At 50.3% G+C, this 256,017-nt stretch overlaps 9 protein-coding genes and 1 pseudogene across 14 annotated transcripts; 6 read left to right on the top strand and 4 right to left on the bottom strand.

Annotated features, from left to right (window-relative positions):
- The first annotated feature begins 13,802 nt into the window (after window positions 1-13,802).
- On the top strand, window positions 13,803-21,035 carry PTGDR (prostaglandin D2 receptor). The gene is made up of 2 exons (XM_066552134.1): window positions 13,803-14,654; window positions 18,126-21,035. Exons 1-2 carry the CDS (start codon window positions 13,833-13,835, stop codon window positions 18,396-18,398), a joined length of 1,095 nt encoding a protein of 364 aa, XP_066408231.1. The 5' UTR covers window positions 13,803-13,832; the 3' UTR covers window positions 18,399-21,035.
- A 4,933-nt stretch (window positions 21,036-25,968) lies between these two features.
- PTGER2 (prostaglandin E receptor 2) lies at window positions 25,969-31,584 on the top strand. Its single transcript, XM_066552440.1, has 2 exons — window positions 25,969-26,802; window positions 30,682-31,584. Exons 1-2 carry the CDS (start codon window positions 25,969-25,971, stop codon window positions 30,949-30,951), a joined length of 1,104 nt encoding a protein of 367 aa, XP_066408537.1. The 3' UTR covers window positions 30,952-31,584.
- A 19,819-nt stretch (window positions 31,585-51,403) lies between these two features.
- On the bottom strand, window positions 51,404-91,713 carry TXNDC16 (thioredoxin domain containing 16). Of its 3 annotated transcripts, XM_066552039.1 has the most exons (21): window positions 91,673-91,713; window positions 91,095-91,334; window positions 85,348-85,551; window positions 84,321-84,403; window positions 83,500-83,573; window positions 82,210-82,284; window positions 81,255-81,376; window positions 80,636-80,726; window positions 78,446-78,602; window positions 76,923-77,089; window positions 76,494-76,554; window positions 74,898-75,039; window positions 74,029-74,175; window positions 73,482-73,541; window positions 66,536-66,704; window positions 66,075-66,211; window positions 61,581-61,665; window positions 57,081-57,219; window positions 56,392-56,552; window positions 54,405-54,595; window positions 51,404-53,422 (listed from the first exon to the last, which is right to left on the bottom strand). In XM_066552039.1, the coding sequence occupies exons 3-21, from the start codon at window positions 85,514-85,516 to the stop codon at window positions 53,136-53,138; spliced, it is 2,517 nt and encodes an 838-aa protein (XP_066408136.1). In that variant the 5' UTR covers window positions 85,517-85,551; window positions 91,095-91,334; window positions 91,673-91,713; the 3' UTR covers window positions 51,404-53,135. The 3 variants fall into 3 exon arrangements, with proteins under 3 accessions (XP_066408136.1, XP_066408137.1, XP_066408138.1); XM_066552040.1 differs by lacking the exon at window positions 91,095-91,334 and having other exon boundaries at window positions 91,673-91,712; XM_066552041.1 differs by lacking the exons at window positions 91,095-91,334; window positions 91,673-91,713 and adding an exon at window positions 90,428-90,519.
- Window positions 91,714-92,037: 324 nt separating this feature from the next.
- GPR137C (G protein-coupled receptor 137C) lies at window positions 92,038-111,916 on the top strand. Its single transcript, XM_066552661.1, has 7 exons — window positions 92,038-92,402; window positions 99,483-99,526; window positions 100,203-100,431; window positions 102,800-102,949; window positions 103,468-103,590; window positions 103,686-103,801; window positions 111,522-111,916. The coding sequence occupies exons 1-7, from the start codon at window positions 92,070-92,072 to the stop codon at window positions 111,664-111,666; spliced, it is 1,140 nt and encodes a 379-aa protein (XP_066408758.1). The 5' UTR covers window positions 92,038-92,069; the 3' UTR covers window positions 111,667-111,916.
- Window positions 107,489-109,118, top strand: LOC136558193 (splicing factor 3A subunit 3 pseudogene; annotated as a pseudogene).
- A 2,964-nt stretch (window positions 111,917-114,880) lies between the features above and the next one.
- Window positions 114,881-135,466, bottom strand: ERO1A (endoplasmic reticulum oxidoreductase 1 alpha). The gene is made up of 16 exons (XM_066551721.1): window positions 135,340-135,466; window positions 126,163-126,282; window positions 124,825-124,908; window positions 123,312-123,350; window positions 122,353-122,429; window positions 122,188-122,261; window positions 121,415-121,535; window positions 120,978-121,015; window positions 120,151-120,162; window positions 118,988-119,014; window positions 118,746-118,838; window positions 117,577-117,823; window positions 116,617-116,686; window positions 116,398-116,484; window positions 115,993-116,126; window positions 114,881-115,269 (listed from the first exon to the last, which is right to left on the bottom strand). The coding sequence occupies exons 1-16, from the start codon at window positions 135,442-135,444 to the stop codon at window positions 115,209-115,211; spliced, it is 1,389 nt and encodes a 462-aa protein (XP_066407818.1). The 5' UTR covers window positions 135,445-135,466; the 3' UTR covers window positions 114,881-115,208.
- Window positions 135,467-140,042: 4,576 nt separating this feature from the next.
- On the top strand, window positions 140,043-150,255 carry PSMC6 (proteasome 26S subunit, ATPase 6). The gene is made up of 14 exons (XM_066552292.1): window positions 140,043-140,169; window positions 141,071-141,150; window positions 141,343-141,382; window positions 141,723-141,775; window positions 143,643-143,710; window positions 144,094-144,208; window positions 144,728-144,815; window positions 145,325-145,386; window positions 145,465-145,588; window positions 145,715-145,776; window positions 146,731-146,851; window positions 146,942-147,022; window positions 149,153-149,224; window positions 149,755-150,255. Exons 1-14 carry the CDS (start codon window positions 140,043-140,045, stop codon window positions 149,871-149,873), a joined length of 1,212 nt encoding a protein of 403 aa, XP_066408389.1. The 3' UTR covers window positions 149,874-150,255.
- A 2,658-nt stretch (window positions 150,256-152,913) lies between these two features.
- Window positions 152,914-168,052, top strand: STYX (serine/threonine/tyrosine interacting protein). Its single transcript, XM_066552766.1, has 11 exons — window positions 152,914-153,166; window positions 162,346-162,378; window positions 163,211-163,264; window positions 164,271-164,368; window positions 164,746-164,806; window positions 165,552-165,588; window positions 166,078-166,117; window positions 166,199-166,249; window positions 166,709-166,781; window positions 167,265-167,358; window positions 167,520-168,052. Exons 1-11 carry the CDS (start codon window positions 153,110-153,112, stop codon window positions 167,591-167,593), a joined length of 672 nt encoding a protein of 223 aa, XP_066408863.1. The 5' UTR covers window positions 152,914-153,109; the 3' UTR covers window positions 167,594-168,052.
- Window positions 168,053-171,065: 3,013 nt separating this feature from the next.
- Window positions 171,066-178,292, bottom strand: GNPNAT1 (glucosamine-phosphate N-acetyltransferase 1). The gene is made up of 6 exons (XM_066552754.1): window positions 178,236-178,292; window positions 175,787-175,974; window positions 174,987-175,049; window positions 173,750-173,877; window positions 173,076-173,137; window positions 171,066-172,851 (listed from the first exon to the last, which is right to left on the bottom strand). Exons 2-6 carry the CDS (start codon window positions 175,956-175,958, stop codon window positions 172,704-172,706), a joined length of 573 nt encoding a protein of 190 aa, XP_066408851.1. The 5' UTR covers window positions 175,959-175,974; window positions 178,236-178,292; the 3' UTR covers window positions 171,066-172,703.
- Window positions 178,293-190,627: 12,335 nt separating this feature from the next.
- FERMT2 (FERM domain containing kindlin 2) lies at window positions 190,628-241,753 on the bottom strand. 4 transcript variants are annotated; one of them, XM_066551916.1, is made up of 17 exons: window positions 241,531-241,753; window positions 222,342-222,575; window positions 210,853-210,987; window positions 207,266-207,298; window positions 206,603-206,828; window positions 206,360-206,462; window positions 205,830-205,937; window positions 204,077-204,211; window positions 202,493-202,542; window positions 200,169-200,293; window positions 198,722-198,828; window positions 197,774-197,995; window positions 195,471-195,491; window positions 194,878-195,002; window positions 194,224-194,365; window positions 191,850-192,114; window positions 190,628-191,357 (listed from the first exon to the last, which is right to left on the bottom strand). In XM_066551916.1, exons 1-16 carry the CDS (start codon window positions 241,685-241,687, stop codon window positions 191,941-191,943), a joined length of 2,097 nt encoding a protein of 698 aa, XP_066408013.1. In that variant the 5' UTR covers window positions 241,688-241,753; the 3' UTR covers window positions 190,628-191,357; window positions 191,850-191,940. The 4 variants fall into 4 exon arrangements, with proteins under 4 accessions (XP_066408013.1, XP_066408015.1, XP_066408016.1 ...); XM_066551918.1 differs by lacking the exon at window positions 195,471-195,491; XM_066551919.1 differs by lacking the exon at window positions 207,266-207,298.
- Window positions 241,754-256,017: the final 14,264 nt, after the last annotated feature.

The raw sequence follows: 256,017 nt of genomic DNA, 5'->3' as shown, positions 1-256,017 counted from the left end.
GGGAGCACCCACGGTGGTGGTGGAGGGCAGGAAGAGCTCAAATCCCGGCAGCTGCACTCCGTGAGTGCTCCTGGAAATCCGGGCTGGGAGCAGCCCAAAGCTCTGCTGCAGCTTCCTGGAGCGCTTTCCCCTTTTCCCTGGCCTGGAGACTGCAGCTGTCCCGAGGCACAGCCATGCCCGAGGAATGCCAGATAACAAGAGGGGAAGTGTCAAACCCCCCGGAGGCTGTCGAGAGAAACAAATCATGGCATTCCCGACAGGAATCCTCAGACGGGAAGCAGCTGGACACCCTCCACCCTGTCTACTGCAGTGACAATGGGATTTGTCACTGTGCCCCCTCCATCCCAGCAGAGGATCCACTGCAATCCAGTGCACACCCTGGAAAGCAGCTCCCACTGGTGCTGGGATTGGAGCCTGGCTGTTCCAGGGATGTCACTGCTCTGGGGCCACATCTGGAGAAGCCACTGCCCCTTGGCTGCAGCAGCTGGCTGGCTCCAGCCCCTGGAAGGAGTCCTTTGCCTGGCCATGGAAAACCATTAGGACTCTGAGCGGGGTCCAGGCCAGCTGGACACGATCTGCAGCCTTTGAGGAGCTCCCCGTGCCAAAATGTGGCTTTTCTTTGAAGCTCAAACACCTCCACGGCTCTCCAGGGAAATAGGGAGCTGCAAGGGGCCAGCAGCTCCTCTGCCTGGTGAGATCCCAGCTGGGATGTCACTCCCACGGGGAATGGTGGCATTTGGTGGCACCTGGGAGGTGGCAATGGGCAGAGGGGGCAGAGGGAAAGGGGGGGAAGCTTTGCTGCTCCATGAGATCTTTGGGGGCTGTTGAAAATCCAAACCATGGGCCCCAAGAATCCTCTGGGCAGGGAAGGAGGAGCTGCCAGGCTTCCTGCAGCCTTTAGGATGCTAAAAAGTGAATTTTCCCAACTCCCTGAGCCAAACTGGCACCAGTCAGTTAAAAAATGGGAAGAGCTGGAGCCTGTCCTGGCCTTGGGAGCAGAATCCTGCTGGTGTGGGCATCCCTGTGGCTTTGGGAGGAACTAGGAGCCTTAGAGAGGGTGGGAACAGGGATTGGGATAGGGATGAGGAAGAGGATGGAGACAAGAAAGGGGACAAGGATAAGGATGGGGACTGTGATGGGGATGGGGTCAGGGATGAGGATGGGGAGGTGGGAATGGGACAGAGACAGGGATGGGGATGGGACAGAGACAGGGATGGGGATGGGACAGAGACAGGGATGGATGTTGGGATGGGGACAAGGATTGGGATGGGGAGATGGGAATGGGTAGGGATGGGGATAGGGATGGGACAGAGATAGGGATGGACACTGAGGTGGGGACAAGGATTGGGATGGGTATAGAAACAGGGATAAAGATGGAGACAAGGATGGGGATGGGACAAGGATGAGGATGGGCAATAGAGAATGAAGAGGAAGGTGAGGAAAGGGGCAAGGATGGGGGTGTGGATGGTCACAGGAATAGGTTTTGGGATGTAGATGGGATTGGAGATGGGGGTGAGGATGAGGCTGAGGATGAAGATGGGGATGGGGACAAGGATGAGGCTGGGGACAGGATATGGATGGGGACAGGGACAGGGACAGGCTGTGCTCGCCCACACCCTGTGCTGGGAAGGGAGGTGGCACAGGGACCCTGTAATCACTTCCATGTGCCTCGGCAGAGCCTCTGGCTGCAGGGTCCATCCTTTCTCTCAGCTTGGGCATAAAAACAATCCAGAGCCGTTTCCTGGGAGGCATTTTGGGCAGAAACAGATGTGCTGACATTATGGAAATGGGGGAAGATCTGCGATGGGGCTGAGGATGGATCTGTCCCCACCCAGCAGACACTCCCAGCTGGAGTGTGCTAAAAATCCCCGTGCTAAACTGGGAACACCAGGACAAGGCACTGGTCACTCTCCTGCCAGGCTGGCACCTCCCTGTCCTGGTGAAGTCTCACCTTGCCCTGGGCTCCAGCCAGGAGCAGGAAAAGCAGAGGAATCCCTGGCTCAGAGGCTGCCGAGGCAGGAAATCCCGGCAGGCTGTCCCTCCCCCGAGCCTGGCAGCGCTGGAATTGCTGAGCAGAGATAAGGACAGCAGCAGGAAACCCTCACCTCTCCCGGGTGGAAAGGGAAGGAAGGGAAGCGCCATTCCCGGCGGTGGGAGCGGGGCTGGGGGCTGCAGCACGCAGCGGAAGCTCGCAGGATGCCGGTGGGGGATTTGGGATGCCTGCAGGGAAGCAGGGCTGGGAGAAGGGCAGGGATTCAGGCGGTGCTGGCACGGCTCGGCCAGCAGGGCCCCGCTGCCAGCTGGGTTAGTGGGTCACTGCAGTGAAGCCCCGGGAGCGTTTCTGCCCCTGGATGAGGGAAACCAGCCCTGCCCGAGGTCGGGGGTTTGGCAGGAAGGGCCAGGAAGCCCTGCCTTGGACAGGGCTGTGCACCCGGAGCTCCCTGGAGCAGCACCAAAACGGGTTCTGGCCTCATGTCCTAAGAAAAAGAGAAGCCTCTGGGGAGCCCCCTGATAGAATCATGGAATTGTTGAGGTTGGAAAAGCCCTCTAAGATCATCCAGTCCAACCTTTCCCCCCAGCACTGCCAAGGCCACCATTGGCTCTGTCCCCAGGTGCCACATCCACACGGATTTTAAATCCCTCCAGGATGGGGAATCCATCACTGCCCTGGGCAGCTGTGCCAGGGCTGGACAAACCATTTTTTGTGAAGAATTTTTCTCAATACCCAATCTAAACCTCTCCTGGCACAACTTGAGGCCGTTTCCTCTTTCCTGTCCCTGTTCCCTGGGAGCACAGCCTGACCCCCACCTGGTTACCCTTTCCTTTCATGGAATAATAGAAAGAAAATTCTTCCACCCTGAATAAGTGGAATCTGCTGGGTAACACCAGCCAAACGTGACAGCAGCATTTCTGAGGCTCTGCAAAAGCAGACAGAACAAACCCAGGCCCCATCAGCTGCCCCCTGGCCCAGGAGGGTCTCCCGGCACAGCCCTGGCTTTGAGCTCATCCCTCAGGAACCATCTCAGAACCCTCATGTGGAGCCCCTCTCCAGCAGCAGGAACGAGCTCTGAGCTGTGCCAAGGACAAAGGGACACTCTCCTCTAGGTGGCTGTGCCCTCCTGTGGGGTGGCTCTGCATCCCTCAGGCCACCCTGAGGGGTTTCTCCATCTCCCTGCCTCCCCTGGGGCTATTTCCTTTCCTGGGAGCATCCTGAGGGAGCTGGCAGCAGGGCAGGTCCCCCCCAGCACAGCACCCAGCTCTCCACATCTCCATTTTTGGGAACACTTCTCATTCATTTTCCTCTCAATTCTTTGACTCGCTTCGCCTCGTGACTCAGCAGCTCCTGGTCCTGGCCTGCTGCAGGGACACAATTCCCAAAGGATCCAGGCATGGATTCACTTCCCAAAGGACCTAGGGATGGATTCACTTCCCAAAGGATCCAAGGATGGACCCACTTCCAAAGGATCCAGGGATGGATTCACTTCCCAAAGGATCCAGGCATGGATTCACTTCCCAAGGGATCCAGGGATGGATTCACTTCCCAAAGGATCCAAGGATGGATTCACCTCCCAAAGGATCCACGGATGGATTCACTTCCCAAAGGATCCAGGCATGGATTCACTTCCCAAAGGATCCAGGCATGGATTCACCTCCCAAGGGATCCAGGGATGGACCCACTTCCCAAAGGATCCAAGTATGAATTCACTTCCCAAGGGATCCAGGCATGGATTTACTGCCCAAAGGATCCAGGGATGGATTCACTTCCCAAAGGATCCAGGGATGGATTGACTTCCCAGTGGACCCAGGATTTGCCCAAGGACAGCCACCCATGCTGAGGTGATTTCCCACCCTCCAGCCATGACCCAGCCATGGATCTTTCTGCCCAGGACATCACAGGTGTTGTGGGAGAGAGGTTTTCCTTAGGGAGAGTTGCAATTATGGGGTCCAGAACATGATTTTTTATAAAACGAGGGATTCTTGACAGCTTGGCTGGAGCAGAAATGTGGGAAGAGGTTTCAGTGAATGGAGAGGAGGAAAACCAAGCTGGATGAGGCTCAGAGCAACCAGGTCTAGTGGAAGCTGTCCCTGCCCATGGCAGGGGGCTGGAATGGGATGAGATTTAAGGTCCCTTCCAACCCAAACCCTTCTGGGATTCCAGGATTGCACAGCTGGGAGGATTCAGTGGAGCTCAGCTCTCCCAGCACCCCGAGGAGCTGAAGACTCACAGGAGGGAAAAACATGGAAAAAACTTCCTGAGCCATCTGAGCCCCAGCCCAAAGAAACACTCCAGGTTTTACAATGTATTTTAAGACATAAAGGTAAAGAAAAAGGGTTTTTTTTTTTAATCTCTGGGGCTCTCCTTTCTTCCTTCCTTCCTTCCTCTCTCTAAATATTGCTGCAAAGCTGTTTTTGCTCCAGCAGCTGCCGGATGAGCGTGAGGAGCCCTGAGAGGCACAGAGCTTGCAGGGAGCTCCCAGCCCTGCCTGACTCTGACTGATTCCTGCTCCCCAAGATTAGCCAGGAGCTCCTTATTTGGTCCAGGCTCCAGCAAATTCCCTGGCAGAGGGGATTGCATCTGCAGGAAAATGAGCAGCCTGGATGGGTTTGTGCTGGGGCATCCAGGAGGGAGAGGGCTCAGAGCAGAGATCAAATCAGGGCTCAGAGCAGAGATAAAACCAGGGTTCAGAGTAGTGATAAAATCTGTGCTCAGAGCAGAGAGAAAACCAGGGCTCAGAACAGAGAGAAAATCAGGGCTTGAAGCAGAGAGAAAATCAGAGCTCAGAGCAGAGAGAAAATCAGTATTCAGAGCAGAGATAAAATCAGGACTCAGAGCAGAGATAAAATCAGAGTTCAGAGAGAGAGAAAATCAGAGCTCAGAGCACAGAGAAAATCAGGGCCCAGAGCAGAGAGAAAATCAGAGTTCAGAGCAGAGGGAAAATCAGGGGCGTTTCCAGGGAGTCTCTGTTTGTCCCTGCAGCACAAAGCAGACACACATTGCCTGTCCCCATCACTCTCCAGAGCACAGAACCAGAGCAGAATCACAGAATTCCCTGAGCTGGAAGTGCCCCCAAGGATCAGAGCCCAACTCCTGGTCCTGCCCAGACCCCCCAACAATCCCACCCTGGGCATCCCTGGCAGTGCTGTCCAAGCACTCCTGGAGCTCTGGCAGCCTCGGGGCTGTGCCCATTCCCTGGGGAGCCTGGGCAGTGCCAGCACCCTCTGGGGGAAGGAAATTTCCCTGATATCCAACCTAAACCCCCCAACACAGGTGTGATCCTGCCCCACCCCAGGGCTCTGACCCCAATACGTGCTGGGCTGAGCTGCTGCAGCTTTGAGACCTTTCCTAGGGTGTTTATACCCAGAACCACGAGTTTGCTGCAGAATTAGGCTTTATTTGCTGCATGGATTAGGTGCCCCTGGAATTTGGCCAGCTTCTCCCCAGCTGGAAGTGGACAGGGAATCCCAGAATGGTTTGGGTTGGAAAGGACCTTAAATCCCATCTTGTTTCATGGGCAGGGACACATGCCCATGAAATGAGGGGGGATTTAAGGTCCTTTCCTCCTGGGGAAGCTGAGATCCCAGAACCTGCCCTGGGGGCACCATCAGAGATGGGATTCAGCCCTTCCCACAGCCCTAATGTTAAAAATAGCTTAGAAACTGTTGTAAAATAGTTGATAGATAGTTAAGCATGTGCTGTTAGTTTGGTTATTATATTGTAAAAGGGGTCAAAAGTGTAGTTATGAGAAATAAGGTACTCAAGGTACCATAACACACCTCAGTGAAGTGCAGCACCCCCCAACCTGGACAGGGCTGTAATGGGCCAACCAAACGCCTTAAACCTTCATGCAAATGAAGGATCCCAAAAGAAACCAATCCAAAAGGACAAAAACAGGATTAAAAGGGGCTTCTGACCCACTGAATTAGTGCTGCTCCATCTGGGACATCGAGGCCATCGCTGCTGAGTGGCCCCAGTGCCGGCGCTGCTCCATCCTCGATGTTCCAGGTGGAGCAGCACAGCTTCCCTGGGTCAGAAGCCCCTTTTTGTCCTGTTTTTTGTCCCTGTGGATTGGTTTCTTTTGGGATCCTTCATTTGCATGAAGGTTTAAGGCGTTTGGTTGACCCATTACAGCCCTGTCCAGGTTGGGCTGTGCTGCACTTTACTGAGCTGTGTTATGGTATCTTGAGTACTTTATTTCTCATAACTACCCTTTAACCCCTTCTACAATATAATAACTGTTCCAGATTGCAAGGCAAGATGTTTTCTATTACCACCTGTATGGCAGATTATCTTTTGTCAAGCGGGCAGTTTGCCTTATCTCTCACTTTGAATGACCACACCCACTCCTCCCTCGGGGACACACCTGCTGATAACAGCCATTGAATGTCCCTGCATGGCTGATAAGAACTACAGCATCCCATTGGGAGATGTGAGCCCAGAGGGAGGAGCCAAGCATTCCTGCCTGGATATAATCTGGAGATTCTGGAACACCAGCATGGCTTCTGCACTGGATTGCCCAGAGGAGCAGCAGCTGCCTCTCCTTCCCCTGGATCTGCAGAGGAAGACTCCGCCCTTCTCCAGGATCCCTGCTCCAGCAGAGCCACCCCTGGCACTGCAGGAGGGCTGAGCCACAATTCCAATGGGGCTGCTGCCAGCACCCTGACCCACAGGGTGTCAGGCTGGGCTCTGACTCTGGCACTGTTGGTTTGGTTCACTGCATTGTTCATTTTATCCTTTGATTTTTTTTCTTCCCTATTAAAGAATTGTTATTTCCTGCTCCCATCTTTTTGCCTGAGAGCCCCTTAATTTAAAATTTACAGCAATTTGGAGGGGTGGGGAGGGTTTACATTTTCCATTTCAGGGGAGGTTCCTGCCTTCCTTAGCAGACACCTGGCTTTCCAAACCGAGACATAACCAAACTAACAGTACATGCTTAACCATCTATCACCTATTTAACAACAGTCTCTAACCTATTTTCAACACTAACAAACCCAAGTCTCCCCCCAAAACCTCTCTCCAGCTCATCTCTCCTCTCCTGACCTCCTGGGGCCTCCAGCCCTGACCCTGCAGCCCCGGAGGGCTTGGGGGGTGACTAATCCCAGCAATCAGCCTCGTTCCCTGCATTTATCTGCTTCCTGCCTTTGTCTGCCCCTGACAGCTCCTCGCAGCAAATCCTCTCCCAGCCCCATTTCCCCGGCTCCATCTCCCCCGCCAGCCTTTGTCCCGTGGAGCCCCTGGGGGCTGGGTGAGGAGGTTATTGCCCCTCGACACGTGTCCCCTGTGTCCAAAATCCAGTGGCCGGCAGCGCCGAGGTCAGCGAGGCACCGCGGGAGCCGCTCGGGCTGCAGGAGAATGGATTTGTTCTTTAAATTGGAGACGGATGCAGCGCCGGCGGCGTTTCAGGCTAAAAGGGATTTTAGGGCTGAGCGATCCGGCTAAATGGGGACAGAGGGCTTGGGGGAGCTGGAAATTCAATGGGAAATCGCGGGACACATGGGCAGCACATTTGGGAGCTGCCTGCTCCGCCCAGGACGGGCTGTGCTCCCACAGGGAGCTCTGCGGACACACGGACATCCAGAGGGATGGAAACCCTCACATGTGCGGGGTTCACAACCTTTCCATGCCTAAAGCAATCAGCCAGCCTGCTTGGATTTAATTATTATGTTTCTTGAGATTTTATTTTATTTTTTAGTTCAGGATTGTTCTCCCCTTAAACTGAGATTCAAATCTTCTGGGGATTTTTTTCCCCAAGGAGGTATGGGCTGCTCATGAAGGAAGGAAAAGAGAGATGGAGGGGAAAAAAGATGGAGGGAAGGAAAGATGGATTTGGGTTGAAAGGGACTTTAAGAATCATCCCATTCCACCACTTTCCACTGTCCCAGGCTGCTCCAAGCCCCAGTGTCCAACCTGGCCTTGGGCACTGCCAGGGATCCAGGGGCAGCCACAGCTGCTCTGGCAATTCCAGCCCAGCCAGGAATTCCCAGTTCCCAATCTCCCATCCATCCCTGCCCTCTGGCACTGGGAGCCACTCCCTGGCTCCTGTCCCTCCATGCCTTGTCCCCAGTCCCTCTCCAGCTCTCCTGGAGCCCCTTCAGGCCCTGCCAGGGGCTCTGAGCTCTCCCTGGAGCCTTCTCCTCTCCAGGTGAGCACCCCCAGCTCTCCCAGCCTGGCTCCAGCCCTTGGAGCATCTCCAGGTCCCTCTGATGCTGGGGGCACCACTTTGGGGTGGGATGGGCCGGGTGGCGCTGGGCGAGGCTGCCGGGATGGAGGGCAGGAAAAGGAGCGGGGTGGGGCGGGGCCGCTCCCGGTGATCCCGGTGATCCCGACAATCCCGGTGATCCCGGGCGCTGCCGCCGCCTGCCGCCCGCAGCGGGACGCGCAGCCCGCACCGATGGGACACGCGCCCCCGCGGACGGACACGCGCCCCCGCGGACGGACACGCGCCCCCGCGGAGAGCTCCCCATGCCCTCGCTGTGCCCCCGCAGCCCCGGCGCTCCCTGCTCAGGACAAGTCCCCCCCAGCCCTCAAACAACCCGGGGTGGCACAGCCGGGACCCAGGGGATGGACACACACCGGGGCCCCAACAGGTGTCTTCCTTCTTTTATCCCTTTCTCCTTTTCATTTTCTTTCTCCTTTCCTCTCCTTTTTTCTTTCGTTTTCTCTCCTTTCCTTCCCTTCCTTCCCCCGTTTTCCTTTCCTTTCCTTTCCTTTCCTTCTTTTCCTTTTCCCTTTCCTTTCCTCTTTTCTCTTATTTTTCCTCTCCTCTCCTTTCCTTCCCCTTTTTCTTTCCTTTTCCTTCCTTCCTTCCTTCCTTCCTTCCTTCCTTCCTTCCTTCCTTCCTTCCTTCCTTCCTTCCTTCCTTCCTTCCTTCCTTCCTTCCTTCCTATTTTTCCTTTTATTTTTTCCTCCCCTCTTTCTTTTCCTCTCCTTTCCTTCCCCCTTTTTCCTTTCCTTTTTCTTCTCCTTTCCTTCCCTCCCTCCCTCCCCATCCCAGGGCCGATCCCTCCCTGTTCTCCCCCCGGGATTTCCAGGTCCCCTCCTGTCCCTCCCAGCCCCCAGCCCTGCCCGGATCCCTGCCCGTGGCTCCCCCTCGGTTGTGCTGGAAGCTTCACCGAGCCCAACCCCACTTTCCTTCCCCTTCCCGGCCGTGCCTGGCCCGGGACAAACCCTTGTGCAACGCCCGGGGCAGCGTTGCTCCATCTCCCCCGTGCCCAGCCTCTCCTCCTGTTCCTGCCCTGCTGGGATGCGATGCCGGCAGCCCCCGGGCCCCTCCCAGGGCACAATTCCCAACACAATTCCCAATTTCCCAGGGGTTTTATTCCCCCCCGCCCCGGGACCTGCCCGCAGCTGGGAGCAATCGGCGGGGCCGCAGCCGCTGACTCAGGGCGGGGATGGTGCCGTCCCCGAGAGGAGGAGGGACCGCGCAGCAAAAGTCCCCTCTGCTGGCGACACTGCCACAGGCAGGATGGGGGGACGCTGGATGCGTTTATCAATTTAAATCGGGGGGGTTGGGAGTGTAGAAGGTGCTCGGTGCACGTTCCTAGAAAAAGGAAAAAAAAAACACCCCAAAAAAAATCCCCCCAAAAAACCAAACCAAACTCCTCCCCCCAAAAAACCCTCAAAAAACAAACAAAAAACACCAAAAAAAACCCCCAAAAAACCAAACCAACGCCCCCCCCCAAAAAACCAACAAAAAAACCCAAACAAAAAAACACCAAAAAACAAAACAAAGAAGAACAAAAAACCCCTAAACAAAGGAACCCCAAAAACAAAACAAAAAAGAAAAAGAACAAAAAAAACTCAAACAAACAAATAAACCCCAAAAACAAAACAAAACAAAAAACAAACAAAAAAAAACCAAAAAAAACCCTACTCCAAATAAAACCAAAACAAAAAAACCCCAAAAACCAAAAAACCCCATCCAAAATAAAATCAAACCCAACCCCCCCAAAACAACAACAACAACAACAACAAAACAACAACAAAAAAACTAAAAAACCCCAAACAAAAACAAACAAACAACCAAAAATTAACAACCCCCCCCCCCCAAACAAACTAAAAAACCCAAAACCCCAAACCCCACTGTTCTAAGGGATGGAAAACCCCGGGGTGTCCCCAAGCTGAGGGTTCCCCATCCTTGTGCCCCCATCCCTGGGTGCCACCCCGAGCTCTCAGCGCATCCTTTTGGCAACTCCTGCCCCCGTCAGGGAGCTGTGAATCCCCAAATCCCCAAATCCCCAAATCCCCAAATCCCCAAACCCCCAAACCCCCAAACCCCCAAATCCCCCCGCCTGGAAAGAGTGAAAATCTGAAATCCTGTTTAGTCTGGGGGAAGCAGAGCTGGGGAAGGAGCCCAGGGAGGGTCCCCGGGAAGGGGAGCGAGGCTGGGATGGGGCTGGAAGCACCAGGGAGAGGCTCCCAGGCAAGGAAAAGGCTTTTCCCAGCCTGGCAATGTCCAGCAGGAGCTGCCAAAGCCTCAGTTCCGGCCCTCCAAAACCCTCTTCGGGCTCTAAATCGGGGTTTTCGGACACCAGGATAAACACTTCCAAAGGGAGAGCTGAGCTGAGGGGAGAGAATCCCGTGCTCCTGACCAAGAGCAGGCGGGCACGGCTCCTCCGGGCAGCAGGGGCTCTTTGGGAAAAGCCAGGCTTGGAAAAAACCCGGCACAGCAGCAGGGCAGGAGCTCCTCACCAAAATCTGGCAGGGAGAAGCTGGAAGGAGCCAAAAAGTTTTGGGAAAAGAAAAAAAAAAAAAGAAAAAAACCAAAAAAATCCCAAACAACTGAAATTCCTTGTGGATGCTTCAAGTTTTTCCAGCTCCTCATTTGTCTCTGGGGTTTGTGGCTGCTTTTTCTTCCGTTTTGGGTTGTTTTTATTCCGGTTTTTTTATTTTTTCCCTCCTCCTCTCCTCCAGGAATGTGACCAGCCAGATGAGGGTCACGTCGGAAGAGTGACGAACGCACGGGGCAGATTCGTCATCCGTGGTGATGAGACTTTCTCCAAATAATTTTCCCCTCTCCTAATAGCTGCAATTTATGCAAATGAAGCCGGGGAAGAGCTAAATGGGGATTTGATGGGACCTGGCTGCCCACGCCCGGCTCTCTCCCAGCGGAGATGGAGGAGGGAGATGAGTCTGTGCTTACATTCCTGGCCGGGCACCTATCCCAGCCCCAGCCTGGCTCCGGGGATCCATCCCTCTCCCCAGGGAAGGATGGGCCCTTGCTGGAACCCTCCATGCTGAGAATTTTAGGCTTTCTGTGTTTCAAGGCACAGAGCCTCAAGAGAGCAAGAAGGATCAGCCTCGCTAAAACTTCCATCTTGCTTTATGTAAATTATTACATTCTAAACCCTTAAACTCTGAGTTTTCCACCCTGTGGCATCACACACTCCTATTCAAACCCCACACCCACAATCCCAGTTCTGTCATTCCGTTTTGGAAGCTTCTCCACGGCCTCAGGTCAAATCCAGCGTTCTCCTGAGAGTTTGTGCCTTTGAACAGAGAAAGTCTAAATTGCTCAGCACCCAGGGTTCCAGCAGGCACCCTCAGCAGCAGGGGAAGGAATCCAGACCAGGTGGAATCACCCCCTGCCCACCTGCTCTGGCACCCTCAGCCTCACCTGCACTGGGTGGTACCTCCTGTGCCTGCTCCCAGAGCTTCAGAGCCACACTGATGGCCCCAAAAATTCCCTTCTCCATCCCAGCCTTCCCCGTGGAGCAGTGCAGGGTCAGGAGCAGCAGCACCCCCTGATCCTTTGGGGTTTCCAGCCACAGCTGGTGCAACCCGGGGCAGCACCCACCTCCAGAAGGGGCTGGGTTTTGTCTCAGTTCTTCCTCCTCCTCTTGCCAAGTGTTGAATTGCCACTGACCTTGGCCTTGTGGTGGCTGTGCAGGGACTTTCCCGTGCTGGGGGGCAGCCCAGAACTGCATTCTCTTCCCCTTCAGAGCAGATGTGGGAGTGTGGGGGGTCACAGCTCAGCTGCAGCTGATCCCATCCCTGGGATGGTCACAGAACCCAGAATGGTTTGGGCTGGAAAAGATCTCAAAGCCCACCCAGTTCCCACTCCCTGCCATGGCAGGGACACCTTCCACCATCCCAGGCTGCTCCAAGCCCTGTCCAGCCTGGCCTTGGGCACTGCCAGGGATCCAGGGGCAGCCACAGCTGCTCTGGGCACCTGTGCCAGGGCCTCCTCCCTGGCATTTACAGCATCACAGCAGAGCTGGCACCAGCTGCTCCAGGCATCGGGACAAGCATTGTGCTCCCACTGAATCAGCTCTCCACAGGTGCTGGGCTCTCCTTCCCAACCTTCATCCTGGGGGAGAGCTGAGGGATCCCACCACATCTCCCTTCCCCCATTCCCTGGGATCCCCGCAGGGACCACAGCGCAGGGTCAGCTCAGGAAGGCACCGGGTGTTTTCCAGAAGCTATTTTGGAGGATATCATTCGGATTGCTTCCCAGGGCAGCCTGAATTTCCTCTCCCCCGGGGCCCCAGGCAGGAAGCGGCCTCTGGGTTCACGCTCAGCCCTAATGAGGGCAGCACTTCAACACCGACCGACCGTGGGTGAGAGCTGAGCTGCAACGAGTTTATCTTGATTTCTTCCGGACCTGGGACTTTCCCTTGCGCTGCCACAAACAGTCCCTGCCCTCACTGCCGGAGGAATCACAAGAACTACCACTAAAACCTGCCATGCTGATGTCTGACCCCTCAAACCCCCTTTCCCGTCCCTGCTGTCATCTTGATACTCCCCTGCCCCTCGCGTACACTCATCCGGAGTAGCAAAGAGTGCTCTGAGAGCAGACAGGCACAGTTTCATGCTTATTCATCATCACATGCATCCTGCAAGGCGCTGTGTGTGTGTTTTGCAGCCGCGGTGCTGCGGTCGGAGCTGCTTTTCCTGGAAGGAGCTCCGGGGGCTTCTCCCGGGGTTTGCTGCTGGCACAGAGGGCACTGCCAGGGGCTGGGGGGTCAGAAAGACGCGGGACACCTGCGGGACGGGCTGCAGGCAGATGCGGCACCTGCTCATATCCTGGAATCTCAGAATTGTTTGGGTTGGACGGGATCTGAAAGATCATCCAGTTCCTGCTGCCGCGGGCAGGGACATTTTGCACTGCTTTGGCTTCTGTCCTGCGACACCCGCGGGGAATCAGCCCCAGCACCTTTCCCTGTCTCTGCGGGGCCTCAGCCCCAGCCCTGGGCGCTGTCACCCCTCCAGGGGCTCTGTTCCCCCTCTCCCGTAACTCCCCCACCGTGCTCGGACCCCACTCCCATCACCCCCGCGGGGCTCAGCCCTGTCCCCTTCCCGGCACCCGCAGCCCCAGGGGCTCAGCTCCAGCTCCCTCCCCTGCAGCGGCCGCTCCCAGAGCCCCTCACCCTCACCCGGGCACTCACCCCCGGCCCCTTCCCCTCCCTCCTGCCGGGGGAGCAGCGCGGCCCCCCCGCCCCGCAGCCGAGCTCCGACGGCCGGGGCGGGCCGGGCGGCGAGAAGGGGCTGTCCCAGGGGCCGTGCCCGCTTGCACCGCACCTCCTCCTCCTCCTCCTCCTCCTCTTCTCCCGCCTCTCTCTCTCCACGGCGGGGGGACAGTCACCACCGGCAGCCGCGGCGCGGTGCGGTGCGCTCCATCCATCCATCCCATCGCATCCCATCGCATCCCATCGCATCCCATCGCATCCCATCGCATCCCATCGCATCCCATCGCATCCCATCGCATCCCATCGCATCCCATCCCGGTGCGGTGCGGGGTTCAGTCCGAACCCGGTGCGTGGGGACATTCCCCGCATCCCTGCGAGGAGGAGCGGGGCGTCCCTCTGAGCGCATCCCGGAGCGGGGCAATCCCATGGAGGCCGAGGGTTACCGCTGCCGCAGCAGCCGCCACATCGAGAGCGGCCAGTCGGCCGTGCCCAGCTCGGTGCTGTTCTCCGCCGGCCTTTTGGGGAACGTGCTGGCGCTGCTGCTGCTGGGCCAGCACCGCCGGCGCTCCCGCTCCTCGCCCGGGGGCCGCCCGCCGCGGGTCTCGGCCTTCTACGTGCTGGTGACAGCCCTGGCGGTCACCGACCTGCTGGGCAAGTGCCTGATCAGCCCCATGGTGCTGGCAGCCTACGCCTACAACCGCAGCCTCAGCCAGCTGGGGCCGGGCGTGCGCGGCGAGGAGCAGCCGGGGGTGCTGTGCCAGCTCTTCGCCTTCCTCATGGCTTTCTTCGGGCTGGCCCCCACGCTGCTGCTGCTGGCCATGGCTCTGGAGTGCTGGCTGTCCCTGGGACACCCCTATTTCTACCGGCGGCACCTGACCCGCCGCCTGGGCGCGGCGCTGGGGCCGGCGGCCGCGGGGCTGTGCGCGCTGTTCTGCGCGCTGCCGCTGCTGGGCTTCGGGGAGCCCATGCAGTACTGCCCGGGCACCTGGTGCTTCATCCGCATGGCCGGCGGCGGGCCGGGCCGGCTGGGCTTCCCCGTGCTCTACGCCAGCCTGATGGGCTTGCTGGTGCTGGCCATCGTGGCGTGCAACGTGAGCAGCATGCGGCAGCTGTACGGCATGGCCCGCAGGCAGCCCCGCCGCGGGACGCCCCCTGCTCCCGCCGCGCCGCGCATGGAGGAGCTCGACCACCTCGTCCTGCTGGGGCTCATGACCGTCCTCTTCACCGTCTGCTCCCTGCCGCTCATCGTGAGTAATGCCGGGAGAACCGTCCTGCCCCTGGGAGGCTGGGGGGAGATGCTGTGTGCCGAGCAGGGGGCCGGTCAGTGCGGGAAATCCTTCGGGGAATAGCCGGTCCTCAGCGCCGTGCACTCACAGGGAGGTTGGATGGATGATTTGGCCCCTTTGGAATAGCCTCCACTCTGTCCATGGGGGTCAGGCACGCTGGAATTTCCCCCCCACCAGCCCCTGGGAGCCTGGGGGGCTGCATTGGCCCCTCTCAAATTCTCATCACCCCATGCAACAAGGGGTGGTCGTTGCATTAATCCATTTGGAAGAATATCCTTAGCACCATCTCCTCACAGGGAGGTTGGATGGATGATTTGGCCCCCTTGGAATAGCCCCACACCCTGTCCATGGGGGTCAGGCACCCTGGAATATCCCCCCCACCAGCCCCTGGGACTGTGGGTGGCTGCTTTGACCCCCCTCAAGTTCTCATCACCCCACACCTCAGGGGTTGGTCGTTGCATTAATCCATTTGGAAAAATATCCTTTCTTAGCACCATCTCTTCACAGGGAGGTTGGATGGATGATTTGGTCCCCTTGGAATAGCTCCCCACCCTGTCCATGGGGGTCAGGCACGCTGGAATTTCCCCCCTACCAGCCCCTGGGAGCCTGGGTTGTTGCTTTGGCCCCCCTCAAATTCTCATCACCCCAGGAGTTGGGTGTTGCATTCATCCATTTGGAAGAATATCCTTTCTCAGCACCATCTCCTCCTCGCAGAGAGGTTGGATTGATGATTTGGCCCCCTTGGGCTGGTCCTTGACCCTGTCCAGGGGGGGTCAGGCTGTTGTTAAAGCACCCTGGAATATCCCCCCCACCAGCACCACTCAGTCCTGGGGAGGTCAGAGCTCTGATTTTGGGATAAACCCCGACACCACCACCAGCTCCTGGCGGCCAAGGCTTTGCCTCCTCCTAAATCCTCCCCCACTCTGCCCACAGGGACCAGGTCATTGCCTAAAACTCCTTGGAATAATCCCCCCCCACCACCACCCCCCTCTCCTCTCTTTGTTTGGGCCCCTTGGAATAAATTCTGGAGCCACCCCCCACTCCTGGGGGTGCCAGGAGATCATTGCTTTAGTCCCTTGTGAGTGACCCACCCCTGCCACCCTCCAGGATCCCCTCCAAGGGTCAGGTTATGGCTTTAATCCCTTTGGAATAAATCCCCCCTGCCCTGGCTCCACTATCCCATTCTGGGAGCTTGCCCACCCTCGACGCAAACACCACATCCCCAGTCCTCAATTTATCGAAATTAATTAAATAAATTCAATTTATTTCATAATAAATAACAAATAAATAAATTTTAATTAAAGATTATCCTTTAGCCCCCATGGAATAACCCCCCCAGCACCACCACTCTGTGCCAGAGGTACTGGATGAGGGGGGGGTGTCAAATAATTACTTTGTCCCCCCTCTGAGTATCCCCCACCCTGTCCCAGGTATCTCAGTGTTGCTTTAACCCCCATGGAATAATGTCCACCACCCATCCTGGGATGGGGGAATTAATTCATTGCTTAATCCTCCTGGAATAACCACAACAACCCCACCACCCTGTCCTGGGGGTTGATTTATGGCTCAAATTTCCCTGGAATATTTGCCCCCGCCCCTTCTGTCCCGGACAGGGTCATTCCATTGCCCCTCCCTGGATTACCCAATCCCAGCACCACATCCCCAGGGGTCAGCTCATTGGTTTAACCCCCTAAAACAACCCCCCATCATCACCTCTCTGTCCCAGAGGTGTTGGAGGGGTCAGTGAATTATTCCAGTCCTATCTGAGTGTCCCCTCCCCATCCCGGGGATCAGTTTGCTGCTTTAACTCCATTGGAATTGCACCCACCCCCATCCCATCACCACCCCTCTGTTCCTCTGAGGGTCCCCCTGAGGGGTTTAAGGTTTGGGAGGGGGGTGTCAGTTCCTGGCATCAGACACCTCAATAACCCCCCATTCCCACCCTTATCAACCCTTCAAAACCCCCATTCCCACCCTTATCAGACCCCTCAATCCCCCCATCTCCACCCTTATCAGACCCTTCAAAACCCCCATTCCCACCCTTATCAACCCTTCAAAACCCCCATTCCCACCCTTATCAGACCCCTCAATCCCCCCATCTCCACCCTTATCAGACCCTTCAAAACCCCCCTTCCCACCCCATGAGACCCCTCAATAATCCCCCATTCCCATCTCATCTGACCCTTCAAAGCCCCCAATTCCACCCTGATCAACCCTTCAAAACCCATTTCTACCCCTATCAGACCCTTCAAACCCCCCCATTCCCACCCCTATCAGGTCCCTCAATAACCCCCCATTCCCACCCTTATCAGAGCCTTCAGTAACCCCCCCATATCCACCCCCGTGTCCCAAAGCTGCTGGGCAGATCCAGCTCCGTGACCCCCCCCAAAATCCTCTCACTTCTTCCCCAGGGGTTGGAGCCTCCTTTGTCCCCCTCCTTTTGGAGCCTCACTGCCTCCTTTGTCCCCCACTCCTGGGTCAGATCCTGCAATTCCACCTTTCCATGGGTCAGATCCTGCAGTTCCACCTTTCCATGGATGGAATCCTGCAGTTCCACCTTTCCATGGGTCAGATCCTGCAGTTCCACCTTTCCATGGATGGAATCCTGCAGTTCCACTTTTCCATGGGTAGAATTCTGCAGTTCCACCTTTCCATGGGTCAGATCCTGCAGTTCCACCTTTCCATGGGTCAGATCCTACAGTTCCACTTTTCCATGGGTCAGGTCCTGCACTTCCACCCTTCCATCACCCCCTGCAGGCAGAGCTGCTGGCACAGGCAGGGCCACCCCAAAATCAGGGTGGGAGCTGTGCATGGGTGACAATTTCCACATCCTCTTCCTGACTCTGGAGCCACCCCATGAGGTGTCAGCCACCCACAGCTCTGGCACAGCTGGGCTCAAACTGGTTTTGTGACCAACCCAGGCTGAATCCCTGCTGAGTTATCCAATGGATGGATCCCATTTCCATGGCAAGGGGATCAGCACAAGTGGGGTGGGGACAGAGCAGCACCTGCCAAGGCTGGATGATTCCTTCATCCATGAAGAAATCCTGGTCACTGGGTCCACATTTCCACCTCTAACATCCTTGTCCTGATAGGATGTGCTGTCCCTGAGCCACGACCATCCCTGGTCCTGCCCCACTCCCAGCTGGATCCACAACCCTCAGTAACCCCCCATCCCCACCCCCGTGCCCCAAAACTGCTGGGCAGATCCAGCTCCCTGTGACCACCCCAAAATCCTCTCATGTCCTCCCCAGGGGTGGGAGACCCCCGGCAGGAGGGACCCCTGATGCCATCCATGGGGTTAAAACTTCTTTTGCTACCCTGGGATTATTTTTACCCCCACCACAGCAAGACCTCCCTTCATTCCCCTTAATTTCCCTCCCTAATTTCTCCCGTTTGGTGGATATTTATTTTTATTTCTTTTTTGGCCAGATCCGTGCCTACATGGGAGCTTTCGCTGCCGATTTCAACGAGAACGCCGACCTGAGCGCGCTGCGCTTCCTCTCCGTCAACTCCATCGTGGACCCCTGGGTCTTCATCATCTTCCGCACCTCCGTCTTCCGCTCCTTCGTGCGCCGCGTCTGCCGCCGCCTGGGCTCCCGCAGAGCCTCCCTGCCCCAGAAGGGCTCCAGCCCCGCCGGTGACAGCCGGTTCTGTCCCCCGGGCTGCCGCAGGACAGCTCCGCCGCCGCCCGGCATCCCCTGAGCGCCGCGATGCTGCCGCACACGCCGGCGGCTGCCGGCGAGGATGAGGAGCGAGCCTTCGGCCCCGCAGCCCTGCCCTGGAGCATGCCGAGGCGCCACAGGGCGGTGGCAGGGCGGGGACGGCGTCCAGCTCGCTGCGAGGGACGCCGTGAAGGGTTTCTGTGCCCTGCCCACGTTGTGGTTTTGCCCCGGAGAGGATCTGGGATCTCCTGGGATGTGGGAATGTTCCGAGCAGCAGCGATTTGAGGAGGGTTTGGGGAGATCCCAGCTCCAGGAAGGCAGAGGCGCTTTGGAGTGTGGGGGACACACAGGGAGGAGAAGCGAGGGTGTGTCCCTGTGGAATGAAAGTGGTTCAGTGTTTCATCACCCTGGCCTGTGCATGATCCCGTTCCGTGCCAAGGAATGGGTTTGGGGTGAACCCAGACTGGGTGAGGGGCAGGAGGGACTCAGAAATTCGAGCAGCAATTCCTGGTGGGAGGAGGAACTGGATGCAGGTGGAATCCCTCCCTGGCACACCTGGAATCCCTGCCCAGGGTCTTCCCTATTCCCAAGGCAGGGCCGTGGTTTGTCCGCCCTTATCTCGCTCTTCTCTGGAAAACTCTGAGCACTGATGTTGCATTTGTGCTCCTCAGCCGTACCTGTTGTGCTGTAATTATTTAAATTCAGTATTTATGACTGTCCTGAGCCTTAATGAGAGCAGTAATTGAGAGAACACAGAGCCTCGGTGCGAGCGTGCAAGAGGGCAATCCTTTTAATGGAAGATCCATTTCCTCTAAACCACAGGTATTAACTGGATCTAATTTTTGCCTTAAGTGACCATTTAGGCCAAAAAAATTACGATGACCAACGGTTTAGTGCCCTTGGAGGAGACAGAGGGTATTTCTCTCCTCTGTTTAGCTAAGCCTTGCAAGGTGTAGCCGTGTTCCTGCCCACTCTCACGTGATGTTTACTCTTGGTGTCAAACAGATTCTGCTTTTGAAGGAAAAATATCTTGGAGTTTTTGGAGGTGACCTGCTGGGGTTGCCTCTGGCTGTTGCTCCCAGCTGGATAAAAGGGCACAGCTGCATTTGGGGATGTTTTGGGGGCACCTGTGAGCTGCCAGCTCGGTGCCTCTCCTCGGGGTTTTCTGAGGAGAAAGAAGGAAACGAGGGTTGGTTCATGGATTGGTTTCATGTTACTGGCATGGTATTGACTTGGAGATGGCTCACGTGGGGCTGCAGAGTCAACAGCTCCCAGCCTGCTCCGTGGCTTTCCTGGGATCTGTTCCACTGCAGCCAGGTGAGATAACAGCCCTGGAAAACTTTGTGGTTGTTGTCCCCCTAAACTGGGATCTCCTTCCCCCAGAGAGATCCGGGCTGCACTCGGGACAGACGGAGCAGGCATGGCCAGGCTGGGAGTGTTTGATGTGGGATCATGGAATAATCACTGAGGTGGGATAAGATTTCCAAGCTGAGGGCATTCTGGGTGTGCAGGGCATCATCTGCCCCTGGTGCCTGTGAGGATTCACCCCTGGAGAGGCCCTGGCCCAGGAAATTCCCTGCCCCATGACGTGTGTGTTTGGATCCCAGGGTAACCACCATCCATGGAAATCAGTAATTAAACCAACACAAACCAAATCATTGTTCTTTATTAAGGTGCAAAAATAGACTCCCTCTGAGCCCTGAGACGATGCAAACACCTCATCACTGACCCATCCATGATTTTATCATCTCAGGAAATAACCCATGGAACCACGAATGACCCCCACCCATCCCTGCAGCATCCCTGCTCCCTGGCTGGGACCACACATTTCCCAGTGACCTTGACACGCTCCCCTGGCTGGAGCAGCACTTTTAATCGGGATCCTGCCCTTCCTGCTGTGGGAACAGACTCGGAGTCTCCAGCCGGGCGCTGCTGCTGCCTCCGGGCGAGCCAAGCGGCGGCTGCAGCCAGCGAGACTTGGGCTCAGGGCTGCTCCTCCAGGAGGATCAATCCTCACTCCCGGCTGTTCCTCCAGGAGGATCAATCCTCACTCCCGGCTGTTCCTCCAGGAGGATCAATCCTCACTCCCGGCTGTTCCTCCAGGAGGATCAATCCTGGCTCCCGGCTGTTCCTCCAGGAGGATCAATCCTCACTCCCGGCTGTTCCTCCAGGAGGATCAATCCTTGCTCCCAGCTGTTCCCAGGGCTGCCGTGTCCCCATCCTCGCCAGAGATGGCAGCACATCCCCAGCCAGGAGGAGCCAGGAGCCCACGGGTGTTCCCCACCCCAAGCTGGTCCCTTGGGCAGCCCATTTTCAGTGCCTCAACACAGAATTCACAGAATTCACAGAATCACAGAATCACAGAATCACAGAATCACAGAATCACAGAATGATGAGGTTGGAAGAGACCTCTGAGATCATTGAGCCCAACCTGTGCCCTCACACCTCACCCAGACTATAGCACCCAGTGCCATGTCCAGGCTCTTTTTAAACACACCCAGAGATGGTGATTCCACCTCCTCCCTGGGAAGAGCATTCCAGTGCTTTATTATTCTTTTGGTGAAAAACTTTTTCCTAAAACAGGTACAGTTTGGGGCTTCAGGAGTTATGTGGAAGCTTAGATCCCCTCCTTACCGAGTCTGGGAACGATCAAAATAAAAGGGAAATATAAATCAAATATGAATTGGAATGAAAAATCCCGACAGCGCGCGGGTTGGTTTTGTAAATGTTGCTAAATAGGAGCCGAAAAGGCTCAGGGAGCTGCAGCTGAGGAGGGGAGAGCGGCTGTGGAGCCCTGGCTGATCGCATCCTCCCCCGGGCTCCTGCAGTGCTCAGTCATTCCCCTGGGGACCCCTCCGTGCCAGCCTGGCGCTCCCCAAGGGCCGGACCTGCCGCTTAATGGAGGCGATAAAGAGACGCTAAAGAGACGCTAAAGAGAGGATTTAGAGACGCTAAAGAGACGCTGCTCAGCTCGGGGCTGCAGCTCCACACCAGCGATGCTCTTTGGGGGCTCTTGGATGTCCCTGTCCCCCCCAGCACTGCCAGCTGCCCTGTCCCACGCTGTCACTGCTGCCACCAGCATCACCTCTCCCCGCATCTCGCTCCTTTCCTGGACATAAATCACACTCAGGGTGTTGTTTGGGGTTTTTTTGGTTTTTTTTTTTTTTTTTTTTTTAGCTCATGAAATCCAGGCACAACTTTGCTCAAGTTCATTTCCCGACAAATTGTTTCGCTCTTGCAAAGAGCCCTTTTTTTTTATCATTATTTTTTTTTATTGCCTCCTGCATTTTTCAGCTGTTCTGCAAGCAGGGAGGCCGTGCCTGGGCAGGCAGCAGTGCCGGGGCTGCCAGCAGCCAGCCATGGGGTGGCTTCCTCTGGTTTTTAACCCATGCACCCAAAACCTGGCCCAGTGCTCAGCCCTGCTTGGCCAGGGTGGGGAGGGAGGCTGCTGGAAGCTCGGGAGCACGAGATAAGGGGTGGGAAGGTTTGGAAGAGAAGTGTGGTGTGGATTTGTTAAACACAGGTCTGGATGGGGGTTTGGCTCAAAAGAGGTGATATCCACTCACCATAAACAGGTTTGGTTCAAAAAGGATGAAATTCACTCGCCATAAACAGGGTTTTTTTGTTCAAAAGGGATGAAATTCAATCACCATGGTCTGGAGCATGAGATAAGGGATGGGAAGATTTGGAAGAGAAGTGTTGTGTGGATTTGTTAAACACAGGTCAGGATGGGGGGTTTGGTTCAAAAGGGGTGATATCCACTCACCATAAACGGGTTTGGTTCAAAAAGGATTAAATCCACTCACCACCAACAGGTTTGGTTCAAAAAGGATTAAATCCACTCACCACCAACAGGTTTGGCTCAAAAGGGATGAAATCCACTCACCAACAACGGGTTTGGTTCAAAAAGGATGAAATCCACTCACCAACAACGGGTTTGGTTCAAAAAGGATGAAATCCACTCACCAACAACGGGTTTGGTTCAAAAAGGATTAAATCCACTCACCACAAACAGGTTTGGCTCAAAAAGGGGTGAAATCCACTCACCATAAACGGGTTTGGTTCAAAAAGTGGTGAAATCCACTCACCATAAATAGGTTTGGTTCAAAAGGGATGAAATCCACTCACCATAAACAGGTTTGGTTCAAAAAGTGGTGAAATCCACTCACCATAAACAGGAGGGCTGGACTCCTCCATGTCCCTGGTGCCAGAGCCACCCTTTAAAATCCACCAGGGATGGAGCAGGATCCCAACACCCTCCCCAGCCACAGGCAGCAAATTCCAGAGGCTGAGCCTTCTCTATGAAGCTCATCAAACTTTCCTATAAGCTCAGAGTGTTTTCTCCAACTGGGCCAAGCCTGGAAATATTCTTGTAGGGAAAACAATGCCAACAAACCTTGACTGCATGTATGAGGGGCTGGAGCGTGTCCAGAGAAGGGAACGGAGCTGGGGAAGGGTCTGGAGCACCAGGAGGGGCTGAGGGAGCTGGGCAGGGGCTGCAGAATCCCTGAGGGAGCTGGGCAGGGGCTGCAGAATCCCTGAGGGAGCTGGGCAGGGGCTGGAGAATCCCTGAGGGAGCCGGGCAGGGGCTGCAGAATCCCTGAGGGAGCCGGGCAGGGGCTGCAGAATCCCTGAGGGAGCCGGGCAGGGGCTGCAGAATCCCTGAGGGAGCTGGGCAGGGGCTCAGCCTGGAGCAAAGGAGGCTCAGGGGCCCTTGTGGCTCTGCACAGCTCCTGCCAGGAGGGCACAGCCGGGGGGGTCGGGCTCTGCTCCAGGGAACAGGGACAGGACAAGGAGAAACAGCCACAAGCTGCACCAGGAGAGGTTTGGATTGGATATTGGAGAAAATTTCTCTGCCCAGGGCAGTGGTGGAGTCCCCATCCCTGGAGGGATTTAAAAACTGTGAGGATGTGGCACTTGGGGACAGGGGTCAGTGGTAGTTCTTGGTAGTGCTGGGGGAATGGTTGGACTCAATGTCTTAGAGGACTTTTCCAACTTAAATAATTCTAGGATTTGATATGGCCCTCGCTAGAGGCAGGACACGAGCTAAACATGGAAGCAAGGGGAAGAAAACAAACACTTCCCAAGGCAGGACAGATTGTACCAAGCAGCCTGTTCCTGGTTTCCAGCACACAAGGGGGAATGAAAAAAAAAAATACAAAAGCCCAGCAATTTTCCTATTATTGCAGAAAAATCCCATCAGAGACAATTGTCAGTGGAGAAGCCTGAAGCCCCAGAAGGGTATTTAAGGCTCCATTAGGCTGCCAGGAAAATGAGCTCCAGAAGAAGCCAAAACCCCTTCCTGAGCTGTGACACGGAATGCCAGAAAGGAGTGGGAGGCCGGGAAAAGCCTTGGAGGATCCTACAGGGTGCCTGCGGCTTGGAAAGGGGCTCTGGGTGGGCATTCTGCAGCTGCCTGCATGGATCAGGGCAGGGCTCAGCCTCAGCTGGGTTTGTGGGAGGCACAAAGGAGGGCTGAAGGTGCCAGGGTGCCCCCAGCCCTCTGGCATCAAACAGGATGGCTCCCACCAAGAGCTGTGTCCCTTGCTGGGGTGCTCTGCTGGCTCAGGACTGGAAGCAGGGCTGAAGGAGCTCCTGGGATGTGTTTTCCTGGTGGTGAGGTGGTCTGGGATGGCTTAAACACCATCCCCTCCGTCCCACCCATCGATCTGACCATGGGAACAGAGCTGGGGCTGGGGCTTTGCCACCTCAGCCTCAGCACTCTGAGGAGCCCTTGGGGCTGTATGTGAGAGCAGAAAGCAAAGCCAGGCCTGGGAGTGGCCCCTCAGAGATGGAGGTGCTGCCACAAACCGCAGCTCCCCCGGCACTGGAGTTTGTTGTGCCCCAAGTTTCCTTTGCGAAGTTCCTGTTACAAAAGCGTGGTTTTAAAATAAAATAACAGACAAAGCCACCGGTGTGGCTGCGACCTGCTGTGTCTTCGCTGGAGTCTGCCCTGCTGCTGAGGTGCAGGGAGTAAATTGAAAGTTAAATTGTCACAGCTGTCAGGACAGCCCCAGGGCCACGGGAGGGAAAAGATTTTTTATTCTGGAAGTTACCTGTGAAGCACCAACTGCTGAAATAGAAGCAGCTTGAGTGAGGGCTGGTGTCCTAAAGGATGGAGGGGGCATCTGAGGCCACTGGGATGGAGTGTATGGATTTCCCAGCCCTGGATGTGTTCCAGGTTGGATGAGTTTGGAGCAGCCTGGGATAGTGGAAGGTGCCCGTGGCAGAGGGTGGGACTGGATGGGCTTTAAGGTCATGGCCAGACAGGCTGCACCCCTTGGGGACTTCTGGTGACATGTAGGAGAGGGGGACGATGGGGACATGGCCTGGTGCCAGCCATGGGGCAGGGAATTCTCCCTGGGCTCCTCTGGAGCAATGGGAATTGCCCTGCACAGCCTGGGCTCAGCTGGGCTCGGGGGCTTTGGGGTTCTGTAGCACCAGGGCCAGCTGTGCCTTGGGGCTCTCAGGCCAGACTGGAGCTGGCCCAGGGCACTCCCAGGAATCTCTGACCACCGAGGGGCTCCTGGATGGCACTGGGATTCCAGGATTAGCACCGGGACAGGCTCCATGCCATTCCAGGAGCCGCACCAGGACTGCTGGAGCCGTGCCGGGATTGGCCCTGAGAGCTGCTCCCGGTCTGGCACAGGCACTGCCCGTGCCCCGGGGCTCTCGAACCGGCACCGGGCTCCTGGACCGGCACCGGGGCTCCAGGACTGACACCGGGGCTCCTGGACCGGCACCGGGCCGATTGCAAGAGACGCTCCCGCTCGGGCAGCGGGGCTGGGCTGCCGGAGTCGGGGCTGGGTCTCAGCGGGGTCTGTCCCAGCGATCCCGGGGCCGCCCCAGCGCTCCCAGCCCGGCACTGGGGCTCTCGGACCGCACCGGGACTGGCCGTGTCCGAGGCTCTCACACCGGTACCGGGACTCTCAGATCGGTACCGGCACTGGCCGAGTCCGGGACTCTCAGACCCGTACTGGGACTGTCGGACCCGTACCAGAACTGGCTGTATCCGAGGCTCTCAGATCGGTACTGGGACTGGCCGTGTCCGGAGCTCCCAGACCAATACCGGGACTCTCAGACCCGCACCGGGACCGGCCGTGTCCGGAGCTCTCACACCGGTACCGGGACTCTCAGACCCGTACCGGGACCGGCCGTGTCCGGAGCTCTCACACCGGTACCGGGACTCTCAGACCCGTACCGGGACCGGCCGTGTCCGGGGCTCTCACACCGGTACCGGGACTCTCAGACCCGTACCGGGACCGGCCGTGTCCGGAGCTCTCACACCGGTACCGGGACTCTCAGACCCGTACCGGGACCGGCCGTGTCCGGAGCTCTCACACCGGTACCGGGACTCTCAGACCCGTACCGGGACCGGCCGTGTCCGGGGCTCTCACACCGGTACCGGGACTCTCGGTCCGGCCAGGGTCGCTCCGTGCGCGTTCCCCGCCTCCGCTCCGTCCATCCCTGTGAGCGCTGGCCCGGGGGGGCCCGGGGCGGTGCCGGGGGCCCGGGGCGGTGCCGGGGGCGGCGGGCGGGGCGGTGCCGTCGGGGCGGGCGGCGCCGGTGCCGGTGCCGGGGGCGGCAGCGCAGTCGGGCGTGCGGCGGCGATGAACGGGACGGGCCGGGCGGACGGGAGCGCCGGGGAAGCGCTGCCGGCCGGGGCTCGCCCGCTGGTCAGCGCCCTCATGTTCTCGGCCGGGCTCCTGGGCAACCTGCTGGCGCTGGGGCTGCTGCTGCGCGGCCGCCGCGGGGCCCGGCAGCGCCCGCCCGCGCTGTTCCACGTCCTGGTGCTGGCGCTGGTGGTCACCGACCTGCTGGGCACCTGCTCCGTCAGCCCCTTGGTGCTGGCTTCCTACCACCAAAACCTCACCCTGACCAGCCTGGCCCGCGGAGGGCACATCTGCCTCTACTTCGGCTTCGCCATGAGCTTCTTCGGCCTCGCCACCATGCTCATCCTCTTCACCATGGCGCTGGAGCGCTGCCTGGCCCTGGGGCGACCCTACTTCTACGAGCGCTTCCTGAGCCCCCGCACGGGGCTGGTGGCCCTGCCGGCCATCTACACCTTCTCGGCCGCCTTGTGCTCGCTGCCGCTGCTGGGCTTCGGGCGCTACGTGCAGTACTGCCCCGGCACCTGGTGCTTCATCCAGATGCACCTGGAGCCGCACCGCAGCCACGGGCTGAACGTCGCCTTCTCGCTGCTCTACGCCACGCTGCTCCTCTTCCTCATCGTGGCCGTGCTGCTGTGCAACCTGAGCGTGATGGCGAACCTGGCCCGCATGCACCGCCGCGGGCAGAGGAGCCGCAGGGTGGCCGCCCCCGAGCAGCCCCGCGGCACCACGGGCTGCGGGCGGCGAATGTTCTCCATGGCCGAGGAGATCGACCACCTCCTGCTGCTCTCCATCATGACCATCACCTTCGTCATCTGCTCCCTGCCCTTCACGGTGAGTGTCGCTGGTTGTCCCCTTGCCCCAGCACTCGCTTTTCTGTCCTGGCCTTTGTAAAACGTCCCCCCAGCTCTGCTGGCCGGACCTCGAGGGTTGGGGTGGAAGCTTGGGAGAGCCCAGCTCAGCCATGAGCTTGGCAATTTGCACATCAATGGGGAGTGGGGGAATCACTCTCTGTGTCCCCAGAGCCAGGAGGAGGATGGGGTGTCAGGATCACAAGGGGAAGGAGCATGGGGTGGCAGGAGAATGGGGTGACAGGAGGATGGGATGGTGGGAGAATGGGATGGTGGGAGAATGGGGTGACAGAATGGGGTGACAGAGGATGGGGTGGTGGGAGGATGGAGTGGCAGGAGGATGGTCTGACGGGAGGGTGACAGGAGGATGGAGTGGCAGGAGAATGGGGTGGCAGGAGAATGGTGTGGTAAGAGAATGATGTGGCAGGAGCAGAGGTGCCCTCCCACCCCACAGAGGCTCCAAGGCCAGGCCGTGTGGCTCAGGCAGGGTCCCCTGGACCACACATCATCACTGAGATTCCCAGGATCCAGGAACCCATGGTGGAGGTGCGAGGAATGGCAAAACAACCAATTACACTTCTAGAGAGGGGATGAAGGAGCTGCCCTGGGCTGGAGGCAGTGGACATCCGTGCTGGGTGGGATGAGTTATCCCAGATTTCTGAGGATGGAGCTGGAGATGTGGGAGGCTGTGCCCACCTTGCTGTCAGACAGAGGTTTCTGCTCCTCTGCAGCAGCACTGAGGCGCTGGCACCAAGCTGGGAGATTTCTGGGAACAGAGATCTGGCACAGCAGCCACAGCACGTGTCATCCCAAGGGACATCCCCACATCCCGTGCCCCATCCATGCACGAGGCTTCCAGCAGAAATCTGGGATCAAAACAGCCAAGAGAAGAAGTGGAGAGAGCGAGTGCCCTGCCTCTGTCTGGGCTCTGCCCTCCCAAGGGCCACTTTTCAGCCATCCAGGTGCTTTTCCAGCAGGAGCATCGATGGATCCAGAGCCTGGGTGTGTGAGCCCCCCAGTGCAGGAGGTCGTTTGGTCCCTGAAGAAGTGACCCCAGCAAGGCTGGGAGCACAGCCAGTGCTAATTTCGTACTCTTGGTGTTAAATATACTCTACCTTCCCTTCATCTTCCCTTGCTTTTCCTAAGGGAAAAGGAAATAACCACAGGATACAGCTGAGCCAGGGTTTTAGAACAAAGAAATAATGTTCAGATGCTCGTGAGCATCCCAGGAGCCTCAACGCCCTGAGAGACCCCAGCTCCTGACCATGAACCCCCAGAGGATGGACAGCCCTTCCCGTGTCCCAAAAAAGCCCTGGGCTGGCTGCTGTGGTCAGCAGGAGCGGAACCCCTCGGTGGGGACACGTGGGCAGGGCCCTGGGAGCGTGCTGGGGGCAGAGGGGCTGGGAAAGCAGCCCTGGCCGGGCTCCCATGGGCCCTGTGGTGGCAGATATGGCCTTATCCAGAGCCAGCTTCCCTTTTCCCACCGCCCCGCTCCCATGCGGGGCCGCGCTTGGCAGCGGCTCAAACCCAGCTGCCTCCTTGGGGTGACACTTTCTCCCCTGTCCCCGGCTGCCCACAGCTCCTCCCGGGAGCAGCCCAGGCACACAAACCCCTCAGGCCGTGAATTCCTCCCCCAAACCCGCCAGAGCTGGGAAATGCTGCGGTGCGGTGCCATCCCGGGGTGGTACCCGGCGGATGCCAGGCAGGGCAGGGATGCTCCAGGGATGCTGCCCAGCCCCATCCCTGCGTGTGCCCAGCCCGGAGCGAGGGGGTGGCGGGTGACCCGGGTGAGTAAGGAGTGCTGAGTCACCTTCCAGGAAGCCCCGCGGGCTGGGATGAGTCGGCAGCGCAGGAAGGAGCGGCGGGGTCGGCAGCGCTCACGCTGCTCACCCTCTCCATCCGTGTCCCACGGCTCTGGCTGCCGTGTGGCCTCAGGGTGAGAGACACCAGAGACGCCACTTCCTCCAGCAGCTCGGCTCCGGCTGTGCCTCGGAACGGGGCAGAGCACGGGGCTGGCTTGCCCTTAAAGTTCATTTAAACCCACATATCGCCGGCCAGGGGTGTGTGTACAAATCATGAACAGGACGGGGCTGCTGTGGAACGTGCCTTGAGCTGTTTGATTTTCCAGCATCAGTCTCGTTACATGGTTATGACAATGGGAAGATGCCAGCAGCTCACATCCCAGAACTGAATGTTACAACTTATTTTATAAGTTTTTTTCACCAATCACACAAAGCAAAAGCACATTGACAGTAGTTCTATCCAACCACCATAAGCACAGGTACCTTTGGTTAAAACAATGCCTGCTTATTTTGAATACAGTACCTGCTTGTAAGCCTTAAAACACAAGGCTCAGAGCTCCACTATTAAGCTTCAAACTTCCTAATATCTGGCTAGATAAACTTTTCTGTAGCTTAGGGAGTTATTCTAGATAAGCTTTAATACAGAGACCATTGTTGTATTTGTCCTTGCTTTTCTACTTTTTAAATAATTTTTCTGCTGACCAATCTCATGGCTGCTGCTTAGCTCTAATCACAGTTCTGCTGTCTCTGAAGCCTGCCTTTTGCAGCTTTCCCAAAACCTCTGATTTTGTACATTCCCACACCACAGAGTTGGCAAATTTGCTGTGAGAGCCCAAATCGCCCCAAAAGAGCTGCCTGGGGGGCAGATCTTGGGAGCCCAATCTCGGGATTGTTTCTCCCTGGTTGAGGGAGGCGATTGTGAGACCCCACTGCAGTGCTGTGTCCAGCTCTGGGGTCATTCCAGCACAGGAAAGACCTGGAACTGTTGGAGTGAGTCCAGAGGAGGCACCAAGTTGATTAAAGGGATGGAGCAGCTCTGCTGGGAGAATCAGGATTGCTCACCCTGAAAAAGAGAAGGATTTGAGGTCACCTAATTATGACCTTTCAGTACTTGAAAGGAACTGTAGGGGAGATAGAGAGAGACTCTTTACAAAGGCTTGGAGTGACAGGACCAGGGAGAAATGGATTCAAACTGACAGAGAAGAGGTTTAGATGGGATATCAGGAAAAATTTCCTTACTGTGAGGGTGGTGAGGCCCTGATACAGGTTGTCCAGGGAAGCTGTGGCTGGAAGGGTTCCAGACCAGGTTGGATGCACCTACTCCAGGCAGCACTGACACAACCAGAGCACACAGCCTCAAGCTGTGCCAAGGGAAATACAGGTTGGATATCAGGGAAAAGTTTTTTACAGAAAGGGTGATAAAGTTCTGGAATGTTCTGCCCAGGGAGGTGGTGGAGTCCCCATCCCTGGGTGTGTTTAACAAAGCCTGGATGTGGCACTGGGGGCCAGGGTTTGGTTGAGCTGTTGGGGCTGGGTTGGACTCGATGACCTTGAAGGTCTCTTCCAACTTGGTCATTCTGTGATTCTGTCAATTCTGTGATTTCTGTGATTCTGTGAATTCTGTCATTCTGTGAATTCCGTGAATTCTGTCATTCTGTGAATTCTGTGATTCTGTCATTCTGTCATTCTGTGAATTCCATGAATTCTGTCATTCTGCGATTTCTGTGAATTCTGTCATTCTGCGATTTCTGTGATTCTGTGAATTCTGTCATTCTGTGAATTCTGTGATTCTGTGAATTCTGTCATTCTGTGATTCTGTCATTCTGTCTTTCTGTGAATTCTGTGAATTCTATGATTCTGTGATCCCGTGAACTCTGTGATCCTGTGAATTCTGTGATTCTGTCAATTCTGTGAATTCTGTCATTCTGTGAATTCTATGATTCTGTGATCCCGTGAACTCCGTGATCCTGGGAATTCTGTGGATGTGCCTTGGCTGAACCCGGCCTAGCAGAACAGCGAGATTTGTTTTGTAACCTCCTTTCCCCGCCCTGATTTCACAGATCCGTGCCTACGTGAACAAGTTCAGCGAGGCAGAGGATGACCACAGGTGGGACCTGCTGGCCCTGCGTTTCCTGTCCATCAATTCCATCGTGGATCCCTGGGTCTTTGCCATCCTGCGCCCGCCCGTGCTGCGCCTCATGCGCTCCGTGCTCTGCTGCCAGGTCACCCCCACGGCCCCAGACAGCCACGCCGTGTCCTCTGCTGTGACAAAGCTGCCAGCGCAGCCACACCTCTGTGGGCAGCAGATCCAGGAGGATCGAGCCTCCTGATGGGCAGTTCTGGGCCCCTCAGTTTGGGAAGGATGTTGAGATGCTGGAGAGCATCCGGAGGAGACAACGAGGCTGGAGAGGGGCTGGGAACACAAACCCTGTGAGGAAGCCCTGAGGGAGCTGGGGGTGCTCAGCCTGGAGAAAAGGAGACTCAGGGCTGCCCCCATCACTCTCACAGCTCCTGAAAGGGGCTTGTGCTCAGCTGGGGCTGGGCTCTTTCTGCAGGAACTGACACAACCAGAGCACACAGCCTCAAGCTGCACCAAGGGAAATACAGGCTGGATAGCAGGAAAAGGTTTTTCACAGAAAGGGTGATAAAGTTCTGGAATGTTCTGCCCAGGGAGGTGGTGGAGTCCCCATCCCTGGGTGTGTTTAACAAAGCCTGGATGTGGCACTGGGTGCCAGGGTTGAGTTGAGCTGTTGGGGCTGGGTTGGACTCCATGATCCTGAAGGTCTCTCCCAACCCAGTGATTCTGTGAATTCTGTGATTCTGTGAAGCTCTGCCTTAGGGCTCATCCAGTGGCTGCTGCAGCCTGGGCCAGCTGGGGGTGGCTCAGGTGTCACCTGGGAAGTCACTGTGGCCTCTCACTGGGACAAAAGTGCAGCAGGGGAAGGTTGGAAGGGCTGGTGAGTCCCTGGGGTTGGAAGGGCTGGTGAGCCCCTGGGTGCTGCTGGCACCCTTGGGGCTGGAGGAGGGCTCAGCCCTGCTGGGGAGGGCTGGGGATGAAGCTTGGGGGGTTTTTGTTGTGACCCCATGGCTGGGTGGTGTTGGGAAGCAGAGGTTACTGCTGGTGTGCTTCCCAGCAAGGTCTCCGTGGGTTTTTGGGATGCACAGCTCCTGGAGATGGGGCTGGGTGGCTGCAAACACCCATCTGTTTCTCCAGATCCATAAGGATTGGGAAGGAGAGGAAGGAAGCAGTGTATCCTCAAAAATTCCTCCTTTTTTTAGGCTGGTTGCCTAAAGAAATGCACTTTTTCAGGGCCAGGTCTGTGTGCTCATGTCTGTCTGTCTGTCTGTCTGTCTGTGCCACACCCCTGAGATTTTAGGCGCTGGTGGGTCCCTGAGGGGCACCAAAGTATTAAAAAAGCCAAATTTTGGTACTTCCCTGGTGCTGTGATGGAGCAGAGCCTCTCCTCAGCACCCATTTGGAAATTCCCTCTGCCCCACGATTTTTGCAAGAGCCAACAAAGGGAATAAAGAGCCTGAGCAGGGAATGGCCACAGCCATAAGCTTCACCCACATCCAGGGTGGTGCTGCTGGTGGGGTTTGGGTTTGTCCTTGATTGGGATGAATATTTATTAAAAAAAAAAAATCAATAAAAGCAAAAAACCCACTGCAAAACCATCCAGGTTTTGAAGTTGGGGAGCATCCTTCAACACCACTATTTTGTTTTCTGGGATTCCTCTTGCTCTTTGGGACTCCAGGATGGTTCCCACTGGGATGAGGAGCATCCAACTCCACATCCCAAGGCCACCACTGCCATTAGGAATTTCATTGTGGCTCCCATTTGAGCAGCATCCAACACACCCAGTGGCATTTGTGCAATTCCCAGTGTGGAGTCTCATTTGGGAGCTGCAGCTCTGCTCAGGGAGCCCAAAAGTGCCGAGATTTGGGGCTTTTCCGTGGTTTGTGAGTCGAGGTGATGCAAAAAAAAGAAAAAGAGTTATTATTTAAATAATAAATGTCTCTCAAAGGAGCCTGCTGAATCATGTGTGGGTTTGTGCTTGTGATGCTGCTCAGGGTAGATCAGGCTCCTGGAGGAAATGTGTTGGATGTGGGATGAAACCACGGGAATGGGGGGAGAGGCAGCAGGACAGGCTGGCAGGGGGAAGTGGGCGCCTCCAATTTCCTAAAAAGCGGCAATAAAATGTATTTTACAGATGTAGAATGACAATTTTTTAACAGAGCTACAGAATTTCCCCCTCCCCCCCATCTCTGAGCTCTTCCCTAAAACCTGCTGATCCCACGGGCAGGGAGAGGCAGGCAAAGCTCCCACCTGTTATCAAAACACCACCCCCAAAAATACCCACCCTAAAAAAAGGCAGAATTGAGGTCACTTCTGTCAGGCAGCCAATGTCCACAGGAAGTCTCCTGGCCTCCCAAATGTGTGTGGGCAGATGTCAGGCAGGGGCTGCTCCTGCTCAAATGAGTTTTTGGCAGCACCCTGTGGCTGGGGGGCTGTGCAATTTTAGGAGTAGGGTTCCCAGATGTGGCTGCCCATGGGGGTGAAGCTGGGGTGCTCCCCACACCCATGGAATGTCCTTACTCCTGGTGCCAACCTTGGGAACCCAAATTTGGCACCATCCCACCCAGCACTGGCAGGGCACAGTTATCCCTTCCCAAATGATTCCCTCAGCAGGAGGAAAAGCACATTCTGGGCTCAGTTTTGGGGATCCCATCATGGCTCAGGGTGTGCTCAGCTGGAAAAGGAGCCAAAAATCTTAAGGAAGAGCCTTGGGTCCTTGAGCTTTATTTATCTGGATGGTCATGACCTGGTTGCTCACGCTGGAATTTCAGGACCAGTTGCCCAATTCTCCTCTAAGCCAGGGGGAATGGCTGCCTGGAGTGCAAAAGATAGAAGGAAAAATATAAAAAAAAAAAAAAAGGGAAAAATGTTGGAAATGGCCAGGAGGTTGCATCCTGCAGGAATGTGACAGGGTGGGAGGAGAGCCCAGCAGGAGCCATGGCACAGCCCAAAAGCAGGATTCTCCCAGAATCCAAGGATTCACTCCTGCCAGCCCCCAGCTCCTCTGCTGACCACTAATTAGCAGCTGCTGGTTTTTTTTGGGAGGTTTGTGGCTCCTCATCAGGAAATTCAGGGCTGGGAGAGAGCCTCCCAGCATCCATCCCCTGGGATTGGCTTTCTGCTGCAGGAGAGGCCCTCTCCCAACCATCAGGGCAGCAATCCTGGCAAGCAGGCTCAGGGAAATGATTTGGATCAAATTCAATGCCAGAATAAAAGGGAAATTGCAAGGAGAGGAACCTCTTAAACCTGAGTCCCTTTGCCAGGACACATCCTGAGCTGCTGGCCAGGGATTACACCCAAGCTCTGGAATCCAAAAACTCCTCCTTTTACTGCTTCCAAAGGAGAAAAGAGCCTTCAGCAGAGCTCTGGAAGGCCAGGGAGGACTGTGACTCTCTGCATCCTGAGCCATGAGCCTGCACAAAATGCTGCTTTTATTAACATCACACAGGAGCCTTCGGAAAAAGCAAATTAATTTGCCTCTCATCAGCTCCCTCAGCGTCTGCTCAGCTCAAATCCACGATGACAAAGTTTCATTTCATTGTCTGTGCTGGCCCTTAATGACTTTTTTATTCCCACACCGGAAACCTGCTGGCACAGGGAAGCTCCAGGCAGGTCTTTAACCCTGCATTTCCATCTGGGAATCTGCTGCTGGACAGCAGGGAGGGAGAAGCCATTCCTTGGAGACAACAGAGGGCATCAGCTGCCCCTCAGGCTTCCTAAAAATGGTGAGACTTTCCCCAGTGCCTGTGGGGTGCAGGGAGCAGGGATCTTGTCCAAAATCTGCCATAGAATCATGGGATGGGTTGGGTGGGAAGGGACCTTAAAGCCCATCCAGTTCCACCCCCTATCCACACCTTCCACTATCCTGGGTGCCTCCAAGCCATGTCCAGCCTGGCCTTGGGCACTTCCAGGGATCCAGGGGCAGCCACAGCTGCTCTGGGCACCTGTGCCAGGGCCTGCCCACCCTCACAGGGAAAAATTTCTTCCCAATAGTCTGGGTTTGGAAAGCCAGGTGCCTGCTAAGAAAGGCAGGAGCCTCCCCTGAAATGGAAAATGTGAACCCCCTCCCTCTGAATTGCTATAAATTTGAAATTAAGGGGCTCTCAGGCAAAAATATGGGAGCAGGGAATAACAATTCTTTAATAGGGAAGAAAATAAAAAGATAAGCAGTGCAGTAAGCTAAACCAACAGTGCCAGAGTCAGAACCCAGCCTGACACCCTGTGGGTCAGGGTGCTGGCAGCAGAACCATTGGAATTGTGGCTCAGCCCTCCTGCAGTGCCAGGGGTGGCTCTGCTGGAGCAGGGATCCTGGAGAAGGGTGGAGTCTTCCTCTGCAGATCCAGGGGAAGGAGAGGCAGCTGCTGTTCCTCTGGGCAATCCAGTGCAGAAGCCGTGCTGGTGTTCCAGAATCTCCAGATTATATCCAGGCAGGAATGCTTGGCTCCTCCCTCTGTGCTCACATCTCCCAATGGGATGCTGTAGTTCTTATCAGCCATGCAGGGACATTCCATGGCTGTTATCAGCAGGTGTCTCCCCAGTTGTGGAAGAGATAAGGAAAAACTGCCCAATGGACAGAGGACAACTGCCACACAGATGGCAAATAGAAAACAATTTGCTTGGCAATCCAGGACACCAATGTCCCATCTGACCTCTGGCAGTGGAAAGCTCCTTTATTCTGGCACTTCAGCCCCTTGGAAACAATCCCTCTCAATTCCCAAGTGATGCTGATGCCACACAATGGTTTTGGAAAAAAGGCATTTTGGAAGAGTAGAGAAGAAAGGAAAAGCACTTCCCTCCTGCCCCCTCCTTTCCTGGCTTGTTTGGAACATCTCCCCCACATTCCTGTGCTGTCAGCAGGGAGGAAATGCTCATTTTGGGGCTGTTCTGGCTGTGGTTTATGGGGGCCACAAAAGCCCCTCAATCCCATTCAGGAGGATCGGGGAATGTGGGGAACATTTGGGAACACCCTACAAAGGTGGGGATGGGATGGGATCCATGGGATGGGATCCATGGGATGGGATCTATAGGATGGGATGGGATTGGGGTGGGATTGGGATGGGATGGGATCCATGGGATGGGATGGGATCCATGGGATGGGATCCATGGGATGGGATAGAATGGGATGGGATGGGATTGGGATTGGGATTGGGATTGGGATGAGATGGGATAGGATGCATAAAATGGGATCCATAAAATGGGATAGGATCAATGGGATGGGATCCATGGAATGGGATGGGATAGGATAGGATGGAGATGGGATGGGATGGAGATGGGATCTATGGGATAGGATGGGATGGAGATGGGATGGGATGGGATCCATGGGATGGGATGGGATCCATGGGATGGGATCCATGGGATGGGTGCAGTGGTGTGTCCAAGCCCAGCATTCCTGCATAGCACTTCTGGAATTTCTGCTCCAGACCTTTGGGATGCTGGAAGCAAAGCAGAGCTGTGTTTCCAGGCACAGGAACCCTCCCTGGGCTCCAGAGGGTGTGATCCATGTTAAATTGGACTAAATTAATTAGACAAGGAAGTGACTTATGGGGACATGGCATGGCTGGGCTTCCCATCTGGCTCTGCAGTGCTTCCAGGGCTTCCCATGCCACAGGAAAATGTCACATTTGGCTTTGCCACAGCTGCCTTCTGCTTTTACAGCTGGTTTTGCACCTCTGCATCCCCACATATTCATGTGAAACCTTTCCTCTGAGTCCTTCAGGTCACCCCACATCAGAATGATCCTGTTCTGAAAGAGGGATCAGCCTTTTCCAGGGATTTTTTGCGGCATCCCAAACTTCATAGGCTTAAAATCAGAGCCTGGTGCCCAACACTGAGACCCAAAATGAGGAATTGTGGCTTTTCCCTGTCATTGTGAGGGGTTATGAGACCTTGGAAGCAGCAGGGCTGGGCAGAATTACCTAAAGTAAAACCAAATACACCTGAGAGATCCAGAACAAATTTTTGTGGGGGCATAAATTCCTTGTGCCATATCAGCTTCACTTGGGAATCCTGCAGTGGAATCCACGGGCTGGGATCCCTGCATCAGCCCCACCACCCTCCCAGCCAGGAATTCCCAATCTCCCACCCATCCCTGCCCTCTGGCACTGGGAGCCATTCCCTGGCTCCTGTCCCTCCATCCCTTGTCCCCAGTCCTTCTCCAGCTCTCCTGGAGGCCCTTCAGGCCCTGCAAGGGCTCTAAAGGCTCCCTGGTGCCTTCTCCATGTGAACACTCCCAGCTGTCCCAGCAGAGCCTTGCATTTTAAAGCTTTTTTACAATATATGAGTAATAACAATTTTCATTCTGGCTTTTGGGTTCAGCATTGCAGGGGGGTGAAGGTCCCACGTGACTTTTCCCCAGACTACCATAAACTGTCCATTTCTCAAGCCTACCAGATTTATTTTAGCTGTGGGTGTGACCTCCTCACTCAGAAGGGCTGTGCCCAGACATTTTCTCATGTAATTCTGTTTTTCTCTTCCTCTGACACAAAAACAACAACGTGAACATCCTGGTTCAGTGCAAGGTGTCCCTGCCCATGGCAGGACTTGGAACAAGATGGGCTTTAAGGTCTCTTCCAACCTAAATATTCCACAATTCCATGGAGCTGCAGCCCTCCTGCTGCTCATTTTTCCTCACAGATGGAGCTGGGTGTGCTGGGGGGGTGAGCTGGAGCATCTTGGGATGGGGCTGGATCCTGTGTCCCTGAATCCCTGTAGCCCTGAATTCCTGTATCACTGAATTCCCAAATTTCTGAATCCCTGAATCCCTCTATCCCTGTATCCCTGAATCCCTGAATCCCTGTACCCCTGTATCCCTGAAACCCTGTACCCCTGTATCTCTGTATCTCCGAATTTCTGTATCCCTGTATCCCTGAAACCCTGTATCCTTGAATTCCTGAATTCTAGAATCCCTGAATTCCTGAATTTCTGTACCCCTGAATCCCTGAATTCCTGGATCCCTGAATCCCTGGATCCCTCTATCTATGAATACCTGTATCCCTGTACCCCTGAATCCCTGTATCTCTATATCCCTGAATCCCTGTACCCCTGTGTCCCTGTATCCCTGAGTTCCTGAATCCCTGTACCCCTGAATTCCTGTATCCCTGAATTCCTGAATTTTTGAATCCCTGTATCCCTGTACCTCTGTACCCCTAAATCCCTGAATCCCTGTATCCCTGTATCCCTGAATTTCTGAATCCCTGTATCCCCAAATCCCTGTATCCCTAAATCTCTAAATCCCTTCATCCCTGTACCTCTGTATCCCTGAACCCCTGTATCCCTGTATCCTCGAATTCCTGAATTCTAGAATCCCTGAATCCCTGAATTTCTGTACCACTGAATCCCTGAATTTCTGTACCCCTGAATCCCTGTACCCCTGTGTCCCTGTGTCCCTGTATCCCTGAATCCCTGAATTTCTGTATCCCTGTATCCCTGTACCCCTGTATCCCTGAATCTCTCCCTGAATCTCTAAATCCCTGTATCCCTGTGCCCCTAAATTCCTGAATCCCTGTATCCCCAAATTTCTGAATCCCTGTACCCCCAAATCCCTGTATCCCTAAATCTCTAAATCCCTGCATCCCTGTACCTCTGTATCCCTGAATCCCTGCATCTCTGTACCCCTGTACCCCTGTATCCCTGAATCCCTGAATTCCTGAATCCCTGTATCCCTGTACTCCTACATCCCTGCTATTCCCTGCTCCACCCTTGATCCCAAACACACACCCAGGCAAAGGCCTGGATGGATCAGAGCCCCCCAGAGCCCCCCCCTCCCCAGCCTGGGGACATCCAACCAGAAACCCAACCAGAGGGACAGGGAAAAGCCCAGCCAGAGCTCCCACATGATCCACAAGCTTCTGAAAACAGAAGAAGGGAAAGTTTTCCAAGCCTGACTGGAACGTGGAGCTAAAACTCCAGCCCTCCCTCGGGGAGGGAGCGGCTCTCCAGGCACCGCTGGCCTGTGCACCCGCCCCCGGAGAAAGTCCTGTCCCTTAGGAGCATCCCGATGAGGTGTCAGGGAATTTATGTCCTTGTTCCCCATGCACCCGGCAGAGAGGGCGGGATCACACTTCCCCCGTGCCCTCGGGCTTTTCCCGAGCTCTGGAAGGGGCACCTCGTGTCCCTGTTTGGCAGCCTGAGGCGGGGAATGTGCTGGGGACACTCCTGGGTATCGCCAGGCTTTCCCATGCCAGGCTGCTTTTATTTTAACTGGCTTTCCCTGCAATGTGCAAACATCCAAGTCCATCAAATCCGCAGGGAAATGCTGCCCATCTGCTGCTCCCAAAGTGACCTAAATCTCCCAAAGCAAGAGACTAAACAGTGTCAAACTCACATGGAGCATCTGGATTTTATAGGGGCCATAAAAGCTCCGAGGCATCGTGGAGCAGGGTGGATCTCTCACCATCCTGCCCTGTGGGATGGACCTGTGACCTCTCCCAAAAAAACCCCACACTTATTAGGATAAAGCAGGACCCCATCAGCAGCCTTGTGAGCTGAGCTCATGTGAGGAGGAGAGCAAAGGTCCTGGGGTTACCAAGCAAGTCAGGCCATAAATCCTTGTAGGATTTGCTGGGGCTGTGGTTTCAATGTGGTTCCCACTGGGCTGCCCCAGATGCAGAAGGTGCCATTTTGTGGCTGAATTAAAAACTCTGTGAAAAACCACCTGGAAATCTTGCTTTTCTCAGCAGCTGGGTTGTGAGTGAGCTCCTGCCATAGGCAAAATTCCAGCCCTCAGGTCTGGCACATCCCATCCCTGGAAGTGTCCCTGGCCAGGCTGGACAGGGCTTGGAGGACCCTGGGATTGTGGAAAGGGTCTCTGCCCATGGCAGGGGGTGGAATGGGATGAGCTTTAAGATTCCTTCCACCCCAAACCATTCTGGGATTCTATGGTTGCTCTGCCTCAGTTTCCCCTCTGTGGTGCTGGAAATGGGGTTGGGAGAAGCCCCCAAAGCTCCTTGAGCACATCACCCTCCCCAAACCCATTCCAGCACCACCCTCCTCACCACCCTCCTCCCTCTGCACCTGGAGGGTGCTGGACAAGCAGCACAGCAATGGTTGGCAGAACTGGGATGGATAAATCCACCATGGGTGCCTTTTATTGGGAGCCCCCTATCCCAAACACCACAGCAGGGACAAGGATTTACCAATCTGCTCTTGTGGGGGCAGGAGGAAATGGTCAGGGCCAGCCCAGATGTGAAACATCAAAGCAGACAGAGTTTTGAACAGAGTTAAAAAGAAAAGTCTCTGTTTACAAGAAGCTGTTCCAGAGTGGTTTGGAGCCTGTTTACCCCTGGACATTCGTGCTACCAGAGAGCTCTGGCCCTGCACAGCAATGGGGTTTGTCATGGGAGGGGATGTGTACATGACACAACATTTATTTGTCATGAGCAGCTGCTGCTTCCTCTGCTCCAGACCTTTTCCATGCAACTGGGGCTGGGAATTGAGCTAATTGAGCTGGGAGGTCTCTCTGAGGGCCCTGCAGAGGCTGGATTGAGCCACAGATCCGTCAGGATGAGCCTTCCCAGCAGATCAGAGCCTGGGGAAGGCAGGAGCAGCCCCTGCCCTGCTGAGGGGCTCTGCCAAAGCTCCCTGGGCTGCTGGAGGAAGCTGCTCATCACCTTGGAATGACCACATCAGGCACTGGTTTTGGAAAGCTGTGGAGTGTTCTTGCTTCCTCCAGGGTCATCCTCATCCTCATCCCGGGCATCTGGGGACCCCTGGGGCTGTTCCTGGAATCCCTCCTGGCCCTGAGGAGGATGAGGAGCCTCTGCAAACCTCCCTGTTTGCAGCTCTTCAAATAGGGATGGGAACAGAGGAAAGGGGGCAGGAGAAAAGGGAAGGGGATAAGGGACAGGGAACAAGGGAGAGGGGAAGGGGATGGGGGAAAGGGAAGAGAAAAGGGAAAGGAAAAGGGGACAGGGACAAGGGAAAGGGAAAGAGAAATGGGGAAGGGAAAGGGGACAGGAATGAGGGAAAGGGAAAGAGAAATGGGGAAGGAAAAGGGGACAGGGACAAGGGAAAGGGAAAGAGAAATGGGGAAGGAAAAGGGGACAGGGACAAGAGGGCAGGAGGAAAGGGAAGGGGAATAAGGGACAGGGAACAAGGGAAAGGAGAAGGGGATGGGGGAAAGGGAAGAGAAAAGGGAAAGGAAAAGGGGACAGGGGAAGGGCAAAGAGAAAGGGGGGGAAGGAAAAGGGGAAGAGAAATGGGTAAGGGGAAAGGGGGCAAGAGAAGGTTGAAAGGGAACAAGGGACAAGGAACAAAGAAAAGGGGAAGGAGATCAGGGGGATGGAAGATAAAAGGGAATGGGGGCAAGAGAAAAGAGAAAGGAAGAGGGGGCAGGGGACAGGGGACAAGGAAAAGGGGAAGGGAATGGGAGAGGGGAAGACCAAAGGGGAAAGGGCAAAGGGAAAAGGGGAAAGAGGACAAGGGAAAAGCTTCCAGGCTCTGTCCTGGTGTGTCTGGCCGCTGGAACTGCTGTGCCTGGCTGGTTTCTCAGTGTGTGGCATTTTGCCATCATCCCTCCATTCATTACCTTTTGCATTCCCCAATTTTAGCAGCCAATCAGCCCTGGAAACCTCAGCATTCCCTGCAGGATGCTCTGGAACTGGAGCCTTGGTGCTGCTGAGGGCTTTGGGAGCATCCCAGGACAGCAAAACTCAGAAATCTGACGGGCCTGAGAGGGTTCAGGGATCAAAGCCAGCCACCAGCACATCCAGGGCAGGACATCCTCTGCTTCAAGCAGCTCTTTCCCCCTCAGAGAGGTCCTTCCCCAAGTGGTTTGCTCAGCACTTCCCTCCTTCTTTTGGAGTTTCTGCTCAATCCAGGCCAGTTCTGCCTCCCTGGGCACAGCATTTTCCTGCCATGGTGCCATTTCCAGCTGCAGCAGGGACAAACTGGGCTCAGCTTCAAGCAGCCAGCACTGCCAAACACTTCTGAGAGCTTCACAAGAGCTATTCCCCAAATTATTCATGGCTGGGATGAATGTTGTTGGAATCAGTCAGGATTTCCAAGGTTTATAATCAATAATCTCCTTTGAGAAGGGGCTGCAGGGCCCAGGGGTGGCACATCCCTTCTGTTTGGGAGCAAATATTGAGCGCTGGAGGAGTTTTTGAGGGGGATCAGCTCTGCCTGGGCATTGCAGAGGTGCTCCCAGGGAAATCTGCTGCCAGTGCCCCCACACCTCCAGCCTGCCCACCCAAAGCCCTTGGAGCAAATTCCCCACCCCTGACAGGACAGGGATTGAGGTCCAGTCACCAAACAACATCACATTGCTGCTTTTCTCTATTTTTCCTCTCTCCCTCTGGGGAGACAAAATGTGTTTTCTGACATTTTTCTGAAGTCCTTGTGTGTTTTTAGAAGGAAGTGCTAAGCCAGGGAGGATTTCTTTTTGAGGGCATGTTTTCTCTCAGACTTTCCTTCACACAGCAGTGCCCAGAGCATTTTTAAAATCCTACTTAATTGCCCTTTCACCCCTGCTTGGATTCTTTGATTCCTTCCTGAGACTGGAAGGCTGCTGGCAGTCCACAGGGCCATAACTAACAGGGGACACTTTTGGGGTCCCCATCCTTGCAAGGGAGACCTTAGGGAGTCACTGTGGGATCCTTGTCCTGGCACCAGGACCCTAAACCTTAACAGGAGGGTCCCTGTTCTCCTGTGGGTGATCCCTGTCCTTGTAGGGATTCATTGTGGAGTTCTCATCCTCACAGAGGGTTCAAACCCCTTTGGGAGTGTCCTTGTCCTGCTCTGAGGTCACTGTCCCTCTGTAGGGGATGGCAGAGCTGAGGGGAGCTGGGTGTCTCCCACAGGGAGCCACATTCCAGGGACAACAGCCAGGGTGGAAGGGGACAAGGCTGAAAATCCAGTTTGTGGGACAGACCAACAGCTGCTGTGGTCTGGAAAATCCCACAGAGCCTCACTGGGGGTATCAGAGCAGGACAGGGCAGGCAGAGGCCAGGCTGAGAGGGCAATGGCCAGCAGAGCAAGGAGGGATGAGCAAGAGCTGAGCTCTGCAGAGAATAAAGTGACCAATGTCAGCACTGCCAGCTGGGAATGAGGGCTGGGAGGGACAAAAAGTCACCTTTGTCCATCTGGGCAAGAAAATGGTCTGAGAAAAGCTAAAAGCTTTCTCCTGTCACAGAATCATGGAATGGTTTGGGTTGGAAGGGACCTTAAATCCCATCCCATTCTACCCCTGCTATGGCAGGGACACCTCCCACTGTCCCAGGTGCTCCAAGCCCTGTCCAGCCTGGCCTTGGGCACTGCCAGGGGCAGCCCCAGCTGCTCTGGGCACCCTGTGCCAGGGCCTGCCCACCCTCACATCAGGAATTCCCAATTCCCAATCTCCCACCCATCCCTGCCCTCTGGCACTGGGAGCCATTCCCTGGCTCCTGTCCCTCCATCCCTTGTCCCCAGTCCCTCTCCAGCTCTCCTGGAGCCCCTTCAGGCCCTGCCAGGGGCTCTGAGCTCTCCCTGGAGCCTTCTCCTCTCCAGGTGAGCACCCCCAGCTCTCCCAGCCTGGCTCCATATCCTGGATCTCAAGGATGTTCCCAGCACCGCTGGATGTTCCTGCACAGGAGGGTGGGAGCACAGGGGAGTTTGGACTGTGATGGATCAGGGAAGATGCAGGGAGTGGGAGAGAGCAGAGCAGAGTTACAGAGTCCTTGCATCTGGTGACTCAACTCCCAGCCATCCCCAGGATCTCAGAGGGATGTTGCTCAAGAGAGAATAAAAAATCATGGAAAGCTGAGGTTGTCCAAAGGAAATGGCCAACAGGAGGCTTGTGATTAAATGGCTTTAGCTCACATCCTAAAGGCAGAGATCTGCTTGGGGAGCTGCCTGGGGACAGGAATGTGTAGGGTTGGCCTTGCTGGCTCACACTGAAAGTGTCTTTGTAGCTCATCTCCAGCAGCAGACATGAGCTGGGATTTAGGGAACAAGTCCAGGGACAAGGGAAGCCAGAACAACCTCAGCTGGTGATTCCCAAAAGCCAACCCAGCCCCTTCCTGAAGGGACCCCCACCCCCAAGGCACCTGGGGGCTACCTAGGGATTCAGCCGTGGGTGGGGAACACACCAAAGGGTCTGGGGGTGCCCTCTCAGGGGGAAAAGCTGGGAATTGCAGCCAGCTGGCCCCTCTGACAAGGCAGGACATGAGGAATAGTTGAAGCTCTGCCATCAGGAGCCAGGCTGGGCTGTGTTGGGAAGCCTTTCCCTGGGAATCAGACTGCACAGTAAAGTCAAGTCAGATAAAATAAAACACGTGAGACCTGTCCCAGCTGGAGCAGACTCCTTAAAGCCAAGCTGCTGGCTGTGAGCAAGGAAGAGAGAAATCCCTGCTGGGGAAAATTCCAGCTTTGTCTCTTACTCAGCCCAGGCAGCATTTTGGTGACCTGTGTGTCATCCCTGGAATGTCCCTGCCCTCCTGCATCCTCCATGGCCAGGCTGCCCAGCAGGGAGCAACGCTGGCACCTGGCAGTGCCCCAGCACCCAGAGCCCTCCCTGCTGTGGGGTGGCATCCCTGGGTCACTGAGGTCCCCAAAAGCCACAGGGGATGATTCAGGAGGGATTTCCTCTGGCCAGGGCAGCGCTGCCCTGGGCTGACACAGCCTGAGTCACATTCCCACCCTCCCATTTCACTCTCCATGGCTTTCTCCTGAGCTGCTTCACTCCCAGGCACAGAGATCCCTGTCTGTCACTCCCAGCAGTGGGGACAGTCCCTGCTGGGCGTCCCAGTCCTGGTGGAGTGAGGGACACATCTGTCCCCAGTGCAGGAAGCTGCACACAGCAATTCCAGGCTGGGAGAAAGGGCTGGGTGTCCCTCTGGATGGACAGAGGGAAGGTTGGGTGCCACCCTGACCCTGGGGGTCTCTGCTGCAAGTGTCCCTCAGGACGGCCACCCTGGTGTCCTTGGGGATGGCGAAGGTGCCACACAGGAGGTGACACATTCCCAGCATTGGTGCTGGGACCTCCAAACCTTTTGGGACCAATCTCCCACCCTGCTCCAACACCCAACAACCCAAGGTTGCAGCATCCAGTCTGAGCTGGAAGCCACAGGCATTCCCAACTCCTGTCTCCAACACCACTGGAAATCATGGAGTGAGGACAAACAGACAGGTTGGGGTTTGGTGGCTTTTTTATTTATGGTTTTGCTGATGTCCCAGGGATGGGGATGAGTGGGAACATGGAGCACTGCCAGGTGGGGACACAGGAATGTCACAGCCAGCTCTATAATTAAGCCAGCACTTAATTAAGCTCCAAAAGCACTTTGAGTGCATCCCTGGTAGGGAGGACCCTGCTGAGGAGCTCAGCCTGGCCTCAGAGCAGGAGAAGGAATGAAACAGGATCCTGCTGCACCTGGAGCCTCACTGCTGCCTCCTCCCCAGCCCCAGGGGGAGAGCAAGGGGCTGCAGAGAGCCAAGAGACCTGGAGCTTTTGGGATTTGTCCCTCTGGGGTCCTCAGCTGGTGTCCCTCCAGAGCCAGAATCCCTGAGGATGGCACGGCAGAGTTGTCAGCTCAGATTTATCATGTTCCTCTGGAAAGGAGGAGGAAGGATGAGTGTCACCAGGGTGGGGACCCAGGAGGGGACATTGGCCAAGTGACTCAAAACGGTTGTTCCCACCCTGGTTGTCCTCACAGCTCACTGCCAACACCTGGAGATGGGTGTTGTCACCCACCCTGGGTCCTTTTGGGGGCTGTGCCCTTCCTGGGGAGTGTGTAGGGATTTGGGGAGAGATTGAGCAGGAGGGAAATGCAGGATGCCAGGGATGGTTCAGGAAGAGGCAGGATTTGACTCTGGACACATTCACCTGGCAAGGAATCCCACCCAGAGGTTCCTGGTGCCTGTCCCTGCTGCCTGCTTGGATTTACACCCAGCTCTGGCTCAGGTTGAGGTTTCTGATCTGGGTGTCCAAGAGTGAGTGGGTGTTTCTGAGCTGGTGTTTTCCAAGCTGGGTGTCTGGAGTGGGGAATCTGCTCCATCCCTCTGTCACCTTGTGCCCTCCAAAAGCACACAGCCCCTTTGAATCCACAGGTGCTGACTCCTGGGGTAAAATGAGATTATTTGATTGTTGGTTCCCACATTTGAGCACCCCTGATGCTACTTTTCCCCTATTCACTTTCCAGGTCCATGGGATGGGATGTCTCCAAAAGAAGCCCCACAGATGCCCCCTCTGCCATAGAAAGGGTAATTAATGGACAGATGTTGGTCATTCCCCTTTCCCATCTCTGTCCCCTGTGTCTGAGAGCTGCCCTAGGCTGGGGGACTGTGGCTGCTGCCCACAGACACAGTTCCAACTTTGCTCCTGAAAGCTTTTCCAGCTATTTTTGGGCAGCAAATGCCTTTCCAAATATTTGCCTTGGTGCTGGTGCCTGGCCCTGCTCACAGCTGGGGCTCCCTGCCTGCTCCCTGCTGTGCTAAGCTGAACTCTCCCAGCTGCAGCATCCCTTGCACTTCCATACCCAGGATCCCACCTCTCCCCACGGGTCACTTCTCCCACCCATGTCCCCACAGCAGGTCCAGGATCCACAGGGACTCAGCCCTGCAATGTGAGTCACTCACAAGCCAAACTTAAGGAGAGTCCAAGACTTCAAACCCAGCAGGAGCCTGAGGAGATGCTCTCCCCTCTCCTCCAGGCAGGATTGCTCATGGAGCAAGGTTGGGATAGAGGCACCATGGATTTCAACCCCAAGAGCCTGCTTCAGCCCTGAGGACAAGGAAAAACAGCCTCAAGTCACTCCAGAAGAGGTTTAGATTGGATATTGGGAAAATTTCTTCGTGGAAAGGGTTGCCAAGCACTGGCAGAGCTGCCCATGGCAGTGATGGAGCCACCATCCCCAGAAGGATTTAAAAGCTGTGTGGATTCACTTGGGGACATGATTGGGTGGGGCTTTGCAGTACTGGGGGAATGGACTCGATGATCTTAGAGGTCTTTTCCAACTGAAATGGTCCCAGGACTCCATGATTCCATGGCTTTGCCCTCTCTGAGGCTCCTGGATTTTACTCTGTGTGGATCCCTGTGCAGAGCGAGCTCGGGCAGCGGCCAGTGCAGAGAACACCACCAAGTTTAGCAACAAAGACCATCTGTGCTGCCAGCAAGCCAAGAAATGCCAGCTGATGGGCTCTTCCCCATCTCCCCTCCCCAGTGCAGAGCCCAGCTCGCCCTGCAGGGCTGGAGCAGAGCTGGGAGCTTTCCCACCACGGCCACGCTGGGGAACCGTCCCGTGAACGCACGGAGCTGAATCATGGGCTCGCAGCCACTCTTTCAACACACAGGAGGGATTTGGCAATTCCAGGGGCTATTAATAGAGCCAGGCTGCTCTCCTGGGCCCCACGCCGTGCTGGAGGGGTGAGGGAGAGCAAAGCAAACTCTGAGGGAGATGAAGGGCTGAGTTTACCTAAGGAGAGGTCGGGAAATAACCTGTCGGGGAGCAGGAACCGAGCGCTGCCCTCTCCCCACTTATCGCTCCCTCTGCTGAGCCAAGAGGGAACAATGGACAAAGAACAGCAATGTCCCCAAGGGGACGTGCCACTCCTGCTCCCTCCACGGAGCCCTGGGGGCTCCTGCTTCATGGGAACAGCAGGAAAAGCACTGGGAAGGGGTTGCTGTGGGATGGTCCGTGGTGGGTGCTGCTCTTCCAGCCTGGACTTTGACTTCAAGCCCAGCCTGTGAGCCAGGAGCAGTGAGAACCTGCAAGGACCTAGTTTGGGAATGGAGCAGGAGAGCAGAGCTGTGGGTGCAGTGCCAGGACAGGCTGGAGGTGGAGCACGTCTGTGGGAATGAAAATACAGACAGGAGGTGTTCTGTGAGGAGCTGGTTTGGATTGACCTTCCCAGCTCCATCCCAGCCCCCATCCAGGAGGATGGAGCCAGTGGTGTCCTTGAGACCCAACTCCTGCCCATGTTGGGCATGGGGCAGAAGGGATGGACACCCCATCAAACAACAGGCTGGGGGCTGGGGGTACCTTCCTGGGCCATTTGTATTTTTAGCAATGGAAGTGCCAGGTGGAAGAGCCACCCTGTGTTGTGAGGAACCCCATCCTGCTCAGCCAGCACCCCTTATCCCACATCCCAGCTCCACCCTGCACCTGCACCCTCCTGTCCCCAGCTCAGCTCCTCAGCCACCTCCAACCCCGCCTCTATGGCACCAATTGCCTTCCATCCCACCCCTGGACCAACATCTGTCTGTCTGTCCCTGATTGTCCCTGCTTGGTCCCCACCACCTGCCCCACACTGACAGGCAGCAGGGGCATTGTGTGGGCTGGGGGAGCTGGTTTGGGGTGGGGAGGGGACACGCTGGAGTGGGGACACTGCCAGTGATGGACACACTGGGGTGGGGACACGCTGCCAGTGATGGACACGCTGGGGTGGGGACACACTGGGGTGGGGACACTGCCAGTGATGGACACGCTGGGGTGGGGACACACTGGGGTGGGGACACGCTGGGGTGGGGACACGCTGCCAGTGATGGACACACTGGGGAGGGGACACACTGGGGTGGGGACACGCTGGGGAGGGGACACACTGGGGTGGGGACACGCTGGGGTGGGGACACGCTGCCAGTGATGGACACACCAGGCAGCTGCGGGATCCTTCTCCATCCCCTCGGGCGATGCCAAGGGCACAGGGAACACGTGCAGGGCACCAGGATGCATTGCATCACCCTGGATGTCCCCAGGGGTGGGCCGCGGTCTGGAGGAGGCTGTTCCAGACACCCTCGGCAGCTGCCCAGCCTCAGCCTCAGCTCCGGACAAACATTCCTGGAGCCAGAGGCAGGGGAGGGAGGGAGGGAGCTCCAGGGCAGGGATCAGGGCCAAGCCGTGCTGGAGAGGACCCTGCCCCGCAGGGAAAGCATCTCTGGCAGGCTGAGCCACCCGATGGGATGGAGGGACTGGTTCTCACTGTCCCCCAGCCCTGCCAGCCTCCCTGTCCCCACCCAGGGGACATGAGCCAGCTCACCAGGTCTTGTCCAGCTCCACATCCTGCTGGAATCTGTCCAGGCAGATCTGTCCTTCCTGGCAGCATCTCCCTTCTGGGGACCAGGTCCTGTCCTGCCTCCTCCCTGCTGCTGCCACCTCTCCTGCCATCCTGCAGCTGTATCCCAGAGCAGAGCCTGGCCATGGAATGAGGCTCCCCAGGAGGGGCTGGGGCTGCCCATCCCTGCTCCAGGATGGGCTGGGAATTTGGAAATTCTCAGCCAATTTGAAAAATCCACATTCCAAGAGAAGGGCTTGTCTCTCAGCACCCAGGTTCTGCTCAAAGGGTGGAAAACATGGAAGGAATGCCATGACTGCTTCCAATGTCCCACGGTTTTGAGAACTCTAAAACCTTTTAATGTGGAAAACACAACAGGCACTTTAAATATTCCCTCTGCCCTGTAGTGAGCACTGCTGCCAGCCTGGCTTTGTGGGATTCCTTAAGGATGGGGACAGATCAGAGAATCACAGAATATCCTGAGCTGGAAGAGGCCAACAAGGACAATTTCCTGTTGTTTTGGACAATAAATTGTTTTGCTTTCAGGGCAAGCACATAATCCTTTTTTGGGTGTGTGTGTGTATCTTTGTTTTATCTTCTGATAATTTAAACACCCCTTGAAAGGCTCCTGAAGCACATCCAAATAGCTGCTGAAATGAAGTCCCACCAGAAGAAAAGTTTGGTCTGAAGCTGCACTTGATCCATATCAGCCAGGAAATCTTGAGCTGAGCCTGCACCCCCAAGGAAGGCAGAGCTGTGGTTTTATCCAAACACGACATTTATTGTTAAATGGTCGAAGAGGGAGCTGATAACATCAGAGTCCCTGGTGATCTCACCTCACTTCAGCAGCAGCTTTGACACAGAGAGGTTGATGAGCAGGAAGACCCTGCTGGCTTCTGTGTGGAGAGATCCTGCTCCTCCATCCTCCTGGGACAGGACAGATCCTGCTCCTCCATCCTCCTGGGACAGGACAGACCCTGCTCCTCCATCCTCCTGGGATAGGACAGACCCCTCTCCTCCATCCTCCTGGGACAGGACAGATCCTGCTCCCCCATCCTCCTGGGACAGGACAGATCCTGCTCCTCCATCCTCCTGGGACAGGACAGATCCTGCTCCCCCATCCTCCTGGGACAGGACAGATCCTTCTCCTCCATCCTCCTGGGATAGGACAGACCCTGCTCCTCCATCCTCCTGGGACAGGACAGACCCTGCTCCTCCATCCTCCTGGGATAGGACAGACCCTGCTCCTCCATCCTCCTGGGACAGGACAGACCCTGCTCCTCCATCCTCCTGGGACAGGACAGATCCTGCTCCTCCATCCTCCTGGGACAGGACAGATCCTGCTCCCCCATCCTCCTGGGACAGGACAGATCCTTCTCCTCCATCCTCCTGGGATAGGACAGACCCTGCTCCTCCATCCTCCTGGGACAGGACAGACCCTGCTCCTCCATCCTCCTGGGACAGGACAGATCCTGCTCCCCCATCCTCCTGGGACAGGACAGATCCTGCTCCTCCATCCTCCTGGGACAGGACAGACCCTGCTCCTCCATCCTCCTGGGACAGGACAGATCCTGCTCCTCCAGCCCCCTGGGACAGGACAGATCCTGCTCCTCCATCCTCCTGGGACAGGACAGACCCTGCTCCTCCAGCCTCCTGGGACAGGACAGATCCTTCTCCTCCAGCCCCCTGGGACAGGACAGATCCCACTCCAGAGGGAATCACTCTGTCCCTCACAGCTGCCCCCCAGAACATAAGCTCTGCCTTCTCTGCCTCACTTCTCACCCAAGGCTGGAATTCCAGGCCATGCTGGATGGGAATCAGAGCAGCCTTGTCCAGGGGAAGGTGTCCCTGCCCATGGCAGGGTGGGACTGGATGCCCTCCAAAGGTCCCTTTCAGCCAAAACCACTCTGTGGCTCTGATTCCATAAACACCCTCAGAGTGTTTCTTTCCACCTGCTTTGCCCCCAGAGCTGGAGTTGTTGGAAACAGCCAAGTGCTGGAGCATTTCCTCTGGTGGATGAGGAAATTTTGGGATGCAGACCCCCATCAAACTGCCTTCAGTATCCCTAACATTTTCCTCCTGTCTATACAAAACCTGGCACATTTCTGCCTCCATGGATTTCCGCGAGTGCCTGTTTGGGCTACACAGTGGAAAAGACATTTTATATTGAGAAATAAAACCCCAATAAACTCCAAGCCAGCTGATGTGGTCCAGAAGCATGACCTGCATCCAGAGCTGGCAGTCCAGCTGGATTCTGGCATGCTGGATAAGCACATCCCTTCCCAAGTCTCTGTGCTGGCACCTGCAAGGTGGACTCGGCTCAGGGCTGGAGCTGATGGATCCCACTGGTGATGCTGGGGATGAAGCCAGCAGAGCAGGCTCGGCTCCTCATGCAGCAGCATCCCCACAGGATCCCATTGGGAAGCTGCTCCCGACCTCCAGCGCTCGCTGGTGACGCTCCAGCCTCACTCCAGCCTCACTCCAGCCTCAGTCCAGCCTCTCTCCAGCAGCACCGGGAGAGGCGGGGATTTGCAAAGCCCCAACGGAGATGTGGCACTGACCCCTGCTGACAACTCCTGCCCCAGCCCTGCACCGGAGAACGGCTGTGCCTGGAAAAGGCCACGTGGATAAGAGTAGGGATGTGGGAATGCTCCTCAGAAACCCTGTGGAAGGAAAGGATCCTGCTGCTGATGAGGGACCTGCCCAGGCCCCTGCTCCCACCACCCAAAACATGCAGAGGAGCATACTGGAGATGGGGTTTATTTAAGATGCAATGAAAAATCCAATTATTGCACTTCAAACCGCCAGTGGGCAAGGATGGATGGGATAATTGAAAGAAATTCCTGGCTGGGAGGGTGGGCAGGCCCTTGCACAGGGTACCCAGAGCAGCTGTGGCTGCCCCTGGATCCCTGGAAGTGCCCAAGGCCAGGTTGGACAGGGCTTGGAGCAGCCTGGGATGGTGGAAGGTGTCCCTGCCCATGGCAAGGGTGGAATTAGATGGGATTTAAGGTCCTTTGCAACCCAACCCATTCTGGGATTCAATGCTGATGATCAGGGCCAGCAGGGGAAATGAGCAATGTTCAGTGTATGGAATTCAGCAGCGTGAGGACCTCATGGAGCAGAGGAATGATGGGAACACACGAAGGATCTGTTCACACCCTTCCCTTGGGAATCATGCCTTTGATCAGCAGGCTGCAGTTTATTCCTTTAAATACATACATTTTGGCTCCAAGCCTGTCACTTAGTCCAAAAATGGTCACTCTCAATTAAGGCCTCCCAGAACAGCCCAGGACTAATAATCTATTTCTGGGTATTTCAAAAGACTCACAGCCACGTGTGCTGCTTGCAGGATGACAAATACTGAGTTTGCAATGCTCTCAGCAGTCCCTTACCAGGATTTTTTCCTCTTCCCAGTAATTTCAGAGCCTTAAAGAGTAGGAAGAGGATCTGACTGTCTCAGCACATCTCTCTGGGAGGGAGATCAAGTTCATTCAAGGGATGGTCATGGAATCCTGGACCATCTGCTTTCAACCTCCTGCTATTTCTTGTCCCCAGAAGATGTGCAGAGGCTGGAAATCCACTTGCCCAGGTTTTGCATCTCCTCAGTTAAGTTTTGGATGTGAAGCAGCTCCATCCCACCTTGGAAGGGTCCAGCCTTGCCCTTCATCTCTCTCCACTCTTGCACAGCACTCAGCTTTCCACAGACCTTGCTCCCTGCACCATTCCCAGCTCAGGAGGCACCAACCTTGCTGCTGTCACCGAGAGCAAAGACAAATGGAGGCTGCAAATAGCCCCTGGGCTCGTGACCAAGAAAATGCCAGCAGTGAGCAAAGCCATCTCCCAACCTGCCCACCCTTGGGATTTGCTGGCAGAGTTTTGTCCCAGCTATTCAGGACTGTTGTGTGACCTGAGCTCTGGCTTCTGGAATAAATCTGCTTTGACCAGATCCTCCTCTTCTCCCCCTGTGAGGATGAACAAGCTCATGAATTTGGGTCACAAGTCAGGTGTTAACACAACTGGGGGCTGGTTGGAGCAGCCCTGGAGTGGTGGAATGCTGGCTCCACATGGTTCCAATGCAGATGGAATTGTAGGATTTTCTGTCACACATCAGTAGAGCTTCTCTGGCAACCAGGTAGGAGAGAAGTGGGCTTTTTATCTTGGAATCACTCACCCCTTCCTGCTCAGAGGCAACTGAAGTGACTCTGGGACTTGGGGAATCTACAGAGCAGGGCAGCAGGGCAGAATTGTCTTTTCCAGTGTAGCTTGTTGCTTGATGAGCTCCCAAGATCATCCAGGGCACAACAAGTGGGATGTACAGACACCTCCGCGGCATCAGAACCCCCCAGCACCCAGCAGCAGGGAGTGGCCTTTCCTTTCACCATTCCTTGACAGTTAAACCTCTTCTGTCCTTGGAGAACAGGCTGGGACAGTGCCAGGCGTTCCAGGGCAGTCCCACACCTTTCCCCAGCCCGGCTCTCAGAGCTCGCTGTGCCTCCTGCCCGGCTTGTCCCTCGCTGCCAGCCTCGGGGCCGTCCCCCGCAGGCCCCTCCCAGGGACACCGACTGCCTCTGCTGTGCTCTCCGGGGACGGCTCCTCCCGGCTGCCACTGTCCCCTCCGGCGCTGTCCCCTCCGGGGTTTTGGGGCGGGTGCTGTGCCGGGGAGGCCCCGGGCTGAGGGGACAGCTCAGGCACGGATGGCTCCATCATCTGGAGGAAGTCGTAAGCAGGGAGTGGTGGCTTCCAGTCCTCCTCAGACAAGGTACCTGAGCAGCAAATACAGCCCCATTCAGTAGGTGAAGAGTTATCTCCCACCTCCATGGATATTTCCCTTTTTGAGGAATTATGGCTTCCCCCCCCCCCGCCCCCATTCTAATGAATACAAAATTAAAAATCTTTTCTGAAAGATCAGAGAACCACAGAACCAGAGAACCACAGAACAATCTGGGCTGGAAGGGACCTTAAAGCCCAGCTCATTCCAGCCCCTGCCATGGCAGGGACACCTTCCACTGTCCCAGGTGGCTCCAAGCCCTGTCCAGCCTGGCCTGGGACATTCCAGGGATCCAGGGGCAGCCACAGCTGCTCTGGGCACCCTGTGCCAGGGCCTGCCCACCCTCACATTCAGGAATTCCTTCCCAATCTCCCATCCATCCTTGCCCTCTGGCAGCCATTCCCTGTGCCCTGTCCCTCCATCCCTGTCCCCAGTCCCTCTCCAGCTCTCTTGAGGAAGGCAGATCCATCCTGACTTCTTCCAAAGCCTCATCAGGCTGAGCAAGACCGGAGGGATGCAGTGAAAGCTTCACAGCACAAGCCAACCCTTTATGTCCTAAAGCCTGCAGTAAAACACCAGCTCCCTCATCCCTTCCCATCCAAAAAGAAATGCAGGAAGGTGCCTGAAGAGCAGCTACTTCTTACACTGTCAACTGGGAGCTGGGAGGTTTTTTATGAGCAAGCTGTGGTTGGGAATGGGAAAACACAGCCAGATTTGGGGATTATCACAGAGAAAAGATGTCAATTCCAAACTATCCACGTTTGGCTCTGAGCATTAAACAGTCCCAAAGCAAACTTGTGAGTGTGGGCATTCTCTCTTGGCTGGACTATTTGTACTTCTGCAGCTCTAACAAGCAGAGCTGCTTTTTCCATCGTTAAATTCCAGGGCAGACAATTTATTGCACGTAGAATCTTCTCATAAACACACTGGAGCTCACAGTGTGTGCTTGGGAACGTTGTAAACCTGTGTCCACTTACTGCTGGGAATCTCCAGTCCTGCTTGGAGCTGCTCCAGCCACGACAAGATGTTCATCTCAGTGATGGACTGCTCTGAGGGGAACTTGAACACCTGACCCCCAGCATGGAGATTCACCCAGAGGAGAAGGGGCAAGGGAGGAGTGGTGGAGAAGTATGTCCTCAGGATCCCATATCCCACTGGAGTCTTCTTCCTGTTGGGAAAAAGGAGATTCAGGCTTGGCAGCACAACAGGACTGAGAGCCAAAAAAAAAACCACCAAAGCATTTGGGTCACATGCAGCAAAGCAGAGTTTGGTGGGACTGCAGCAGCAGCATCCTTGGAAGTGTTCAAAGCCAGGCTGGACAGGGCTTGGAGCAAGCTGGGACTGTGGAAGGTGTCCCTGCCCAAGGATGGGCTTTAAGGTCCCTTCCAGCCCAAACCATTCCAGGATTCTGTGATTCTAAGCACTGTAAATAAGCCTGGTGCTTAAGGAACCTGTTAGGATCCAAGAGGGAGAGAGCAGACAACAGCCTGGATGTGTGAAGAAATCCTTGAGCAGGACAAACTCTGTAGGAAGGTGGGAGATGTTTTCCACCTTAAGATTTTAAGGAGAGCTGGTTCAAGAGTAGGACAGGTCCTGTAGCCCCCCAGGTCAGGCCCTGTCTGCAGGGACAGCTGAGAGCTCCTTCCAGCCCCTTCCAGCTGCTGCCACTGCAATTCCACAGGGACTGAAAGGCAAATTGCTCAGGTGACACACAGAGAGTGAAAACAGGACACTGAGCCAGAGGGACAGCAAGCCCACAGAGGTGCTGAGACATTCCTGCACTGTTTCAAGGCTTCAGGTCTGAGCTGGCTCTTGCCCTGGGAATGAAGGCTTCTTTCTAGGATGAGGGACTTTTGACAAGGACATGAAGTGACAGGACACAGGGAGTGCCTTCCCACTGCCAGAGGGCAGGGATGGATGGGAGATTGGGAATTCCTGGCTGGGAGGCTGGAAAGGTGCCCAGAGCAGCTGTGGCTGCCTCTGGATCCCTGGAAGTGTCCAAGGCCAGGCTGGATGGGATATCTTGGACAGTGGAAGGTGTCCCTGCCCATGTCAGGGGTTGGAATGAGATGATCTTTAATGCTCCTTCCACCCCAAACCCTTCTGGGGTTCTGCCCTGTTTTGTGGCAGTGCCATTCTGCTCTGGCACAAGAAGGCTTTTTGTGTCTCAACAAGGCAGAGCAAAGGCAGATGTGTAGGTGGGGAAGTTCCAGGGCTCTCATTTCTGGTGCATTACTGGCAGCCCAATCCCCTTCTCCCTGAGCACATGTGCATTTCCCCCTCAGCTAAGCTCCAGCCCACGCTGGTCACGGCTTCCCAGACTTCAAAGCAAGTTATGATTAAACCACTGAAGCTTCTCTGGGCTTGGGCACAACAAACAGAGGCCAAAAAATTCAAAATGCAACTAAGAAGAGGAGGATTTTAAAAAATCCCCTTTCCTACAATCAATCTTTTATTATTTAGGTCTTAAATCAATTTTGTTGCCTCAATATTTTTTAAATTTAATTTATGGGGCTTCTGGTTGAACCTTTTTGTGAAAGCTTTCTTTGCCCAGTCAATGACCAGTCATTCCCTCTAATTGCTGGTGGAAAATCACCATAAGACATTCCAGGAGGGCAAATTTCCATTTTTTTTTTCCCATATGCACTTTATCCCATCCCAACAAAAATGCAAATAACACCAGACCCAGGGTCAAGCTACTACAAGCACTAGAGAACATTTTCCTCTATTGAAAAAAACTATTTCTGCAATCAATTAAATATTTACTAATTTTACTTTGTCAGGCAATTTTTACAGTTGCCCAGAACACTGAGTGAACCATTGCTCAATGGTTTGACCTCCAATTCCTGATGATTTCAGACCAAATACATTACCAGCTTGTCTTCTCAGCAATTGCAGCCTCAGGGTTTTTTTCTGTAAGGCTCAGAGTGAGTTAATGGAAAGAAGAGATTTTCAAACACTCACAGGTTCAACCAGCAAACCACAAATGTCTGCTGGGGTCTTCCTTTTGCCAGCTTCAGCATTTCCTTGCTTTCCACCTGACTGATGTCACCAGCACTGAACAGGATGAGGAAGGGTTTTCCCAGCTGCAGGTACTGGGGCAGATTTGGCACGGTGATTTCTGGCTGCAGGACGTCACAAACAAGAAATTGGGGGTTATGGGGAGAAGAAAACAGGAGAAATTCCAATTTCTACTAAGCAAAGCTCCAGTGTCTGTGTGGAATGTGGGAAGCAGGAAGAAGGCTGGGATTTTGGTGCACTTGGGGATGTCTTTGCCCAACCCAAGTGCACCAAGTTCGTGGGAGCAGCTGTGAGCTTGGAGATGGGGATGTGAGCAGAGCAGGCAGAGGCTCCAAAAGGCACATGGAAAAAGCCCTGGGAACAGGGAATAGACCCAATAATAACTGTGGCAATTAGCAGGTGAGTGACTCTGAGGCCAGTCCCTCAACTCCAGGGTCTCCTACTCCAAGACCACACAGCAAAGAGCAGATTTCTGTCCTGACTCCCTGCTCCAAGCCATAAAATTTGAAAACAAACTCGGCACGATAAAAATAACAAGCGGACACGGCCGTTCCGCAGAACTCCACGCTATAATCAGGGCTCTGCAAATGACTGCAATGGAAAAAAGGCATTTTGATTTTATTTTTACTCACAAAAATGTCCAGCAGTTCATATCTGATCATCTGCACCATGTCCTGCACGCTGTGTTGGGACAGAGCGATGCCTTCCACGCTCCGGCCGCCGCTCCGGGCCAGGAGGAGGGCAGGGGGGGACACTGAGTATTTCTGGGATCTGAAAAACAGGGATGGGCACAGGGCTTAGGACACACCCTGACCCACATTGCCAGGCAAGATGTTTTCTATTTGCCATCTGTGTGGCAGTTGTCTTCTGTTCATTGGGCAGGTTTTTTTTATCTCTTCCACACTCACTCCTCCCTCGGGGAGACACCTGCTGATAAGAGCCATGGAATGTCCCTGCATGGCTGATAAGAACTACAGCATCCCATTGGGAGATGTGAGCCCAGAGGGAGGAGCCAAGCATTCCTGCCTGGATATAATCTGGAGATTCTGGAACACCAGCACGGCTTCTGCACTGGATTGCCCAGAGGAACAGCAGCTGCCTCTCCTTCCCCTGGATCTGCAGAGGAAGACTCCGCCCTTCTCCAGGATCCCTGCTCCAGCAGAGCCACCCCTGGCACTGCAGGAGGGCTGAGCCACAATTCCAGTGGGGCTGCTGCCAGCACCCTGACCCACAGGGTGTCAGGCTGGGTTCTGACTCTGGCAGTGCTGTTTTGGTTTCCTGCATTGTTTATTTTATTATTGTATTTGCTGGGAATCTGCCCCGACAAAGGCAGGAATGGTGAATCTGACTCCATGTTCTCAGAAGGCTGATTTATTACTTTATAATACTATGTTATATTAAAGAATACTAAACTATACTAAAGAATACAGAAAGGATACTTACAGAAGGCTAAAAAGATAACAATGAAAACTTGTGACTCTTCAGAGTCTTAAGACAGCTTGGCCCCAATTGGTCAAAAAGTGAAAACAACTCACAGCAGAATCCAATGGAACAATCACCTGTGGGTAAACAATCTCCAAACACATTCCACGTGAGCACAACACAAGAGAAGCAAATGAGATAAGAATTGTTTTCTTTTTCTCTGAGGCTTCCCAGGAGAAAAATCCTGGGCAAAGGAATTATTTCAGAGAATGTGAATGCCACATTTTATCTTTTAATTTTTCTTCCCTAATAAAGAACTGTTATTCCTGCTCTCATATTTTTGCCTGAGAGCCCCTTAATTTCAAATTTATAACAATTCAGAGGGAGGGAGTTTGCATTTTTCCATTTCAGGGGAGGCTCCTGCCTTCCTTAGCAGACACCTGGCTTTCCAAACCAAGACAACCCCAAATGTGCTGCACACAGAGCTGGTGTCCTCCTGGAGACATGTCCCATCCCTGGAAGTGTCCAAGGCCAGGTTGGACGGGGCTTGGAGCACCCTGGGATAGTGGAAGGTGTCCCTGCCCATAGCAGAGGGTGGAATGGGATGAGCTTTAAGGTCCCTTCCAACCCAAACCATACAGGAATTCTGGGATTTTATTCCTACTTCTCCTTCATTTTCACACCCATGGTTGGGTGATGCAAAAACCCACCCAGGGCTTCACTCTGCCTCCCCAGGCAAGGCAAACACAGGTCTCAGATTCCATCCAAGGGACACAACCACCCACCCAAAACAACCTCCAGGAGTTGATCCAGTTTTTGCCTCAGCAAACAAACCCAAAAATGCTGGTGAAGTCCAAGCCCCACGTTGGAGCAACACACACAGGCTGCACCCACCCATTCTTGGTGGAGTAGTCAGATGATGCTTTGTCCCACAAATCCCTTCTGGTAAGAGGGGTTAAAGTACTCAAAGAAAAGCTGAGAAAGTGGGAAAAGCAAAAATAGGAGAAGTTTGAGCAAAGAAAGGGCAGGGGGGACACCAACACCAAGCCAGGACAGCAATTTTCTAGAAGTTTGAGGAACTTCAGCCCTGGAGGCTCCAGATGGCACTGCCTAGAGGAAGGGTGTGACAGGGGAAATCAGCTGCCTCTGCAGTTTTTGGAGTCAAGTCTGGTTTGTTTTTCAAAGGCTCCTGGAAGTTTTTCAAAGGCTGTGACACCAAAGAATCCCAGAATGGTTTGGGTTGGAAAGGACCTTAAAGCTCAGCCAGTTTCATTCCCCTGCCATGACAGGGACACCTTCTACAGTCCCAGGCTGCTCCAAGCCCTGTCCAACGTAGAATTGGACACTGCCAGGGATCCAGGGGCAGCCACGGCTGCGTGCCAGGGCCTCACCACCCTCACAGGGAGGAATTTCTTTAGGTCATCAATGACACAACAAGTGGAGGGAACTGCAGATAATTCATTTCCATGATGTCCAACTCTTGTGGAGGCCTTTCCCTTCTTCCATCACAGCATTTATCTCTCTGGGACTAACACAACGACTGCAAACCTCACTGTGAGCTGATGTATTTACAGTTGATTAAGTCTGGCAAAACCCTAAAAAATATTTAATTCAGGGATGCTGAACTTATTAAACTTCTATGGGTTTTAAAGAGATTCTTTGGCTTGGTCATGGCTCAGAGGAGTGAGGATTCTTGTTCCCTGTAAAAATACATCACCTTTGATATATTCAGCAGCCTTTGATAAGCATCTGTGAGGGTGGTGAGGCACTGGAAGAGGATTCCAGAGAAGATGCCCCTGGATCCCTGGAAGTGTCCAAGGCCAGGCTGGACAGGGCTTGGAGCAACCTGGGACAGTGGAAGGTGTCCCTGCCCACGGCAGGGGGTGGAACTGGATGGGCTTAAAGATTTCTTCCAATCTAAACCATTCTGAAGTTCTACTCTATGATTCGATAAGGAAATATCTTATAGACTGTCAGAAAATCACCAAATTCCCCAGCTACACTCTATCCTGAAATGCTTTCTCCTCTTCCTGGTACTGAGGGGTTGTGCTGTTGCTCACCACAGCTTTCTATTTATACAGCAGGACCATTGAGTGGGTAACACGAGTCTTGCATTTCAATCAAAACCATCTGCAAACAAATACTTGGCAGCAATCTCTGACAATGACGACCTCGACCTCGTGCAAAGCATTTCTTCCTCAATGCCTTTTTCCCCTTCATTAGTGACCAGCCCAGCAGGTGCCTGCTGGGCAAACAGCTTTGCTCACAACAGCCTTTGTGTATCCTGCAGCCCTTTTTACTCTGGAAAAGGTCTACAGGATGCACAAAAGGGGAATCAGCTTTCTGTGACCTGGGAACCATAAATATTTTCTCCCTGAGCACTGAGCTCAAGAATGGCTTTTCATTTTCTGAAGAAGGGAAGTGAGCCTGGCTCTTGCATAAGGAATTCCTGTAAGTGTTTACTTTCTGCTTACAGTGGAGAAGTCCATCAGCTACAGTAGCTTCACCCACAAATCACAGCCAAAATCCAAATTTGGCAGAAGGACTATCAATATAAACAGCACTAAATATTCCTGCTAAACAGGAGCAGGCTGCAGACTCCAGGAGCAGGAGCAGGGAGGTGGATTCTTGCATGTGTCAGCTCTGAGAGAACAAAGGCTTCTTCTTCTACTGATACCTTGAGAGATCACCCTCTGCTTTTTTTTTTTCCTTCTATCAGCTGGGCTGAAATCCTCAGGAAAGAGAAGTCTTAACTGATGCCTGGAGCAGTTTGGTTAATAAAGATGTATTCCCAAGGTATTTGCATTTTTATTCTCCGTGCTCACCACGAAAATGCCCGTGTGTCATCAGGAATGCATCACACCTCTGAGGAACTAATGCAAATAATTCTCTGCTGCACTGTAGCTGTTAAACCCACACCTGGAAAACAGGCCAAGGACCTCCTGGGATTTTTAACTCTGCCTTGATAGCTAATTCCTGATGGAAATGAGATGCCAGGGCAGGCTGGAGATTCCCCCTGGATCCAACTGCATTTCTAGGCATTGAAGCACCTCTCACACTCCAACCCAAAGGACTTTGTCCCTTGCTGAGTGTTAATGACACAGGTAAGATCCCATTACCTCCCACCTGGCTTCGAGTCAGGGATGCAATTCCAGCAGGAATGCAGCTCCATGGCAAGACAACAATTCTTTCCCAGCTTCCAAAGCCTTTTCCAGCACCCAGACTTAATGTCCACTCCACTCCTAGCCCAAGTAGTCATAAGCAGCTTTTTTTCTGCCTGTTCTTGGCAACCACCAGAGCAAGGGAAGGCACTGCAGGGGCTATCCATCATTTTTTCCTCCCTCACACACTGGTGGTGTAATTTTTCCAGCCTGTTTTTTTTTTGGTTTTGGGTTTTTTTGTTTGTTTGTTTGTTTTTATTTTCAGAAAGGTTTGCTCCTGTTTGTGTGAGGAACACAACCACATCCATGGGGGCTGAAGGACTGACAATGAAAGTGAGTATGAACAGCAGGAAGGTGACCATGGACAGGCTGAGAACCAGTGGCAGAGCCAAGGTAACAATTCCCTTTGGATGAGTCCTGAGCCATCTCCCTGCAGGAAAAAGTCACTTGTAGCTGTCCCTCAGCACAATGACACTTGCTCCAGGCACTGCCTTTCACTAAGTGCAGATCAGCTCGAATTCTTCCCAAAGAAAAAGAGAAACCACTTACAAAGCCAAAGCATCATCTTCAAAATACATCCCCATCCTTACGTGGCCACTTAGGATGTTTCCTGCCTCTTCAAAAGCTTCCCTGGCTGGAAAAAAGACAAAGACACAAGAATAAACAATACAAAGAGAGGTGTTGAGGTTTTTTCCTGGAAACCTGATTGATGCCTGCACACATAACATCCTGCCAGAGCAGATTTTCAGGAATTAAACTAGGATTAGAGGCTCCCAAAAAATTACTGCAGCTCAGAGCTGCAGGCCATGGGAGGAGGAGCAGGCAGAGAGCAAGGATTAGGGCAAAATTCCCATTATGAGAACAGTGTTTGCCCTTCAGCTACCAGCACTGAGCCTCCAGGATCTGCAGGACACAGGCACTGCTGGAAAATGAAATGTCTTTAAGGACTTAGAGTCTGTAAGTATTCTTGGAAACAGGAGACCAATTATAAGTCTAAACAAAAATCTTATAAATCCCAGTGACCTTTGAGAAATGATGGATGGTGGCTTTACTGGAGTAGGGCTAAGAGCCTGGAGATAAACCAACCTTTCCCTCAAGTGTCTCTTGGTTTATCCAGCTCTTCCCAGCAGACTGGGGCTGTTGCAGGATAAGGAAAAACCAGGCTGGGCTCTCTTGATCACAGCTGAGACTGAGAGCACAGCTCCAAAACAAAGCTGGCTGCAGAGCTGCTTCATTCCCTTATAAAAAGCCTCTAATTCCACAGAATTCCAGAATGATTTAGGTTGGAAAAGACCTTAAGCTCATCTTGCTCCACCCCCTGCCATGGGTAGGGACTCCTTCCATCAGACCAGGTTGCTCCAAGCCTTGTCCAGCCTGGCTGTGGCTTCAGGCAGTGGATCCAGGGAAAGCCAAGTTTTGTGGGAACATGCAAGGCACGGTGAGGAACTTGTGAAATGCAGAGATCAGAGCTCCAGACAGCTGCTGCCAAAGGTGGGGGGAGAACAGGGAGGATTTCAACACCACCACCCCCCTCCTCCTCTGCACTGAGCAACTGAAAGCAACAAAACCAGCTCTTCTGACCCAAGGAGAGGGAGAAATGTCACTTTTTGGAGAAGCCAGGTTTTTCCTGAGAATTAAGGGGGTATCTCAGACATAGCCAGGATATAAATCGCTGTCACACACCGGTGACTGCTCCTCAGAACCTTCACTGTCACAGCAGAGGCCAGCCCAAGCTCCTGGGAGCAGTGACTCAGAGCTCAGTAGATGGAGCTGCCTCTCAGTTGGTGACTTTTTGGTTCTTTGATTCCTGTTTTGCAGCTACACTCAAAGCTGTGTTTTCCACCGTTTCCCATGTGGCCCATAAACTTTCATTTAAACTGCTTTCCTTTTGAAATGGAAGGAGTTCCTTAAGGAGTGGCTCACTGAGGGCTCAGTCATTATCATAGAATCTCTGAATGGGCTGGGTGGGAAGGGACATTAAAGACCAGCCAGTGCCACCCCTGCCATGGGCAGGGACACCTTCCACTGTCCCAGGCTGCTCCAAGCCCTGGCCTTGGGCACTGCCAGGGATCCAGGGGCAGCCCCAGCTGCTCTGGGCACCCTGTGCCAGGGCCTGCCCACCCTTCCAGCAGGGAATTCCCAGTTCCCAGTGTCCCATCCATCCCTGCCCTCTGGCAGTGGGAGCCATTCCCTGGCTCCTGTCACTCCAGGCCATTGTCCAAAGCCCCTTTCCAGCTGCTACAGAGAAACCATTCTTGGATGTTGCTTTCCAGCTCTTCTGGTTGTTTGGTTACTTGATTTTATCAGTGCTGAAGGAAAAGTTCCCATCCCAAGTTCCTCCACCAAGCTTTAAATCCCCACTTGAGATATGAACTTGTCTTGAAGTGCTGCCCTGGGTCAGCCCTGGCTGCAGGAATTCCCTCCTAAGTCAGAATAACCTCCAGCAATACCAGGCTTATTTTTTGACCTGATTATGTCCTCCCTCCCCATCACACTTCCGAATTTTTCCCTAATTCTGTTCTAGACCCAGAGCCACTCACCAGCCCATATTTCTCCAGGTTCTTTGCTTTGTACCCAAAACCCCCTAAATTCACACAGCTCCACTGCAGACAGGAAGCACTTAAAAAAAAATCCATTTAAATATTTCCTAGGAAATTATTCCCCCCTGAAAACACGATTTTCATCCCCTGAGGAGGCTGACCATGCTCTGCAGCACAATCCTTGAGCTGGAATCCCAGCTGCCCTGAATTGCACAAGCACAACTTCACTGCTTTGGGGACAAGGGCTCAAACTGCCTGATGAGGAAGGGTCTAAAATCCCTGCAGAGTTTTGGGAAGCAGGATCTGAGCCTCACTTTTTATCCCTCTAGAAGGAGGCATCTTCTGAGTGTGCTCTCCAGCACAGCAGCTCCTGCTGCATCTCCCCTGCCTTCCTCACTGATGCTGCCAAGCCCAGTGAGGCACCAGAGCTCAGGGATATTTTTAAATATTTTCAAACATTTCAATATTTTTAAATATTCTTGAGGGTTTAGGACAGTTTTACTTCCTAGGATGCTTCCAGTTTCTGCATCAAAACCAAATTTCTGTCCTAAAAGTTCTCCGAGTTTCCAGAAAAACCTCACAATACATTCACCTCTTCCTAGAAAATCTTATTTAGGATTTTTCCACCAAGCCTCTTTTAGCTCAGACCCCACAAAGGGCTTCTTAACATAATCCTGATGCTAAGGGTTGGAAAAGCTCCAGGATGTTTTTAGCAGGACATCTCATTGCTCTGTTTCAGGTGACCAGAAATGACAATGACCCCCACTCGCTGCTGCTCGGGGTTAGAGCAGGAATTCTGCCATGAGAAAATGGTTGGGAATTCCAGATCAATCTGCAGGTTGGTAAGAGAACAATGTGGTTCTCCTGACTCCAGCTTGGTTTGATGCCAGCACAGCTGGCTCCAGGTTCCTGCTCCCTCAGGCTGTTCTGCATCACAGCTCCAGCACCCTCAGGAAGTGGGTGGAGAAGACATCCCAAATTTCATCTCCCTGTGGCTGAGCTACCCCAGGCTGAGGATGCCATTCTGGACTGGAATGTGCCCTGAGGGAAGAGACAATCCTACAGGATCCACAAAAGCTGTCTGGAACCTCTCAAGGTTCTTGTTTGCATGGAATGAAATGAAAAATTTCTCTGTAGGATCCCAGAATGGTTTGGGTTGGAAGGGACCCCAAAGCTCACCCAGTTCCAAACCCCTGCCATGGGCAGGGACACCTTCCATCATCCCAGGCTGCTCCAAGCCCTGTCCAGCCTGGCCTTGGACACTTCCAGGGGCAGCCAGAGCTGCTCTGGGCTGGATTAAAGGCTTTTTGGGATCAGTAGGGTTTCCTGTTGTATTTACCAGATTAGATCTCCAGAGGAAGGCAGAGATTTGATTCTCAGCTGGCTCGGGGAACACAGCCCAAGTGTTTTCTAGTTGGTTCCAGGCATCCTGTCTTGCTTTTACCTCTTCCCTCTGGACCTTCTCATGTGAGAAAGTAGCTTGGTTTGCATTAAACCAAAGTTTAGAGGCACAAGGGAGCTCTAAAATGAAAAATAGTCTGAAAGTTTGATCTTAAGCAAGATCAGGAAGTTCTCCTATTTTTAAGGCAGCAATTCCCAGGGGGAGCTGGCAACTGAGAGTCTGTGGGGTTGGAAGATCTCAGCTCCCAACTGTGAGGCCCTGGCACAGGTGCCCAGAGCAGCTGTGGCTGCCCCTGGATCCCTGGCAGTGCCCAAGGCCAGGCTGGACAGGGCTTGGAGCAGCCTGGGATGGTGGAAGTGTCCCTGCCATGGCAGGGGTGGAACTGGATGAGCTTTAAGGTCCCTTCCCACCCAGAGCACTCCATGATTCTGTGATTTGCCTGATCTTCCCTCTCCAGACTGGCTTTATTCCCTCTCCCCTGGTAACACATTGCATTTCTGTGTCCATCTATTCCAAAACCCACAAGTGGATTTCATTGAGTTGTTCACATTTCCTTCCTTCTGATACAGGAAACTTCTGGTTTATCCTATTGCTGTGCTTTTAAAAAAAAAAAAAATCAAGTTTTTGGATTGTGGGCTACTGCTTCTTCAGGAGAAGCCAGCAAGATCCAAGAGTGGATCTCTTCCTTTTTTAAGGAAGAATATGCTGGGACAAGTTGCACATGGGCTCCAGGAAGAGACTGATGGATCTGGGCTAAACCAGAGGCTTAAAGGGAATTTAGTGCCAGCCTACAGCTACTTTGAAGGGACTCATAAAGAGGACAGAGCCAAACTCCTCAGGGTAAGGGGCAGGAGGCACAACAGGAACACAAGCTTGGGAAGTTTCTACTCCCACAGCGGGCATAGCAAACCCAGCTGGCAGCTGAATGTCCTCTGAGCCAGGGATGGATCTGAAATCCCACACCTGGAACCACCTGCAAGCCTCCCACTGTACAACTGGAAAAGGCAGTGCCAGGTGTGTTGTGAACTTCCAGCAGCTGGAAGCATCCCTGTCCCACCAGGAATGAAGCTGGACAGTGTTTAACCCCCAATCCCAACAAACCTTTGCTGGTGGCTGAGCTAAAAACTCCCAGCAGTGAGGTGTGGTGGTGGGATGGGAGCTCAGATGGAAATTCCCCTCTTAAATATCCTTCTGCTTCATCCATGGTGGCCAGCTTCAGTGGGCAGGAAACTTGGCTCCTGTGGAAAGGCAGAGAAAGAACCTGGGCTGTTGTTTTTTTTTTGCTTTTGGGACGAAGAGACAACAGGACAACCTCAACCCAACAAGGGCCCATCACAATGGGACAAGTGTGACACCTCATTAGAGACAAAAATTATCATTTGGCATGGTGATAATTATCACCAGAGAGGTGCTGGAGCTGGTGACAGCAAAGAGAAAACAGCCTGAGCCAAACTGAGAGCCTTGGGATCCCCACTAAAAATAACAGAGAAGGAATTCCAGCAGAAAGACAGGGATGGTGACAGAAGATGTGGCAGATGTCCCACTGGGGATTTGTCACTCACAGCAGGATGAAGCTGCTCAGCTCTTCGGTCCCCCACATGCCACCATATGTCACTGACTGCTGTCCCCCCTGGTAAATCCTGAGGGTGGGGAACTGGGTGACATTCTCCTGGGAGCAGAGGCCAGGCCAGTCCCAGCAGTTCACCCGGGACAGCAAAACCCCTGGGGTTCCTAGAGTGGGAAAAAAAATACTCATAATGATATGAAAACCTAAAACCAACAATCAGCTGGTTGGAAAATAAAGCTTTTTATTAGCTCAGTGGATATTATTGTCTATATTTGTATTAATGCTGGCAGAAATCTACCAAAATGCCTTTGAGTACAGCCCATTTCCCTCTTGAAATCACTCATTCCCAGAAACATTCACCTCTGACTGGTAACTCCAAGCAACACCACAAAACCTGAGACATCTGTCCAGGAGCTTACAAGACAGTAGGGAAAGGCATTGGAAATACCTTAGGAATAAGGCCAAGAGAAAGAAATAATGCAGGCACTCACTAACAGGAAAGAGGGAAGATAAAGCTTGGCAAGATGGAGGAGGAGGATGCAGCCAAGGTTTTTGCATTTATTAAGTTGTTCAATACTGAAGAATCTCTGTTCTACCTCAAGCATGAAGCCAAATGCACATGGAGTTAAAGGGGATGGGAGAGAGATGTCCCATGCACTGTCCTCAGGCACAGGGTGGGATTCTTGGGGCTGTCCTGAGAGCCAGGAGTTGGGCTTGATGATTCTTGTGGAAGTCAGGATTTTCTGTGATCCCACCCAAGCCACCTTAAGAAAGGGGTCTCACAAGTAAGGGAGTGGGAAAGGAAAAGCATCTGGGAATTACAGAGCAGTCAGTCCAACTGTGGGTCCTGGGAAATGTTCTAAAAAGGCTTTTTATGGGTCTCACCAACACAAGAAACTCAAGAGGTTGGTAAGAAGTGAAACAAATAAAAAGTTGGCTCCTTGAGTGCTCTCTATGAGCCCAAGATTTGTGCAACTCCAGCATTTCCTTCAGCAAAGGACCATGGAGTCACAGAATGTTTGGGTGGGAAGGGACCTTAAAGCTCATTTAATTCCACCCCCTGCCATGGGCAGGGACACCTTCCACTATCCCAGGTTGTTTCAAGGCCTGTCCAGCCTGGCCTGGAGCACTTCCAGGGACCTGATCAGCCTTTCTTTCATCTTTGGGCTGGGTGAAGCCCAGCACAGGCTGCTGTTGATCCATGGCTAAGCCTGACCTAAATCCTGACCAGCTTCACTCCCTCCTCTCCCTTGGCTTCCAGCCTCACCTGAGCTGCCTCAGGGCCTTGACCAAGGACAGTGTCCACTTGTCCATGCCCAGTCTCAGAAATCTTCATTCCTTCCTCAAATCCTTCTTTGAACAAGACTCAAAAGTTGCCTGGGAAAGATGGGATAAAACCTAGAGACAAGTACACACATGGAGGCAGACCATGGCAAAGAATCCTCCAGAAACCAGGCTTGGGGCAGATGATGAGGGTTTCTCAAGAGAAATCAGCCAAGCTTTCTTCTCTCCCTGTCCTGGGTCTGATTCTGATCACTATTTTCATTAAAGGCCTGGCTGATGGAATAAAACACATCCAATCTGGTTTTGATCTCAAGCCTAGAGGGGCAGGAAGCAATTTGAAGGGCAAAGTGTGAGGACAGCAGCAATCCATGAGGAGAAGCAGGATGCAGGAAGGGGATGGACACTCAACAGCATCTGCAGCCCATGGGAAGAAAATGAAGTTCTTCTGTCCTGGTGAAACTTCTGCAGAGCCCAGCAGAAGAAGAACTTGCCAGACTTGCTGAAGCCAGCCTGGGAAACATTTTTGGAAAGGTTTAAGCAAATGAGAATCTGGAGCAGTTTGAAAGATTTTCCTCCTGAAGAAAAACCCAACCAAGTTTGGCCTGGAGATCACCAGTGAGAGAGAAACAATAAAATCCAACAACACGTCAGGGGTGCTCTGAGAGGCTGTGGGAGCACTGGGCAGGGTCAAGCAGCAGCCCATGCCAAGGTGGGGAGGGCTGACCAAATATTGAAACGAGTTCCTGAGAACTGAGGCCAGCTGAGTGTTGCACAAATGTTGTGCAGAGGAGCTGTGGACCCCCTGACCCCTGGGAGAGTTCCAGGCCAGGCTGGACAGGGCTTGGAGCAGCCTGGGATAGTGGAAGGTGTCCCTGCCCATGGTAGGGGTAGAATGGGATGGAGATTTAAGGTCCCTCCCAACTCAAACCCTTCTGGGATTCCATGAGGATTTCTGTAGATGGGGGTGAAGGCAGAGGTGACCTCAGCAGGAATTCCTACTCCTTATCCCTGTGCCCTTGGCCTCCCACAGGACCATGTTCTGCAACCTTCATTTGAGGTTCTGCACTGCAGCTCACATCAGGAGTTTGCTGTTCTGCCTTGTGTCAAACTCTTGTGCAGAAAAAGCAGGAAGTGAAGGGCTTGCAAATCCCCTCAGACAAGAACTGTCCAAACACTCCACAAGAGCAGAAATGGTTCGTGTCATTCCCAGACTCTGCAGGAAGATCTCAAACTGAAAGCCTGAGCTCAGATTTGTTTCACACCTCTGAGCCAGTATAGCTGGTTCTCATTATCTCTTACCACGTCATCTTGTGTCTTGCCCAACTCTGGAAAATAATTCCATGGAAATGGAGCTTTGATGTCCTGTTAAAATCGAGTTTTGAAGCTGCTTGAAGCTTTCTCAAAGATGAATTTTGGATATTAGCTCAGGGAATTATTTACCATGTGCTCTGAAGGAGCCCCATCTGGCCTGAAAAACATCTGGTACAGGATGGTCCCTCTCCCATCCCAACCTGCACCACTTCATTAATGACTGAACAAGCAGAACTTTCAGGAACTGAGTAACTCAGCAAAGGACTGTCCAGCTCTGTGGCCACTGCTGAGGGGGAGGAAAGGTGAAAGAGGAACACAAAATCCTCCCCTGTGGTTTTAGGAGCTACTAAACCCAGCAACAGCAAAAACCTCTGTCCTAGAGGTCTTAGAAAACCAGGACAAGACAAACCATCAATGCCATAGGGAACAAGAAAAATCAGGAATCCCTTGAATTTACAATCACTTGAACTTATAATTATTTGGAAGGCAGGACTGGCATGGCGCATGAGCATGTTCAGGGAAAGGAACAGAGATGGGGAAGGGAATGAGCACCAGGAGAGGCTGAGGGAGCTGGGCAGGGGCTCAGCCTGGAGCAAAGGAGGCTCAGGGGGCCCTTGTGGCTCTGCACAGCTCCTGCCAGGAGGGCACAGCCGGGGGGGTCGGGCTCTGCTCCAGGGAACAGGGACAGGAGCAGAGGGAACGGCCTCAGGTTGCACCAGGGGAGGTTTAGGCTGGATATCAGGGAAAATTCCTTCATGGAAAGGGCTGTCCAGCCCTGGCACAGCTGCCCAGGAAATTTTAAATCCCATCCTGGAGGGATTAAAAAGCTGTGTGGATGTGGCACGTGGGGACATGGAACAGTGGTGGCCTTGGCAGTGCTGGTTGGACTCGATTTTGGAAGGTTTTTCCAACCTAAACAATTCCATGAGTGTATTAAAAAACAGCTCACTTGAAGAGCTGGTCCAAAGGCTACAACATGAAAGAGAAGTTATGTACAAAGTGCTTCACTCCCAGAGGAAGAATCCAATACAGAATGGGAACAACTACCTGGAAAAAATCACAGAATGAACCCTGAAATCCTCACTCCAGTTTTAGGCTCCATGGATATAAATTGCTAAATCATGCAGCTGATTTTCCTGCCTTTGAGCTACAATTTCACCTTGTCTTTGTAAATCCCTGGTCAAGAAGACTCCAGGAGCACAGAAGAGAGAAGCAGAACCATTTTTCATCACAATATATTGCTCCTCTTAGATACTCATTTCCTCTCTTCTTTGCAAAAAAAGGCCAATAACCCACCCAAGAAATGCTCAGCACTGTCTCACCTTCACATCCTCTACTCTTAACCCTGCTGCTTCCAAAAATTCCCATCTTGCAAAAGCAAGCCAGAGGTGCAGCAGTGAGCCCCAGGGGGACTGGGAAATTCTTGCTCCAAGGGTAGAAAACCTGCTCAGTTCAGCAAGGCAGAGATGCTCCTCTTTGTCTCCTGCTAAACTGGATCTCTCAACAAATGGAAAACACTTGAGGACTGGAAACTTCCCTTGGTGAGGATCTGCTGAGCATCTGGAATGGGATGACTCACGGGGTCATTGCAGTCTCCAGCCTCCTCCACTCCCCTGTGTTTGATCACACACGGCCTATTCTCAGTGCCATTGTGCACAAAGAATTGGCATGGGGAGCAGGACCTGCTCCTGCAACTCAAAAAGTGCCTCCAGCACGGCTGATTCACTCCTCAGACAGCTGCTTGTGGATTCCCAGCCCTTGGGAAGGAAGCTCCACCCCGGAGCAGGCAGGAATACCAGGAATACCAATTCTGGGGAACGGAGAGTGCCCCAAGCCATACCCCACGTCCTATTCTCAGTCCTGCACAGCTTGACATCTTCCTGCTCCAGCCATCACTGAGAGCCCAGGGAACAGCATCCTCTGAGGTTTTCCAGCTCCTCTGGTAGCTGGTTCTCCCAGTTCCCTGAGGCTCCTTCAGCAGCAGGGAAAAAGGATCTCCAGATCCACCAATGCAGCTGTTCTGTGTCTGCTCCCAGGTCATGGCAGGGAAGCCAGACTGGAGTCATTCCACAGGGTCACATCTGGCCTGGGAGGCTTTAGAGGGACCTCAGTTATCACAGAGGAAAGGCCCTGACCCCAGGCAGTTCATGATCTCTGCTGAGAATCTGTCTGTGGCTGCTTCCCTGCCCTGAGATTGCTATCAAGTGATTCAGAACACACATGGTGAAATCCTGGCCATGCAGAACCCACCAAGGGTTGGCCACTGGCTTGGGAAGGGGCTGGTTTTACCCACAGACCCTCCTGTGATCCTTGGGAAGGGGCTGGTTTTACCCACAGACCCTCCTGTGATCCTTGGGAAGGGGCTGGTTTTACCCACAGACCCTGTGTTGCTTGGGATGGGGCTGGTTTTACCCACAGACCCTCCTGTGCTGCTTGGGAAGGGGCTGGTTTTACCCACAGACCCTCTGTGCTTGGGAAGGGGCTGGTTTTACCCACAGACTCTCCAGTTGCTTGGGATGGGGCTGGTTTTACCCACAGACTCTCCTGTGCTCCTTGGGAAGGGGCTGGTTTTACCCACAGACCCTCCTGTGCTGCTTGGGATGGGGCTGGTTTTACCCACAGACCCTGTGTGCTTGGGAAGGGGCTGGTTTTACCCACAGACCCTTTGCTGCTTGGGAAGGGGCTGGTTTTATCCACAGACCCTTTGCTGCTTGGGAAGGGGCTGGTTTTATCCACAGACCCTCCTGTGCTGCTCCTTTAGCTGGTCTGGCTGCTGGGGAAGTCCAAGGGAAACCCCAAACCACCACCAATCCCACAACAACCACCTCTGCTGTCCCTTCCTGTTTATTGCTGGGATTTCAGTCCAGATCAAAGCTGCTGGTGACTTTCCCTCCATGCAGACCATGAATGCAGAGCTGCTTTCCTCCAGCCCTCAGCACTGCCTGCAGCATTCCCAGGAACAGCTTCTTGTAAGCAACTCCCACTGCAGCTGCTTCCCAGAAAACTGGGGGGTCCTCTGCACACTCCATTCATGTCCCCACTGCTGAATCCTGCAGGACACAGTGCCCAGTCCCAGGGGGCTGCCAGCACCAGGGAAAATGAGCCTTGATGGAGAAAAAAAACCAGGAGAAGGCACCAGCCACCTCCAGAGGTGCTGGAATAGCTCTTGCCAAGATCCATGTGGCTTCCCCACTGTGCCACAGTGGGATGAAGCCACCTCAGTGTTCCCTGCAGCCAAGGGGAGAAAAAAGGCACCTCTGGAAGAGATTCAGCCCATGTAAGAACCCACCTCTCTCCACAAACCAGAGTGGGATGGGCTTGGAGGCCTGAATGTGGGGCTCACCCTGCACAGACCCTCCTGAAGGATCCCCCCCTCCTGCCTTTGTTCCCAGATTCCCTGATGTGCTGTCTCTAAGTGCTGATTGTTCGCCATCCCTGTGTTATTTATGGAGTTCTGTGGCCACCAGGGAGAATTCCCACAACTGAGCCAGACTGCAAACCCTGGAGGCACCATCCCTGTAAATGTGACATTGTCCTGCCCTGTGTCCTGGGCCTGCCCACACCTACACCTCTCTGTCCCATTTTCCTCCAAAGCCAGGGAAAATCACAGCTCCTTTTTCCAGCAGAGCTGAGGTGCCACCCAGCACATTGATGTGTAGGGCATCTCCTGGGCCTGGGCAGGACAGGACCCTATTTCCATGTTCCAGGCCACAGTTCCTGCTCTTTGCTGCTCTGTGTCACCCCCTGGTCCTTCCCAAATTCTCCCTCATGCAGTCACTGTGCCCAGCAAATGGGATCACAGAGTCATTTGGATTGCAAGGGGCAGGGACATTTTCCACTATCCCAGATTGCTTCCAGCCCCATCCAACCTGGCCTTCAATGTTTCCAGGATCATAAAATCATGGAATAGCTTGGAAAAGCCCTCCAAGATCACCAAATGTAACTGTTCCCCCAGCACTGCCAAGGCCACCACTGTCCCATGTCCACAAGTGACATGGCTTTTAAATCCCTCCAGGGATAAGAACTCGAGCACTGCCCTGGGCAGCTGTGCCAGGGCTGGACAACCCTTTCCATGAATAAATTTTCCCTAATATCCATCCTAAACCTCTCCTGGTGCATCTTGAGGCCATTTCCTCCTGTCTTGTGTTTTTTCCTATGGGAGCAGAGACTCTGCAAAGATCCCTAAATCAGCCACAAAGATTCCTAAACAACCCGGTGTGGATATGAGTTTCCTTAGGAGTCTGAGGGGGGAAAATGAGTGTATTCCAGGGAATGAGGTGCCTCCAATGCCTTGGTTCCTCCTGCAAAGAGGAGCAGGTGAAAGCCTGAGAACAGGGGTTCCTTACCCTGCAGGTGAGCGGCCACCTTGGAGTAAGAGCGCAGCACTGCCAGGGACACAGCTTCCCCTGAAACACAGCAGAGGGGAAACACAGCCCTGAGGGACAGCCAGGGGACAGCCAGCCCCAGCCTGCTCCCTGACAATGTCACATTATCAATCTCTGCATCCTGAGGTGCTTTAAGCTCTGGGAGATTTGAAATAAATAAGGAAAATTTAACTTCATGCTTCATGTCTCTGCCTATGTCTAGGCCAGCCCATGAGTCTATGCTACATTAATTTCCCCTCTTGTCCCACATTTTTTTCTTATAAAATAAAGGTTAAAAATCTCTTAATATCAGAATAATATCTGCTATTATCAGCCAATGAGAAGAACTGATTTAATCTGATTGTTATTAATTGTATTTAATTAACTGTATTTAATCCCTGCCCATGGGACAGCATGTGGCACAGATTAATGGTCAAAACTTGTCTCCAGGATCTCTCCAGGATCATGGAAAGCACAGAGAACATCCCAAAGTTACAGAAGGGACAGCCAGGCCACAATTCATACTCACAGCTGGCATAAAACAGCACCACTGTCCTGGCAGCCTCTGAGAGGGAAGAGTGGAAATTCTCCTCTGTCAGGACAAGGATCTGCTCCAGGGGCAGCTCTCTCTTCTTGTCCCTGGAAACTGCTTCCACCACCTGGTCATCCTGAATATCTGCAAAAAAAAACCCCAAAACCCCAGGTGTGTCCAGGGCAGGGGGAACTGCAGCCCCTGGGCCAGCCCAGTGCATGATTTTGTAATCCAGAACCTCTCAGCAGAGACATGGGGTGAGTGAAATCTTGTATGGGGAGAGCAGGCACAGCCACCCAGACAAACCCCCCCAGAATGCCCCAATCCCATCTCACACCAGCCCTGCCCTTGAGGGGAACAATACTCTAAGCTCCTCTAGGATCCTGCCCCCCTTTTTTTAAGAAAACACCTCCAATTTTGCAATTAGTTTTCAATTCTACGTTGCAGGGACCAGAGTTTTCTCCCTGGAGGAAGCAAGTCTGGATCTGCTCTTACAAAAACGTGTCTCAAACCCTTCCAAAGGGATGGATGATTTTCAGATGCTTGTAGAGGACACAGTGTTGGGTGCACTTTAACCCCCCCACCCTTTGAGCATCCAAGCACATTCCTGTCCCTCACACAGCAGCTGTTCCTCTAACAGCTCTGATTTTTCTCTCTGGTGTTTCCACTAAAAATCAGACCTGTCTGTCATAGTCCTGTGACCTCAGAGAATGAAAGAGCCACTTTGTGGCCACCATGAAGTGACTGTGATGGTTTGCAAGTGTTGTTCTCTTTGGCAATGAGCAATGCTCAAAGCAATGTTCTGCCATTGCTGATTGCACCTTCTGTCTGATGACAATCAGCTTTTCACTTGATTAATTGCACACCTTGATTGTTATTCTCTTTCTCATCCTCATCTTCCTCTTCCTCCTGCTCATCCTCCTGAATTTGTTTCACCTTGCTCTTATCTTCCACCAGGGTTATAACTTCATCAGTGTCTTCCAAGACCAAGTATTGGATTGGCATTCCCTGAGGAAAACAATACATCAGTGGGAGCACAACATCCCCCTCTGCTTATTTTGCCTGCAGACCAGACTCAAGGTTGATGGGAACCATCTCCCAACTCCTTATTTTTGGGATATGTCACAGATCCCTGAAGCTGCCAAACAGAGGAAATGCCTGAGTTACATTTCTTTGACTCAATTTCTCCTGTGCTTGAGTTTTTCTCACTCCAGGCTGATGTTTCCTTGTAAATGTAAGGAAAATTGGCTATGTAAGTAAATGTGGCTATGAGGGATCTTGTAGTGAAAGTGAACACCAGCCCCATCTCCCAGCAACTTAACTCAGGTCCAGCACTGCAGGAAAAATCCCAGTGGCCAAACAGGAAAGGAGAGCAGGGAAGTACAGGGGCCACTTGGATGTCCCCTCATTAGAGGGGTCAGGCTGGTACAAGGAACCCATCACAGCCTGGGAAACCAGCACAAAAAATCCTTTATCTCATGGAGCTCAGCCAGGAGAAATGTTCCCAAGTGTACAGGACTGGCCACCCATGGAAAGAAGCAAAAAAGCAACATGAATTTCTCAGAAATGAGACCTTGTCAGCTTAAAACCAGTGCTGGCACCAGCTCAGACAAAGGCACTGGAGAGAAAATGGAAAGTTGATCAGGAGCTGAGAGAAATGACAAAGTGCTGGCACCTCCCACGGGCTCCCAGAGCCACCCAAGTGCACATCTCTCAGCAGGCCACAGGAAGCCCTCAGGGGATGCTCAGGTCTGATCCTGCACCTGAAACCACCAGTGGGACAGTTCAGGTAATCTGGGGCATCTGTGTTCCCTGGCATCTGCCAGCAGCCCATTCCAGCCTGCCTCACAAGCTGGGTCAGGTCCCTGCAGAGCTGAATTCATCTTGATCAGCCTCATTTAACTCCCACCCTGCCCTTCTCCCAGCTCCCTGCCAGAGGCACTGGCTTACAGTGATCAGCCCAGCACAGAGCTTTGGTTGTTTGCTCTTTGCTTCACATCAGTCCCTCTCCCATCTTTTGACACCTTTCCTTAAGGCCTTCAGAAGTCCAAATCTTTTGGGGAATTTGCACTTGGATGGAGTTCACAACCTTGTGTTGCCTTAAGGGGTAGTGGAGATGTCACTCAATGTCTTGAACCCAAAATAAACTCCTTGTTTTCTCTTTCCCAGCAGGCACAGTGGCTCTGCAGCACCCAAATCATGGAAGGGACATTGAAGATCACCCAGTTCCACCCCTGCCATGAGCAGGGACACTTCCACTACCCCAGGTTGCTCCAAGCCCTGTCCAACCTGGCCTGGAACACTTCCAGGGATGGGAAATCCACAGATTCTCTGGATAACCTGGGAAAGACACTTCCCCTTGAGCTTCAGGGAATGCTGTTAAATCAATCCCAGAGATGAGCACCATCCCACCACCCTCTCCAGAGCTCAGAGGTGTCCAATGAAGAAATCCAGCATCCAACCTCATCTGGTGTCTTGAGGGCCACGTTTGACCGCTGCAGAACGTTCAGCTCTACGAGGTCCCTTCCAAAACACAAAGTGGACATTAGATGGTGTGACACAGAAGGTCACCCCTCCTCTTTCTGCCCCAATCCCATCACTGCTAAGTTCCCTCTCCAAAATCTCTCTTAATATGAATATTTTTCCACCCCTAAGCCAGCAAAACTTCCAAATGAATACAATTCTGGACAAATCCTTAAATATGAAACACTCTGTCCGAGGATGTAGCCTGGTTTTACTGCCTCTCATCCAAGTGTGATTGAGTCCACTGACTGTCATCCTGGTGTTGGGGTAACCCAGCTCAGAAACCCCACAAAAAGCAAGGAGAACCCCAAAAACATCAGAAATACCAGAGAAACACCAGAAATACCAGAAACACCTGAGAGAAATACCTGGACAAAAGGGCAACTCCTGCTTTCCCCAAGAGCTGCCAGGCCACAAACTCTGCTGTCCTCCTGTCAGCCTCATAGGTCTCTTTCTGGCTCAGGATGAACACCAGGGGCAGCCCGAGCTGCAGGTGAACAGTGGAGATCTTCTCTGGGTCCTCAGCAACCTCTGTCTGGAGAACAGCCAGGGTTATGCTGCAGCACAGCTCCACAAGTTGAAGGTACCTCAGCCACAGAAATCCTCAGGAAAAAGCCTCCAACCCCAATTCTAAAACATCCATGAAGCAGAACTCACACAACTCCAGTTAAGCTGTTCCAACATGTCACGACCTTCCCTGTTAAAAATCTGGGCTTTATTTTGTGGGGGTTTTTTTTGTGGTTTAGCAATTCCAGATGTCAAACTTCCACTCATTTTTATTTACCTGGCATCACTCCCTGAAGCAGTTTGAAAAATCCCAGCCACAACATGCAAGAGCTGGAATCTTTCCCTTCCTGCCTTGGACGTGCTACTTCATGACAGCACATGAGAGCTGCTTGATGAAGCTCCATGGGCCTGATCCAGGAAAATGGCTGAAGGAGCATTCCCAGCTCATCCACTCATCCTTCTGGATGGGCAGGGATGACCACTGGGATCAGGAGGCTGCTGAAGTTCTCTGCCCCTTGGAAGGAGGAAATAGGAGGGAACCTCCTGTTCCTTGTGATCATCGAGGTGAGAAGGACTGACATCAAATTCCAGAGGGTGCTGAAACTCCTGCAGGGAGCCTACAGGAGCAGCTGAGGACTTTGGGGTTGTCTGGTTTGCAGAAAAGGAGGCTGAGGGATGACCCCATTGCTCTCCACAGCTTCCTGAGGGGATGCTCCTGAGCCTACAGGAGCAGCTGAGGACTTTGGGCTTGTCTGGTTTAAAGAAAAGGAGGCTGAGGGATGACCCCATTGCTCTCCACAGCTTCCTGAGGGGATGCTCCTGAGCCTACAGGAGCAGCTGAGGACTTTGGGCTTGTCTGGTTTAAAGAAAAGGAGGCTGAGGGATGACCCCATTGCTCTCCACAGCTTCCTGAGGGGATGCTCCTGAGCCTACAGGAGCAGCTGAGGACTTTGGGCTTGTCTGGTTTAAAGAAAAGGAGGCTGAGGGATGACCCCACTGCTCTCCACAGCTTCCTGAGGGGATGTGGAGAAGGAAACACTGATGTCTCCAGAGTATCCAGGGATAGAACATGTGGAAATGGTTCAAAGCTGCATCAGGGGAGGTTTACACAGAACATCAGGAAGGTTTCTTTACCAAGAGCACTGGAACAAGCTTCATATTGAGTTGGGCACTGCTCAAGAGTCATTTGGAAAATGCCCTCAATAATTTATTTATGTTTTGGCCAGGCCTGAATTGGTGAGGCAGCTGCACCAGGTGATTCCTGCTCCTTGCCTGGAGCCACCCTGGAAGGGGCAGGTTCTCACCCTCAGCCTTTCTCTCTTCTCTCACCTCCCTCATCCCTCCCTGCCCTCCCACCCAGGGAGCTCCTCCTTCCCAGTCCTACCACCAGTGGAGCTCCCATGAGCTTGAGGTGCCTGTGGATATTGAGCAGGGTCAGGGGCTGTGCCAGGGCTGTCCTCCTGCAGGCCTGGGCTGGCTCTGTCACCTGCTGGCAGTGGCAGAACAAGAGCCAGGCAGAGGAGACATCAGGGTCATCATGGCTGTGAGAGAGGAAACAAAACCCACCCTGAGCAGGGGTTCCAAGTGCCCTGAGAGAAGGAGCAGGTTTGCTGATGTGTTGCACAGATTATCCTCAAGCCCAGGGTTTGGCAATGTTGTGGAACAGGCTGGGAGAGCTGGGGGTGCTCACCTGGAGAGGAGAAGGCTCCAGGGAGAGCTCAGAGCCCCTGGCAGGGCCTGAAGGGGCTCCAGGAGAGCTGGAGAGGGACTGGGGACAAGGGATGGAGGGACAGGAGCCAGGGAGTGGCTCCCAGTGCCAGAGGGCAGGGAGAGATGGGATACTGGGGAGGATTCCTGGCTGTGAGGGTGGGGAGGCCCTGGCACAGGGTGCCCAGAGAAGCTGTGGCTTTCCCTGAATCCCTGGAAGTGTCCAAGGCCAGGCTGGCCAGAGCTTGGAGCACCCTGGGAGAGTGGAAGGTGTCCCTGGTTAGCTGTGACACCTTCACTGCTGTTGGTCTGTAGGTAACTTTGGGAAGTTTCCTTTTCTGATGCACCCATTCCCTACCCCTAAAACAGGGATCACCTTCTTTGGGTAAGGATTTAAGAGCTCTCCATAGAAGAGCAAAGTGCATTATTAAGACCTCAAATCCTGCTGCCCGGAGTTGGCTGGAAGCTGTTCCTGTTGGAGAAGCTCCCACCATTTCAGCAGCTCGGGAGGGGGCGGCGCTGCTTTAAGGAGAATTCAGGCGATTCCTGTGCAATGACAACCGTGCCACCTAGCGGGAGCCACAGCACAACTCCCGAAACCCTGCAAGGAGGGAATGGCACCTCGGCAAGGGCCACCCCGGTGCCTGTGACAAAATCCCAGGTAACTCATGGTGGAGTTATTAATGTTGGAAAAGCCCTCCAAGATCACGGAGTCCAAAAGATCCCCCAGCCAAGGCCATCACTGAGCCGTGTCCCCAAGTGCCACATCCACATGGATTTTAAATCCCTCCAGGGATGGGGGCTCCACCACTACATTGCGCAGCCTGTTCTGACACGAAAACCCTTTCCATGAAGGATGTTTCCCTAATATCCAATTTAAACTTACCCTGGTGCAGCTTGTGGCTGTTTCTCCTTGTCCTGTCCCTGTTCCCTGGAGCAGAGCCTGTCCCTGCCCCGGCTGTGCCCTCCTGGCAGGAGCTGTGCAGAGCCACAAGGGCCCCCTGAGCCTCCTTTGCTCCAGCCCCAGCCCCTGCCCGGCTCCCTCAGGGATTCTGCAGCCCCTGCCCAGCTCCCTCAGGGATTCTGCAGCCCCTGCCCGGCTCCCTCAGGGACTCTGCAGCCCCTGCCCAGCTCCCTCAGGGACTCTGCAGCCCCTGCCCAGCTCCCTCAGCCTCTCCTGGTGCCCCAGACCCCTCCCAGCTCTGTTTCCTTCTCTGGACACACTCCAGCCCCTCAGTGTTTCTTGTCATGAGGGGGCCAGAGCTGACCTCAGGATCTGAGGTGTGGCCTCAGCAGTGCCAGCACAGGGGACAATCTCTGCCCTGGGCTTGTAGCCACAGGCTGGTACCAGCCAGGTGCCTCTTGGCCAGCTGGGCACTCTGTGGGCTGAGGAAACAACGCCCCATGTGATGTTCCCAGCTCCTCCCTCACACTCCTGACTGCAGGAGGTCACATCAGCAGTCACAAGGAAGGATCTGCCATTCTAAAGCAGCTCCTCCTGCAGTGGAAGGGGGTGGCCAGTGAGGCCATGGGATGGGAATTCCCAAATCCATGAGCAGTGCTACAGTTCTTGCTCTTGGATATCACAAGGGGGGAGTGCTTTAGGATTTAAACATCAACTCTCCTGGAAACCCATGGCTGAGGTTTGATCCACCAGCCATGGAAAGGAGACAGAGGGCTCTTCTGTGAAATCCCACCAAACACAGCCACAAACAGCAAGGCCAGGAACACAACCAGCAGCTTTTGGAAAACAGATTTCTCCACCCTTGGCACAGCATCCTCATTGCTTTGGGAATCTGAGACACCAGGAGTGAGGCAAACAGTGCATGGCAGCAGCTCTCCATGGTGGGGGTGTCTCTGGACATACCTGGTGGCTTTCAGCAGTGCTGCCTCAGTTGTCAGGACAAACTGGTGGATGGTCCCATAGACAAAAGCTGCCTCCATCACAGCTCTGTGCTCTGGAAAGGGAAAGGCAAGGTGAACTCAGCTCTGTTTCCTCCACATCTCCTGTTTCATCCTTGCCAGGTGTAAATATTAATTCCCAGGTGCAAATATCACATCCCAGGTGCAAATATCAAATCCCAGACTTTCAGAAACTCTTGGTACAATGTCACAGAGTCTGTCTGTAAACACCCTGTGAAGATAAGCGAGCAACTGGAGCTGGATCCCATTCCTGATCCCAAACAGGTGCTGTGTGAGAATCCATTCCACTGCAGAGCCAGGATTTATTATTTTTAAGACAGCAACCACTGGCTTGCTTTCCCTCTCCAAGTCCATCTCTCAAGGTTTATGCTCCCAGCAAAAGTTTTCTGGTGCAACTGATCCCTTTGGAAACAAAACAATACATATGGAAGTAGAGATCTTGTGGCTGGGTGGCCCTTTCAGGTTTTCATCTGCAGGATTTTGGGTCAGAAACTCAGGTCCTGGATATTCTACCAAGAAAAAGGCTGGGGGAAGAGAGGAAAGATGGAAATGAGCATCCATACCTGCTGTCCCAGTAGCTGGTACATAGGCAAAGACCATGTTGGACTTCCCTTTCAACACATTTTCCATGTTCTCAAGGTCTGCCAGTGTTTCAACATATTTAACTTCATTAAAGAGCAGGGCACTGAGGAGGCAGAGAAAACCTCATTAGCAACTGGTTGAAGAGTAAATTTGCAGCCACACAAGCATGATGGGAAAAACAGGGTAAAATTCCAGTTTCTTGCTAACAGATTAAGGATTCACAGACAACTTGAGGTGCCCAGGTGTGTGCTGGTGAGTTGTCTCAAGGGAAAAAGTTTAACAGGATCAAACCATTATAAAGAGAGAAGCTTGACTGAGACCAGCCTCTGGAGTACCTTGATGCCTCAGGTTTGAGCTTTTCTATTTTTCAGATTTTGTGCTGCTTTAGTGTGTGGGTCTGGGCTTCCTTTTAGGGGATGGTGAGCTCTGTGCACAGAGCAGGGAGACAAAACAATTCCTGCTCCAGCTGGGCACCAAGGACAAATGATCCAAATCTCAGCCCAAGAGCACAAACCCCGTGGGCTGGAGAGAGAAAAACAAGCAGGGTGGGACTGCAGGGGCTAAAGCTGGAATGGGACAATGAACTGCAAGGTGCAAATGGAGCAGAACTGATCCCAGGGAGAGACCCCGTGCCCGGCCGTGCATTTTGGGGCCGTTTTGGTTCATTTTGGGTGCAGGCCTGGCTGGGCTCTTGTGCTGCCCAAGGTGGATCCATGGAGGAGATGCTTTGAATCAATCCCTGCTTTATTCTGGAACTCCATCCAGCCTCTGCTCTAGGGCAGCCTGCACAAGGCATCAGTTTCTGGTGACCCAGATGCGACACAAGGCATCAGCCTGGGGTTGGCATTTAGTGGGACTGGAAAGGAAAAGGATTCCAGAGGGTGATGTGGTCTGGGGACGTGGGGATGGACTTTCAGGGATGTGGTCTGGACTTACAACAGAACGTTGGCGACGATGGAGTTCACGTCGAACAGGGCATCGGTGGGGAACTCTCGGATCAGTCGGTTCCCTCTGCAGAGGGAAGAGAGAGTCACCAAAGGAACTGAGGGAGATTCACTGCATGGATCCATGGGAAAAGGGAGCCAAGGCAGGCACAGAAGGATAGGGAGGATGATGGAGAAATGGCAGAACACACTTGAGATGTCTTTGATCTGATTTGAGAATCTTTCAAGCCCGGTTGAGCAGGTTCCTGCTGCACTTGGGGACATGGTGGCCTTGGCAGAGCTGGGGGAAGGTTTGGATTCAATGATCTTAAAGGTCCTTGGAATGGTTGCACTTGATGATGTTAAAGGTCTTTGGAATGGTTGTACTTGATGATCCTAAAGGTCTTTGGAACGGTTGCACTTGATGACCTTAAAAGTCTTTGGAATGGTTGCACTTGATGATCTTCAAGGTCTTTGGAATGGTTGCACTTGATGACCTTAAAGGTCTTTGGAATGGTTGCACTTGATGACCTTAAAGGTCTTTAGAATGGTTGCACTTGATGACCTTAAAGGTCTTTGGAATGGTTGCACTTGATGATCCTAAAGGTCCTTGGAATGGTTGCACTTGATGACCTTAAAGGTCTTTGGAATGGTTGCACTTGATGACCTTAAAGGTCTTTAGAATGGTTGCACTTGATGATCCTAAAGGTCTTTAGAATGGTTGCACTTGATGATCCTAAAGGTCCTTGGAATGGTTGCACTTGATGACCTTAAAGGTCTTTTCCAACCTTAATTATTCCATGATTATCAGTACAACGGTCAATGAGAACTGAGCTGATACATGGAAAAGCTTCCATGTGACAACCCTTGGAGAGACCAGGATCTGAACCTTCCCACCCAGGGCAGAAGAGTTAACCCCACCAACAAAGAGAGCACCAAAAGTGTTTCTTTCTTGGACTAGACCCAAAATCTTGTGGCCTGAATATAGCTCTGGGGGTGGGAGGCCAGAGGAACAGCAGAACACTGATGGAGGGTTTCTCCTGTGGTTGCATTCCACAGCTCATCCCTCTGCTGCTCCAAGGAATTTGGGGCAGGATGGGACAATTCACACAGAGGACAAAGCACCTTCTCTGCCTGTGCTGGAATTTTGGGGGCACCTTTGGCTGAACTACGCAGGTCACTGCTGTCCTCATGGCTCCTCTCATTCCTCCACAGACATCTCTGACTGCTGACAGTGCTTCCTTCAAATCTTTCCTTCAAACTGGGAAGAAATCCCAGTGCAGAGCCCAGAAATGCCCCTCACCTGAACAGGAAGGCTTTCCTTAATGCATTTTCTTTTCCACAGTATCTTGAGACATCTTCCTTGGGACAATTCACCTGGACAGCAAATACATGTAATTACAGATTCAGCCCCACAATGACCTCACACACCCCCTACAGCTTTCTTCCATTCAAGAGTGTAAATCCAGCCTTTCCAAACCTTCTGGGAGGGAAAATCCACCAAAATGGAGACCAGAGATGGAGAGGGGAGTTTGTACTTCAGTTTTTCAGCTTAGCCTGCTGATTTGGGTCAGATGGGATCAAAAGACCCCATGATCTGCCCAGCATATTCAAAGTGACAGATCAGTGCTTCCTTACTGACCTTGGTCTATAGCTGGAAGAAACTAAATAAATCCAAATAGAAATACATAAGCATTTCTTAGAGTCTAATTATACTTGCCTGAATTTGTAATTCCCTCACGTGAATCTGCATAAAATTTCAGCTAAAAACTCCTTTGTTTGAAATATTTATTGCACTGAGCTGAAAAGAAGTTGACCAACCTGATCCATCATGGACATGGACACTGGAACTGCACAGAGAAAATGGGGATTTTCCATCCCTGGAAATGTCCAAGGCCAGGTTGGACATTTCCAGGGATGGAAAATGAAATGCTTGGAGCAACCCAGGGTAGTGGAAGGTGCCCCTGTCCATGGAAGGTGAGGTGGAAAGAGATGAGCTTTAAGGTCCCTGAAAGCCAAAGCTGCTCTGTGAGTCCATGATCCTATGAAAAGTCTGTGTTCATCCTTTCCTTGCTCATCTCCTACTCATCCATCCCACCCAGCAGCTTTCCTGAGCCCATTTACCTTCACCACAGAAACACCATAGTCCTGGAGGGCCTCAGCTGAGCTCTCAATGTGCTCCAAGAAGGGCTGGGCACCAGGAGAAACTGAAAAACACACCAAAAAAATGCTCTGCAAGTCCTCAGGGTGAAGAGCATCCTCCTGCCACACAGGGAGATGTTCCTGTGTGGGAACATGAAATATGGGAGATGTTCCTCAGCCCATGCCAATGTCTTTGGGAAATCACACCCAGGGGATCATGAAGAACAAAAGGAAGGTCAAGGATCTTCTCCTAATCCATGACAGCCTTGAGTTCTCCTTCATGAAAGGGATTCCTGCTTTTTCTAGCTGGTATTATGGAAGAGGGGAAATTCCTTAGGACATTTGCTTTCTCCTCCAGAGTACCTCCAGAAAATAATCCAGAAAATGAATGAAGATGTTTGAGGGACTGTGCCTGAGGACACAGCCAGGAAAGAACCCATCCCAAGAGGTCAGGAGCACTTGGAACTGTGCTTTGGCCAGTTCTTCAAAACCCCTTTGGGTTTAAAAATCTCAGGAACTGCCCCTTCTCTGAGGAGGGCCACAAGTTGATCAGAGGGATGGAGCAGTTCTGCTAGAGGAAAGGCTCTAGGAGAGTTGGAAAATAGAAAAGGCTCTGGGGTGAATTAATTGCAGCCTTCCAGTGCCTGAAGGAGCCAATGAGGAAGATGAAGAGAGACTCTCTACAAGGGATGGAGGGACAGGACCCAGGGAATGGCTCCCACTGCCAGAGGGCAGGGATGGATGGGATACTGGGAAGGAATTCCTGGCTGGGATAGAATTCTCAGAGCAGCTGTGGCTGCTCCTGGATCCCTGGCAGTGCCCAAGGCCAGGCTGGACAGGGCTTGGAGCACCTGGGACAGTGGAAGGTGTCCCTGCCATGGCAGGGGGTGGGACTGGATGGGATTTAAGATCCTTCCAACTCCAAGCATTCCATGATTCTGAGATTGTTCCACTCCCACCAAGCCTTGCTGAGCCCCCAGGCTGATGGAAACTCACATTAAACACGTACCACTGGGGCTGAAAAAAGCCAAGGATGTTTTTCCAGCCTCCAAGCCACTGAAATAGTGCTGGGGGCTTGGCTCCTGCTGCAGGCTGGCACTTCCACATTTTGGGATGGAGGAAGCACAGAAGAGAAGGAAAACCAAGGAAGAAACCCATCTGTCCTTTTGGGCTGGCATGGCTGTTCCCAGCTACAGGCACAGGAGAGTCACAGCTGGAGGAAAAATAATAATAAAAAATACATAAACACACACAAACACATATATGAGTGTCTCTCCGTTTTAGTCTCTGTTACATGACTGCAATTTCCAACTGTGGAAATGATTATTAATATGACACAAACATCTTGAGGATATTATGAATTAGTCACTCAATCCACAGGTGACTCAGACAACTGCAAAGAGGACAGAGAGGCCACTCCATTCCCTCTGAGTGGCCCCTTCAAGTGCACAGACCCTCAGTGCTTTCAGCTTAGGGCTGCTTTTCCTCCCTCCTTTTTTATTTCTTTTGAGTCAAACAAAAATTCCATGCACAGGCATCAAAGCAGTGACAGCATCATCCACAAACCCCCGCCCAAACTGTCTCCATTCCTGCTACAAAGCTTCCAGGGTGCCAGTAGAATTTATGTGGCCCTGAAAGGTGTTTGCAAAGGGATGGGACGTGTTGTGGTTGCCAAAAACCCAATGGCCATTTGAGATTCAAATAGGAGAGCTCCTGTTTCAGTGCAAAATAGAAATGTGCATCTTCTGGCACTTGTTTCTGGTCAGAGTGAGGAAGAATTTTGCAGGTATATTTATAAAGAATTTCTAGCTGAAGTCCTCAGCATGAGGATGTTCTGCTGGTGCTTCAAGAACACATGTTCCAAATTATTTTTTTTATAGAATAACTGATTTCTCTCTTATATTTATAAGGATTTATGTAACTTAAATGGATGCTATTTTTGTATATACTGCTGGGTTTTTTCTTTACTCTGTGATCAGACGTTCTATACAATTTAACCTTTAAAGGATTAATTAAAAAATCAGATTACCCTTGACCTAAAATATGTGTAGCAATAAGTCAGAGAAGAATTCTGTAAAATCTTTTCTGCTTTGGCTACTGATTTTGCCACTCTCAGCAGCCACCTGGACTTCCCCAGAGAATTAAGTGTGAATTTTCCTGAACAGATTGATTTTGGTGGGAAGTGTCCCTGCCCCTGGGATGGAACAAGATGATCTTTAAGGTCCCTCCCAATCAAAACCAATCTGGGATTTTGGGATTCTGCTCACTCCAGGCCATGGCAGATGATGTGAGGAGGTTAAAGGATGAGAAGCCACCTTCCTCCCACTCCATTCCTTCCCAGCCTGCTCCTCAGGGATCGCTCTCTGCTGCTGGAGCGTGGCTGCTCCCTGCTCAACAAAGGGACAAAGCTGGGACTGAATCCATGCAGAATTTACATCATGAGCTGCAGCTGCTTCCCTCAACAAACACCCCTGTGTCCATGGGCTGTCACTCCTCCAACACCCTGGCAGAGGCTGGCAGCTCACCACGGCTGCCCTGGGATCAACCCAAGCTCCAACACTCCAAAAACAAGCAGGGAAAGGTCCTGTGCCATGCTCCAGGAGTGAGGAGCTACTGACAGGCACACTCAGCCTCCACAGGCTCCTTCTCCAGGAGCTGAGGGGCTTGGATCAGGCCTGAAGGCACAACAGAGCTGGAAATACATTAATTTTTTTCTTTTCATCTCACAATCTCCTGTTGTCTCCTTTCCAGCTTTGGGCAGTGTCAGGCATTTCTGGTCCCATGCCCTCCCATCTGTTCCCCTGGCTGACAGAGGGGACAAGGATCAGGCTGGGGGGGTGATGTTTATTAAATGACAAACTTGGCTACTGCAGGATGGAAAAATAAACACAATCCTGGCACGTGGGAACCACCCAGGTCAAATGGGAGAGCTCACTGTCAAGGAAGGAAGAGGAGCAGCCTCCAAGGACTCAAAGAAATCACAGGATTCTATCTGGGGGAGAGGGTCAGCACTTTAAACCAAAACTCCAGCCCCCAAGGAGACATGAGAACCCCTTGCAGTGCCCAAGGGGGCTCCAGGAGAGTGACTTGGGACAAGGGATGGAGGGACAGGAGCCAGGGAATGGCTCCCAGTGCCAGAGGGCAGGGATGGATGGGACATTGGGAATTGGGAATTCCTGATGTGAGGGTGGGAGGCCCTGGCACAGGGTGCCCAGAGCAGCTGGGGCTGCCCCTGGATCCCTGGCAGTGCCCAAGGCCAGGCTGGCAGGGCTTGGAGCAGCCTGGGACAGTGGAAGGTGTCCCTGCCATGGCAGGGGCTGGAATGAGATGGGATTTAAGGTCCCCTCCAACCCAAACCATTCTGGGCTCCAGTGAAAAATGTGTGCTCACCCCTTCCCTGCTCAAGCCCTCTCACCTCCTCACCACTCCCTCCTGCCCAGCAGCTTCCCTCTGCTCCCCATCAACCCAGCCATGAATATTCAGCTTTTAGGCCATTTCCTCTGTCACCTCTTTGCCATCAATGGAAAATTAACCCCCTAGGGCTGGGAACAGCCAGAGCCCTGCACCTCTGACACCTTCAGGATTGCCAGGGATGTGTGAAAACACCAGGGATGTGTGAAGCAGCTCTGTGTCACTGCTGGGAAACCTTCAGCCCATGGACAGGGGACAGCCTGGCTCAGCACTGAGGGAATGCCAGGCCTGGCTCATGTTCCCACTGTCATCATTCCAAGGCAGAGCCAGGCAAGGTGCCTGAGGTCACTGGAGGTGACCTGAAGTGAAACCAAACCCAGCAGAAATATCCAGCCCAAACTCTTGTGGGGGCAGAAATTGCTGGTGCCACATCAGTTCTGTTTGGGAATCCTGCAGTGGAATCCAAGGGCTGGGATCACCTCTGATCCCAGCTGCTTTCCATGACACTTTTCCTCCTCAGCTGCCAAGATTTATCACTGAGGAAGCTGAGCTTCCTCAGGGGAGGGTGTAAGAAAGAAATAAATTTATAAAAAATTTTCAAAGTTTGATAGAAGGTTTATATAATATATGTTAGAAAATAATAAATACTAACTTAAAAATACCATAAAATAAAGCAAACATTATTTAAAAAGAAATACCATAAAATAAAGCAAACATTATTAAAAAAGAAACATTATTAAAAAAGAAACCTTATTAAAAAAGAAACCTTATTAAAAAAGAAACAACCTTACAAATAAGACTAAGTACTTTAGAAAAATAAAACTATAAAAAATGCATTGTAGAAAGACCCACAAGGGGTAATTTTAAATAATTAACTTTAAAACATTTACAACACAATGTAACAAAAACTAATAAGCTAAAAACCACTTATAATTAAGAAATAGTTCACTTCTAATTATAATGATGTAAATTATAACATCTGTTATAAATAATGAATAGTTCACTTCTAATTATAATAATGGAAATTATAACATCTGCTATTACACCCTTCACATATAACTAAAAATAAAATGAAAGTTTTTAAAACACCTCTCAATTATCACATCTCTAAGTCAGAAAAAACCAAAATCCCACAGGAGGGTGTTGTGGGGTGGGATTTAAGAGTCACAGGAGAAGGAAGAGCTGCTGGAATTATGGCCTGCAGAGCCAGCTGGAACCCCCTCCACCACCCATAGCCTTCCTTGGATTCAGCAGAAACACCACCAGCCTGGACTTTAATGGCAGTGATGGAAAATCCACACTTGGTCTTGTCCAAATATCATCACAGAATCCCAGAATGGTTTGGGCTGGAAGGGACCTTAAAAACCAAAGTTCCAATCTTGTCATGGGCAGGGACACCTTCCACCATCCCAGGCTGCTCCAAGCCCTGTCCAGCCTGGCCTTGGGCACTGCCAGGGATCCAGGGGCAGCCCCAGCTGCTCTGGGCACCCTGTGCCAGTGTCTCCCCAGAAATGCACCACCCTTGTTATTTTAATCCCATTCCATCCTCTCCCAGCCTGCAGAGGCCTCAGCTGCTAAGTTTTAACTCCCTAAGTAGATGTTCCTAAACCAGGAGCATTTAGGATGCTCCTAAAAGGAGTCACTTCAGGCTCTCCTGTGCTGATTGACCCCAGTCAGGGCTCTCTTTGCAGCAGGACATTCATCCCACACCCTGCTGGCACAGATTTTTGGCAGGATTCTCACCTGCCCTCCATGCCCTTCTGGGAGCACTTAACCAAGGAGCTGCTCTCCCAAATTTCCTGGCAGGGAAGGCTCAAACCAGACTCCAAAGCCACGTGGGGCTGCCTCAATCCCTTAGCTCCAGCAGGATGGACAGGCTGAAGTTCTCTCTCCAGCTCACCTGCATGTCCCAGCACAAACATCCCTCCTGCTGCTGCTCCAAAATGTGAGGCAGAGAGGAACACTGACAGCTCTTGCTGCAGTTTTGTCCATGCAAACAGGTTTCCTATAGGTGATCCAGGAAAATGACAGAATCCTTAAGGTGGGAAAAGCCCTCTAAGATCATTGAGTCCAAGCATTCCCCAAGGGAAATGACTTCCCACTGCCAGAGGGCAGGGTGGGATGGGATATTGGGAAGGAATTCTCTGTGAGAGTGCTGAGGCCCTGGCACAGGGTGCCCAGAGCAGCTGGGGCTGCCCCTGGATCCCTGGCAGTGCCCAAGGCCAGGCTGGATGGGGCTTGGAGCCACCTGGGATGGTGGAAGGTGTCCCTGCCGTGGCAGATGTGGAACTGGATGAGTTTTAAGGTCCCTTCCAACCCAACCCATGATTTCTTGCCTGGAATTATATTAACTTTTTGTATTTTTCACTACACATGTCCCTTCCTTGCTCCAGACTTTTCCTACACAGCCAACACGTTCATCATCACAAACCCATGATAATTATCACAGGTTCATTATCATCACACAATTAGCTGGCACAGAGCTCAACCCAAATCCTTTCAAATTTTCCAAAGGCAAGTTCTTGGACACAACTGATTTGAGTAGAGTGGTAGAGCTGCAATTCCCCAGCATCTGGAGTTGGAATAACAGTGAGATGCTTCTCCAGAGTTTTGGGATAAGCCTGCAATTATGGGACTGAAATAACCACTGGCCCTTTGCACTCACTGCATCTCCCTACCTCCTCCAGGGGCAGCTGTAGGAGCATCTTGAAGCACAGGGATCCTTTTCTGGGAACTTCCAAGTGCATCCCAGCCTGTTGTCCAGTGTGCTTTGCCTGGAGTTTTGCTGAAATTTTTCCCTGGATTTTTGATGCTCCCATGCTGCCCTTTATCCTGCCACTTCCAGAAGAGTTTCACTTTCATTTTCATTTCCAGGTCCAACTTCCCAGCAGCTGAGTCTCACTTGCTATCCAAGGCTGCAGGAGGGACAGAGAGCAGCCTTTGTCTCTGCCCACACCAGGAGAGGAGGGCTTTGATTCCCGTGCACAGCAGACACCCTGCAGCACGGAATGGAGAAAACCTCTAAAAGGAGTCCAACCATTCCCCCAGCACTGCCAAACCCACCGCTAACCCACGTCCTCAAGCGGTTTGTGAACACTCCCAAGGAAGTGAATCCACCGCTTCCCTGAGAGCATCACCGCATGCTGGAATCACCATCTGCTGGAATCTCCACCTGCTGAATTCCAACACCTCCCTGCTGGAACCAGCATCACCCACTGCTGCTGCTGCTGCTGCTGCCCCGTTCAATCTGTCCTTGGGAACCAGCCCCCCGAAATCCCTGGAAAGCAGCCGGCACTGGGTGCACATCACCGAGCAAGCTGCGGGCGGCTCGGGGCTCTCACCTACCCGGTGTCCCGAGCGTTCAGGCCGATGTCCTCATCCCTGCTCCGCGATATTGGGACAGCACCGAGGCGTCCCCCGGCCCCGGCTGCACGACTGGAAAAGCCGGGATGGGCTAAAACCAGCGCGGCTGGGTCTGTGCCAGCCGAGGGAAGCGATCCCTGAGCCCAGCGAGGCCTCTCGGTACCCACCGGAGCCGGGAGCTGTTCGCAGCTGAGCTGTGCCGGCATCCACAGGGATGGCCGCCTGCACGGAAGGAACAGACGGTCCGTGAGGGACACCCGGACAGCCCCAGCCTGGAACGGGGATGGTCCCGGTCCGTGAGGGACACCCGGACATCCTCAGCCTGGAACGGGGATGGTCCCGGTCCGTGAGGGACACCCCGATATCCCCACAGAGCCTGAAGCGGGGATGGTCCCGCACCCCGACTCTGCCTGCGGGGATGCCCGGTTCCCCCCGGTTTCGCCCGGTTCCTCCGTAAGGCCCCTCAGCGCTCTCCTCACGGCCCCTCTCAACCCTTCGCTCCCCTCTCTCATCCTTCTCATCCCTTTCTCCCCTCTCCCCGTCCGTCTCTCATCCCTTACCGGTTCTCAGGGAAGGAGGGATGGCGGGCGGGCGGCGCCGCCAACCCAACAAGCAAAGCGGCGGCGCGGCGGGGGCGTCGCGCGAGTGATTGACAGGCGGCGCCGGCCAGTGGGCGCGGCGGGTGGGCGCGGCGAGGGGCGTGGCCGGTGGACGGCCAATGGGGAGCGCGCGCCGCCGCCCCTCAAATCAGCGGGCTCAGCCGGCTGTCCCCGGCACGGAGTTGTTTGGCGGCGGGCGGGCGGGCGGTGCAGCCGGGCGGGCGGGAGGAGGAGAAGGAGAAGGAGAAGAAGAAGGGGAAAAGGCGGGGGGGGGGAGGAGGTCTCCCCTTTGTTGCATGGGGGTGTCCAGCCGGGGCTGAGGGAAGGCAGGGAGGGGGTCGGTGCCTCCCGCTGCCCCATGGCCCTCGCTGAGGGGGCGGCCGTGCCCTACGCCGTGGAGCTGGGGCTCACCGTGCTCCACACGGCGCTCTACGCCGCGCTCTTCCTCTTCGCCTACCTGCAGCTCTGGCTGCTGCTCTACTACCGCGAGCGGCGGCTGAGTTACCACACGCTCTGCCTCTTCCTCTGCCTGCTCTGGGCAGCCCTCAGGACCACCCTGTTCTCCTTCTACCTGCAGAATTCCCTGCAGGCCCTCCGCCTCCAGCAACCCTTCGCCCACTGGCTCTTGTACTGCCTGCCCGGCTGCCTCCTCTTCTCCAGCCTCTGCCTCCTCAACCTCTATTTCGCCGAGGTAAGTTTTGCCTTTTGGGCAAAACCCCTCCAAAATTCTCTTTCCCAAACCTCCACCCTGCGGGACACCGGGGCTGGAAGCTCCTCTTCAAACTTGGAGCGCCCTGGAGCCGAGGCTTTGGGGTGCGATGGGGATGTGAGCGCCCAGGTGAGGGTGGGGGGCGATCCTGAGGGGCCGATCCTTCGGGACAGCCTGAGGGGATGCGGGGCTGTGCCCTGAATCCCGGCTGGGAGGGAGGCACAGGGCTTGTGCCCTGAATGCAGCCCTCGGTCCAGACTTTGGGACAGCCTGGGGGATGCAGGGGTTGTGCCCTGAATCCAAGCTCGGGGTGGGGGGGGAAACACAAGGATTGTGCCCTGAATGCAGGCTTGGGGAGAAGCACAGGGATTGTGCCCTGAATCCAAGCTGGGGGGGCGGGGTGGGATTTGGGGGGGATGGTGTGAGCTAAAAGTGTGCCCAGAATCCCAGCATCAAGGCTTTGGGGTGCAGGGCTGTACCCTACCTGCAGACCCCGCCTGGGGGGGTCAGCCACATGCCCTGAATTTGGGATTAGGGGGTGCGGGGACATGCCCTGCTCCCAGGTGGGCTTTTCCTCTTTGCAACCCAGACCCACCGCGGGGTGTTTGTGTGTGTGGGGGGAGGGGGGGGGCATCACTTGGGGGACTGTTTTGCATCTTTTTTCTGTTTTTTAATTGATTCCCCTTCTGCAAAGGGGACCAGAAAGTGGCAGCAAGCAGGGGCTGCTCTGGCCTGGAGTGATGCCAACCATTACGTCACCAGCCAGAGCCTCTTCTGCTATTGTTGCTGCGCTCCCTCCTTCCCTCCATCGCTCCGCTGCGAACCCGGCTTGTTGTTCCGCAGCTTGTCAGACAAAAAAACCCCGAGATCCCTCACACAACAGCCCGGGGCAGCCGAGGGGGGCCCCTTCCCAGCGCCAGCATCGCTGCTGGGACAGTGCGGAGCCGCTTGTTATTGTCACCGAGCTGTGTCCCTGCTTTTCTGGGTTTCCCATCACTCCTGTGGTGATTTTTAGCCTCCTTTCCTTAGTCCTTCCACTTGCCTTTATCTCCTAAAGCCCTGGCTCTCCCCTCCCCATCCTCCTCCTGAATATTTTGTTTCTGCTCCAGTTTCTCTCGAGCAGCCCTTTGCTCGCCTGCCTCCCGGTTCGCTGCCTATTTATGAAACAAGTCACCACTTTTTCCTTGCAGCTTTGTTGTTGTTGTTGTTGGGATTCTTTGCTCTGCAGCTCTCAGCTGTTCCCCAGCCTCACAAAGGAATGGCTAGCACACAGAAATCTCTCCAGTGTGTCACCCACGGGAGTTATGATTTCATTTTCCCCAGGACACCAACATTCACATGACACTTGGAGCACTGGGGTTGTTCTGCTGTTCTGGTGCTTTTCCCCACTCTTTTCCCCCTTCAATAAACACCTGGAGGCTTTGGGGGTGAGCTGCCTGTTGCAAAAGGTGTTGTTGATGAAGTGGCAGTGCAATAACAAATGGTGCATAGAGTGCACAAATCCATCTTGTCTGCTTAAGCGAGCCTGACCTCCCAGTTGCTCCAGCCAGGAGGGGTTGGTGTCCCTTGAAAGGCAGGGATTCTGTGCTCTGCTCCACAGAGTGGCTGGATTTCTGTTTTCCTCTGGGTCGCTGGATTTGACAGCAGATTTGCCTCTCTGCAGGCTTGTTTAAAGGTCCTCTTAAAGTAAATCCACATAGATTCCCAGGCTTCTCCTCCTCCCACGATATCTGTTTTGCAGTGAACTCTGCATGTATCCCATTTCTTTCTCCTTGAAGACCTAGAGCCAAGGGAAATCCTGTCTGAGGAAATAAGAGCTCTGAATCTGGAGTGGGGAAGGATAAAGTGACTTATAAAAATGGGTCTGCATTGCTCAGCTCCAGGGAGGGCCTGACACTTCCCTGGAACAACCAGGAGGGGTGTCCATCACTCCGTGGGGTTTTTTGGGAGATCTCACTGGTGAAGCTCCAGAGGTTTGGAGAAAAAAGATGGAAAGCCTGGAGCTTTTCTGGCTCCCATCATCTAGAGGTGACTGGGGTGTTCAGTGGTGTGACTCCAGCAGAATGTGCCCATCCATTCCCAGTTTTTAAGGGCCACTTGGCAGCAGCCTGTGGAAGGACACTGAGCTTCTGCTGCCCTGGGGGTGGCATCCTGAGCTGAGATGCCCTCAGATAAAAGCAGGAGCTGCTGCTGTGCTGAGGGCCTGGCTCATTGTCCCTGTACACAGAGCCTCCTTTGTGGAGATGCTGGAGAAATGGCATCTGGGCAAGAAAATGGCCTGTGCTGATATTTGAGCTGTTCTTGCTTGATTTACAGAGCCCCTCAGGCAGCACAGAGGCTGGGGATGGAAAGGTGCTGGGGAAGAAGCTCCAGGAACAGATACCTGTGGAGAACTGGCATTACTTAACACTCCAGGCTGTTTCAGGGCTGAAATTCAAATTTGCTGAATTGCCTGGTGTTCCTCCTTTCTGTGGGGACAGGTTGTCCTCTTCCTGTCCCATCTTGGCCCCTGAGATCCCTGAGGGGATGCAGAGACCTGACAGAATCAGTGTGGGATGTGTATTTATTTTTCAGAGATCCCAGAATGGTTTGGATTGGAAAGGACCTTAAAACTCATCCAGTTCCACCCCCTGCCATGGGCAGGGACACCTTCCACTGTCCCAGCTTGCTCCAACCTGGCCTTGGACACTGCCAGGGATCCAGGGGCAGCCACAGCTGCTCTGGGCACCCTGTGCCAGGGCCTCATCACCCTCCCAGCCAGGAATTCCTTCCCAATGTCCCATCCATCCCTGCCCTCTGGCAGTGGGAAGCCATTCCCTGGCTCCTTTCATTCCATGCTCTCATCCTCTCCAGCTCTCTTGGGATACTTTTTCCACCTGGAACATCCCTTGAGCTTGGGAGCATCTCTTCCTTTCCACTTCAGCTTGTACCAGAAGGAGTCCCTTCCTGGCAATCTGGAGTTCAGAGTCCATCAGGTCAGAATTCCTCAGATCCATTCCCAATCTTGCCTCAATAGCTCTGATGTCCAACCTAGGATGCTCCTTTGCCTTTCCTTTGGAGTAGCTCCTGTGCTGCTTGAACAATGGCAGCTTTCCCAAGAGTCTGCAACTTCTGCTTTTCCCCAGCTCTTGGTCAGGACCATGGAAATGGAAATACATGGAAGGAGCTCAGGGTATTTAGCCTGGAGAAAAGGAGGCTCAGGAGGGACCTTGTGGCTCTGCAGAACTCCCTGACAGGAGGGGACAGCCAGGGGGGCTTGAGCTCTGCTCCCAAGGGGACAAGGGACTAGAGAAAATGGCCTCAGGCTGTGCCAGGGGAGGTTTAAATGGGATATTAGGGAAAATTTATCCTTGGAAAGGAGCTGCCAGGGAGGTTTGGAGTCCCCATCCCTGGAGGTGTCCAAGGAACCCCCGGAGATGGCACTCAGAGCTCTGGGCTTGTGACAAGGTGGGAATCAAGCACAGCTTGGACCTGATGGCCTTGGAGGTCTTCTCCAACTCAAATGATTCTGTGAAGTGCAGCCACAACAACCTTGATCTTAAAGAGCTTCTTGAGCCTTTGGCACTCCTGGTTGTCCTGGGAATCAGCAGGGATGGGTAAGGAATGCTGGCCTGGTGGTGTGGCCAGAGCCCTTCACCTGCCTGGCTTGCTCTAAGTTCTCCATGTGAGGGGATGACATCAGCCCCTTTCATCCCTCCCTGCTCTCATTGCACTGGAGACAGCCATGGAGAGAGCATCCAGCCTGGGAGATGTTTGTCTCTACTGTCCTGGATCTCCTCACATGGAAAACTGGGAAAATCTCCATCCTTCATTTCCCTCTTTCACCTTCCCTGTGCAGCAGCCACCTGGCAGTGCCCTGTGCCTCAGAGGGACAGCTGCTGAGGCATCTCTGAAACCCCAAACTGCTCCATCCCAGAGCTGATGCTCCCCATGTTTCCCAGAGGAACAGGTGGCCCTGCTGGGGACCAGCTATTCTGGGAAAGGAGGGAACATGCAGAATTGCAGCCTGTGTTCAGGATGGCATGAAATGAGCTCAGCACTAATATGAGGGTGGTGAGGGATCCTCGTGGACAGTTCCAGCTCTTCCTCTGTGGGTTGAAGCTGGGGTTTGCACACTTGGCACAAGGTGTGATCCCAGAATAATCTGTGCTGTGCTCCCATCATTCTGTGGTGAGGAGAGGGATCTGTGTGGGGATGCTCCTGCAGCTGAGCTGTGTTGGGGCAGGGCATGGTTGTGTCTTGTGTCTGCAGAGCCCAAATTTGTGTTGGATTTATGAAGCAAAAAAAAGGATTTGATTCCAGTGGACAGCAGCAAGTTCCTGGATCTTGCAGATCTGCTGGAAAGTAGCCTGGTCTTGGTCCAGCCTGAGTGCCTCACTGTAAGGTTTAAGGTTTAAGATCCTGCCTTTTGCAGGCGCTGGGAGTGGTCGTTGGGTTCATCTGTGGGATCTGGGATGTGTCACTCTTCTTCCCTTAGCAGCTGTGACACCTGCAGTGCACCTTCTGAGGGTGAGTGTGTCTCTGAACACACCCTATGGGCTCTCTGGGATGTGATGTGAGCAAGAAAATCACTTTTGTGGGATAAACCCACCCAAAAGCCCCCAGCATCATGGAGGGCTTTGGGGTCTGTAGCTCATGTCGGCCTCACCTTCTGGCTGATGTGGAGTGCCCAAGGGATCCATGGCTCTGGAAAGGCACCTGGGTACTCCAAACTGCTGTGAAAGATTGGTTCAGAGTAAATGTTCCCAGTCCTGCTGCTCTGTGCTGCTGAGACCTCTGGTCTCTCTTTTCATGCTTGATTTCTGGAGCTGGGCTCAGCTCAGATTTGAAGGAACTGTTCAGTTTGCAGGGGTTGCTGCTCACAGCTTGGCCTAATGCACCTGCTGAAGCACAGGGCTCTATTTTTCCTGTGTTTCTGAAGAACAGAATTGCTCCTGAGCTCTCTGTGCTGGGTTTTTCACAGCAGAACCCTCTGCCTGAGCTGTCCTTGGGCTCTGGGAGCAGCAGAGCCCCGTGCAGGAGGCTCAGAGCTCATCTCAAGGATAAGAACCCAGAGACACCCTGTGCACTCTGCTGGTGGCACCTCCTGACCCAGTCCCTGGGGAGGAAAAGCAGCCTTCAGATAACTTATCAGCCTTAAGAACCAAAACCACCAAAGCAGAGGTGGCTGTTCCTTTCCTGAACTTATTCCTATAACTTTCCAGGGGCTAATAAAAATGTAAGGCTGGAGCTGTGGTCTCCCTCTGCTTTCCATGGCAGCAGGCCAAGCATGAGGCTCAAATTGCTGTTGCACTCTTAACCCTGACTCAGCTTTGTGTGCCTTCATCCCTGGGGCTGCAGGGGAGGGTTTGGCAAGAGTGTCCTGCCCAAAACAGCATCTCCTGTGAGCCAGGGGCACTTCCCTGCTCAGCTGAGGGGCTGTTCTCAGCTGGGAACACAACATTCCCAGCTGGAATACGAGCCAGGGGCTCTGCAGGGCTGTTCAGAGGCTGAGGTTACAGCAGGAGTGCAGATTGCTCAGTGGATTTCCATGCTGCTGCAATGGGTGCTGAACCAGGAGTTTCCCAGCTGGATGTCACCAATGCCTGTTTTGACAGGACAAGAGGAAACAGCCTCAAGTTGTGCCAGGGAATATTTAGATCCTAAGTGGATGTTAGGAAAAAATTCTTCACTGAAAGGGTGGTGAGGTGTTGGAACTGGCTGTTCAGGGCAGTGGTGGAGTCCCCAGGCCTGGAAGTGTTCAAAAAACTCGTGGATGTGGCACTTGAGGGCATGGTTTAGTGGTGAATGTGGTGCTGCTGGATTAATGGTTGGACTTGGTGACCTTGGAGGGCTTTTCCAACCTCAGTGATTCAGTGATTCCAAAGTGCCTGAATGTCACCCACAGCAAACAAGGGAGGATTCAGGGATATTTCTGTTTTGGAGTCACCGTGTGGCCCTTCCCAAGGCCCAGTTTCTTGTAGCTGAGATGAGTTTTAGGGCTCAGAGTGGATTGTGCCACACTCCTGTCACTCTGTGTGCCAGGACAAGGGGACAGGGAGCATTCCTGAGGCTGGATACCTCCCTCTGCTGAAGAACCACATCTCATTCCTCACTAAGTCAAACTCATCCTCTCTCAGGAAGAGGAGCCAGGCACTGGAAGTGGCTCTTGGAGGAGAATCACTGAAGCTGTCCAATGTCCTTTGAAATGCTTGGAAGCACTGCAGTGGCTCAGACAGCTCTCAGATCCTGAAATGGCTCTGGAAATCCCCTTGGCAGCAGCCTGATTCCTGAAGTTCATGTGCCATTTCTACCTCAGTGCTGACTTGGAAGCAGGAGCCAAGGAATCCCAACAGGATAAAAGGTGCCTGAGGATGCCTGGGAGGAGATGAGTGATCCTTCACTGCTGACAGGGAAGGTGCCTTGTGGGAGAAGGGAAACTGAGCCTCCACAGCTGAGCAGTGATCCCACAAGTGCAGCTGGGATCACCCTGGATGTGTCTGTGCCTCTTCCCAAGTTCCTTGAAAGTCTCCAATCAGGACATGAGCTCTGCCTGTGGCTGAGTCTGACTCCAGCTCTGGGATCCTCCCTGGTAGGGTCTGGACCTGGAGCTGGACACAACCCGGTTCTGAGCAGTGTGAGCACTGGTTCCCTGTGCCTTTGCAGCAGGAATTCACATCTGAGCTGTGACTTGGGAGTATCTGCACCTTCCTAAACTGTCCCTGCTCCTCTGACATGGAAATCCAGCGTGGCTGAGGTCCTAAAATAGCCCAAAACATTGGGAAAAGGAGGTGTATTTTTGAAGGATGTTAAAGTGCTAAACTCCCTTCTTTTCTTGAAGTCTTCAAGGTGTGGTGTTAAAGTGCTTGTCACATATGGGGTGTTAAATATGTTTATGGTTGTTGGGAACCTGCATTTGGGCTGGGCTTGTACAAGGAGGAAGTGCCATTCTTTTGGGTCCAGAGCAAGACTCGATGCTGATAAATAACCCAGATTCCTTGGAGACGTCCAGCTGGGTTCTGATTTCCCTGTTCATCTCTTGAAAGGAAACCTAAATTAATCCTGTGCAAATCTTTCCTCCAGGTCATATTCAAAGTGAAATGTGCAGCTGAATTCAACAAGTACAAGTAAGTGCTGCTGTCCTGACCTTCCCTCCAAAGCTGGTCCCAGGGGAACTGGCTGGGAAGGGGAGGGTCAGGCCCCAAAAGCTGACCAGAGCTCTAATTCCATACCTGTGCTCTGAGAAAGGAGCCGAGTTTCACCTTGGAGCAGGACTGGGAGCTTCAGGGGTGCCAGAGGAGCTCGAGCATCCCAGCTCCCCTGGGTGGACTCTCAGGGTCACTCTGAGCTGTCCCAGCCCAGGAAAGATCAGCAGAACAAGGCTTGAGCAATGGGGGAGCCCCAGGTTTGTGCAGCCCAGGTGCTTCCCAGGGAAACCCAGGGTGGAAAATGCAAGCTCCAGGGGCTCTCAAGAAAGGAGTTGCAGTGGTTGTGATGACTCATGGCTTATTGACTGGAGTTAATGCAGAGCTGGAGCAACACTTAAAATCTGCAAGATAAGAACCTGACTGTCAGAAGATGAGTCTTGTAACTCATGACTGCTTACGCTGCTCATGTGTTATGAGAGCAGCTCCAACAAATCCTCTGCAGCCTTGGGCTGCCAATACAACCCCTGAAATTTGCTGGAATGCCTGAGCTGCCCAGCAAGCTGAGCCCTGGGAGGCTCTGCTGAGACAGGAGGGAGGTGCACAATGAACCTGGCCTTGTCTCACTGACCATTTTTTCCCCTCACCATGTCTCCAGGGTCCTGTTGTACCTGGGCTCCATCCTCACCAGCCTCCTGTTCCTGGTTGTGAATTTAACCTGTGCAATGCTGATCCACGGGGAGGTCCCAGAGAAGCAGCTCAGGTGGACGGTCCTGGCCCGGGCTCTGGTCAACGACAGCCTCTTCATCCTCTGTGCCATCTCCCTGGCCTGCTGCATGTGCAAACTGGGAAAGATGTCTTCAGCCAACGTCTACCTCGAGTCCAAGGTGGGTAAATGCCTTGGGAATTCCCTCTGGGGCTGCTCAGCTGGATCTGGGTGTGCTCACTCAGGGCAGCGCTGGCCTGGTGGCACCTGAGCTGCTCTGGCTCAAATTCTCCTTCCAGCGTGGAGGTGGCAACTCTTGGATTCCTCCCTTTCACCAAGTGCATGCTCCTGCTGTGGGAGTGGTGTTTCCTGCATGTTTTAGGGGAATACTTTGTCTGCAGCTTTGGCATAACAGATTTATGAGCTGCTTCTGCCTTTCAGGCACAGAAAATCCCAGGTTTGCCTTGAGAGGGTTCTCTCAGAGCAGCAGATGCAGTTTTGTCTGTGTATTTTACCTGTAGCAGGTGTGTCATGATTCCCTGCAAAGGGGATCCCCCAGAAATCCAGCTTTAGGTGGGCTCTGCTTGGCTAGGATGAGATGAGCATTTTGGAATGGGAGGAGAAGTTGCTGTAGGTCCTGTCCCAAAGCAGGACAGGTGAGGGTCTGAACACACACAGCTCTTCTCCAGCAGATAGGAAAGTGGAAAAACCACCAGCAGTGTGGCAGGAGGCTGCAGTCAGTGCCCACCTGAGTGCCTGGAAACATCTTGAGGAAAAGCCAGAGCACCTGAGCACAGCCAGCTGAAGCTGAGGCTGTCTGTAGGAGCTGTCTGGCTCCTTAAGCAGCAGAGGGCATCGGTGGCTTCCTGGAATGCAGGGGGTATGGGCTGGGTCTGCTCTCCTGCCTCGCTCTGTGACAGCTGTCCAGAGGCTGCAGGTTGCATCCAGCTCTGCAGTGAGGCAGGAGCAGAGAAGCTGCTCAATCCCTGCTGGCCTGGGCCTGCTATCCAGCTCTGGCTGCCTCTGGACACTCATTAACTCACCCAGTTCCCCCAATGCAGGAACTTCCTCTCCTCACATGCCCGAGGCTGCCCCTGGGCTGTGTGCAATGTGCTCAAGGGAAGCCTCTGCTCTGCACTTGGATACTCAGCCTGCTGAAGGTCTCTGCCTCCCTCCCCTGCCTTGGGGGCATCCTCTGATGTTGTGTTTGGGAAATTGCTGCAGAAGCAGGCTGGGGATGAGCAGAAATGTTACACAGATGCCCCAGAAGGTTGTCCTGCCCCTGAACTCAAAGGCACACAGCAGGGCTGGAGGCTGCTGCCTCCACACTGAAGGTGGGAATGTTGGAGCTGTGGGAAGGAGGCTGGACTGCAGCCAGCTCCTGTCCTGGGGTCCTTGTGAGCTGGAGATTTGCTTCTGCAGCCTTTGTGCCTCATTGTGCTGGCCTGAGCACCACAGGCTCAGCTTCCAGTGGCAGCAGGATGTGTGCTGGGCTCCAGGGCTGTCTCTTGTCTGTTGGCACCTCTCTCCTGCTGACTCTCTCAAGACACTGTCCTGAGCTCCAGATCTAGGAAAATAGAGCTGGGATGTGCAGCAGACCACTGGGATGAGCTTCCCCAGCAGATTCTCTGCTTAAACACAAAGGCAGCTCAGGTGCTGAGAGATGTTTGTCCCTCACTGTGACTTGGTGCCTCCCAGCAGCCATTAAAGGGATTCACGGATGGATTTAACAAAACCTGGTTTGTCTCAGCATTCCTGAATGGTTTCAGTTGAAAGGGATCTTAAATCCCATCCAGTTCCACCCCCCTGCCATGGGTTACCTTTAACTAGATCAGGATTGCTCCAAGTCCATCCAGCTTGGCCTTGGACACTTCCAGGGATCCAGGGGCAGCCACAGCTGCTCTGTCACCCTGTGCCAGGGCCTCAGCTCCCTCACAACCAAGAATTTACTCCCAGTATCCCATCTAACCCTGCACTCTGTCTGTTTGAAGCCATTCCCTGTGTCCTGCCCCTCCAGGCCATTGTCAATGGTCTCTCTCCATCTTTATTGTGGGCTCCCTTCAGGTACTGGGGTTCAAGCTCTGGGTCTTTGTGCCCACCCCAAATGCTGGAGCTTCCTTCTTAGAGGAGTGTTGGGGTGCTGGGTGGCTGCAACTGAAAGGGCTGGGTGAACACCTCTGCAGGGTCTGGGCTGTGAAGCAGAAGTTGATTTTCCTGCTGGTTGGTTGTTGGCCTTGTGGAGATTCCCAGAGGAAGGCAGGGGGTGGAACAGCATCTCCCTGGACCCCCGGTTTGGAGCTGACTGACAAAGTCCTGCCAGGGACACTCCAGTGCCTCAGATCCTTCCCTGCTCCCAGGCAGCTCTGGCTGTGTGGCTCCTGCAATGAACTCATCACATGAGAAAGCTCTTAGCCAGCTCTGAATATTTTAGCAACAACATACAAATGTTCTGGGTCATTCTTGCCTGCACAGCTGCTCATGCATTTAAGGGAGCAGGGAAGAACATCACAGCTCTGTATTAAAACTCTCTTTATTTCTTCCTGTCCTAGGGAACATCTGTCTGCCAGGCTATTCTGGTGGGATCTGTAGTGGCCCTCCTGTATTCCTCAAGGGCTTGCTATAACCTGGTAGCTGTGGCCATATCTCCAGACGATGTTCCTGGTCCTTTTAACTATGGCTGGGACAACCTTTCAGACAAGGTGAGTGTGTGACCCCCAAATCCAGAGCCAGTGAAGTGAGATGCAGTCACTCCTCATCCTGTGAGGATGAGCAGGGGGCTCTGGGGCTGGGGTCTGAGTAGCTGAACCCCCACATGAGCTGCCTTTCTGCTCTGCTTGCTCTCTGCACCCAGCAAATCTGAGTCCTCCTCTCCCCAGCCACTCCATCGGGAAGGATTCCCTGCTCTTCCCTTCCAGCCTGCCAACTCTTCTTGTGAGGGAGAGGAGGGACAACTCAACTAGAGCAGAACAGCAATGCTTAATCGGGCATGGCTGTGTGTGAGGGGGAATCACTGGTGTGGGCAGGAGCTCCCAGTGCCCTGGTGGCACCCTCTGAGCAGAACCAGCTCACCCAAACCAGCAGCAGCACCAGGTGAAGGTCACTGTGCTGCTTTGGGGACTCCTGCCTTTGGAAAGGTTGCTCTGCACTCCCAGTTCCAGCTTCTGGGAGCTCTGTGGGTGGCTGGGATGACACAGACCCCTCTGCCTTGTGCCCACAGGTGCACGTGGAGGTGAGCAGTGAGGAGTACGTGGTGTTTGGAGTGGTCCTGTTCCTCTGGGAGCTGGTGCCAACCACTTTCGTGGTGCTGTTCTTCCGCGCTCAGAGACTGAGCCAGAACCTGGTAGGCCTGAGCAAGTCCCCCTGTGCTGGGAGGAATGCCTGGCATGACTTTTTGGGAATGTTTTGCTTCTGGCCTAACTCCTTTCTCCTTGGCAGACTCCAGCAGGGATGGTCAACAGCCACAGCTACAGCTCCAGGGCCTATTTCTTTGACAATCCCAGGCGCTACGACAGCGACGATGACTTGTCACGGCTCGGGGCCAGGGAAGGAGGGTAAGGAAGGGTTGTGCTGCTGCTCTGCTGCCCTCTGGGGCAGCACCAGAGCTCCTGGCTTCTGCTCCCAGGGAAAACTTTGGTGGAAGAGGCAGCTTGGGTGAAGTAGATGCGGCAGGAAGCCTCTGACAGAGCTTTTGTTCCCTTGTGCAGCTCAGGAGCTGTTTTTATTGGGCAGAAGTGACCAGCTCAGAGAGGTGGATGGTGCTCACAGGTGGTGATTGCAGACAGGAGGGCTGGGATCCATTTCAGAGGGCTCTGAAATGATCTCCAGAGGGGTTTCTCCACTGGGGAGTGAGAGCTGGTGAAGTTCTGGAAGGGAGTGGGGACAGGAAGTGCTGGTGTGGAGGACAGTGGTCAGGTATCCCCAGCAAAACTCTTACAAGGCATCCTGGCAGCCCTATCACCTGTCTCCATGGAATGGTTAGGGATGGAAGGAACCTTAAAGCCATCTTGTTCCACCCCCTGCCATGGTGGAACATAATGGGCTTTAAGGTCCCTCTTGTTCCACCACCCTCCACTATCCCAGGCTGCTCCAAGCACTGTCCCTCCTGGCATGGAACACTTTACTTCCTTTTCTCTTCCAAGTCCCTCAGTGTTGGAATAAATCAGCTGAGACTCCATTTCCTTCATGCAGAAAGCCAATTCCTTATTCACAAAGCTCATCTTTATAGAAATACCAGCACTGTATTAAACCTAATTTGTCACCAATGCAGTGAAATTCAGTTCACTGGTCAGTAAGGGTTATTGTATATGTCTATCAAATTTTCTCTCTCTACATATGTTTACATTTTTCCTTTGTGGATTCTCATGGGACAAATTTTATTATTTACACAGGTGCATTTGTTTTTCACCCTCAGAATAGATTGTTGTGTTAAAGGAACCTCTGATTCTCAAAATAGCTTCACATGGCAACTTGCAAATTGCTTGTTAGCTGCACTGAGAAGAAATGACAGGCCAGCTTTGGTAATTTGATTTCATAAGGCCTTTTTTTAATAATTCTTCTACCTGTCTACAACATCTCACCCATTTCATTAATTTAAAAAAGGCTCTGTTCTGATCCTAAACCAGCTTGCTCTTGGGAGGGTATTATCTCATTAAGGTTATCACTGGTTATCTATTAGATATGAGATGAAAGACTGATTACAATCACAAAGCTTATCAAATTCTATCAAGTCATTGACACAGGATTTCACAGCATGAGAAAACAAAAGAATAATGTCCAATGTCTCTTAGGGATATGGAGATAAATGACCATTGTTTTGAAGTCCAGATAGTTGGGACTCAGGAGAAAGTCCATTAGCTGGAAATGTTGATCTTTGACATCACTGAATGTCCTCATGGGTCAGGGAATAACTGAGGAAGGTTAGTAGGAACACTATACAGTGATGATGACATGGGGCTTTTGTTGGCAAATTGCCCCTGTATTTTGCAGACACAGCTAAGCCTTGGCAGTCCTGCTTCTGTTCCTGTTCTGGCCACGAGGGCTGCAGGGTGATTGGGTTATTTCCCTTTCCACTGGGCCTCGTTTTCCCAGAGGTGATGGGTGATTGATTGAAGGAACAGGTGACCACTTTGAACCCGCTGCTGATAAAACACAAGCATGCCCTCTCTTGAAGTCAGTACGTCAATTAGGCTTTGCTAATTGAGGCACACTCAATCAGGATTTAGATTTGATGATCTTTATTCCAAATTTCTAATGCAAATATTGCACTATTCAAAATTCTTTGTTGTGTAAATTTCTAATGTACATATTACATTATTTAGAGGTTCTTAAGGCACTAAATTCTCCTTTTTGTTTTTGCAAAATGAGATGCATGTATTTGCTTATCAGCTTGAGGAAACATCAAGGCAAAACCATTCATGTAGTGAACAAAAAACTGACAGCAATCAGGAATAAGCCAGGTACAACAATTAAGACTACTTCAGATAATACACATAATTAATAATACATGTGAAATTAGGTAATTAGGAATCTCTGAAACACTGAACCATCATCCCAGAGTCTGTGAACAGCTGACAAACCTCAATTTAGCGAGGGCTTGGATAATTATTTCCAGATAATAATTCCCAAGCTCACTCTAAAGATAGGTTCAGCTGTCATATATAAAGGGTCAAATTGCCAAGTCAAAGTGACCTGAATCCAGTTTTGATGCAGAAAATATTGGGTTTATTGACAGATTCTCCTTCCAGGTAGAGCTAAGGCCTGGCCACAGCCCAGGCTCCATCTGGGAGGGAATTCCCTAAACACATTTTAAAACAAGGCTCTTAAGAATAGCAGTTATGAGTAAAGGCCTTGGGGTTAAAGACTAATCAAACCATCCAGTAGTTGGATCCCTCCAAAGTTTCCTTCAGGATAGAGATGCTTCCAACACAGCAAACTCCTGGAGTGCTTCTGTAATAGGTGGCAAAACCACAAGATCAGCAGTTCAGAGCAGGCTTTCAACAAAGCTCAAGTATCTTTTCTTGGAAGTCTGAAAACCACTTAAAATTATTGGGACAGCATTGGGTCAAACCATAGAGCCAGTGCAGGGACTAGCCAGAGAGCTAAGCTGGTCTAAGAGATGCATAAGCAGCTAGAGAACAAAAAAGAAGGATCCTGACACCACATGAGTCTTTTAGATAATTGCACAAAGAGATGTTAAAGCATATAACAAGCTGACTATAAATACAGTAATAGCATCTTATGAATGATGCCTATTATAAAATCAGTACATTCACATCATGTAACCAATATATCAGTGGTAACCCTCTCAGGAAGATGAGATAACACCTTTCTAAACAGTCATGTACCTATGACAGCAAATGTAACAAAGGAAAGCACTGAAACAGCTTACAATCAACAACAGCCATAATGGAGAATCATCACTGACTCTTCTGTGTTATCTATGGAAGATACAACAGCAGAGATTGTAACGAGCAACAGAACCTTCACAAAATCCAGGGTGAACACACTGTATCTTCTTTATCCACAAACAGCTGTTTGTCAGTGTTTCATCTCAGCTGTTTTAGTCACAGTCATCTTATCTCTTAAAAAAACAGCTTTATACCTTACAGCATAGAAAGGTAATGTTTAACTGTTTTAGATTGCAATGCAGGATGTAACCAGATGTATTCTATCACCAGCTGTTAAAACCAGGTGGGGGACTGTTCTTTATCTCTTCCATGACTCACCCCTCAAAACTCCAGGGGGAGAGCTTCTCTTAATGGGCCAGCTGTTAAAACCAGGTGGGGCAGTTTTCTTTATCTCTTCCACAATGGATCCTCCCTCCAGGAGATATCTTCTGTTAATGGCCCATTGAGTGTCCCTGCATGGCTGATAAAATTCCATCATCCCACTGGGAGATGCTCTCCCCAGGGGGAGGAGCTAAAGCATTCCTACCTGGATATAATTTGATGCTTGGAACACCACAGCAGCCTTTTCCACTGGATTCCCAGAGCAAGACTAGACACCATTGGACCTTCAGAGGACAACTACAGCCTTCTACAGGATCATCCCTTCAACAGAGCCATGTTTGTCACTCCAGGAGAACTGCAACCACCATTTATTCGGACAGCTACCTGACCCTCAGGGTGTCAGGTTGTATTCTGAGTTTGTCTGCTTCAACAGTAACATTTTATTTGTGAGCTAATTATTTCTAAACTTTAAGGAACTGCTGCAGATAAAATTCAAGGTTATAGGACTTGGTTAAGAAATTATTTGCTGCCCATAATCTTGGGAGAAGAGGAGAGCTGCAGGCACACAGGGAAGCGGGATGGAGACAATCCTGGAGCAGCAGCTCCACGAGGAGCGGGAGCGGCTCATGGACATGATGGTGAAGGAGATGCTCACCAAGAAGTCCAAGCTCCATGACCAGATCAACTCGGACCACAGCACCCAGGCCATGCAGGACAGGTATGTGGAGGTGAGCAGCAACCTGTGGGAGCTGTGTGATGACAGGGATGGGCTGCGTGAGGAAGAGCTCAGTGCCATTTCCAGGCCAAATCAATTTGTGGAGTTTCACAACAGACTGAAGCAAATTAAGGAATTTCACCAGAAGCACGCACGTGAGATCTCTGTTCCTATGTCAGTGGAGTCTGAGGAGCTGCTGAAGGCCAGAGACAGCCTGAGTGAGGAAGCTCAGGATCTGGTGGAGCTCACAGATGAGGAAGGGTATGGATGATACTTGGATTTGCATGATTGTCACCTCAAGTATGTTAACCTGAAATCATCAGAGAAATTGGATTATATCACTTACTTAGCCACATTTGACCAACTCTTCACTATTCCCAAGGAGAGAAAAAATGCTGAATATAAGAGGTATCTTGACATGCTCCTTGAGTACCTGCAGGGTTACACAGATCGAGTGAAACCATTACTGGACCAGAATGAACTTTTTGAGAAAATTCAGGCAGAGTTTGAGAAGAAGTGGGAGAATGGCACATTCCCAGGCTGGCCAAAAGAGACCAGCAGTGCCCTCACCCATGCTGCTGCCCACCTGGACCTCTCAGCCTTCTCCTCCTGGGAGGAACTGGCCTCCCTGGGACTGGACAGGTTAAAATCAGCTTTGCTGGCTTTGGGGCTGAAGTGTGGAGGGACTCTGGAGGAGCGTGCTCAGAGGCTTTTTAGCACTAAAGGCTAAAAAGTGCTTCCCTGGAAGCACTTGATCCTTCCTTGTTTGCTAAGAATCCAAAGACAAAAGGAAGCAAGAGAGGTAGTGAAAAAAATAAAGATCTTGCATTCCTGGAAGCTCAGATTTATGAGTATGTGGAAGTTCTTGGGGAACAAAGACACCTCACCCACAAGAATGTGCAGAGTAAGCAGGCACAGACAGGGGAGGAGAGAGAGGAGGAGGAGGAAGAGCAGATCAGTGAGAGTGAAGATGAAGAAAATGAAATAATTTATAACCCTAAAAATCTGCCTCTTGGTTGGGATGGGAAGCCAATCCTGTACTGGTTGTATAAACTCCATGGTCTGAACATCAACTACAGCTGTGAGATTTGTGGTAACTGCACCTACCGAGGGCCCAGGGAGTTCCAGAGGCACTTGGCAGAGTGGAGACACGCCCGTGGAATGAGGAGCCTGGGCATTCCCCACACAGCACACTTTGCCAAGGTCACACAGATTGAGGATGCAGTCTCATTGTGGGCAAAGCTGAAACAGCAGAAGGCTTCAGAGAGGTGGCAGCCTGATACAGAGGAGGAATGTGAGGATTCCAGTGGAACGTGGTGAACAAAAAGAACCACAAAGACCTGCAGCGCCAAGGGCTGCTGTGGGTGTCTCCAGATCACAGAGAAAATCTGCAGAGAGAGTGGGTCTGGCAGCAGCTCTGACTTCTTCAGTGTCTGGATTTTGGATTTTGTATGTGCATGAATATAGATTTCAAGAATACTTTATAGAGTCACTTTCTAGTAAGCCCCTTAGACATTGTTTTATATAACAAACAAACAAAAAAAAAAAACAAAAAACAAACAAACAACAAAAACAACAACAACAAAAAAGGAAAAATGGAACAGAGGTGCAGTGGCCAAGCCATGTATAATAGGTTTCTTAGATGAACATCAATGAAATATAGATTAGCTGATCTCAAGTGATGGCCAGGCACTGCCCCACACAGGGGGAGGAGGGCTGAGCTGCCCCATGCCACCACCAGCTAGGGAATGGAAAACTCTGTGGCATCATCCTGTGCCACTGCACCTCTGTTCTCCCCCCTAAACACTTGTGGTTGAAAAAGAGGCAGGGAAAAGGCAAGAAAACAAACCCTAAAAACTGCACGCATTTTTCAACATTTGTCTACAAATGTAGAAAATTCTCAAAAGGCACCAAGCACCCGCAGCTCTCCTCTTCTGTTTTGGAGTCTGTGAGTTCCACAGGGGACTGCCAACCGAGGGGCCCAGCCCAGGTGGAACCACTGGGTCTGGAAAGAAGCTTTGCTACAAAAATACTGTCTGGTCCTGCTGGTCCTGCAGTTTGAGTTCTGCTGGAGGATGAGACCTGCTCAGATGGCCGCCTGTCTGCACCATCTGGGGGGTAACTTCATCCTGACCGAGGTAATTTTGCACAAGCACACCACTAAGTTCTGGTTCTGGGCTCCTGGTTCTTCATTGGTTTCTCCACGTGGTTTGACTCTTGCTGCCCCTACTGCTGTGTCCAGCTCCAGGATAGAAGGGAAATGACTGACACAGGGGCTGCATGCTCCTGAGCATCCGCATGCAGGGACACACACAGGCACTGTCCCAGAGCCAGAGTGTAGGCTCAGAATCCACTAAATGCATTTACCTAATCAGGGACCAGCCCCATGACCACACAAGACAGTAACAAAGCTGTCAGCATATACTTATTGTACTTTCTCTCTCCTTTTCCCAACATACTTTGCCTCTTCTAACTCACAGTTTGCCTTTCTTTCTGTGATGTTACCACACAGTTGCCATTCTCACGTGTCATTTCCACATCACTTTTCTATTCTGCAACTTGTTTCCCCTCCCCTCAGCAGTTGACTGTTCACTCACCACGGTTCTTGAGACTGTTGTCCCCACGATTTGCTGGGCCCTTGTCTCTTTGGCAGCTCTTAGGCTGCCTCACCTTCCAGGACTCCCTTTGGGCCATGTATCTCCCGAGGCTTGGAGACCACGTTTGTGTTCTGCCACTCACAGTTTAGTTCTCACCTGGTGCACACTTTCTCCCAGGAGTTGTGTTCATTTCCATGCATTCCACACCCTCTGCAGCCCCTTTGCCCGGGTTCCACTTCACCCCCTGCCTCTTGTCTTTGCTTGTTCCGTGTGTGCTTGAATTTCTTTTTGTGCTGATCCTGCAGCCAGCGGTGCTGCTGGTGGCTGTGTCCATGTGCTGTGTCTCCTCTCACTGCTGTTTGCTCCCACCTCAGCCATACTCTTGGCCAGCTCCATCTTCCTTTCATGACTTTGTATGTTCCATTTCTAAATCCTGTCTTGCCACCCAGTCCTGGGGTCAGCTTGGCTCATTTCACCTTTTTTGTGACAAACTGTTCATCTCGCGTTGGTCACATCTTTGGGGGTCACCATGTGTTGGAATAAATCAGCTGAGACTCCATTTCCTTCATGCAGAAAGCCAATTCCTTATTCACAAAGCTCATGTTTGTAGGAAATATCAGCACTGTGTTAAACCTAATCGGTCAGCAATGCAGTAAACCCAGTTCATTGATCAGTAAGGGCTATTGTATATGTCTATCAAATTTTCTCTCTCTACATATATTTACATTTTTCCTTTGTGGGTTCTCATGGGACAAATTTTATTATTTACACAGGTGCATTTGTTTTTCATCCTCAGAATAGATTTGTGTTAAAGGAACCTCTGATTCTCAAAATAGCTTCACATGGCAACTTGCAAATTGCTTGTTAGCTGCACTGAGAAGAAATGACAGGCCAGCTTTGGCAATTTGATTTCATAAGGCCTTTCATTTATAATTCTTCTGTCTACCACACCTCACTTGCTGCCCAGGGGTGTAGAGAGCAGTTCAGAGCTTCTGGCTCCTCTTGACCAGCAGGGCCTGGTGCTCTTCTGCTTGTAGCTGTCTCATCAAAGCCAAGTTTCTCGGAGATGTTGTACCTTCAAACTTCCACCTCCTGACCACTGCTGGGAGCAGAATCTGGAGGAGCCAAATTATTCATCCCTAAAACCTCCATGCCTGTTTTTTTTGGTTTTTTTTCTGCCTCTCCTGCAGCTTGGCCACCTCTCAGTCTGTTTTTTCTGTCTCTCCTGCAGCTTGGCCACCCCTCAGTGCTCGGGCTGCTACGGTTCCCTGGCTGGCACCGACGGCGCCGCGGACAGCGCGCCCTTGCTCTGCGCCGCCGGCGGCTCGGAGATCAACCAGCACCAGCACAGCTCCCACCCTGCCCCACACAACTGAGGAGGCTCCCTCTCTCTGTTCCCAGAGTGGCACTCATGTATAGGATTGTAACCTGGTTTTTTTCCTCTTTTCCTCCTCTCCCCCCTGAAGCATCTAACTCATGACACAAACATTCCACTACCTGCCGCAGCCGTGCGCGCCGAGCCCAGGGGCTGCAGGCACTTCAGTCAGAGAACTGTGACTTTAAGGTACCATGTAGCAAAGTGAAGCTGAACTTCTCTGGAAGCTTTTTTTTTTTTTTTTTTTTTTTCTCCTTGGTCTGGTCTTCAAGATGTTGGCAGCTAAATGCACCAGAGCTTCCTCACTAGAAAAGAAACATCAAATGCATATTTGCACTTTTATCTGCACACTTGGAAGGAACGAATCTCGCTCGGGCCGTGCTTGGCCTGAGACTGTTCTAGTTACTGTTTTAATTGCACATCCAGAGCTGGGAGAGGCACTGGCTTCTGCAGAGATGTGTTCCCTGAAGGACTCTGCATCCCTGGGAGCGGGGAGCTCTGTCTGGGCAGGGCCCCCGGTGCTGGATGCTGGAGTTTTCTGTGCCATATTCCCACCTGGCAGGGCTGGGTGAGGCCCTGGGGCTCGGGGGGTCTTGCCCTGCCTGCTGGTCCCACCTGGCTGCTGCCCTGTCCTACCTGGGCCTGTGGCTCAGAGCTGAGGGAGGTCACTGTTCCTGCTGGCCTCGTGATGGCCCCGCTGGCCCGCGGCAGAGGGACAGGGCTGGAGCTGGCTCAGCAGGAGTGTGTGTGCAGGAATGTGTGTGAATCCAGGGCTGCTGCACCCCTGGGTGCTGGGAGCAGCCCTGCTCCCCCTCCTCCTTGCCCACAGTGGGGCTCCCCTCGTTCCCCTCAGTATTAAATTGCATTTAGCAGATAACCAAGAGTTTTAACCTGAAGTGAATGTGAACTGCTGGGTCCCCACCGAGGTGCAGGGGGTGTGTGGCTGCCTGTGGAACGTTGCTGTTGCTGAAGGAAGGGGCAGAAACCACAGGGATCTGATCCTTGGGCTCCTTACTCTGCCCTCCATGTGGACCTGGGGCCTCCCAGGGTGGGAGTGCTGGGTCAGGTCCCTCTGTCTTTCCTTAACCAAAATAGCCAAGTTTGACCTAGCCTGGGCTCTTTGGAGATGAGGCTTGGTGTTATTCCTGCCTTGTCCCTGAGCTGTGGGGATGAGCAGGGCAGCTTTGGATAAAGGCACTGGTGCAGGGAAGGAGCTGCTCTGACCATGGGGCAAATCCACCCTGGGACTGCTTTTAACCTGCCTCGTGCTGCTCCGGCCCCAGTATGACACTGGGAGCCAGGGAATGCTGTGCTGGGAGCTGTGAGTGCAACCCCAGCCTGGGGCATCCTCTCCTCACCAGCCTGTCCCCCTCACCCCTGGGGCTGTGCTGAGCTCGGTGTCACTTGTCTGTCCCACTGCCCTGTCCCCGTGTGTGGCCTGTGCTCCCCCTGCTCGCCTCCTGCTGGCCCGAAAAAGCAGCAAGTCCTGGCTCTTTTTTGGAGAAGGCAAAGATGGGAACTCTGAGCACACCCCTTGCTCCAGTGTCCACCCCAGCTGCTCCCCTGTCTCCTGGCAGGAACAGGTTGCTCCATCTCAATCCCTGCTTGGCTTATGGCAAAGCTGGTGAAGGGCCAGGCACTGTCACCCTTCCCTCTGCTCCCATAAGCCTCCAAAGACAGCACGTGACACTCGTGGCCCCTGTTCTTGCTTAAATTCCAAAGCACTAGGAGCACTTTAAGTTTTACTTTGGAGGGAAAGGAGTGTAGTGCAAAAAAAAAAAAAAAAAAGGAAAAAAAAAAGAAAAAAAAGAATAATTAAAAAAAACCTACAAAAACCAAGGGCTACAGGCTCATTGTTCCTCTTGCACTGAAGCACACAGCCACACTATGATCTTCCTGGGTTTTTGGGAGGGCAGGTCAGGGCAGTGAGCCTCGTTGCTGATGGGCCCCTGAGCGAGTGGCCAAGTTTGGGTTTTCTCCTCTGTCTGGACTGACAGCTCCTGCTGGGGCTGGTCCTGTGTTTTACTGAAGTCATTTATAGCTCAGAAGTTACAAGGACTTTTTTAATGCATAGTTGCCTTTCATTAAACTTTTTTTTTTTTTTTTTTTTGTGGGGTTGTTTTGTTTCTGTTTTGGTTTTTTTTTTTTTGTATGGTTTAACAGTGTTCTGGCTTTGCAGGTGGGTAGCAGCTGCTGCCCCAGGAGCTGTGGCCAATGAATGTACCTATTTGTTCTTCACTAAATTGTAACCAAGCACTACTCTGTTGAAATAAATTTAAAAAACAACAACAAAAAAAGGACTTTCTGTGCTGGGATGGCTCCCAGGGTGACCCAGCCAGCTCCAGGTGTGGCCCTGTGATCCCCTGTGCCCTGCCAGCACCTGGCACATCCGATTGCTCTGGGATGGGCTCTGGGGGTGGCACAGGGGGTTTCTTTTATCCTCTGGTGTTTCTCTGGCTGCAGCCCTGAGGGAGCAGCTGGAGCTGTGCCAGGACAGGTTTGGGTGTAAATCAGGGAAAGGTTCTTCCCCCAGAGGGTGCTGGCACTGCCCAGGGAATGGGCACAGCCCCGGGGCTGCCAGGGGTGCCCAGGGTGGGAGTGTTGGGGTCTGGGCAGGGCCAGGAGCTGGGCTGGGCACTCTGTGACCCTCGTGGAGCCCTCCCAGCTCAGGGAGGCTCTGCCTGAGCCTGTGTCTCCATCTTGTGAGGTGCAATGTGCTCAAACCAGCGTCCCAGGAGACACTTCTGGCCAGGGGCTGTGCTCTGTCCTTTCCAGGACTGCCTCCCCCAAACCCAGCAGCACCTCCAGACCTGGAGCTTCCTTTATTCCTTCCCCAGCTTCATCCACACCCACACAGCCTTGAGCCAAAGAGCAGCAGCTCAGCTGGAGCCCAGGCTGCTTCTCCTGCTCTCCCCACATTTCAGGGTGGAAAGCAGAGGGGTTTGCACACAGATCCAGGTCTGGAGGGGGCTGTTTTCCAACAGCACTGCCCACACCCAAACCTGTCCTTTCTCCCTGTTGGAGATGGTGCAACCAGGGCTGGAAGGAGCACCAGGAACTCCCTGTTCCTAAAAGAAGAGGAATTCTGAAGAAGAGGACTCCACCTTGGGACAGCAGCAGCTCCTACAATCCCTTGAAGTTGTTTTTTCATGCAGCAGAAGTTGGTGTAGGCACACTGTGAGTGAGGGGCTGCTTGGAATGATGGAGCAGACAAGGAATTTCCCCCAAATTTATTCAATGGCACAGTTCTTGCCCCACCTCCAGCTTCCAAAGGTAAGGCCATGGGTCTGATCCATCTTCAAACAGCACAGCAATATTTCAAAAAGAGTTATTCCAAATGATCTTCCAATATATAAAATAAAATTTACATATAGTCCCCATTTTTATACCAAAAAAATAGCTTTTTTTTTTTTCCCCCTTGTATAAAATATCTCCTCAGCAGGTTACAGACAATCATGGGACAGGAGGCCCAGCAAGTGGTTTCCATGGTCAGAGGGGTGCAATGATGGTGTTTGTCCTCAAATCTCTCTTTCTCCACTGAATTCATCTCATGTTTTGTAAGAGATTCCTAAAGTTTTCCAGTTCTTTCACGCTGGTTGAAACCCTGTGTGCAAGGAAAGCAGAAGGGAAATGTTACAGCAACATTCATGTAGTGAATTATTTAAAATCTGGGAGAAAGGGGCTGCATCCAGCACAGCTTCAAGCAGCTCTTGGGAAGAGAAGATTTGGAATTCCAGCTAAATTAGGTTGAGGTTACAACCAGGCCCTTCACTGTTCCCCTGCCTCTTTCTAAAGCAAACACTGGGAGTCACAGGGGAATAGGATGTTAAGGAACTCATCCTTGGAAAATCCTCTTTGCCAGAAACTCCTGGTCTCTCAACATCACAAGGAGCTCATGCATAACCAGAGTGTCCTGAAATCCCCTCCCAAAGGCCTCATTATCCTCCTTTTCTGACCAAAACTCCTCATCCAGAGAGGCTGGACTGATGGATTCCAGTTAAAAATGCCATCATGAACTGGGGGAGAGGCTTGAGGACAGCAGCCCTTGCCTGGGACAATGCTCCAAAAACAGTCACACAGTTCCTTAAAAATGATTAAATTCTTTATATCTTAGCATAAATGCTTCCTTGAATTCCTTACAGAAATGCAGAGTATAAAGAATATTTTAAATCATTCCAACTGTTGTACTCCATACCAACACCTGGTACCACACTATGACCAGAGCAAGAGTCTCTCTCAAAACTGCTGGGAACTGCCTGAAATTAGAGCTCAAACTGGATGTACACAGCAGTTTATGCAAAAACAGAGGGGAAAGTCTCAAACTCACCTTCCAAAGGCATTAAATAAGGCCACAATTTCTTGTCTGGTCAGCTGGAACCCATAGGAAGGGCCACTCTCAGGAATCTTCTCGATGAGGTTCTCTGAGAAGAGGATCTTCAGTGCTGTGCCCAAGCCCTGTGTCTGTGCAGGGATCAAAGAGGATCCTTGAACAGCAGCACTCAAACCTCCCTGGGCAGCATCCTCTGGACAGGCCAGGAGGATTCCACTGCAGCCAGGCCCTGCAGCCCTCCCCTCTCCTGGCTCACCCCAGCTCCCCAGGCTGAGCAGGCTCCCATCAGCTGCTCCCTGCACAGCTGAGCAATCAGCAGCCCTGAGCTCTATCCAGGACCTGCTTGGGATCCAAGGGCCAATCCCAGCCCCAGAGCTCCCAAATATTGCTGACAAATCTCACCTGCAGCTTCCCCCACAGCCGACACTTGAAGCAGCCAACACAGTCCATGATCTTGGAAATGTTCTTAAAGTGCAGCCTAAATTCCTCCTGGGGGGAAAAGACATTCATGGTTGTGCACTAATTAGGGCTCCTTCCAGGTATTAATCTGAATTAATCCTGGAATTCAGTGGGACTGAGGTAGGAAAAGCCTCCTGCAGTGGGGTCCTTGGCAGGAATTACCTTTAGTTTAGCAGCTTCCTTTTTATTCCCTGCAAAGAAGGAGTTTTCATCGAAATGCAGCGGGAAGGACCTGGAAGGGAATGCTGAGAGTTTGATTTCTGCCCTCCTTGGATGTATGGCTGCAGTCAGGGGTGGGCATAAACACAGGTGGGAGCCACTGGACATCCCCAGAGGTGTTTTAATCTGACATCCACTCCCAAGGAGTGGAATGAGATGATTTAAGGTCCCCTTCCAACCCAAACCACCCTGGGATTTTATTTTCTCTTCAAATTTGTATTGATTGCATTCCAATTTGTATTTGATTGTACTTTCTCTTCCAATTTGAGCTGGCATCTCATCTTGGAGACTTTTTCAGCAATTTCAGTGCTGACAGACAGAAGCACAGGAGGGTGATGAGATAAATCAAACATTGATCACTTTAGGAGACACCCATTTCTGTCTGGTTCCAGTATCTTCTATTCCTTTTACTCCAAACTCCATCCAACAGCTCAAACCTCTGTTACCAAGATATTTAGGATGGTTTTTTTTTGTTGCAAACATGAAGCCAGGCCTGGTATCCCACAGATGAGTCACACAGGTAGCCAATTTTAGGGCTAACACGTAGGCAGTTATTAAATTCAATTCTGCTAAATCCAAAATGCAGCCAAGGCTATTAAACCATGAGACTAATTAAACTGTGGGACTAATTACCCAAATTCTGCAATTTCCATACAGATGTTATTAATGTGTTCCCAGCAAAACTACACTACTGGTTCCATGTCCCTGCTCATGGCAAGGGGCTGGGCTAGATGACCTTTAAAAAGCCCTTTTCCAACCCAAACCACTCCATGTTTCTGTGATCCTACTGCACAAATGACTCCAGGAAGAAGCCAGAGCTGCCTTTCTAGGAGCTTTACATGGCAGGTTAAGCACACAGGGATGGTGGCAGAGCCACTGTCCCCAGGCACTGAGTGCAATTACTTGGCCAGATGGAGAATTTCCAGCAGCAGGTGTTTGATCTCTGCATCCTGGCTCTCATTGCCGGTGTACAGCTGGAACCCAGGGCGCTCAAAGAAGGGCAGCACTTTGGACAGGGCCCTCAGCTCAATCAGGTACAGAAAATAGAGGTTTTTGAGTCTTCTGGGCCCTTCCCCATTGGTAAGAACTTCATCAAACCTCTGCTGGAACTCCGTGACGTTGGGGCCCCATTTCTTCTCCGACCACGAATCTGAGACAGAAACAAACCCCAAAGGCATCAGAGGTGCAGGGGTTTTGTGGGAACCCCCCAAGGGTTCCTTTGATGGGGAGATCCCTAAAAAGTTCTGTGTAGAACTGAGAGACAAATGGGACTTTTTGTATTTTTGGTCTTTAGGTTGTTGTTTATTTTTTCTCTTATCAATAGTTTAGTATGTTGTTTACATGCTAGACTTAATGTAGAAAGAGAAAGGTAATAAAAAGCTACAGGTTAGGTTGTTGTTTATTTTTTTCTCTTATCAATTTTATTTTTTCTCTTATCAATAGTTTAGTATGTTGTTTACATGCTAGACTTAATGTAGAAAGAGAAAGGTAATAAAAAGCTACAGGTTAGGTTGTTGTTTATTTTTTTCTCTTATCAATTTTATTTTTTCTCTTATCAATAGTTTAGTATGTTGTTTACATACTAGACTTAATGTAGAAAGAGAAAGGTACTAAAAAGTTACAGGTTAGGTTGTTGTTTATTTTTTTCTCTTATCAATTTTGTTTTTTCTCTTATCAATAGTTTAGTATGTTGTTTACATACTAGACTTAGTGTACAAAGAAAAAGGTACTAAAAAGTTACAAGACACAAAGGTTTAAGGTCTTTTAAAGTTATTTTGTTCAATTAACTTTTAGAATTAGTATTTTATTCCTATCTTTCTACTAATAACTAATTATTTGTTTGCTCACTCCAAAATAACCTTGGAGGAAGAACAGAGGGAATATTTGCTGGAAGGGCTGGTACAGAACATGCTGTCAGACCCAGAAGCATGAGGCAACTGCATCCCTAACCCTGTTACACCAGCTGGCTGCTGGAAGAGCACAAACAGGCTCCAAGCAGCACCTGGCAGAGCCAGGGAGGTGTCAGTGAGGAGTGAGGCAGGAGAGCTGGGGCAGGAAGCAGCAGGATTTACCTTGCAGGAGGTACCTGGCACTCAGGTGGATGTTGATGCTGGCGTGCAGACCAGAGATGAGCCTGTAGAAAGCTCTTTTCTCCACACAGACCCCTGCAAAGAAAAGGGCAGTTTAAGACACTGAAGGCACTCACTGGATTGTGAGGTAGGAATCTAATCCCACTGAGAGTGGCCACTAATCCCAGCATTGCCCATTTCCTGTCCATCCCAGGAGGAGCAACCACGTCGAGAGCGAGGATTACCTTTGAGCCACTTGTAAAATGTGTGCCCTGGAAAGAAATGAAAACACATCAGTGAGGGAACAGCCCAAGCCTGATGCCCTGAATCCACCTCCAGGCTGGCCCCAGAGGACCCTCAGCCCACTCCAATTTGCAGAAATTGGGAAAGGAGCATTAAAAGAGCATGAAAAGAGTTTTCCTGCCCACCCTTGTGAGTGATGCTTCTCTAACACGGCACAGCAGCAGCTCAAACAGCACGTGGGCTTTCCCCAGGGGGCTGGGGGGGCACAACAGGGAAAAACAAGGATCAGGGATTGCTTTCCTCTTCTGGCCACAGTGGGGAGAGGGATATTTTTATAAAACAAACAAACCAACCAACCAAAAAACCACAGAGTGCAACCGAGCGTGCAGAATGCCACAAGTCAGGGTTTCACTGTCCCTGCTCTGTGCAGGGAAGGGATCTGGAGATCAGGATTTGGGGATGGTCTGGAGACAGGAAAATGCTGTGGAGAATGGAGAACTGCAGGGAACAGCCCTTCCCAGGGCCTGAGGGAGTTGGGCACCCCTCTCCTACTGCTCCAGATAATGGCAATTTGGGATTATGAATCTGTTCAAAGCTTTCCCAGTAATGAGCACTGAAAAAACACAGAACAATTCCTGTTCCCAAAGGCTGCTCACACTCGAGTGACTGCCTTCAGACTGGACTTGTGCTGTTAAAAAAGCGCTGCTGGACTTTTCAAACCCTTCACATGAGGATGGGCTGGGACAGGGAGCTCACAGGGATCTCCACTCTGCTGAGCAGGGACAGGACCTGTCAGAGAAGGGCTGGAGCTGTGCCAGGGCAGGTTTGGGTTGGATATCAGGGAAAGGTTCCTCCCCCAGAGGGTGCTGGCACTGCCCAGGCTCCCCAGGGAATGGGAACAACCCCAGGGCTGCCAGGAGTGCTTGGACACCACTCCCAGGGATCCCAGGGTGGGATTGCTGGGGGGTCTGTGCAGGGCCAGCAGCTGCACTCTGATCCTTGTGATCCCACTCAGGACTTCCTATGACGCCATGCCTGCAGTTCCTGGTTTGCCTGATGAATGATTTTGCTAACCAGGTGCATTATCTGATGCACAGCCTGTGACAGCAGGATAAGGACAGCCCACTTGTTTCTGTTAGCAGTAAAAACAAACAGTGCCACTCACCTCCATCATCTCCTGGGGGAAAAAAGCACAAGTGGCGGAGGGAGAGAGAGAGAGAAAAAGAGAATAAAAACATTACACACAACCAAAATTAGGCTCCAGAGTACAAGCACTGCTCTGACAAGAGAAGGATCCTCTCCAGGGAGGTTTGGAGATGTTCTCAACACAGAAACCCCAAGTGCAGCTCTGAGGACACCGGATGAGAACGGTGCTGAGTAACCTGAGCAGTGCAGGAGGGATCAATATTTGCAAAGGAAGTAACAGCTGACATTTCCAGGGACATTGCACATGTCCTTCAGCAGGAGAAGAGCCACCCCTTCCCACCAGGGTCACAGGAGGGGATGAACAGCTCCACAATTGAGGGGGAAATGAGGAGCTGGTGGCAGAGGGTGCTGCTGGAGGTTGATGATGATCTCTTGCTCCCAAACCCCCTCCCTGCTTTCACTGACACTGCCTGGCCTTGGCTCCAGGGCAGAGCTGCTCTCTGGGTGGTTCCATGGAGGATCCAGCCAGGTTCTCATTTCCACCCATCACAGGGGCTTTGGCACTGCCAAATTCAGAGACCAGGGAGCCAAGGAGAGCTCAGGGGTCAGTCCTGCTCCCAGCCCCTCCAAACCTCACCATTTTCCAGGACTGGAAAATCAGACATTCCTTTTTCACAATGGATGCTAGGAAAACCCACTTCCAGGTGCCACAAAATTCTACACTTGGTCAAGAGCTACAAGATATTTCTGATCCAGCAGGAGAAGGAGCCCAGGGAACATTTACTGCTCCTGGAGCTGGGATCAGTTCACTACTAACCCACTTAGTGAGATAAATAAATGACTCACCTCTGCCAGATGCCAAAGGTCTTTTTACATTCTGAGGCCTAGGAGGAGGAAAAAAAATAATTTAAATAAGAGATGTAAATAAGTTACTGTCTCTTGTGTGCACAAACAGAGCAGAGCACAGCAGAGCAGAAGTAGCTACTTCAAACAGCCTGAGGGGATCTAAAATCCTCTTCCATGCTTTAACTTTGCTCAGGAAGGGAAAGGATAGAGCAAAATGTGGGTTTCTGTGGGGTTTGGTGGTGCTTTCTCCTTTTTTTTTTAGAAAAAACAGGCAGGAAAACTCAATTCTCTTCTTTTGGGCCAGCCACATGACTTGTCCCTGGTGCACCCCACCCTGCACAGGCACTGGAGCAAAGAGGAGGATGAGGATTCATTTCTGCCCCTCTGCACAATCCAGCACCCTCAGGTTTGTGGAACTGGTCCCCCAAAGCACCTACTTGAAGCAGTTTTCTTCATAAATGCTGTTCCAAATCTTCCAGGCATCGGGGCCCTTGTAGCCAGTGTAGCGTTCTGGGTTCAGGAGCAGATCCACGTACTCAGCATCAGGAGAATGGATGTCTGTGGAGCACAGCTGCCTCAGGGACAAGGATTTTCTCAGGGAAAATGATATTTTCCAAAGCTGATCCAGCCACCTCTGCCCCACCTTGCTGGACACAGCAAGGCCCTGAGCAGCAAGGAAGCTTTTTCAGAAATATTGGTGTATTATTTTCAAAATACTGAGGTCACGGGGGTGGAAAGGAGCAGAAATGCTGTTTAGATGAAATATTGCACTTTGGCCTGGAATTGGGGCTGTTCAGGCTGGAGAAGAGGAGGTTGTGTAGAGCCCTCACAGCAACATTCCAGGATCTGTACAGGCTACAGGAAGTGGGAGAGGAGCTCTCACTCAGGAACTGTAGGGATAGACAGGGAATGGCTTCCCACTGCCTGAAGGGCAGGGATGGGTGGGATATTGGGAAGGAATTCCAGATGTGAGGGTGGGCAGCCCCTGGCACAGGCTGCCCAGAGCAGCTGTGGCTGCCCCTGGATCCCTGGCAGTGCCCAAGGCCAGGCTGGTCAGGGCACCCTGGGACTGTGGAAGGTGTCCCTGCCATGGTAGGGAGTGGAATAAGATGGGCTTTAAGGTTCCAACCCAAACCATTCCATGATTTAAAGCTCAGCAGAAGTGCTCAAATCCCATGGCAGCCCTGCCATCCCTGCCAGGTGCCCATACCATCAGCCTCACAGAAGCTGTCCGAGGAGTCGTCGTGCTGTGCCCACTGCAGCACTGCCTGCCGTGTTTCCTTGCTGCAAAAAACGTGGGGAAAACCTCTCAGAGAGGGCTCTGACCCCAGTTTTCCTTCAGGACAAGGAAGGATTATGGCAAAAGAAGTCAAACCTCAAAGAATCATCAACGGCTCCGAGCCTCTTGGCTTCCTCACACTCCTCAGCGAGGCTGTTGGCTTCTTCTGAATACTGGGTTGGAAAGCAAAGGGGTGGGGAGGGATGAGGATTAAAAAATAATTTTTTTTTCTGTTTTAAGTTAGCCTTCAGTGCACTATTAACACAGGTTAAGCCCCAGAAAGCCTTTCATGATTTAGCCCCCCCTGTGTTTGCACAGGATGTCCCAAAGGTTTGTGCAATGCTGCCGAGTCTTGCAGGGACTCGGGGCAGCCCTGGCACTGCCTTGGGAGCTTTGTGTGCCTGGTGACACCAACTCCTGGAGAGATGGCAGAACACCTGGCCCCAGTACAGCCACCCCACAGGCTCTGTGCTCTCCAAGCACTTGAAGAGAGTAAAAATTCAAGCCTAAAGAACATCCTGACATTTACTGAGCCACGCTCAAAGCCTGGGGGCAGATTGCGATTCCTCATGACAGAAAAAGACTTTGAGGGGCTGGAGAGGGTCCAGGGAAGGGAATGGAGCTGGGGAAGGCTCTGGAGCACCAGGAGAGGCTCAGCCTGGAGCAAAGGAGGCTCAGGGGCCCTTGTGGCTCTGCACAGCTCCTGACAGGAGGGCACAGCCGGGGGGGTCGGGCTCTGCTCCAGGGCACAGGGACAGGAGCAGAGGGAACGGCCTCAGGCTGGGCCAGGGCAGGTTTGGATTGGATATCAGGGAAAATTCCTTCCTGGAAAGGGTTGCCAGGCATTAGAAGGAGCTGCCCAGGTTGGTGGGGCAGTTCCCAGCCCTGGAAGTGATCAAAACCCACATGGATGTGGTACTTGAGGACATGGGGCTGGTGCAGTGACAGCTGGGCTCCCTGACCTTCCAGGTCTTTTCCAACCTTGGCACTTCTATGGCACAAAACTGGACCACAAAACAAACCCCCCTCATCCTTTTGTGCTCAGCCACACCCACCTTGTAACTTCCAGCTCTGATTCCATCAGGGACTTCATCCTGAAAGACAAAACAAAGCAAGTGCCACCTGTGGGGCTGGTGAGACCTCTCAGCCCCATCTCTGGGAAAGGTCTGGGGTGTCAGCACAGCTGCCAGAGGTGACAAGGTGACCACAACACTCAGCCCAGCTTGCAGCACATCCAACTCCTCACTCCTCCCCAGACCAAGGAGAAGAAACATTCCTAGTTGTTTATTTTGATTTTGTTTTCTTTTTTTTTTATTTTTTGCAAGATTCCTCTTCTCCAAAGGTCTGAAGCCTTCCTCAGGTGCTACATCAGGTTCTGCTTTGCTTATCCAAGCAGGAATTTGGGGAAGCCAGGTCTGGCATCATCTTCCTGGAAGGAGCCCAGGTGCCTCCTCATATTTTTCATCTACCAGCCCCTGACTCAAGACATTCCAAACTTCCCTCTGATCCATCATGATTCCATCTGATTCCATCAGGGAATGTCAGCCCCACACAACCAGCCCCAAAATTCTCCTCAACTTTCATTTTCTCCAGGAGTAGGAAGGCAATAGAACCATTTCTACAGGAGCAAATACCGTGATGGTAAAAAGAAAAATTAAGCAATAGGAGTTATTTTTATTGATTTCAGGATGAAATGGACCTAAATCAAAATAATTAAGAACAGCAGGGACAGTCAGTTCTTAAAATTAGAACAACTTTCAGCTAAAACTTAGGTAATTGTAACAGAACTCCATCACATTACTCATAATCACTACCAAAAATAGATTTTATTTTAAGGAAGAAAAAGTATTTAAACAACATTTAGGGCTATTTTGAGGTGTAAAAAAAAAAAAAAAAATTCATCATTCCATTTTAGAACCCAAGAGTGAGGGAGTAAGACAGTCTGTGCTGGCTGTCAACACCAAAACATGAAATGTCCCCAAAGGGGCCACCAGCCACCAAGCTGTGACTCCCTCACCTTCTCACCCCCTGGTTTTGGGCAGGCATCTGCAGTCAGGGTGTTTTCTTACAGCTGAGGGAACAAAACCCTTTTGTTTTTGGATACAGGATACAGGGACAGGAGTGCCCTTGGAAATGGGATGCTCAAAGAACCATTTCTCCTACAACAGGCCTGGAAAGCTCTGAGACAAATTCATTAGCCAAAATTAAACCACAGAGCAGCTCATGGGCAACAAATTCTGTCAATTAACACAAAATCAAGAATGGATTTGCCCTAAAAACGAATGACTAATTGAAAAAAAAATCTAAAAAGACCAGGAGAAGTTTTTGGCTGTTTGCAGAGGGTCAGCTGTTAAAATCTGCCTTGAAACTTTAATTAGTATTAGTACAGAATTTAAGATTTTGGCCTTTCTTATGGCCACCAGTGCTGCTGCACCCATGAAAGATCCATCAGAGCCCCAGTTTTGCTGTAAGTAGAATAAAGATTCAGTCACTTGTCTGCTGTTCCCTCTTGCTCTGCAAAAGTTAAATAAATTTAAAAAAAGGTAAAAGAATGGATTTGGTACTTACAGAGGGGCAGGGCTGAACAGCACAGTCTCTCATTCCACAGTGACTGTTGTCCTCCCAAAAGGGACAAGGTTTCTGTAGGTTTACCTGCAAATAACACATCACCCATCAGTAACACATCTCCCCCTGCAGCCAAGCCAACCTTCCACTCCCCATTTTTCCAAGAGAAACCCAAGTTCTGCACTTGTTTGTTCCAACCAGCAACCCCCTGGTGACCCAGACTGACAACATCACTCACAACCTTGTTATCAGCACAGGTTTAAATCCTTTTAATCCTTGCTTGGGTCTTTCTGCTGGGGCTTTCCCACACACACATTTCCATAATTCCAGAATGTCCTGAGGGCCAGAGCTCCCTCTGCTCTGGAGCCAGGCTGGGAGAGCTGGGAATGTTCCCCTGGAGGGGAGAAGGCTCCAGGGAGAGCTCAGAGCCCCTGGCAGGGCCTGAAGGGGCTCCAGGAGAGCTGGAGAGGGACTGGGGACAAGGCATGGAGGGACAGGAGCCAGGGAATGGCTCCCAATGGCAGGGATGGGTGGGAGATTGGGAATTGGGAATTCCTGGCTGTGAGGGTGGTTATGCCCTGGCACAGGTGCCCAGAGCAGCTGTGGCTGCCCCTGGATCCCTGGCAGTGCCCAAGGCCAGGCTGGACAGGGCTTGGAGCCACCTGGGACAGTGGGAGGTGTCCCTGCCATGGCAGGGGTGGCACTGGATGAAACCATTCTGGAATTCCAGGATTCAAGGCTTCATTCAGACCAATCTCAGTCATTCTGTCACAAATCCCAACCCTGGAAAGAGAAAGGACATGAGCTTCTTTAACAAATCCAAATTTTTCTCTTTCATGAGTTGGTACCAAGCACCATTATTCCAAAACAATCATCATTTAACAGGATTTGGTGGGTTTGGAAGAGAGGGGCATAAAGGGAATCTGACTGAATGGGAGCAGAATCCACCTCATGGAATCCAATCCAATATGGAATGTCTGGCAGCAACAGCCATCAATGAACTTGAGGGTCTGGAACTAATGCAGGTTTTCCATGTGAAATCCTCTCATTATGGATCACCGCTCATCAGCATCTTTAAATCACAGCTCACCAAAGGAAGTCCTCTCATTAATGTGTTGCATAAGAGGCAAAAATGGATAAGAAAATATCTTTGAAATCCTCTTAAAAGTACATTGCATCTTATCGAGATTCTCCCCCAACTGACTGACTGCACTCTTAAAAGATCAGGGTTAAAATGCAGGTGTCTGATTTTGAAAAGATCAGCAGTAAGTTCATAGGAGATTAAAAAAAAAAAAAGACAGCAGCACACAAAGAAATACAATTCTTGCAAGAGAAAATGACCTTGTAGTATCTAAAATAGTCACTTTGCAGGAGTTCATTCAGTCTAGGAAAAAGTTTGTAGTTGTTGAAGGCATCGATGGTTTCTACATCACAGGTGCAGTCATCTAAATAACCAGTAACCTGGGGGAGAGAAAAACAATGAAATCACAATCAACCACACCAAAACTAAAAAATCAAATATAACAACTAAATATAAACAACTATACGTATAACAAATATAAGCAACTCAGCCAGGACTTTTTAACACGGCAGAGAATAAAATAATTCATCATTTTCTTTCCTTTTCCCAGCAAGCCAAGTTAAGTTTAAGCAGAATGGACATGGCTGCTGAGAGCCAAGGCTGCCAGCTCAGGGCCCTCCTGGATGAGCCTCAGGAAGCCACTCCTGGAGGATAACAGGGAGCTAGAGCTGCAGTTTGTATGTGGCACCAGCTAGGCAACAATGCCACAATGCCAGCCCCACAGAAAGTCCTTGTGGTTCATCAGCTTTGGTTTGCTTTGGTTTGGTTTGGTTTGGTTTGGTCTGGTTTGGTTTGGTTCAGTCTGGTTTGGTTTGGTTTGGTTTGGTTTGGTTTGGTTTGGTTTGGTTTGGTTTGGTTTGGTTTGGTTTGGTTTGGTTTGGTTCAGTCTGGTTTGGTCTGGTCTGGTTTGGTCTGGTCTGGTTTGGTCTGGTTTGGTTTGGTTCAGTCTGGTCTGGTCTGGTTTGGTCTGGTTTGGTTTGGTTCAGTTTGGTTTGGTTTGGTTTGGTTTGGTCTAGTTTGGTTTGGTTTGGTCTGGTCTGGTCTGGTTTGGTTTGGTCTGGTTTGGTCTGGTTTGGTTTGGTTTGGTTTGGTTTGTTTGGTTTGGTTTGGTTTGGTTTGGTTTGGTTCAGTCTGGTCTGGTTTGGTTCAGTCTGGTTTGGTTTGGTTCAGTCTGGTCTGGTTTGGTTTGGTTCAGTCTGGTCTGGTTTGGTTTGGTCTGGTTTGGTTTGGTTTGGTTCAGTCTGGTTTGGTTTGGTTCAGTCTGGTTTGGTTTGGTTTGGTTTGGTTTGGTTTGGTTTGGTTTGGTTTGGTTTGGTTTGGTTTGGTTTGGTTCAGTCTGGTCTGGTTTGGTTCGGTCTGGTCTGGTTTGGTTCAGTCTGGTCTGGTTTGGTTCAGTCTGGTCTGGTCTGGTCTGGTCTGGTCTGGTTTGGTTTGGTTTGGTTTGGTTCAGTCTGGTCTGGTTTGGTTCAGTCTGGTTTGGTTTGGTCTGGTCTGGTTTGGTTTGGTTTGGTTCAGTCTGGTCTGGTTTGGTTTGGTTCAGTCTGGTCTGGTCTGGTCTGGTCTGGTCTGGTGTGGTTTGGTTTGGTTTGGTTTGGTTTGGTTTGGTTTGGTTTGGTTTGGTCTGGTTTGGTTTGGTTTGGTTCAGTCTGGTTTGGTTTGGTTCAGTCTGGTCTGGTTTGGTTTGGTTTGGTTCAGTCTGGTTTGGTCTGGTTTGGTTTGGTCTGGTTTGGTTTGGTTTGGTTTAGTCTGGTCTGGTTTGGTTCAGTCTGGTTTGGTTTGGTCTGGTCTGGTTTGGTTTGGTTTGGTTCAGTCTGGTCTGGTTTGGTTTGGTTCAGTCTGGTTTGGTTTGGTTTGGTCTGGTTTGGTTTGGTTCAGTCTGGTCTGGTTTGGTTCAGTCTGGTCTGGTTTGGTTCAGTCTGGTCTGGTTTGGTTTGGTTCAGTCTGGTCTGGTCTGGTCTGGTCTGGTGTGGTTTGGGGAGACCGCCATGAGTGTGAGCAGAGGATGGAGCAGCTCTGCTGTCAGGAAGGGCTGACAGGAGCTGGGGTGCTCACCTGGGGCAGAGAAGGCTCCAGGCTGAGCCAAGTGCAGCCCCCAGAGCCGGAGGGAGCTGACAGGAAACACAGGGAGAGAGGATTCACAGGGGATGGAGTGGGAATGGCTCCCAGTGCCTGAGGGCAGGGATGGGTGGATGGATTTTAGGAAGGAATTCCTGATGTGAGGGTGGGCAGGCCCTGGCACAGGGTGCCCAGAGCAGCTGTGGCTGCCCCTGGATCCCTGGAACTGCCCAAGGCCAGGCTGGACAGGGCTTGGAGCAGCCTGGGACAGTGGAAGGTGTTCCTGCCATGGCAGGGGTGGAATGGGACGAGCTTTAAGGTCCCTTCCCACCCGAGCATTCCATGACTCTGGGATTAAGTGCAGCAGTCCCTCTGCTGGCCTCAGAGAGCCATTTGGCACAAAAACATCTGTTCTACATCTGATGGATCCTTCTTGCATCATCCTGAACAACTCAACAGGCTTTGTGCAAGCCCTGAAGGAGGAAAAATAAAACATCAAACAAAGAAAGAAGTAGCACAAATTCAGCTGTGGTTTCCTGACACATCCATTACTGGCAGATTACAAAGTTGCTCAACACAGAAGTAGTTTTGCTTCCCCCACACCCCCAGTGAGTCCTTGGGGAAATCAGAGAATCCTGGAATCATTCAGGATGGAAAAGATCACCGAGTTCAACCACTCCCCCAGCACTGACCATTCCCCAGCTGCCACATCCAGAGAGATTTTCAATCCCTCCAGGGATGGGCACTCCAGCACTGCCCTGGGCAGCTGTGCCAGAGCTGGACAACCCTTTCCATGAAGGAAATTTCCCCAATATCCAATTTAAACCTCCTCTGTTACAACTTGAGGCCGTTCCCTCTGCTCCTGTCCCTGTTCCCTGGAGCAGAGCCCGACCCCCCCGGCTGTGCCCTCCTGGCAGGAGCTGTGCAGAGCCACAAGGGCCCCTGAGCCTCCTTTGCTCCAGGCTGAGCCCCTGCCCAGCTCCCTCAGCTGCTCCTCATAACTCAACAAGAGCTACACAACAACTTAAATAAAATTATATTTACCACCATGGAAATGGAGCTGAGAGGAGGATGCAGAAATGGAGCACAGAGTCACATGAAATGGGGAGGTGGGGGAAAAAATAGCCAGAATTCCCCACCCCACTGGAACAACTCTGTTTTGTTGAGGCAGCATGATTTGGAGGCTCACTCATATTTTCAGTGTTTACACTGCAGCTCAGTGTGTCACCATCACACATTTACTGAATTCTGTCCTGCATTTTGCACAGTAATGAAGATTAACAGTGATTTAAGATTTCCACTCACCTGAATCACCCTCGTAAAAACAAACAGCAGCAATTTGCTAATCCAGTTACCCAATTTAAAGCTGTTGCAAATTTATATATACATTTAAGAAAACACATCAAAACAACAAACCACAGGCACTAACCAACCACATTTTTATTTCCTGAAATCTTGATATCCTTCAAGGCAGGAAGCTTAAAGGTTGGGTCTAAAAGTGACCTAAAAAAAGATTTGGGGATAATCTTCAGCTGCTCTCTGTATCCAAAGGAATGACATCCCTGTAAAAGTGGGAACATTGGAGCTCCCACCAATGCTCCCTCTGGCAGCACCATTTGGACCAGGTCTGGTTTTGTTATGTCTGGTGACCAATTCAAGCCAGAACCAACCTCATCCTGAATATAATCCAGAGATGAAAAACTAACATCACTTTTTTTCTTGTCAAGCCAAAAGAGATGACAGCAGCTCATGTGGACTTAATTTTATTTGGTTGGCATACCCTGCAGGGCAATTAAATAAATCAGTTTGCAGGCTGAACACTGCATGGAACTACACACAAGAAAGATTCTTGACTGAAATTACATGAAAGTTATACACTGAAAGATCTGAGCTTGAGGCTTCAGCTGCAGTCTTGTAATCTAACTTTGTCCTCTTCTAGTAGTAGGAAAAGATGTCAGAAACCAGGACAACAGTGCAAGAGGAGCTGGAAATAAATGCATTAATGGATAAGATCACTGTAGTATTTTTCCACAAGTTGTCTGTGCTCTACCCCACCAGGAAGCACTGCAGATGATCCCAAATCCTTAGGACTGGATGGGGGTTGTCCTTTGGAGCACTCCAAACCCCAGTTTATTGGTGGGATCAGCCTCAGGGTCACCCTGAACACACCTGTGGGGGCAAGGGGCAAAGGGAAAGGTGCTGGGAAAACTCCACATCTGCTCAACCTTTCTTCCTCCAAGGATTTCAGTCAGAATGGGTAAAAATGGGCAATTTCCCCAGGCTGTGTGTGCACAACCTACAGCCAAAGGAGTACAGAAGAGAAGCAGCACCAAGAGCTGAGGCTCCTCAGAGCCCTGGTGAAAGCCCCAGTGATGCCCCAGCAAACAGCTTGAAGCTGAGCCACTGCAACACGCAGGGCAGCGGCAGTGCCAGAGCATTTGGCAGGACCTGTCTCCATTTCAGAGGTTCCCTCTTGCTCCACAACCACCCCAGAACCTAAGACTCAGGGCAGTGGCAGTGCCAGAGCATTTGGCAGGACCTGTCTTCATTTCACAGGTTCCCTCTTGGTCCACAACCACCCCAGAACCCATTTTTCAGCCCTCCCTTGGTTTGGGACTTCACCTCCTGCTGCCAGAGCTGCTGAGCTCTGTGTCAAACGTGCCCTGCAGTGGGTGGTACCTCAAAACACTTCCTCCCACCCCACACACAAAATATTTACCTACATCCTCAGCCTGTGCCAAGGAGAGCAGCTGTTTGAGATAAACCAGGGATGGACCCAGTCCCCAACATGTGCCATGAGCCTGCTGGCACCGTGAATCACCCAGCTGAGGGGTTTGCTCCACCTGCCCTGGGTGTGAGAAGCTGGCAGGAGGCTGAGGGGCAGGGCAGGGCTGGGCTGGGCTGTCCCAGTGGGACAGAGCAGCAGGAGTGGCTCTGGGTGCTGAGTGAGCTCCAGGGTGAGGTGCCACAACCCCAAAATCCAACCTCCACCTCGTGTGCTGGGAATACCAACAGCAGGGACTGTGCAATCCCTGGGTTTGGCCTCTGCTTCAGCCTCCTTCTCCTCCATGCTGCTCTTCCCACCTCCTTCTGCTGCCCTGAGTGTCACAGGAACATCCCCTGAGCAGTGGATTTTGGGATTTCTTCTCGCTGTGTCCCACAGCACAGCCAGGCAGGAAAGAAGGAGAACTTTCCCTGCATCTCCCACCACAGCCAGGCAGGAAAGAAGGAGAACTTTTCCTGCATCTCCCACCACAGCCAGGCTGGAAAGAAGGAGAACTTTCCCTGCATCTCCCACCACAGCCAGGCTGGAAAGAAGGAGAACTTTCCCTGCATCTCCCACCACAGCCAGGCTGGAAAGAAGGAGAACTTTTCCTGCATCTCCCACTACAGCCAGGCTGGAAAGAAGGAGAACTTTTCCTGTATCTCCCACCACAGCCAGGATGGAAAGGAGAACTTTCCCTGCATCTCCCACTACAGCCAGGCAGGAAAGGAGAACTTTCCCTGCATCTCCCACCACAGCCAGGCTGGAAAGAAGGAGAACTTTTCCTGCATCTCCCACCACATCCACAACAGGGCACAGGGAAGGGAATGTCACAGAGGCTGAGGGGTTGGGTTTAGCCTGTACCAACTTCCCTGGCAGTGCCTGCTCCTCTGGACAAGTCCCAGGCTGATGGTGAGCAGATGCCTTCCCTGCTCCCTCAGCAGAAGTCTCCTGGCACAAAGGAGTGGACTTCCATGATCCTTGTGGGTCCCTTTCAGATTCTATGAAATTATTTCATCTTTTCCAGTGCACTTGGAGCAGGTTGCTGGCAGCCAGCTGAGCACAGCCACTCCTGCACCTGCCCTGGAAGCTTCATCTGCCACTCCAGGTGCTCTGTCCCCATCTTCTGCCCAGAAAACAAGGACTAGGTTTCCCAGAACTCACACAGCAGCAAATCTCACGTGGGAGCCTCAGGATGGGGTCAAACCAGGGCCTGAAGGGCTGTCACAGCATCCCAGAATGGTTTGGGATGGAAGGGAGCCTAAAGACCATTTAATTCCACTCCCTGCCATGGCAGGGACACCTTCCATCATCTCAGGGTTCTCCAAGCCCTGTCCAGCCTGGCCTTGGGCACTGCCAGGGATCCAGGGGAGCCACAGCTGCTCTGGGCACCCTGTGCCAGGGCCTGCCCACCCTCACATCAGGAATTCTCAATTCCCAATCTCCCATCCACCCCTGCCCTCTGGCAATGGGAAGCCATTCCCTGTGTCCTGTTCCTCCATCCCTTGTGCATCCTCTCTCTCCATCTTTCCTGTCATCTCCCTTCAGGTACAAGAAGGTCACAATTAGGCCACCCTGAAGTCTTTTCTTTTCCAGGCTGAACAATCCCAGCTCTCCCAGCCTTTCCTCACAGGAGAGCTGCTCTGATCATCTTGGTGGCCTCCTCTGGACTCCTACAGCTCCATGTCCCTCCTGTCTGCAAGGAGCACAGAGCAGGACACTATTCCAGGAGGGATCTCACCAGAGCACAGAGGCAGAATGTACCTCCAAGATCTGCTTCTCTCCACCTGGACACTCCTCCTGAAGAGAGAAGAGTTCCCCTTTCCCAGAGAAATGGGAACTGTGCTAGGAATGAATCCCTGCCCCAGAGGCTGCTGAGTGAACACCAATCCCACAGGAACACAAGGACAGCCTGAAAACCTGCCCAGGGCCCAGGGAGGAAACTCTCCATGGCCAGACTCACCCCTAATGACAGCATCCTGCCCACAGAAACATTCCCAAAGGCAACCAGCCCTCAGGCAGACAGGAAACCTTCACAAAATCCCCTCTGCCAAACACCTGCAGCACATCCTTAATGCAGCTGCATCAGCCTGTAAACAGCAAATGAACAATAATTACCAGGAATATACAGGAGACATCCATGGCTGACTAAAGCTGTGATGCAAACAGAATATCTCGAGGGGGGGATGAGCTGCCTGTAAAATTTGAGGGGATTTTGATATTGGAATGTTAATCAGAGCTTGGGAAGCAAGAAAGCAGTATTTGAAACACCAGTGTTTGTAGCAAGAGATGGATGTTTCTAATAAAGGTTTCAGGGCTGCTTGGTCTCTAAGGAAGGGGGGTAAAATAACAGTGACAAAAAGAAGGTGAGGCATTGCCCTGGGTGCAGGCACACAGGAGAGCAACACCCATTCCAGAATCACAGCCTGCTGAAGTCAGCACCTGGAATATTGCTGGAGCAGCACTCCCAGAAGTGGCCCTTGTCACCTGTCCCAGCACAGGCTGGCAGACAAGTCAGAGCTCTTCCAGTCACCCACTCTGAGGCTTCTGCATCTCATGAGACAGCAGGAGATGGTTCACAGGAGGAACCCAGAGCTGTACCAGGCCCTCAAGGAGCTAAACAAAGGAGGGCAAACCAGATCATTGAAGGCTGGCCCTGTGTTTTCTTTGGTGGCCAATAAAAACCACCAGACCAAGGGGATCAGCAGATTATTTTTAACCAAAAGATGAGGCAGCCCTCAGGTGTGATTTAAAAGGGTTGGTGGTTACAAAGGCTGAGAAATGCTGCCCTACATGACACCTTTTCCTAAAGGTAATAAAAAACCCTGCCCTAAACATTTGTAGGGAAAACCAGGCTGCTCCACAGAATGCAAAGTGCACTGCAGCAACCCAGCAGTGCTCAGAGCAGCACACCAGCTCCTCCAGCCCAAGGAAAAGAGCCTGGCAGTCACTGCCATGCCAGAATGCCAGTTCAGGTAGTGGCTACAGCTCCTTATCCCATTCCACACTCCTGACTCAACATTCAAACCTCCCTGCTTACAGGAAGCTGCAAGGAAAAACCCTGCAGAGATCCAGAATCTAAAGGCATGTTTTTCAATTCTTTATCACCAGAGCTTTTATTTACCATTTCCACAGGAAGCTGAAAGTGTCAAGAGCCTCCCCAGAAGCCAAAGCCAAAGCCAAGAGTGTAATTCCATTTGTTTTCTTTCTCCACTCTCAATTCCTGACGCATGTTTAAGGACTAGAAATTTAATACAGCAAGAGTAGCATTTACAAAAACTTCCTGTTTTTAAAGGCAACCAAAAAAAGGGGCTAAAGACATTGTGACATCCTCACTCCTTGATCTTACAAATGTGCTTATCACAGGAATTATTCAGGTTGCAAGGGACCTCAAAAACCATTTTATGTCACCCCCTGCCATGGGCAGGGACACCTTCCACTGTTCCAGGGTGCTCCAAGCCCTGTCCAACCTGTCACATCATAACCTCTAAGAAATCAGATGCAATATTCTTACGAGCAGGTCGTGTAGAGCAGAAACTTTTTTTTTTTGTGCTTCCTCAGAATGACTAAAGGACTAATTTGCTCTCAGAGTAGGATGGAAGAGATGTGTTCAGAAGAAGAACCTGGCCTTCGGCACTTCCAGGGATCCAGGGGCAGCCACTTTGCTTGTGCAAAGCGCTGTCAGAAGGAACTGCAGAGTGATCTCTTCCTTAAAACCAGGCTTGTACCCAGTTCCCTCATTTCTGTACCTCAACAGAAGCTGCACTGAGTGCACAGTGACACCCCTGGCACACAACAAGAGGAATTAACCCCAGAGGAGTTTTAGGGAGCAGAGCAGCCCAGCTCCCACCTGGGCATGGCAGGGCAGGGTGGCAGGAGAATCCTGGACAGCAGAGCTGGGAGAGCAGCAAGGCAGGAGAGGGGATGAAGCAGCTGCCAGAGATAACAATGATATCCCTGAAACATCTCAAGAAAGGCACCTGGGTAGCCGGGGAAGAAATGCTCAACAAGTTGGAGCACTCCCCTCTACTGATGGGAGCAGGGAGAGAATACAGTTAAGGTGGCATGGAAGAGAACCACAGAACCCTGGAATGGTTTGGGTTAGAAAGACTTTAAAGCTGATCCAGTCCCACCCCCTGCCATGGCAGGGACACCTTCCACAGTCCCAGGTTGCTCCAAGCCCTGTCCAGCCTGGCCTTGGACACTTCCAGGGGTCCAGGGGCAGCCACAGCTGCTCTGGGCACCCTGTGCCAGGGCCTCCCCACCCTCACAGCCAGCAATTCCCAGTTCCCAATCTTCCATCCCACCCTGCCCTCTGGCACTGGGAGCTATTCCCTGGCTCCTGTCCCTCCATCCCTTGTCCCCAGTCCCTCTCCAGCTCTCCTGGAGCCCCTTCAGGCCCTGCCAGGGGCTCTGAGCTCTCCCTGGAGCCCTCTCCATATGAACCCGCCCAGCTCTCGCAGCCTTTCCACCCAGGAAAGCTCCCGCAGCCCTCGGAGCATCTCCGAGCCCTCCTCCGCGCTGTCCCCAGCAGCTCCACTCCCTTCCCACGCTGGGCACCCCCGACCTGCCCACCGAGCCCGAGCCCAGCCCCATCCCGCTGCCCCCCCGTGCCCACCTGGCAGAAGCAGCTCGGCTGTGCGCCGCGGGGCAGCGCCAGCAGCCCCAGCAGGACGAGCCGTGCCCGCAGCCCCGGCAGCACGATCGCCATCGGTGCCGCCATCTCCGTGCGCGCCCGGGCCGCAGCTCGGCGGGGCCGCCCCGCTCGCACCGCCCCGCCCGGGGCGCGGCCCGGCGGCGACGCGCGGAGCCGCACGGAGCGAGGGCACGGAGCCGCCGCCTGCGGGACACGGAGCGGTCCGCCGGTCCGGGTTGGAACGGGTAATAACAATGGCATGGTAATAACAATCATTATCCGCCTTGTCGGATTAAAGGCTTTTGGGGTTTTTTTGTAGTTGTTGTTGTTGTTTTTTTTTTTTTTTTTTACTCAGAGGCGTTTTGAAAAGTTTTATTCTGTTTTTAGTTTCATTTGAAAGGTGAGATAATGCAGATGTTATAATTCGCGCTATTACAATCAGAAGCTATTTATTTATTAATTGCACTATAATATACATATTATACTATATTATATTAATCATATTATATTAATTACTATATATTATTCTATTAATTACTATATATAATAAAATAATATACTTGATATATATTATATAATATACTTGATATATATTATATATAATATATGTCTATTATTATATGTATATATAATGTACATATATTATATTATATTATATTAATTGCATAATATAATATAATATAATATAATATAATATAATATAATATAATATAATATAATATAATATAATATAATATAATATAATATAATATAATATAATATAATATAATATAATATAATATAATATAATATAATGTAATGTAATATAATATAAATATGTGCATTATTATATGTACATATAATGTACATATTATGTCCTATTCTATTCTATTTATTACTATATATAATAATATATGTAATAGAATGTAATATATGTGTATTATTATATGTATATATAATGTACCTATTATATTATGCTATGTTATATTATATTATAGTGTATATTTCTTAATTACACTCTATAATACACTATTATTATATGTATATATAATGTACATACATTATATTATATTATATTATATTATATTATATTATATTATATTAATTGCATAATATAATACAATACAATAAAATATAATATAATATAATATAATATAATATAATATAATATAATATAATATAATATAATATAATATAATATAATATAATATAATATAATATAATATAATATAATATAATATAAATATTATATGTGCATTATTATATGTACATATAATGTACATATTAGTTCCTATTCTATTCTATTTATTACTATATATAATAATATACGTAATAGAATGTAATATATGTGTATTATTATATGTATATATAATGTACCTATTACGTTATGCTATGTTATATTATATTACAGTGTATATTTCTTAATTACACTCTATAATACACTGTAAGCATTTCTTGGCCTATCAGTTTTGGCCCCACCATCCTGTAAATGTTTTAAAGCTAATCATTCAAAATTACTTTTTGTGGGTCTTAATACAATGTATCTTTCATGGTTCTATTTTTCTAAAGTATTTAATTTTTTTTTTTGTAAGGCTGTCTGTTAAAACTTCTTTCTATTTCTCTCTTAACAGTATCTCTCCTATTCTATAACATTTCTAAATTAATACTTCTTACTTTAAAATTTATATACAAATACATACTATAGAAAAACCTTTGATCAGGTTTAAAAATTTTCTTCAAATCTATTTCTTACATGGTAAAAGAACAATATTTCCAGTGCTGGGGTGCTCCTGGCCAACAGCCAAAGAACACTGAAGTGTGTACAGCCAGTGGTATCTTTATCCTGTTACGTGCTGAGGTGCATGCATATTCATGTGTCTCATGCATATTCATGTGTCTCATGCATTATTCAAACATTCTTTCAGACTTTCTGATGCTTTGGGAACTCCTTTGTTTGACTTCTTCACACTCAGGGTCATCTGCATGACACCCTGGCTGTCAGGTCAATGTGTTTTATTTCTTCTCTGTCTCCATCCTGCTGGTTCACATTCTCTGATAAGGATTTAGTATTAAATTAAATTAAATTTAACATGGTACTCTCTAATTGCTCTGGTTTGTGTCATGGTTGTCACCTGGACAGGTTGATCAGTGGATGGCCTTACACTGGTTTTACACAAAAGCCTTTTCACATATAGAACAATACATTCATTTCACCATTATTTCCATAAGTGATACATAGATATTCTATTTCTGTTCTATTATATTCGTAGATATTATATTTCACAACTATTTCTGTGAGCAATACTTGTGCATGCTTAAACTGATAGAGATTATATTATATTAACAAGCAGCTAAAAAGAGTTATATTTGATATTGTAACCAATTATAATAATTCTTTTATTTTAATAATAATAAATTAATTTAATAATAACAATAATTTACTAATAATCACTAACAACATGCAAAATCTAATGCATAAATGCAAAAGCCAGTATTATCTGGTCATTTTTCATAGTCACACAGTGGGGATTTGGGGTGCAGCCCCCCAGCCCCAAGGGCTGACAGATGAAGATCAGATCCAAATTTTTATTAGCAAAAATAATAAAGCACATGCAAGGTCCCCATTGTGTCGTGGGTTGTTTTGTCTCCACCAGGAATTTACAGCTACCAAGGGACAGAGGAGAAGGTGCCAATATAAAACAGGGATGTTCACTTTACAGAAGAAAAAAACACTTCACCCCACTAAAGATGAAAAGCAATGCTAATAATCCAGACCAAAGCCAACTTTAATGAATATTCACACATATTAATTACCTGACAGTGACAGCCAACCATTTAGTCCATTTGTATCATGGTTCATGTTTTGCCTTCACAATGACTGGAGGGAAAAAATTAGAGAAAAAACAAATTTACTTCATTCATCTTCTGAGGTGTGGTTTGGAATTAGCCAGTGTGTTTTTCTGCCAATAATCTGATCACCAATGCTTTAATTCTTTGCTCCTCAAAATCATTAAGCAGATTTAAATTACAAAAGCTTATTAGTTTGTGGGCTGCCCCATCCTGGAAGTGTCCAAGGCCAGGCTGGACAGGGCTTGGAGCAGCCTGGGATGGTGGAAGGTGTCCCTGCCTTGGCAGGGGGTGGGATCAGATGGGATCTAAAGTCCCTTCCAGCCCAGTCTGGGATTCCAGGACACCAAACCTTCCAGGTTTCACCCAGAGTAGCTCCACTCTGAGGCAGAGCGTGAGGAGAAGGTGTCTGATCCCTGCCTGGCACTGACCAGCCAACAGCCCTTCCATGGCACCACCAGCCTTCCCTGGCACACCATTTGGGATGAGCTCCAGGGGTAAAGCAGGATTTGGGGGAGCAGCTGCTCTGTGACTCAGGGCCCTTGCAGAGCCATGGGGATGGGAATGAAACCCCAATGTTTTTCTTGGTTTCCCCTTGCCAGAGGGCAGGGATGGATGGGATTTGAGGAAGGAATTCTTGGCTGTGAGGGTGGGCAGGCCCTGGCACGGGGTACCCAGAGCAGCTGTGGCTGCCTCTGAATCCCTGAAGTGCCCAAGGCCAGGCTGGACAGGGCTTGGAACAACCTGGGATGGTGGAAGTTGTCCCTGCCCATCGCAGGGGGTGGGATGAGATGGGATTTAAGGTCCCTTCCATCCCAAACCATTCCATGATTCTGTGACAGGAGATAGCTTTTCTTGGATTTACAGCCAGGTCCATTATCTTGCCCAGATGGACAAAGGTGACTTTTTGTCCCTCCCAGCCCTCATTCCCAGCTGGCAGTGCTGACATTGGTCACTTTATTCTCTGCAGAGCTCAGCTCTTGCTCATCCCTCCTTGCTCTGCTGGCCATTGCCCTCTCAGCCTGGCCTCTGCCTGCCCTGTCCTGCTCTGATACCCCCAGTGAGGCTCTGTGGGATTTTCCAGGCCACAGCAGCTGTTGGTCTGCCTTGGGAATTGTTAAAAATAGCCTGGAAACTGTTGTTAAATAGTTGATAGATGGTTAAGCATGTACTGTTCCTTTGGTTATTATATTGTAGAAGGGGTTAAAAGGGTAGTTATGAGAAATAAGGTACTCCAGGTACCATAACACACCTCAGTGAAGTGCACCAGCCCCCAAGCGAAACCATCCAGCCTGGACAGAACTGTGATGGGCCAATCAACTGCCTTAAACCTTCATGGAAATGAAGGATCCAAAAAGAAACCAATCCAAAGGGACCAAAAAACAGGATAAAAAGGAGCTTCTGACACAGTGAATTGTGCTGCTCCATCAGGGCCATCGCTGCTGAGCAGCCCCAGCGCCGGCGCTGCTCCATCCTTGAGGGATCGCTCCTGCCCGGCCCGCGGGTCCCCTTGCTTCAGGGCTTCCTTTTCTTATAATAAATACTAAAAGCACTTTAGTACCGGGAGCCTGCTCTCGTTTTTATCAGGAACGTCCCACCAACTGCCCACAGCAGGAAATGGGATGACCTTTAGGGTCCCTTCCAACCCAAACCATTCCTGGAGCTCCATGAGGTCTCCCCGCACCTCCTCTACCCCCACTCCGCGGCCGCCCTTGAACCCACGCTCTGAGCCTGGCACAGCCCGTGCCCATCGCAGCCGATGCTCGTGACACTCGCGGCCCCTCACGACTGTCGCGACAGCCGCAGTCCTCCGCGGCGGCAGGGGGCGCTGCGCGGCGCTGAGGGCCGGCGCCGCCGCCATGGCCCTTCCCGGCATTCCCTATGAGCGGCGGCTGCTCATCATGGCGGACCCCAGGGACAAGGCGCTGCAGGATTACCGCAAGAAGCTGCTGGAGCACAAGGAGATCGACGGCCGCCTCAAGGAGTGTGAGCGCGGGCACGGCGGGCCCTGAGGGGATGGCGGGTGGGCGTCTCTGAGACCCCCGCGGGGCGCCGAGAGGGAGCGCGGCGGCTGCGGCGCTGCCCGCGCTTCGTCATGGGCCTGGCCGGGCCCCGGGGGGCGGACGGGGCTGGGCGCTGCCGGCGCCGCCGCTGGGTCCCGGTACCCTTGGGAGAGCTCCGGAGGGTCACAGAATCACGGAGTCATCTCGGTTTGGAAAGATCTCTGGGATCAGCGACATCCGCCTGTGGCTGTCACCACCTTGTCAATGGACCAGAGCACTGAGTGCCACGTCCAGCCGTTCCTTGGGCACTTCCAGGGATGGAGACTCCGCTGTCTTCCTCGGCAGCCTTTCCCCAGTGACTGACCGCCCTTTCCGGGAAGAAATTTTCCCTAATATCTGTTGTATTGCACTAAATAGACACGGACTCTTACAAATATCCAATTTAAACTTACCCTGGTGCAGCTTGTGGCTGTTTCTCCTTGTCCTGTCCCTGTTCCCTGGAGCAGAGCCCGATTCCCCCCGGCTGTGCCCTCCTGGCAGGAGCTGTGCAGAGCCACAAGGGCCCCCTGAGCCTCCTTTGCTCCAGGCTGAGCCCCTGCCCAGCTCCCTCAGGGATTCTGCAGCCCCTGCCCAGCTCCCTCAGGGATTCTGCAGCCCCTGCCCGGCTCCCTCAGGGATTCTCCAGCCCCTTTCTCAGCTCCCTCAGCCTCTCCTGGGGTTCCAGCCCCTTCCCCAGCTCCACTCCTTTCTCCACATTAGCTCAAGGGTCCTTACTGGTTTCCCAGTCTCACTCTGCCTGCAGCTTTGCTGCTGGAAAAGGGTCTGGTCCCGTGCTCTTGTGGGGTTGAAGGTTACCAAAATCCTGTGTTTCTTTCCTCTTCTAGTAAGGGAGCAGCTGAAAGAGCTCACCAAGCAGTATGAGAAGTCAGAAAATGACCTCAAGGCCTTGCAGAGCGTTGGGCAGGTACGTGAGGCAAACAAGGTGTTGGCAGCCTGTGCTGCCTGTTGAAGTAACCTTTACATCCATTTTTAGCATCAAGAAAGAGAAAGTGGGAACAGTCCAGGTAAAACTGATGAGTTGGGGATGGCTACAGGGTGTCTGAGTCCTGCAATGTTAATTTCCCTTGAGGCTGATGCTGTATTTCCTCTCTTACAGATTGTTGGTGAGGTTCTTAAACAGCTGACAGAGGAGAAGTGTGAGTACACTGAATTCTTATATTTTCTGAGATTGTGAAAATCATGGAACCATGGGATGGTTTGGGTTGGAAGAGACCTTAAAGAACATCTCATTCCAACCTCCCACTATCCCAGGCTGCTCCAAGTCCTGTCCAGCCTGGCATGGAACACTTCCAGGGATGGGGCAGCCACAAAATAATAAGCTTTTAAATTTTAAATCTTGTTAAAATTATGGAGAAGTAAAGAATTAAAGTGTTGGTGATCAGATTATTGGCAAAAAACAATCTGGATAATTTAGAATCACAGCTCAGAGGGTAAATTGAGTAAATTTGGTTTTTTTCTCTAATTTTCTTTCTCCAGTCATTGTGAAGGCCACAAATGGACCAAGATACGTGGTTGGCTGTCGCCGTCAGGTAATTGATCTCTGTGAATATTCATTTAAAATTTGCTTTCCTGTGGAATATTAGCATTGTTTTTCATCCACTGGGTCCTTAGTGGAGAGGTTTTTCCTTCTTTAACGTGCACACCACTGTTTTACACTGGTATCTGCTCCCCTCTCCCTTTGTAGTGGTAGCAGTGAAACTTTCTGGTGGAGACAAAATAATCCACAGCATTCCCAGGACCTTGCATGTGTTTTATGATTTTTATTGAGTCAAAACTCTGTCCTTTTGCCTGATTTTGGACTCTCTGAAAATTAATTATTATGAAAACTGATTGTGTAATTTCACAGTTGCTGTGTGTGACTGTTGCTGTCATGCTGCTGAGTTTTAGATTTAATATTATTTTACCATATATCTTAATCATGGAATAGTTTGGGTTGGAAGAGACCAAAGTTCATCCCATTCCAGCTCTGCCATGGCATGGACACCTTACACCATCTCAGGCTGCTCCAAGCCCCATCCTGCCTGGCCTTGGACACTTCCAGGGATCCAGGGGCAGCCACAGCTGCTCTGGGCACCCTGTGCCAGGGCCTCCCCACCATCCCAGCCAGGAATTCCTTCCCAAAATCCCATCTAAACCTACTCTCTGTCTGTCTAAAGCCATTATCTTTATCCATATTTTTATTTTTTTTCCTCTTTCTGGAGAGAAACTGATGTTCATTGCAGAATTTTGGGACATAAGTAAACTTAATTCCACTCTGGGGCATGTGAGGTAATCTTGATGTTCTGTGTTGAAACAGAGCTGAATCCTAAGGGATTGGTTGTCCTTGGATGAACCAGCACTTTGGGGTTTATTCTTCACTAAAAACACTCTTTTATCTTAAAAGATCCTTGATTTGCTACCAGAGGCTCAAATAAAATAAAAAAAAAAAAACAAAACAACAAAAACCCCTTGATTGTTTTCAAAATGTCAAAATGTCAAAAATCAAAGACAAACAATTTCTCCTGGACTAGAAGGACGAGTTTTTGATCAAAGCCCTCCTGGCTGAGCTGCTGCTGCTCAGGAGGGAGGAGAGCAAGGCTGTTTAAATGGGAGCAAAAATCACTTCCCTATCTCAAGTGCATTAGCTGAGAAGGTCAAGTGGTTTCTCTTTGTTTTCTTCTCACTGCAAAACAATTTCCGTCTGTTGGGCAGAGTTGAATCTGAGAGAGTTCCAAGGTGTTGTAAAGTTCTTTGGATAAGGAAGCTGGAAAGGGACCTTAGTGGTGACTGGAGTAAGAGAGGGGGGACAACTTGATCCTAAACCCTTCCAGAGGGTCAAGGACCCACGTGGCAGGGGACCTTATAAATTATACACGTTTCCCAGCAGGGACAATGGGAAACTTCCAGCAGTGCTGGAAAAGGGTTGTCAAAATCCTCTTTTAATTCCAGCAAAATTGAGTAGAGTGTACTGGAATGTGTTGAAATATCCCATAAAGATGGAATGAGCAGACAAAAACTGCTGAGGCAGGAGAGGAGGCATCCAAGGTGAAAGATAATAATTGAACAGCTGACTTCAAAGAGGAGAAGTAATGGCACAGGAAAATGTTGAAGTTTTTGTGAGGGTTCTTTAGTTATTCTGAAACAGCTGTTCCTGTGTGGAGCAGAGGGCAGGATTAGATCCCACTGCTGCAGTCAGATTGACAGCAGTAAAATTAAAAATTAATGATGGACTAGAAAACAGTCTTTGTTTTAAAAGAGGTGGAGGTAAGTTAATGACTGCTTGGTGTGTCACTCTGTAGCCTTGGTTTTTCTTGTGTGTGATGGAGCAAGGAGTGCAAATTGCAGTGAAGATTTTGGCTAAAATCAGGGATTGTGTTGGAGTGGGGTTCTAACAGCATTCCTTTTTTTTGGGACTAGCTTGACAAGAGTAAGCTGAAGCCAGGGACAAGAGTTGCTCTGGACATGACCACTCTGACTATTATGAGGTAGGATTCTGCTCTTTTTGTCAAACATTACACAAAGGCTTGAATAATCCCTTCTGCAATGTTTTGTAAACATTTTCTGCAAAGCAATGCTTAAGTAGGGACAGTTATTTTGAGGGAGGACTTGTGGATCTGTTTTATATGATTTTAAAAGAAATTGGTTTTTCTTTAGAAAAACAATTACAGTATTTTCAGCCATGTTTTAAACTGTGTTTTAAAACTTTAAAAGGTTTGCTAGGTTTGGGGTTTTTTCTGATTTTTCAGCACGTGAGGTGGGAAGAGAAGAAATAATGTTCATATTGCTGTACAATTTGTGGGAATAACTTTATGAATTTATAAATGTGTCTACACAATAAAAATATCTCCTCTTACCTCTTGTTTTCCAGATACCTGCCCAGGGAAGTGGATCCACTGGTTTATAACATGTCCCATGAGGACCCAGGAGATGTTTCCTACTCTGAGATCGGAGGCCTGTCGGAACAAATCCGAGAGTTACGGGAGGTACCCAGTGCCTCAAACCCCCATCAGATCCTGATCCATGCTCTCAGTGAAGCTTTGCAGGCCAAAACCACCTTGGGGCTGTTCAAGGATCCTCTCAGATCAGTGCTTTTCATGTTTCATTTGAAGTGTTTGGACTGGGATTAAAATGAAGATGATCCTTTAGAGAGGAGGGTTTAAAGGATCCAGGACCCTTTAGGCTGTGGGAGTGCCTTGAAGTTCAAGTGGCAGGGCCAGCAAAGCAGACAGGAATTTTGCTCAAAAACTATCAGGATTGCTCTGGGAAATGAAATTAGGACAGTAGGGATGTGATTTGAGCAAGAGCATTGAGAGGAAGCAGCAATTGCAGAGCCAAGGCAAGGGAGTGAATTGATCCATAAGATCTTTCACATTTTCTTATTAAACTGTTTCTCACACAAAAATGCTGCCAATAAATAATGCAGCTAGACGAAAAACAGGCTGGCATGTGCATCATTAACTGTTTAAAACTCAGAGCTCAGGTTGCTGTGTGTCCCTTCACAGGTCATTGAACTGCCCCTGACAAACCCAGAATTATTCCAGCGTGTGGGAATTATCCCTCCCAAAGGCTGCCTGCTCTACGGCCCCCCTGGTGAGTCTCTGCAAAGGGCAACAAGTGTTTGCTTGTTGTTTTCAGACTGTGGCAAGAGCCTTCTTTGGTTTTCCTTCTTTCCCTTTTTATTTTTTTCTTTCCTTTTTTCTTTTTCATTTTTCTATTTTCTGTCTTCTCTTTTTCCTTTCTCTTTTTTTCTTTTTTCCTTGTCTCACTCTCTTGTCTCACTCCTCTCTCTCTCCTCTCTTTCTCCTCTCTCTCATCTCATCTTTGGTTTTTCCTTTCCCTTTTTCTTTCCCCTTTTTTCTTTTTTTTTTGTTTTCCTTTCCATTTTTTCTTTTTCTTTTCCTTTCTTATTTTTTCCCCTCTTCCTTTCCCTTTCCCCTTTTCCTCCCCTTTCCCTTTTCCTCCCCTTTCCCTTTTCCTCCCCTTTCCCTTTTCCTCCCCTTTCCCTTTTCCTCCCCTTTCCCTTTTTTCTCTCATTCCCAAGTCACTGGCAGGCATTGTTGAGTCAGTAATTAAACAGCTTCAATCTCTTGTCTATCCAGGCACAGGAAAAACCCTTTTGGCCAGAGCAGTTGCCAGCCAGCTGGATTGCAACTTCCTCAAGGTGTGTAATGGCGCTGCCCCCACACCCCTGGGCTCTGTTTGCTCTCCAGCCTCCTCATCCTCCTGTGTCCTTCCCAAGGTGGTGTCCAGTTCCATAGTGGACAAATACATCGGCGAGAGCGCTCGGCTCATCCGAGAGATGTTCAATTATGCCAGAGATCACCAGCCCTGCATCATTTTCATGGATGAGATCGATGCTATTGGTAAGGCTCCTGGCCTGGGGGGTGGCTGGGCTCTCCTTTTAAGGCTGGAGTCAGCTGTAAAGCCAATTCCCCCCGTTTAAAAGGCAGAAATCAAATAGCAGAACTGATGGGTTTGGTGTGCTGCAGGTGGGCGCCGCTTTTCCGAAGGCACATCAGCTGATAGAGAAATTCAGAGGACTCTGATGGAGGTGAGTGTCAATTCCTGACTGTGGCCTGCACAGCCACATTAAATAATAGTACAGCTGTGAATTGTTACCTGGGATCTGGCTTTGCAGAACCTTTTCTGGGTTAATAAACTAGAAGTGAACTCAGTGCTGCTTTTACAAAAGGCAGCTGCACATCCTGGTAACTCAGCCATGAGTTCAATGTGGAGACTAATTGAATCTTTCTAAATTGCTGAAATGATTTGGGATATTTTCTTTTGCTTACTGCTGCTCCCTGCATGTTTGAAGGTTTGCAGAACCCCCCTTTCTGTCTCTTTTAGTCCCAAAGACAGTCTGTAACATTTTTGAACTGTTGCAGTTGGATTTTCAAAGCTAGGAGGAGCACTTGTATTTCTTTGTTTCTGTATTCATTGCTTTGATAAACTGGGTTGTGTGAAAAGAATATTAAAACCACTGGTGACAATTAGAAATTCTGAAGCTAATGGGAACCTTCCTTAGCCTGTGTTTGCAAACAGTTTGCCTGGTTCAAAAGAATGTGTCTGCCTTCCATAGAGAATTAAATCACTGTGATCAAAGAGCAAGTGCTTTGAGTGTTCACAATGAAATGCCTTCCTGTGTGTGGATTAGTATTCCAGAGGCTGTTCTTCAAGTCTAATTGGAATGTCCTGGCCTTGGTGCACTACAATCCAAATGTGTCAGGCAGCCATTGGCTCCTTCAGTCCTTGCAGTATTTTCTTTGCCTCATTGTTTTAGTCAAGTGTTTCACGTTTTGAGCTCAGCTTTGCTCAATGTCCTTTTCTCTGGGCAAAGCTCTTCATTGCTTGGGATGGAATATTCAGGGAGCTCAAGGCCTTGTAGGATTTTTTTTTTTTTTTTACTTCAGAGCTTTTAATCTTGAGGAAGAATACTTAGGCAGGAAAACAAATCAGACTGGGAAGATTTGGGGTTGTTGAAAACCAAAATTCTGTTCTCTGTTAGTTGTTGAATCAGATGGATGGATTTGACACTCTGCACAGAGTTAAAATGATCATGGCTACCAACAGACCTGACACCCTGGATCCTGCCCTGCTGCGGCCCGGAAGGCTGGATAGAAAAATCCGTGAGTTCCTGCTTCCCAGTGGCTGCAAGGAGGATGTAATCCCTGGGAATTGTGGGTTTCTGCTTTCATTGAAGCTCTCATTCTTTCTAGATATCGATCTACCAAATGAACAAGCCAGATTAGATATTTTGAAGATTCACGCAGGTCCTATCACTAAACATGGTGAGATAGGTAAGTAGAAGTTCCCTGGGTGTCATTCCTGCTGCTGTTTGTAGGGATGGGAAGAGGGTGAGTTGTTCCAGGGATTCTGACTGTATTCCCACCTTTACACTGCCCACACAACTTCCCCTCTTGGAATTCTACTTGTTTTATTTTAAAATGCATCCTGATTAAACTGTTGTTAAGTCTTTGAAAAGGAAAACTGAATATAAACCCTTGAGCCCAGCTGGAAACTGGAAAAGCAACAAGGTTCTCATCAGGCAGTTTCCTGTTTCTAATGGAATGGCTTAGTGCAAGGAAAGAGTGTTTTCATTCACCCCTCAATGAAAGAAATATTGCTCATGAAGGAGTCTGAAAACAACAATCTTTAAAAATCAGGGAGAAACCTTAGAGTTGAGAGATGGCATAAGCAAAACTTTTCTGGTAGTGGTGTGGATCATTCTCTCAGGAGTGTGAGGGGAGAATAATAGGATGAAATGGGGACAGTTTATTTAAGGTCTGTGTCACTCTGAGCTGCCCAGAGTCCTGCTCTCACAGTGACTCCTGCAGCTCTCCTGGAGGAAGCTGGGGCTGGGCTTTGCCTTTAAAGCAGCTCTGGCTGCCTGGGAGTGCAGCAGGGCCCCGTGGCTCCCCCACCCCTGTGTGCTGACAGCAGCGATTCCTGCAGCCCCTGGAGCTGATCCCAGTCAGCTCAGCTCAGGGACAGCAGGAGGGAGCTCGGGGAGGGCCAGGGCTGGCCACTGCTTTTCTTAGCAGCACTGCTGGCTTAAACCTGCACGTGGCTGCAGGCTAAGGAGAGAAGGAGCTCCAGAGCAGATCATGAGCCTGAGGTAAAGTTCTTGGAGAGAAATTTCTTACAAGGCATGGAGTGACAGCACTAGGGGGAATGGATTCCCACTGCCACAGGGCAGGGAGAGATGGGATAGTGGGAGGAAACTCTTCCCTGTGAGGACAGTAAGGCCCTGGCTCAGTTTTCCCAGAGAAGCTGTGGCTGCTCCATCCCTGGAAGTGTTCCAGGCCAGGCTGGCTGAGGCTTGGAGAAAGTGAAAGGTGCCCCTGGCCATGGCAGGGGTTGGAAGGAGATGGTCTTGAAGGTCTCTTCCAGCCCAAACCATTATGGGATTCTGGAATTCTCCTTCATCCTTTTCTCATGTCTTTGGCACTGCAGTGGGATCATTCCTTCTGCTGTTCAGCAAACTGAGGTGTCAGGTCCTTGCTAAATTCCTGCAGGTGATGTGGAAAGACTGATGCTCAGCTTTGATACTGCAAAAGGAAGGCCTGAACTTAGCAGCAGGGTGAGGTGGAAATTGGATTAAAATCCAAAGATAAGGATTTGCTCAGGTTCCAGCATGAGATTCTCCTGCTTCAACCCTGATGTCTGCTGAAAACCCTAAACTCACAAACCTTGCACTGTTCAGCCTTGTTCATTCCCCTCACTTAGATTTTTTAACTTTCCAATTATGAAAATAAATTTTTTGTTACATTGTACTACATGGAATTAAAATACAGCTGAAAAACTACTCATCTTTAGGAGCTTTTGGATTCTTGAGATAAAAACATTCAATTCAAATGTTTTGAATTTTATACAGAAGGGAAACTGAAAAGTTTTCCAGGGACTTAATAATTTTAATAAGCAGCCTTGCAAAAAGCAGGACTTGCTGGAGGCTCAGCAGTGGTTTAGAAATTGATTTCCACTGAATTATAACCATGGCCACTCTTTTAGCAAATATATGTGCATAAAACATCAGGCCTAATATATTAAGACACTAAGTGGCTTTAGTAGATGGATTGTTGGAAGAGAAAGGGACTGAGTTATGACCACTTGGAGAGAAGTTTTCTGGGCTTTTACAGCATTTCAGTGATAAGAACATTGCCTTGATGGAACTCTTGCACTTCATGTTGATTCTTGTAACCACAAGTTGGTAACTTTGGGATTTAATTACATAACATGAGCTCTTGGCTGCCACACATTCCTGTTTTAATGGAAGGGCTGATACAGCTGCTGATTCCAGTTAATTTATCAGCCCAATGGGCAGCTCTGTTTGCACTGAAATCCAAGTTTGGTAGCTGGATGTGCACTTTATTGGCATCCCTAAGGGGAGGGTGATTTATTCCTAATGGGTGCTGGTGTTTTGTGAACAGATTATGAAGCAATCGTGAAGCTCTCAGATGGCTTCAACGGAGCAGACTTGAGAAACGTCTGTACTGAAGCAGGTAATGCCTTAACTCTTCATTTGGATGTGCTAAATCTTGGATAATGCTGAAACTTGGAGCTGTTCCTCTGTGGATTAAACCCAGGAGCTCAGAAATGTTCTGCTGGAACATTTCACTTGAGCTGATCTGAGCCAGCCACTTGTTGGCTGATCTTGATGTGTCCCACTGTCTCATTAGAACCAGATACATTCCAGAAACAGGGATTCAACCAATTTTTCTCCTTTTTGGAGAGAATTCAGGGCTCTTGGTACCCATGTGCCTGCAGAGTTGATGTTATTTTATGCTTTTTTCACATTAAAATTTGTGCACTTGGAGTTTGCCTGCATGGGCAAGCTGAGTAAATACACACTCAGAGTTTAAACAAGTTTTCTTTTTAGTACTCCCTTAGTTCAGAAAGGTGAATTCCCTCCTGTTCCCAACATCCAGGACATGGGAAGGTCATGTAGGTAGTGTAACCTGGGTCAGTTTTCATTTGAATTTCAGTGAAACTTCATGTTGTGTCTCTTCACACTGTTAACTCCTCCTCGCAGGGATGTTTGCGATCCGTGCTGATCATGACTTCGTAGTTCAGGAAGATTTCATGAAAGCTGTCAGGAAAGTGGCTGATTCCAAGAAGCTGGAGTCCAAGCTTGACTACAAACCTGTGTAAATTAACCATAGAATTTGTGATTTGATTGTACACATCCTACTGGGTTTATGCATAAAAAAAAAAGGAGAGAAATAATGTACCTCTTGATTATCATTGTAAGGTGTTTGTGTAGCATGTAGCTAGTAATTTTGGGAATGCTAGTTGCAAGTTGGCTACAGGAGTGTGTTTTCTGTACAATTCTGAAATGCAATGTTCATTACAGCCCAGGCTCAGTAAAAATGTGTGGAGATGTGTTGTTCTCTTAGCAATTATGGTGGGAATTTATAAATGTGCCTGAAGGGATTCACAAACAGAAGAAAGTCAGTTCATTTCTTGACTTTTTGTATATCAGTAAATCTCCTTTCCCCAAACAGTTTATGAATAAAACCTGTTTAAATCTGTTTATCCTGGTGGATTTTGTGTGTAGCTCTCACAGAGAGGTGAATTTTTGTATCTTCTGAGTTGGAGGAGCAACTTTTCTCTGGTGTAAGGATTGAAGTCCTGCGCCTGCTCTACCAAACAGAGGCATCCTAACCCTTGGAGAGAGAAGGGACTGGTGGGGTCTGGACAAAAATCCTTTCCATGAAGGAATTTTCCCTGATATCCAATCTAAACCTGCCCTGGCCCAGCCTGAGGCCGTTCCCTCTGCTCCTGTCCCTGTTCCCTGGAGCAGAGCCCGACCCCCCCGGCTGTGCCCTCCTGGCAGGAGCTGTGCAGAGCCACAAGGGCCCCTGAGCCTCCTTTGCTCCAGGCTGAGCCCCTGCCCAGCTCCCTCAGGGATTCTGCAGCCCCTGCCCAGCTCCCTCAGGGATTCTGCAGCCCCTGCCCAGCTCCCTCAGGGATTCTGCAGCCCCTGCCCAGCTCCCTCAGGGATTCTGCAGCCCCTGCCCGGCTCCCTCAGGGATTCTCCAGCCCCTGCCCAGCTCCCTCAGGGATTCTGCAGCCCCTGCCCAGCTCCCTCAGGGATTCTCCAGCCCCTGCCCAGCTCCCTCAGGGATTCTGCAGCCCCTGCCCAGCTCCCTCAGCCCCTCCTGGTGCTCCAGACCCTTCCCCAGCTCCATTCCCTTCCCTTGCGGGGCCCAGAGCTGTCCCCAGGGCTGGAGGTGCCTCAGCAGTGCCAGCACAGGGGACAGGCACTGCCCTGCTCCTGTGGCCACACCTGGTACAAGCCAGGTGCCCTTGGCCTCTTTGCCCACCTGGGCTCACTCATTTGCTGCTGAATTCTGGAAATAGGATTTACCTGAGCTGGTGTTTATTTATTACAAGAAGTAAACAAGGTGGTGGTTGTTTTAAGGGTATCTGCTTTACTTTTATTTTTATTTTCCAAGCAGTTCCACCCCGAGGGGTGCACACAGACCCACTGCACTGTGCAGCTCACCTGAATGTTGGACTGGAGCAGCAATGCACTCAATTGTACTTCTGGCTACTTCTAATTATCCTAATTGGATTATCCTGGGCCTGCTCAGCTGACAGGCAAGTACATTAGATTAGCTCTTGACTTCCCAGGAAACACACACAGCATCTCCCTGGCAATTTTAACAGCTGTAGTTTTATTTCCTTTCCCATCACAGATCAAACAGATGATGTAAGATGTAGAACAGTTAAAACAGGGCAGACAACAATATTTCCCTGTTTCTATGGCTGTTACAGACCTTTCTCCTTGTTGTGGCTGTGTTAGGAATGTAAAGATGCAAATCTCAGGTTTAGTTTTAACAACCTTTGAGTGCAGCTCGTACAGCCCATGTGCCTGGAACAATGAGAACATGAAATTAAAGTCCATTTCTGAGCAGAATGGTGATGTGAACAGTGAGCTGAGCCTCTAGCTGAGGGAATGGTTGCTGAAATGTGATTGTTGAAGGTTTCTCAAAGTTTTATTCAGTAAAAACAGCAGAAAGGTGCACTAGAAATAAAAATTGAGACTCTAAAATTCCAGTGCTAGTATTTCCAAAAGGACACTTCCAATTTTATTTAAGCAACCAACCCATTGAGTTTGCTTGCTTTGTCTAAGCTTCCCTCAGAAATTCCAGTGTAGAATTTTGGTTCACTGAAAGGCAAAGGAAAGAAAAAGTGCAGCTTAAAGTGAAATCTCATAGAATCATAAAATGGTTTGGGTTGGAAAGGAGCTTAAGGACCATCCAGTCCCTCCCCCTGCCATGGCAGGGACACCTTCCACTGTCCCAGGCTGCTCCAAGCCCTGTCCAACCTGGCCTTGGGCACTGTCAGGGATCCAGGGGCAGCCACAGCTGCTCTGGGCACCCTGTGCCAGGGCCTCACTGCCCTTACAGGGGGGAATTCCCAATCTCCCATCCATCCCTGCCCTCTGGCAGTGGGAGCCATTCCGTGTCCTGTCCCTTCATCCCTTGTCCCAAGTCCCTCTCCAGCTCTCCTGGAATTCTCAGGGCATGAGACCTCAAAAAGCAGAAAAACAGGTTCTTGCTCCAACACTGAGGTGTCTGAGGGCATCGTTTACACCAAGAGGAGAAGACTGGAGATCCCAGAGTCATTCAGAGCTCATTGGAAAAGAGCTCTGGGATCATCGAGTCCCTTCTGTGACCGATCCCCAGCTTGTCCCCAGCCCAGAGCACCGAGGCCACTGAGGCGTTCCTCGGACACCTCCAGGGATGGGGACTCCAAACCTCAGAGATGACCCCCTTGGCGTTGCCAGCTAAAATGTGAGGGAGCAGCGTCATTCCCATGAGCGATGGAGCCAAGATGGAAGCGGGCGTGTGAGGAGAAGGAGCCCTCGGCAATGTCAGGGGACGGCGACAGGGAGCGTCAGTGGCCGCGCCATGGCGTGAGGCGCTCCCAGCCGGGCCCTGGTCACCGCTAACAGGCGAAGCGTCCATTACTGAAACTTTGGGGTGAATTAGCCCGAATTTAGGGCTAGCGAGCAGATTCCTTAAACGAACGGCGGCAGCAGCTGCCCGTGAGGGGAGGGCAGAGCGCTGAGGGCGGAGCGGGGCGGAGCGGGGCGGGGGCCGGGGGAGCGGGGCCCGGGGGCGGGCGGGAGGCTGGGAGGAGGAGGGGGAGGAGGGGGCGGAGGAAGAGGTGGGAAGAGGAGGAGGAGGAGGAGGAGGGAAGAAGAGGCGGCAGCAGCAGCAGCAGCATGGCGGCCGGGCGCGAGCGGCTGAGCGCGCCGCCGCCGCCTCCTCCTCCGCCGCCTCCATCTCCTGCCGCTCCCGAGCCGGAGCCCGCGGCCCCGCTGCCCAAATAGCCGCCCTGCCCCGGGTCCTGCCCCGCCCGGACAGCGCCCGGCCATGGAGCTCGCCAAACCGGCCTTCCCCGCGCTGCCGCAGGCCAAAGAGGACTCTGAGGTGAGCGGGAGCTCCGGTCCCGGCCCCCCGCACACGCCCGGCCCGCGGCCCCGCCGGGGCTTCCCCTCACAGCCCTGCCCGCCCTGCGGTGCCTCCCGCGCCCCTTCCCGCGGGATTCCCGCTGGGATCCATCGCAGGCCGCGGGTCCGTGTCCCGCCCTGTGCTGCTGACACCCCCTGCGAGCACCGGCCGCGTCTCCCCTCCCCTGCTCGCTGTCGGGCTCTGCTCCCTCCATCGCCCTCGCAGCCCTCCGGCATCTCCGCTCCCCGGTGCCTCCGGCCTGGAAGCCTCCCCACTATCCCAGGTTGCTCCAAGCCCTGTCCAACATGGCCTTGAGCGCTTCCAGGCACGGGGCAGCCACAGCTTCTCCGGGCAATCTCGCTACCCTCACATTCAGGGGACCGAGCCCCTCCGCTTCATCTCCTTTGGCTTTTACCCACCCACAGCGGCCCCCACTCTTTCATGCCCCTTTCTGCGTTCGGTGTGTCACAGCCTGTGTGTGTCCCCCTGCCTCGGTGAGGCCCCCGGCCGTGTCCCGGTGTGAGCAGCCCCACAGGAGTTACCTGCCGGTCCCCTCCGGGCTCTCGGTGCCTTCCTCCCCTCCTCTCCTCCCTGGGTCCGTCGGGGAGGTGTTTTCATGGACTTGCAGAGCCAGGAGCTCTCTGCGGACGAGGACAGGTGGCAATGTGCGCTCGGGCTGAGCTGTGCGCTGTCACAGGCAGCGCGGTGTCTGATTTCTGAACTTGGCTGAACTCCCCGGCGCTGACCCTGGGCGCTGCTGATTTGTTTTTGTGTGTCACAAACGTCCCCGACTGTCATCCCCCCCCTTTGGTGGCCTCAAATATTTAATGTGAAATGTCACAGCCTGCATGAGGGAAGCTGAGAGTGTCTGAGCTCTTCAGACGTCTGTAGATTGTCATATTTCTAAACATCAGCATTTATTTCTGTTTGAACAGCATTGCTCAATGCTGTTATGGTGGTAAATTACCTGAAATATGGGAGTGACTCCTTTTGTTCTGGTTTTTTTTTTTTTTATTTTGTCAGGATTTAATGCTCCTCATCACTTCAGAGCTCTGGAGGTGCTACAAGTCATGTAGTTGTTCTCACAAAGTTGTAATCACTTTGCATCTCAACACAAATCATCTGCCACCCTGTGAGGTTTATCATTTGTTTGTTTTTAAATATATTTTCTTTCTGGAGAAACCAATCGTGTTATCCACAGTTTTGTTAACTAAATCAGCCTGGGTGGCTTTTCATCTAAAATGACTAAAGAGGAATGTGGGGTTAAAATAAAAACTAAACCAGAGCTCAGTGCCAGTCTAGCAACTCTTAACTGATGAAAACTGAGATTGTGGTACAGTGTCTTTCAGAGTAGCTTTTATTTTTGTCTTTTTGCATGGGCTGTCTGTAAATAATATAATTTGTAGTGTGTTAGAACTTCACATAGTGGGGATTTTCAAGAACTGATTCTAAAAACTGGTAAGAACTTATTTTCAATATGCTGCATTTGTGTCTGACTTAATCTAAATACAAGGTCATGTCAGCAAATTCTGAGCTCTGATAGAAGATAATAAATAGCTGGAGCATGTGGGGGAAAGAGGAAAGTGAAAGCCAGTGGTGTCAAAGTTCTTGTGGAGGTAACTTGTTAAAAGCAAAGTGTAGGAGATTTAGCCCAGTCCTTCAGACACTGCTTTGGAAAAGCAAACTGAGGAAATTAAAATCATCCTGCCCACAAAAAGTGGATTTTCCTGGAAAGCAGAAGATGCTCCTGTGCATTGCAGTGGGGAGGCTCTTTAATGAGCAGTAATCCCTCATATTTTGGGAAGTTGGTGATGGATGGTTTAATGCTGGCTTGGCAGATTTGATTTCAAGATACTGGGAAGGGGAGGAGGGAGAGCTTGGGGAATCCCTGGCTGCTCAAAAGTGCAGCTTTGTCACTTCTTTAACTCACTCCAAGTGTCACCCCCAGCTCCCTTCTCTGAGCTGACACTCCTAACCATGTCACAGCTTTAATAATCATCATAATAATTAAAAATGAAGCCAAATCTGCACAGCATCCCATTCCTTCCTGGCACAAGGAGAAGTGTTGAGGGGAGAGAGCAGCCTGGATTGACTGGGGCAGGCTGCAGGGATGGGCTCTGATAAATAGGTCACTTTTCCAGCCTGGATGTTGTTTGTCCTGTCCCTAATCCATAGTGTGGTGTTTGGGATTGCTGCATTTCTAAACCTCTTGGCTCTTGATACTTCTGGGAGCTTGGGAAATGGCAGAAAACCTGGAACTCATCATTCTGGCAAAGCTTTTCTGAGAATGTCTGTGAACTGTGTGTTCTTTTACAGTCTGGTGATGGTGAATATCTCAGTTTTATGAGTAATAGTGATTATATGTGATGTGGAACCATTTCTAAGCTTAGAGTTTTTGTTTGGTTTTTTTTTTTCTAAAATCAGCACGTTTTCTAAGGTCAGGTCTCAAACTTTCTTTAATTTGAGAAGTTCTGTGTTACATGTTTATACTGGGAGGAAAAAATACGGCTAAAACCCATTAAAAAGGTCAGGTTAATAACAATTAGTACATGTTGGCTTATTAGTACTTCTGGAAAGAAGATCAGTAAGGACTGGAATAATTGAAGGAATTTAACAGAAATTATTTTCCCATTAAATGTTAAACAAAACAAACAAAAAAAAAGGACTAGGATATATATATGTGTGTATATATATATGTGTGTATATATATATGTATATATATATAATGAGAACACAGCAACAATTACCAGTTTATTTCTTTGTTAAAGCATATTTGCTTGCAATCAGGCTGAGCAAACCAAGTATTCATGATGTACTTATATTTTTTTTAGGACTCTCCATGGGTTTTGTAATTAAATTAGCAGCCTATTGACTAAGCAGACATATTTGCCTTTTTATTATGCATAAAAGCTGAGTTCTTTTTTAGCACGTGGAGTTTTTCTAAAAAAGAAATTTACATTTTTGACAGCTATATTTAGTCTGAAATGCTAATGTATTTCTGACTGCTTTTTTTAACTATGAAGTGATGCAGCCTATCTAAAGGTGGAACAAATCTATTAAACTTTTTTTTATTCTCACTTTTGATAGGCAACACAAACAAACCCCTTAAAACACAGCTTTTCCCCTCCTCTGCAGACTCTTTAAAATAAGTAGGAAGCCTGTATCATTAGAATTATTTTACCTGCCCACATAATAGAGCCCAAAAAATGGAGAACAAATGCTGTGTTGTGCTGGGAGATGTAAATCAGGTGACAGATTTTGATCACAGCTCAGTGGGATACTATCAGAGTGCTTTGCATAAATCAGAGCAGTGCTCTGTGGCAGCTGGGGTTGAGCAGTGTCTCAGTCCTGATTCATTTGTGCCTCCCATCCAGGGGAGGCCTGGTGGGATCCACACAGGCACAGAGGAGCAGTTTGGAGAATTTGGGAGTTAAGGCATGTTTGTGTTGTTTTAGCTAAATGAGGATTGTCTCAGTATAACCCAACTCAGGATTTTCAAAAAGAGGGGGCATGGGAAAAGCTCTTCCTGCAGCATTAGGAGCAATTCTGATATCCTGTGTAAGTGTGGCACTCCCTAACCCTAACCCTTTGTGCTTCCTGTCAGCTGAAGGATTCTGCCTCCACTGCTTTATTTCCAGTTTTATTGGGAAAAAAGTTATATGATGGAAGCTTTTAGCAGTGCTGCTGGTCCTGTGTGCTGATGGTATTTAATGAGGTGCCTGTAGGACCAGTGTTAGGGAATGGGATAAACAGGAATTTTGTTTCTACTTTTCCTTTAGTTTCATCTTTTATCCTTTTCTGTGGCTTGTGCTTCTCTCTGCTAAAATAGCATTTCTTTCCTTGTTGCCCTTCCTTCTTTCCTTGTTGCCCTTCCTTCTTTCCTTGTTGCCCTCCCTCTCTTCCTCCCTCTCTTCTCCACCTTCCTGTTTTTGTATTCCTTTGCATTTTCAATACCAAAAAATGTCTCTGGTGGGGCCTTCCCATTGTCTGAGTGCTCTTGACAAACAGAATTCCCAGTAAATCTGCTTCCATCCCTGCTGAGTGTGGTGGCCTTGGGATGGAGCAGCTGTGCAAGGGTGGCATTGTCACCTCACCCTTTCTGCTGCCCCTTTCTCCAGCCCTCAGCCACTTTTGGGATAGCAGCACTGTCCAAACATCCCTTGAATTCTGCTCATGGCAGTGCCACGCTCACACCTTCAGGAATTAAAGGATTTGGTTTAATTCTGTGTATTTTATAGACTTGCACCAGGATTTCTACCTGGGGAAAAAATACATATATAATTGAGCCTGCACTGGTCAGGTAGTTGCACTAAATGATTGTTGTAGGTTCCTTCCAACTGAAATAATTCTATTTCTCCAATATCCCCCATATTTTTAATAGAACTGTCCAAGAACACGAAGCCTGACTGAAAATGAAGACACAACCTTTCACTTCATTCCTGTTTGTAGCTAATTTTGAGGCTATTAAGTACCACGTTTCACACTGATAGATGTGACATGTTTCAGTGATACTCAAATATTTTCCTTTTCAGTACCTCATACCTCATTTAGTTTGTCTCCTTTCTTATTAAAAAATGGCAAGTGAGTGTGCTCTGCTACTGCTTTATTATTTCAGGATTTCTTCTGCAGTTGTTCCATTTTACAAACACCGATTGAGAATTTTGTTCTTTGATGATAACATCCCTCTCCTCCACTTTGCTGTGTAAAATAATGTGTAAAATGCTTTCAAACCCAAGGTGCGATCTCATTTGTGAATGTGTGAATGACCCTTAAAGCTGCGTGCGAATGAAAGCCTTTGTGTGGAGGTCATTGTTGTGGGATCAGGAGCCAGCCCCGATCCAAGCTGCAGCCTGGGCAGGGGGATGATGCTGCTGCTGGCAGTTGATGCAATCCTGCTCTCTCTAACATGGTCAGGCTGTAATCTGAGTTCTGATATAGCACGGTCAGGCTGTAATCTGAATTCTGATATAGCACGGTCAGGCTGTAATCTGAGTTCTGATATAGCACAGTCAGGCTGTAATCTGAGTTCTGATATAGCACAGTCAGGTTGTAATCTGAATTCTGATATAGCACGGTCAGGCTGTGATCTGAGTTCTGATACAGCACGGTCAGGCTGTAATCTGAGTTCTGATACAGCACAGTCAGGCTGTAATCTGAGTTCTGATACAGCACGGTCAGGCTGTAATCTGAGTTCTGATATAACACAGGCTGTAATCTGAGTTCTGATATAGCACGGTCAGGCTGTAATCTGAGTTCTGATATAACACAGGCTGTAATCTGAGTTCTGATATAGCACGGTCAGGCTGTAATCTGAGTTCTGATATAGCACAGTCAGGCTGTAATCTGAGTTCTGATATAGCACAGTCAGGCTGTAACCTGAATTCTGATATAGCACGGTCAGGCTGTAATCTGAGTTCTGATACAGCACAGGCTGTAATCTGAGTTCTGATACAGCACAGTCAGGCTGTAATCTGAATTCTGATATAGCACGGTCAGGCTGTAACCTGAATTCTGATATAACACAGGCTGTAATCTGAATTTCCTGTGCAGTGTTCAAGGCAGAGCCAGGAGCTCGCTTGGCCAGAGCAGAGGAGGAGCTGCAGCAGGTCAGAGCCCCTGGCTGTGCTGCTGTAACAGTTTCTGCTGCTCCAGCTTCACAACTTTTGAGAGAACCCTGTAGCAGGTTTGGAGGAGAGGCTTGGAGTGTTACAGGGAAACAGCTTCGGGCAAGGGGATTCTCCCAGCCCTGGGTGTTGAGGTGCACAATCCATCGTGCAGGATGGATTGTGATGGGGAGAGAAATCTGTGTGGAGAGGGAAGTGATGCTATAAATCAACAACAAAAAACTGGGAGTTGGGAAAGGGTTGGGCACCTGGAGTGAGCAGGGAGGATTTACTGGGAGCTCTGTGCAGCTTTTCCAAAGGGTTTGGGGTCTGGGAAGCAGGAGGAGTTATTGCAGGGGGTGGGTGATGCTGAGCAGGTGAAAAGCAACAGTGAAAATCAGGAAGAGACTTCCTGAGGTCATCTCCTCTAACTCCCGATTGGATTTCTCTTCCTGGTGATTTTTGCAGCATCTCTGAGAGCTTCTCCCTTCACCTGGGCCAGCCTGTGCTTTGCAGGCTCTGTTAATTACAGGGCAGCAGGAGCTGGACCATCCTAAACTGGGCTTGATTGCAGCCAGAGCTGAGCTCTGACAAAGGCTGGGGCTGTACCTTTTATGTGTGAAAATCAGATGGGTCTGCAGGCTTCAGCTGTCGGTGAGGGAGCAGCTGAGCTGTGTCACGTGCATCCATTTCACTGCATTCCTTCTGGACAGGCAGATGCAGGTTGGCTGGTGTGTTTAAAAACCCTCTTTGCTTTGGTCCAGACTCTCAATGTCAGGCCTGCTAAACTCATTTAAAAAAAAAATCATAAGATAAATTTTTTTAGATTAAGGGCACTGTTACAAAAAAAAAAAAAAAAAAATTCCACATCACTTTTTGCCATTAAACTGTTGTAAGGAAGAGCAGGTGTATCTGTGGCAAAATATGGACAAAATAACCCAGATTTTTTGGCAGAGCTAACATATATTGGATACCAAAAGCTCTTTGTAGTGTGGACAAATCTCACCTATTAATTCATGGCTTCCATTTATTCAGCTGGAGATTGGATGGGGAAGGAAGGACTTTGGAATGTGCTTTATTCCCCCTTCTCCTGGAGATCTGGCAAAGGGAGTGGCTCATTTTTCAAACTTTGGAATTCTAGGGATTATTTTTTTTCCACTCCATCTCTTTGGTGTCTTGCAGGTATGGATGAGTGAGGCTTCCAGTGAGTTGTCACTTGTTCTGGAGAAGCTCCCAAATCCTTGGCAGCAAGGAATGCTGTTCTTTCCTCCACCTCTGGCATCACCCTTTGTTTTCTTAGCAAAATTCTTGCATTTGATCTGATCAAAAGAGAAGCTTTCCGTTGTTTTTTGTCTGCTTGGTGCTGCAGACAGTGTGGAAAACCTGGCTGCTGAATGAATTCCTTAAAATGGAACCTGTGCTTGGCTTCAGTCCCCATTAATAGATTGGGATTTTTACATAACTTTGCATAACATTTGAATAATCTGGCATTGTTGGTTTTGAAAGCCTTGGAGGGCTGTCAGCAGTCACCAAAATCATTCTTTCAGTAGTTTGTGTACTTGTCTCAGATTAAATGTTTTCTTTAAACACTCCCTTTCAGAGTTATTTTGCAGACTAAATCCCATTGGAAACTGTATTTTTTGCTTCTTGGAGGGCACTAAAGACCAATGTCTGGGGCCTGTAGTGATTTTTTTTCTTGTTCAGAACATCTGTGCTGTCTCTTGGGATTTGGTTCCCCTTGGACTTGCATTGCTCAATTCTTATCTATTTATTTTGCACAGTTTACAGTTGTTGGGGCTAAAATTTTCCTGCCTCTGATGCATTTGAAAGGAACATTTCCAATGTGTTTTTAAGCCAAAATAGTGATGAATTTGTGTTTTCATTGTGCTCCAGATTAAGATTTCTAAATTCTACAAACAGAGTAATAAACCTGCTAAAGTGCTTGTATATTCCTGGAGTGCAACTTAAGCTTTTCAGAGTTTATTTTTCCTAGGCTTGGTTTTAGACTTGGACAAACCTGGGATTTTCTGGCTTTTTGAGGTGAATGATGCTTTTGTGTGCAGAGCAAGCCAGCAGGGTTGTGCTGAATCCTCTCAGGTCCCCCTTCAAGGATACAGTTCTGTAAATATCATCCTTTTGTCACAGCATTTCTCCTTTCTGCTTCCAGCAGTTTATTATTCCAGCTGGAACATGCAGAAGTAATTTAGCTACTTGTGTGTCTTCAGCAAAGCCCATTTCAGTGCATTTTATTTCCCTGTTTGTGCTGCCACTTTAGGTGCTATCCAAAGGATTTTCTGGAGTGGCTTAATGTTTGTTTGCCTGCTTTTCCAGAATAACTTTACTGATGCTAAAATCCTTCTTAATTCCACAACCAAGAGCTGGAAAATCCTCCCTGTGCACTGTGGAGGTGTCTGAGGGAAGCACAGGATTTTTATTGTGTTGGTAAAAGAGGTTTAATGTGAATTTAATGCTACTGGGACAGGTGCAGGTGCTCAGGTGAGCAGTGCTGCAGTTGAAGGGATCCTCCCTGCTGTAATCCACACCTCCCCTCCCAGCTGCAATATTTGATGTTTAACTTCCCCATGCTTCTGAGGACATCAGGACATAGGGGAAGGTTTTTCTTAGCTGTGAATCAAACAACAGAGTTATGTAAATAAATGTATGCAGTCTATTGGATATATTTGACTATTCCTTTTATTATTTTTTTTTTCTTTTACCTCCAGATGGTAGCTGGGATCTCAGCTCCAACTCCTTCATGTGTGAGGGTCAAGGAATGAGTAAGAGGCTGTTAATAGAGGCCAGTGGGAGTTGTAGGCAAGGAAAGACAGGAATAGTCCCTCCCTGCCTGAGCAGTTTCTGTTCAGCTCTGGCAGAGCTGCAGAGTGGAGCAGAGGATGGAAATGTTGATCCTGCTGTTTGCTCTGGGCAGCTGGGAATGGGGAATGGGAGCTGAGCCCTCCCAGGTCTGGGCTGTGAATGACCAGCAGGATCAGGGGCAGGAGTGTTTTATTGACTGTGTGAGGAGTAAATAAAACACTCACTGAGGGCTTGCTGTGGCCATGGAGAGCACAAATTGCTGGAATTGTTTGAGCTGAATTCTGAATATTCCGAGTGGATTAGGTGAGGCAGTGTGGATTTTAAGGGAGTCACCTGCTCTGCTTGTTATCTCCTGTTATTTCAGTGGCTGCAGGAATGCATCAGCCAAAGGAATTCCTTTGCTTCTCTTACCAGTACAGAATGTTCTAAAGCTTTTTTCCTTTCTCTTTTCTCCTCTCCACACTTCAGAGAGACGTTTCTCAGCAGAAAGCTGAGGTGTGGATAAGCTGATAAGGATCTTTTCCGGCCTTAAGGATTTTTTTGTAGAATACTTGAGGTTTCTTCACATGAACTTCCCAAATAGTGTTCCTTGCACTTGGGTGGTGCTGGAAAGGCAGCAGGGAGCTTGTACAGAACTCGTGGTTATTTTCTATAAAATGCATGTCCACATCTCTGCCTTAATGGTTTTTTCTCTGTTGTATAAATAATTATTTTTAATTTTTTTTTTTTTTTTTTAAGGATTGGACCTATCCCATGAGGAGAGAGATGCAGGTAGGACACTTTTATTTACTGTTTGAGGCAAAACCCATGGAGCATTTAATGAGGAGAAAAAAGAGCTGGTATCAAAATCAGTCTTTACCTGTAAAGTGTCAGGCAGCACCATGGGAGACAGAATTAATTAGTTAATTAAAGTGAGGATTTGCCAGCTTGGAATACAGGTGTGTTTGCATCTCTGTGGTGGAGGTACTAAAACAGAAAAATATTAAATTTTAGTCTTTAAATTTAGTCCCCCAAATATTAAATTTTAGTCTTTCTGCATGTTTTTAGATGATTACTAAAGCTTTGCCTTCTACCTTAGGCTTGGAAGTGTTCTCCAGTGGGATGGACAATTAAAATTTTCCTATCATGGTGTCAATCAAAAATCTTTGCAAAAGAGAAGATTTACACACCTGCATATCTTCATTGGTGGGCAGATAAATGGTTCAAAACTGATATTTTCCCACTGCTAGGCCAAAGCTTGAGGAATTTCCATGTGTGTATCTCTTCTCATCAGAGCAATTTGGAATTAATTAGAAGACAGGATAATAAACCAAGTTAAGAGTTCCCTTCCCTTTATCTGGGGCTGGGTGAGATGCAGGAATCAACCTGGAGCTTAATCCAAACCAAGGACGTTGTTCCTGGTCCAGAACAAGATCTCCAGCACCAAGATCATGTTTCTTTTATCCTGCCAAACCAATTTTTTTTTTCCTTGTCCTGCTATAAATGACATTGATTACACATTTCAGGAGTATGTAAATTATTTGTGTCCATGTTCTGAGCGAAATGTGTTATTTCAAATCATCTGGAGTTGGTATTGAATGTCTGTTCTTCTCCTGCCTCCTAGGAAATCTTACCTGGGTTATTTTTAGGCCCATATTCTTCAGCTATGAAAAGCAAGGTATGATTTTCAGAATATTCTCTCCCAGGGAAGCTTTGCTGTGGTGATTGGATTTGTTACTGTGGAGATCTGCTCTAGAGAGGTGTAAATTTGGTTGCAGTTCTGAACTGGATCATGAAAAATGCCAAAGTGGAAGGAATATGTGCTGCATTTGTGGAATGGTCTGAGCTATTTGTATTAAAATTGAGCCCTAAATATAATTTTTCTTAGAGAATTTAAGCTATTTGAGACACTTTACCAATTCCTATTTCCTTTGCTGAAGTGTTGCAAGACCTGCCAGAACTGGGAACTCACACACAGACATTAAAAGAAGGAAAATTAAATTACAATAAAGTCAAGCACTGCTCAGGCACAGCTTGGCTCTGCAAATTTGCCTCATGGTTTAAATGATCTTATTTCCATGGTCTGGTTCCAGCAAGAATCCAGTGCTGGCTGCAAATTCCTCTCTCATGTAGGGACTTGAAAATTCAGGCAAAGTGAAAGATGGAGAGAGACAAACAACTTCATTGGATGCCTTCCTGTTTTGTCATTTTTTCTTTTGGAAAAACAATATTTTTACACTCTGAATTCCAGAAAACCAGCTCAGATTTGCCTTGATAGAGCTCTATTTTCCTATTTTGTATCCAAATACAGCTTTTATTTTTATTAATATTTCTATTTATATATAAAATATATACATATTTATATATTTATTATATAGTTATGCATATATTTATCTTATATTTGATATATTTTATATATAAATATATATTTATTACATATATATTTTATACATATTTTATATGTTTATTATTTATATTCACATAGTCATTTTTATATTTAAATAGAATTATATAAATAGTATAATTATATGTATAATGTAGTATAATATACGAATATATTTATTACTAGTCTATTTATTTCAGCTTTTCTTTATATTATTATTAATAATTATTATTTCCTTATCTCCTGCTGTCTACTAGATGAATCTGTAATTTAAAAAAGATATTTTTTTCTTTCTCCACAGCTACCTATACTCCAGAAACATGGAATAACCCATGTAATATGCATACGGCAGAACATTGAAGCAAATTTTATTAAACCAAACTTCCAGCAGTTATTTAGGTGAGAAATGACCAAGATTCCTTTGTGTGTATGTGTGTTCTTTCCAAATTCTTTCTTTTCCAAATATTTTCACTTTGTCTGGAATTATTTGAAAAATGTGCTGAGGTGCAGAAAGTCTTGAAATCCAAAGCATGAATTTTATTCATCCTGAAGGAATCTGCAGATGAGATTGATCTGTAATTTGCAGTTAAGAGTTTTCAGTTTTCAGGGATTTCTGAGAGGGGAAATCTGTCAGGGGTGTTGGAGGAGTTCCCCCACTCCTTTCCTCACCAGGTTCTGGGTTGAATTTCTGGAGCTCAGAGCAGGAATTAAAGGTTGTGCTGATTTCCTCCTGCAGCTCTGTGGTGTTGTGAACTCACAGGAAATTTTCATTGCAGGTATTTAGTCTTGGATATTGCAGATAATCCAGTGGAGAATATAATCCGATTTTTCCCTATGGTGAGTGGATGGGTTGGGAAGGGAAATCCCCAGGAGTTTTCTGAACTAACAAATACCAGTTTCACATTTGGGATACTCAGCCTCAGGCACCTGGAAGTGCTGCCAGCTCCTGACTTTATTATTGACACTTTAATGAGTGTAATTAACTCCTTTTTACAAGTGTGGAAACAGGTGGAGTTGTAAGAGCTGCTTCTTGTTGTGGTATCAAAAAAAAAAAGAAATAAAAATTAAAAAAGGCTGGCCTCAAAACAGAGAGATTTGGTCATGAGGGAATTCTGGGGCCCTTGACCTGGGGGAAACTTTTATTTGAGCCCAAGAATATTTACATTTCTTGTATCAAATTCAAAAGAATAGCTAAGTTTTCCAGTGGCTTAAAACATGTTTGCTGCAGAGGAATTAAAAAGTAACTCATAAATTAAACAATGCCCATTATTGGAACAAACCCCTGATTTTGAGCTGTGGGTTTGTGTCTTTATTTTAGTCCAGTTTGCAACTGAGCAAAAGGATTTTATTCCTTCTTCCACCAAAAAAACCCTAAAGTGCCTTCACTGGTTTTGCACTGATAATTTTAGGAATAGTTTAAAGTACAAAAGAAATACAAATGTCCAGCTGAAGTGGGGTTTAAGTCTGCATAAAGGTGCATTATTGTCACTGATATAAAAATTATACCCAATTTAGGTGTTACTACTACTTGCACTTAAAATAATCTGAAACTTTGAATCTTGTATTTTTTTTTTCTTTTCAGACTAAAGAATTTATTGATGGAAGTTTACAAAGTGGAGGTAAAATCATATTAACTTTCCCCTCATAAAACTAAAACTAACTTGGGGTGTGGATTAGAGGCTCTTAAATAGGAGCTTTTCTTAAATTTGGGAGGTTTATTATGCTTGATTTGAACTCTGTTAGACAAATTCAGAGCAAAATGTTCTTTCCTTTGCCTCTAAGTGGAAAATCAGCCTCTGGGGTTTGGGGTTTTTTCACAAGAAACTCAGCTGAGTTCTGTGCTTGAGGTTTCCTTGTCCCCTCTCAAATGTAGGACCCGAAATCTGCATTGTGGCCATTGTGTCCCTCAGAATCCTCACAGGAGCAGCAATCCCAGTTCTGGATCCCAGAGTGCAGTTAGAAATTCAGGCTGAAGGAACACAACACCTGTTTTATTTGGGTGTGCCTTGCTGCTTCCTGGTTCTCCAAAACAAGGGAAAACCACATTTCAAAGAATTTTATTCAGTTTATACAAATATGGTTAATTTGGGGTTTTTTTTCCTTCTCAGGAAAAGTTCTTGTCCATGGGAATGCAGGGATTTCTAGAAGGTAGGAAATGATCCACCCTGATAATAGTAGTTTTTAAACAATTAAAAGCTATTTTACTAATTTTTATTTGTTTTTTTGCAGTGCTGCCTTAGTTATTGCATACATAATGGAAACATTTGGGGTGAAGTACAGGTAAGAAGAGCTGTTCAGTTTTAATTCAGCTGCTGTGAGTGAATAATGATTTTGGAGGGAACAGGAACTGTTGTGTTTTCACTCAGTCTCAGTGCCTCACCCAAGGCTTTACCAGGAGCTGATGATTCCATTTTCCTTCACTGCAGTTGTGTTTACACCCTTTTTCTATAAGAATCAGGCACCTGCTGCTCAGGGAATGAGGGCACCAGCCTCCATCCATGGATAAAACCTTGGGAGAGCCCCAGGGGCTGAACAGGAAAGTGAGCTGAGCACTGGGCTGGGCAGACAGAATTGTGCAGCTGCTGCTTCCTGCTTTGGCCAAGCAATTTCAGTTTAAAACCAGTTCTGGGGAGAGTTTAGAAGTTCTGTAGTGCTGAAAAATTGATAATCTGAAGGAAGGCTCAAACCACAGAGACTTTTATATGTTTTTTTGCTGAAGTGTTTTCTTCTCTGTTTAAGGGATGCATTTACTTATGTCCAAGAAAGAAGATTCTGTATTAATCCTAATGCTGGATTTGTCCATCAACTTCAGGTGACTTTTTAAAATTCTTGATCATAACTGAAAAGCCATTTAATGAATCATCTTCCTGCCAAATAGATATTTACACAATATGCTTCAAAGAAATGTCAGGAGCTGGAGGAAAGCTTGGGAGGGAGATGAGTGGGCACCCCAGTTCCTTAGAGTTAAGCTTTGGACAAAGCAAATCCAGGAATGGAGGAGAAATAAAAGTCCTGGTTTGTGCAGTGATTGAGAGGCTCTGAAATGTCTTGGTTGATGCTGAAGAAGCTGCAAAGGAAATGTTGTTTGTTCCTTAAAGCCATTTCTTTAGTCATCCTTGAACTTTTCTTTTCCTCTGACTTCCTGATGGTTTTTGTCATTCATGACAAAGCAACAAAGAATTCTCCTCCTCCCAAATCTGTGCCTGAATATGAGATGCTCCCTGAATTGGCCCTGCTCATCCTTACAAAGCTTTATGCCAGAGTAATTCCAATCCACATTTCTGGACCTTTCCAGGAATATGAAGCCATCTATCTAGCAAAATTAACCATCCAGATGATGTCACCTCTGCAGCTGGAGAGATCCCTCTCAGTCCCACCTGGCAGCACAGGTGAGAAGCTTCTGCTGGGGGTGTGAGGGCATTTTTCAAACCTTTAGCAGCAGAATCCCAAACTCTTGGGATTTAGGTGTGCAAGCTGAGTTGAAACTTCATTGTGAAGTGTTTAAATGTCCTGGTTTGCCCTGGCTGAAGTTCCCTCTTGCCTCCTGCAGGAAGTTTGAAGAGGATGCATGAGGAGGATGAAGATCTTGGCACCATGCAGGTGGCAGCAGCACAGAATGGCTGATAGCTGAGGACAAGAACTGGTTGTAGTGAGAATTCCTGCCAAGAAAGGTGAAGAAAACTAGGAAAAAAAAAACCCCACACAAAAACCAGAATGAGAATTAATGCAGAACAATGAACACACATAGCTTCTTTTCAATTACATGTTGCTTTCAGATGTAAATCTGCCTCTGCAACACACTAAGCATCATTTTTAAGATGTTGGACTTCTTGAATGAATAGATGGCACTGATTGTTTTACTCCTTTTTTACACTTTACAGTTTTATTCTAAACCAAGATTTTTTGGACTTGCAAAGAGGTATTATTGCAATAATGCACTTTTCATACTTGAAATTTCTTTATTTGTATGATATAAAGTTATTACTTTAAACAAAATGCAAGCGGGGGGGGGATTTGTTTATAAAGTTATTTGTGTAATTTATAACAAGAGACTTTAGTAAAGAAAAAGTTTGCTAAAATCCACCTTGTTCTCAGTATGTATTATGGCAGAAATGTGCTTTAGGAACATAAACACAGAGGTTAATTCAAGTTGAACTATCTAGAACATCCTCAAACTGGTTTCCAAGGAGGAGCTGCTGTTGCAAGTCAGTAGTGGCATCATTTGAGGTAAAAATTGAATTTGTCTTTGGAAACTGAGGCCTGGGGCATTACCCACAATGGGATCAAGACATAAAGGATTCACCTCAGCTCTGGTAAAACCTTAGCCCGAGCTAAGGAAACACTTCTTGGTGCTTTAAGGTTTCAAACTGGGGATTGTGCAGCTGTGACTTTCCTGCCTCAGCAGCACAGAGGTTGTGCAAGCACAGTCCTGGTTCTACATCTGCTTTATTTCCCAATGTTTGTTGCCTAAAAGCCAGGGCTGGAATGATTTGGGAGCACTGTGGGGGGACTGAGCAAGGCTGTTAGAAAAACGTGTGTGTTTGGGAAGTCTGAGCTTGGTAAGCAGGATCAGACTTAACAGGGAAAAAATGGGCTCAGGATTTGGGGATCAGAGCATCCAGCAGCACATTCCTGTTCCTGCTGATCCCCTCTGCCACCCGCAGCAGTGATGGAGCACAGTAATTCCTTCAGGGGGGAAAAAATCTGGCAAAAATAGTGTGATGCTTTAGGAACTTCTCAGCTGGAAAGAAGGGAGTGATTTATCTCCTGGAGAGCTGCACTGTGCCAGTGTCCAGTGCTGGTTTGCAGTTGCAGAGGATTTGTTCCTGCTCTGAACTTGTCCCTCCCTCCAGGAATGCTCTGGGGCTGTTGGGAAGTGCATTCCTGGCCTCTGGAGCAGCCCAGGCACTGCCAGCCAGGAGCTGGGCTGGGAGGCATCAAATCCCTCTCACTTGCAGTCCCTGGGGAAGGGCAGGGATGGAGCACAGATGGGAGGCACTGATTCATCCCCAGGCTGCTCCATGGCCATGTCTGTTCTCTCTGGGGTCCTGGGAACACTCCCTTCCTACTGACAAGCTCCATGACTAAGGATTTCTCATCAATCCAGGTTTTTTTTCCTGGCATTATCCCCTCCTGGTGCCTTTTACAGTCGTTCTGGTCTGTCTGCCTGTCAGATCCCAGGGGATTCTGAGATTTAATTTTCCTCAGATCTATTACTAAGCCATCTATTTAAAGCTTCCCTGTCTGTCTGCTGTAGTTTCACTGCCAGGAGGGTTTTGTTTCAACATTTGATTTTGGAGGTTGAACTAAAGGCAGGAATTGGAAGCAGGGTCCCTCACTGTGGACTGGAAGGAGAAGTGGAGGGTGAATTATTATTTTTATTTCCCAGGTTCAAACATAAAATTGGAACACCCAAATCTTTGGGAATCCACAGCTCCTGATTGAGGTGCTGAACTTGCCTTTTCCAGCTTAGGGGAAGCAGAGTGAAGGAGCTGGAAATCTCTTCCTCAAGGTGGGAGAGGTCTCAGCCAAAAAATGAAATCACAGGGAAGAGGTAACATTCAACCTCTGGACCAGCTGGCAGTGCTGTTAGGGCTGATTCTGACAAAAAAAAAAGTGTTCCAGGCAATGCTGGACAAACTGGGGCAAACTGGGACAGTGGAAGTGGCCCTGGCCATGGCAAGGGCTGGAATGAGATGGGGCTTTGAGGTCCCTTCCAGCACAAAGCAGTCTGGGATCTCCAGTATTAATCAACACTGTGTCCAAATACAGCTGCTTTTATATATATATATATATATATATATATATATAATTTGTATGATTGTATATATTTCTATAAAGAGATCTATATAGTTATACATAATTATATTCATCTGAACCAGAGGTACCCAGATGCCTTTGTGGTCCAGGGAAAAGACATTTATGAAAGGTTTGGTGCTTGCCTCAAGGAGGTCATGGTTGATTATATATATATATATATATATATATATATATATATATATAATATATATATATTTTTATATATATATATATTATATATATATTTATATGTATATGTATTTTTATATATTTATATATTATATATATATATTTATATGTATATGTATTTTTATATATATATATTTATATATAAATTTTTATATATTTATATATATTTATATATTTTTATATATTTATATATAAAATACATGTATAGAGTCTCTCTAGATATGTATATTTATAAATATGTATACATTATTAATCTGTCAATATAGATTTTATGTATACATAAAATATCCATATATAGATTTTAGATATACATATATACTATACATATTAATGTCAATATTTTAGATCTATTTTTATATACACATCATAAATATACAGGGGCCCTTGCTCTTCCCTCTTCAGCCCTTTCCACTGGGGATAAATGTCAGGGCTGCTGCATTTCCCTGCCCCCGGGGCCATGCAGAGCTGGCACTTGTGGCATTGTCCCTGTCCCTGTGACAGTTTCCGACAGCCCCCGTGTGGCTGCGGTGTCCCTGGGGCACACCTGAGCCCACAGTGGCACCTCCCAGGCCCCAGGCTGGGCACTCGCAGCTCTCCAGCTGCTGTTTGGCACCTCGGGGAGGAACAAAGAGCTCTTCAGCTGCCGCGAGGGGGCTGTGCCCATTGTGCTGCAGCCACAAACCCCGGCTTTCAACCCCATTCATCTGTTTGACAATGATCTGAGCAGGGCCACAGCACGTGCTCCTCACTCTGATCTTCTCATTAACTCTTCATGAGGGCCTGGGCCTCTTTACATGGTGTAGATACCACGGAATTCAAATAATCCACTTTAAATCCTGGAAATTCTGAATTAATTACAGCTGTGAAAGGCAAGAAAATCCACTTCAGTCACTTGGGCCAGCAAAAAGCAGGAGCTGCTTTACAGAATGAGAGTCAGGGCTTGAGCCATGCAGATGCTGTGAGAGGAGCACATCTGCTTTCTCTTGGGACAGAAATCCACGTGGAGCTGCTAAAAGTGTTCTTTTCAGCCCAGGGAAGGGGAACAGGTACCTGCAGCAGCTGCTGCTGCTCACCAAGCACATCCTCGCTCCATGAAAAACAGTCCAGGTACAGGTGGCAATCATTTATTCAGCTTAAACAAAGATATTCTTTAAAAAAATAATCAATAAATAAAGCAGACATCACCAAGGAGACACTGGATGGAGTGGAGAACCCTCAGGAAGATCAAGCAGAGCCCCCAGCACTGTAGAGCTGCTCTCCAGAGCACAAAGCAGGACAGTGTGGAGGGCCTGGCTGCCCACAAACAACCCTGCCTGGGGACAATGCCCTATTCATGGCCGTGGCATTTGTCCCTCCCCACACAAAACACCACTGTTGGCAACAGGCCTGGGGCTGTTCTTTGCTTTTCACCCCTGGCAAAAGTGCTAAAATCATGGATCCAGTCTTGCAGCAGCAGGGAAGCTCCACAGCAGCAGCAGCAGCAATGCCTTGGGAGAAGGGGGGAATTCTCTGCTGCTTTGCTGTGCCACAGGTGCAAATCCCTCCTGGCCCTCTGGAGATCCAGGGGCTGGCCCAGGGGTGTTCAGTAAATCCCAGAGTGGTTTGGGTTGGAAGGGACCTTAAATTCATCTCATTCCAATAGGGACACTTCCACCGTCCCAGGCTGCTCCAAGCCCTGTCCAGCCTGGCCTTGGGCACTGCCAGGGATCCAGGGGCAGCCCCAGCTGCTCTGGGCAGCCTGTGCCAGGGCCTCACCACATTCCCAGGGAACAATTCCTTCCCAATCTCCCATCCAGCCCTGCCCTCTGGCAGTGGGAAGCCATTCCCTGTGTCCTGCCCACACAAAAATCCCTCTCCCTCCTTTTCAGGCCCTGGAAGTGGCTCTGAGGCTGTTCTGGGTGAACAGCCCCAGCTCCCTCAGCTGAAGCTGACATCCCAGTCCCTTTCCCAGTGATTAATAGCCAGCACCCCACTCCTTATGGGATATACTCCTTCAGACATTCCAGTTTCCCAGTTACCCTCTGCCCTGTTGCAAACCACATTTGGGGTTTTTATGTCAGAAAAAAAAAGTAATTATCCTGAAAACCAAGTTATCAGCTAAAGTGCAGGAGCCCTGCAGTGAGAAGCACACATCCATTTTCAGCACAGCCTGGAAGGATTCTCCCCAACCTGCACCAACAGTAACAAATCCAGTCTTGGAAAACAGTGCCTAGAAAACTTCACCAGCACTTCCATGAGGTGTCATGGAAAAATCCAGAACTAAGGCCTGTTTTGTGTCACTAATTCTGCATAAGAGAAGCCTCATCCCTTCCCCAGCTACATCATCCTTCCATCAGCACAGCCAGGACAGTCCCAGGGCTGTCCTTTGGCTACTGAGAAAAGAAGCACAAACCTTTAGAAAAATACAATGCAAGAAAAAATTTGAGATAAAAATATAGACCTCTGGTTAAAAACCATCCCTTTAACGAGTCCTTTGTAACTCAGCTAGAACAGAAAAGCTTCACCTCGACTCAACAGTAGTAAAAATTAGTTCTAAACTTATTTTCTAACCCAAAGGACTCTTTCTAAAACCTCAGTAATTTTTTTTCCCCAAGATTTACACATTTGATGTTCATTATTTATAGGGATTGTTATATCTGCAGCAGTAAACCATAGAAATTTTCCACGGAGAGAATGTTTGCAGCACAAGCTCCTCCACCAACAGTCTTTCCAAGAAAAAAAAAGAACCCAGAACACCTAGAAGTTGTTAATTAAAGAACCGTTGAAACATGTAGTTCTCATCAGATACCAAGTAGCCAAACTTCTTGTAGAAATCCACATTTTTGGGCAGACACTCCAGAGTGATTTTGTAACAGTTCAGTCTCTTACTTAGCAAGGTGAGGGTGGATGTTAATCTGGAAAAGACAAAAAAAAATCAGCAGTTAAATGGAGGGTCAGTGAATATTTCATGAGTTTTATTATCACAGCCACAACACTGAGGGCTGACAGCCTTCTCTGTGTTTTCCTGCAGATCATTTTCTGCCCAGCTGGTGATCCCTGCTGGCTGAATTGTTCCCAGGTGCTCGGCAGGAAGGTGTGAGGTGTAAAGGGATTCCTGGTAAAGGTGGGGAATACTCACAGTTTTCCAAGCTGCTTCCCTCTGCACTCCCCGCTGACCACCACATCTTCTATCCTGCCTCTCTGAAAACACAGGCAGGTGTTTGTTAGCCCTGGAACTGCCCCTGCAGCTGCCTGTGCTCACAGCCTGCCTGGGACTCCCAGCCCTCCTGGGCATCCTCAGCCATCTGCTCTGTCAGAGCCACGTCTGACTCCTGCCAAGGCTCACTGGCACAATGGCACAGACCTCCAAGGGCTCCCTTTCCTTAGGAAAAGCCAAAGCCTCCTTTTGCTACCAGCTCAGCATTCAAGGATGTGATATATCTTTTTAAATACACAAAATACTTGATATTTTTAAATACATTTTAAAAATATTTACATTTTTAAGGTTGGAAAAGCCCTTCAAGACCATCGAGCCCAACTGTTCCTCAGCAGTGCCAAGGCCACCACTGACCTGTGTCCCCAAGTGCCACATCCACATGGATTTTAAATCCCTCCAGGGATGGGGAATCCACCCCTGCCCTGATCAGCCTGTACAGGCCTGGACCACCTCTTCCACAAGGAAATTTTCCCCAATATCCAACCCAAACCTCCCCTGATACAACCTGAGGCTGTCACCACCCAGTAACACCATAAAACCAACGCACCCAGAGTCAGGGCCAGGATCTTTTCCTCCCTCCCCAGCTGCAGATTTACCTTGGCACAGGAGTGAGTGAATTTGTGTTCTATAACCAGCGTTGCCGTGGCAACGATCTGCCCCAGGTTGGTGTCCTCCACCACGGTCACGTAGTAATCTCCAGACCTCTTCATGTGCTCAAAGGTTTCTGTGGGAGCAGGCACAGTGTGGAACAGGCAATTCAGGCTGAATTGGGTTCCTGTTCACTACAGTGAACCCCAGTTCAAGCTGGTATTTGCAGCAGTGTCTGACTGCAAATCGCTGTGGGATCACAGGGACAATGCACCCAACGCTCCAGAAAATGAATGCCCCAGAGTCAGACACCCATGGAAAAGCAGGAGTTACACAAATTCCTTTTCCTTATTTTCCCAGAAAAGCCTCCTTGCTGAGCTGCTCTGCACATGGGCACTGCAGTATCCGATCATGGAATGCTCTGGGCTGGAAGGAGCTTAAAGCTCATCTCATTCCACCCCCTTCACATGGGCAGGCACAACTTCCACTATCCCAGGCTGCTCCAAGCCCCTGGCCTTGGACCTCCAGGGATCCAGGGGCAGCCACAGCCACTCTGGGCACCCTGTGCCAGGGCCTGCCCACCCTCACAGGGAAGAATTTCATGGAAAGGTTTGTCCAGCCCTGGCACAGCTGCCCAGGGCAGTGGTGGAGTCCCCATCCCTGGAGGGATTCAAAAGCTGTGTGGATGTGACCCCTGGGGACATGGATTAGTGTTGGGTTTGGCTCAGATCCTGTGATTCCCTGAATCCCTGAGCTGCCTGTCTAGCCTGGGAGGAGGATTTACAGGGGACCTAAAGTAGGTTCAAAGAGAGCTGGAGAGGGATTTTGGTCAAGGGCTGGAGGGAGAGCACCAGGGGAATGGCTTCCCACTGCCAGAGGGCAGGGATAGATGGGATATTGGCAAGGAATTCTTCCCTGAGAGGGTGATGAGGGGCTGGCACAGGGTGTCCAGAGCAGCTGTGGCTGCCCCATCCTGCAGAGTGTTCCAGTCCAGCTTGGAGGGGCTTGGACCAACCCAAATAATTCATCCTACCAGCTGTCTAAAGCTCAGTCTAAAAACCAGTTTCACAATTTAGGCAGCAATTTAAGCAGCCCTTGGGGATAGCTGCAGCTGGATGCAAGGCTGAGTGCCCAGGGGAGCTGAACTCATCTCTCCCTCTGGCATCACACCTGAGCAGCTTTGTTGTCAGCATCCTTTGATTGCCTGCAGCCCTGTGGAAAGCCAAGGAATGATGAGGTACTCACTGATGAACTGCTCCGGGCTCACCACTCCTGTTTCCGTCAGCTGACCCAGAACCTTAAAAAAGCCTGGCAGGAAGAGGGGGAAAACAACTCTCAGTGAGGGACAGACACACAACCAGCTCCAAACAGCAAGGAACAATCCAACACAGCTGTTTGGAGAGGGACCGTGGCACCATCACATCACAATGGGATGGAAAAATGGTGAAGGATTGGCTAAAGCTCAAGTGAGCCTGGAATAATGAGTGCAAAGCAATCTTTTTATCCAAATTGCAGAACTGAAGGAGAATTCATGCACCAAGATGCTTGTTCATGCTGTTTTGGTATTAAAGGCTATAGTATGAACAACTGTGCTCCCTCTCCAAAAGCATGGTGAATGGGAACTTGTGGATTATTTGGAAGATTTTACTTAAATTTTAAGATTAAAACAGTAAAACAAATTTTCGGGGTCACTCAGTACAGCACCAATCCATGATGCCAAAAGCTCAAATTCAGGGATGTGGTCACACAGGACAAACCAGGACATGGTCACAGCCCCAAGGCTACCAGAGCCCGAGGGATGTTAGGACAAGGCTCAGAGTGGCACTGCTGGGGTGTCCTGTGCAGGCTCAGGGGTTGGACTCAATGATCCCTGTGGGTCCCTTGCAACTCAGGATGTTGTAAAATTCCATCAAATTGTTTACTGATAAAAATAACCCAAATCAGGGAAAATGAGCAATCCCAATCCACTGAGAGCTCCTCCAGAAACACAAGTTAGCAACTCAGCTCCCAGTGTCATTTTTGGCAATAATAAACCAAGATTCTACCTCGATTTACATCAGCTGTGCAGAGTGGCCTCAGGACCAGCCCATCCCCTGGATCCAGTGGAGAAATGGCAGGAGAAAAGGTCGTGGTGTTCTCACTCCAGTCGAGTTCCTGCAGGATCCTGGGGTCGAACATGGGCGTGTCATCGGGCATCACGGTGGCCACGGGCATCATGGCTGCAAGCAGAGACCTGCAATGGAATGGAACAGGCAAGGCATGGTTCAAATCCTAAATGAGCTGTTCCCCCTGCAGCACGCCATGGGGTGTGCCTCAGGGATTTCCAGGAAGGTGAATACACTGCTGTTCACTTTATCTGCTCAGCCTTCACCAGAGCATGTGCAGCAGGGCCAGCACATGGAGCTCGTGTGTTTGTCCTGGGACAGGCCAGGATAAACAATCCAGGATTTCCCCCTACAGCCCTCTGGGAAGCAAAGCATCACTCCCAAGAAACCTCCCAACAACCTGCCCAGCCCTCACCTGCACTCCTGTTCAATTTCAAACCTGCATTTTTTCCAGGCAGTCCCACCCCACAAATATTTCCTCCCTGGGGCACAAGGTGCCACGTCCCCCAGCAGGTGATGGCACAGGCACAGCCCCTCCTGTTTGCTCTGTGTGTTTGCAGAGCCCAGCTGCCAAGCACAGCCCCACAGCGGCCATGACACAGGGCCAAGGTGACAGTGAGACACCTGTTAATGATTGAAGAGACTGGGTTCTTCTGGGTGACAAAGGGAGGCATCTTCCTTATTGCAGTCAAGGTTGGGCAGGGCTTGGAGCCACCTGGGACAGTGGAAGGTGTCCCTGCCCATGGCAGGAGGTGCAATGAGATGGGCTTTAAGGTCCCTTCCAATTCTGGAATCCTATGATAAATCCTATGATAAAGGAAAATAAATTCTTATTCTGTCCCCTGCAGAACACCTGGTCAGGGTTCTGGTATGAGCAGAGCTCATGAAAACTTCCAATTTTTTAATAAATCTTCAGATTGCCTTAGCTGCACCATGAATACAGCAGTCACACACTAGTGGTCAGGCTAAACAGCAGAAAGAAAAAAGTGTTTGGGATGACACTTTTTAAAATAAGACACCTCACACAGAATGTTTGCTGTGAAGCATCATAGTGTGTAATCAGCCTCAAAAGTGAAAGTGGCTCCAGAAAACCAACGGAAATTTCTTCACTAAAAAAAAAAACCACCACAAAATCTTTTTTTATGCCACCTGCTGGTACACACTGGCCTTTGAATCCCAGCTCTCACCCTAATTTTGCACATAAAAGTAAAAGCATTTGCTGTTACAGCAATTCAACAGCAACACAAACTCTCATCCCGTGTGAATTTTCAAAATGAAACAGCAGCAAAGATGAACTGCAAAGAGAAACATTCCTACAGATTTCTCTGTTCCTCCAGCTCAACAAGCCCAATGTCACTTTTCCTCTGTCCCCCAGAATTCCCAAGTGTCCATATCAACATTCAAACAGTGTACAGAATAAAGCAAACCTCAAACTCCAGCTCAGGGTTACAGCACACCAAGGGAAAAGCACAAAGAGAAAATCAAATTTCCAATGCTCTATGAGCAATTAGTGACCAACTAAGAGTCACTTTCCCAACTACTTCCGGCACAGCTGGAGCAGGATAGAGTTGCAAGTTATGCTCGTTTTCTGGAGGCAGGAATATGAATTAGGATAATGTCAATTAAAAATAAGAAAAAGAGATTAAGACACAGGGAAGGAGAGCTCAGGCCTGTGGGTCGTCCTGGTCCCCACATGTGTTGGGAGCAGGGTATGGCCAGGGACCCCCTGAGCTGAGCTGCCACCCCAGGGGACACCCCCAAACCCCCAGGGAGGGTCAGTGATGCCTGGCCAGACCTTTGCCAGCCCCCAGTTTTGGGGGACGGGGTGACAGAGCCCAGCCCTGCCCCTGGAGGGTGCCCAGGGCTTTCCTCAGCCGAAGCAGCCCCTTGGGACACACCAACCTCTCGAGGGGCTCCCCCACCTCACACAGGGCCCCGTGAGGGGATCCCCTCATCACGGAGCCCTTCGGGGGGGTCTCCACACCTCACACACAACCTCGGGGGGTCCCACACCCCCTGACCCCTCACCCGCTCTCTCGGGGGGTCCCTACAGCTCAAGCTGCCCCTCGGGGGTAGGACCCTTCCCCAAACCAGCCCCTCAACTCACACACGCTCCGCTGAGGGCAGCTCTCACTCCATCCGCAGCCCCTCGCTGGAGGTGCATCCCGCTGCCTCACACACAGACCTTCGAGGCGGTCATATCAATCCCTCCTCACACACGCATAGCCCCTCGGTGGTGTCCCCACAGCGCCCCTGAGCTGCAGCAGTCCCCCGGGGGTGCGACCCGTCCCCAGACCGACCCCTCAGAAGAGACCCCGACCCCTCAGAGGTGACCACCCCCCCCCCAATCCCTCCCGCTTCCCCTCAGGGCCCCGCTGCCCGCACTCACCCGCGCGCGCCGGCCCCGCCGCACGCGCCGCACGGACGTGGCAAGCGGTGGGCGGGGCCATGCCGGGCTCGGCGCGCGCGCGCGCCCGCCCTCCCGAGCGCAGCCAATCGCAGCCGACCGCAGCCGATCGGAGCCAATCGCCGCTGAGCTCCGCCGTCCGGCCACGCCCCCACTCAGCCCCTCAGCCGGCCTCGCGACCTTTAGGGCCCGGCTCGTTCCCTCGCGCGGATTGGGCGGGAGCGCTGCGGACACGCCCCTGCCTCTGAGAGGCCACGCCCCTCCCGCCCCACTCAGGTCCCCGCCAAGATGGCGGACGGCACCGTGTATTGATTGAGGGTCCTGTCCGGGCTCGGTGCTCCCGCCGCTCTTCTCCCCGCCTGAAGGGTCTTTTCACCCTCACAGAAGTCCCAGTGGGCTCTTCGAGGGGAAGGCTGAAGGCAGCGAGGCACGACACAAGCACACACCCCTTGCACCCCCTCAGAGATGCCAAGGCTGAGGCATTTGATGGGTTTGGAATTTTAGAATCATGGAATTCCATACTGGGTTGAGTGGGAAAGGACCTTTAGAGATGATCTTGTTCCAGCTCCTGCCATAGCAGGGACACCTTCCACTATCCCAGGTTGTTCCAAGCCCTGTCCAACATGGCCTTGAACATTCCAGAGATCCAGGGCCAGGCACAGATTCTCTGGGCACCCTGTGCCTTTCCACCCTCACAGGGAAGAATTCCTTCCTAATATCCCATCTAAACCCACCCTATTCCAATTTAAAGCCATTATCTCTTTTCCTGTCTCTCCAGGCCCTCACTTTGATCGTTTTTATCTCAGTGGGATTTTTTTTGGAGGCTCCATTACTCTGCTTGGACAAGACCTGTGCTGGGATGGGCCTTGTTCAGCATCCAAGGCTGACAGACTCCATGAGTAAGGGTTTAAATTAATTTTCAATAAAAAAACTCAACTTTGGGATCATCTCAAGAGACAGTTTTACGAATAGCTGAGGTCAGGGCACGCACGTAGCCTGCAGCAGGAGAACTGGTGAACGCAACAATTACACAAAACGCTTCTGAGACATGATTCTCATTTTCCATGTGTCTCCCCTGTTATTTTACCATCAGAATGAATCATTCTGTAACCATGGAAACAATCAACATTCCATATTTTTTGACTTCTTCAGGCCCAGAGTGACCAGATGACACACACCGACCTTCCCCGGTCCAGGCACACCCAAAATCTGGGGGCGAAGCTCAGATTGCAGCCAGATGAACCACTGCAATATTTAACCTTTTATTAGGAGGGAAAGGCACAAACTGGGCTGTGAGTCTCCCCTCCTATCCCTTCTCATTTGTTTTGAGGGATTCAGAGGAGTGGGAATGTCCCATCCATGCTAAAAATGAGTATTTATTGTGCTGCTTTGCCTGCTTGAACAGGGACACAGGGAGTGTGGACACATTTCCATGGTGTGAAAAATGCCAGCCAGAGGTTTAGCTTAACCCCCACCACAGTGCCTTTTCCTGGATGGAAACATTTTATGGATTTGAGGTAGATTTTACACTTTATGTAAGAAAGAGTGGAAAGTCAATGCTTTCTAAAACCAAAACCCTGCCATAACAAGGCCATGACCACATGGGGTCAGCCCAGCTTTCCCCACTGAGGCTCAGGGCAGAGTTCCTGCACCTGCAGCTGGAATGCAGCGACTTTTGGACAATTCTCCTCCAGGAGCATCCTCCCAGTTTCCAACAATGGCTGTGGAGGGATATCGTTGTGAAAAATGTGTATTTTATGATTGGCTTTTCGCAAATATTCAAATGAATATTATATGCGTTGTGTTAGAAAGTGATGCTGTATTAATTCTCTTAAGTAGTGTGTTAAATATAGTTTTAGGTTATTAAAAATGTTAAAATTGAAACTATGCTATGTAGGATACTTTTTTTAAAGAAAGGACTGGCAGTGAGACAACAGCCACAGGACACCTGAATCTTTCAGAGAAAGAGAATTTATTGCTCCATTATCAGAAGAAATGAACTTCTTCCTGCCTCAAAGATGCTGTCAGGATCCAGAGGAAGAAGCTGACACTGCCCAGACAGAATCCTGTGTTTGGATGGAATTTATGCATCATGGATGAGGTGTATGAATATGCAACAGGCTGTTGTTTTTAAGGGTTAATCCTCTGGTAACGTGGGGCCTTTTTCGGGTGTGCTGCCCAGAAAAGGTACCCAGAGTGTCCATAACTCTTTGTCTCTATTGTCTCATATTGTCCTAATCCAAATTGTCCAAATCATTATTACTCTAATTGTATTACTATTTTTATAACCATTTTATTACTATTAAACTTTTACAATTTTAGAAACAAGTGATTGGCGTTTTTCACATCCTGACCCAGCAGGTGCATCTGCCCTGTGGGATTTAACAGCTGAGCAGTGCACTCTGTGTGTGCATCTCAGTGCTCCTGTGCAGCAGTGGAACGTTGAAAAACGAGGGGAAAACCCTTTATTTTGGTTAAAACTCTCGCTCTGCCCCAGCAAGGCTGTTTGTCAGTCCTGGAGACCAGTGCTGTCCTGTTCCCCAGCCCAGGTGCTGACAGATCTTTTTGCACGTGGATTTTGTAGCAGCAAGAGTCTAAACCAGAGCAGGGGAATGAGGTGGATGGGAAAACCTTCCTTGTCATTCCAGGCCCTTGTAAATAGTCTTTCTCCATGTTTTTTGTAGGTTCCCTTCAGGCACTGGAGGCTGCAATTAGTCACCCTCAAATCTCTTCCAGGCTGAACAATCCCAGTTCTCCCAGCCTTTCCTTGGAGGGGAGCTGCTCCATCCCTCTGATCACCCTGGACTCGTTCCAACAGCTCCATTACATTGATTGGTGTTCCAGGATGGGAAAAACTGAATCAGGGATCAGCCACTTTTGCTGAGTCCACACATGAAATGGGCTTTGCTGAGCAGGGACAGGACCCAGGGAAGGGCTGGAGCTGTGCCAGGGGAGGTTTAGGATGGATATTAGGGAAGGTTCTTCCTCCAGAGGGTGCTGGCACTGCCCAGGCTCCCCAGGGAATGGGCACAGCCCCGAGGCTGCCAGAGCTCCAGGGGTGTTTGGGCAGCACTGCCAGGGATACCCAGGGTGGGATTGTTGGGGGGTCTGGGCAGGGCCAGGAGTTGGACTCTGATGCAGAGTTAGACCCTGCACAGAATTCACAGAATCACAGAATCACAGAATTCACAGAATCACTGGATTGGGAGAGACCTTCAGGATCATGGAGTCAAACCCAGCCCCAACAGCTCAACCCTGGCCCCCAGTGCCACATCCAGGCTTTGTTAAACACACCCAGGGATGGGGACTCCACCACCTCCCCGGGCAGAACATTCCAGAACTTTATCACCCTTTCTGTAAAAAACTTTTCCTGCTATCCAGCCTGTATTTCCCTTGGTGCAGCTCGAGGCTGTGTGCTCTGGCTGTGTCAGTGCTGCTGGAGAAGGAGCCCAGCCCCAGCTGAGCACAGGCACCTTTCAGGAGCTGGTCCTTGGGGGTCCCTTCCAGCTCAGGATATTTTATAATTTTTTCCAAGGCCAACAAGGATCCACAGCTCCCTGGAATCTCTGAGGCCAGGATTTCTGAGGGGAAAGTTGAAATAACACCTTTCCACTGTTTCCTCATTTCCATCTCCTCTCCACCAGTTCCACCGTGACATTTTCGGTTGCAGTGGGGAAAAAAAACCCCAGACTCCAGCAAAGTCATCTCCTTTGGCTGCTCTGGATTTGTCAGCAGGGAAATTGCAAACCCATGACCTAGGGACAGCCAGAAAGATGGGAAGGGAGCCATGCACTTGTTTGATGTCAATGTCAGAGCCTGAGCACACCCTGCTTTATGAGGGGAGAAAAAGTGTTCTCCTTTTCCTTTGGCTGCATGACACAAGGCAGGGAGAGCAGAGGAATCCTTGCCACAATAAAAGTGTTTACATTCTGTTTTGGAAACATGCTCAGGGCTTGGAATACCCAGGGATTGGCCTCTTTGGCTCTTTTAACCTCTCACAGACAGGGCTGTATCCAGCCACAAACAAATCCTAAGGGATGGAAATGTCAGAAGAGCTGCACAAACCAGCTCCAGGCACCTGGATTTTGCAGAGGATGCGGTGCCTGTTTATCTCCTGGAGAGAAAGATGCTGCTGTGTCTCCCCAAGTGTTTCCTGCAGACAGATAATGAGATACTAAATATCTGCTCCAGCTTAATAAAGTCAAGAGGAAACCTGGCAAAGCTCTGCTGCCATCCAGATGGCCTCCTGGGCCTGGGAAATGGCATTTCCTTGGGCTTTGGGATAGTGTTAGTGCAGTTATGGAAGGAGAAGTGCATCTGGACCGTGTCTGCCTCGCTGGAAATAATTATCCCATCTTTAACCAAGCAGCCAAATGTAATTTAACTGCCCAGAAAGTCTTTGGGAGCCACAGGGGTGTTGGAGCCCCAGCCTGCCATCCATGGAGGCTGGGAGTGTTTGGTGTCTTCAGGTTTTCCCATCTTTCCTGCCCATGTCCCAAACCCACTTTTTTTAAATGGAGAAAATCCTTACCTGAAGCTGACAACATCTCCCCTAATTAATGCTCCAATATCCTGCCTCAGAGTCCAAGTCAAGGCTTTAAAAATACAACAAAAATGCTCCAACTTAATTATGGTTCTCACCCTCCTTTGGATGAGGCTGTTTTATGGGAAGTTCTAAAGTATCAACTCATCCCAAAAAATTGGAGCTGGGATCAGATCCAGCACGAATCTGGCCTTGGGGTGAGAAATGGGGGATGAAGCCCAAATGGTGCCTCTGATCCCAAAATGCTGCAGGTCCTGGGTGTGCACATTGCAGGTGACCCTGGAGATCTGGGCTAACAGGACATTTTCTCATCAGCCACAGGCAGAGCACGTGGGATGACAGATCTTCTGTACAAAATGAGCACACTGTGGGTTCCACAGGCTGTTTTTCTGGATTAGTGAGTAAATAGCAGCTTTTGCCTTTTCCCCTTCCACCAAGGTGGCACCAAGATGGCATTTGCCCCACGCTGTCACCTGATGTCCCATCTGTGGGACACTTAAGGAGTGCTGTGTTCCCCAAAGCTCCATTAAATTCAGATGGAAGCTTCTCCAAAGGAAATACAGCCCTGATGCCCTGCCCTCCTCTTCCATGGGTATTGGGGGATATATTTAAGGGATATATTTAAGTGTCCCAAGGGAAGGACTTGAAGAATCTTCTGTGTGAGAGCAGTGAGGGGCAGCTGTTCCTGGCGGGGGGAAAGGGACAGGTGGGATCTGAGCCAGCCATGGGATCACTGGGAACTGGTGGTCTCAGACACACCCAAGGGACAGAGCATTCAAACTGAACTAGGGAAGGTTTAGATTAGAGATTAGGAAGAAACTTTTCCCTGTGAGGGTGGTGAGGCCCTGGCGCAGGGTGCCCAGAGCAGCTGTGGCTGCTGGAAGTGTTCCAGGCCAGGCTGGCCAGGGCTTGGAGCAGCCTGGGACAGTGGAAGGTGTCCCTGCCCATGGCATGAGGTGGCACTGGATGGGTTTGGGAGTCCCTTCCAACCCAAACCCTTCTTTGGTGCCACAATTCTGTGGCCATGCCATTGTTGTCCCAGTGCTGCCTCCTCTGTGCCAGCATGGGGAATGTGCTCAGCCCTGCTTTCCCAGTCCCTTTTCCCTCTAGGTGGAGTTATTACACATCAGATTTCAGCTCCTTCCGTGCCTGGAGCTGCTCCTGCAGCCGTGCAGACAATGAGGGATCCCTGCCAGTGCCTGGGTTCTTCCCTGGAACCGAGTCACCTGAATTTAATGAAGCCCAGAGTTCCTCTGAGAGCTGGCATGTGTTGCATGCTTGGGATGGGAAAGGTGAGCTCTGCTTCGGGGGGGTGTGGACCAGGGGAGGACGGGGGGGTCCCTCAAAATGAAAGGAAAATGATTAATCAGGGATGCTCCATGGAGCATCTTGCCTTAATTCTGCTTTATGAGCTTTTCCTCCTTGTCTTACCTTGTGGCACAGTTGTAGGGGAGGAAGAGGAGGCAGGAAATCCTGCAGGGTTGTCTTTGAACTCTGACTAATTAGTGGCATCATTTGGATTGACTTGGTCACAGAGGGCTTGAAGGACAGTTTGAGACTTGGAGGTTCCAGGTGCTCTCATTTTCTGTGGGCATTTGGGACAGTGTAGGTGCTGGGGGAGCAGCTGGGGCCAGGCTCTTCTTCCCTTTGCTCCAGAGGCACATCCACCCTGGCTCTTCATCTCCTCACCAGCAACATTCCCTGCTCTCACTCCAGTTCTCTTCCAGGATCTGCCACTCCAGTGCTTTGCAAGATTTACAATTTCCCTGTCTCAGACACATTCCCACCCTCTCCTCCAGTTTATGGGAAGGGGAAAAACGTTCAGGAGATAAAGCAGCTGCCCACAGCCATCAGCTGGAGCCTGTGGCTCCTCCTGAGTTCCAGGGAGCCCCTGGTTGTAAGGCTGCATCCTTGGAAGGGGCTGGCACAGGGTTTCCCAGCTGGGAGGTGATGTGAATCAGATGTGGTCCCTCCAGAGGGCCACCCAGGGTGGGACACAGCATGGATGGGGGCTGGAGGTGGCCTGGGGGTAGGCCTGTCCCCCTGGAAGCAGGGGCAGGCTTCTCCCCAGGTTTGCCATTCCCAAGAGCTCTCCTTGCCCTCACTGCCTCATCAGGGGAAAAACAAAACTCACAAAACTCTTTCCTCAGGGTCCCAGCAGCTCTTTACCCTCCTGCCTAAATCTGCTGAGAGCCATGAGGGATAGCAGGAATCTGTTTTTTCCCAGGTGAGGTCTGGCCATCCCTGCCCCTGGGTGAGCAGGAATTTGATGGGTTCATTCCACTGGGACCAGGAGCCCATCTCCCACTGGTGGGGGAGAGCTCAAACCTGAGCTCAGGGGGCTCAAATGCTCTGAAACAAAAGAAGGTGTGGAAAAGAGGCCAAGTTTAGATGGGGTATTGGGAAGAAATTCCTGGCTCAGGAGTGGTGAGGCCCTGGCACAGGGCGCCCAGAGAAACTGTGGCTGCCCCTGGAGCCCTGGAAGTTTTTGGTGCCAGGTCAGATGGGGCTCTGAGCAACCTGAGATAGTGGAAGGTGTCCCTGCCCATGGAATAAGATGGGATTTAAGGCCACTTTGAACTCAGACCATTCTGGGATTCTGTGATGTTGATGAAGAAATTGCACAAGGGGAACACCAGAGCCACTGCCCATCCCATTCCCTGAGCCCAGTTTGGAGGGCAGAGCAGTGCCTGTCCTTGCACAGCCTGGGATCAGGAGCTTCACTTCTCTGGGCACCCCTGCAGTTCCCCTGTGTCCCCTAAGCTTGTTCCTGAGCTGTTCCAGTGCCTCTCTTTGGGACATGTCCCCAGGCAAAGGACTAATGGGAGCAAATCCCAGCTGGGATCACTGGTGTGAGTCAAATTTCTAACCCAGATCCTCTCCCATTTCTCACCCCCTTCTGCAGGCAGGAAATCAAAGCCCAGCTCACTCATTAGGGACGGACCAGCTGTTGACCAAAAGCCAAAAATAAAACCCAGAGCAAATGCTTTATTTGCTCAAACTGCTGCATTCTCAGGGGAGGGGGAGTGGGAGTTTTCCAAGCAGAGGCTTCCCACCAGCTGGGAATCTGCAGCTTCACCAGGAGCTGACAGTGCAGGGGAGCTCTGTTACCAGCTCTTTGTCCTAGCTGGGGATCAAAGGGAAAATTTTCTGAATGATTTCAGTGTCTGACAGGATCCTGCCTACTTGAGCCACTGTGAAATGTGGGATTGGCCTTTCTGAGTCACTTGGGAATTTGGGAAATATTTTGCTGCTCCCTCTTCCTCGGATCAGACTAAATGCTGATCACACACTGAAGTGAGCTCCCTGGCAGCTTTTCTGGGATGAATTTGGCATGTTGGGATTCCAAGTCCTTCTTGAACTGGTGTTTCCCATCCTCTCCCCCACAGCCCATCATCAGGGGAAGATCCAGGTTTGCATCCCGAGGGATCGCAGACCTTGGGCCTGGGAAAAGTCCCCATTTGCATCCTGGAATGATGAAAACCAGACAGGAGAGCTTAAGGGAAACCAAAGGAGCAGTTTCTGGGGGGAGACTGAAGCCTGAAATATGTGGAACAGCTGGAGGGATGCAGGGGATTTCAAAGGGAAGGCTGGGATGCCAATGGAAACGGGAGCAGGCCAGGATCGCACTGGTGCTTACGGGAAGAGCTGTGAGCAGGGGGGGCACTTTATTTGTTTCAGATCTAAAACATCCAGCAGATATTTATGGATCTTTTATCTGTTTAGTGCCTCAGGGCTGCAAATCAAAGCACCCGGGGCTCTTGTGAGACTGAAAGCAAACAAATAAAACCCCCACTGGTCTCCAGAAAGGTTTGGAGCCGCAGGAGCGCGGTCACTGATCCGCTCGCATTTCATTAGACCCATTAAAGCACTCCTGGTGCTGTCACTCTGGACTGTGGAGAGCTTTGGATCCTCCCCATCCCTTCCTGCATCGGAGATGAGGGATGATACACCTGGGAAATGAGGCCAGACAGAGCCAGACGCATCCACATCCGTGTGTGCTTCCAGCTCTGCGCTGGATCCCGTCTCTGGCGACGCCGGGTCTGCCTTTCCTGCATCCCTAATCAATTCCAGGAGCATCCCTGCTGGTCCTGAGTGCCCTCAGAGGGTCCCTGTGTGGGGCGGGTCAGGGTGAGAGGTGCTGCTGCTCCCAGCCCTGGGATGCCTGGAGAGGTCGCACAGGGCAGGGCAGGGTCGGGTGAAGCTCCCGCATTGCCCTGGCTATGAGCACCGGGAATTTGGGAGATCTTTGCTCACAGCCAGGGCAGTGCTGCTGGCCACCCAGGAGCCCCTTCCTGCCTGGAGGCTGGAAAATATCCAGTGTGCTTCCCGAGACACTGCAGTGACTCATCTGCCTTGGGTTGACGAGGGGTTCATTCAAGGAGCTTTTTTCAGCCCCTGCCCACCACAGGAAAGCCCCTGGGGCAGCCATCCCGGGGCGGGAGGAACGGGAGGGCTTTTGGAAACCCACGTGTCTCCTTTTGGAGTGCTTGGGGATCACTTTGTGTTAGAGAAGAATCACAGATTTGTGTTTGTGTTAGAGAAGAATCACAGAATCATGGAATGCTTTGGGTTGGAAAGGACCTTAACCACCAACCATCTCCTTCCAACCGGAGACACCTTCCACTATCCCAGGTTGCTCCAAGCCCCATCCACTCAACCTTGAACATTTCCAAGGATGGGCAGTGATTGCTCTCCCTCTCCCCACAAACCAGCAGCTCCTCCAAATGTCCCTTTTCCATCAATTCCTGTCAGCAGGATGTCTCCATACCCAGCTCTCAGCCCCTGCCTGCTGCAGGGGACAGCCCTGCTGGGGAGATGTTTGATATATTTCATATGTAGATATTTTATGTCTATAGGTGTTTTATGTCTATAGATATAGATATAGATATAGATATAGATATAGATAATCTTTTATTGCTGTTTTTTAAAAAATATCTGAGGGTCTGCAAACCTCTCCCGCATCCAAAACTGCGCCGATGCCGCTCCAAACCCGCCCCGGGACTCGCCCATCTGCACGGTATTGAATTACTTGAGGCTTAAAACGCTGTCGGAATCCCAGCCGACCCCCCAGGCCATGCCTGGCTCACACAGGCATCCCAATCCCCTGCTGCATGCATTCAGAGAGGTGCATTTTCAGCCTGGCAGCCGGTTTGCATCAGTACCTTGCCAAAAAGTGATTTATTTTTTCCTTTTCCCCTCCTCAGGGTCCTGGAGCGGGGTCAGCAAGGCAGGAACATCATCCCCCTGGCCCTGCTGCTGTTGGAGGGCTGGAGTTGTCCCATTTTCAGGCATCTCTGCCACTTTTTTTTTGTTAAACCGAGGTTGGAGCAGCCGTGTTGGCTTTGAATCTCCCTCCTCATGGTGAGTTTATCGCTGGGAGTTGGAAATAATTCCTCTTTCCCAAGCACAGCCACCGCTTTGTGGATGCCAGGCAGTCTCAGCTTTTCCTCCCCGAGGCTGAGTCACCCTGGGGGCTGGGGACACCCACGGGCTGGCTTCTCCTGGGCTTTGGTTTGGGTTTTAATTTGGATTACTGCTTTGCTTGCCCAAAAGAGACAACCACAGCCAGATTTCCCTATGTCAGCAAAATAAATCTCCGTGTCTTTTTCCAGTGCTGGGGCTGCAGGAGCTGGGACTGGCTGTGCCTTGTCTTGCCAAGACCCTCCTCATCCTCTGCTGCTGGGTTTGATGCCCAGACACCCCAAACCCAGCTGTGATTTCCACATCACTGGAAACCCTCCGTGCCCACCACATCCTGGTTTTCCTTTGGCTCAGGATCATGGAGCAAACAACCACAAACCTCCTTGTCCTCTCTGCTGCCTGTCCCTGAGGTGCATCATCCTTCCCTTCCCGTGGGCTCCAGCTCTCCCCATTTCCCTCCTCAATCCCTTTTCCAGTGTGCTCCTCACGCTTCCTCCTCACCCCTGTCCATCCTCAGTGTGTGGCCACTCCCATCTGTGCCATATTTTATCTGGTGTCTCTCCAGATTTTAGGAAAACCACATCATTTTTTTACCCCTCTCTGCTCCAACATCTCATTACCACTTGCATCTTTTCATCCAAGGAGAAAAGAGGTTTTCATCTAGGAAAGATCCTGGAAAACCCGGCAGAAAACTCCTGAAAAACTCCTTTGGATCACCTCAAACCCCCTGTGACCCTTCCCTGTTTCCTGCAGCCCCAGCAGCGCTTCCCACCCGGCTTCTCCCACCCTCGGGGGCTGTGTGGGGAAGGGCTGTGGTTGACAGCAGCCTCTGCCTTCCCATGGCCCTTCCCCGACCTCCTCTGCTTTTCTGCTCAGCGTTTCCTGCCTCATCACCTCCCCCAGCTCCGGCCAGGCCGAGCCCTGCAGCCCTGAAAGCCCTGGGGATGGATGGACTGAGGGCACTGGATCCATCTTTTCTCCTCCCCATCCTGCCTAGTCTCAGGGCAATAGGAGGGGAATGTTTTTCGGGGAGGCAATAGGATTGAATGTTTTCAGGGAGGCAATAGGATTGAATGTTTTCAGGGAGGCAATAGGATTGAATGTTTTCAGGGAGGCAATAGGTGAGTGTTTTTCAGGGAGGCAATAGGTGAGTGTTTTTCAGGGAGGCAATAGGATTGAATGTTTTCAGGGAGGCAATAGGTGAGTGTTTTCAGGGAGGCAATAGGTGAGTGTTTTTCAGGGAGGCAATAGGTGAGTGTTTTCAGGGAGGCAATAGGTGAGTGTTTTCAGGGAGGCAATAGGTGAGTGTTTTCAGGGAGGCAATAGGTGAGTGTTTTTCAGGGAGGCAATAGGTGAGTGTTTTCAGGGAGGCAATAGGTGAGTGTTTTTCAGGGAGCCATCCCATCACACACCCAGCTTTGGAGCTGTTCCAGCTGAGATCCTGGTGCTGCCTGCCAGGAGCGTGCTCGCCGCCCTCCGCTCGCGTGTCTCGGAGCTGCCCGGACTTGCTGCATCCCAAAGAAGGAGCCTGGGGGTGTGGGGCAGGACTGGGAGCATCCCTGGCACGTCCTGGGTGCTGCTGTTGGAGGAATTGCTCAGCCCCTCCAGGCCAGCCCTTCCTTATCCTGGGTTTTATGGAGCAAGGGTGCAGCCAGCACCGGGGCACGTGGTGTGAAAGGATCGGTGCGGAAAGGAGGAAGGGAATTTGTGCCAGGGGAGGCTTAGGTTGGATATTAGGGGAAATATCAGGGGAAATTCCTTGATGGAATGATGGTCAGGCACTGGCACAGCTGCCCATGGTAGCAGTGGAGTCACTGGAGGGATGCAAAAGCTTTGTGGATGTGGCAGTTGGGGACGTGGTTTAATGGTGGGTTCAGCTTAGATCCTGTGATTCCCTCAATCCCTGGGCTGCTTCCCACAGCCCGGCCAGGGAGTGGGATCTAAAGGGGACTCCAGGAGAGCTGGAGAGGGACTTTGGACAAGTGACAGGACACAGGGAATGGCTTCCCACTGCCAGAGGGCAGGGATGGATGGGATATTGGGAAGGAATCCTTCCCTGTGAGGGTGGGCAGGCCCTGGCACAGGGTGCCCAGAGCAGCTGTGGCTGCCCCTGCATCCCTGGAAATGTTCCAGGCCAGGCTGGACAGGGCTTGGGGCAGCCTGGGACAGTGGAAGGTGTCCCTGCCCTTGGCAGGAGGTAGAGCTCGATGAGCTTTAAGGTCCCTTCCAACCCAAAGTATTCCAGAATTTTGTAACTTTTTGTTGCTTTTTGGTGTCATTTGTTTCAGCAAACTTGGGATAAGGCAGCAGAAGGGACCCCAAGGCTGGCATGGGATGGCTCCATCCTATGGAATTGTTTATGGCCTTTCCATAGCACAGGTAGACCCCAAAAACCAGGAGTGGCAGCTGAATGTTAAATAGAAGATTTGACTTTTATTTAAAATAAAATGTATTTGAACATAATCTTGATACCACGGACTGTGGGAACGCAACACTGGATATTCCTTGGCATTAGGTGGGCACAGGATCCCTCCTCGTTAGCATTAATGTGGGAATGGCTTAATGAACCTGGCAGTCCTGGCCCCAGGGATCAGCTACTGAGGGTGTTGTGGCACAGCTCTGGAATCCCCTTTAACTTAGATCAAAATTTACTGGACTGAAATTGTATTTTTTGTGGGTTTTTTATTCCTTGGTTTGTCCCCGTACCCCTTCCAGACATCCTACAGTTACTGCTGACCTATGCAATATCCTAGCTGGCTTGTGAGACTAGTTACAAAAACTGTACAACTTTATAAAATTTGTGGTTTTTTACATTAGTTACACAAAAACCTTTACTTCATAAACCTTTTACTTCATATTGTAATGAAAAAATTTGCATATCAGAGGCAGAACAGTGACTATGCTGGTGAATACTAAAAGTGTCATAATACAATACGGTGTACAAATAAAATAAAAAAAAAAGACAATATAAATGATTATCAAAAGGCAAGTTAAACAAATAAAACCAAGCTATTACAGACTAACAGAAGATCATCTTCGAGGCCACACAAAACTATCCTCAAAGTCATGTCAGGCACCTTCAGAGTCCTGGTGTAGTGTGAGAGGAGAGATGGCAGCTCTGCTTGGGAGCAGGACGACTTCAAACAGGTCAAATGTACAGAATAAAAACACAAAAAAAAAGGAAATAAAACACTCATGCATTAAACATGATAAATAGACTTCATATAGGTTAGCCCTGGATGGCTTTGCAAGAAGATGGCTTAGAGTTCTCTTCAAAAATTGGCTTTTTTAAGTCAGTTAAATCTTTATCCTGATCTGCCCATCAGAGTCTGGATCTGAGGGTCACTGTCACCCTGCCCAGACACGGTCTGGTTATAGCAAATTAACAGAAGTGCTCATTAGTGCACACAGATTAACTGGTCTGGTAATGCAAAAAAAAACCAAAAAAAAAACCAAAACCAAAACCCAAAAAAACAAAACAAAACAAAACAAAACAAAATAAAAATTAAAAAAAAAAACCAAACAAACAAAAAAACCAAAACAAAACAAAAAAAAAAAAACAAAAAAGCCCAAAACAAACCAACAAAAAATCCAATTGTTAAAAAAAAAAAGATACATTTCAAGCTTACTTTATTAAGCAGCATTATCTCAAAGGACAGCTTTGGAAAGTTAAACATGAATATGGCCATGGGGGTTCCTGCGGGGCGAGGCTGGCGGGGCTCACACCCAGCCACTGGTCAGTTTGTAGAACATCTCCTCGTCCAGGCTCTCGTTCTGGTCCTTGGCCCGCGTGGACAGGAAGATGTAGCCCCCGATGAACTCGTGCACCACCTTGCAATCCACCTCGGTGCAGATGAACGACACCCGCACCTCGTCCGCGAACTCCACCGTCACCTGTGGGCACACAGAGCTCAGCCCCAGCCTGCCTTCCCTTCTCCCTCATTTCTGGGGTGTTCAGATGGTTTTCTAATGCCTGAGCTAAATTTTGTGGTGCCAGTGTAGGAGTGAGCACAGGAGGCCAAGGGCTGGAGCTCCTCTGCTCTGGAGTCAGGCTGGGAGAGCTGGGGGTGCTCCCCTGGACAGGAGAAGGTTCCAGGGAGAGCTCAGAGCCCCTGGCAGGGCCTGAAGGGGCTCCAGGAGAGCTGGAGAGGGACTGGGGACAAGGGATGGAGGGACAGGAGCCAGGGAATGGCTCCTAGTGCCAGAGGGCAGGGATGGGTGGGAGATTGGGAATTCTGTCTCCGGGCAACAACAGACAGAACAAGAGGACACTGTCTCAAGCTGCACCAAGGGAGATACAGGCTAGAATTAAGGAGGAAGTTTTTCACAGAAAGAGTGGTCAAATACTGGAATCATCTGCCCAGGGAGGTGGTGGAGTCACCATCCCTCGAGTGTTTAAAAAAAGACTGGATGTGGCCATGATCTAGTTGAGGTGTTAGAACATGGGTTGGACTCGATGATCTTAAAGGTCTCTTCCAACCTAGAAATTCTGTGATTCTGTGAATTCTTCTCTGGTTGCACAGAGTATCTGTGGCTGTCCCTGGATCCCTGGAAGTGTCCCAGGCCAGGTTTAACAGGACCTGGAGCAGCCTGGGAGAGTGGAAGGCGCCCCTGCCCACAGCAGGGCTGGAATGAGTTGATCTTTAAGGGCCCTCCCAACCCAAACCATTCTGGGATTCTGTGAGTGGTAATTTGGCCTTGAGGATCCTTATGAATTCCTTCCCCCTTTAAATATCCTATGACTCTTATTCAAATATTTAGATACTGAAATACCTTTTGTTGCCTTTTGTATTGTTTTCTATTTATTTATCCATTCATTTATTTATTTAAATTCCCATTACCCCTTGTATTCCCCCATGACTCAGAAACAATCCCCCAGTGTGTTTCCACCTCTCCATGGTGAGCACGTGGCCACACTTTCCCTGCTTCCAGAGAACAGGGATTAGGCACAGACCTGTTGAAGTCTGGGCTTTCTTTCCACTCTTCCTTGGTTTTCTAAGTTGAAGTTTGGCCACTGAAATACCTTATGGGGGCTGGGGGAGCTCATTTTGGAGTGACTGAACAAACTATTCATTTACTGATGCTCATTCTCTTTTTGTCCCCCCATCATTGACAGCTCTGCAGGAGGGATGGGGATTCCCAGCAGAGTATCCAAGCTGGATAATTGGGATATCTGGGCTTGCAACTGAGTCAAAACAATGACTCTGAGGCAGAGGGGGACTCTGAATAATTTTTCCAGCGACTCTTAATGAGCTGCAAAACTGCAGGAGAACAGCCCTCACGTATCCCTGGCAGTTTTAATTGTGTGTTCTGCCAAAAAGGAGCCCAAAAATTTGTGCATCCAAATGTAACAGCAGGGGGAAAGCCCATCTCAGAGCCTGGGGAAGTAACTACACAGTTTTGTTTGTTATTTACATGAAAGTCTGAGTTGCACAGCAAATGAAAGGAATTTTAGTATGGATAAGGCCCTGTATATTTGTGTTATGGGTTAGAATGGAGCCCGAGCATCAGTGCTGAGGTTTCACTTCATTTAATTGTGTGGGGCTCAGAGAATGGAGAAAATAATTCCTGGCTACAGGAGAGAAAGATTTGGTTTTTTTCCTAAAGGGTCATATACAACTCCACCCAGTGCCTAAAGGGACTCCAGGAGAGCTGGAGAGGGACTTTGGACAAGGGATGGAGGGACCGGACACAGGGAATGGCTCCCAGTGCCAGAGGGCAGGGATGGATGGGAGATTGGGAACTGGGAATTCCTGGCTGTGAGGGTGGTGAGCATGCCCAGAGAAGCTGTGGCTGCCTCTGAATCCCTGGAACTGTCCAAGGCCAGGCTGGATGGGGCTTGGAGCAACCTGGGATAGTGGAAGGCCCATGGCAGGGGGTTGGAACAAGATGAGCTTTAAGGCCCCTCCCAACCCAACCCATTTGGGATTCCAGGACTCCAGGAGTGGTTCCTGTCTCACTGACAGGAGCAGGGGAGAGGACAGGGTGTCAGACACATCTCACCATTTTGATCTCCCAGTTGACATTCCACTGCTTCATGTTGCTGAAGCGCCAGGTCTTGACGGCGTCGCCCGTGCTGGCGTCCATGCGGATCAGCCGGTTGTAGGCGATGCCAATCAGCTCATCCTTCTTCCCACCCTGGAACCTGGCATAGGGATTGAGAAAAGCAGGTGAGACACACAAATCCAGCAGCTGACTTTACTTGTAAAATCATTTTTATAAATCACAGTAGCTCATGCTTTTAATTTCAGCTGCAGCACGATTTCCCCGGCCAAGGATGTGCACGTCCTTGCCCACGGCAGGGGGTTGGAATGAGATCAACTTTGAGGAAGGCTGGAAGGGACCTCCCTTCCAAACAACACTACCCAACGCAACTCAACCCAACCCAAACCAATCCAACCCAACCAAACCCAATCCAACACAACCCAGCCTCACCCAACCCAAGGCAATCCAACCTAACCTAACCCAATGCAACCCAACTCAACCCCATCCAAAGCCACACCACCCAACCCAACCCAATGCAACCCAACCCAACACAACGCAACCCAATCCAACCCAATCCAACCCATTCCAAGATGATTCCAGGGTATTTAACCCACTCCCTGTATCCATGAAGGAAACTCCTCCAGCCCAGGCCAGCCCCGCAGCCCCACTCACCTCGCGTTGAAGTGTGTGATGCCGAACTCGGGCAGCGACTGCCAGGCTTGGATAAAGCGCATCTTGGCCTCGATGAGGCTCATCTGGGCCACGTTCTGGTGAGCCTCCAGGATGCGCGCCGTGATCTGCGGGCGGCGAAACACAGCGGGGTCAGGGGACAGGGGCCCTGGGTGCCACCTCCGCTGCCACATGCGCAGGAGCGGCCGCGGAGCCGCCGCGGATCCGAGCGCGGAATATCGATAATTCCTCCCCTGAGGTTTTGTTTCAGCTCTCACTGCTCAGAGCCCACATGGAGCTTCCCATCTCCAGATACAGGAAAGCAAATATAGATCAGAGCTGTCTGACCAGAGATGTTCACATTCCCACTCATGCTCTCGGGAACTTTAAGGATGTGAGCGAACAACAAGGCAAATTTTCTGTAGGGTTTCCAGTTTCACCCCATAAATCACTGGGGACTGTTATAAAAACCTACCAGGGCCCAAGTGTCATGGGGAGGGTGCAGGTTTTGTTAGTGCTTTCACCGCTGCTCTCTAAACCAAAGGGGTTCTAGATTAAATTTATTTTATCTTAATTTTATTGTTGCTGTCACTTACCAAGTCTCTTACATAGCCTGGCTGAAGATGGCAAGGCGAAATGAAAAAATAAAAAAAAGAAAAGGAGGCAGAAAGAAAAAAAAGCAATCAGAAATATGGCAACAAAGCAAAGAAAAAGTGTAAATTAACTGCAAACCAAAGTTCAAGCAAAAAAAACCAAAAAACCAAAACAAACCACATGCACAATTCCTTAGGTGGAAAAGCAGCCAAAGGGAATGTGAGCAGGGACAAGCGAGCAGAGAGTCACCGCTCACGCTGGCCCTGCTGGGGCACTGGAGTGATCCCAGCTGGGCCCTGGCGTTGTGAGAGATGGTTTTGGTCCTGGAATGGTTTGGGATGGATTTCAGGAAAAGGTTCCTCCCCCAGGGGGTGCTGGGCACTGCCCAGGCTGCCCAGGGAATGGGCACAGCCCTGAGGCTGCCAGAGCTCCAGGAGCTGCCAGGGATGCCCAGGGTGGGGCTGTTGGGGGGTCTGGACTCTGATCCTTGTGGGTCCTTTCCCACTCAGGACATTCTGTGATTCCTGCTGGGAGGTGAAGGGGAGGGTGAAGCTGCCAGTTCAGAGATGGGTTCATGGCCTCACTGTCCTCTGCACATCTCTGCACAAACTCAAGGCCACTCTGGCTGGGGAAGCTCTGGAGGAAGCTCAGGGGCTCACCCTGAGCTCAGCAGATCCTTCTGTTTGGGATATGTGGAGAAATGATTGGGATGCTGCTTGGGATAACAAGCAGATGAAGGGAACATCAGCTGTGCTTCTCAGAGATGTGTCTGCCCCAGCTGGCTCTGACACCAAACTCTGGCAGGGCACCTGGGAGCTCTGAAAATCCCTATTTTGGGTCAGTTTTTGTTTATTTTCACTTAGGATTTAGTGCTTCCAATCCCAACCTGCCAACACTACGCTGCTGCACGTGAAGACAAACATCACCCCAGTGGGTTTGGGGCTGGTGAGGACCCAGAGCCTCCATAAACCCACAGCCAATTCCCATTCCAGCACCTCCTGTGGGCTGCACAGCCTCCTCCTCCTCCTCCTCCCCCTCCTTCCCTGTGCCTCAGAAGGACCCTTGTGGTCAAATTCCTGACATTCCTGCAGCCTCCATCCCTCATTCCTCTCAGCAAACATCCTCTGCTGCTCCAAGCTTTGCCTCTGGCCACCAAGGAAAATCCTAAATCCACTGCTTAGCTGATGCCTGTGAGGGCCCTGGTGTCCACACCATGGCCACATCCTGACTGGGATCATCCCCATCGTGCTCATCCCTACAATTCCATGGATTTTATTTTTATAACCAGGATACCTGCACAGTAAGCAAGTTTTCCAAGCTAATATTTTTCCAGGTGCCTCTGTTTTCCCAGAAACCTAGAAAGTATTTTATATATATAAATATATATATCTATATATGTATGTTAAAATAGTATATTTATGCAGCCTCTCCTCCATCCAAGGGGATATAAAGGCTTATTCAGGAGAATAATAAGGGCTATATAAAATATAACTCCACTGCCAGGAAATCATTGTGCTGTGCCAATAAAAAGTTATATTTTTCCGGCTTCTCTGACTTGCAGCCTTCTTCTGGGCTTGGAGAAATCATATCCAGCCCCAGCCAGCAGCCTGAAGGATTTAAGTCACCAAAAGGCCACGGAGCAATGCTTTCCTTATTTTTGCTGCTGTTCTGACATAGAATTCTCTTTGAGAGAATCCTGCATTTATTCCCAGAGCGGAACAGTTCAGCCCTGTCAGGCAGGGATGGGATGGAGCGTGGATGGAGTTCAAGCACGAGTCACAGCAACTCAAAACCAAAGCAATGTTCCAAGGACTGGCATTTGGAAGCAGTGGAAAAGCAAAGAGAGAAATATGCAAACCGTGTTACAGCCAAGTGTGGATAAAGCACTGCAAGCAACTGCAACTCCGCTGATCCCGGGGATTTCTCCATGGATTCTGTGCAGGGGAAGGGGTTTTAACCCCAGCACCGGGCAGAGATGGGGCAGCTGGAGCCAAACCATCATCAGCAGGGGCCAAACCATTCCCAGAATGTGTTTAAAATAAACATCACCCAATTTCAAATGCATTTCCAATTGAAGGTTCCCTGCCGTGTCCGTGCACTTCACACAGCGTGTGGCAGAATCCCGGTGCTGGGTGCCATCCCCGGGTGCTGGATCCAACCCACACCCTTCAGTCCCACCTCCTTTTAGTAACCACGTGCATCCCAGTGAGTGAGGACATCCAAAACATCCAAACCACGCCGTGTTAAACACCAGCCACTGCCGGGACGCGTGTCCAGCCCAGCCAAGGCCACCAGCAGCACCTACCTGCTTGTTCTTGTACTTCTTCAGGTAGCGAGGAGACACCAGGCACTCGGGGTTGATGTCAGTGTTGATCTGCTCTGGGATCAGCTGCGGGTCTGGGTTCAAATGCTGCATTTTCAGGAAGGACAGGATGTTCTGCACTTCCATGCCGTAGGAGCTGTCGGCCATGGTCTTGCCCTTGGAGGCCAGGCGGCAGGCGGCCATCCAGCTGGCATACTGCGTCTCCTGCCCCCCAAAACAGGGACATGTGTCTGTCACAGCCATGGAGGGACCACCAGACACCTCAAAAAACACCCCATGGAGACCTCATTCCCCTCCCAGCCTCAGGAGACTCCAGCATGCACAAAGACAGGCAGGAACCCAACCAACGCGGGGCCAAAAACCCCACGACAAAGCCAAAGCTGATTTTCTGCTCTGAACTTATAGGAAAAGCAGGCAACCCCTGACAAGGGGAGAGAAATGATGCATCTGACTCCATCTTATCAGAAGGCTAATTAATTACTTTATTATACTATATTATTCTATATTATATTACACTACATTACATTACATCTAAACTGAATCTGCACAAGCACCCCGCTCAACTCAACTGCCCAGAATCTCGTGACTGTCTCCTGACCAACAGTCTGCACTTGCCCTTGGCCCTGATAGGCCAAGGAAACAAAACACCATCACTTTGGGTAAACAATCTCCACATTGCATTCTGCTTTGGCACAACACAGGAGCAGCAAATGAGATAAGAATTGTTTTGATCGTTCTTTGCTTCTCTCCCTGCTTCTCTCAGGTTCAGAAAATGTGAATCCCACATGAACTCACAGGTGACTTGGAGCACACTTGGAATGCTGAGATCAGACAGGTGGGAGCATTTTCTATTTGTTTTTTAAAGAACAGCCCCTGGGCAGGATGGTGGGAAAAGGTTGAAGAGGTGGCCAGTCCAAGAGATGAACTTACGTTGTCACAGCGCAGCCAAATCTCGTTCATCCCCTCTGCCACTGGAATCAGGAGTTTGATGTTGAACTTCTGACCAGAGATGTTCACATCAGGGGTAACTTCACATCCTGCATTGAGGGAGATGGTGTTTAGAGGGGTGTGAGGAATGATGATTTAAAAAGTGGCAAAGAAAGTGAAAATAGGAAAAGAAAGAGCAAAGCTCCCTGACCCAAGGGTCTCCGGTGGCATCTCAGTGCTGCCAAAGGTTTGTCCCACTCCTCTGATGGGATGAACACTCCACACAGAGAAAACCTGTCAGATGTCCCTTTTCCAAGTGTCAGGAAAATGGGGGGAGAAAAGCAAGACCTGATCTGAAAGCAATGAAGCCAAAGCAAATGTGCACCCATAGAACTCCTGGATCCTGCGTGGAATCAGAAATGGATCCCGTGGCTACCCCAAAATCTTCATGGAGAAGGTGACTGGGCAGGTGTTGACTCTCACCCTGAAACCCTTCTATGTCATTGATGAATGATGGGATGCCATGAAGTGTTTCAGGCCAGGCTTGGTGGGGCTTGGACCATCCCAGTTTAGTGGAAGGTGTCCCTGCCTGTGGGAGCGAGGTGGAACTGGATGGGCTTTAAAGCCCCTTCCAACCCAACCCCAAATTCAGGGATTCCATGATTTGGCTGTGAGCATCCTGCTCCTGGTGCCTGGAGAGAATTCCAAGGGGTTGTGTAAACACAGGGGTGATGAACCGACCCCGCCACGGCAGCGTGGGCGCCGCGCCAACGCCGCCTCCCAGATTTCTGAAAATGCCGTCACAGCAGATTTGTCAAAAGCTCCCAGAAGGGTCCTGGGGGCCGGGCCTTGCTCCCACAGCAGCCTGAGGTCACCTGGCATCCCCCCTGCTCCTGCATCCACGGGGAGAACACACAAGCTCACTGCAGCTCCGTGGCTGCTGGAGCAGGAATGTTTCACTTGACATAAGGACAGGCAGCCACCACAGGAATTTCAGCTCTGGAGTGAAGCTGCTCCCAACCAGCAGCAGGGAGAGGAGGAGAAATAAAGGCAGCAGAGGAAGAAAATGGTCTGTTCTTTCCAGTTTCTGCTGTGGCAGCCAGTGCAATCCTTTGGAGAGCTGACAAAAAGGAGAAGGGCAGGTGGAAGGCTGGAACAAAGTTAGGAAGGTTCCCTCCAGCCCAAACCATTCTGTGGTTCTCCAAGCTCTCTTCCCAAGGTACTGGGGGGCTGGTGGTGCTTCCCTGTGGGATCACACATAATCACACTCAGAGCTCCAAGTCTGTGCCACGATGTCAAACCCAGCCCCCTCATTCCTTTACACACCTTTACCCAACCCCGGGATGGAATTCCGAGGCGATAAAGCAGTGGGAAAACAAGATGCAGGAGGAGCAGCCTATTCCTGGAATAAAAAGCAGCTTCTCTTAGCCCAGCCTTGTGCTTCTCTTACCTCTCAGGTTCATCTGGTGAGCAGGGGTCCCGTTGGATTCCTCTTTGCTTTTGTAGCAGGAGATGGAGGTATCTTTGAAGGTGCACCAGTAGGGTTTGTAGCCTTTCAACGTCAGCTTCTTGGGCCTGCAGGATACGTGGGGGGGGACATCTCACTTGGTCTGAGCTCCTAAAACAAGCTGCTCCCCAGGAAACCTCAGTGTTTCCTCAGAATTTCAGCCCTGGCAAGCAGCTGTCAGCAGCATGGGTTATTCCCACTCCTGCCTGGGGGCTCAGCCTTTCCTGCACTGCTGGCTCAAGGAGTTGAGCTCCAGTTCCAAGTCTGGACTCTTCAATCCCAGGGAGATAATTTGGGGCAAGGTGGGGGGAGCTGGAGGACTGTGCTACAAAAACAGAGGAGTCCATGAATCACTGCAAAATCTGCCTCTCCAGGCACCACATGAAACTGGAACCACTCTGCTCAGGCTCTGGGGGAAGCAGCACTTCCAAGGACGTGTCAGTCACGCACACGCCTGAGTGCGCTCCTTGTTTTCTTTTTAAACACTCCACAGCACAAAAGGTTCCCTTCTTTTCTACAGAAAGCATGGATTTTGCTCAATTCTGCAGGAGAACTGGTGGCCCTGCAAAGTGAAGTACCTTGAACTCATCCCAACACAAGCTCAGAGCCTTTACAGAGCCTCAAATATCAGAATATTTTAACCTTCCCTGATTTCTAAACCTTATTCTAAGGCTGGATCTGCAGCCTCTCATGCATTTCTCATGTTTTCATCTCAGAAACAGCTGCTGAGAGTATTTTAGATGGGATATTAAGAAGAAATCCTTCTCTGTGAGGGTGGGGAGGCCCTGGCACAGGGTGCCCAGAGCAGCTGTGGCTGCCCCTGGATCCCTGGCAGTGCCCAAGGCCAGGTTGGACAGGGCTTGGAGCACCCTGGGACAGTGGAAGGTGTCACTGACATGGCAGGGGGTGGAACAGGATGATCTTTGAAGTCCATCCCAACCCCAAACACTCTGGAATTCTGTGATTTTAGCTGGCAAGGGCAGTAACCTGGCTGGCAGGGGAGAGAGAACCATTCCAAATCTCTACAGCCACACCAGGCACATGCTGGGACACATTTAAAAGTAAATATATGGAGTTAAATATATTGGATATAAGGGACATGCACTGCTCCCCCAGTTCTCCTCCCCAGCTGAAGTGTGACAAGAGGCACATCCAGAGCTGGGACAGCTCCAAACATTGCACCACTCACACTGGATTTTTGGCACTAAAATACCACCTGAGCCCCATTTTTAGGAGCAAACAGAATTCTGTGTTCAATCTGACAGCCTCAAACCCCAACCCCAGGGTTCAGGGCTTGCATTGAGTGAGGAACCAGCAGCTTCTGGCTGCTCCATCCCCTGGTGCTCCAATTTGCAGGCAATTAGCTCCCGGAGTGGTGCCTAATTTGATTGGCAAATCAGCAGATCAAGGGGAAGAACAAGTTTTTTGTTTGTTTGTTTGTTCAAGGGAGGGAAAAAACACCCACTGAGGGGCTGGGCACAGCCTTGAAACTTCATCCCAGTTAAGGCAGACCACAAGCCCAGACAGAGGCAGAGACCTCATTAATTCACCTCTGGAGAGGGAGAAGGGGTTGCAGAGCAGAGAGTGCCAGGTTCTGGCTCCAGAACCAAACAATTCATAAAATAAAGGTTTGTTCCAGAGCTACTTCACTGTCTGCAGCTTTATTCCCCCCACCAGCACTACCCTGCAGTTCTGCTGTGAAATCCCACCAGTGTTTCCAGCTTCCAGAACTTCCATTGCAGCAGGCAATAAATTGCAAAAGATGGTGGTGGCTGCCAAAAATGTTCCTCCAAGTGCGGACGCTGCCGCTCCCGGTTTCCATGAACCACCAACCAAGTCAAAGCAAGCTAAAAAAAAACCCCCTAAATCCTGAGCAAGCTGGGAGAGGGGCAGAGTCAGCTTAACCTGCTCCTTTTGGCATGGAGAGACTGGAATCCTGGCTGGATAGAATTCCTCCAGCCTCCTGCAGACCAGGAGAAGTCTTTGAGGGAGGTTTTTGGGTTTCACTCCTCATTTTAGGATGGTTTGTGTTCTCCTGGGCATTAAATGTGTTAAAGAAACATCCAAGCACACACTGCTGGCTATAGGATGCACCAGAGCAGGAAAACACCTTGAATTTTGTATTTAAGAACCAATTAACTTAAGTATTGAATATTTTGAATATCATAAGGCAGGGAGATAAAAATAAAAGGAAATTAAGAGGCAGGACCATTAATTATTCACAGCCATTACCAGTTCCACAAGCAGCTCTTCCCATCAGCACTTACTTGAAGACTTTAATGTAGTCAGCGAGCTCTGGGATGGAAGTGATGTCACCCTGGAAATCAAAGATTATCCCAGTCACTGGGAGCAGTGGGATCAGCAGGGAAGGGATGTGGTGCAGGGGAGGAAACCAGGAGCACCATCAGGGCTTAGGGGCTGTGAAACTGCTCCTGAGAAAGCCCCAGGCACTTCCCAGCAGTGAAAAATGCAAAGGCCAGCTCTGCTGTTTTGAAAGCAGAGGACAAGGTTTGATTTTTCTGTGAGGAATTCCTGCTGCTGCTGCTGGAGCCAGTTCCCAGCCCAGGGTCACCGTTGCACAGGGAATTGTCTCCTCCCTTCACTTATTCCTGATGCTCCAAACAAAAAGGGGAAGAGGCACCTCTGCAGAAAACTAACTGGGATTTCTAAGCCTAGAAAGATTTTTTTTTTTCTCCCCCAACATTTTGAAAATATTGAGTTTAAATTCCCTTTTAATTCCCAGGAGCTGGAAGTAAAAAAAATTTCGAGGGAAAGGGAAAGAAAGGGAGGATTGCTCCAGGAGCTTCCAGTAGCAGGACAGTTTACTTTCAGTCTGCAATGAGAAACTGTTTACAGATACCACAGGGAAAAAAATGCAGAATCTAAACAAACAATCCAGTAATTGCCCATTATCTGTATTCAATTACTCGAATGCATCTGGAAATGGCTCCTGCTCCAAAGCCCTACGGAAAGGGATGGGATTTTTGGATGAATCATTGTCCTCTTCACTCCTGTCTGGCAGGGACTGTTCCTCAGTGATGTGTTTCAAATCTGGTTTTGCAAAAGGAATTAGAAAATATATCTTGGTGATAAAAATTTGTTGTTATTTCTGGTTCATACTGCAAAGCTCTGCTGTTGTTAATGTCAATAAAGCATCTAAGGATGGATGTAGCTTCAAAAAAATCTGTCATAAACACTTAAAAAATTATATGAAGTGTAAAAGTGGAAAATTTCAGATTTTAGGGTTGGAAAGAGACGGTTTAAATGTGCAAAATGCCTGGAAAAGCTGTGCTGGGCCAAGGCTGACAGGACTGAGTCCTTTTAATGCACTTTAATTTTCAGGCTTTATAATTTTAAAGGTGGAAAACCAGTGTTAAAATGACATATCAAGAAGAAAACCCCCAAATGCTCTAAAATACAGACCTAGGCTAAAATCCAGTCTAATAAAAATAGGGTTTCATAAGCCTAAATTAGTTCTGAAAATCCAGCAGCTGCTTTAGGTGCTGTAAAACGTGAATTAGAAACAGTGGAAGAGGAACCTCAACGTGGAAAACTCAGTAATTTGGGAAAGTCAGTAGTGAGGATAAAAAAATCACTTAATTTCCATTTAGTTTTCCATTATTTCATCAGGAGGGTGGCTTGGTGCAGGGGGGGGGGAATCAGTAAAATCCTGGCTCCTCCAAGACTCTTCCAGATGCTGCCCAGGGTTCCCTCATTCCAGAACTATCCCTTGGTATCTAAAATCCCTGTGTTTTAAAGAAAATATTGCTGGGGCGTGGGCAACTTTCTCATCAGGATGAGAAGAAAAAAAGGAAATAAGTGAGGTTGGATGCCTGGAAAAACTCCCTTACCAGGATTGTTGACGTCTTGCCACCTTCCAAGGTGATTTCCAGGTCCGAGAGCGCGGCGTCCACCTCGTCCACGTCCTTGTCACTGTGGTTCAGGTGGTTTTCCGAGGACATGATGGACAGCTTGTTGATGTGGTACTGCAAGGCAAGGCCAGGGTCACACCTGGGTGCTCCTGTGACCCCAGGATCCCACGGGACCATGGTGACACAGCCACCGTGCTTGGGAAGCAGAGCGGGGAACCAGGAGCAGATGCCAGCAAATGCTGGGGGGGTTTGCTGGGTCAGGAAGGACCATCCTGGATGGTTCCAGTCCAAGGAGCCTCCAGGCACTGATCCTGAGGGAGATCACTGGACCCCACAGGGCAGAGCTGCTCTTTCCACCAGGCTGAGGTTGGAAGGGACCTCTGGAGGTCACCTGGTCTCACTCCCTGCTCCAGCAGGGCCACCTGGAGCTGTTGTCCAGGACCAAATCCACCTGGCTTTGGAGTAACTCCAGGGATGGACAATCCACAGCCTCTCTGGGCAAACTGTGCCAGTGCTCAGTCACCCTCCTGGTATGAAGATGCTTCCTGATGAGCAGAGGGACCCTCCCATGTTCCAGGCTGTGTCCATGGCCTCTGCTCCTGCCACTGGCCACCTCTGTCCACCCCCTTTCCTGCCTCCCACCAGGTGTTTATGGATATTTGTAAGATTCCCCAGCCCTGGAAGTGTCCAAGGCCAAGTTGGACGGGGCTGGAACAACCTGGGATAGTGGAAGTGTCCCTGCCCATGGCAGGGGGTGGAACAAGATGACCTTTAAAGCCCATTCCAACCCAAACCATTGTAGGATTCTATGTCTTTGCATCTGCTTTCACCCCAGAAAACCAAAACATCCATAAAATCTCACAGGAAGAACCGTGCCCAACCCACTCTGGAGCACTTGGATGTAAACTGAGTCATTATATTTCTGCTTTTCTCTCTTTTTTTTTCCTGGGAGGGGCCTTTGGAGCAGGCAGCCCTGCTCCTGAGGGGGATATTTCAGCATCCTACAGCTCCAAGGTGTGCCAGACCACACGGAACAAAGGCCTGCCATCCCTCCCATGAAGTCAATAGCAGGTGGAGCATTTATGCCAAATCACACAAAGCATTTCATAAACCAGATAAATAAATAGTTCTGGGAAAGCCACAGATTATCCCCAGCTGGTTTGGGGGCAGAGAGCCAGAAAGGCACAGTTCAGTAACCCCGTGTTCGTATGGGATGGGTTAAGAAGGACAAAACTAGAAGTTAAGATACATATAAACATGTTTGGTAAAAGCAGGTCAAGTTCTTTTTTATGAGGGATAATCAGTGGCAAGTATTTAAATTATCTCATAAACTCAAGTGAGGATCTGGAGATGGGAAATGACCCAACTTCTACCAGCATGAAAAAGCCAAGCTCCCATCAGAGACAAGGTGAGGCTTAAAATATGAGTTTAAACTGAAGAAGGGATGGTTTAGATGGGATATTGGGAAGCAATTCTTGGCTGTGAGGGTGGTGAGACCCTGGCACAGGCTGCTCAGAGAAGCTGTGGCTGCCCCATCACTGGAAGTGTCCAAGACCAGGTTGGAGCACCCTGGGATAGTGGAAGGGAGCTGGAACTGGATGAGCTTTGCAGCCCCTTCCAACCCAAACCACTTTGGGATTCCATAATTTCATTTATCAGATTAACGAGCAGAGAAGTCTGAGAACAAAACCAAGCCTAACCCAACCCAGGGGCGTCTGGGGCTGTGTCTCACCTGCAGTGCTGCAAACATCATCATCTCCTCCTCCGTGCACTCGATCTCCTCCAGCAGGATGGCCCACTTGGACTGCTCGTACAGCTGGTTGATCCTGATCGCGTCGTACTGCGGCACAGAAACGCGGAATGCTCGGAAAACCAGGAGCCCAGCTCAACACAAACCACCCCATCCACTGGAAGCTGTCCCTCCCCATGGCAGGGGGTTGGAATGAAATGGTCTTTAAGGCCCATTGCAACCCAAACTAGTCTGGGATTCTGTGATTTATCATCTTGACACAACGATCCAAGACTGAAAATCCTCTGCCACTGACAAGAAGTGGCTTTAAGAACTCTTTAAGCACCTCTAGCAACACCTAAATCCCCTGGTGTAATGGAGCACAAATCCTGGGTTTGATGCCTGCACAACCAATTTTCAAACTTCCACGGTCTTTGGGAGATTTACCAACACAGCAGCACGTTAGAGATCAGGCATCCTTCGCTCCAAAGGATGGAAAATTCAGAATGGGAGCGGAACAAGGAGCTCTGTACCTTTGGATTCAGGTCAAAAAAGCTGTAGTACTTGAATCGGAGTAGCAAAGCCTCGTTTTCCTTCACCTCCTGCTCCATGAGGGATCGGGACGAGTCCAGCCACCTGTGGATTGCCAACATGGGATAACGCACACGGAACGCTCCGGTGGAGTCGCCACGACGCTCTTGAAAACACCATTAAAAAATCATCCAAAAAAAAAACCCCAAAAAAAAAAACCCCAAATCCTCATCTCCTGAACTCACCCTTGGTTGATTTTGGCCTTATCGAGCAGCGTCTGGGGCTTGTACATTTTGGCTAAGGACTCCGGGGAGGTGACGGGCTGGCTCACGGCCAGGATTCCCGGGTTGCCCTCGGACAGGGCGCTGTCGCCGAACCAGGCGGACGTGGGGGACAGGGGGCTGCCGTCGTGGGCGTCGTAGGTCGGTGTCATCGTTTTGCTATAGAGTCCTGGGCTTGAATAGATATTTCCTACCAGTGAGGGGAATAAAAGCCGGGAATTAGTCTCGGGCCAAGCCCTGCCTGCTCCCGGCCACGCCGGCTCTGCGCAAACCCGGAGCCGGCAGATGGAAAACTTTCCCTTCTCATCTTTTCTCAGCGGGAAAACGCTGTGCTGCTTGTTCTCCCTGTCCCTCTCCTCTTTCTTGGCTCTTCTCCAAGAGCAAAACTGATGGAAAACTCCTTCCAGCCCAAAGGATGGGAAAAGACTCACGTCTCCCACACCGGGAAGCTCCTGCCCCCTGTGTTTCTGTGGCATCTGGGACATGAGTGGCCCCCGACTTACCGGCATTACCTGTTGCTTAAAGATTTTGGAAGTCAAAAGTTTTAGAGGAGCAGGAAAATAAACTAAGGGTGCAGCCAAAGAGACCAGAGGCAGAGGGCAAAAGTCCTATTGAGGTGGAGCTCACCTTTGACGGGGCCGATGTAAAGAATATCGGTGCCTATAGAGAGGGAAAGAAAGGAGGGAAGTGAGAAGGCGAGAGAAAGTCACCCGGAGAGCAGGAGAAGGACAGAAGCCAAAAATGAGCATTTTTGGAAGAGGGCAGAACAGCACAGGTGAGGTTGCACCACCCTAATGGAGCGTTTGCAGCAGCGCTGGTGGCAGCAAAGCAACTGAAGTGACTTCCTCAGGACAGCTGGGCATGGAAATGTGGCATTCCTGGATGGAAAAGCTTGCTGAGGTGGCCACACAAGTTCAGGATTAATGTGCTGAGTGGTGCAATGTGGTGCCAGACTGATCCCAAAGCAAATGTTACTCCCAGGCCTTTTGAAGCTTCACAGCTCGTACCGATTCAAAGCAAGACATAAAAACACCCAAACATTTAAAAATTATTAATTTGAAGAGAAAAAAAAAAACAAACAAATCCAGCTTGGTATCTCATAGCTTGAAATAGCTGAGAGCTTAACAGAGAGGTTGTGGCTGCCCCATCCCTGGAAGTGTTCCAGGAGAGCTTGGATGGGGCTTGGACAACCTGGTCTCTGGAAGGTGTCCCTGCCCTTGGCAGGAGGTGGAATGAGAAGTGCTTTAAGTCCCTTTTTAAATCACTTCCATCCCAAACCATCCAATGAAACAGCCTTTCTTCACCTCACAGGGACACTGAATTTTTATATAAAATTCAGATTTTCAGAATAAGGGAGGATCAACCACCATCTCCTAATGGCAGGAATTCCCCTGTGTGCACACATTGGCCAAGGAGCTCACCCAGCATCACCTGGGCCCAAATCTGCCCACCAGAACCAGAAGGTCCAACACCACACTGGATTTTGGGAAAGGGCTGTGTCCTTCCTAAATCACGAACCAGCAATTCAATGCACCCAAGCTCTCCCTCCCAGAGCTCTGCTGAGGGTGTTGAAGATGGTGACAGAGTTGAAATGCCACAAACAAAACCTTTTGTGCCGCCTCCTGCTGCTGCCCTGAGCCACCACTTTGGCTCCAGCTCCTTGCTCCAAACCATCCCACACCCTCATGGCCAAGGAATGACAGAAAACTGAGCTGGACTGGAAAAGTCCAAGACCAAACCAATGGAAAAACCTTTCTGAACCCTCAATTTTCATGATGGGCATCTCAAGGAGCAGGAAGAATGGTGGGAATCAGCAGCATCCATGTCAGTAACAACCAAAATCATGGCTAGGAAACTCCAAATAATTACAAACCTGATTCTGAACTGCCTGCCAGGGTGGGAAATATAAGTGAAAACCACCAAACAAGGATGCTTTTAATGCTCCTGCTTGTTTTGCTGGTATCCCAGTCTGGATGAATCATTTGGGGACCTGTAAGCACCATGGATAGCTGTCACCAAGACAGATCCAGCAAACCAGGCAGGAGAAAAAAAGCAGCAGGGATGTCAAGGGATGGAAAAATCCACCTTCATTTGCAAGGAAAAGGCCAGAGATGATTTCTAGGTTTTTAGACCAGGTACTTGCACTTTGGGAGCTGGGACTCCACGATGCTGAGGATCCCTTCCCACTTGAGCTATCCTGTCATTCTGTGATTATAAAAGCAGCAGAAAGGTGCTCTCCCCATGGATTGTTACAGCACTGGAGCAGAGAACTCCAACAAAAACCAGCCATAAACCCCCAAAAACCACTTCCCAAAGGAGCTCTTCCCTCCTCGCCATCCACCCTCACTGCAGCTTCAGCCTTCACATGGCTCAAGCACACAAGGCTGAGCATCAACTGGAACAACAAAAGAAAATCCCACTTTTTGCCCCAAATTTTGGGCAAGTTTTTCCATGAATATCCCCCACACTCCTGACTGAGTATCTGCTCCATCAGAGCAAAGCTTCCCCTGCACTTTTCTCCTCATCTCTTTCTCCAAACACCTGAAACATCTCAGAAGAAGCTTCCCTTAAAAAATTTGCCCCAGGCAGGCAGTGTCATGGAAAGTTCCAGCAGAAATAGCTACAAATTTGGCTAATTTATATAAACAAGTGACTACAGGTCTTCTAATGGAAAGTGTTGGGCAACACATCCTGTGGGTGTATTGACAACTCTGCCCACTGGGATTTAAATGGTTTCACTGCCAGGTTTGGGGTACTCAGTGACAAAACACTCCCAAGACATTGAAATCAGCACCTCCTTAATTATTAATTAGTTTTCCAGAAGCTTTCAGCACACAAACTGATGTTGGAACAACACTAGAAATGATTTATTCAGATGAAACCCACGGCTTTTATCGAATGGCACCTGAACAGGCAGGAATTCAACCTGCTGTGAGTGATTTCATTCACAAGGAGAGCAAAACCAGCCAAGTGACTCACTGGAAGAGCCATAAATAATTAAAATAAAGCCCAGCTTTTGCATACATTTCCCCCAAAGAAGGCCAAGTCTTTCCTATTAATCTAACAGAGATGCTCTCTGTGAACACTGGCTGTTGGAAAGGCTTAGAATGGACTTCCAAGATGAAAATGCCAAATGGAAATGAAAATTGACTGGAGCCTTGCCCAAATTCTCTGAGCCAGGAGTGGAAGAGGACAAGCCCAGAAGTATTTTTAATTTTAAGAGAGGAGAAAGAGTGGGATCAGAGCAGAAGGAGGATTATTTTCCCTTGTTCCAGACCTGTGGTGCACATCAGCCTGCACAGCCAAAACCTTCCTTTCTGCAAGCCCTTTGCCATCACTGGCATTAACCACACTCCCTGCAGCTGATTTAACATCAATTAACACAACTTTACAATTGCAAGGTAGTTTTTTTAATTAAAGCTGCCCTGCTGCCCTTGGATTGCTGGATTTAAACCCAAGAGCTTTGGCAGCCAGACACGTCTCTCCTGCTCACCACTGTGGCTTTCTCCACAAATCCATTTGGGATGAAGTGCTCCCACTTGGCCAAAATTATGGTTTAAACTCCTGCCATTTGCCTTCAGACACCAGACTTCCAGCAGCCATGGAAAAAAGCTGAAAAACCCCCTCTGCTTGCAAACACCTGCATCAATTTGCTGCCTGTGGCAACTCCATCAGGGATGTTACTCCAGCAGAAATTCCCTTCCCAGTCCTGCTCTGGATCTGGAATCCACACTGGCCAACCAGCCCCCAGCAATAAAAGGATTTATTTAGCATCACAATCCACAGCTACACCGTTCATGTAAGGCAACACTAAAGCAATTAATAAAACCCTGCCCTTGCTGGGCTGTAAATACAGAGCAGAACGGTGGCACAGCCTAAACCACGCCAGGAATGTAGACATTAGCAACGATTTTCCATTTAACTCCTTTCTTAACAGGCTAAGAAAAGCTCTCAGCAACACCATCTGAGTGCTCAAGTGGCCACACTTGGGCTCTGGATTGCTCTGTGAAGCCTGGGGGTTGCTCTGCTCCCAGAAATGCGTGACAGCTCCAGCCCCAGACATGCATCCGTGCCAGCGAGTGCTGCAGCCTGCCAGGACCTGTGCCATGGATCTGGGGTCTGTTTCTTGCACAGAGCCCCAGAAATTCAATCAGCCCCACGTTGCTGTGCCAGTTTTTTCCCCTGCTCCCATTTTTTTTTTTTTGCCAGCTCACCCGACCCTGGTGTGATCAGAGGCCCCTCCAGCTCGAAGGTGTCATCTTCACATTGATCGTCCAATTTCTTCTTTTTTTTCTTTGATGGATCTCTGGGTTTCCTCAAAAGGGAGAGCTCTTCTGGATGCCTGATGTCTGGAGGGGGAAATGGATCACTTTTATAATGGCAGGATGGGAAAAAAGGAGAAAAAAGGGGAAAAAAAGGGGAAAAGAAGAAATCTTTCCATTAGGAACAACATCCAGCAATGCCCAGTATCTCCCTTGGATGAATTTCCTGCTCTGTAATGGTTAAAAATCAAGTTGAGAACATTTTCCTTGCAAGCCTGTTGGAAACAAGTATTGTCCTTGGCTGGAAAGGTAACATAACATTTGGATAAAATGTGGAATTTCCCAGGCACAGTCAATCAAATGTAAATGTGAGCACTGTGACAGAGCCTAGTAACACCTTCATACATTAAATATAAATAATAAAAATAATAACCCTCATATTAATAACATCAAATTAGAAATAATATATAATATTATAATACACAATAATATAGAAATAATGTAAAGAAATGGAAATAGAAATTATAGAAATAGAAAAAATATAAAGAAAAATAAAAATGAAATAGAAATAGAAATCAGCACACAAATCCCTACTTAGCCATGTAGGTAACAGACCAGACCCTCTCAATTCCATAGAAGCAATCCAAGAGTTAAGCCATTTATTTACACATCAGACTGGAAAGTTTAAAGCCTATAATTTACCCACTTTTTAAAGAGATTTTGGCCAAAGTGTTTCTTTTTCACAGCAAACCTCTCCCATTTTCCTGCCTGGGTTCCCTGGAAGTGTCCAAGGCCAGGCTGGACAGGGTTTGGAGCAATGTGGGATGGTGAGAGGTGTCCCTGCCATGGCAGGGGTGGAATGGGATGGGATTTAAGGTCCTTTCCAGTCCAAACCATCCTGTGATTCTCTGATGGGGATTCTGGACATGCCTGAGCCTGGAAGGAGCTCTGGAGTCTCCTCTGCAGCTGCCTGTCCATGCTGAAGCTCCTGTGCTGTTTCCTGCTCTGTTTTTTGCCCCTATCACCCCAACATGCTCAGCTGCAGAGCCTTCCCTTTGGAATGCCCTATGGAAAGTGGCCCTGGTCCCATCCCTGCTGCAGGAAAAATCAGGAGCCAGGAGCTGGCTGCAGCCACGGAATGCTGAAGCATTCCCACCCAAGGAATGCTGAAGGACACAGCCAGCCATGATCCCAGGCAGGAGAAGTTACAGGGCTGGGATCCCACCACGCGCTGGCAGCAGCGGGAGCTCCCTGAGCACTCCCAGGATTGTAATTAACACAGGATTATAATTAACCCTGGAATTTGGTCCCCAGCAGGTGACCTGAGCAGGACACAGCCCCACAGTGCCCACCCTCACCAGCATGGTTCCTTCCTGCAAACAGGCTGGGAAATGCCACACTGGGAACTTCCCCCAGCCAGGTGATTTTCATGTAGGATCCCACCAGCTCTGATATTCCTGAATCCAGAGGCTGCACACTTCTGGATTTAACTGCCTTTTATATAGTAGGTGTCCCATCCCATTACCAAGCTTTAATTCAAGTTTTATTTTTATTTATATTCTTGTAGTTACTTTCACATGATATTTATATACGTAAATATTTAATATATATATTAATATATATTATTTTTAGAAGGCATCATTTATTTTCAGCTTTATATATATTTATATATTTATATTTATTTATTTCAATCATATCACTGAATCCCAGAATGGTTTGGGCTGGATGGAACCCCAAAGTCCACCTTGTTCCACCCCCTGCCATGGGCAGGGACACCTTCCACTACCCCAGGTTGCTCCAAGTCTTGTCCAATCTGGCCTTGAACACTTCCAGGCTAAAAATATATAGATTTAGATATCTATATGGATTTTAAATCTCTAAAAACTATATTGATTTTTATATATTTATATTTTATATACAAACTTTTTGAACTTATAATTTAGTTTTATTCCTGTATTTATTTATTCCTATATTATTTATTTATATTTAAATAAATATTATTTAAATATAATGTAGATATAAATAGAAATATTATATAATAGATACTATATATACTATATTATATATAGTATATTATATATAATGTAAATATCATATAAATATTTATATTTATATTATTATTCATTTTTTATATATACTACTTTTACTTTCAGCTTTAAGTTAACCCTGATTTATTACCACACAAACCACCTCACTAAACCCCACCAGCCACCCCTCCAGTTTCCCTGCCCAACTTTTTGACCATTTCTAGCAACAAATACCCAGAGGCTGAGTGCAGGCAGCTCCATGCATTTCCATTTATCCCAGCCAGCTTACCTCATGGAGCAGGAATCTGCTGGGACAACCAGGGTCACATGCAGGGGACAAGAGGCAGCACAGCCTAAATGGAGGAGTTCCCCTGGTATTTTGGAGCAAGGTTGAGGCTCTGAGGTTTATTTATGGTGCATTAGCAACTCTCAGCTGGAAGCACTCAGGGAGGCCAGGAGGAGGCTCTGGGCCAGGCTGGGATTCTGGAAGCAATCCTGGAATCATCCCAGGGCTTGACCATCTGATATCAAAGAGACTTTTTATAGCCCCTCAGTCGTTCCTGATGCTCCCAGCGGGACAGAAAGGATCCAGGGCAAGTTTTGGGCAGCTGCTTGGAAGCAGCTCATGGCTGCAGGGGGTGGAGCAGGCAGCAATCCTGGGGATGCCAGCAGGGATCCTAGGGATGAGCAGGGATCCTATGGATGAGCAGGAATCCTATGGGTGAGCAGGAATCCTATGGATGAGCAGGGATCCTATGGGTGAGCAGGAATCCTATGGGTGAGCAGGAATCCTATGGATGAGCAGGGATCCTATGGATGAGCAGGGATATTATGGATGAGCAGTAAATTCCTCCCAACTGCCTCCATCCACAGCCTCCAGGACTTTACAAAGCCACCAAGGCAGGCAGAGAATGGCTTCGAACTGGAGATTTAGGGATCTTGGGAGGGAATTCCTGCCTGGGAGGGTGGGGAGAGGCTGGCACAGGGTGCCCAGAGCAGCTGTGGCTGCCCCTGCATCCCTGGCAGTGTCCAAGGCCAGGCTGGACAGGGCTTGGAGCAATCTGGGATGGTGGAGGGTGTCCCTGCCATGGCAGGGGTGGGACGGGATTGGCTTTGAGATCCCTTCCAACCCAAACCATTCTGGGATTCTATGGGAAGGAGACAGAAAGGCCTAAACTGGAAGAAAGAGTTTTGGAGCTCAAAACATGATCAGAAAGGCAGCTTTGAATCTCCAAGAGAAATTTTTCCAACTCTTGGATGAAGCCATTTTGCTGCCTGCAGCATCTTCCCTTCCATTTGCCTGCAAGATGCTGCCTGTGCCTGCTGGCTGTGGCTGAAGGGAAATCCTTGGCCTTTTTTTCCAGTGTAACCCCTCATTTCTCATCCAGCCCCTGCACAGCTCACCCAGCTCAGCTGTGCCCATTTATCTCCCATTTCAGACAAACTCCAGAGCTGGGATTAAACCCTCTTCCTTCACAAAGCACCATCTGCGCCCTGCAAACTGACTTTAAAAAACATCTTCCTTAGAGGGTGTAAAACACCCAGTTTATGCTCTTTTGCACTAAATTCACCAAGTAAATCTTGCAGCTGCTGCTTCTTTATCCACCAAGGTGTGTTGTGATGGGGATCCCAAAAGGGTTTGTGTTGGAAGGGACCTTAAAGCTCATCTCATTCCACCCCTGCCATGGCAGGGACACCTTCCCCTATCCCAGATTGCTCCAAGCTCCATCCAACCTGGCCTTGGACACTTCCAGGGATCCAGGGGCTTCCATTCCCACAAGAAATCAGATTTATGGTTTTCTCACATCACCCACACCTAGAAGATGACATCATTGACTGCAAGGGCTGAGTATGGATGGACGTACCCAAAAACTGAAGTGATGGGAAATCACACTACTTTCAGTATTCAGTTCTCATAAATACAGATAATAATCTGAGACACAAAGAAATTTTTGATGTGGAAAGAAAATTAATGTTGCAAAAAGCTTCCGGCATCCAATTTCCTTCCCCATTTCTGGCTCCCCTAAAGGCCAGAGGGCTGCTTCACCACCTTAATTCTTGAACATAAAAACTCCATAAATTTACTTGTAGCACAGACAGCATTGAGGGGAAATCCTCTCTTTAATGCTGATCCAGCCACCCTCCTTCAGGAAATGTGTTTTGAAGTGGGATATCTCTGGGAAGTGGGATTTCTCTGCACTCCATCACTGCCCCCTCCAACCAGTGACTCATTAAAATTACAGCCTTTGTGCATCACTCTGACAAATCTTAGAAAAATGAGACCTCAAACCCCATTTCAGACTTAAAACCAAAAATAAAGATGTTTTTTTTTCCTTGGAATGAGTGAATTCTATGGATGGCTTTTCACAGTCTAAGTTTACAGAACGAAGCATCCGACTTTATCTGAAACATAAATTCTCTTGAGATAAAGTTCTGCAAAACAGACCAGAGGGGAAAAAAAAAACCAAAAAAGAAACTAAAAAAGGAACTTACATAACCTGAGGAGTGTCTGGAGATAAGGCTGTGGCTGTGTTGGACACTGGGCAGTATCTGATGGAGCAGGTCCTCACCTCCCCAGCACAGTTTACTGCGTTTGTACATTCAGTACATTTTATTATGGGTTCCTCAGATGCCCAGGAACTTAAATATTTATCTGGGCGAAAGCCAAGCTCTCCACTCACTGCCTGGGGCCCTTGCAGCTCTCTCAGGACATCCCACAAAGCCTCTGGAGATGCCCAAGGAGTGCTATGGGTGTGGAATCAGCTGGGGCTGACCCTGCAGAGGTTTTGCTGGAGCCTTCCCAAATTGTGGGTGGAAAATCCAAGTGCCTGTTGACTTATGGATTTGCCAAGGGAGCAATGATGTGCAAAACCACCCAAAAATGGGATCAGTGGGGTTTGGAGAGGTGTGAATGTTTGTGCCAGTGGTTCCCAGAGCTGAAATCGGGCACCACCAGCCCAGAGAGACCCAGGAGGAGAAGGAAAAGGAGGAGGAGGAGGATGCAGGCAGCGGTGATGGAGCCAAGCATTACTGCAAGGCCAATAAAAAGAGCCATTGGAGAGGCAGAGTCAACAAACACTTGAATGTTTGGATGTTTTTTTCCATAAGTGGGACGAAATCCCCAGGCTCCCATTATCTGGATGCCTCCTGGAGCACAGGCAGCACTACAAGCCTTGCCCCTGAAGTGGCTGAACTGCAGCTCCAGTCCAATTAAACTCCATTAATTTAATCCCACAAACAAGAGAAAAACAATCCACTCACACCCTTCCCTCTGCTTCGGCCCATAAAGAGCAATCCAGCTAATTCCAAGGAAGGCTTGGCCAGCATGCCCTAATGTCTTCAGGATGGATTCTATTTAAAGGGTCTCTGTCAATAGCAGAGTAAGGATGAAAAAATTCACTGACTCACACAGTGACATAAAACCTGCTGCTCCTCCACACACAGAACACCATGGGGTGGGGACGGGGGGGAGAGCTGAAAGGTTTTTTTTTTTGTCCATCTCAGACACTCTGTAATTAAATCTGGTTATTTCCCTGACCCCAGTTCCTGGGGCTGGTCTGACAGCTGAGCACGGGCAGGCAATAAAAGGGGAAAAAGCCGCAGCTGGCAGCGAACGCTTGGGCCCTGAAAAAGCTGAGGACGTTGCAGTTTGGCCAGCTCTGGAAACGGGAAGATTTCCTTCCACACCCATTCCCTGGACATATTTAGAAATAGCTGTGCCACTGCCAAAGCTCTGTGCTCGTGGCAGGGAAAGGCAGCAGATCCATGCTCGGGGTTTCACCGCCGCCGCCTCCCCGAGAACGTCATCCCTGAGCATCCTCCTGATGCTCCTGAGCATCCACAGCCTGCATCCCCAGATCCCAGAGTCACTGAGGTTGGAAAAGACATCCAGGATCGTCAAATTCAGCCTGTGAATCATCCTCACCTTGTCACCCAGCCCACAGCCCTAAGTGCCACGTCCAGTCCTTCCCTGGACACCTCCAGGGATGGGGACTCCAAACCTCCCTGGGCAGCCCCTTCCAAGGCCTGACCACCCTTTCCATGAAGAAATTCCTCCTGAATGCTGCTGTTGCTCCCCAAATTCCCACTGAGATGTTCATGTGCATCTACCAGGACTCCATGATTTTAGGGAAAACACTCCTTTATTTACCAGCAGGGTGTGAGGAAGAAAAGAAAGTTTAGGAGGTTTGCAGTGGCCAGGGATGGTGGGATTCCTGTCCTGTGCAGGGCCAGGATGATGGACTTGATTGGATTGGACTTGATGATCCTTGTGGGTCCCTTCCAATCAGGATATCCTGTGATTCCACAAACCCCAGGCAGCTTTGCCTCCTGGAAAGCAACTGGGCCAGGGATGGAGCTCCATGTGCCTGTCACAGAGCCCTGGGAACGCTGCACATCACCCACCAAAGGGTTTCAGTTTTGCAAAAATCTCAAAAACAACAAAAAACCCCAAAAAACAACAAACAGTGGCTTTTTATAGAAGTCTTTTTGGCAGCCGAGGGCGTGGAAATATTGCAAATACTTCAGGAGTCAGAGGACGTTCTGTTCTGGAGCGGGGAGCGTTTGGAGAGGGAAAAAAAAAAAAAGGTAAGGTCACATTTGGCACTGGGATGGTGTCACCTTCCCTGGGCTGGGCTGGGCTGGGCTGGCACCCTGCCACTCCCAAAGGCCACTGCCACCTCGGCTCAGGTTGCATTTGGTGGCTGGAGGCTGAGGCAGGGAAGGATGGCTGTCACCTCCCCACCACTCGCCGAGTCTCGGGAAGCTCCTTATTTTTGGGATGATGGGGAGCAGCTCATCACCCTCATGGAACTCTCTGCAGCCCCAGCTCCACAAGCTCCTCAGGATCACACCAGCCTCACCCTGGGCAAGAAGGGGAGCTGGGGACCAGAGCAAGATGGAATGTGGGCATGGAAATGTCACAGCTGGGCACAGGGTGCTCCCCAGACTCAGTTTTCCAAAACAGGTGACTAATTCACTCAGATGATGAGGCAGGAGCTGGGTGTGAGCTCCACCAGACTCTGGGGAAATAAAAGAGCCTGAAGGGAATTTCTCTGTCTTACACAGCCTCGGGGTGGGTAGGGAAGGATTGGTCATGAATTTTGGAGTGTTTCCTCCCAGAGCTTCCTCCTCCCAGCTCTGGCACTGGGTTGTTCTCTCTGTGCTCCCATGAACATCAACCACAATTTTTCCTGCTTCTCTTCTCAGGCTGGAGGGCAGCAGAGGTCCCAGATCTTCACAGCCAGGAGAAGAGGAGAAGGATGGGAGGTTTTCTGCTGTCACAGCATCTCCCCTCACCCTGCAGCTCCACCATAAGTCGTGTCTCCAGGAGAAGGAGCATTGCTGGGGCAGGAAATGCTGAGGCCTGGGAAAAAACTCTCACTGTTTCATCCTGCTGTTTGCTTTTCCTGTCCCACGTGCCCACAGAGCAGCAGCAGAGCCTGCCTGGAGTCCCTTGGAGCTCCTGGGATATAGGGAAAAAAATGCAGCCAGAAGGCTGGAAGGAAGCAGCTGTAAGGCATCCACTGGGCTGGAATGAAGTGAAGCCATCCCAGAATCCCAGAATGGTTTGGGTTGGAAGGGACCTTAAAGATCATCCAGTTCCCTTCCATGGGCAGGGACACCTTCCACTGTCCCAGGCTGCTCCAAGCCCTGTCCAACCTGGCCTTGGGCACTTCCAGGGATGCAGGGGCAGCCACAGCTGCTCTGGGCACCCTGTGTCTCACTGCCCTCACAGCTGAGAATTCCTTCCTGTTCACATAGGAAAAGAGGATTTTCACATTTGTTGTTATGTTGGATGATGGCTGAGCATCTCCCACCTCCCCAAAACCCACATTCAATGAGGATATTCCCACTCACACCAATAAAATGCTGAGTGCAGCTGATGCCTCAGGTTTAGCTTTTTTATTTTTCACATTCTGTGCTGCTTTAGTGGGTGGGTCTGGGCTCCATGTCAGGGGATGCTGAGCTCTGTGCACAGAGCAGGGAGACAAAACAATTCCTGCTCCAGCTGGGCACCAAGGACAAATGATCCAAACCTCAGCCCAAGAGCACAAACCCCGTGGGCTGGAGAGAGAAAAACAAGCAGGGTGGGACTGCAGGGGCTAAAGCTGGGATGGGACAATGAACTGCAAGGTGCAAATGGAGCAGAACTGATCCCAGGGAGAGACCCCGTGCCCGGCTGTGCATTTTGGGGCCATTTTGGTTCATCTTGGGTGCAGCCCTGGCTGGGCTCTTGTGCTGCCCAAGGTGGATGCATGGAGGAGATGCTTTGAATGAATCCCTGCTTTATTCTGGAACTCCATCCAGCCTCTGCTCTAGGGCAGCCTGCACAAGGCATCACAGCCCATCAAATCTGCATTGGATATTTGATGGGCAATTTTCTGGGTGAAATTATCTCCCAATGGGATGATGAGAGCAGGGAGCAGGGAACATCCCATCCCAACCCCGTGTCCCACTGCCAGCCAGGCAGGAAGCACAAATCCCTGCTGCAAAGGGAAAAGAAAAAAAAAAAAAAAAAAAGTGAAGTTTTACTTTCTCTTTCTCTGGTCTTTAATTGCAGATCAAAGCTGGCCCTTCAGGCTGGAGCTGCCTGCCAGCAGCTGCTCCTGGGCAGGATTCCAGGCCACCCTTTGGATGAGGGCTGCCCATTCCATGCCCTGCCTGCTCCTCTCCTCGTGCCTGCCAGGGTCAATCCCTGCCTTTAGCCCTCCTGAGTGGCTGCTGTGGGAATCAAGGGGCTGCAATCCAGCACTGGGAGTGAGATTGGAGTTTTTTCTGGCTTCACACGACCTCCAGGAAAGTGAGGGATGTGTGAGTGGCCCCAGCATCTTCCCTGGGAGCCCTGGGGAGCTGCCCTTTGGAATAACCTCCCTCTGCACAAGAACAGAGACTTCTCTTTAAAAACCAACCCCACTCTGCAAGGGTCACACCTCTGGGTAACAACTGAAAGGGAAGAGAAGCAAAGGACAGCCTTAAATAATTCATCCATGTGTGTTCCTGCTTGTGTAGTGAGGATTTTATAAATGCAAGAGTCCTGAGAACATCAGGAATTACTTCAATTATTCACTGGTGATGCTTTGTGCTGGAGTTACTGAGGTGTGTAACTAAATGATCCAGGGGCAATGACAGCAAACAGGTACAGCCAAAATCTGAGCAACTCCCAGGCACAGCTCTGTCCTAACCTCCCTGGAGCTCAGAAATCAAGGGATTTCAGAGACAAGGACTGTGCTGGGATCACTTTCCCTTCCACCTTGAAATATCTGCTCAGTTCTCCTTGGAGAGACAATCAGCTTGATTAAGGTGGAATATGAGAGCTCTGTGCAGGGATGTTGAGGAGGGCAGGGAAAGGTAATGAAATAAAATGGGGCAGGAAAACACTAATGGGGAGGGGAAAAGGAAAATCATAGAATCACAAAATCACAGAATAGTTTGGTTCCAACCCCCTGCCATGGGCAGAGACACCTTCCAGCATCCCAGGCTGCTCCAAGCCCTGCCCAGCCTGGCCTTGGACACTTCCAGGGATGGGACAGCCACAGCTTCTCTGGGCCACCCTCAGAGCCAAGATTTTAATCCTAATATGTAATATATATATATTCATAATATATGGGTTTTTTCATTAATGTATAATATATATATATATATATATATATATATTAAGTATATAAATGTTAAAACACATTAGATATGACATCTATAAATAGTGGTATTTCAACATCTATAGGGGCATTTTAACACATATAAAATGTATTTGTGCATCATTTGTATTTATACCTCTGTGGTTCTGGGAAGAGCATCCCAGCCCCTCCAACTCCAGCCCTTCTGCTCCCCCACATCCCAACCCCTCTTCCCTCCAGCTGATGCCAAGCTCGTGTATCATCTTCCCAGTAGCTCTGCTGAACATCTGGCTCCCAGTAAACACAACTGGGAGGGCTAAACAACTCAATCACTGCAGCTTGTGTCTGTCCTCAAACAGCTCAGGCTGCTGAGAGGCACTCAAAGGAAAGTGAAATTTCCAGTAAAAGCCCTGCTTTCCCCAAAATCAGGAACTTCATTTCAGTACTTCAGATGCTGCAGAAGGGAAGTCAGCACCGCCCTTGATGGATGTGTCCCTGCTGCCTGCTCACAGCTCCAACCTCTGCTATTCCAGAGGCTTTTCCCTGCTCCCAAACCTTTAAATATCAGGATTATTCTGCTGGTTTGGTCATAAATACACCAAAAGCTCTGCAGTTGGAAGAAAAGGCTGCTTCAGAGCCAGATAAGGTTCTGACAGCATCAGTGACAGATCTCCTGTCTCGTGATGAGCCATATCAGAATTTCCTGACATGAGTCACTGCTGGAGAGATTCATCAGTGTCCAAGCCTGGGACCTCCCTGTCTAGCACGACATCCCAAATGCCCAAATGTGGGATATGGGGGTGGGGGAAGCAAAATCCACTCAGACACAATGCTGGCTAAGCCTTTTCTATTTTAAGGAGAAATTGCCCAATATTTATATTTAAAAAAAAACCCAACAAAACAGGAAAGCAACAGCAAAGCTCCGTAACCAGCTAAAAATACCAACCAAACCACGGATGTGCTGGACACTGCACGTAGGGATGAGCTCCTCCTGCCTCCCCAAACAACTGGGTCAGCCAAGAGTAACCTCAGCTGCCTTCTGAGAGCAGGAATAGATTTGCTCCAGCTGAGGATGGGCTGCAGGCTCCTTTGGGAGGGGAGAATTCCAGTATGGAGTGCTTCCTGGAGTTGCCATCTCCTCACTGGGTTTTTTTTTGGTGGGCAGGAAGAAACACTGGGTTTTGGGATGAGGAATGTGTGAAGATGGGTAAAAAATTACACCTGGTGGGGAATGATCCCTCCTTTCTCATGGGCTTCTCCTCCACCAGGAAATGAGGGTGAAGAGGAGACAGCAAGACTCGGTTCCTTCCCTCCACCAGACACTTTTACAGTGGAGCATCACCACTTAATCTCTAATGTGATTTTCCACTAGAAGACAACCCACAGGGCTGGCAGATTTCCCATTTCAAGGTTTGCTTTTCATCCAGCACATAAATTTGCAGGGGAAAAAAAAAAAAATCACAACCAGTCTGAATATCAAGGAGGGCTGGTACCACCTCACCTGTGACAAACCCGAGGACAGCTCTGCTGTGGAAGAGAATTCAGCACAAAAAAATGCATTTTTCAATCACTTTTTGGCTCAATTGATCCTGTTATTGAAGTATTTACACACAAAACAGTAGATCTGGAAGGGAAAAAGAGAGGACACCTGGGCTGTTTGATGTCCAAATGACTCCTGAGTGCTCAAACCCAGAAAACACCAAGGATTTATCAAATTTACTGGACAAGCACCAGAGGAAAGGCAGGAGCCAAACCAACCAGGAAACTCCCCAGGGGGAGGAGGTTTTTCAACACTTACTGAAGGTTTTGCAGATGTCAGAAACAGCCTTGAAGACCCTGTCAGAGAAGTTGACTTTGACCTTGACATACTTCATGTTGGGCAGCTGCAGGCGCAGCAGTTTGTGCTGAGGGGTGAACTGGAGCTTGGCATCCGCCTGGATCCCGTATTTATCCAATGTCCAGTGAGTTTTAAGGAGCCAAGTTTTCTTCTTTTCCCACCACAGAGCGTGATCAGACCAGTCCTTCTTGACATCTGCAACAAAGAAGCCATTTTTCCCCCAGTTAAAAGCGGCACCAGAACGAGGACAAAAGAAGTTTTTCAAGTTTTTTCTTTTCTCCTTTCCTGCGAAGGAACTATGGATCCAAAAAACTCCAACAACCCTTTCTGGATACAAGGAACTGCTTGTATTCAACAGTGGTTTGATGGGATATAAAAGCAGGGAGGAATCCAAAGGATAAAATAAAGATGAGACTCGGCGTGTCCGTGGATCACCAGCCTGGCAGTGATCCCACCTGGAACACGAAGCCAAGGGGTCATGAGTGACCCAACACTTCTCCCAGCAGGGATTTTGCACAGTTCTTGGGGTTAACTATCAATTCTTGGGTTTTTCCCCACCATCCAGGATACCTGTGCTATCCAAAGGTGAGCCCAAGCACCTTGGCACACATGGAAAACAGAACCAGGAGGAGTTTTGCAAGGAGAATTCAACAGGACCTTCAGTTTCTACAAAAAAACCCTGGAAATTCCCTACTGAAACGAAAAGTTGCCTCACAAATGACCAAGAAAACTCAACAGCCACATCTCCTTCCAGCTGGGATGTAACCATGGAGTCCTTGGAGGTCACCTTTAGGTTGGGAAGCATTTGGGGAATCAAAGTATGGTGATAACTCCAAAAGACAAACCCTGTGCAGTATTTTCCCTAACACCTGGAATATTTTTCACTAACATCTGGCCCTGCCACTCCTGCAGAGCATTTTCCACTCTGACAACCAATAACAGTGCCATGTCCTTCCAGCACACAGGGAAAAGAGAATGGAATGATATGCAACATAATAATGTATTTAGTAATAGAATAAATCAGTTTTCAGCTCCAGATCCCCCTGTGATCCTGGATTTCCATCATGAAACACCAGTTTAACCCCAATTAAAACCACCAGCTGACATTTATTCCAACAGCTCCTGTCTCCATCCTTCAGCACCACAGGGCACCAGCCAGAAAGGCAGGAGCAATTCCAGAGGATTGGAGAATTTCCAGGATTAGGTAAAATCCCAGCAGACACAGTGCCAAAGGGACTGAAGGAACACAATCCAGCACCAACACCGTGCTGGGATTCCTGGTGTCCTGTACAGGAGTTGCACTGGATGATCCCTGTGGTTTCTCCCAGCTCAGGATATTCCACGGTCCTGTGAGAGTGAAGATTGTCCCCATGAGCCACATCTGAATTAAGCTGAGATGAGAACAAGGTGACAAAGGAACTTTTGTCTGTCCCTATCTCAAACCAGGATCTGGAGCTTGGGGTTACTGAGAAAACCCAGCAGGAGCTGGATTTTCCCTTTGAACTCCTGGCTTGATGGCACAATCAGCTCTGCAGAAAGTGGAAACATTCAGCTGGACTTTTCAACAGCTTTGTACAATCAAATTAAACAAAACCAAATATAGAAAAGCATGCAAACTTGCACAAGCCTTGTCTACCAGGAAAAAAATCCAAGAAATCATTACAATGGACTCTGGTAATGAAGTCCAACTTCTGCCCTACTGAAAGCTGAACGAGTTGGCACCAAAAATCAGGGGGAGGAAAAAACCAAAGGCATTTGGAATCAGTAACATTTATGCCTAACAGAAGGGGATTTAGGTTTACACCGCTGATTAACCATTCAGGCCAAGGCACAAAAACAACACTCTGGGCCTGAGAGTAATTAACACTTTCAATTAACAGTGAGATGTTGGTTCTAGCAGGAAGGGGAAGGTCTGTGCCTGTCCCACGGGGTAGTTCTATATAAAAGAGGCTGGCAAATGTTTAGCAGCTGCTTTGTGGAGCTGAGTTTTACACACTGACAAGAGCCTTGGGTGCTTTGCAAGGGATCCAGGATTGCTTGGAGCAATCCCTGCAGGCCAGGGAATGCCAGCAGCCTGGTTAAATCTGATCAAAGGTTTACAAACCTTCACCAGAGTCCCAGTTCATGAGTTACTGATTTGTTGGGGTTACAGCTTCACAGCAAGGCTGAATATTTCAGCTCAGACTCTTCCCATCTACTACCATCAGTCACTGGCCACTTCATCTTTATCTACCAATCATATTCATCAACTTATTTATATTTATCAACTATTATCAATTTATCATTCATTTATCAGAGCTCAGGTAAGTCTCCAAGTACTGCAAATTCACCTTAGAGATCCCAGACCTGGAATTTAGAAGTTAACTACAGGTTGCAGATCTCAGAGGTGTTTGAGGATCCAGCAGCTCCTCTGAGCTGCTGAATGTGATGGACACAGAGCTGCTGCAGGGAGTCCAGAGCAGGGTCACAGGATGAGCAGGGGGATGGAGCAGCTCTGTGTGAGAGCTGGGATTGCTCAGCCTGGAGAAAAGCAGCTGTGAGTTGATCTAACTGTGGCCTTCCAGTGCCTGAAGAAGCCACAAGAAAGACAGAGAGGGACTATTTACAGAGATGGAGGGACAGGACACAGGGAATGGCTCCCCACTGCCAGAGGGCAGGGTTGGATGAGATTTTGGGAAGGAATTCTTCCTGGGAAGGCAGTGAGGCCCCTGGCACAGGGTGCCCAGAGCAGCTGGGGCTGCCCCTGGATCCCTGGAAGTGTCCAAGGCCAGGCTGGACAGGGCTTGGAGCAGCCTGGGATGGTGGAAGGTGTCCCTGCACATGAAGGTGGAACTGGATGGGCTCTGAGCTCTCTTCCAAGCCAAACCCTTCCAGGATTCCATTAAACGAGCTGCACACATGTAAGGGTGACAAGAAATCACTGCCACCTTCCAGCCAGGGAGCCCCCAGGTGAAAGCAGCAGGGATGTGGCAGCTGGAGCTGCCAGCATCAGCTGGAGCCGGGGCTGAGCTCCAGGAGCCCAACCCCAGCAGCAACACCCTCGGGAAAGGGAAGCACAGCGCTTCCTTCCCGGCCTCCAAAATAAACCCCCACCTTCCCCTGCAGCCCGAACCCAAACCTCTGGAGCCTGGGAGGGCTGGCAAACCCAGCTGTGATTTTTATTTTTTTTTTTCCCCTCAGGCAGAACCTGGTGTTTCATTTGCCTCCCAGAACTGTGCCAAGAGGCAGGAACGTGCACGAGGGACGTTCAGGATGTTTTGTACAGCAGAACCCATGGGGCTGTTCCCCTTGGAAAGGCTTTCAGACAGTCCTGGGAATGTGAGAGGCATCTTAAATCACACAAATGGCTGCAGAGACCTCTGTGAGGACAGAACAGCCAGAGAAGGAGTGAAGGGCTGCTCTATGAAGTGTTTTAAACCTGAAACATCCTCAGCTTTCAATCCACGCAGTCACATCCTGCCAGCTTGTCCAGCATGAATTACAATTGCAGATTTCAATTCCCACAGCCACCACTAAATTCCCTGAAATCTAGAATCCAAGCAGCAATAAGTCTGAATTGAGATGCACACAGGGTGTAGCAGCAACAAGTCTGAATTGAGATGCACACAGGGTTTGCTTTAATTCTGGGCTGGCTGTCTCACACAGACCTACAAACACAATCTGAATTCCAGCAGCAAGGCTGAATCTGGGTGAAGGGCAAAGAAAATCCAGGCAGCCCTTCCTGGCAGCCAATTTATCCCATGTGGGAAGTGGTTTTGTAGAAAATTTTTAAAGTAGAAGACTCACATAATATATATCTGCATGTAAACTTTGAGATAAGAAATGTTGATTTAGAAATGTTATGGAATAGGATAGACACTGTTGAGAAATGCAACAGGAAATAAGTTTTAAAGGGTGGTTTTGTAAATAAGATTAGGTATTTTGGAGAAATAGAATTATGAAAGGTGTATTGTAGCAGGACTTATGAGGGGTAATTTTAGATTATTGGCTTTAAGGCATTTACAGCATGGTGTAACAAAAGCTGATAGGCCAAGAAACACTTAGAGTGCATTGTAATTAGGAAACAGTTGTCTTCTGATTGTGATGGTGTGAATTATAACATCTGTATTGCCCCACCCTTCACATGAGACTGAAAATGGAACAAAAGTTTTAAAACACCTCTCAGTTACCCCATCTCTGGGTCAGAGAAGGGCATAATCCAACAATCCCATTTATCCCAGGACTTGGCTGCTCCCAAACACTCTCCCCCTGCCAATCCCTGGTTTTTTAGGGTCCCTTTCCTGCTGCAGCAGCTACTGAAGCTCCTTCCTGCAGAAGCTCTGCTGTCACTTGGCAGCTCCTCCAGGCCAGCTTAGGACTCACAGGCAGGAGGATACAAGTCTCCAGCACTGTGTAAACACTGTATTTTCCTTGTTATTTTGGGATATCCCCTGTTGCAGATGGGCTCTCCTTCCATGCACTGCTCAGGAAAACAGAGCCCTGATATGACTGAATAAATCTCTTTCTTTTTTCCCCTTTCCAGTGCATGGTTAAATCCCACTGGATGGGTATTTGAAGGCTTTCCTGGGAATCACCAGATTCCCTTTCACACCCACTCCCAGGATTAAATCCACAGGGCAGCCAAGACCCTGCAAATGCCTCCATCACCTTAACATTGGGGGTTAATAATAAAAAATTTAAAAGCTCCTGCAGAAGCTTGAGGAGGAATTCTGCAAGCCTGCCTGGGCTGGATCATGGTGGATTTTTGGTGGATTTTTGGAAAGAGAGGATTTGCAGCTGATGCTGTTTTCCCTGGAATTCTCTCCACCTTCAGAGAGGCAGCAGAAGCAGCTGCAGCAGAGTTTGCAGCTCATTCCTTAATTAAAAATGATCATTCCTTAATTAAAAATGAAGGCTTTTAGAGCAATGGATTCAAGTCTTCAGTACTCCCACAGGAACAGTCCAAGAGGACCATCCCCCCCTGGAGCAAAAGACGCCAGAGCCAAAGCCCAAAACACTGGGGGGGTTTTCCACAGGAGCAGAATGAGCTCCACAGCTTTCCCTGGCTCTTTCCCAAGGGTGGGTTTAATCAAGATTATCCCTGCTCTGCTCTAGGCACACTTGGGAAGCTGAGGTGGCAAAAAATGCCTTTCCATTATCTCAAATTTATCTATATAAAAGTAATTTAATAATCAAATAGATATGTTTAAACACATATTTTATATATTTTATAATACATATATAATATATATAAATATAAGATATATAAGATATATTATGCATATAAACATACACATAAACATTTACCCCATATATATATGCATATATAAAATAGAGAAAAAACTGAATTATATACATATATAATTATAGATGAACACACAAAATAAAAATATATCCATATATATATATAAATAGATATTGATATATTTTTATAAATATATTAATATGTTTATAATAAATAATTAATAAATAAATCACTATATATTTATTATATGTGTTAATAATAAATATATTAATATATGGATATATATTTATATATTTATATTTATATTTATATATCTCTCTAAGATACAGTACAGGGACTGAAACCAACTCACAAGCCAAGCATTTCCTCTTGCAAAAGGTCATTTTTGTATTTGATAATCTACACAAAACCAACCCCAAATTTATTTTCCACCTTTTCACTGAGTTTGGTGCAGATGGGCTGAAACTCCTCAAGGGTTTTTATAAGAAAATTAAAATAAAAGTGGTCTTTTTTTTTTAAATATGATTTTTGTATTTTAAAATTAATATGCACTTCACACTGAATTGAAAAAACACAGATGTGGACAAAAAGCATGGAGTGCAGGCAGCTGATTAAAGCCCTTTTAAACACAAATTCCTGCTGATAACACCTTAATCCAGCCCTCACAGCTCCAAGGGGCTCTCCAAACCCTGGGCTGGGTGTTGGCTGCATCCACACCCCTCTTGGGAAGCTGGAGGAGGAGAAAAAGTCCCTGCAAGGAAAAGAGACTTCCAGCAATAAACAGCTGGGAATGCCCTGGGTGAGCTCAGGGATGGGGGAGACCCTCTCCTGCTCCCTGGGGATGCAATCCATACCCACTGAAATCCACAGCCATGGAAAACAAGGTTAAAGTATTTAAAAACTTGGGAAGGAGAGAAATTTAAGGCTGAAAGTGAAAAAAAAAAAAGAGAAAAAAAAAATCCACCACTACCAACCATCAAAATTCATTGCACAGAACCTCATGTGGGTTTTTCTTTTCTGTGTGTCCAGGAGAGGGGAAGGCACAGCCTGAGAGCACTAAAAAATCAGGAAAGAGGGTAAATATTCCTAAAACATCCAGAAATACTAAAAGAAAGAGGCTAATTTGGAGCAGGACAGCAGTGATGGGGAAGGGCAAGGATAAAGAAGAGGAAAGGGGGATGAAGGGGAAAAAAGGAAAGGAAATTTCAGGAAAGGAAAGGAAATTTCAGGAAAGGAAAGGGGAAAAGGAAAGAGGAAAAGGAAAGGGGAAAAGGGGAAAAGGAAAGAGAAAAAGGAAAGGGGAAAAGGAAATCCTGAGTTGGCAGGGATAAAAAAGGATCATCAAGCCCAACTCCTTGCCCTGGACACCCCAATAGCCAAGAGAGTTACTGAAGGTCCCAAAGATGCTGAAGATTTTTCTTAAAAATATATTTATTTATTTTTATTAATATTTAATCATATTGGTTACTTATTTATTAATATTTACTCATAAGTGGTAACTTATTTTATATATATAAAGTGTAAAACTCATATATCTGTGTAGCTGACCCCACTGCTCCCTCCCTCCAATGTCTTCACTGCTCCCTGACTCACTGACCTCTAGAAACCCAGATTCCTTTAAACATGCCAGAGCCACTCCTTCCAGGATAATTATGGAGCAAAAAAAAAAATATTTAAAAACAGAGCTATTTTCATTTATCACGAGTCCAGCAGAACTGCTGATGTATTTGCTGGGTGACACAGTCACTGTCCTGGGGCAAAAGCTGTAATTTTAGGAAAACAGGAGTCTTTCTGGAGTAGAGTCCCCTCCACCCCCCAACAGGGGTTTAATTGCAGAGCAAAGTTCAACATGGAACAAAAATCCCTCCAGCCTCTGGTCACAACACTTGAAAAATTATACTTTGAAATGGGGAGATAAACAGCCCATAAAATTATCATCAGACTGATGCAATAAAGCTGCAGCCAGGACAAGCTGATGCTCCCAGAGCTAATGGGACTTGAGAGGGGTTTTAATCACATTTCCCATTTGTATCTGACACAGGCAATGGAAAACAGCCTGCAGAGCAGCCACCACCTGTGGAAGGGATTTTATCCATGGATAACACAGAATGGTACCTGAAATCCTCCTGGATCTGCCAGCACAGGCAGCTCTCACCATTGTTCCCATGGAATCCCAGAATGGCTTGGGTGGGAAGGGACAATGAAGCTCATCCAGCCCCACATGGGCAGGCAGGGACACCTTCCACCATCCCAGGCTGCTCCAAGCCCTGTCCAGCCTGGCCTTGGGCACTGCCAGGGATCCAGGGGCAGCCACAGACACTGGGCACCCTGTGCCAGGGCCACACAGAAAATAATTCCTTCCCAATCTCCCACCCATCCCTGCCCTCTGGCACTGGGAGCCATTCCCTGGCTCCTGTCCCTCCATCCCTTGTCCCCAGTCCCTCTCCAGCTCTCCTGGAGCCCCTCCAGGCCCTGCCAGGGGCTCTGAGCTCTCCCTGGAGCCTTCTCCTCTCCAGGGGAACACCCCCAGCTCTCCCAGCCTGGCTCCAGCCCTTGGAGCAGCTCCTCTGGATTTGCTCCAGCAGCTCCATGTCCTTCCTAGAAGGATCCCAGATCTGGATGCAGCAAAGTCCAAAGCGGAAGGAACAAGACACCTGCAGCCTCCTCCTGCCTTGTGTTTGCAACAGGAATGAGCTGGAACTAAAAATCTCCTCCCTCCAAAATCATTCCCCCTTGTCCTATCACTGTCTGCAAAAATGTCATGCTACTTCATTTTCAGGAAAACAAATGTTCAGGAGAAGATCCGCACCCACTCATGGAAGTGCCCAAAAAAAGGTGGAGCTGTGCTGGAATTTCAGTCTGAGAAGAATATTTCTTGCATGAAAAAATAGTTTGACTTAATAAAGTTTAAAAGTGGACAAATGGAACCTTGTTCCCAATTCTGTGATTCCATGAGCACGACCCAGATGAGGAGACCTCTCTCTTATCCCAGTGTGCCAGGGCACACGCTCATGGCAAAGCCCTGATGTCAAAGCCCCTGGGTAGTGGCACAAAGTGATTTAAGAGCAAGGAAAAAAGGAGGAGGGAGGGGGAAAAATAAAAAAAAGCCCAATGGGCATTTTCAGGAAAACAAATGTTCAGGAAAAGATCCACACCCACTCATGGAGGTGCCCAAAAAAAGGTGGAGCCGTGCTGGAATTTCAGTCTTAGAAGAATATTTCTTGCATGAAAACATAGTTTGACTCAATAAAGTAGAAAACATGGACAAAAGGAGCCTTTTGTTCCCAATTTTGTGATTCCATGAGCATGACCCAGTTCAGGAGATTCCCTCTTATCACTGTCTGTCCCTGCAAAAATTTCATGCTACTTCATTTTCAGGAAAACAAATGTTCAGGAGAAGATCCACACCCACTCATGGAGGTGCCCAAAAAAAGGTGGAGCCGTGCTGGAATTTCAGTCTGAGAAGAATATTTCTTGCATGAAAAAATAATTTAACTTAATAAAGTAGAAAACATGGACAAAAGGAGCCTTGTTCCCAATTTTGTGATTCCATGAGCACGACCCAGTTGAGGAGATTCTCTCTTATCCCAGTGTGCCAGGACACAGGCTCGTGGCAAAGCCCTGATGTCAAAGCCCCTGGGTAGTGGCACAGAGTGACTCAAGAGCAAGGAAAAAAGGAGGAGGGAGGGCAAAAAAAAAGCCCAGTGGAGGAGACTGAGCCCATTGGGATGCAATGCTGCATGTGGATGTTCCATGTGTCTGTCCTTGCTCAGGGAAGTGACAGAGTGTCTGCTGCTAATGAGGGACGGGCTGCTGCAAAGAGAAGTGGGATTCTTTTGTTGGCTTTTACTGGGATTCTAAGTGAGCTCTGCAATGGAAAGTCCTGATGAGGCAGGGGTGGTAACTGGAGTCCTGGAGAGCTGATACATCAACCCCAAGTGTCCCAAAATGCTGCTCCTGGCAGTGCAGGGCTCGAGATGCTCAGCCCATGGGATGCAGGGAGAAGAGCAAATCCTAACAAGCCTGAAAGCCACTCTGCTTCTGAAGTAAATTTGAGGAAGGAAGCTCTTTCCAGTGTTAATAGGATTGCTCAATTAGCTTATTTGAAAGTTTATTAACTTGGATTGCATCTTGTTCCACTCCCCTGCCATGGGCAGGGACACCTCCCATTATCCCTGGGTGCTCCAAGGCCCATCCAGCCTGGCCTTGAACACTTCCATGGATGTGGCATCACGTTTTCCTGCAAAATTTCCCCTGTAATTTTTAGCTTTTTGGATATTTGGTAGCTTTATGTTCTATTTAAATGCTTGCACAGCCATAGCCAATCCTGTCTAAACCCATGAGCAGGTAGAGAAATTTTTCCAGTGATGCTGAACCCAGCTGGAATATTGGGGAATTCTCCAGAGGTCACCTCAGCTCCCCAACACCCTCAGCACTGATGGGCTCAGGAAGGCCTTTGCCAGTGCTGTGCAGAATTCCTTTAAATCCTTGCACCAGCAACCCAGAGAAATGTGAATTACTCATTTGGCACAGAAGAAAGGAAAGCAAAGGTGGATTAGTGTTTTTTAAATTGGATTTGTTTTGAAACATGATCTTCACAACCTGATTTGCCAACTGCTCCCCCCCACTGATCAAGCAGGAGGCTTTCACTGGCTGCTCCTGCCTCCATGGAATCATGAGGAATGGCAGAAAATTTGATTAAGGAATGTGGTTTCCATGATTCATCCAGCACAAAATAGGAAGCATTGGGAGGAAAGAAAATGAAAGGAAAGGGGAAAGGGGAAAGGTAAAAGGGGAAAGAAAGGGGAAAGAAAGGGGAAAGAAAGGGGAAAGAAAGGGGAAAGAAAGGGGAAAGTAAGGGGAAAGTAAGGGGAAAGTAAGGGGAAAGAAAGGGGAAAGTAAGGGGAAAGTAAGGGGAAAGAAAGGGGAAATGGGAGGGGAAAGGGGAAAGTTGAAAGGGGAAAGGGGAAATTGAAAGGGGAAAGGGGAAAGGGGAAAGGGGGAAAGGAAAGGGGGAAAGGAAAGGGGAAAGGGGAAAGGGGAAAAGGAAAGGGGAAAGGGGAAAGGGGAAAGGAAAGGGGAAAGGGGAAAGGAAAAAGGCAATTCTCCAGGGACCATGCTCCCTTCCCTCTCCAAAAAGGACAAGTGTCCCAGGGTGACAGCAGCCTGCAGTCCTGACTCATCCCCAAGGAATGTGCAAGCCAGAGGAGCTGGTGCTGCCAAAAAGACACCACAGCCAGCAAGGGAGGCAGAGGATGTGTACTGGGAGGGATGAAGCATCAGGCAGGGAAAGGAGAATGATGGACAACCTGAATTCCCAACCTTGAATTCCCAACCTGTCACCAGGCAATTCCCCAAGTGCCTTAGTGATGGTCAATTCCTGGTTGAAGCTCAGATCCCTGCAAAGTGACCTCAGGAGCCCTGAGGATGGCTCAGGCAGCCTCACCCCACCCCATAACTGGAAGTGCTGATCCTACAGATCCATGTGGGATCATGGTTGGGAGAGCAGGACACTGGCACAGGGTGTCCAGAGAAGCTGTGGCTGCCCCTGGATCCCTGCAAGTGTCCAAGGCCAGGCTGGACAAGGTTTGGGGCAACCTGGGACAAGGGAAAGTGTCCATGCCCATGGTAGGGGTGGAATGACATGGTCCCTTCCAACCCAAACCATTCTGTAATTCCATGGTTTCTTTTTGGTTCTGCCTCTTCACCAAAGCTCATTAATGAGCACAAAACACTTTTAAAGGACTTTTAACACCCCCACCCTTGGGCCTGGATCTGCCTCACCCATCACAGGCCCAAATCCTGGCACTGAAGCTCTGGGGCAGGACATGAGGGATTGTTAGGAGTGTGCTCTTTGTTGATGGAGTGATAAAACTATCTTTGTCTTCTTAAAAGGAAAGAAGTTCAGAAGTTTTTCTTTTTGATTAAGTGAAAAGACACTTCATAAGACTCAGGAGACTTTACTACAAACTTAAAGATAGCTAATTAGACAGAAGCTAAAAAATTCTGGTTGAGCAATTAACTAGAAAAGGAAGTAAATAAAGAAACTAATTGCTTTTGTAAAGTGTTTTACTGAGAGTAAAAACATTTAGCATATAGCTCAGTTTTTCTATTTGTTATTTTGCCTTTTATTAAACCTTTTTGTTTCCAACACTACAACAGAAGCCAGCTTGCTAATATTTATGCCTCCAAAGACAGTTGAGCTATCTTGGGTGTATTATAAACCTCCAAAAACTTATCAGACCTAGCTCAAAGAAGTTACTATAACAAGGGATGGGGACAATTCCTGCTGCAGAAGCTCTGGAGCTGCTCTGAGGAGCATCAGCCAGGATGGGAAGCTGAGGCAGACAGGGACAGAGCTTCTTCCAGGCAATTTCATGAAATTTGACTTTCTAACTGAATTGGAGTTTCAGCAATTCACCCTTCCCAGAGAACATGTGCCTGCAGGGAGCAGGGGAAAAGAAAGAAAACAACCAGCAGCCAAGCAGGTTGAGATTTAAAATCCAGTGGCAAGATGGAATTTTTGGGTGCTGGCAGGATGTTGTGCAAGCTAAAAATCAGCTGAGGTTGTGAAGGTTTCTGCAGCTGCTGGTGGGGCTGGATTTTTATGTGCATCTTCTTTTATGTGCATCCTCTTTTATGTGCATCCTCTCCCAGAGCTGTTCTCAACCTGCTGGCCAAATTCAGCCACTTTTTACCAAAAAGTGGAGGTGTCCCAAGATCCCAGCAGGTCTAGAAGAGGGGGATCAGTGCTGGCACAGGGCCATGCCATGCACCCAGCTGAGGTTCACATCTGAATGGCCACAGAGCAGGAGCTGCATCCTCGCTGGCAAAGGGCTGAGTGAAAGAAAAACCAAGACAAGTTCTCCAGAAATAAAAAATAAATCAATAAAAAATATTTCCTCTGGTTTTCTGAGCACTTTCTCAGCACTTCTGAGCACTCCCAACAGTTCTACCTGGTAGAAGCTTCAGCCTGGATGAAAGCAATGTGTCAAAAGCAAACCTTGGCAAGAAAACAAAATTACAGCAACTCTGCTAAAATTCCATCCAACAGGAATTTGGGGGTCTCAGCATTTTTCCAAATTACACACCATAAACCCCAGAAAGCCACTGGAACATTCAGAACTGAATCCTGCCAGCTGAGTTGTGCTCAGTCTTGTTTCTCTGCCCCTTTCCAAGCAATCAGTAAATTCACATTTCAGAATGAGAATGAAGAAATGCAGCTTCCCCAAGACGCTTTCACACCACGAGACTTTTTCCCCCAAGCACACCCAGGGCTGGCTGCTGGGCTGAGGTCAGTGAGCTCCACAAGGGCTGTAAATCTCCTTCCTTTCCCCTCATCTGTCAGAAAAACCACCACTAAAAAAACTCCTCCAGCACCCAAACCAGGAGCTGGCAGTGCTGGTGTCCCTGGTGATGTTGAAACAACTGAAGTTTGCAGAGCAAATAATCCCTCATCTTTCCCAACTCAGTAAACATTCCCCACATCCACAATTTCAGGCAGTTATCCACAATCCTTTTTTTTTTTCTTTTTTAAATCACATTAAAGACCAAGGGTTAAAATCCAGGTGCCTGGTTTGCTGAATCATGGAATCACAGAGTGGCTGGGGTTGGAAAAGACCTTAAAAACCATTTAATTCCACCTCAAGAGACACCTCCCAGTGGACCAGGGTGCTCCAAGTCCAACATGACCTTGAGCATTTCCAGGGATTCTATTCTGAGTACAATTTCTTGGAGATTTTGTATGGTTTAGACAGAGCCAGCAGATGCCTGGGTGAAACACAAGCTCTGATGGAGAGGAAGATGGAAGAAAAAGGGAAAGGGGAAAAAAAAGAAAAGGATTTTAGAAAAGGGGAAGTGTGTGAATGGGATGATTTCTATGATTTTTCAGCTCCCCACACCAGCTTCCCCACGTGCCTTGTGTCAAATTGAAACCTGAGGGAGCTGGAAGAGGAAACTGCTGATTTGGGCTGGGTGGGAGCAGCAACCCCAACAATTTCCTGTCTGTGGTGTGACAAACCCAGGCTCTGGGATCTGCAGGAGCACCAACACCACCTCCCACCCCACACTCCTTCCCCTCCCACTGGGACCTGAGAGCTCTTTCCAGCCCAATCAGACGGCTCACAGTGACAGAATTTAAAATAAATAAATAAATAAAAATAAAATCCTAATTGTTTTTGCCCCTAAAGAACCATCACCACTCTGAGTACAGATATTAATTGCTGTGACTGCAGCTCAGAGCTGCCTCTCTGTGGCTTTTACCTCCCCCCAGCCTGAATTCCTCTGCTCATTGGCAGCTCGGCTGAATATTCCACTCAGGCTCACAAAGAGCACTTTATGTGAGCCACCATCAATCTGAGCCCACGGTGGAGCTTCCTGGAGCTCAAAGCTGGATGTAAAGGAATGAGGCAGCCCCTCACTGATCAATGTGCATGGCTGGGGGGGTGTGTTCACAGCACTGGGATGCTGTCATTTAATGTCACCAAAAATGCCCTGTTTGGAGGGTGAGGACCAGCACAGGCCACACGTGAATCCACAGTTAATTCACAGAGCGGCAGCATGGAAATTGGAATGGGAGCTGCTGGTCTCCTGGAGGATGCTGCTGAAGTGGAAGCATCCAGTGGGGTACCAATTCACCAATTCCAAGCCAGAACAGCCCAAAATCCTGCCAGGATCTGGAGCAGGAGGATTTTGGTGCTCAGCAGGTGCCAGATCCCCTCTGTGCTCACCATCCCACTGCCAGCTGGGCAGGTTTTGCTGTTTAAAAGCTTGGGAAGAAATCTTCCAGGGAAATCTGGAGCAGGGTCAGTGCCTGCCCCAAACCACCCCCATTTGTGACATTATTTGGGACAAGGTCTCAGCATCCAGCCCCAGAGGGGACACAAACAGATCCCTGAGGATTGAATGGCACCTGGAAGCCTCTCATGGCTGTCATGCACTTGGAAAGCAACATTGAGGAGTGACCAGCACTGATTTTGAAGGGAAAAATTCCTTCCCTTCTCATCTCAGGTGGCAATTGAGGGAACAGATGAGCAGCTGGGGATGTCCCAAGTGAGGGTGCCCAGGTGACATCGTGGGCACAAACTGGGAAACACCCCAAGCTCACCTGGCACTGAGCAGGGACGCTCAGACACCTAATTCTGGGAAGTGTGGCTACAGTCAGAGAATCCCAGAGTGGTTTGGGTTGGAATGGAACTTAAAATCCATCTCATTCCACCCCTGCCATGGGCAGGGGCTCCTTCCACTGTCCCAGGCTGTTCCAAGTCCTGTCAAACCTGGCCTGGGACACTTCCAGGATCCAGGGGCAGCCACAGATGCTCTGGGCCACCAGAGAAGAATTCCTTCCCAATCTCCCATCCAGCCCTGCCCTCTGGCACTGGGAGCCATTCCCTGGCTCCTGTCCCTCCATCCCTTGTCCCCAGTCCCTCTCCAGCTCTCCTGGAGCCCCTTCAGGCCCTGCCAGGGGCTCTGAGCTCTCCCTGGAGCCTTCTCCTGTCCAGGTGAGCACCCCCAGCTCTCCCAGCCTGGCTCCAGCCCTTGGAGCAGCTCCATGGCCTCCTCTGGATTTGCTCCAGCAGCTCCATGTCCTTCCTATGAGGATCCCAGATCTGGAAGCAGCATTCCAGCAAAATCCAAAGCACAAGGAACAAGCCACCTACAAGACAAGCCCTGCAGCCTCCTCCTGCCTTGTGCTCACAACAGGAATGGGCTGGGACAAGGACTCTGCATTTCTCTCCCATAGCCTTAAGCTGTTTCTATGAGTTCATTCCAGTTGCAAGGCAAAAAAAAAATTCCCCAGACAGTCTCACGAGGGCCTGGAGTGTTTATAAGCACTGCAAAACCTCAAACACAAACCTGGGCAAATCAATGACGCTGCACTTTGCTGGTGTTTTATTCATAAACCTTTCAGGGGTCCATTAAGGAGAGGAGACTTCACAGGCAGAATAACACTAATATTTAGAATTGATCTTGCAAGGAGTGGAGCTGAAACCCTTGGAAGATAACACAGCAAAGTCTATTTAATGGTGAAGAGAGCCCCTGGGGTGAATCCCAGACGCATTTGCAGGCTGAAACCACTTTAAAAAAGAGCTTGAAGTGCTACAACCCAAACTGCATGGGACAACTCCTGTGCCAGTCCTCAGGTGACATCCCACCCTCTCCCAGGTGACACAAAGAGATAGTGAAGGAGCTGCCAAAGGGAACAATGGAGGTGGAATCAGTTGCACAAACCCTTATCCCAGCTTCAATTCACAAAAACAAACCCCAAGGCTTCAGGAGATGTCATCACTGCCTGCCATTATCAGCCAGTCTGAGGGCAGAGGCTTTGCTCTGACATTTATCCATGTCAGCTCTCCTGCCCATCCCAGGTCACTAAAATAGGGATTCTACCACCTTACCCATCCTTAACCCCTTTTGGTCCAGAAGGACATCTATAATTCCAAATCTTGCTGGTTTTGTTTTGTTTTTTTTCACCCACTTATCTATTTTCCTCAGGTAAAAGCCCAAAAAGGTGCTCAGTGCTCCCAGCAAACCCTGAGAGCTGGAGCTGCCTGCCACTCATATCCCAGCGAGAAATCCACATTTCCATCACAAAACTTCTATCCACAGACTTTCTGAATCTGCCCAGTGCACATTTAGGTCATCTGTCTTAGGCTGTGCCTCTGCCAGACACCATTTGTCCCCCCTGCCCTGTTTCTGTCAGCTATTCCTTTATTCCCATGACCAGACAGAGCATCCCCCATATATCCCACAGAATTCCATACACTCCACAGAGCTCCTCCCAAGCATGTTTCAAAAAAAAAAAAAGCCGGATTTTTTTAATTCCATGTGTTTAAAACAGCCTCAAGTTGACAACAACAATAACCTGCGTTCACTTCCTTCCTTCCTCTGCTCCCAGTGATTTTAAACCTCGCTTTATTTTTTTTTTTTTGTTTGTAAGTCAATAGTGGCAAAATTCCTAAAAAACCCTGAGAGAGCACCAGGAGTTTCCAGTACAGACCCTAGCCCTCACAGAGCAACTAAATGCTGCTGCTCTTAAAACCTCAGCACTTTTTTGCTTATTTTTCAGGGGTGACTTTGCCAAGAACTTGGCATGGCTCAATTAATGGAGTGGGTGATGAATAGCAGGGGAGCCAACAGGTCATTGCAATTCACTCGAGGTACCAGAATCTCTATCTGCTGCTTGGGCTTTCTCCAATCCCTGCCTGCATCAGCCACAGATTTTAATTGCTTGTTCCCAAAGAGTCCAACTGCAGCTCTGTGCAGGCAGGAGCTGAGTCCATGGGATTTATGGATATCTGCAGCCCTGAATTTAAAGAGGAATAACTTTGCTGGGCTCCTGTTTCATTCCAACAGGATATTTACTGCACTCTTCCTCCTACAAGCATCAATAAATGCTGTAGGAGCATTAATAAATCAAGATTTTTTTTTTCCCTTTTCCAAGCTCTCCTTGCTGCTGGGAGGAGGGAAGGCATTTTTCCTACCAGCACCCTACAACCACAGTGTGGCTGATCTGCTGCAGATTCTCACTGATGTCCTAAACTTCAGTGGAACTCCAGGCAGGCCACAGAAATCTCCTTTCCAAAGCCTGCAGGATTTGTCCCAAAGGATGGAGCAGGCAAATCCCAGCCTAAGGCACTGACCCACCTTCCTTCCTCCCCCCACAGTGTGGGGCATCCCACAGGGAAGCACAAAACTGCAAGGAAACTTTATTTGTAGGAAATTTCCTTAAAGCTCACAGCAGAAAATCTGCTTGGCAGGAGAAGAATATGTTTTGAACACTGAAAGTTGTCGAAGTAAGGAATCAAACAGAGGAACGGCAGGGAGGAAAAGGTTAAAAATGCAGGGAAAGGGTTTTGATGTGGAAAAATTGCAAAATGAATTGATGCAGAGGCTGGATGAAGGGAGGCATTGAGGAGCAGGGGAGGATGAGGAACGAGCCCCGTCCCACCCGACCCCGCTCAACTGGCAGCAGCTCAAAGAAGAGCCATAAAAATAATGAGAGGGCTGGGAGAGCTGACACGCAGGAAGATTAAAAGGAACTAAATACGTAGAGCCTGGCTGGGCAAGGAAAGCCAAGGGGAAAGGGAAGGCAGCAGCTGGAGATCTCCATGGCTGTGACCAGCCCGGGAAGGGAGGCTCTGGGGCTGAGTCCCCCGGGGAGCTCCAGCCCCTCTCTCTCCCCACGCTGCCGCTGCATTCCTTCCCTCTCATACAATCCCTAATTTAACAAGTGGAGAGGATCCGGGCAAACATTTCGGGGGGGATGGATTACGTCAGGAGCTAATTTAGGTCCGGCCCCGTGCACATGCCTGGCTTTCCACATTTCCACACACGCTCCGGCCCTGGAACTGCTCCTGGAGCTGCTCCGGCCCTGAGGGGAGCATCGCTCCTTCACTCACGAGTGGATTTTTTATTACCTCTAGAAAGCTGGTTTGCTTTTTTTCCCCACTGAACTTCAGCAAAACTTTCTGCACCTCCAGTGTTTAGGTAAAAAAAAAACCCAAAAGCCAACCAGAATAAAATCAAGTTTTCAGGGGAGTTCAGGCTACCTCCAGCACGAGACCCTTTGATGTGAGCGCTCGCTTCCTTTGGAAACGCAGCATATTTATATCCATTTATATCCATCTCTTCCTTCCTGCGACTCCGAGATAATTAATAAATCAAAACCTAAGCACGGGGGAAGAGATGGGCCTTTTAAAGCCACACGAGGGCTGGCTCCGCATTGGAGCGGGACCTGCAGCTGACAGCTCCGCTACTCCCACAGCCGCAGGCACGCGCGGGACCTCGCAATTAATATTTTATTTGAGCAATTACAGCCATCAGCCCGGGCTGCACCATTGAGTAAACACAGCCGAGCAATAAGGAGCCGATAAAAAGACAAAGGAGGAGGAGGAGGAGGTTCCGGGGCTCCCCGCTTTCGGCGGGGACCGAGCCGAGCCCCGGCCGCGGCCCGGCGTTCCCACGCGTCCCGGACAATCGGGCTCTTTGTCCAGGTGTGCTCCCAAAGCCACCGCACACCGCCCTGTCCCCGAGGTCCCCCGGCCCACATCACCCCAATGACCGCCCCATGGGCTCTTTGGGAGCGCTTTGCTCGCACAGAACTTCAGGATGGAGTTTTGGTGCAAATTGTGGGGCGCCCCCAAACAAACCCCCAGCCCCAAGCCGAAAACGGAGCTGGTTCCTAACTCTGTGTAAAATCCCGGGAGCGCAGCAGCCGGTGGATGGGGCTGAGCCCCCGGGGTGGTGAAATCGGTGAGAGGGGGAACCTGGAAAGGTAAGGGGGGCTAGGACAGGGTGTGGGGACCTGGGGGGCTCCCTGCTGCTGGGAGCTAAGGAAGAACACTGGGAGAGGGTGCTGGAGCTAAAACACAGCACTGAGGCAGGATGCTGGGAGCCTCTCTGGAGCATAGCACTGGGATAGGGTGCTGGGAGATAAATCGCAATACCCAGCAGGGTGCTGGAGCACAGCACTGGGGCAGGATGCTGGGAGCTAAAGCCCAGTACTGGGAAAGGGTGCTGGAGCACTGTACTGGAGCGGGGGTGCTGCGAGCTGAAGCAGGTACTTGAGCAGAGTACTGGAGGCTAAACTGGGGTACTCTGGCACTGCACTGGGCAGGAGGCGCCGAGAACTGGAGCACAACACTGGAGCTGAGTGCTGGGGGCTAAATTGGGGTATTCTGCCACTGCACTGGGCAGGGGGCTGGGAACCGGAGCACAACACTGGAGCTGGGTGCTGGGAGCTGGGCACTGCACTGGGCAGAGTGCTGGGAACTGGAGCACAACACTGGAGCAGAGTGCTGGGGCTAAACTGGGATACTGTGGCACTGCACTGGGCAGGGCGCTGGGAGTTAAAGCACAGCACTGGAGCAGGGTGCTGAGCACTGGGAGGATGCCGGGCTGCTCGGGGGCTCCCGGGGCACTCACCGAGCTTCTCGACGAGGCGCAGCATGACGCCGCCGATGTGGATCTCGCCGGTGACCCGCAGGGTGACGTCGCGGCCCAGGTCGGTGACATGGACGCTCAGCTCCCACGTCCCGTCGGCGTAGCAGCCGTCCGGCATGCGGATCCCGTCCAGCGCCATGGCCCCGGCCTCCTGCGCCGCCGGCCGCGCCCGGCACGGAGCGGGAGCGGGATCAGCGGCGGCAGAGGCAGCGGGATGGGCCCGCTTGTGCCCACTCCGCGCCCCGGGGGAGGGCTGGGGGCGCGGTGGGGCGGGATCGGGACCCCGCCGCAGCTCCTGAGGGGCCGCCCGGGAGAGGCAGCGCGGGCGGGCAAAGAGGAGGCGGAGAGAGAAGGAGGAGGGGGATATAATTAAAGGCAAAACGCGCCTGTGGCTGCCGGGCCCCTTGGCCTTTTATGGAAGCGAAGGATGGAGCAAGTGGGGGCCGCTCCAACATCCGGGAATCGCCGGGGGGGCGGCCCGGCCGGGATCGGTCCGGCCCGGCTTGGGATCGGCCCGGTTCGGCCTGGTCCAGCCCGGCTCGGTTGTACCCGGCCCGGCTTAACACAGCTCGGTTCATCCCGGCTCAGCTCTGCCTGGCTCATCCCGGTTCGGCTCATCCCGGCTCGGCCCACTTTGTTCCAGCTCGGCTTATCCCAGCTTGGCTCTGTCCACCCCGGCTCAGCCCAGTTTATCCCAGCTCGGTTTATCCCGGTTTAGCTCTGCCCAGCCCAGCCCGCCTCATCCCGGCTCAGCTCATCCCAGTTTATCTCGTTCCGACCCAGCTTTGCTCAGCCCTGCCCGCCTCAGCTCGTGGCCGCCGGTCCCAGGGCATCCAGAGGGGGAAATTCGGGAACCAGCCCGGAGAGCATCCATTAGGAGCCTTGGCATCCCAAACCCGCGTGGGTTCCATGGCAGCCGTGCCCACTCCGCACCCTTTGGGGAGCTTTTTAGCACTGCCCCCTAATTCATAGGGAAAATCCTTCCCGTTCGGCAAAACCCTACCTTGGCATAGTAGCCTGTGCCCCCGTTGAGGCTGGGAGATGGGCTGGTTCCCTCCATCCTCATAATCTGTGTGAATATGGGAAATGGGAACTGTCTTTAAATAAAAGGGTCTGAACCGGCACAAATGGAGGAAAAAAAAATATTATCCGCTTCCTGTAGCTCCTCCACCCAGTGATACACACATCCCGCCAAGCAACCACGCTTCCTGAAAATCCAACTCGCGGAAGGGGCTGCGGTTTGAGGTCCGGCGCTCTGGATGTATCCTGCCCCGTGCCAGGTGATGGGAAGTCACATCCCAGCAAAGCTGGGCCAGCCCTGGCAGCCTTGGGGATGGCTCTGCCAGCCAGGAACACCATTCCCACATTCCTGGTGAATGGCACGGGGAGCTTTAGGGCCATGGAATCATGGCATGGTTTGGGTTGGAAGGGACCTTAAAGATCATCTGGTTCCAGCCCCCTGCCATGGGCAGGGACAACTTCCACTAGACCAGGTTGCTTTGGCACCATACAGGCAACAAAACCTCTTAACAGGATGGTAAATTTTTTCTAATTTTCACTTTGCCATTATAATGGAGATATTTATAATTTAATGGAGATATTTATAAAGGCTGTTCCTTTGCTTTAATACCTACTATACCTTTAATACCTTTAATACTAATAAAACCTTTCCTGAGGTCACTCTGGGCACACTTAGCCAGGTTTTATCCGAGGGTTTTTGCTAATGTGGCTGATGCTGCCAGACGGGAATTGGGTGACCCTGCAGCAGGTGACCTCTCCCCTCAAACCCTCCTGGGGCCCCAATCCCTGCTCGGAGGAGCCCCCATTCCATCCCCCCAAACGTGGAAGCCGGAGCGTGATTTGGAGGGCAACTCCGGAGTGCAGGCGAGAGCCGGTCTGTAACAACAAAGCTTTCCCAGATGGTATCTCCGTGTTCCTCCAGCCTCAAACAATAGGGCAATAAATAGAAAGGGTTACTCTCGGCCCAAAGGCGTGTTGGACGAGGTTCCCAGCTGATGCAATTGGATACGGCCCCGCGGAGCTGGTAACCTTTTAGTACAGCTGGCTGCACGCTGAGGAAAGGCTGCCGGCTCCTTCTGCTCCTAAACCCTCGGGCAGAGTTTCCCTTTCCCTGAGCAAGCCCCTCTCCCTGCCTTCTCCATCCCGGGGGCTCCTTCCCTGTGAGGAGGGAGAGGCTCGTTGAGCTGCAACACTCGGGAGAGGCGAAGCAAGGTCAAAAATGCACCGGCGCAGCTCTTGCGTCAGAGCCAGCCAAGCATCCCCAGGGCTCTTCCCACTGTTTGCAACAAGTCCTCGCTCCCTAGGAGCAGCAATGCCAAATAAGGTGCCGAAATGCATGGCCACTTCCATCGGGGCTGGGATGATACCTACCAGACCTGCCCACCCCGCAGCTCCCAACCCATCTGCTCCTTCTTCCTGGAAGCCAGGATACTTTCCTTCCCAGTGAAACGGCTCCATGGGCATCCTTGGGAAAACAGAGGTGAAGCTGAGTGACAATTTCCCTGTCCTTGGTTTGTTTTGTCACTTTTTTTTATAGCCCGTGACCTCTGTTTTGGTTTCTAAAGTGTTATGGGCAGTTGTTGAAGGCAGCTGGCATTCCTGCCTGGCTGCTCCAGGCAAGCCGGTCAGACTGGCTCTTCCCAGGGTCACCAGCCATGGAACTCTGCTGCTCGGTGCCTTTGCTGGGTGGCTGGAGCTGGGAAAGCAACAGGACTGAGCGCCTGACCTGTCTTCATACACAGAGACAGAGAAATTCCCTAAATCTCTGTGTGAAAAAAGGCTCTGTTTCCTCAGATGGTCTAAGAACAGCATGCTCTAACCTGGTGGTGAAAGGCTTCTGTCACCTGAGTCTTCATATTCCTGGGTCTTGATATTCACCTGGGTCTTGATATTCCCTGTCTGCAGCTTCTTTCTTGAAAAAGATGAAGTTTGAGGAAAAAGATGAAGTTTGAGAAAAAAAAAAAACCAGCCAAAAATGCAGATGCTTGTTATTCCCTCCACTTTTTGTGTCTCCAGCACTTCCCAGCCCATATGCTCCCTTCCAAGCCGCTGCCACGGGTACCACTGTTCACGTGGGGTTTGCAAGCTCTTTACTTCACAAAATCATAGAATTGCAGAATAGTTTGGGTTGGAAGAGACCCTAAAGACCATCTCACTCCAATCCCCCACCTCTTCATCCCCTTCCGCCTCTTTTGGACGCAGCCAAGGCTCCCTTTTCACAAATGACCATTTCTCAGCAGGGACAAGGTCACACTTCTGGCAAAGGAAACATGCTGGGTAACTCTGCTTCCTTGTTTATTCCTGGCCACATTCGCTCTTCCCTGGTTTTGTCATTTCAGAAACATCCACATGACGTGGATTTCTTCTGTTTTTCTGGATGTAAAGGCAGAGCAGTGATGCTGTGGTGGTTACGTGTCCTAGAAATGTGCCACCACCTGGGGTGGTGCATGGAGTTAATCCAGTATTCCCATCATGAAAGGATGAAGGATATTTGTGATGAGGATCTTGAAGAGGCACAGGAGATGGGGAGGTTTAGGTTTTTTAGGCTGTGATTGTGATTTGGTCGCTCCAAGCCCTGTCCAGCCTGGCCTTGGGCACTTCCAGGGATCCAGGGGCAGCCACAGCTGCTCTGGGCACCCTGTGCCAGGGCCTGCCCACCCTCACAGCCAAGAATTCCTTCCCAATATCCCATCCATCCCTGCCTTCTGGCAGTGGGAAGCCATTCCCCCTCATCCTATCCCTCTATCCCTTGTCCATGTCCCTTTTCTGGTGGCCAATGCCACATGGGATGAAGCCAGGGACCAAGATTCAACACTGTCACAACCTTCCAGCCTGGTCCTCCATGCCCAAAGGTTACAAAATCAGAGAACAGAATCCTGGAATAGTTTGGGTTGGAAAGGACCTTAAAAATAATCTCTACCCCCCCCTGCCATGGCAGGGACACCTTCCATAGACCAGGTGACTCCAAGCCCTGTCCAACCAGGCCTGGAACACTTCCAGGGCATCCACAGCTTCTCCTGGCAGCATCTGGAATAAATCCTAGGCTGTAAGAGATAGCTACACTGAGCTGAGAGGCACAGAGCTGGATTGAGGTGCCTCCTCCTTGGCAAGTCAAGCTGAGGTTTCAAGGCCCTACAGCTACAAATTCCCCTCTCATTTCCCTGCCTCTAATTCCTGAAATCAGCCACGGTGCACTGGAGCCTGCCAGGCTTGTGCTGCAGGACAAACCTCCCTGCAGGGCTCTTCTCTGTCCCCTCTTCACCTTCTTTCCAGGCATTTGGGTCAATTGAGCTCTCAAAGCCTCAGGCTGGGAGGTTTTCTCTTCTGCAGTCAGCTCTGCATAACACAGCACTGCCCTGGTTCTCTGGCTGGGCCTGTGTCAGCCACTGGTTTCCTGCTGACATTAATTCCTGTGCTGTCATTTATCTTTTAGCCTTTTTCTGTGTCCTTCTGATGTTTCCAGCTGCCAGGAGTGACCTCCCCTGAGTGTGACTCTTGCTTTGGCCCACATAGGAAGCCACGTGCCCCAAATAATTTTCTGGTTGGTTGTCCCCAGTGTCAGGAGTGTCCTTGAATTTTATGTCCTTCTGGAAGGGCTGGTGGGTTCTAGAGCATCCTAAAACATCACTGGGAGCCAAAGGGAGTTGTTAGCTGAACACTTGAATCCATGTGATGGAGAATTTGGATAAATCCCAGGTAAATTCTCCTAAAAGCTGATTCATCTCCAGGGCTGCAAAATATCCCTGCACCTTCCAGCCTGGTGCCTGAGTGTCTCCAAGAGCCATGCCCAGGAATCCCTCCCACTGCTCATCTTCCTCTGCATCACCTGTGCCTGACTGATGGTTTTGGGACCACTCATCATCCTCAGCTTGTGACTTCTCGTGGTAAATGCTGCACAGGGATGCAGGAATTTGTCCCTCTCAGGTGCTGCTGTCCACATCCATCTTTCAGACATCTCCAGAACCCTCAGGGATGTTGGATCATCGCCTCCATCCAGCCCAAAGGCTCAAACATCTCCCACACCCCCTCTTCTCCCACAGTATGCAACATATTAAACCACTTTCTATTGTCCAGCAGATTTTTTGAGCCTTTGCCACTCCCGCTCTGGCTTTTCTCCACCTCCAGAAGGCCTCCTATTCTTCTGCCTTTACAAATACCAAGTCCAGCCTGGAAGGCTGGATTTCTCCCATGGAGCTGAGGCTCAAAGAAAATCCAAATGTCAGGCAACACTCAATCACCTTCCCTGGGGCTGGTGACTCTGGGGTGTCAGAAGTAACACCCTGAATCATTTATCATTTATCATTTAGTTAGTCAGCAAGAAGAAACACCAAAAATCCCAAATAATTCTTCTGATGGATCTGACATTTCTCTGGCCAGATAGTGGGAAACATCTATTTGGGAATCATTTACTGGAGGGGAAAAAAAAAAAAATCCCCAAATTCCACCATCAATTACTCACAGCTGCTCTTCAGGCCCTTTTGGGGGGAAGCTACTTGATGGGAAGTGGAGCTGTGGGATCTCACCCTGTGCTGGCACCCTGCAGCTCTCCCAGGTGGTGAAGGAGGGGAGGAAAACTGTCCCCAGCACGCTGTGAGATTCCAGAGGGGCAGGGAGTGCTGCAGCATCAGCCCAGCCCTGGCACATCCCGTTATCTCCCCTGCCCCAGCCCTTCCCTCCCCAACGGCTCCTCGGGAAATTGGCTCCCAGCCCATCAGTTTTCCCTCTCTCAGGGGGAGGAGAAGCTGCTCTGACAGGCTTTTCTAAGGACCTGGGGCCTGGGGTATCCCTGAGACACGCTGGACAACTCCCACTCTATGGATGTGCTCTGGAGCTTGGCAAAAATCCCCAAATTGTGGAGTGGAGAAGGAAATGCAGCCCTGGGGATGGGGCTGGCCAGTGGTGCTCAAGGGGTGTGAGGATGGGGATGGGTTTTCCTACTGTGGAACCCCCAGAAGCTCCAGCCTGGGCCACCCATCCCCTCTGGATGGCACTGGGATGCTCCACCACCAACCCACGTGGTTCCAGAGTCCTGTTCCCACCCCATAGCCCCAGAAATGCTCTGAGGGGGGGTTTATTCTTCATCCCCATGACCAGGGGTGTAGGACAGCAGCAGCTCAGGGCGGGGAATGGGAACACCCAGATGGGGAGAGCAGGTGGGACACACTGGTGGACCAATTATCCCCCAAAATCCCACACCTCCCTTTCCTGTGGCATCCTGAGAATGATCCATGAGGCCTCGAGCTCCCTAAGGATGGGGTTCACTGCCCCCAGGCCCAGCCAGAAGGAAGGAGAGGCTGGCAGCAGAAACCCCACAGGCAATGTTCCCATTGCCTGATCCCAGAAACTTCCAAAACCCTGGGAATAAGGGACTTGAGGCGAGGTGCAGGGAGCTCTTCAAGGCTGCAAAACCTACCCTGAGTATAGCAGCAGCCCCAAAAATCACACCTGCCCTGTAAATCACACCCTTGGGATAAATCCCAACGAAAGGAGAGGAGAGGAGAGGAGAGGAGAGGAGAGGAGAGGAGAGGAGAGGAGAGGAGAGGAGAGGAGAGGAGAGGAGAGGAGAGGAGAGGAGAGGAGAGGAGAGGAGAGGAGAGGAGAGGAGAGGAGAGGAGAGGAGAGGAGAGGAGAGGAGAGGAGAGGAGAGGAGAGGAGAGGAGAGGAGGAGGTGGAGGAGGAGGTGGAGGAGGAGGTGGAGGAGGGCATCAAGGACAGAGCCACTGGGCTTTGGCTGCCTTTGCTCATGTGCTGCCAGCGACTGAAAAGCACTGAAGGAGAGTTTTTATCGATTCCCACGTCAGCTCTGTGAGAGCTGGCTGATAACAGGTCCCTGAGCAAAGCACCGACTCCACAGGGCTCTGTGGGGTGTTTGGGGACATGGCCCTGATGGAGAAGGGCACTTTCACCCTGTGTGAGGCACCAGACCCCGGTCACAGGTCCAGGGGGAGCAACTCAGCATCATCCCCTGTGATCTTTTCAGCCCCCCAGAATCTTTGCTGTCTTGTTTTTAACCAAAACCAATGATGTCTGCCCATAGCAAGGGGGTTGGAGTGAGATGATCTTCAAGGTCCCCTCCAGCCCAAACCATTCTGGGATTTTGGGATTCTATATCCTGGCTCTTCTTGCTGTGTTGGGGGAGTGTGTGAGCACAGATCACCTAAATTCCCTGATCATATCCCACAATGAATGGCTGCATCCAAGGGAATCACAGCCATTTTCTCCCCATTTTCCAGATGGAGAAGTCCAGGCTGGACACACAGCAGTGACTTACAACCCCTGAGGATGCAGATCCTGACAGGAGCAGGGATCACTCTGTCCAGGATGGCTGGGCTGGAAAAGCAACATTGGTTAAAAAATAACCCCAAATTGCTTCCTTTTGAAGGGGAATTAACACTGGGAGGCTGCAGGGAAACAGGGGGGGTTGTGCCCTGATGGGCACCAAGCTCAGATTTCCTGGTCACATCCACATCTCTCCACCATGCATCACTGCAGCTCTCAGAGAGCTGTTCTGAGCTGAAAAAAGAGATTTGGGGAACACAACCAGAAAAATCCATCTATTGAAGGGGTTGATAGCTTTTATTTTCCCCTCAGACACCTGAGATGCCATGAGAAGCTGCAGCACATTTGGGAACCTGTTGTTCTGGGGGAAGGGGAGATGGATGATGCCCAGACAGCTGCATGGCTTTGTGCTTTTCCAGCCTTCACCGGAAGGATGGGATGGAGCAGGCTGGTAATGCAGTTAGAGCTGGAAAAATAGAGACAGAGCAGGGCAGAGTGCTTGAATCAGCTCAGTGTTATTGAATCAGCTGGGTGGGATGAACTCCATCTCTGAGCACAGCGCTCTGAAGAGATCAGAGCTCTCCTAGCAAAGGGAGTTGGGCTCCCAGCTGGCTGGGAATGGGCAGTGGTGTTGGGAATCCCCCAAATCCCATGGAATGGAGGTGATTTGGGAGCTCCTGGAAGACACACAGTACCTGCAGCCAGGGGTCCTGTGGTGCTCCTGGTGCAGCCCCACATTCCCTGCAAAACAAGGGTCAGGTGGGCTCATGGAGGGCCCACTGAGGACCCCCAGTCCCAGTTCCTCAGGGAGGGGAATGGGAACACCCAGATGGGGAAAGCAGGTGGGACACACTTGTGGACCAATTATCCCCCAAAATCCCACACCTCCCTTTCCTGTGGCATCCTGAGAATGATCCATGAGCTCCCTAAGGATGGGGTTCACTGCCCCCAGGCCCAGCCAGAAGGAAGGAGAGACTGGCAGCAGAAACCCCACAGGCAATGTTCCCATTGCCTGATCCCAGAAACTTCCAAAACCCTGGGAATAAGGGACTTGAGGCGAGGTGCAGGGAGCTCTACCCTGAGTATAGCAGCAGTCCCAAAAATCACACCTGCCCTGTAAATCACACCCTTGGGATAAATCCCACCCCTGCTGTGGGAGCTGTGAGGCTGGAGGAGGAGGAAGAGGAGGAGGAAGAGAGGAGAAGGGACAAGAGAGTGGTGGAAGAGATCCTGGTGGGACAAGAGAGTGACCAGTGAGGAAAGGTTGAAAGAGTTCAGGCTGTTTTTTCCCCTAGAGAAAGAAAGAATGGTGATAAACATCTTCAGGCAGATAAAAGAGGGTTTGTGTAGGGAGGGAGGGATGGAAGAGGGAGGAAATGCCCTCTTCTGCCTTTCCAAAAGGGATGGGTAAAAAGCAACGGACAAATCACCTGGAGAAAGACTCAGACTGGCTCTTTGGGGAGGCTGTTCAGATTGGAGGGAGTGAAGGAGTCACCATCAGAGGGTTTTAAAACCCAGAAAAAGGAGTCCTGGGTGGTCGCTGTGCCCATTCTGTGCCAGCAGGGCTCTCCCACCTTCTCTGGCCAGAAAAACCTTCTGACAGCTCATTGCTTGAACTGGAGGATGCTGGAGCTGCAACAGCTTCATTCCAGCTTCATGTGGCAGCCCTGTCCATGGCAGCAGGGTTGGAACCAGCTGATCTTTAAGGTCCCTTCTAAACCATTCTGTGATTGTCCACAAAGGTGGGTTGAAGTTAATGCTGGGCACAGCCTTGCAGGTAAATCTCAGCATGGACACTCAGCAGGAAGAGTCCAACCCAGTCACTAGGAGAGGAAACTGCAGGAACCAGCTGGGGCTTGGAAAAGGGGGAAAAACCCCTCCAGCCAGGAAAGAAAATAACCTGCAGGATGCAGAGCTGCCTGTCAGTGATGGCTGTTTAAACACGGCAGAGAGTCAGAGCGCTCGAGGAGCTGGATGTGTGTGCAGGAGGACAGGAGATGGAGGGGCATGCCAATGTTTTCTGGCAGGGCTGGGTTGGAAATATCCTTCAGCTCCTTAGATAGCAAGGCGGAGATTCCGAGGCGGAGGAATGCGCCGCCAGACGCGGCCCTGCAGCTGTGGGAGGCTGCGAGGAGAAGCCAAGGCCCATGGCAGCAGGGTAGGAAACATCCTGGAGACAAGGAGAAAATCAGGTCAATGCTCTGGAGTGCCTTCACAGGCCAGCAGGAAGCTCTTGGGAAGGGGAATGGCACAGAGGGGGGAATTGGTTCAGGTGAGGTCACTGTAGGATCCCACCGAGGGATTGGGGCAGCCCCGCTCCAAAGGGGAGGTTTAGTTTGGATATTGGGGAGGAATTCTGAGCTGTGAAGGTGGGGAGGCCCTGGCACAGGGTGCCCAGAGCAGCTGTGGCTGCCCCTGGATCCCTGGCAGTGCCCAAGGCCAGGCTGGACAGGGCTTGGAGCCCCCTGGGATGGTGGAAGTGTCCCTGCCATGGCAGGGTTGGGATGGGATGGACTTTAATGTTCTTTCCAACCCAATCCATTCTGGGATTCTCTGAGGGCAGAGATCATGAAAATGTAGGATCTTGGAATGGTTTGGGTTGGAAGGGACCCTAAATCCCATCTTGTTGCACACCTGTCATGGGTGACACCTTCCACTGTCCCAGGTGGCTCCAAGCCATGACCACCATGGTGTGGAACACTCTTCTGTGATCCAGGGGCAGCCACAGCTTCTCTGGGCACCCCGTGCCAGGGCCTGCCCACCCTCACAGGGAAAAACTCCTTCCCAATCTCCCATCCATCCCTGCCCTCTGGCAGTGTAAACCCCTCAGAATGAAGGTGGTTATTCCCCATGATGGATGTCACGGCTTCAGCTGGGATCTGCAAGTGAGAGCCCTGGGGACCAGGAACTGAAGGAACAATTGGGAAGTTCAGTGCCAGCTTCTCAGGGATGGATGGGGCAGATTTGGCATCCCAACCCAGGCCCCTGCTGCTCTCCCACCTTGGGATGTCAAGTGATGGACAGTCAGGGATTTACCACCTTGCTTGGCTCCCAAAGCTCTCTGCACCAAGCACTGGCTGCTTTAGGGAAACCCCATCCCCATCCAACAACCACAATCCTGACACATCTTTTTTTTTTTTTTTTCTTTAAGGGAAAATCCATGAGGTTGTGCTGCCAGGGTATTTTTTCCAAGGCTCTGGTCCCCTGTCCTTCCTTGCAGGGCTGTGGAGTGGCCAGTGCTTCCAGCTCTCCAGTGTGTTTGGGACCCTGGAGATGCTGCCAGCTGAACAAGGGATGGGTTATTCCAACATTTGTTCCTTGCAAGGAAACACCTCTGCCTCCTCCTCCTCCATCTCCCAGTGATGACACCGGATGGTGACAGAGCCAGGACAAGACAAGAACTGTGAGAGCAGCACTGGAAAGAATAAGGGAAAAAACCCACAGCAAAAAACCCCAAAGTTCCATCAAATCACCATGGAAATTAGGCACAATGGAGATTAGGCAGTGAATCTTGCAGGGTTCACTCCTGGATCTCCAAGGAGAGGTCCCCATGTGGAGGGCTGCCCATAAGTGACCCGTCCTTCCTGGAAGAGACCCCAGTGGAAAGGTGGCACCTGCTGCCCAGCAGAGCCAGCCCCTCCTGAGGAGAGCCCAAATCCTGGGAGCAGCATCTCAGGCACCTCAGGTGGCTTTGGCAGTGACAGCACAGCTGCCACCCTCCATACCCAACCTGTGCTCGTGGCAGGTGACATCCCAGGTGGCACAGGGAAGAGCAGATTCCATGTTTTGAGGAGGTGCAGGGAGAATGAGAATCCCAATTTTTTCTCCCCTGGGAGAGGTTCCAGAATCCCAATTTTTTTTTTCCCTGTCAGGCAGGGCCACCTTGCTGTGTCCTCAAGTGTCTTCTGCCACCAACCCACCACCAGGGCTGTGCTGCTGGAGAGTCACTCAGCTGGAACAACTTTCTCTGGAACATTCCCAGTGTGGAGAAGCCCAGAGTCAACTTTCCAGGCAGGGTTGTAGGAAATGAGAAATGCTGCAAGAGAGAGGCTGGCGTGTTCCTGCCCTCCTGCATCCCACAGCATCAAAGAGATGGGGGTGTCCTGTGAGGAAAAGCAATTTGAAGAGGAGGAAAAAAAAAAAAGGCAGGAGGTGTTCTTTGCAGGATAGCTGCTCCAGAGATCATGGGTGACATTTCCAGCAGGGCAAAGAATGCTGCAGGGTCAGACCCCAGCTAATACAGGGAAGATTTGGGCTCATTTCCAGGCACTCTGGCCTCAGGCCAGTCACTTAACTCTCAGCATCTCAGCTCCTGCAGCTGGAGGAGAGAGAGGCAGGGCTTTCTTCCCAGCCTCTGGCTTCTCCTGGCCTGGGAGGACTTTGGGATGCACATCCATGAGCGTGGGGGCACTCTGGTGTTCAGACAGTCACTCCCAGGGAGGGCCCCTGGAATGATCATAGCCTGATTTTTTCCTGCTTGTTTTGGGGAGCTGTTTCCTTCCCTTGCCCACTGGGATGTTGGGAGCACGGGGGTGGCTCCACACTCACCTTGTCCAGGGGAATTTGGCATCAGTGGGGAAGGTCTGGGGGTCAGCACAAGGTGGCCTGTAAAGGAATTCCAGGAGGGACAAGTCTGTCTGTCTGTCTGTCTGTCTGTCCAGGATCCTTCTCAGGCAGCATCTCCCGTCCTTCACTCACAGCATTCCTGGAAGCAAACAGACAAAAGGCCAAGTTCACCTCATCACAGAGTCACAGAATATCCTGAGCTGCTTAGAAATGCAACTGCTATGCCAAGAATTGTTTCAAATAGCCTCAAGTTTCTAAAATACACCCCAAGATTAGCTCAGATACCACACTACATTCATGCCACGTCATAAACACTGATTAAGATTGTTTTATCCAAAAATCCTCTTCTGAATTAAAAGAAAAAAAAATTCCTTGGAGTATGTTATGCCTCAGATATTGAAAACTACCCTTGAAGAAACACACATATATATGAGGATCATCCAGTCCAGCTCCTGGCTCTGCACAGCATCCAGGAGAGAGATCTCTTCAAAATTCCCTCAGGCATTTCCCAGCACAGCAATCCTCACACAAAATGCAGCAGAGTTGGACTTCCAGGCTTGTGGAAAAGCATTTCTGTGGCAGGAGAGCTCCCAGAGACTGCAAGCACCCAAGCTCCAGGTGAGCATCCTGCTGCTCCTTCTCTCCAGGACACTTCTCCCAGGAGCTGGGACCTTTCAGAGCTCACAGAGGCGATTCCCAAAGCTGCCTGCAAACTAGAAAACCTTATGTCAGGAAGAAGTCGCAAGGCATCCTAACCAGAAACATATTTTGGGAGTGAGTCAGTGCAGGGGGAAGCAAAAAGAACCCTTTAAGTTGATGAAAAAAGCATATGGCAACAGCCAGTATTGTGAACAACATTCCCTGCTCCAGCAACTGAGCCAGGGAAAGAAATCATGACTCAATCATTGCATTTCATCCAAATCTAAGGAAAAATCTTGTTGAGGATGGGGTATTTACAGGGAGAGCCAGCCAGAGCTGAGTTAGCTGGTTAATTAACTAAACTGTTTGGAGGCGGGGGGGGGTGGGGGGTGGTTTGCAGCAGGTTTTAGGCTTTAAAAGGCCTGATTGAAACACAGCTTTGGCTGTGGAGTAACAAGTGAGCGCTGCAGATGTAACTGATGCACAAAATAAATCCATCCCTGCTCTGATTCCACGCACAGCATAAACCCAGGAACAGCTTGCAGCCAGAGCTCCTGCTCCCCCCACCAGGCTGGGAACGTGTCCCCATAAATCCTGAACCCAAGGAGGCCAAGAATGCCATCAGGATTATGAAGGAGAACTAGAAACTGGCCAAATGTTTGCTGCAAAATCCATATGACTCTGCTTTCCTTTGGGGATGCATTGCAGGGCTCAGGGCTGCAGATTTCCCAGGCATTCCCAGGCTGAGGCCACTCAGAATTGGAATTCACTGCAGGAAGAAGCAGCGAAATCTCAACTCTTTTTTTTTATTCCCCCTTGTGGCTGCAGATGTCAGAGCTGTAACTCTCAGGGAGCCCCAGGACTTGGGAAGGGAAGTGAATAATCCCTAGAAAGCAGCCTGGGGATGCTGGGTGGGAGCTGTCACATCAGCCCCTCCTGACCCCAGCCATGCATCAGTGCCTGGGTTTGGGACAGGAATCAGCTGCTCCTGAAAATGGGCCAGAGATGGTGCAGCAGGGCTGGGACAGGCTCAGAATCATGGAATTGTTTAGGCTGGAAAACCCCTCTAAGGCCAAGTGCAACCATTCCCCCAGCACTGCCAAGGCCACCACTGTCCCCTGTCCCCAAGTGCCACATCCACATGGCTTTTCAATCCCTCCAGGGATGGAGACACCACCACTGCCCTGGGCAGCTGTGCCAGGGCTGGACAAACCTTCCCATGGAGAAATTTTCCCTAATATCCAATCTAAACCTCCCCTGGTGCAACTTGAGGCTGTTTCCTCTTGTCTGTCCCTGTTCCCTGGGAGCAGAGCCCAGCAGTTTCCTGGACACAGATCGTGCTGTGGGCTCTGGGAGATCCCATCCAAGCACACAGGACACACAGAACTCTGCTTGGCCTGAGTGTGGTCACTGAGGAGTTAAATCCCACCAGGACAAGCCCTGAGAGAGCCACGATTTGGGAGAGTTCAGATGTGCTCAGGGTGAGTAGAATAACAGAAGAATAATTGGTGGGACAAAGGTTGATAGTTTTGGACAAAAAGAGAGTGGTTTAGATTGGACATTGAGAAGAGATTCTTCCCTGGGAGGGTGGGCAGGCCCTGGCACAGGGTGCCCAGAGCAGCTGTGGCTGCCCCTGGATCCCTGGAATGTCCAAGGCCAGGCTGGACAGGGCTTGGAGCAGCCTGGGATGGTGGAAGTGTCCCTGCCCATGGCAGGGGTGGCACTGGATGGGCTTTAAGGTGCATTCCAGGCCAAACCATGCAGGGATTCAGTGAGTGAGAGGTGCTGTGGGCAGAGCTGAGCTCCCACCCTGCTCAGGGCTCTGGCTGGGAGCATCAAGCTCTGACATGTGCTGCACACGTGCTGTGCTGGCTGATCCCCATCAGGCTGATCCCCAGCGCTGCCAAACTTCTCCTTGATTTAATCAGCTCCTCTCCTGCCTGGGCTGCCTCCCCTCCTCCCTCC

Source organism: Molothrus aeneus, chromosome 6 (genome assembly GCF_037042795.1).
Source record: "Molothrus aeneus isolate 106 chromosome 6, BPBGC_Maene_1.0, whole genome shotgun sequence".
NCBI classification, from domain to species: domain Eukaryota; kingdom Metazoa; phylum Chordata; class Aves; order Passeriformes; family Icteridae; genus Molothrus; species Molothrus aeneus.
The sequence above is the reverse complement of the archived record's forward strand: the minus strand, read 5'-3'. Positions and strand labels throughout refer to the sequence as shown.

Excerpts from the sequence above, each read along its gene's own strand:
- GPR137C (XM_066552661.1), top strand. The coding sequence starts at position 92,070 with ATGGCCCTCGCTGAGGGGGCGGCCGTGCCCTACGCCGTGGAGCTGGGG. Across the intron at positions 92,403-99,482 it reads TCAACCTCTATTTCGCCGAG|GTCATATTCAAAGTGAAATG; the intron begins GTAAGTTTTGCC and ends TCTTTCCTCCAG. Across the intron at positions 99,527-100,202 it reads GCTGAATTCAACAAGTACAA|GGTCCTGTTGTACCTGGGCT; the intron begins GTAAGTGCTGCT and ends CCATGTCTCCAG.
- STYX (XM_066552766.1), top strand. The coding sequence starts at position 153,110 with ATGGAGCTCGCCAAACCGGCCTTCCCCGCGCTGCCGCAGGCCAAAGAG. Across the intron at positions 153,167-162,345 it reads AGGCCAAAGAGGACTCTGAG|GATTGGACCTATCCCATGAG; the intron begins GTGAGCGGGAGC and ends TTTTTTTTTAAG. Across the intron at positions 165,589-166,077 it reads TGGAAGTTTACAAAGTGGAG|GAAAAGTTCTTGTCCATGGG; the intron begins GTAAAATCATAT and ends TTTCCTTCTCAG.
- TXNDC16 (XM_066552039.1), bottom strand. The coding sequence starts at position 85,516 with ATGCCAGCCCAAAAGGACAGATGGGTTTCTTCCTTGGTTTTCCTTCTC. Across the intron at positions 75,040-76,493 it reads CCCTCAAGACACCAGATGAG|GGAATGCCAATCCAATACTT; the intron begins GTTGGATGCTGG and ends TGTTTTCCTCAG. Across the intron at positions 61,666-66,074 it reads TAGCTCAGCCACCAGCAAAG|CCAGGGAAGCTTTTGAAGAG; the intron begins GTTTGTTGGGAT and ends TCTTTTTTCCAG.
- FERMT2 (XM_066551916.1), bottom strand. The coding sequence starts at position 241,687 with ATGGCGCTGGACGGGATCCGCATGCCGGACGGCTGCTACGCCGACGGG. Across the intron at positions 206,829-207,265 it reads TTACATCGGCCCCGTCAAAG|GAAATATCTATTCAAGCCCA; the intron begins GTGAGCTCCACC and ends CCTCACTGGTAG. Across the intron at positions 200,294-202,492 it reads GACTACATTAAAGTCTTCAA|GCCCAAGAAGCTGACGTTGA; the intron begins GTAAGTGCTGAT and ends CGTATCCTGCAG.
- GNPNAT1 (XM_066552754.1), bottom strand. The coding sequence starts at position 175,958 with ATGATGCCCGTGGCCACCGTGATGCCCGATGACACGCCCATGTTCGAC. Across the intron at positions 175,050-175,786 it reads CACAGCTGATGTAAATCGAG|GCTTTTTTAAGGTTCTGGGT; the intron begins GTAGAATCTTGG and ends TCTTCCTGCCAG. Across the intron at positions 173,878-174,986 it reads GAGCCCGGAGCAGTTCATCA|AAACCTTTGAGCACATGAAG; the intron begins GTGAGTACCTCA and ends CTGCTCCCACAG.
- ERO1A (XM_066551721.1), bottom strand. The coding sequence starts at position 135,444 with ATGGCGGCACCGATGGCGATCGTGCTGCCGGGGCTGCGGGCACGGCTC. Across the intron at positions 121,536-122,187 it reads CAGCTTCTGTGAGGCTGATG|ACATCCATTCTCCTGATGCT; the intron begins GTATGGGCACCT and ends TGTGCTCCACAG. Across the intron at positions 116,485-116,616 it reads AGGAAGCTGCTAAACTAAAG|GAGGAATTTAGGCTGCACTT; the intron begins GTAATTCCTGCC and ends TTTTCCCCCCAG.
- PTGDR (XM_066552134.1), top strand. The coding sequence starts at position 13,833 with ATGGAGGCCGAGGGTTACCGCTGCCGCAGCAGCCGCCACATCGAGAGC. Across the intron at positions 14,655-18,125 it reads TCTGCTCCCTGCCGCTCATC|ATCCGTGCCTACATGGGAGC; the intron begins GTGAGTAATGCC and ends TTTTTTGGCCAG.
- PTGER2 (XM_066552440.1), top strand. The coding sequence starts at position 25,969 with ATGAACGGGACGGGCCGGGCGGACGGGAGCGCCGGGGAAGCGCTGCCG. Across the intron at positions 26,803-30,681 it reads TCTGCTCCCTGCCCTTCACG|ATCCGTGCCTACGTGAACAA; the intron begins GTGAGTGTCGCT and ends CTGATTTCACAG.
- PSMC6 (XM_066552292.1), top strand. The coding sequence starts at position 140,043 with ATGGCCCTTCCCGGCATTCCCTATGAGCGGCGGCTGCTCATCATGGCG. Across the intron at positions 141,151-141,342 it reads CCTTGCAGAGCGTTGGGCAG|ATTGTTGGTGAGGTTCTTAA; the intron begins GTACGTGAGGCA and ends CCTCTCTTACAG. Across the intron at positions 145,589-145,714 it reads GGATGAGATCGATGCTATTG|GTGGGCGCCGCTTTTCCGAA; the intron begins GTAAGGCTCCTG and ends GGTGTGCTGCAG.